At 38.7% G+C, this 288,358-nt stretch overlaps 6 protein-coding genes across 29 annotated transcripts in view; 4 read left to right on the plus strand and 2 right to left on the minus strand.

The window, feature by feature from the left end:
* PPFIBP1 (PPFIA binding protein 1) overlaps nt 1-20,470 on the plus strand; it is a 172,784-nt gene extending 152,314 nt beyond the window's left edge. For 9 of the 11 annotated variants that reach the window (XM_055318787.1, XM_055318784.1, XM_055318785.1 and 6 more), the window contains 17 exons: nt 365-480; nt 1,215-1,271; nt 2,615-2,675; nt 3,047-3,076; nt 5,190-5,361; nt 5,844-5,876; nt 8,053-8,203; nt 8,489-8,617; nt 10,070-10,220; nt 10,879-10,990; nt 11,074-11,162; nt 14,159-14,281; nt 14,814-14,939; nt 15,712-15,900; nt 17,190-17,369; nt 18,117-18,182; nt 18,651-20,470. In XM_055318787.1, the coding sequence (XP_055174762.1) occupies nt 365-480; nt 1,215-1,271; nt 2,615-2,675; nt 3,047-3,076; nt 5,190-5,361; nt 5,844-5,876; nt 8,053-8,203; nt 8,489-8,617; nt 10,070-10,220; nt 10,879-10,990; nt 11,074-11,162; nt 14,159-14,281; nt 14,814-14,939; nt 15,712-15,900; nt 17,190-17,369; nt 18,117-18,182; nt 18,651-18,737 (1,872 nt within the window). In that variant the 3' untranslated portion in view covers nt 18,738-20,470. The remainder of the gene's footprint in view (nt 1-364; nt 481-1,214; nt 1,272-2,614; nt 2,676-3,046; nt 3,077-5,189; nt 5,362-5,843; nt 5,877-8,052; nt 8,204-8,488; nt 8,618-10,069; nt 10,221-10,878; nt 10,991-11,073; nt 11,163-14,158; nt 14,282-14,813; nt 14,940-15,711; nt 15,901-17,189; nt 17,370-18,116; nt 18,183-18,650) is intronic. The other 2 variants (XM_055318789.1, XM_055318791.1) reach the window with 1 other exon arrangement.
* Nucleotides 20,471-20,607: 137 nt separating this feature from the next.
* On the plus strand, nt 20,608-21,877 carry REP15 (RAB15 effector protein). Its single transcript, XM_055318795.1, has one exon. It carries the CDS (start codon nt 21,144-21,146, stop codon nt 21,852-21,854), a length of 711 nt encoding a protein of 236 aa, XP_055174770.1. The 5' UTR covers nt 20,608-21,143; the 3' UTR covers nt 21,855-21,877.
* Nucleotides 21,878-24,716: 2,839 nt separating this feature from the next.
* MRPS35 (mitochondrial ribosomal protein S35) lies at nt 24,717-70,526 on the plus strand. 2 transcript variants are annotated; one of them, XM_055318793.1, is made up of 8 exons: nt 24,717-24,948; nt 28,339-28,385; nt 29,330-29,497; nt 32,032-32,092; nt 38,955-39,094; nt 45,713-45,822; nt 48,065-48,134; nt 66,592-70,526. In XM_055318793.1, exons 1-8 carry the CDS (start codon nt 24,837-24,839, stop codon nt 66,859-66,861), a joined length of 978 nt encoding a protein of 325 aa, XP_055174768.1. In that variant the 5' UTR covers nt 24,717-24,836; the 3' UTR covers nt 66,862-70,526. The 2 variants fall into 2 exon arrangements, with proteins under 2 accessions (XP_055174768.1, XP_055174769.1); XM_055318794.1 differs by lacking the exon at nt 24,717-24,948 and adding an exon at nt 25,279-25,527.
* A 2,986-nt stretch (nt 70,527-73,512) lies between these two features.
* Nucleotides 73,513-83,615, minus strand: MANSC4 (MANSC domain containing 4). 2 transcript variants are annotated; one of them, XM_055318974.1, is made up of 4 exons: nt 80,950-83,615; nt 78,084-78,218; nt 75,054-75,261; nt 74,828-74,904 (listed from the first exon to the last, which is right to left on the minus strand). In XM_055318974.1, exons 1-4 carry the CDS (start codon nt 81,176-81,178, stop codon nt 74,886-74,888), a joined length of 591 nt encoding a protein of 196 aa, XP_055174949.1. In that variant the 5' UTR covers nt 81,179-83,615; the 3' UTR covers nt 74,828-74,885. The 2 variants fall into 2 exon arrangements, with proteins under 2 accessions (XP_055174948.1, XP_055174949.1); XM_055318973.1 differs by having other exon boundaries at nt 73,513-75,261.
* Nucleotides 83,616-88,321: 4,706 nt separating this feature from the next.
* KLHL42 (kelch like family member 42) lies at nt 88,322-240,047 on the plus strand. Of its 8 annotated transcripts, XR_008663557.1 has the most exons (5): nt 88,322-89,308; nt 98,624-98,817; nt 103,217-107,192; nt 117,579-117,679; nt 239,855-240,047. XR_008663557.1 is itself a non-coding variant. In XM_055318621.1 (3 exons), the coding sequence occupies exons 1-3, from the start codon at nt 88,437-88,439 to the stop codon at nt 103,666-103,668; spliced, it is 1,518 nt and encodes a 505-aa protein (XP_055174596.1). In that variant the 5' UTR covers nt 88,322-88,436; the 3' UTR covers nt 103,669-108,387. The 8 variants fall into 8 exon arrangements, 1 of the variants encoding a protein (XP_055174596.1); XR_008663559.1 differs by lacking the exon at nt 117,579-117,679 and having other exon boundaries at nt 239,855-240,046; XR_008663558.1 differs by lacking the exon at nt 239,855-240,047 and having other exon boundaries at nt 117,579-117,807.
* A 16,495-nt stretch (nt 240,048-256,542) lies between these two features.
* Nucleotides 256,543-270,069, minus strand: PTHLH (parathyroid hormone like hormone). 5 transcript variants are annotated; one of them, XM_055318953.1, is made up of 6 exons: nt 268,545-268,607; nt 267,413-267,686; nt 267,036-267,297; nt 266,682-266,804; nt 260,394-260,816; nt 256,543-257,010 (listed from the first exon to the last, which is right to left on the minus strand). In XM_055318953.1, exons 4-6 carry the CDS (start codon nt 266,780-266,782, stop codon nt 257,001-257,003), a joined length of 534 nt encoding a protein of 177 aa, XP_055174928.1. In that variant the 5' UTR covers nt 266,783-266,804; nt 267,036-267,297; nt 267,413-267,686; nt 268,545-268,607; the 3' UTR covers nt 256,543-257,000. The 5 variants fall into 5 exon arrangements, with proteins under 5 accessions (XP_055174928.1, XP_055174926.1, XP_055174929.1 ...); XM_055318951.1 differs by having other exon boundaries at nt 267,036-267,686; XM_055318954.1 differs by lacking the exons at nt 267,036-267,297; nt 267,413-267,686; nt 268,545-268,607 and adding an exon at nt 269,832-270,069.
* Between the last annotated feature and the right edge of the window lie 18,289 nt (nt 270,070-288,358).

Genomic DNA, 288,358 nt, shown 5'->3' on the forward strand with positions numbered 1-288,358 from the left:
CCCTGTAAAGGTAGGCATTGTCATTCTCATTTTATAGAGGATAAAAACTGATGCCCAGTTAAGTGACTTACCTAAGGTTAGAACCAAGATTTTAACTTGGTCTTAAAGTTGTAGGATCAACTGTTGACTTACTTGTTGGTATTATGTTTATTGAAAACCAAGTCCCAAAATGACCTTCCTCCAGAATGTTTTCACTGATTAATACTTGTTGATGTTTATATCCTGAGACCATTTTATGAATATAAGAAGTATTCTAAACAGAGTGTATGAAATTTCACTGATAGACCATTTAATTATCTTTTTTTTTTCTTTATGACTTATTCCTTGCATGACGGATTTTTGACTTTCTGTAATAACATTGCAGTTCCACAGCAGCATCTTGCAAGTTTCGATCCCATCATTATTGCCAGCATCTAAGAGCTTGGAAACTTCTGAAAAAGCAAAATTGCCTCCTCAACCAGAGACATCCTTTGAAGAAAAGTATGTCATTTATGACCTAACATTGCAATATAAATGTTCCACAAAGTAGATCAAGGAAACACAAGGGTCCATTGTGTGTATTTACAGACACAGATTTTACTCAGAAAGGCAAGAAACAGTAAGGCATATGCCAAGGGACCTGCACTCAGTTCTGTATTATTGAAATAAAAGGTGCAAAGCAAGAAGTCATAGGAGCTGAAGCTGGGGAGGTGTGGTAGTCAGGTTAGAGAAGGATTTTAGGGCACTTGAGTTGTATGTCCTAGATTATAGGGGACTGTCAGTGGGTTGCAAGCCCCATAGTGACAGTCATGTACCTGAGGCTGTTTGGAAGATGGCTCTGAAGGATTCAGAAAAGGGATACAGTAATTTCTCCGTTGACAAGTAGAATTTTGAGGGATCATATTCTCATTACTTATAAACAAGCCAAATAAAAAAATATATAATAGAATATTTTAAAAGAGAGGAGCTCGTAGGAGGCTCATTCGGTTCAGCAGCTGACTCTTATCTCACCTCAGGTCTTGACATTCAGGTAGTGAGTTCAAGCCCCACACAGGGCATGGAGCCTACATTTAAAAAAAAAAAATGTTTTAAAAGAGAGAGAAATTGCTTCCTTAGCAAAAAAAAAAATTTTTTTTTTTTTGACAATCCTGTTCATTTAGAATCTATATAGTCTTTTATATGGTCTTTTACTTGTGAAGCACATAAATTCCTTTTCTTTTTATTTTCCATTTTAGTGATGGAAAAATAATCCTTAGTGCTGCTGTTGAAACCCAGCCTTGTGAGAGTCTTTCGTAAGTTATATTATTGGATATGAAAAATGTCCTTGATGCCTGGAAGGGAGGAGGCTTCTGTCACACTGATCATAACCACAATGAGAAGTGGGTGACTGAGGCCAGAGCACATTAATGCAGGTGTAATGGTTGGATGTGGGGGAGATGGGATGTTGTAAGTTAACAAAGAAATACTTGCTCACTAACCGTTATCTATTATCTCATGCCAAGTTTTCCCACACCTTTACCTTCCTTCATCAGTTTTTACGTGAAGTTCAATGCTTTGAATTTCAGGTTTGCACTGGCTTGCATTTTGACTCTAGGAGAGAACAGAGGGAATGATAGAATGGCTGAAAAGGCTGCAGTGTGGTTTGGTTTTGTTTGTTTTGTTTTGTTTTGTTTTTGCACTCTGTGTAGTAAAACGGCCCAATATCTATGTTTATCCAAGTTAAAGTGTGAATTAGATTAGGAAAATCCATTTTCAGAGCAGTACTCAAAGATGAAATCGTATCTTTTCTCATCATTATCTTTTACTTTATTTGGTAGTCAGAATGTCTAGCAACTTATGTATACAAAACATGAGAGTTGCCTTTTCAAAGTTTGTATATTTATATTCTACTTCTTAGAGCAAAGATGTTGCTTTTTTCTCTCTCTAAACTGGTCACATATTCCTGCCTTCAGTTTTTGAGACCTGTTCTATATAATTGAAGGATAGTTATGTGAAAGAGAAAATCTATGGATGTTTCAACAGTGTCACTTTGCCTTTACTAGAATAGCAAGTGAATAACTATGGGCAGCAATAGGGATTTTTCTTTTATGCCTTGATCAGAACTATAAGATGAAGTACTTGGCCAGATTCAGAAAATGGATTCCTTTGTGAATTCATTAATTATTTAAAAATAACACCTTTGTTGTTTATTTTAATTACAAGGATTATATGTAAATAGTATGGGAGTATTTTAGAAGTTCCTGGTATATTAACTAAAACTTAAACAAAAATTAAAATTGAAAAGTTCCTGATCTAAATGTATGCATGAAAGGATGCACCACTAGTCCATGGAAAAAAGCTGGTTTATTTTCAACTATTGACATCACAAGGATGGTCCTAAGTGTTTTTCCAGCTATTCTAACATTTGCAGGACATTTAGAGTTATTGGCAAGACAGTTAACCACCTCTGCTTTTAAAATAACTAAATGTTATAATTTAGTTAAGCACATAAGTGACTGCCTGAATCCAGATTTTCTTTTATTACCCAGATTTAACCCACACACAATTTTAGTTTCTTTCCAAGATATTCTATTTAGAAACAGTGGCACCAGAGCCACTTATTATTAATACTAATTACTAGTATTCTTATTTTTAGAACTTCAAGTCTGCAAAAGTCCAGCAGCCTGGGTAATCTGAAGAAAAAGTCATCAGATGGGGTTGGTTCTGTGTTTTATTTATTTATTTTTTTTGTCTGTTTCCCTGAGCCAAAAATATTTTAGGGATCTTCACATTTAGGGATTTTCCCATTTTGCTAATAAAACAAGAAGAGCTTTGTGGTTTCTCCAATGCAAATGTATTAGAAACCACTGTTAATGGTAAATATTAAGTATGAATATGAAGGGTTAAAAGTAGTGTATAAAATCAAAAGTGAAGACTTTTAATAAACCATTACTGGAAATAAATGAAACTGAGATTGTGTAGCTTAGAAGAAGATGTAAATTTATTTTAATTTCTGGAATTGTATGTGATAGATTCTGAATATATAAAGGATTCCTTTAACAATCTGAAATATTGTTGTTTTGAACAGGAAAAAGAGTCTGTTCAGAAGCCTTCAGAGGTAATTTTTATATCCAGATTACAATGTAAAAATGTTTGACTTCTAATACATGTGATTGCTTAAATATCTCAAAAAAAAAAAAAAAACACTCAGAATCTCCAAAACATGTTAAGTGAAGGAAGCCAGCCACAAAAGATCACATATGATAGGATTCTATTTATGTGAAATATCCAGAATAGATAAGTCCATAGAGACAGAACACAGATTGGTGGTTGCCAGAGATGGAGAGGAATGGAGAGAAACTGCTTAATGGGTAAGGGGTTTTATTTAGAATGATGGAAATGTTTTGGAACTAGGTAGAGGTGGTAGTTGCACAACACTCTGAGTGTACTAAATGTCACTGAGTTGTTCAATTTAAAATAGTTACTTTTTATGTTTCACCTCAAACTATTGAAAAAAAAATAAAACCTCAAATTCTAAATCAGGCTATTGATATTCTTAATGATCATATTTGGGCTTCCTAAGACCTCACAAAAAAAAATCTCTAGATTGCCAGTCTTAGAACAACTATTTAATAAAAACTGTATACAGCAAACATTTTGGTGTTTTGTTTTGTTTTGTTTTGTTTTGTTTTGTTTTAAGACCTCATCAACAAGGGCTCTAGTTCTTCTTTCCTCTAATTTTCAACCATTAACTTTGTAAAGGCTCCATTCTGGTAGGCAGGGTACTTCCAGATGTATTCCCTTGACCATTGGCTCTGAATGCCTTGAGTCGTAATGTAGGTATCGCTGATGAGGCACAGACAGTGCACACAGCTGTAATTACAGTCATCCTCTGTCCTTTTTGTCTTGCCAGTTCAATAAATGATTAAATGATTTTGACATCTGTGTTGAGACTTAGGTAATAGTATCATTAAATTGTGACATCTATAAACTTGTAATTACCACGAGCAATGAATATGTAGAATAAAATAACCACCTTAAAAGCCGGTGCCCCCTCTCCTTTTCTCCACCTCTGCAAAAAAAAAAGAAACAGGCTAGAGATGTTAGAGAAATTAGAGCATGCAAACAAAGGCATCGATGGATCATATTAAAATAATCATGTTACTATAATTGCAAATTCAAATAACAAGAAAGCTTAAAAAAAAAAAACAGTACCTAAAAGTATAACTTAATTAAGGTTCTTGACAACGACCTCACAGACAGCTAAAATGCCTTCTGAGTCAAGGAAGAAAAATTTAATTATAGCAAGTTTAGTTTCCATTTGAAGTATATCTGAATGTATCATAGTCTTTGAAAATCAGTGATCCATGTTGGGTAATTTGCAGGATAATGAATATATCACAAAACACTCTTTCAAAAAAAAAAGTGTTTAACAGAAACTGGTTGTGTCCTCATTTTATTATTAATTCCTTGGGAAGAATATTTAAAATAACTGGAGTAGAATCTATGCTACTATTGTAGAAACTTAGGGTTAATGCCTGCTTTGTGGAGTAATATATTATGTTGGGCTTCTCCTGGTGCAGTTATATTACAGAGACTGCAAACTGTATTATAGCCCAATCTGTGTCCACAGGTCCTTGTTGGAGCGTCAATGTAGAGGAATTGTTAGAAAAATTAATAAGACCGCTGGTATTCTGGTTATGTAATTCTTATTTCCATGCCTTTGGGAGAATGAGGCAAATAAAATTAAAATAAAATTTGAGAATTTCTATATCCTAAATATTTCATGTTCTAGTAAGCACATGGGTTATACCATATTCAGCACTGGTTAGACCAGTGATGAATATGTTTTTGTTGCTGCTGCTGTTGCTCCTTAAGGAACTTTCAGGATTGATTTTTTAAACTTCTAATGTGGCATCCCACATTCAGAATCAGCCTGAGTGCTTCAATAGTTGAGCATCTGCCTTTGGCTCACGTTATGATCCTGGGGTCCTGGAATCGAGTCCTGCATCAGGCTTCCCCCAGGGAGCCTGCTTCTCCCTCTGCCTGTGTCTTTGCCATTCTCTCTAGGTCTCTCATAAATAAATAAATAAAATCTTAAAATCAGTTTGTTAGGTCCATGATTCTTTTAAATAAAATCACATGTGTAACATAGCAGGTGTTGCACCTGGCATGTACTCATAATTATGCAAGTCAGTGCTGTGTTACATTTATTATTACTTCTTTCTCAGGATAAAGGTCCAGTAGAAAGCAGCCCATTTGGGAGCCTCCCTCCGAAAGCTCCAGGACACGATGCCTCGGTGGATGACAACCCTTTTGGCACTCGGAAAGCCAGATCTTCCTTTGGACGTGGCTTTTTTAAAATAAAAAATAACAAGAGGACAGCAAGTGCACCAAACTTGGGTACGTGTGGCCAAAATGCCTTTGCCTCAGTTCGCTCAGAATGAGGACAAGGTCAGTCTCTTCCCTTCCCTTGTTCATCCGTTTGTGCATGTCTATTTCTTGGAAATGAAGGTGAATGAGTTGGGGGACAAGTTAGCAAGAAAATGCTCCTGTGAGTTTAATTCAGTGTAAAGGTAGCTCCATGTAGGCTCTTCACCCTACTCTCCGTGTTGGAGCGCCAATGTAGAGGAAAGACCAATAAGCTCAGTACTCTCAGACTTCACTGTAAACAACTTCTCTTCTGTTTTGAAAGTGGATAAATTAACCCCATATTGACCATGCTAATGGAGTCTGCAATGTTGGAAGCACAGCGTAGTGCTTCCCTGTCTTCCCACTGTGTGTATTTTGTGAGTAAGAGTTTGATCTGTGTTTCATTTTGTCATTCTCCTGTGTTCTCTCCATTGGACTGCGTGTGATTGTGTGCGTTGTTGGGATATCTGAAGATCGTAAACGAAGTGCCAGTGCACCCACCTTAGGTATCGTACCCCTGCATGCCAGCCTTTGCCAGTGCTGTCCTCCATACTGAGCTAATCCTTGCTCTTGGCATCTGTGATCTCTAGAAAGCGAGCTGGCAGCAATCAGAAAACATTGTCCATTACTCCAGAGACCTCCTTCCGCCTTCTGCTAAAATGGACTCTGTAGAGCCTTTGCTTTCAAGCCTAAATGCTGTTTTAACCCATGCTAATGACACCTTGCGAGTAGCTCTGGGAGGACCTGGAAGTGCACAGACCCCTCCGCATCCAGGGCAGTACTCTCCTGCATCTTAAATTCCAGCTTTTTCACCCTTCAAGTGCATACTGCCGCACACTAACTCCCAGGTCCTGGCAGTTCCTTCGCCATGGCTGCTTTTTCCCCAGAGAGAAATATTTTTAGCCAAATAGAGAAGTCCGTAGAAGACACTGAAAATGATTATTTTAAACTTACTTTTCTTAAGGGAACATTCTCCTGACATTTATTTGCTTTGAAGATGGAGGTAACATTTAGTGACACCAGAGGAAGCTTCTTTATGTGATATCCAAGGAATCGCTCCCAAAGTGATTTTAGGAGAAGGGAAGCTCAGTTGTCCTCTTTAAAAATGTGGGGCATGGTAGGGAAAAAACATCCTCAAAACAAAAAAATAAAAATAGGATTTTAAAATGAGGGTGAGTTAAGCAACATTTTTTGGTACACCTGTGTACCCATGATGGCTTTGGGGTTGGATGGAAAGGTTCCTTTGGATTTTCCCTGTGGGTTTTATCATCTTATGTAGATACCCACGTACCTATTCATGTGGGTCGGCAAAGGTGACTTCTCTTTGTAGTCTTACGTTTCTAGAATAAACATGGGATAAATGAAGCCCAGACAACTATTTTCAAATGTTTTTGCATCTTTCTTAGAAGAAATATATTGTCAATGCTAAGAGCCAAGTGCTGCTTATGATAACCTGTAATCACAGCTGTGCTTCATAGAAAAGTCAAGCTCTGCAACTTTTATATCTTGCTGAAACACTGTTTGTGTTTTTTGTACACTTCTACTTTCCCTAAAAAGTGTACAGTCTCACATTGAGGCAACAGTACCCCTTGTGTTTGTTAGCATGGGATTGTGCATTAAGGGACAGATAAAAGAATTAAGAGAGTTAACACTGGGAGATATGGTGGTAGCAAATTTGGATGTTACTCTTCCAAGGCAGAATCAACAGGCACTGATTTTTATATCAAAAGAAAAATTTATGCATATCCAGTTCATTCCTTTCTCAGTAGGACACAGCAGGTTAGGAATAACTCTTGAAAAAAGAATTGCCAGAAATTGGCAACTGGGATTTGATGTAAATGCCAAAGGGGAGGAGGGAGTGAAAAGAAAATGACAAAGAGTTTGCACCAGAGTAACAGGAAGAAGATTAATTAGTATTAAGAGAATATTAAATAAGACAATTTTTTAAAAAAGAAAACTTAGGAGACGTCTCCAGAAAATTGGGTGGATTCGTTAAGTCCTGGATGTTCCCGGCACACCAAATTGGGAATATCTATTGACATTCAGATACTAAGTCTGAAGAGAGAGATTAGGTCCAGAGATTGGGATATCAGCTGCTTACATATGAGGGAAGCCATCATCTAGTGCTGAGCATGAAGTGGATGAGCTTTTCCAGAGATCCTGCATGGGGAACCTAGAACAGAATCTCTGGAAGAGGAAGAGAAAACAGGTGCTACATAGCCAAGAAGAAACTTATCAGATGACAGATCTGGGAGAGCGTCACACCAAGAAGATGAAAGAGATGATGATTTTGAAGAATGTGGGAGGGCGTCAACAGTACCAAGCACTACAGGAAGATGGAGAATGATTTCATTACGAATTCAAATCACTCAAGGAAAGAATATGGCAATTCTATCACACCTTTGAATCTCAGAAAGGTTGTAATTTGTGAGTTAATGGATTTAGGCACAATAGCATACACAATATTATACGCACTGTTAATTTATACACAAGAAACCGAAGAGCAGAATGTGCATTTGTGTTCCATTTTTAATATTTGTAGGGTGCCCTTTGTAAATTGTTGATTTATAGACCAACAGATGAAGAATTCATTAATAGTTGCTAAAACCAAGAAAGTTAGCATCTAGTCATGATCATTCCATATTTAAAACTCACCAAGTATGTATTCTGTTCTTGGAATAGCTGAAACAGAGAAGGAGACGGCTGAGCACCTAGATCTGGCTGGTATATCTTCCCGGCCAAAAGATTCGCACGGAAGCAGTCCTTTCCAGATATCTCCACCATCACCAGATTCCAAAAAGAAATCAAGAGGTATCATGAAACTCTTTGGAAAGTAAGTAACAGGTCAGACAAATGGAGTGGTCTTTGTATCGTATGTTGCCCAAATGTAGGAATAAATGGAAAGTTGGCTGGAAATGAGTATGAAATTGTAAGGCTTTGGTGTTCCTTTATGGAAGGAATATTGTGATCTGGGATTTACTAACTCATTGGATCTCTGTTAAAGTTTAAGTCCAAATATCTATTCTGACCATGCATAAGCAATGTTCTGATTAACTTTAAAGTCCAAGGCCTTCTCAGGTCTCATATGAGGCAATGTGGTATTGTGTCTTCTGTTCAGACTTAGGAGAAGTCAATCAACTACGTTCAACCCAGATGACATGTCTGAGCCTGAATTCAAAAGAGGAGGAATGAGGGCAACTGCAGGGCCACGACTGGGTTGGTCTCGAGATTTAGGACAATCTAACAGGTGAGAACAGCCCAATGAATGGACTTTTACATCTCTGCCCAAGTGTCAAGGCCATGAGCAGCTGCAGTGTTGCTAGTATTGTCCCTGGGTTAGACAGTAGAATCCATTGCTTACTGCTGTGCCTAGTGGAAGAGTCCATTATTTTTAGAGCAGTTCAATTTTGCAATGGTTGGTGAAAACCATATAGAAGATGAGGGCTACGTGAGCTAGGGGAGGAACCAGAGCTAAAGTGTTAGCAGCATCTGTGCTAGAATGATTCTTGGACTTAAGTTTGAGAAAATAGTTACTGTAAGTACTCTAAAGGATAGCTCTAGAGAGATGGGATAACACAGTTGTTAAGAGTAGGTTCTAGAAACAGACTGCTTGGATCTGATTTCTGGCCTTGCCACTTCCTATAACCTAAGTGACCTTGAGCAACTATATCCATGTTCTGTGCCTCTGTTTCCCATAGTTTTAATTAGTCCATTCCCCAGAAGGTAATTGTGAAGATTAAAGGTGTTAATATGCATGAAGTATTTGGCAAATAGTAACTGTTCCAATGAACATTAATGTTATGGAGTCTGTGAAAGCCCCTAAAGACATAAATTCTATCAGAATTCCTAAATTTATCAGGACTACATAATGTTTTATCTGTTAAGACTATGAACTTTTCCTATGCCCTTTATCACAATTTAGGGCTGGTTTGAAATTACTGTAGTGACCTACTAAGCATGAAAAGGGTGGAGTTGGCAAACATGTAGCACAAATCATGGACACTAAATCTTTTGAACATGGTCGCTCCCACCCTCGCAGAACATGGTACAAGTGCCATCAAGGAGGAAACTGGCTTTCTTCAAACACTGAAGAGTCTCATTTGCCATATGTTCTCTTTGTACACAGTAGAGGATCTCCTTGTGCTATTAAAAAAAATTCTTGTTTATACTTTTTTTTTTTTCCAAAAAGGAACACTATTTATGTGTCAAAGTAGAAAACCAAAAAAAACCCCAGAAACCTGCTGTGATTACATTTTCCTATATACAATGATGACATGTTGCTCTCATTGATTACCTTTTGGAGAGAAATCATAATTCTGCTAAAGTTAATTCAAGTTAGATTTGATTTCTTTCCATCTAACCTGGTGTTTTATGTTTGGGAATTTAGTCTTCAAACAACATTGATTGAAACTGGTACAGTGACTTTTTTGTTCAACTTGCGTTTCTTCCATACAACACATTCTGGCTCAGTCACATTGAGTCTTTTGTGGTTCCATTTGAAATGCAAGCTGTGGTCTTATAAGGTAACTTTTCAATCAAGTGCCACTTCCTCCTCCAAATATGTACTGAAAAGTAAGCTTTCCATGGTCAAATGGTTATTGCCAGGTAATTTCCATATCAATTCAGTATACAGTTGTCCAACCTTGATAAGCCATAGGGTTGGGTTTGAATTATTTTTCATGAAATTGTTTTCTTATAGTGACTTGGATATGCCATTTGCCAAATGGACCAAGGAGCAGGTTTGTGATTGGCTTGTGGAACAGGGCTTGGGATCCTACCTGAATTCTGGCAAGCACTGGATTGCATCTGGCCAAACACTTCTGCAGGCTTCTCAGCAAGATCTAGAGAAGGTGACTGCTTCTCTGTTTTGTTTAAACAATGGATTCTGAGAAAGAGAATATGAACGTAGGATTGTTTTATATTCCAGAAGGGTAGTGGGTGGAGCCAGTAAATACTCTTGAAAAACTTTGTGTTTTCTGCTTCGCATTTTTTTTTTTTTAATCTCATGGACTTAACAAGAAGGACCTGGTCTTAATATTCCTTATAAAACATTAAGCCACTGGACGTTTTAATGAGAAATAATTGTATAGACATAAAAAACCTTAAGCTCATATTTCTCAAAATCATTGTGTGGCTTCAGCCTTGGCCCAACTTCTCAATGTAACGTATGCAATTTACTTTGCAAAAAGGAAAAATAAGAGAAGAGCCCGACATTTTAGCTCTAATAATTTAACATTTCATCCTAATTATTTAAATTTTTGTACATTTTGCAAAGGAAGGAGCCTACTAAGGAATGGAGCATAGCATGAAAGTAATTTGCAGTGGTGTTGGCTTTCTAGGGGCCTTTTGTTCAGCAACATTTTACTAGCCTGAGTTGATATGTTGATTTAATATGATTGTTGAGTCTTTAACACTAGCAACCTTTTGGGGGGATTTTGCATCTTTGCCAGTGGCATCCAGCTCATATTGACAGAATTGTAAAGCCAGTGTTTCTGTTTATTATTTCAGGAACTTGGAATTAAGCATTCACTTCATCGAAAGAAACTCCAGCTGGCACTGCAAGCCCTGGGATCTGAAGAAGAAACCAACCATGGAAAGCTGGATTTCAACTGGGTCACTAGTAAGAGGTTTTAGATTCACTTATTTGTTCATTCATTACAGGTGTTCTGTGGCTTACTAACAATACTGATTTCTCTCCTTTAGGATGGTTGGATGATATTGGTCTCCCTCAGTACAAGACCCAGTTTGACGAAGGACGAGTAGATGGTCGAATGCTCCATTATATGACTATTGTAAGTGATTCACTCCTGGGATTTGGGGGGAGCAAAATTGTTTTTCTCTGAAAAACAGAAATAGTGAGCAAAATAGATTGTTTTCACAAATATTCCACCAGAGTTTAAAGGTGTTACCTTAATTTGAGAAGAGCAGGCATATTTTCTGTTAAGCTAAATTTGGAGGATTTGATGATCCTGAGATCATCAAAGAGATCTGAGAGATTTGAAACCCTGATTTTTAAGCTATGTGAAACCTAATCTAATCTAAGCTGTCCAGGAAGTTGGTTTTATATATACTCAACAATGTGGACACTAAAGTCCAAACTTTGAATGAAAAAATTTTCTGGGATGTGAATTATATCTCCTAAAGATGCTTAAAAAATAAACTGTAGGGTTTTGAAGCCCTAGAAGTTTCTGAGTTACACATTCCTATATGCAGTGACTGCTCAGAGGAGACCATCCTTTTGATCTGACATCCAGAGACTTGTCCTGTCTCCTCCCTTCCACTTTCAAGAATGTTACCTGAAACCTGCTTCCTTTCTCACTTCAGACCCATTCCACTAGGGCAGAAGTCATGAGGGTGAAGAAGTAGGGTGAGGTAGACTCTCTGATTCCTTCATTATGCTTTCATATTTTTTTTAAAGATTTTATGTATTTATTCATGAGAGAGAGAGAGAGAGGCAGAAACACAGGCAGAGAGAGAAGCAGGCTCCATGCAGGGAGCCCGACATGGGACTCGATCCCAGGTCTCCAGGATCAGGCCCTGGGCTGAAGGCGGTGCCAAACTGCTGAGCCACCCAGGCTGCCCTGCTTTCATATTTTTATCCTTCCATCCAGGAGTTAGAAGGACTTGATAAGAGTGGGGAGAGATGGATGCCAGGAGAACTTGTTCTAGATTCCATAGCACTGTTAGTGTCCTATGACATTAGATGCTTTTATTTAAACGACCTTCTGTGAGAGAGGCTCTGGAGCCAGCTACCATAAGTATCTTCTTTAAATAAGTTGAAAATTTCAAACAGCTAATTTTTAAATCTTAAATAAATTTGGGGTTCATCTTATGGGATTTTTTTTTCTTTCATTGAACCAAAGTTCGTATGTTGGTGGGCACATAATGTAAACCTGCCTGTAATAACACCAACATGTGACACATTGCACATTTACTGTATGCCAGACACCTTTTTCAAGCTCCATACTCCTATTAGTACTCAAGTCTCAGCAAGCCTTGAGTTAGTACTCTTGTTGTCCTCAGTTTTCAAATGAGGGAATGAAAGAATTGAGAAACTGGGTAACTTTACCAAATTTCTGCATCTAGATCTAGCAGTCAAGAGTCACAGGGCATTTGAACTTAGGATGTGTCCAGATTCCTACCCTGTAGCTCAGCCTGGAAGAAATTCAGTAAATACTTGCCTTCCTGTCTAGGTATAGGTATGGTTCTGCAGGAATGTGAGCAGATTCAGGCTTAAAATCACAAGAAAATTTGTGTATCACTTTTGTGGCCACAAAGGAATAAATTATCTTAGAAAAGTTGACCCCAGAAGTTCTAAGTCACAAAAAATCCATTTGGATGTGGTATCTTGAGTTGGAACCTGGGACAGAGAAAGGACTTAGTGGAAAAACTGGTGAAATTTGAGTTTTCTGTAGCTTAATTATCATTTTCTATTGTCTATGTTAATTCCTTAGTTTTGATGACTATATCATGGTTATATAAGATGTAAATGTGAGAGGAAGCTGAGTGCAGGGTATATGGGACTCTGTTCTATTTTGGGCAACTCTTTGGTAAATCTAAAATTACTTAAAAGATTTTTTAAAATCTAAAAAAGGTATCTTCTGATTTAAAAGAAAATAGCCCCTACTTTTAAAATCTCTTAAGATAAAATAATTTGCAAGACATTGCAATCATTATGTATTTAGATTTAAAAAAATGTGATAGAGTTTAATTAGTTGAAAATAGCTCATGTGGAAATGTTTGGATGGGTGTCTCAATCTTAGATTAAGATATATTAAGTGTCTTATCACAAGGCACTGCCTTTAAGAAATGGATCCACAAAAAATTCAGGAATTAATTTTGCTCAGTAGCTTTAAGAATTTAAGCTGATTGTCTAATATTTTTATTTAAAAACTTTCTGTAACAGATTAACCTCCCCCCACCCTCCAGAAATGTGTTATCAATAAGGTGTGTCTAAAATGGATGTTTTTGTATTTTATTTGCTGGGTGTGTTTGGAAATAGACTGGTGCTTATCTTGACACCGCCCTCCAAATAACCTTCTGAAATAATTTGTTTTGGTGTGTCTGGTATGTTTGAAATGTTCCCAATAACCACAGACTGGAGAAATTACACCTTGAAGGAATCGATGGTGATACATGTTGTTACTTCTAACTTTTTCATTTCTCTTCTCTTTAATTCCCACCAAAACCTTTTTATTGATCGACACAATTTTCCCAAAATTGTTCACAGTGTCTGCTAGATAAAGCATAATAATCTACAACTAGAGATTTCTAGAGGTTGGGTAACAGTATAACAGAGATACTCTTCTGGTTTTCCCCAAAATGGTGATGTGCCTTAGCTCAGAAAACCCAGCTGTGATCATCAGTGAACATCACATGCTCTTAGCTTTCTGCTTTATCGCCTCAAATCAAAGAGGATCAATTTTGCAGTGACACAGCATGTGCTTTTCAAACTGTGTTTTCAGAACTGTGGGGTCCCATGATCCTATCTCAATATGTTTAGAGGAGAAGAAACAAGTAAAAGTTGGCTTCTGTTGGTACAACATTAATTTTATTTATTTATTTTTTTAATATATTGGGGCCCTGGAGAGGATTTTGTTTGAAACAGGAAAAAGGGTTCTATTACCAAATAAAAGTTTGAAAACACAAGTGCTAGAGGCCTGTTGGTAGAGGGACTGCTCTACTTTTATTTGTGCTTTCTGAAATTTCCCTGAAAAAGGTCCTTCTGTTCTGGGCCAGCTCAGTGAGCTCCTCTTTTTGTTCTTTTTTTCTTTTTTTTTTTTGGCAGGATGACTTACTGTCTTTGAAGGTCGTGAGCGTGCTCCACCATCTCAGTATCAAAAGAGCTATCCAGGTCCTAAGGATCAATAACTTTGAACCGAACTGTCTGCGGAGGCGGCCGTCTGACGAGGTAGTGCCTGTAATTGAGATTGACATAGCAGGCCCTTCCCGTGCATGTGACTGTGTGTGTGTGTAAAACATTCATTTCTTTGTGGGGTCCACAGGGAAAGCTTCTGGTTCCTCAGAGCCTCAAATCCAGCCTTGTACCTTCTTGGGCTTTACATTCCCATATTTCTCCCATTTCCCCCCATGATGATTCCACCTGTGTAACTAAAACCAAAGGTTGTTTTTGAATTTCCCTTCCTCCTTTTCTTCGGTGGATTTTATTTTCCTGCCTCTTTGAGCCACAGAGTTAAATGTCACTATAAAGGCTTGGTTTCCTCAAGTGCTGCTTTACTAGTCTCTTAAAAAATCTTGGAATGGTGACATAGATGCCTTAAAACAAAATTCAGATCAGTAAACACCTGTTCCCCTCTCTGTAAACACTTAGCGGGATGTCGAGTAACTGTGCTCTGTAAGCAGACTTTTTATTACCTGCAGTTTTAACACTTGGAATCCCGTTGTCCCTGACTGAAGCTTTCGTTGGTTTTTTGTTCTCACAGAAGAACATCACGCCATCTGAAGTTCAGCAGTGGACCAACCACCGGGTGATGGAGTGGCTGCGCTCCGTGGACTTAGCAGAATATGCCCCCAATCTCAGAGGCAGCGGCGTCCACGGTGGGCTCATGGTAAAACTGCATTTTAATTTAAAGACTGACTTCTGGACACCTAGTGGCTTAGGGCACGATCCCGGAGTCCCGGGATTGAGTCCCGCATCAGGCTCCTTGCATGGGGCCTGCATCTCCCTCTGCCTGTGTTTCTGCCCTCCCCTCCCCTCTCTCTCTCTCTGTCTCTCATGAATAAAGAAATAAAATCTTATAAATAAATAAAAATAAAAAATAAAAACTGACTTCTTACCATTTAGTTTCCATTAGTCTAATGAATAAGGTATTATCAGTCTGCTTGTCACAATCTTACTTTCCTCTAACTGAATCCTCCTATACTGTTTCTAGTGAGTCTTTACTTGCCATGTTTTTTCATTTGTGTCATACGAGGCTGCAGCAGATTTAAACCCATTTCTCATTTATTGTCTTTTATGTTGTGTTGCATCTGGCCACTGGCTCTCTTATGATCATGTTTTGAGACACCGGCAACACACAGATTATATTTCTGCACACTGATGTCTTGTAAGGAATTGGCTTGTCAAGGCGATCCTGAAGGCACCACTTCAGAGAGCCACAGGCCGTAACTTTGTAGTGTGTGGATGTCAGGAATGGCTCTACTTCTCACTAGCTTAGGCAAAATATATATAGCTTAAAGATCGAAGTCCATGCTCTGTCTGTCTCACTGGGCTGTTGGGTCATTGGTGATGACTAAATGAAGGAGCTTTTTGCAAATTATAAAGCACAATGCAGACATGTATGATATATGGTGCCTTAAGTAATTTTAATTTCTTTATAGGTTCTAGAACCTCGTTTTAATGTGGAAACAATGGCTCAGTTATTGAACATCCCACCAAGTAAGACCCTCTTGCGAAGACATTTGGCCACTCATTTCAACCTTCTGATTGGTGCTGAGGCTCAGCACCAAAAACGTGATGCCATGGAGTTACCAGATTATGTACTTCTAACAGCCACTGCCAAAGTGAAGGTTGGTTCAAACTTGTGTCTTCTAATAATTGGTAAAGCAAAAACTAAAGCTAGGGCTTGGTTTTGACCTGACTGTCCCTTTTTCTGGGGTTTATTACGTCTTATGGATGGGTTAATGGTCTGTGCATCTTTAAGAGTAATTAAGAAAATGCATTTTTGAAAGTTTCTTTCTGGGGGAGTCTTTGTTCAAGTCATTTATGTTATTAGAGTTAACAGTAATGAAGAGTACGATGTTGGCATGCAGTCGATATATTGCTAATGCAGAGTCCACGACTTGGGCTCAAATGCTGATTGCAGTTGTTCTATAGATAAATCTAGTGTAAGAGGAGGATTTCTTCTCATACAGATTCAACTTGTCTGGCAAGTTAGAAAAAAATACTTAAGAAAAGATTTGAGGTAAACCAGCAAAGAATGGCTATTTCCAGATTTACCCAGATTCATGGGTCATACCAAATTTAGATTACTTTTTTCTTCTTTTAAATCATTTCTCTGTGAACTCTTCTGAGTCTGTTATCTCAGCCAACTTAATGTGGAGATAGGGTTTATCAGCTCCTCCACAAATGTTACGTTCTTTATATACATATATACATAAACATTTATTTTTTTTATTTTTAATTTTTTTTTATCCCCTCTACCTGCCCAACATTTTTTCTTTGGCTCCCTTTCTCCCTTAAAGGAAGTTTCAGATTTGAAACTTCTGATAGCTTCTATTTAAATTCTCGGCATCGCCTGATCACCAATCCGCTTAACAGAGAGTCTCAGGGAGTATTCAGTGACTAAGATGGAGTCTCTCTCCCAAGTCTCACTGGGAGTTCTCTCTCACACGAGTGAGGATTCTTTTAGCAGCCACCAGTTCTGTTATGGAAGCATAGCAAGCATACAGGATAATCATAGCTTTACTCGAAAAGAAAACATAGGACCATTTTCTTTTACTGATCTTAGATGGAAAAATCTTATAAGATTGGACCCATCCCTGAGAAATCTCATTGCCTTAAGTCCTGTTTAATCAAAACTAATGCCCTTGGCATTATTTTTTGCTTATCACAGTGACTACCCAGCTAATTGGTGTGAATAAGGAGAAACAAGCTTAATCCTCCGAGATGCATAATAAGGATTGTTTATTACATTTGGGTGCATCAATCATACACCCAGGATGCTTTTATTTTTGTCACAGCAATTTAATTATCCAATTGCTTTTCTCTATAGATGGAGTAATTAAATTATGCATATGATCAGTCCTCCGTCATATGAATTTTATTGAATCCCTGGATGTTTGCTTTTCTTTTAAAGCCAAAGAAACTTACCTTTAGCAATTTTGGGAATCTGAGAAAGAAGAAACAGGAAGATGGGGAAGAATATGTTTGTCCAATGGAATTGGGACAGGCATCAGGAAGTACATCTAAGAAAGGATTTAAACCTGGTTTGGACATGCGCCTGTATGATGAAGATGATTTGGACCGGTTAGAGCAGGTAAATGCAATAATGTATACGTATTTTATTTAAAGTTCCTCCAGCAAAGAAATGCTAAATGGAAGCGTTGTGCACTGTGTCTACTAATCAGTTTTTCCTCAAATAAAGATAATAATAAAATAAAGATTATAAAGATAATAATAAAATAATAGTCAACAACGTCCATAAGTTGTTACTCATAAGTGCACTATCCTCACCACTTAACATAGGTCGACTTTCACGGTGACCCTAAAACATACGGAGCATTGTTATCCTCCTTTTAAAGAGAAGGAAACTGAGGCCTGGCAAGGTTAAGTAACTTACCCAAGATAGAAGAGCTGCTAGAAGAACTGGGTGGGATTCCAACTTGCCAGGCCAGCTTCAAAGCCTGGCTGTTCACCTGTGTTATCCTGTCTCTGTATTAAGGAAATCTGTGTATCAAATCCAGTTGGAAATACACAGCTCATGTAGTCGTTTCAGTACGAAGTCATGGATTTGAAATTTGCCTTCTATCGTCAATCTTTTAATGTCATTGTCAGCATCAGAGCATTAGGTTAGATGTGCCAGTAAAGTCAGTAAAGTGTTGTTCCATCTTGTTTTTAACATCTAGTTGCTGTAAAGAAAGGAGGTATCGTCAGAAGTGTTCGGTCTTGCCTATCCCATTCAGTAGCACTTTTCATTATTTCTCCTTAGACTTTTGCTCATTTTGCTATACTTTCTTTAAGAGCATTCAAACGCATAGGTCATGGGATGGTATGTTCTTTGCAGATGGAAGATTCAGAAGGGACAGTGAGACAGATAGGAGCATTCTCTGAAGGCATCAACAATCTCACAGTAAGTCTGTAAGATGAAGTCAAAATGTTACGCTAAAGGGCGCCTAGCTCTCTCAGTCCACAGAGCATGCGACTCTTCATCCTGGGGTTGTGAGTTCAAGCCATATGTTGGGCATAGAGATGCCCTAAAAATACAATCTTTAAAAATAATCATCAAATAAGATAAAAAAAGATGTCTAGGGGGTGCCTGGGTGGCTCAGCTGGTTAAGCCTCTGCCGTTGGCTCAGGTCATGATCTCAAGGTCCTGGGATGGAGCCCCACATTCCCGCTTCTTGCTCAGCAGGGAGTCTGCTTCTCCGCCTCCCTCTGTGCATGCGTGCACGTGCGCGTGCTCCTTCTCCCTCTCAAATCTTTTAAAAAATAAAAGATGTTTAAAAATAACCCCAAAGGGCTGCACGTTCAGTGGAGGATATGTAGATCTGAGCTCCTGGCTCCCAGGGTGTGTGACCCCCGTCTTCTTGTTTTCTAGCACATGCTGAAGGAGGACGACATGTTTAGAGATTTCGCTGCCCGTTCCCCCAGTGCCAGCATTACAGATGAAGACTCCAATGTTTAACCACAGCACTTGGATGAACATTAGGAGCCTCCCTCACCTATTCTCCATTTGATTTCTCAAACACTCACAGAATATATAACAAGCTGCAGATTGTATATTGTTTATCCCACCTTCTCAGAAGTGGAAATGGAAAGCAGGGAGTGTGTGCCTATTCTGAAGATGCCATGAAAAATGAGACACTGGTGAATAAGAGTATAATTGTCTTTCCTCTATTTAATGTAAAAATCTGTGATATATTATATTTAAAGTGTTGCATTTAATATGACTGTTTTACCATAGTGTTTCCATTCACATTCACAATATGCAGGATTTGGGAAGCAGGAAGCAGTGCATGAATGATTTTGTCATGTTCGTGTGACAGCACTGCAGCCATCAAAATGAGATATTACATGCTTTCAAAATCAGTATGTGGAATTTCTTCAAGCATTCAGTGTGCCCACTAAATGCCAGCCACATCTCCACTTGCCTCTTATTGTCCTATTTTATATATTTTTCTAAATATGTGTATATATTTAGTACATAGAATTTAGAACTTTTATTTTGTGACGTAAGGAAGACAGTGAAAAGCAAAAAGAGTGCTCAAAATTGCCATACACTAACTGGTTTTCCGAAAAGTCGGGATGATCGTCCTTCTCCATAATTGAATTTTAATGATGTTAAAAATGATATTAATATCAATCATCCCAACTGAAATACTCCTTCTTTGATGACACATCACAAAACCATTGAAGAGTTAAAAGGTTTTAACCTTCACCTTGGATCCTTTCACCTCAAAAGGAAGAACTCCAGGGACGCTTAAAATACTATTAACTCGAATGGATTCAGAAGTTCCCGCCAGATTTGTAGAAATGATTCCTGAAGAAACAAAAACAAAAAACTTTACAGTATTAAGCTGCTTATTTTCCTTTTTGCTAAATATATCATTACATCAAAATACTAACAATATACCTAATGTTATTAATTCTACATGTCTCAGGCTATCAGTGAATGGGATTCTTTTTTTAAGAAGCTGGATATTTGAACAGTTTGTCTCAGAGTTCAGTAACGCTGAGGCTGCAAAATGAGTTTCATAATGGCTATATTGTGATGAGAACATGTAGTTCATGTTTTTCTATAGCACAGGGCCCAAATAGCATTTATAAAGGAAATAGCTGTGGCAAAAACTTACTGTGTTTATCATTTTTTTTAGGGGTATTAGAAAAAAATACCCTATTTTTTATTCACTGCATCACTTCTCCTGGTAGCCAACTTCGTAAAGACAGGTTTTCCAAAACTGGCATGGGGTGGGCAGTTTGATATATGCCAGTGGACTTGCTTATAAGTCATATTTGAATGTCACTGGTATGATCTTACAAGCTATTAACAGGTTACCAAGCTTTTCAACAAAGGGCCTGTAATACTAAATTACAGTTTATTTGTAACTAAAATGATTTGATGCTAATAATCTTTTGCTCCCTTCCATTCATCGTTTGGTGACTGTATTGGACTCTTAAATATTAGTGTTTTGTTTTAATGTGAACATATGTCACTATTTGAAAAAGTTTCTTATTCAAATCTGGTTAAAAAATACCAGGAGACTATTATAGATGCCAAATATTCTTTATTCAGGGCAGTGTAACATAACTGATGGTATGTGATAAAGTTAAAATTTTTTTGATATATATTTTATTTACAAAACATTGTACACTGCTGGTATTACTGTATGAAAAGAAATAAAGTCAATTGATAATTGTCTCATGTTTTTATTGTCTGTTACTTTTCTCGTTCAGAATCCCCAGGAGGCTTTATTCCTGGAATATAGAACAGTGATACAAATGCTATATAGTTTGCAGGCTCTCATAAATGTGTAAGGGGGAGGGTTCCAGCACATATCAACAGGTAGAAATATGAGGACTTTGAGGAATTTCTGTATGAAAGGAAACAGGCAGCTGGGCTGGGGGTAAGGAATCAAAGGCAGAGGAATTATTAGAAAGGCGAAGGGAAGTGACTCACCAGCAAAGTTGAATAAGTTAGTTGTAGATGGTTCTTTAAAGCCCTAAATACTATTTTTAATTGTAGTAAAATTTGAAAAGCAGAAACCTATCTTGGAAGAGATTGCCAAATATTAGATGTAGAGTGAATACAACTGGAAAAGAACAGGTGTTTTTGATGAAAGTTAATCATCTCTAACTTAATAAACCAGCAGGAAGCTGACTACAACACACCTCGTTAGCAAACAGGGAGACCTGACATGTTTGTTTAGCTGTGTGTATATATGCTTAGCTACACCACATCGATGTAGTCGGAAAACTGGGACCGCAGTAACAGATGTGACTTCGCTGTAAAACTTCTACTCTGAAAGAAGTCATTCTGAATGAGCTTCACATGTTTGATCTTTGGAAGCAGCATTGATTAGATGCAGAGAAAATGGGGCAAAAATCATCGCAACAGTTACCCCTGAAGGACAGCAAAGAGGTTTCTGACGTCTGTGAGGTGGTCACTGAAGCTATAGTCCATGCAGCTCAGAAACTGAAGGAGTATCTTGGATTTGAAGATCCTCTCAGCAATCTGTGGCCAGCCCCAAATACTCTGAATGAGATCTTCTTAATCCACTTTATTACTTATTGCCAAGAAAAGGGAGTTGATGAGTGGCTCACCACCACCAAGATGACCAAGCACCAAGCTGTTCTGTTTGGTGCAGACTGGGTTTGGACCTTTTGGGGATCTGATAAACAAATCAGGCTTCAGCTGGCAGTGCAGACTCTGCAGATGTCTTCTCTTCCTGCTGTGGAATCTAAGCCTTACAACTTCTCAAATCTAGAATCCAAGGCAGAGGAGTCTTCCAGGAAGAGAAGTCGATTTGATAAGCTAGAAGAGTTCTGTAACTTGATAGGAGAGGATTGTCTGGGGCTGTTTATCATCTTTGGGGTGCCCGGAAAGCCCAAAGACATCAGAGGAGTTGTCCTGGACAGTGTCAAAAGTGAGACTGTGACGGGCCATCTGCCAGGAGGGAAGGCCGTGGCACAATTTGTCCTGGACACGGAAGATTGTGTCTCCATCAGAGAGCTGATTGGGAACTGTCTGAGTAAGGAGGATGGCCTGAGAGAGATGGGCAAAGTTTATATTAGCATCCTCTGAACTGAATGTGCACAATGAGACTGGCCTGTAAGGCAAAAAGAAAAAAATATTTCACTTTAGTAGACAAGCTCATCCTCTTGCATCATCCCAGCATGAGATTTAATAATCTATATTGTATGTATACACCATAATATATTTAAGCAATACTATTTTGATGGATATTTAGATTGCAAAGTCCATTCACATACCTGGATATTGTCTGTCCTGCCTGTGAGTAGACACACTTTGTTCACTCACTTTTTAAAAAGTTCATTCTTACTAAAAGTAGCTCTCTGACAGAAGTCACTGGATTAATCCGGGTTTTAGATATAATAAAAGCCCATTCTAAAAAACCTTGTTATTTAAAATCATTCCACACAGCACTGGCTACATAACTTGTGGGGTCATAGTTTGATCGTAAAAGCTGAAGTAAAGATTATCATAAGCAAGCGGCTGCATTTTTAAGAACTTTTTCAGGAGCACCTGGCTGGCTCAGTGGTTGAGCATCTGCCTTCAGCGCAGGTCGTGATCCTGAGGCCCTGGGATCGAGTCCCACATCAGGCTCCCCGCAGGAAGCCTGCTTCTCCCTCTGCCTATGTCTCTGCTTCTCTCTGTGTGTCTCTCATGAATAAATAAAATCTTTAAAAAAATGTTTTTCCAACTGAAAATTATGTAATTCTTAGGTAACTTATGTAACTCCTATGTACATACTTTACATTGCATGAAACATTATTGCCTGTTGACAGCATTACAAATGAGTTAACTTTAATATGAAAAGAACCTCATTGTACTTGATGCCTGGGAAAATAGTATTTCTCTAGCTCCTCTAATTCTGGTGATACCTGTCCACTAACGTCTTATGGAGACAGACCAAAAGAAAGCACAGGAAGGCAGGGTGAAGACCTAAGTCTCAACTTCTCGCTCAGAAATTGAGAAATATCTGAATATAAACTAATTCCAGAAGGATTCATACTCCTTTTGTCCCTAAATGTGTATGGTGTAGGACTTGTACTTCATCATACTAAAATATACAAACTAGAGAGAGCAAAAATAACTACTGTATTGACCGTGAGCTTAATTCCAATGGCCACCATTTATATTCTGCATCCTGAAACATAATGACTTAATCACAACAGCCCTGAAGAAGATATTGTTCCCATTTTCCATGAAAGTAAAGCTCAGAGATGTTAGGTTGATTTTCCCCAGATCATAAAGAAACAGCCTGGATTCAAACCCCACATCCTTCTGACTAAAAGGCTGTGCTTTTAATCTTAAAAAGGGTAGAACACCATGTGAGGACAGAAGCAGAGATTGGAGTCATGTGTCTACAAGCTACGGATTGTCTGCAAACCATCAGAAGCGAGGAGGGAGGCATAAACAGATTCTCAGAACTTCCAGAAGGAATTTTTTAAAAATATTTTATTTATTCATGACAGAGAGGCAGAGACACAGGCAGAGGGAGAAGCAGGCTCCATGCAGGGAGCCTCACGTGGGACTCCATCCCCGGTCCCCAGGACCATGTCCTGGGCTGAAGGGGGCGCTAAACCACTGGGCCACCGGGGGCTGCCCCCTCAAGGAATTGTTAAAACTGTCAGTTATTTTAGAGCAAAAATGGGTTTACTAGGGATTAGCGGAGAATTGCCATTCAGGACATGTAAGCTATGGCAAATCCATTGGCAAGGCCAGAAAACAAAGGAGAGGACTACTCTGTTAGAGAAGAGGGGAGTTGGGAGGGACTGTTACCCAGGCCAAGTCCAGTGGAGTACTGGGGGTTGGAGGCATGGTGGCTTTTCATTGGCTGAATTGTGATGGTCTCTCATTGGGCTGCTGCAGGGGTAAGAGAACAACTTTTTTCTCCTGCTGGGCCTAGTAAAGTATCCACGTGCAAAACTTTCAAGTGCCTTTACTGTCTTCCTGTTGGGTTCTGCTATTGATGACTTGTGGTAGAACATGGGAGCTCCCGCTTCTGGCCTCTAGACTTAATTTTATTTATTTTTTAAAAGATTTTATTTATGTATTCAGGAGAGACACACACACACAGAGAGAGAGAGACACAAGCAAAGGGAGAAGCAGGCTCCATCCATGCAGGGAGCCTGATGTGGGCCTGGATCCCGATCCGGGACTCCAGGATCACGTCCTGAGCCTAAGGCAGACAGACGCTTACTGCTTAGCCACCCAGGCTCTAGACTTTATTTATTATTTATTTATGACAGAGAGAGAGAGAGAGAGAGAGAGAGAGAGGCAGAGACAGAGGGGGAAAGCAGGTTCCATGCAGGGAGCCCCATGTGGGACTCGATCCCGGGTGTCCGGGATCAGGCCCCAGGCTGAAGGTGGTGCTAAACCGCTTAGTCACCCGGGCTGCCCTGACTTTTTGTAATTCTAACCTGATCTACAAAGGAGCTAACCACATCATTGATAACAGTTACAGCCTATGCACAGGGTGTAACTGCATGCTAATATGTCACCCAGAACTTTATATTAACTTGATTAGGATCAACTCAGCCAAAAAAAAAAAAAAAATCAATTTTTAAACTCAAGTAGCCTGGGTAAAGAGGCCATCCGTTGAACTACTCTCAGATACTGTCTCGTCCTTTGAGTATGTATATCACTTGCAGCAGCTCAAGACTTCTTTAAACCAAGAAAGTGTGGAAAAGCAGCAGCCGCAAAGGAGCTAGGCCCCTGGGCCATCTGGAATCCCACCCAGACCACATTTGCTCTCTGTAAGCCACATTTCCCCCACCCCTTATGGTCCTCTTCGGACTCGCTGCTTAGATTTTTTTTTTTTTTTTTTTAGCCTTTTTGTTTTCTTTTCATTCCTTTTTCTGCGCTGGGGTAATCTCCTTGCACCGGTGACCCGGCGGCTGCCTCCGCAAGCCCACCTGTTTTCCGTTTCCCCGCCCTGAGGGCGGGGCGGGGCGGGGCGAACCTGCGCGGAAGCGGCCGCAGACCCGCCCCTCGACGCCCGACGGCGTTTGTCCCGCGCGGCTTGCCGTCCTCGCCGGCATGGCGGCCGCCACGCTCCCCGCGGGGCTGGTCCTGCAGCCGGGGGCCAGGACCCTGCGAGCCTTCTGCACCTCCGTGACTCCGGCCGCTCGCTCTGCGATACCAAACCCGCGTGAGTGTCAGTCGCGTCGCCTCCGGGCTCTGAGGGAGGTGAGAGGGCGGGATACGGAATCCATGATGGCCGCCGCGGTGGCGGAGTCCTCACGGTCTTTGGGGGGGGCGGGGAGCCCGTACGTCCTCCGCCGGCCTGTCGCTGGCCCTCCCAGTAGGAAAGCCGAAGTAGGCGTGGGTCTCTTCTCTGTGCCGGTGTCACTGGGCTCCTAGTCGGCGGTTCGTGCTCCTAGGTGCTCTGGCCGAAGCGAGCCTGCCCCTCCCCCCGCCCCCTCACGTCCCCTCACGTCCCCTCACGTCCTCAGAGACCTGCGCTTTCCCGTGCTCCCTTGCGCGGCCACCGGCCCAGGGTCACTGTAGTTACTGGTCCCCGCGGAGGTTTGGGGTCGGGGGGCAGTGCCGACCCGTGGGTTTGCTCGACTGCTAAAGAGGAGCATGCAGCTGGCCTGGAACAAACTGCGGCTCCCTGCATTCCAGCCCCAGCTCTGCCATCAGATGGCGTGACCTTCACTCAACCAGGCGTTCGGCAGCTTCATTCAGGCTACGGTTCTTGCCTTGGAAGAGTCTATGGAAAAGGGAGGTTTGTTAACGGAGCCCTGTTCTATGCAGTGCGAGGGGTTGTAATGGAAGCGTGCACACAGTAACTAACGCAGGGGCGTGAGGAAGAGCGCACGGGAGTGCGGGAGAGCCAAGTCAAGGAGGGGGCGCGTCCAGTCATTCACCAGGTGCTGTCCATGCTGCCGTCTGTAACTAGCGTCTCTAACCTTCGTAGCATCCACGGTGCACCATCTTTCTCTCGCTTCGACGGTAGTTTTCTTTACCGGTCCCGGTTTGTACTCCTGGTCTCCTACGTTGAAGTCTCACAGCCGGAGTGAAGTATTCAGAAAGCGAGTCTTTAACCTTGCCACCCCCGTGTTCAAAATCTGCAAACGGTTTCTCACTGCTCTAAGATAGGATAAATTCCTTAACTCGTCAGAGCGGCTCTTGATAGTCTTAATGCTTGTGTCCTTTAAATTTTTTTTTTTTAATTCGTTCTATAGATACCTAACTCCTGTTGTGTGCTGGGTAGTGTTTCAGGTACTGGGATATAGCAAGATCTCTCAACTCATGAAGTTTACGTTCTTTTGGGAAAGTCAGACTGTAAACAAAACAATGTCAGTGTGATGTCAGGTGGTGATTAGTGCTTTGAAGGAAAATAAAGCAGGGTATTGAGGGTGATGGATTAGAGGGATACTGGCTCTAGAGTAGGAAGAGATTGGGTAATCAGGAAAGACCTCCTTGAGTTGACATTTGAGCAAAGTATATACCATGCTGAGATGCAGGGAAAGAGCATTGTTGGCATAGGGATCTGCAAGTGCAAAGGCGTGGAAGTGAGAACAAGCCTAGAGGTGTGATCAAGGAACAGAAGAAAGTCAGCTTGTAGGTGAGTGAACATAGAGTGGTAGTCTAAGATGTTGGAAAGATAAGTAATGATCTGGTCTCACAATGGCTTTTATGCATTTGGTTTGGGTTTTATTATGAGTTTGGGATTATATTGGAAGGTTTTGAACATGGAAATGATTTATACTTTAATTAAATTTAATTAATTAATTAATTTGAGCGGGGGCAGGGGAAGAGCAGAGGGAGAGGGACAAGCAGACTCTGTGCTGAGCGTGGAGCCTGACGTGGGGATCAGTCCCATGATGCTGAGATGATAACTTGAGCTGCAGTTGAGAGTCACATGCTTAACCAACTGAGCTACCCAGGCGCCTCTGATTTATACTTTTAAAAGATCGCTGACTACTGTGTGGAAAACAGATTTTGGTGGGGATAAGAGTGAAATACAGGAGATCAGTTTGGAAGCTTTTGCAGTAGCCCAAATGAAATGGTGGTGAGTTAGACTGAGGTAATAGCAGAGAAGGTGGTGTGGTTGGATATGGGATATATTTTGAAGGTACAGCTAGGAGGACTTACTGATGGATTTGTTAGGGGGGCATGAGGAAAAGTCTCAGGAAGCCTGTTAGATTTTTATCCTGGGCAATTGGACAAAGAGCAGTATCATTTACAGGGATCAGTAAGGCTGGAAGAACAAAATCAAGACCTCTTGTCAATGATGTGTTATAAGTTGAGGTGCTTATTAAATATTTCCAACCTTTTTTCCCAGTGCTCTTTCTGTTCTAGTCTTCAGTTTCAGCCATATTGAACTTTTTCCATTGATTTTCCATCTCCTTTTCTCCATAGAACACTTTTCTCACTTGCCTGTTCCCAGGGCTACCTCCTGTTCATCCTTAAGGTTTTAGCTTAACATCCAGTTCTTTAGGGAGATTTTCTCCAACTAATTGACTGTGTTTTGTCCCCTGCTATATGTTGCCGTATGCAGTATGTTAATTAGTGATCTTATTTGACAGAAACTACATTCTGTGAAAGCAGGGTCTTTCTCTTGTTCATTGCTGCCTTCTCCGTTTCTGGTACACAATATCACTCAAATGATTTTTGAATGAATAAATGAGTTACTATCAAGGGCTTAATAAGATTTGTCAGATAAAGAAATGAGGTGGGGAGGCAGAGAGGGAGAGAAGCCAGACAGATGGAAGGGAGGCACATTCCCCACAGAAAGAATGGTAAGTTTGGAGAAAGTCCAAAGGGGTCTGGTACTGGAAATTTAGTGTAGCTGTGGGACCTTGTGAAGGGAGATGAAGCTAGAGATAGAAGTGGTTCAGAGTGTAAAGAGTCTTGTAGGAAATACCATTGTCATCCTTACTCTTTGATCCTTAGTTTTCTTGACTCTAAATGACCTCTAAATAAGGATAATAATAGTACTTACAGTTACTGTGAACAGTAAGATTAAGTGAGCTATAGTAAAAAGCATGTAGTTGAGTATCTGGTATATGAAAATGCTGAATAATTATAGCTATTATTAGTGTAATGTAGCAAAACAGGCGTAAGGTAATATTTTGAAAGGTATATACTGTATGTAAATAATTTACTCTTTTCTATAGTTATATGATTTATTAGGAATGACCATTTTTGTTATTGGCATTATTGTAGCATTGGCAGTTCGAATATGTAATACAGAAGGAAAATGGTCTTTTTTTTTTTTTTTGGTGGAACCAAATAGTTCCAAATATGAGCAAGTATGTTTATAATTAACATAACTTGGGAAAGGGAGTTTGACTATGAACCTTGAAAATTTATTGAAAATATTTCTTTAGATGAGTTTACTGTATCATCAATCACAATGCACTTTCTATTTAAGTAACTCTGGACTTTTCTTAATTACTTCTGACTTTCATTAAGATGATCTAGTCTTAGAGAAAATGGATTATTGTTTCATTTTTGTTATGGGATCATGATCAGTGTTGAATGACTGTACATTATTCAGTTTTCCATAATTATGGTGTTGTCTTTTTAGGTACAGGAGACAGAACATCCAGACATGAAAGACCACTGAGAAGGAAGGTAAAACAATTAAAGTACTCCACTGTATACTATCTTAATGGTTTCTCAAGTTCTAAAGTGAGGCAGATATTCATGATGAGGCAGGAAACTGCTGCCCAAGAAGGCTTACAAAGGATGGGGACTTGGTAACTGCCAGAGCGTTGGCTGTAGTCTTTGTTTTTTGTCAATACCCTGAGAATTCTCTGGAACTAGGAGACATAATTTCTCATTACATATTTATTCAATTAGTTTGATCTTTTCCTGGGCTACCATTATGGGGTGTGAAACTTTCACAGTGCTGGGCAATGGCTATTAGCCATAGCTCCCAGCTGGCCACATAGTCATGAAAATAAATAACCAATAGACTTAACAACCATTCTGTACCCATATAACCATTTTTTTTAACTTTTCAGTACAGTATTCAATAAATTATATGGCATATTCAACACTTTATAAAATAGGCTTTCTGTTAGATGATTTTGCCCAAATGTAGGCTAATATAAGCATTCTGAGCACATTTTAGGCAAGCTAGGCTAAGCTCTGCTGTTCAATAGGTTAGACGTATTTAAAAGCATTTTCAACTTATGATTGGGACACTGAGTATGCCAATAAACTCATGGTAAGTTGAAGAAGATCAGTATTTCAGAATACATTGTTACTGTTCCACAAAATGTAAAAAATTTGCTAAAAGTCTAAGTAAATCCATTGAGAGAAATTTTTAGTGACGGAAATGTGCTATTAAAGGGGATTCTTAAAAAGGGGGGGGGGCAGATTCTTACCAGAGGGTTTGCAGAAATGGTGCAAAAATATTACGTAGGTTTGGTGTTTTTTCATTTGAATAGCAGCAGCTTTATAAGAGGTCAGATTTTATATAGGTTGCAATTCTGCTAATGTTTCTTTTAATTGTAGCTTTTTTGCTTTAAAATTAAAGATGATCATATTTAAAGCATTTTTATATTCCTTAGGCACTACCTCCTAGGACGGAGAAAATGACTGTTGACCAAGACTGGCCTAGTGTTTATCCTGTTGCAGCACCGTTTAAACCCTCTGCTGTACCTCTTCCCATTCGAATGGGTTATCCAGTAAAAAGGGGGGTCCCCATGGCAAAAGAGGGAAATCTAGAACTTTTAAAGGTAAGATAAATTGCTGATTCATTGGCTAAGACTTATATCGAAGTAAATGCTGATTCTCTTCCCATTCCTACCCTGCCTTGTACTTCAAAGTTTGCTATGTAGCCACAGCTTACTATATTTTAATTTAAAAAAATTTTTTTCAGGGATGCGTGGGTGGCTCAGGGGTTGTGCGTCCGCCTTTGGCTCAAGGCATGATCCCAGAGTCCCGGGATCGAGTCCCGTATCGGGCTTCCTGCATGGAGCCTGCTTCTCCCTCTGCCTATGTCTCTGCTTGTCTCTCCCTTTGTGTCTTTCATGAATAAATAAATAAAATCTTTTAAAAAATGTTATTTCAGGTAATAATGGATATTGTATTCTGACTGCCCATGGTAAAGAAGACTCAAAGAACCTTGGGCATTTCAGAATGGAATCAATTGGTCCTGTGGCTTCCCTTTTGGCTTCTTCTTTTCTATTGCATTTTCTTATCGTATCTTTTAAGTGGAACTAAGAAAAGTGAAATAACCTAATTTGAGATTGAGAATTAGGGGCTGAAATCTGTGTTATTTTATTTATTTATTTATTTATTATTTATTTATTTATTTATTTATTTATTTATTTATTTATTTTTAAGTTTTTTAAAGATTTTATTTATTTAAGAGAGAGTGAACATAAGCAGGGGGAGTGGCAGAGGTAGAGAGGGAGAAGCAGGCTTCTCACTGAGCAGGGATCCCATTGCAAGACTCCATCCCAGAACTTGGATTGTGACCTGAGCTGAAGGCAAATCCATAATTGACAGAGCCACAGAGGCGGCCTTGAAATCTACTTCTAAAAGAGATTTTAAAACTTTCTATCCAGAAAGGTAGAATATTATTTAATATTGTTATAGTCCTTAAACGTCTTTATTTCTTGAAGGAAAATACATCATATTAAATGCTTTAGTTGGTAGCGTCTATAATTATTTGTGAACTATAAACTTTTTATTTTTTTACTTTTTTTTTTTTAATTTTTTTTTTTTAATTTTTATTTATTTATGATAGTCACAGAGAGAGAGAGAGAGGCAGAGACGCAGGCAGAGGGAGAAGCAGGCTCCATGCACCGGAAGCCCGATGTGGGATTCGATCCCGGGTCTCCAGGATCGCGCCCTGGGCCAAAGGCAGGCGCCAAACCGCTGCGCCACCCAGGGATCCCAACTATAAACTTTTTAAAGAAAATATGAATACAGTTAGCCTGAGAATACATATCTTAGATGTTTAATGTTATATACAAGTACAGTTGTCAACATATGAATTGTGTTTTCTACTATATGAGAATCTTTTTCTTTTCTTTTTATTGAAGTATAGTTGACAACGCAATTTTACATTAGTTTGAGGTGTACAATGTTGTGATTCCACAAGTTTGTGTGTTATACTATGCTCACCACAAATGTAGCTACTACCTGTCGTATATAGCACTATTAAAATACCATTAACTTATTTTCTATGCTCTTTTATCCCTATGACTTATTTATTCCATAACTGGAACCCTGTATCTCTCATTCCTCTTCACCAGTTTCTCTCATCCCTCCATGCCCCTTCCCTCTGACAACCATCAGTTTGTTCTCTTTATTTATGGCTCTGTTTCTGCTTTTTTGTTTATTTTGTTTTTTGGGTTACACATGTAAGTGAAATCATACGGTATTTGTCTTTTTCTGATTTATTTCATTTAGCATATATTTGAAAGTCTTGAAAAACAAAAAAAATTGCTAAAAGATGATGGTAAAAAATGAGTTGGTAACATGGAAAAGGAGTTGTCTGCTGCTAGAGACAGGGGTAGATGAAATTTGGAGTTGTGAATGTTTCAAGAGATAGAAGAAAACAAATGTTGAGGAAACTAATCTTTTCTTCAAATGAAAGAAGAGAACTTAATTTAGGGGCACCTGGGTGGCATAGTTGGTTGAGCATCTGATTTCTGGTTTTGGCTCAGGTCATGATTTCAGGGTTGTGAGATTGAGCCCCACAGTGGGCTCCACGCTCAGCAGGACAAGTCTGTTTGAGATTCTCTCTCTTGCTCTGCCCCTCTCACCTGTGTTCTCTCTCTCTCAAATAAACAAATCTTTAAAATTTTTTAAAAAAGTTTCCATTTATGTAAAATTATATACATGTATATATTTTTTTATAGAGATGATTAGATGTTAACCAAAGTGTTAAGACTGTCGGAGCCTGAATAGTTATTTTTGTATACTAGGGGAATTAGGATGATTAAACAATAATCTGTGTCCTTCAGTGCTTTCAGTATTATAAGGGAAATATGTAGACCTGTAGATTTGTGGCAGGAAGAGGACTATAAGAACAGCATTTTTTTTTTCCACTATCATCATCATAAGATACATCATGAATCTCTATTTCAAGGAATTCATTTATTGAATTCACAATACATGTGACATAGAATTAATATTGTAAAAACTAGGTCTTATTTATTATAAAGGTTTGTTGTGTTTAGGACTTATTTTTATGAAAACTAAACTTTATGTTTTTGAGACATTAGGCTAATTTATCCTTTATTTCCCTCTATTTTAGATCCCTAATTTTCTACATTTGACTCCTGTAGCAATTAAAAAGCACTGTGAAGCTCTTAAAGGTAAGTGGTTATTTTAATATATGAACTTAATATTGACTTTGAAAATAAGAATTTCATTTCTGATGATAAAGGGGTCAGTTTATCAAGAGGGCATAACATTTGTAAATGTTCATGCACCTAAGATAGGAACACCTAAATATGTAAAGCAGAGATTCACAGAACTGAAGAGAGAAACAGCAGTAGAGCAGTAGGAGACTTCAGTATGCCATTTTCAACAATAGATAGATCATCCAGACAGAAAATCAGTAAGGAAACACTGGATGTAAACAGTATGTTTGACCAGATGGTTTAACAGATGTTTACAGAACGTTCTATCCAAAAGAAGCAGAATGCGGATTCTTCTCAAGCACATATGAAACATTCTCCAGGACAGATCATATGTTATGCTAAAAGACAAGTCTTAACAAATTTTAAAATATTGAAATCTATCAGGCACTTTTTCTGATCACAATGGTATAAAAGTAGAAATCTGTTATAAGAAAAAAACTAGAAAACTCATAAGTATGTGGAGATTGAACAACATATCCCTGAATAACCATTGGTTCAATGAAAAAAAAATCAAAAGAAAAATTTGAAAAATCTTGAAACAAATAAAAATGGAAACAATATACTAAAACTTACAGGGTGCAACTAAAGCAATTCTAAGAGGGAGGTGGATAGTGTACATTAAGAAAAAAGATCTCAAATAAACAACTTACGTATACCTCAAGGAACTAGATAAAGAACTAAACCCAAGGTTGGTAGAAGGAAGGAAGGAACAAAGATTAAAGTGAAAATATAGACTAAAAAGACAAGAGAAAAGATCGATGAAACTAAGAGCTGATTTTTTTGAAGAGATAAACAGTACACAGATCTTTTTGAAAGATAAATAGACAACAAGAGAAGAGATGACTCAAATAAAATTGTACATAAAAGGAGTCATTACAGTTGATTCCTCAGAAATATAAAGGATCATAAGAGACTACTATGAATAATTACATGCCAACTAATTTGACAAGCTAGAAGAAATGGATAAAGTTCTGGGAACATAGAACTTACCAAGACAGAATCATGAAGAAATAGGAAATCTGAACAGACCAGTTGCTAATAAGGAAATTGAATCAATAATTGAGAACCTCCCAACAAAAGAAAAATCCAGAATCAGATGGCTTTTTCTAATCATTTAAAGAGATAGTACTAATATTTCTCAAATTCTTCCCAAAAAGGAGGTACCAAGGTGACTCAGTTGGTTAAGCTCTGCCTTCAGCTCAGGTTGTAATCCTGGGGTCCTGGGATCTAGCCCTGGATTGGGCTCCCAGCTGATTAGAGAGTCTGCTTGTTCCTTTCCCTTTGCCCTCTCCACTCATGCTGTCTCTCTTTTTCTCTCAAATCAATAAATAAAATCTTTTTTATAAATTTTTCCAAAAAAGTGGGGGGCACACTTCCAAACTCATTTTATGAGGCCAGCATTACTCTGATGACCAAAACCAGAGGAGGATACTATAAGAAAAGTATTATAGGCCAATGTCCTTGATTAACGTAGATATGAAAATCCTCAACAAAAAAGTACCAAACCAAATTCAACAGTACATTTAGAGGATCATGTTAGATCAAGTGGGATTTATTTCACGGATGCAAGGATGATCTAACATGAAAATTTAGTCTATGTGATACATCACATTAACAAAATAAAACTAGAAGAACAAGCAATAAGTTCCTTGACATGGGTCTTGGCAATGATTTTTGGATTTGATACCAATACCAAAGGCAGGAAAAGCAAAAATAAACAAGAACCACATCAAACTAAAAAGCTATTACACAGCAAAGACAACCATTGACAAAATAAAAAGTCTACAGGATGGGAGAAAATATTTGTAAACCTTGGGTTAGAGGTTAATATACAACCTATATAAAGAATTCATACAACTTAGTACCAAAAAGCCCCAGACAATCCAATTAAATAGAGGGTTAGAAGAATTAATATTGTTAAAATGTTCAGACTACCCAAAACAAATTACAGATTGAATATAATCCCTCTCAAAATACCAACAGCATTTTTCACAGAATTAGAAGGAAGAATCCTAAAATTTGTATGCAACCACAAAAGCCCCTGAATAGTCAAAGCAGTCTCGAGAAAGACCAAAGCTAGAGGTATCACAGCCTTGGATTTTAAGATACACTACAAGCTGCGTAATCAAAGCAATAACGATAATCAGCACAAAAATTAAATACATAGATCAGTGGAGCAGGATAAAGAGCCTCAAAATAAGCTCATACTTACATGGTCAATTCAACCTTGACAAAGGAGGCAAGAATATGCAATGGGGAAAAGACAGTCTCTTCAGTAAATGGTGCTGGGAAAATGGGACAGCTACATGCAAAAGAATAAAACTGGAAAAGAATATCAATTTCTTATGCCACACACAAAAATAAACTCAGACTGGATTGAAGACATAAATGTGAACCTAAAACCATAAAACTGCTTAAAAACATAGGCAGTTATTTCTTTGACATTGGCCTTAGGAGTATTTTTCTAGATCTGTCTCCTTGGGAAAAGAAATAAAAGCAAAAATAAACTTCTGAGACCACTAGAATGAAAAGCTTTTGCACAATGAAGGAAGCCATCAACGAAATGAAAACCTACTGAATGGGGAAGGATATTTCCAATTGTGTGTGTGTGTGTGTAAATATTATTTAGTTGCAAGAAGGAAGAACATCTTGCCATTTGTGACAACATGGATGGGACTTGAGGACATTACACTAAGTGAAATAAGAGAGAAAGACAATTAGTGTCTGATTTCACATACATGTGAAATCTAAAAAAGCTGAACTCAGAATAGTAGGGGCTGAGAGGTTGTGGGGGAAGGGAGATGTTGGCCAAAGAATACAAACTTCTAGTTTTCTGATAAGTTCTGGGTATCTAATGTACAGAAAAGTGATTATAGTTATTATTAATGCTGTATTATATAACAGAAAGTTGCTAGGAGAATAGATCTTCTATGTTCTTACCACAAAAAGAAATGGTTATTACAGGATATTGGTGTTAGCTAGTGTTACGATTGTAATCATTTTGCAACGTATAGAAGTGAATCTAATCAACATATTGTATTATTGTATACCTTAAACATACACAATGTTTTATATCAATTATATATCAATAAAGATGGAGAAAATAACTGCATTTTTAATATATTAAATCATCTTACATTCTCAGTTACTGCTAGTTTCTCATTTTTTTGGAAAAATTTTCAAGTTGTTTTCAGTGAATTGTTAAGATGACAAATCTCCAAATTCTTTTTGTTTTTTTTCCAGACTACTCTACAAGTGGCTATGAATAATAAATAGAACCAGAAATCATAGTCCTTGTTCAGGTAGGTTAGGGACTTACCATTACATTATAGATAGCACATACATAAAAAGACGGAAGAAAATATTACAGAGTGTTGCCGATAGATACAAATGAATATAATCCAAACTGTAGATAATGTAGAAAGGTGTTGAGTAGAATAGTCAGTGGAGTCAGTAATGGAATACTTTGTAGAGAGAGTTGTCTTGAAATTGTTTAAAATAACTTCAGTGATCTGTAGATGTGGCAACAACAAGTAGTAGAAAAACTGTTGATGAAAAGCAATAGTCTTCTATTTCTCCTTTCTCACTTGGCCCCTCATTTCAGAAGTGTTATCTTTTGATCATTGTTTAGGTCTCAATTACTTTCTGAGAGTGTATTTATTTTTCTATATAATATTCTTTATGTATTCTCTCTACATATATTTTATATATATAGTTACATTAGTATATTTGTATTTTTCATATACATATGTAACATGGAAGTAATCACCAGCCCCCGATTATATCTTCAGTTCTAAATTTATTGAATTTGAATAATATTTGATTCCTAGATATAAACAGATTTCACTCACTTCTTTTTCTTTGTTAAAGATTTATTTATTTATTTGAGGGAGTGCAAGGGAGGAGGGATTGAGGGAGAGGGAAAGAGAAACTCAAGTAGACTGTCCTGAGAGCAGAGCCCCATGCAGGGCTTAATATCACAACCCTGAGATCATGATCTGAGAGGAAACCAAGAGTAGGATGCTTAACTGACTATGCTATCCAGGTGCCCCTCACTCACTTATTCTTTTCTTCCCACATGCATGGAGGTAAAGGCAAAGAACTTTTTTTTCATAGTCTTTTGCATGTTTTCATACATATATGTGTTCTGACTCAATTCCAGATCTAATTTGCATTGGACTATATACAGAATAAGGATGTTGGAATTGTTTTAGTTCACAGCTGTTATTGATTGGTTGTGTAATTTAATTCAAGGATTAGTACCTTTGGATGAATTCCTAAACTCATGCTAATTAAGAAGGAAATGTATAAATGCTTAATACACTTGTTAAGGCTTCTCAGGAAAGAAAATGAAATCTAAAAACTCTTCACAGGCAGCTTGATCATGCTGGAAGGAGAAATAGCAATAGTGATCATGATTATGATGAAATTTGAGCTTTTGGAAGAGCCTTTTATTTAAAAATATAAGGAAGAGATAAAGAAATCTTAAAAAGTAGGAATAATGACCTTACTCCTACTAGAAAAGAAAAATCTCTCCTATCTCTTCATGTATGTGGTCCTCTGTTTGGGAATAGTAGGATGCATTTCTATCCTTTTAGATTGTATGTTTCTATTTTCATTGGTGCCTGATGATAGACTGACACTGATCATTCTTCCAAATTTCTGCCCCATTCAGCACAAACCATGTATCACTTTTTGATCCTTTGTGAAGCAAGTTAAGGAATGCATTACACTGTAATAAATCTCATTTTTCTCCTTTTAAACATTATTTTTAAATGTGCATTTATAATCTAGAGACTGGGTTCTTTTAATGAGGTATTTGTAAAATATTTCATAATTCTTAAATGAAAGGCTTTCTTATAGCACATTCAGAAGAGTAGCATTATATTTTAAGTAAGTAAGTGCTTTAATCTTTCTTTAATTTTGCCTTTACACTTTTGCCAGCCTCTAGATTTAGATTGTATCTTCCAAATAACTCAAAGGCTTTTAAAATATTTCTTCTCAATTTTCTTTCAAAGTAGGTCAGTTCAGATTTTATATCTAACTTGCAAGTGGAAAATCTGAAGCACAGGAAAGTTAGGTAATTTACCAAAACTTTAATAATCAGTGGCAGAAGTTAAGTAAAAACCAAGGTCTTCCGAAGTCTAGTCTATTGCTCTACCTATCAGATGAATAGGGGTCTATTATGTACTTTCCAGTTGGCTGTGTTTTTTAGACATATAATCCGGTAATTTAAAAGTTGTAATTATCATTTGGTTATTGAAATGACTTACTCAAAGTTATGAAAAATAAAAGACTCAGTACAAACCCAAGAAATGATAAAATTCTCCAAACTAGTCTCTCTTATAAAGTGCTTGGCAGTGTTGCATCTTATAGTGCAGGATATTGGAATGAGTCCATATGGGAATGAAATTTAACTTTAGTAATCATGCTTATTTTATTTAAATGTCAGAATATTCTTAATTGCAAAGATACTTCTCTCTCCTCTAAATGTGTGAGTATTGCTCTCTTAAGCAGGGTGTTTAGGGAACAGTGTGAGCTATACGTAATTTGTTAACATATAGTTAGTTGCAGATCTTGAGGAGTCTGTAACCCAGAGTGACATTTTTCTGACTGATACTAAACCCTAAATGGAAGCTAAATATAGTACCACTATTAGAAAATTGTTAACTCTAGGAAATGTTATTGACAAAGTACCTCTCACTGTCTCTTAAATCATCATGTGGAAGAGTTCCCACATATGCCTGTGACTAGCCTCTTCTGCAGTCATGCTTTTTGGAGAAAGCACCGACCCTATGAGGTTTAATGTGTTTAATCTAAGAAACTGATTACTTTTAGGTATTCTTAGAATGAGGTTGTTTAAGGAGTGAAATTTCCATTGAAGGAAACCTAATAGTGCCAAAAGTTTTCATTTCAAGCTGAGGTGAAATAGGAATAGGGCAAAATGAAATCAATTACCTACTTAAGAAGTCCCTCAATACAGATAGCTGTAGGATACGCTGGGAGTTCCTTTCAGCTCCCCTCCCCCCCGACTTGAGGCCTGAGTTTCTGTCTCTGTGCTGTGGAAATGGATGGTGTACTGCATTCTTGTTCGCAGTGCTTGGAACTTCCTGTTATGGCCCAGTTCTCGGAGCCAGTCCCACCTCCCCTTAGGCTAGTTGTCTTTAGGCTAAAAATGAAGATGTCTTTTCCTCTTTTCTTTTAGCCCCGTTGGCACAGAAGTCACATTAGAGGAAACGTGAATTACTCTAAGGATCTCTTTAAGAATGTCCTAGGCATTTGTACTGGTTCAGTCTGAGGCCCTATTCAACTCCGTTTCTGAGAATTTAGACCATATCTCATTTTCTTCTAAGAGCTTTTTCAGAGCTTCTTTCAGTTCCCTTCAGTAGACCTTTAGTAACTTTTATTTGGAAATGAATTACTGTTAACTGTTGATTTTTCAAAAACAATAACACTCTGAACTGTTTGCTTTTAGCTGGTGAGGAGGAGTGAAACTGTCCCATAAGGTATATGCAAAGCTATAATAAGCTCCCATCAAGTCATTGTTCCCTTTTAACTAAACTTACTGCTCCCCACCAAACCCAAGCTACCTAAATCATTGATTTAATTACATTCCCTAATTAGGATTCATCTAAGGAAAAAAAGAGATGTAGGGTGATGATGTGTTTAAAGTGCAAAATTGAGAATTTGTTCTTTGATTTCATGCAACTCGAGCATCATCTCCCTCAATAATTTGATTTTGTCTGTTAGCACATATTGCGATGAGAATTTCCTTGGCAGAACTATACTTGAGATAATTTTTTTTAATTCTTAGATTTCTGCACTGAGTGGCCAGCTGCACTGGACAGTGATGAGAAATGCGAGAAGCATTTTCCCATTGAAATTGACACAGCTGATTATGTTTCAGCAGGACCATCTATTCGAAACCCCAAAGCACGAGTAGTAACCTTAAGGGTAAGAAATATTTAAAAAAAAATAAGAATTGGGGTGCCTGGGTGGCTCAGTGGTTGAGCATCTTGCCTTTGGCTCAGGGCATGATCCCAGGTCTGGAGATCGAGTCCCACATCAGGCTCCCTGTGAGGAGCCTGTTTCTCCCTCTGCTGTGTCTCTGCCCCTCTCTCTCTCATGAATAAATAAATAAAATCTTAAAAAATAATAATAAAAGAATTATAAACCATTATTTAAAAATAGCATTTTGTATGTGTGAATATAAAAGTCATTATAGAAAATTTGGGAAATACAAAAGTTTTAAGGTATAAAATATAATTGCCTATAATTTTGCCACTCACAAATAAGCACTGTTGACTCCTGAAGTTCATTTTAGTACATATATAGACAGCCTGTTAATATAGGATGATACTGTATTTGATTAGTTATCTTTTTTATTTAACAATATGGATTAAAATTTTCCAAAGTTATTAAACATTTTTAAATTTTTTTAATTGAATATAGTTGACATACATTACCATATTAGTCTGAGGGGTACAATCTAGTGACAATTATGTCTGTTACAGAATATTCACTATATAAGTATAGTTATCATCTGTCACCATACAGTTGTCACTCCTTAATATTGTTTTTGTTAACTATTTTTAAGTAATTTCCATATCCAACATAGGATTTGAACTCACAGCCCCAAGACCAAGAATCACATGTTCTACTGACTGAGCCAGCCTGGTGCCCCTATTTAATATTATTTTTAATGGCAGCATAGAAAAACATGTAAATCAGAGTCTGTTCTGTATGAAGGCAGTGTTTGAAGAGGGGTGGATATTGATATATAAGAAACCAAGATCTGAAAGCTTTGACTTTTAGTTCACTCTCTCAGAGATTTCCTAGGAAATAAATGATAAATAATAGTGGTTATAATTCCTCTTTTTAAATATCTATAGCTTGTTTATTTCTTTTAGTATTTTTCATTAGATGAAGTTTCTAAAACAATGTTTATGTAGTCTCTTTAGCTGTTTTGTACGTCAGTGGGTGTGTGTCTGGTTTTTAGCCTCTAACTATAAATTGGATTTCAGTATGAGATAATAACATCTATTATGTTAATGATGTGTCTTATTCTTATAGCATTTTTGAAATGATCGCCTTTGAATTATTGTAATAAATTATATTGTTAGGTTTTCAAATACTGAAGCATTTCTGAACCTTGATTATTTTGTAGTACATACTTTTTTACTTTACTGTGGATTTGCTTTGTTAGCATTTTTTTTGGGATCGTTTGTCCTAATCTCTTGCTGCTTTGGAGAAACATTAAATCCCTGCTCTTACTCATTAGGACCATACTACTACATACCACTGCACTTACTCTGATAGCTTCTATGTATTTGAAACCACTGTTAGTTTCCTCTGGTAAGAGTTTTGATCCATATGGCATGTCTGTCTCATACAGCAGTCATGGAGCAGTTGATGGTTTTTTTTTTTAACTAAAAAAGTGGTAGATTTACAAAAAAGTTTCAAGGATAGTTCCCAGAATCCCCCTATTTTTCACACTACATTTTTTTGTTGTTAACATCTTATTGTGATACATTTATTACAACTAATGAGTCAATATTGATACATTAGTTATTAAAGTTCATTCTTTATTCAGATTTCTTTTTTTAAAGATTTTATTTATTTGAGAGAAGAGTGTGCAGTAAAGAACGTGAGTTAGGGGGAGCAGAGGGAGATGGACGATAATAGGCTCGCCATGAGAAAGAGTCTCTTGACACCAGGTTCTATCCCAGGGTCCTAGGTTCATGATCTGAGCCAAAGGCAGCCACTTAACTCACTGAGGCACCCAGGTACCCCTATTCAGATTTCTTTAGGCACCTCTTGCCTTGTGGGGTTTCTCAGAATTTGCTTGCTTTTGCTGACCTTGACAGTTCTGAGAAGTACTAATTACATATTTTATGAAATGTACTGCATTTTAGATTTATTTGATGTTCGTCTCATGTTTAGACTGGTATGTATTTTTGGGAGGAAAACCACACCAGTAAAGTGCCATTTTCATCACGTCATAACAAGGGTAGAGGCTCCTAATATGATGTTCCTAATAATGAAGGTTTGATCATCAAATAATACTTTGAGGTACTATTTGCAAGTTTTCTTCACTATAAATGGACTCTTCTTATTTCTTTTTTCTTTCTTTTCTTTTCTTTTCTTTTCTTTTCTTTCTTTTCTTTTTTCTTTCTTTTTTCTTTCACCCTTTAGAAGGAAGTCATTATGCATAGCCCATACTTAATGGAGTTAGTAGTTATATTCTACCTCCCTGAGGGAGAAATGTCACATAAATTGTTTGTAATTCTTCTATATGGGTGATTAGTCTGTTCTCTTCCATTTATTTATTCAACTATTTGTTTATATCATTGTGGACTCATGGATTATTTATATTAGCATTTGGATTATAATCCAACAATAATACATTGTTACTTTTGTTGCTCAAATTGTTCCAGCTTTGGCCATTGGTAACTCTTGTAGTTGGCTACCATGCTCCATCATTTGTTTTTTTAGATAGTTTTTTATTTTTTGGCAAAACAAAATGCTCCCGGCTTATAATACATGTAACTTACCCCAATCTTAGAATCAGCTGTTCTCCGGGGAGCCTGACTAATGTATTTCTGATTCATCTATTCTGGAATATGACTGTCCACCTTTTTGAGATACCTTCCAGGACCCTCACAAAATTAGTTTTTGTACTCCACGTAGTCTGTATTTTAAGTCAGTACACTCCATGTGGACTGGAAAAATATGTTGACAATCTCTGTAACCATTTTTATACTATAAGGTAACAAACTTTAATTTCTAGAAATTTTTCAGGGATACATCAGTGTTTGATATGTAATTTCCTTTCTTTGCTGGGTTTTGGTATTAGGATTGTGCCTTCTTTATGAAATTTATGAAGCTTGTCAGCTTTTGTTTATTTCCTAGAATAAATACAGCAATATGTTTATGTGTTTAGAGTGATTGAAAAGATTTTAAATCACAAAGACCATACATATCTACTGTATAAATAAAAGGGGGGGCAACCTTAAAATTCTGCTTGGCTGACGTTCCACAGATTATTGTAAAGTACCTAGGGAGTGGGGTTCAGTCTGATCTCAGTTTGAACCCCACGTTGGGTATAGGGATTACTTAAAAATAAAAAATTTAAAAGTACCTAGAGATAATATTATACCTGATACATTTCTCATAACTTAGCAAATGTTGCCTCTTTTTAATGGTAATGATAATGATACTAGCCAACTTGTTGAGCTTTGTGTTATGTGGTTTAAAAAAAAAAAAACCTCTGAACTCAGAGTCAGGAAACCTAGATTTTTGCTTTACTATTTGTGGGCCTTAATCTCCATTTCCAGAATAGACATCTGGTTCCCTACTGGTTCTTTTTGCTTATTTTATTTTACATAAAAATAATCTCATTGCATTATTTGAAGTATACCACAAGATACCACTTACTGTATCAGGCTACCATCCTCTCTTGTCTCTTTTTTATCTTGCCGTATCAGTTCTTTGTGTTCTTTTCCCCTGACTCATGTCTGCCTTTCTTGGACTCTTCACTCTACCTACTGACTGTTAAAGCTCAGTGGTAGTTTCCTGAATGGTGTCAGGTAGTTAAAGGGTAGAAGTAGGTAAAACAGTGGGACTAAAGCATGTACATTCTGGCATGATTTATTTTTTATTTTTATTTATTTTAAGGGGCAGGAGGCAGAGGGGGAGAGAGAGAAGAAGAGAGAAAATCCCAAGCAGGCTCCATGCCCAATGCAGAGCCCAAAATGGAGCTAAATCCTATGACCCTGATATCATGAGCTGAGCCAAAATCAAGGGTCAGATACTTAACCGACTGAGCCACCCAGATACCTTCTGGCAGAGTTTAAAGTGATACTTTGAAGCTAGTTAAATATTATAAAGTATTATATAAGGAGATACTCAAATTTTTAAATTTAGAGAAAGATGATACCATATTTTTCTTGATAATCATAAAAGTAGATCAGAGTTAAAAAACAACTTCATATTTGTGTAAGAATTTAAAAAGGCTTTCTTCTGTTTATTCTCATTTATTTCTGACAAAAATCTTGTGAGTCGATTCTATTTTATAATGAGGAAACAGTAAGATCAAATGATTTGCTTAAAGTCACTTAGCAAAAAAAAAAAAAGTAGAAAATCTAGAAATGAAACCGAAGTCTTATCTTTTGTATACAACTACAAGTTCTTTAACCGCACTGCGCTTCTAAACAGAGAAGATATTTCACACAATAAGACATTTCTCAATTTATATAGTTCTTAAATATGGGCATTTGAAAATACACACATATAACCATGACCTCCTATGATTTGAAATGTCAGTATTGCTTTGGGGATAATGTTAGTAGTGCAATATTGATTCCTTAAAATGTAGCAACTTGAAAATAGAAAAATCCAAGGATTCTTTTGAATTTTGAAAAAAAAGAATGATAGTGAATGCCACTCAGCTTCAGAGTCAGGCTATTGAGTCCAGGTTAGACTACATTTGCAGTGCCTTTGAGTGCTAGCAGGTGGCGTGAGTGTACCACATAGCTCTTTCTAAAATATGTATGAGTTTCTGGCATAAGCTCTATATAATTTTTGAACATTAAAATGTTAATGTGAATGTACGTTTTAAAGCAGTTAGAATAATCAGCATTGCTGCCTTTTTTTTTTATTACTTACATGAAGCTAGAACACTTAAATTTTTTAAATGGTAAATTTTTGAATTTATTGTTGAACATGATGAAGGGAGTTTTAAAAGGAAAAAATCATTCCATTCTCACCATTCTAATGTAAAAACTATTCTTTCTCTATCTGTATGGATGCATATATACAATTTTTTTTCAAATATTTTTATAATTATAATCATAATGTAGATTCATTTTATGATTTTCTTGTACGTAATTCTTATTGTTAACAATCAGAATTATTGTAGAATTTCTTTATTTTATCCCTTAAGCTAATAACCTGGTTGTTGACGCGTTTTTTTCCAGAGGACTGTGGTAATTTGCACTGCCTGCACCTAGAACTATTCTGTTAGGTTGATACTTAATAGTCAATATTTTTCTGCATATGTTCTTTAAAGGTGTATTTTATTTATTCATTTACTATATTTTCTGTAGTTCAAATAAAAATTCACAAGGCTTAAAAAAATAATGTATCCTTTCTTTTTTCATTTATGTGTTCATTCAACAAATACATGTTACGTGCTCTTTAAGTGCCAAACCATCACCAAAAATGGGACAGATACCATTCTTATCCTCAAAGGTTTGCAGTCTAATGGATAAAATGAAAAATAAATAAGCTCTTATGCTATGTCTTGAGGGAAGTGCAGAGTTATTGAAGCTAGAAAGAAGTAGATGTGATTTTATTTTATTTTTTTTTTAATTTTTATTTATTTATGATAGTCACAGAGAGAGAGAGGCAGAGACACAGGCAGAGGGAGAAGCAGGCTCCATGCACCGGGAGCCCGATGTGGGATTCGATCCCGGGTCTCCAGGATCGCGCCCTGGGCCAAAGGCAGGCGCCAAACCGCTGCGCCACCCAGGGATCCAGTAGATGTGATTTTAAAATCTTATTTAGCCTTTTTTTTTTCTTCATACAATTATGGATCTTTCTTATTTTTAATGAATGCTGTCCATAGGAAAACAGCCTGTGGTTTACCGTATTTAACTGTTGTAGTATCTGACCTATTTTCCTGTGTCAAGCCTTTTTATCTTTTAGATACTTTCAGCCCATGCCATAATTCTCTACAAATTAAAAAGTGTGATCATGTAATCCAGTATTCCCCAAAATATATTTTAAGGAAGACTAATTCCATGAGCTTTGAAAAGTAGAATATGGGGGGGGGGGTGGATAAAAGGTAGAATATGAGGTCATATAAATTTGGGAATTGTTACATGAGAATCCTGCATCCTGAAATTTCAGAATGCTCAAGGCATATTAGCTCTTCCAAGAAATCCTTCTATAAAAACCAGTTTAACTCTGCATTTCCTGAATGTATTCAACAGAAATAGACTTTTTAGAGAAATCTTCTTAGCAGTCTCTGGGACTAGTATTAACATTTTGAGAAATATTGAGCTGAATTATTTCAAACGTTTTGATCTTCATGAATACTATATTCTAGCCTCCATGAGATATCAGTACCTTTTAAAATAAATATCCCTGAACTAGTTGCAATGATATGGGTCTCATAATTGCATGGTGGAAAATATCTTTAAGCCTTTTTGTTTTATCATTTATTCCTATATTCCAGCATTACTAATTGAGTTTAATTCTGTTTGTATTACTCATAAGCTGTAATTTCATGTATTTAAGAGACTTGTTATTGGTTCTTTCAGAAAGGTGCTAATGCCCAGAACTTTCAAAGAACTTGAAACAGTTCACTCCCCCTCTCTTTTTTTCCATGGGTAAGATCAGGCTTCATAATGCATGCCAGTTACTAACTATATATAGACAAGAGTGCAGGGTTGCAAGTTTCGTTTTGGTTTGTTTAATGTTAATATAAATAATATTGGTACTGGGGTTTTATTCTCACTAAACAAAGTATCTGAAGTGAGTTTTCTCCAATAACTTTTTATTTTTAAGGTTAAACTTTCTAGTTTGAATTTAGATGATCATGCAAAGAAGAAACTTATTAAACTTGTGGGAGAGCGATACTGCAAGACAACAGATGTGCTTACCATCACAACAGACAGGTAAAAAAAGAAAAGTTCAGATTGGTCATTGTGTTTTATTGTTTTCTAATCCCCTGACAGTCCTTTTCTTAAGAAATGATATTAAAAAGTCAAGGTAGCCTTTTATATCAAATTATATTAACATATTAGGTCAGTGAAGTTGCCCAGTTCATGTGTTTAATATGGTGACACTAGTCTACTGTTACTGTCCTCTTTATGGACATGGAGAGAAGCTTGTTTAACTGCCTTGTTAAATTATTGTTATTTAAAAAAAATAAAATTGTTATTTTTCAGTATTGATATCCATGTGTAATTAGACTTAGGGAAGATGTTAGAAGAAAACAAAAGTATGATTTGCCAGTGATTAAGGTTTAAACAGGTTTTTACAAAGTCAGATCTTAGAGTTCAAAGTTTAGTGATTAAATACAGAAATTTAATTTACTTAGGCAATTTTGTAAATAAGCAGGATTTTAGCGAATTTACTTCATAAAGGCAGTATTTTTTTATTTTATTTTTTATTGGAGTTCCAATTTGCCAACATATAGCTTAACACCCAATGCTCATCCCACCAAGTGCCCCCCTCAGTGCCCATCACCCAGTCATAAAGGCAGTATTAAATTTACCTCATGAATTTATAAATTAGGTCATTTGAGGTGAAAAGGAGTTATTGGTACATTTTTACAAAAGGGTTATTTTATTTCTTTTTATAGAGGGGAGAGAGGGGCAGAGAGAAAGGGGGAGAGAGAATCTTAAGCAGGCCTCAAGCCCAACATGGAGTCTTCTCACAAAGGACTCGAACTCACAGCTCTGAAATTATGACCTGAGCTGAAATCAAGAGTTGGACACTTAATCGACTGAGCCACCCGGGTGCCATGGGTTTTTTTTTTTTTTTTTTTTTTTAATTTCTATCTTATCTTTGGTTGTTTCTAAATTATGTCAAAATACAAAGACCTACCTTTAGAGAAAAGCAAGTGGGCAGATAACTTTTCTCCCTTCCTATTCCAGTTTTAAAACATTTGGAGATACCAATATCGATTTGGTTTTATATTCTGCTTAGCGGTGGGAAGAAGTAGCATGACATACATAAGTGATGGCAACAATGTGAGGGTGGAAAAAGCTTGGGAACCTTGGTTTCAGATTACTACTGTATGGAGGAAAAATAGATTTGAAATATATTAGTATTATTCTTTTTTATTGTCTTTAGAAAATATAATAGTTTTTAGCTTGTACAACTTTAAGAATACCTTTAAAATGTTTGCTCTTTGAAATTCTGTAAGTATCTGACAATGATTTTTTTCCCTAAGTTTTCAAGTGTGTGTGTATGTATTATGGCAGCAACTATTTAAAGGACTACTAAACTTAGGTATAGAATAAGCAGAGTACCGTTAAAGTCATATGTCATATGATGGTTTTATTTTATATTCAGAGAAATTGGAAATAATGATTTCTATATGATTTTATTAATCTAAAAGCTAAACTTGCTGTCTCGTATTTACGTAGAAGTTTCACCCAATATTAAATTAATAATTCCATTTTAAATATAACAACAGCAATACAGCATTGAATAGTGTAGTTCATTTTTTTTAAAACTTGGCTCTGGAGAAATCAAGATGAACATTTAGATTAAATCAGTCATTAATCTATCCCTGTTTTTAAAATGAATCCCAGGGATACCTGGGTGGCTCAGCTGTTTAGCGCCTGTCTTTGGCCCAGGGCATGATCCTGGAGACCCGGGATTGAATCCCACGTCGGGCTCCCGGTGCATGGAGCCTGCTTCTCCCTCTGCCTCTCTCTGCCTCTCTCTGCCTCTCTCTTTCTCTCTTTCTCACTGTGTGCCTATCATAAATAAATAAAATTAAAAAAAATTAAAAAAAAATTTAAAATGAATCCCATAGATAACGCTCACAGTGTCCAGCAGACTCTTAACCCTGAGACTGTGAAAGGCACGTTGACTGGACAAAGTCATATTAAAAATAGTGTAAAACTATTATCAGATACAAACAACGCCATCAGTGATAAAAGTGAAGAGAAGTAAAAATAAATACATACAAAATAAAGTGACACCAGTTTTCAGGAGCCTTAAGTAGTGACTGACATAGACTATTCTTATTCCAAGAACAGAATTTTCCTAAAGGTAGGATATTCCCTGTTGAGAGGTAATATCTGAATATAAGTTATCCTTTGTATTTAATATTTGTGTATTTTGCATATTGTTTTATATACTGAATTTTTGAAATTTTGACTTCCTCCCTCTCTGTTACAGATGCCCTTTAAAGAGACAGAATTATGATTATGCAATGTATCTGCTAACAGTTTTATACCATGAGTCTTGGGTAAGTGATTGTGTGTGAATGTTTAATAATTTTGTCAGTGTAATTTAGATGGTGTTAACATTTCAAAACAGCCTGTGGCAAGTACTCAATTGGTTTAATGAACCACTGAACTAAGGATTTATGAAATGTTAAAAATAACTTCTAGTGACATTGAAAGTGAGAACCTTCAAATAGATTACGCAGTACATCTCAGGACCTTACAGAAATCAGATGACTAAATGCCTTTAAAATTCAGAGTTTCTGTCTTTAGTTGGAAGATTTAAAATTTTTATTTTTTCTTTTGTTTGACTTTGGCTGAAAGTTATCAAAGTTATGGAAGGTAAATCACATGTATAACTTGAGAATTTATAACTCATACTACTGTTGAAATAAACTACATAACAAAGCCCCAAAATTTTATAGAAAGGCATTTTAAATATTTATTCAAGTTTTTAGTTAATGCATAGCCTTTTGTATGAATATTTCACTGGCATACACTAGGGACAGGTAGGGGCAATTAATTATTTAAATAGTATTAAAAATTATCTCTTTTTTTTAAGATTTTATTTATTTATTCATGATAGACACAGAGAGAGAGGCAGAGACACAGGCAGAGCCGGGGAGCCTGTTGTGGGACTTGATCCAGGCACCCCAGGATCACGCTCCGAGCCAAAGGCAGACACAACCCCTGAGCCACTTCGGCGTCCCGATAGTATTGAAAATAGCCTTGTGTCTGACTGGATTTATTGAGTTTATAATTAATGTAAGCATATACATTTATTTGTAAGGAAGTTTTTCTTATGCTTGAGCATCACCTTACCTAATTTAAGGTTAGTATCTAATATGTTTGGGTAACTCGGGTTTTAAGTATTGTTAAAAATTAAAGTAACTTTAAATATGCATACAAATTAAATTTTTTTGCAGCTTGCCTAATAGACATGGGATTCAATAGCATTTTCTATTAGGAACATTTGAAGGAATGGAGACAGCTGGAGAGAGTCACTCTAGATATTCGAAAGACGTCATGTGAAAGAATGAAAGAAGGGTTGAATTTGTTTTTCATGTCTTTTAGGGATACAACAAGGTAGAAACAATAGGGAAACAGACTTTTTCACTGAGTACAAACTTTCTAAGAAAGTCATTTAAAGATGGAGTGGGCTACTTTTAATAGGTAGAAAATATTCCATCCATTGGCTACTTAGTGGGGATATAGTGGTGAAAGTTTCACTCTCCTTAGATAGTTGGATTAGATACTCTTGGGAATCTTCTGCCATCCCTGAGATATTGTAATTTTGTAATTCTGTGAACACATGTAACCATTTTCTGAACTGCTTACAGCATTTCCTTCATAGTAACAATAAAACCATAGCATAAGAACATAAGTGAAAAAGAAAAGAAAATTTTGTTGCCAAGTTAGTAAAGAACAAAAAGTAGCTGATAGCTTTTCTCTTCTTCCTAGGCGTTCTAATTATCATAATTCATCTGGATTTTCTAGTTCCTGGCTTCAGGAACAATATCATAATAGCAATTAATCTCTCTTTCCTGTCAGTTGATTTTATAAATACCTTTGGCTTAATGTAATTAAGTTTTCCTTTGAACCGGCAACATGGCTGAATTAGCTACAGCCGTATGGTTGATCGTTAAAGAGTTAATACCAAACAATAAAAGCCAACCGGTTTTGAATCTCTCTTGCCAGCAGCCTGTAAAATGAATTTGCCCCAAAGGAAATGACAGGCATAAATAAATTCAGTGAAAGTTGACTTACTGGATTCTTTCTGTGGTTCCATGACATAGAATCCAAACATTTTGTATTCTGTATTCACGCTAGTAGCGTTTGATCTTTAATGCTAATTACTTTGATGCCAGAATAAGTAGCCACATACATCTGTCCTGAACAGATATAATTAAAGAATTTCTATATTAAACTTGGCACTTGATTCTTTGTAAATAAGTACCATCAGTGAAGAAGCTTTAAGAAAATGCAGATGAGCTGTGAAATTTTGCAAAGCTGGTGGAACAGAATTTTTATTGAATTGAAATTCTTTTTTCCTTCACCAGCATGGAATTCAGACTTGAAATTGATGCTACCACCTGGTATTTAATCAAATATTTAGAAAGCCCCCTTTTAATCCATTCCTTTATTTTTTAACTAGTTTCAGAACATTTAAAACCTGAAAGGTAAGCTGCTCTTAATTTTCTGGCTTTTTAATGTTTCTGTGAAGGTTACCTCCAAGTATTGAGGGAAAAATAGTTGGTAGTTTTATGTAGCACACAGTTCGGAAACTTGTATGAAAACATGTTCCTCTAAACCTCAGGATAAGGAAATTACTATTGTATGCTGTTCAAAACAGTTTAACTTTGGAAGTATCAAAGTAGACTTCAAAAAGCATAGATTTCACATACCATGGACTTCAAGCATGGAGGCTTAACAGTAAGTTGAGGAAAGGTTATGGCACTGCGAGGAGGTGGTAAGAGACCAGAGGATTAAACCATTTACCTTTGGCAGTTCAAAGAAGCAAAGAGTTGTAGAAATTTGTTTTAGTATTTCAGTATGACACATTGTTAGCATGGGAGTGAGTTAAGTTTTATCCTTTGGAACTATACAGACCTGGATTTGAATTCTGTTACTTCTTACTTGTGTAGCCTTGGCCAGCCATTTGGCCTCTGAGGTTTGGGTTTCTTCTAAGGGTTTTTGGATAGATAGGGAGAACTTGCATGATATGTCTGCTAGGTAGTGGGGTCTCAGTAAATATTGGCTATTAATATTGCTAATACTAAAAGGAAGATGATTTATCTTAGGACTTGAAATTTATTTATTTGCAATTCTGTATATAGCTTACATTTAACTTGACAGGTTTTATATAGGTAATCAAATCTGTGCCCTCTTTTATTTGAATTTTTAGAACAGGTATCCTCAACATTCTGACATGACTGATAATAACAAAACTTCCTAAATGTTAACTTTATTGTATGATGTTCTTTAAATATTTCACAAGCAATTTGGTTAAGAAATGATCATATGAAATATTTTGCAAAGTGATTTGCACAAAAGATAGACACTGGGGGAAGAACAAAAAGCACTTACTTTAGAAAATGAAATTCCAGGGGTTCTTGAATGATTTTGATATTTAATTAGTAATAGTTATTTTTTAAATCTGAATTTTTGATTGTCTTATTTGGATTTCATGATAGTCTTATTGCCAGTCAAAAGTACATCTGGCTTTGTAATAAATTGGTTCTGAAAAGTCATGTAGCAAAAACCTCTAAGTTGGATCATTTCACACTCAGTAAAAATTCAGTTTTAAAGGGGACCGAATCACAAACATAGCTGATAAAAATGAAGAGTCCTTTTGCAGCTCCATGATCGCCGTTCATTGTGATTGTGTGGGCTCATGTACACATACATTTCTAGATTATAAAGGAGAACACTTGATGTTTGTAATGTTTACTCTTTCCTCTGTTCAACAACGGTTTTGTTCTTGTGTACAAAGTACAGTATTAGGTATTGATCAGACTGTGAAAATGAAAGAGGCTTTGCCTTGAGGGACCTTTATTTCTGGAGAGAACCAATGGTCCTAATATAGTCTGTTTCACTTGCTAGTAGAGGTAGGAACACAGTGCTGTGAGAGGCACTGGCAAGGAGTAATTCTCCCTGGAAGCTTCACAAGAAATGGTGACTGGTTTTGGAAGATAAGTAGAAGTGTGCAGTAGAGACATGGGTGAAGGACTCTGTGGCCTTGTGGTTGTAGAGGGCAGGCAGAGGTTTGGTGTGGCCAGGGTAGAAGACTCAGGGCAAAGGTAAGGAGGCGAGACTAGAAAAATAAGCCAGAGCCAGACTATAAACAGGTTGTATAGCTTATTTACAGAATGGAGATGTGTATCCCGTGGGCAAAATTGAGCTGCGGTAGCATTTTGCCATTTGTTTGAAAATGTGCCTCTTTTCTCTTTTTTTAATGTTTATGGAATAGTCCATATGGCAAATGTCAAGTGTGCTTTTGTTAAAACGAACTCTTTATTGACGGATGAATGTTTACTGGTTGCCTGTCACTCGCTTGGTGGTATTGCATATGGGGATCAACATATAAGGAGGAAAACTTTGTCTTTTCCATTGAGAAACACTAGTAGAAGCAAGTAAGGTTTAATAATAAATATTACAAAAGTGTTGTATAGTTTACAATTTAATTTTGTCTACTTATTTATTTCTTCTATTTCTTCTATGTCCTTCAAGGCTTTAATTGATACCTGCTTTGAGTCTATTTTTTGTGGTACAGTTGATGCATAACATTATATTAGTTCAGGTATGCAGCATAATGCTTCAGTGTATATGTATATACACTGAAATGATCACAATGTGTCTAGTTAAATCACTACACAGAATTACACAGTTTTTTTTTCTTGTGATGAGAACTTGTGAAATTTATTCTCCTAGCAGCTTTCAAATATATAGTACAGTATTATTGACTAGTCACCATGGTGTATATGGCATTCCCAAGATTCACTTTATAACGGGAAGTTTGTACCTTTTGACCATCTTCACTCATTTTGCCCACCCCCAGCTTCTGCTTACCACCCATTTGTTCTCTATTTCTATGAGTTGAAGGTTTTTAGATTCCACATATAAGTGAGATCATATGGTACTTAATCTTTCTCTGACTTTTTTCACTTAGCATAATGCCTTCAAGTTTCATTCATGTTGTCACAGATGGCAAGAATTCCCTCTTTTTTATGGCTGAAAAATATTCTCTAGTGTATGTGTTTGTATGTTTAAGCATGTGCACGTGCACACATACACTTAACTCTTTATCCATTTGTCCATCAGTGCATACTTTGGTTGTTTCTGTGTCTTGGCTGTTGTAAATAATGTTGCACTGAACCTGAGGGTGCAGATATCTTTTCAAATTAATGTTTCGTTTTCTTTGGATAAATACCCAGAAGTAGAATTGCTGGATCTTATGATAGTTCTATTTTTAATTTCTTGAGGAGCCTCCATACTGTTTTCCACAGTGGCTGTACCAATTTACATTCCCACCAACAGTGCAGGATGGTTCCCTTTTCTCAATATCTTTACCCATACTTGTTGTTTTTTGTCTTTTTGATGATAACTATTTTAACAAGTGTGAGGTGTTCTCTCATGGTGCTTTTGATTTACATTTCCCTGATGACTGATATGGAGCATCTTTTCATGTGTCTGTTGACCATCTCCCTGTATGTCTTTGGAAAAATGGCTATTCAGATTTTCTCAATTTTAAATTTTTTTTTTTGCTTGAATTGTTATGAGTTCTTTATATATTTTGGATATTAACTCATCAGATGTATTTGAGCCTCTTATTCTTAGTGTAACTCCTTTGCATATGTAGCAAGTTACACTGTCTTATCTTCTATATTGGTTACTAGGGCCCTTGACTACAGGCAGTTGTGCCATGGACTGTTTTCCATGTATGTTTCTGTTGCTCCGTGTATGTTTGTCTAACTAATCATAAGGTCCTTAATAGCATGTATCCAATCTTACTGTATTTTGTTCTTCAGAGTATCTGGGTCAATGCTAGGTAAGAACACTAAGTATTTAATAACAGCTCTCCATTCTTTTAGATTTCCGTAGAGTTTTGAAGTAGGTTTTCATCTTCAAAAGTAAGACAAAGTAACAAACTCCCTTTTTAGTAATATAAAGTGTAGCATACTTGTTGGATGTTAGCAATAATTAGCTTACTGGTGTAGATTAATAATGATTCATTAATAGAACTATTAATGAATATCATAATTGTGCCCAATTTATAAGAAATATCTTTGCAACAGTTTGAATACTTAATTTTCATGGATGTATGATTTGAGTTATGTATATATTAGGTTTTTCATTTGGTTATGTTTTATCAAATACTTAAAAAGTATTCTTAATCTTAATTGTTTTGGAAATTCTCTACAAAGTTTGCTTCTATGAGTTTATTTCCTGATGCTAATTTATATTTCACAATGTTAATATCCTCTATATTCTAGAAAAATAATGGCTGCTTCTAACAGGGTACATCTCTTTAATGTGAAATGTATTCATGCATAAACTACTATGTAATCTAATTATGCATAAACTAATTTTAAAGTGTTTATTAAAGAAAAAATAAACACTTTAATTGAATTTCCATGATAAGTTTGAGCATTTGTAGTAGACCAGTAACAGTAACGTTTGCTCACTTGCTACCTTTTCCTTAATTACAGGCAAATAGCTGGCTTTTGTCTTGTTTTATTACTATTTTTTTTTAGAGAGGCGGTGGAGAGGCAGAGGGAGAGAGAGGTAAGCAGGCTCCATGTCCAGTGCCAAGCCACAGGTGGGGCTTGATCTTAGAACCCTGAGATCGTGACCTGAGCAGAAATAAAGAGTAGGATGCTTAACTGACTGAACCACCCATGCTTGGCCTTTGTTTTAAAATAAGTGTTTAGTGTTGCCCTGAGAGTCACATGTGTCTCTTTGTTTTTTTACCTCTGTGCTGTACTGAAAAGGGAATGAGGGGTGAGAGAGAGGAGCTCCATTTTTAAAAAGTGCTTTAAAATACTGTCTTTTTTCTTAACACAAAAGCATTTAGTGAGTCCACTCATTTTAAATTAGTGCTAACTTTGAAGATCAGGAGTCGAATTTAACTGTTACAACCTCTTCATGACATAAGTTTAGAAATTAAGATTTAGAGGAGAGATATGTACTTTGCTCAAGGTTACCGAGTTTTTTAGCAGAGGGACTCAAGACTTGAACTGCAGCTTCAAAGTTTCATATTTCTCCTGTGGTATCATATTATTTAATGTTCAACTTTTGAATTACATTAAAAAGATTATGAAATAAGAGATGAAATCAAGGGGTGCCTGGATGGCTCATTCGGTTAAGCATCTGCTTTTTGGCTCAGGTTATGATCCCATAATCCTGGAACCCAGCCCTGAATTGCATAGGACTCCCTGCTCTGTGGGGAGCCTGCTTCTCCCTCCCTCCCTTGCCTCTATGCTGCTTGCACTCTCTGTCTCTCTCTCCCTCCCTTCCTCTCTCTCTCTCTCTCTCTCTCTCTCTCATAAATAAATAAATTCATTCATTCATTAAAAAAGAGAGATGAAATCAAACCCGAACTTTAGCTGCTAGTTTCCTGTCTTCTCAGACTGAACAGTTGACAATTGAAAATTTATCTTAATAACCTATTTTCGGCTGAGGGTTGCATTAGACTCACCTGGAAGCTTTTTTAAACTACAGATGTAAGAACTCTACAAAATTAAAATCTGTAGTGGTGAGACTCAAGAAGGTTTCGTTTTAAAGGCTTCATGAGTGAGTCTGATGTAAGTTCTGATTGTGAATAAATTTTCCAATCTTTGAGTCCTATTAATAAACTAATTAGAAGGCTGGTATATCTCTTTTAAGACCATTTTTGTATATGTATCTAGTATCAGAGCTAAGGTGTAGGATGAGAATTAGAATGAGAGGGGCAAGAAAATCCATGATACACAGACTTTTTTTGACTTGATGTATTATTAGGCAGTAGGCACCTGTTCTAGATTCTTGGGTGGAATGATGGTACGATGAAGGTGACACTTCCTTTATCTCTTTGCCTTCAGGCACGATGTCCTATTACATCTATTAAAACTGTTTTCTCTTCTTGATCCCTACTGCTGCCACCCTAATATGAGTCTTCATCATCTTTTAACTGTAATAAAAGTTTACTTTGATTTTCCCATCTCATCTATCTTCCAGATTGCTGTTAGAGTAATTGTTTCTAAAAAGCAAGTCTGTTGTGTCATAGTCCTTTATAAAGTCCTTCAGTGAGTGGTTCCCTATTACCCAGGATAAAATCTAAACTACTGAGTCTATTCACAGCAGTTTGCTACCTCATTACCAGTTACTTAGGAAATGTAGGTTATATATTCTCTCAGCCATAATGAACATAGTGTTCTTTTATAACTTTGCTTATGCTGTTCTTTCAACTTTTAATCCCTTTTTTAAATTGATTAGCTTTGCAAATTCATATGAATCTTTTAACATTTTATTTATTTATTTGACAGAGAGAGAGAGTGAGAGGGAGAGCAGGAGGGATAGGGAGAAGCAGGTTCCATTCTGAGCAGGGAGCCTGATGTGAGGCTCCACACCAGGAACCTGGTATTGTGACCTCAGCTGGAGGCAGATGCTTAACCGACTGAGCCACCCAGGCACCCCTCATATGAATCTTTTAATACACTTCAGATGTAACCTGTCTTAGAAGTTATCTGTGCATTCTTTTCCCCTCCTCCTATTAGCATTCTTCTTATTACTTTTATGGTAATTGCCCATGTACATGTCTGGCTGAACCCAATATATAGTGAGATCACTGAGGACTGCTTATTTCATTTATCTTTGTATTCCCAACCCCTACTACAATGTCTGGCAAAACAACAGTAAATTTTTTAAAACCAATCTGAATTAAATTGAGTTCTTTGACATATTCAGTTAAACGTTTGGCTGTGATAACTAAAAGAATTGACAGGTTTTTTTTTTTATCCATTATGGATATTTACCTCTTATTTTTTATGATTTTCCAATAACTTGGATTTTTTTCTAATGGTTAAACTGTTTTCCCTCATATAGCACAATGCCTTACTTGTAATCATGGGAAGTGGAATATTACTATGATTCATGTTCTAGGCAAAGGGAGCTGTAAATAAGATGGTAGAAGGTGGCAACTTTGTGTGTTCAGTGGAACAGATATTTCTTTGCCTTCTGCTACTTCAGAATACACTGAAAATTGCATGAATGCAGTGTTTTTCTTTGTATTGTATTTATGCTTACAAAGGGAAAAAGGTGATAGATTCAATTAAATTATTTTGTTCATTATATTCTTTTTTACCATGTTTCTGTGTTCCTTGGAACATGTTCTACTAAAAAGTAATATGATTTGGGAAAATTATTTAACTGCTCTGGGCTTCAGTTTTTTTGGCCTGTAAAACAGATAGTGATAGTACTACCTCATAGAGTTGTGGAAGTTAAGTGAATTAATGTAAGTAAGGCGTTGACATAAAAAAGTATTCTAAAGTAAGTATTCTAATAGCTGTACAGACTCTCATCCATGCTGCTTTCCTCACCTTGGCCTTCATTCAGTTTCCTGAATGTACTGGGCTCCTTCCTACCTCCAGCCTCTGTGGATGCTATTTTCTCTGCTGGGATCACAGTCTTCCATCTGACTGGCTCCTACTCAACTCTAGGTTGCCTACTAGACTAGCAGTTCTGGAACAGCACAGTGCGTGCCTGGCACAGTAGTTGTGCAATAAACATTTATTGAGTGAATGAACAATTGAACCACTTGTGGAAAAGAGAACAGATCATGTGGAATGGAAGAGTGCTTCCTCTAGGGTTGTAGTCAGAACGGGTTCTTTTATTGTAGGCAGGGAAGAAAAGAGAGCTCAGATATATATATAGATAGATGTATATATATTTATATATTATATACGTACATTTACAAATTAAATGGTAAAATTATAAATGTTTACTGGCTGAAGTATTAAAATAGGAGTCTATAGGTTAATCAGACTCTTTGCCAAATGGTTATCAATTTGAGCTTAGTGGTATTTTTAATTACTATCCAGTAATTTGAATTTGCTGTTATTTATACTTTAAAATTAATACATTCCAGCTACACTTCAAAAAAAGAAACTTTGAAACACCTGTGTACTTCAATTCTGGGTATGATTTTAGAAGCTAAACTTCATCAGCAAATTATAAGATAGGGTGCAAAGTTGTAAGTAAAATTTAATCATAACAGCGTTTTTAAAAATAGATCTAGAAGGACATGTACCAAGTGTCACCAGTATTGATTAGTTTCTTGTTTTTTGTTTGCTGTAATTTTGTAGAATTATAGATGATTTTTTTCCTTTGAATATTCCATCAGAATTCAATTCTTGATTATTATCCATCTGGTATTACCTTATATTTTTAGAGGCCCTTTAATATAACATTGAACTTCTTGCATAAAGACATTGAAGTTAAAAATATTTGTTTTTTTTTTAAACCTATTCCCAAAAGGCCATCTAAAGTCACATAAATGTAAAAATCTTATTTCAGAATTGCTATTTTTAGGTGTAATGTAAGGATACTGCATATTTATAAAAAAAAATACTGAGCCACTTTAACTCTAAAATTTCTAACTGTAACATGTCATGTTATTGGAAACATCTGTTCTATGTTTCAGTCTAAATCAGTTAAATATAATTGTTTCCCAAATTTTGTCCTTGCCTTCTTTTTTCTTCACATTTTTCCAAATGATGTAAATTACCTTGTTTGTATATGCCGACAACTCTAAACTTCTTATCCTCAGGCCTCTCTCCTAAGCACCCTGTATTATTTGAAACCCGTTGTTGAAAGTCCTAGAAACTTACTCAGGCTAGCCTGAGCAGAAGATACAAGGGCAAGGAATGCTAAAAGATTTCAGGAATGGGCAGGAACAGAAACTAGGACAGTGTGAAGGCTGTCTTTTATGTTTGGACTCTTATTCTTTTCTCTCTGAAGACTGATTTCCTCTCCTCCAGTCTATATGTCAGAAATGACCTTGACTATTTCAGAATTTATAGTACTAGTCATCCCCAGGGAGAAGGAACAAAACTAATACAACTAAACTAAATTTTAATTCTCTTTGTATGCAAGCTATAAGGAAGGGGCTCTGCTTCTCAGTGGAAACATTGTCAGGAGCCAGTAATCTGCACATAAGGAATTGCCCATTGATAGAGTGGGTGAATTGAATGAATGAATGAACTGACCTAGATCAGGCACTCATGAATCAAAGCATCATGATAATATTACTGTGGTTATGAGTTTTTAAAAAACCCCTTTAAAAAAAAAAAGAAAAATACCAATGTATTATGGATAAAATGATATAAAGTCTGGAATTACCTCCATAATAATTCAGTGAGGGCATGGTAAGGGCGCAGTGGATGGAGACCTATATGGAACCTCGATTGCTGTGACTTGGTTGTTGAAACCAGTTGGTGGGTTCATTAGAGTTTACATAGTGCTGTTATCTATACTTTTGTATGTATTTGAAATTTTCTGTAATAGACTCCTTTAAATCACAAAAACAAAATGTATTTAGCCTCATAAAAGATGATTAGCTTAGGAGCGCCTGGGTAGCTTTGTCAGTTGAGCATCAGACTTTCACTCAGGTCATGATCTTGGGTCATATGATCCAGCCCCTAGTTAGGCTCTGTGCTCGGCACTGAGAATTTTCTTTAAAAATGATTACTTATTAATAACAAAATTGGATTTTGTTCCAATGTCAGTATTATTGCATTTGAATAATGTTTGTTTTTGTTTTTGTTTTTGCCAGCCCTGTTCTTTATTTCACCTGACTGGGAGTTTCAGCAGATGCCTAATATCAGCAAGCAGATGTACCATTTTTCTAAAATACTTGGGTATCAAACCGGGTTTTAGCAAGGGTGCCTAGAGACATCCTGCTTCTCCTAGTACTGCCTAGTACATAGTAGGCTCTCAGTAAATGTTTTTTGAAAGAGTGCCTGGGGGAAGTCACAAACCAAAATGGAGCTTTCTTTTCTAGTGAGCTCTTTTCTTGCAGTTTATTTGTTGAATAAATACTTTTTTGTTTTTTTGTTTGCTATCGGCTTTCCCATCACTTGAATTTTACTGATTATATCACCATATTGTAATTTTTTAAATTGATAGTTGGATCTAGAGGCTTAATCAAATTCTATTTTGATTTCTTTAACTACTGCATAATTAGTATTGTATTCTTTTACCAGGAAGTACATGATATCTACTTATTTCTCTTGTGAATTTAGCACCATAGGTTTTTTAAGTTAGAAGTTATAGAAAAATTTTGATAGTGAAAATTATAGGTTTTTAAATAAATAAGCTTATTTAAGAAACACTGATCCAGACTAAATTTCCCAAAATCTGTTGTTGCAAACTTAAAAGTTTTAATTTTTATTTGTATGAGACATTGTCTTATTCCATTTAGGCTGCTATAACACAGTACCATGGACTGGTCTGTTTATAAACAACATAAATTTGTTTCTTGCTTTTCTGAAGGCTGAGATATCTGAGATCAGGGCATTGGCCGATTTGGGGTCTAATGAGGGCTTACTTCCTGTTCATAAACAACTGTCTTGCTGTGTCCTCATGTGGCAGAAGGGGCAAGGGCTTTCTCTGGAATCCTTTTATAAGGGTATTAATCTCATTCATGAAGGCTCCACCTCATGACCTAAATATCTCCCAAAGACCTACCTCCAATACCACCACTTTGGGAGTTCCATTCCAACAAGAATGTGGGGTAGAAGGGAATACAAGCACTCAGTCTGTAAAAAAAATATGTAAGAGTTGTCCTCCCAGTTTTAGATTTGTTGAAACTGTTAAATAGAATCTCTGGGGATCTTGCAGTTAATTAGTAAAATATAAAAAAGATTTCAGAAGCTCATAGTTACAATCCCATAGTACAGATCTGATATATATAACAATATAGTTTTGTGTTGTTCTGTTTTTGCATTCACTAATTGTGATATCTGCTGTATCTAGACTGCTTTTAACTCCATTTAATTATTAATTGTAGCTATTGTGTTTTTCAATTCAAGATGTTCACTTAATTGCTGATTCCTTATGGTTACCAATTCTTGTTGAAATTCTTTGTTAATTCATATTGGTTATCTTTTCCTCTTTTTTTTTTATTCTTAGTTATTGTAAAGTTCTTGTCTGCTAACTCTATTATCTGGATCATCAGGAGTTCTGCTTCTATTGTTTGTTTTCCCTTGGTTATTAATTACATTTTTCTTCTCTTTAAATGTTTCAGATTTCTAGGAACTTCCTTGCATGCTAGACATTATGTATAAAAGACTCATTGAAGCTTCAATTACTATCATCCTTCAGAAAGAATTTCCTTTTTTCTCTTAGGTAGAGAGGATCAGGAATTTAACATTTTAATCCAGTCATGATTTATATAGACTAGGGCTGGGCTGCAGTTTTTGTAAGATTTAGTCCAGCTCTGATTTGCCCCTTTTCCTTAGGCATAACCTTATCTTCGAGGCTTTTGATTGAGAACTTGGTGAGCAGCTTCCACATTCTGCTGAAGAGTCATTTGTACTCTTCAGAGATTTTGAGCTTAGCTTGGTAACCTTTAACCTTGCAGCAAAATCTGACAAGAGTTTTAAAAGGGAGATTAGTTGTGTGTTTAGAGCACAACTTCTTCCCTCTAGTGGGACTTTGTCTCCTAAACATTATGAGATTATGGGAGATTTCATTCAGCTATTTACGAGCCTGATTCTGACTCCCCAACTTCCCATAAGGAGCCTCAGAACTAAAACCAGTCATGTTTGGCACTCTTCAGTTCTAGTCTGTCATATAAAGCCCTGGATAACAGCTCAAACCTCACTTGTTCCTCTTTTCCCAAGAAGAATCATGCATGAGCTAAGTGCCAGTCTTGTATAGAATTGGAAAATACCCTCCATAAAGAAAATGTTTGGAGATTTTCAGAAGGATCCTTTTCATATCCTTGCAGCCTAGAATTTACATTCATCTAGTCATCATTGATTCTGTAACTCTCTGATATGTATCTTTTCTTTGTTTTTTTCTAAGTTTTATTTATTTTATAGAGAGAGTACAAGCAGGGAGGTGGGTTCAGGCAGAGGGAGAGGGACAGAGAAAATCCTAATCCTCCCCTGCTGAATGGGGAGCCTGAGTCGGGGATCCATCCCAGGACCCTGAGATCCTGACCTGAGCCAAAACCAAGAGTTGGACACTTAACCAACTGAGCCACCCAGGCACACCTGTAACTGTCTGATATCTTTAAGATTTAGAGAGGTAATCAATTACATTTGACCCTTGAACACTGCAGGGGTTAGAGGCATCAACCCATTAGTCGAAAATGTGTGTGGGTAGCCCCGGTTGCTCAGCGGTTTAGCGCCACCTTCAGCCCGGGGTGTGATCCTGGAGACCTGGGATCGAGTCCCACGTCAGGCTCCACGCGTGGAGCCTGCTTCTCCCTCTGCCTGTGTCTCTGCCTCTCTCTCTCTGTGTCTCTCATGAATAAATAAAATCTTTAAAAAAAAAAAAAGAAAGAAAAGAAAATCTGTGTGTAACCTTTGACTTCCCCAGCATTTAACTATTAATATCCTACTGTTGATCAGACGCCTTACTGATAACAAATGGTTGATTAACACATATTTTGTATGCTATATGTATTATATACTATATTTTTATAATAAAGTAACCTAGAGAAAAGAAAATGTTATTAAGAAAATCATAAGGAAGAGAAAATACAGTACTGGACTGTATCCAAAAAAAATATATATATATATGTATAAGTGGGCCCACACAGTTGAAATCTGTGTTTAGGGGTCACCTGTACTTGCCTTTATTTTAGTTCTAGCTAGAGCAGAGACATGACTTATTGCATCCTGTTTGAAAGTAGAAATCTTATTGTAAAAAAGATAATTTTGAGGGTTTTTTTTCCCCCTAAGGATTTTATTTTATTTATTTTAGAGAGAGAGCATGAGCAGGAGGAAGGAGAAAGAATCTCCAGCAGACTCCATGCTAAGCATGGAGCCCTGACACAGGGCCTGATCTCAGGACCCTGATCATGACCTGAGCTGAAACCAAGAGTTAGACGCTTAACTGACTGAGCCATCCAGGCGCCCAAGCATTTTATATTTATAACTTATAATTTAGAAATATTCTAAAGTGACAAGCATTATGGAAAGTATTATTGCTTTTATATCATTGACAAAGATTAGGAGATGTTTTAGAATAGCTTCTTAATATATCATTTATAGACTAGCATCTCTTTCTGTTAGCTCTGTTCTCTCTCCACTGACAAGCTCTGTTTGGTTGCCACTCCTCTGTGAAAACATATATTAATGACTAGAAAAGATTTCCCTCAAAAAGTAAATCAGCTTTTATTTTTCCTGCTTCAAAAACGGAGGCATTCTAAAGATGTTGCAAAAATCTTATGTTTATCATAGGACTTCAAAAAAGTAGATTTCTTTTCCTTGACATGAATGCTGTTTTTTGTGTGTGTATGTGTGTTTTCTAATTACATCTGATTAGACATAAAAGGCCTATACCCAAAGGAGACTGCAGGAAACTGGAGATAATATAGTTATTTTTAAGAACAAACAATTAATGGAGAAAATTAAATCTAATCAGTGATACATTTATCAAAAAGATAACAAGCATCATGAAAGACATTACCTTTTTTATCAATGATAAGAAATAAAGATCTCTTGTTTCTGTAACTATTTTATACAAATGTTATAAAAATCAGTGATACAATTTTGTGAGTGGGAATAACTGTAGAACATTTAGACAAGTGTGTGTTTATATTTACCTTGAAAGTTTCAGTTTACTGTTTGATAGGGGTAGTGATGCCCTTGACAAACATTTTGCAGGTAGGCTAACAAGAATTTGAATCCCACTGTCCTTCATTTATCTTAATAAGCTGTGTTATTAGTAGCAAGCATTTATTTAGTGTTTACTATGAGCCAGGTAATGGCTATTCCATACCTCTTTTAATCCACAGAACAGCACAGAGTCACTTCTAGAAACGCAAGCCTATCACAGTAGTAAGTGATGAAGCTAGGATCTAAACTGAGTTCAATAAAACACCAAAGCCCATATTAATTATTGTATGATACCACCTCCCTCTGTGATCTTGAGCAGATCGTAGATATATATCCCCTAACTCTGAAACCCAGAAAGCTTTGGAAATTGCTAGTCTTTTCATAACTTATTTGGTGGCAAAATGAGACTTGAATGGATGAAAAGCTATTTATAGCCTTTGTTTATCTCATTTAGTGTGACTGTGCATACACGTTGCTACAGAAATGTTAATGTATTTGATTTTTGGAGTGCTGCCAATAGATCTCTGGAAATGTTCTACTATCTAATATACAAAAAATTCTGAAATCTTAAACATTCTCAGGTGGCTGTGGCCCTCTATTTAACTTCCACAATACTAGTTTTCTTTCTGGAGGGATGTTAACATCTAACCCAGTAGGTTTCAATAAGAATTATATGAAATAATTAACATATGTAAGCATTTAAGGTCCATGGCATATAATAAATGTTTAATTTATTGGTATTGTTATTATCTTGGAATTTAGCAGAATTTGGACCCTAAAGTTAGGATTATTGAAAACATGAGTTTTGTTTAGTTTAGCTTGGAGCTAAAACTTAACACTGTTTTGTGTCTGGGATTAGTAGGAATCCATGCCTTCTACAGAATGTACTTTCACTTACCACTGACTGTTTAAAATAGAAGTGATTTTCTCCAGTAAATGTACATTATCCCTTAGTGCAGGATTTCCTAAGCGATTTTGTGTTATGACACACTTAGAAAATTCTTTACTGAGATAACTGGAGGAGGGTGCCCCTGCTACTCCAGGCTCCTGGCCACCTGAGGCCTAAGGGGATCAATACCATGGCACACATATAACACTTTGGCAAAGCAGTGTAGCATTATATAGACCAAGTATAAGGGGAAGATAAATGAAATGTTAGAAATTACTAGTGGATTTATTTTGGTTACTTCTTCTGTTTAAGCATCTATTTCAAAGCAGTTAAAAAAATCCAGAAACCTAGGTGAAAGTTATAATTTAAAAAAAATTAATCTCTTAATTACTTGTCTTAATTGTCTTCTAGCAGTTAAGAATGAGGTAGATTAGGAATTTTAAAAAGTATGAGGTAGATTTTATAAAAGGGTTTGTTGGCATCTTGAAGATACTTGATTTGTAAGTCAGAATTATGAAGAAACTATGACACTGGGTTAGCATTTAAAGCACTTCCAAGTATAGATAGGACCAGTCAATGATACATTTAATTTAGAGCTTTTTTTTAAGGGGCTGACATTTATTTCTTCTCCAAATATTACAGTAAAAATTATATGGGGTAGGATAATTTGGTCAATTTTCTTTTTAATGTAAAATTTAGAGTATGGCTGTTAGAAATTATTTGCTTGTACACACAGGGCACAAGAAATTGTTGCACATTATCTACTCACCCTACCCCTCGGCTAAGTCTGTAGCCTCAGGACTAGATACAAAATGGGCATAGAGTTGATTCTCAACCAGATAATATATTTCTAGAACATTAGTTAAGACATTATCCTCAGCCATAAATTCAGGATAGGGAGGTGGGGCAAACAGTATATAGGGAGCTGTGAGTATAGATACCTCACTTTGGCTGAAGAATTTGAGGGTCGGGGGAAACAGTCTACATCCATCCTATTGGTTTCTCTTGAAGGAAAAGGTACTGAGTTTGAAGGATTAAATGAAGATTTCTTTTTCTTATGGTTCTTTGTGGTGGAGGAGATTCTTCCATGGCCTTCAGTGATCTGAATGGGGTTAGCGAATGGGGTTATTGGAGCTGGAGCGGAGTCTAGTGGCCTGTTTGCAGTTGGCAGGGCTCCACTTAACCCTTTCAGGGACAAACTTCTAGTGCTTTTCATGAACTCTTAATAGTGAGGTTGGGAACAGGAAGGAGGCAGAAATGGCAGCTGTCTCCTTGGTACTCACTTAATTCTGAGAAGACTTGGAGTTCTCTGCTCAAGTTGGGGTTTTTTTTGAAGAGGAGTTTTCAGATTTCTGACAGCCTTACAAATGTTTCTTTTAATACTTAAAAAATGTTTTAATTTGAGGAGTTTACCACCTTCAAAAGTTATAAGAATATTGGGTGATTCCATAATAGCAAATAGCTCAGAGTATGTTATGTGTTAATTTGGAAAGAATGTGGCTGGCAGTCAGCACTTCTTTGAACCAGGGCATATTACTTATTAGCTGTATTCCTTGATTTTTCATAGAATGTTACATCTTCATATAAATCATAAATCTGAATTATATTACTATAAAACCTCTTCTAGCATATTTTATGCTAGAATAGAATAGTAGTAATTTTTTAAGAGAAAACAAGTAGTAACAGATATGGTTTCCATTCTAGGAACAGGAAATAAAGATAATAACAAAACAAAATTCCAGAATATATGAAGTCATTATTATTAAAAATCATGTATTACACGTGTATTTTATATTTTTATTTTATTTTAATAATTGGTGTTCCTTGTCATCCCCACAGGCATCTTACAAAGATAAATACAGTCTCTTCTCAACTCATTATTCTTAACCTCAGAAATGTGAAATGTTGATATGTTAGAGTTTAGGGATTAGATAGATAGAAAGCTGCAAAAAATGAGTTTCCTATATCTTTTTGGGAAAGAGTATCGCTTTATGTGTGAACTTTGCAAGGCAGATAAGTGTAAGCTATGTGGGTAGAGTTAGTGAGTCGTAGTGGAATAGTCACGTTAACAGTGTGTGGTCCTGAGACAGTTGGTGCAGGGGGATAGCAGTGCTGTAAGAGAGGTAAGTTGGAGGTGACATACAAAGTGCTGACAGGGACTCTCCATATTTCTGCAAATTCCCTTTCCCTAAAACAAAACAAAACAAAACTTTGTTTTGGGGTAGTATTTCTCAGATTTCAGAACTCACTTTTTCCTTTCAGAAAACTGAAGAATGGGAGAAAGATAAGACTGAAGCAGACATGGAAGAGTATATATGGGAAAATAGCTCCTCTGAAAAAAATATCCTACAAACACTTCTCCAAATGAAAGCTGCTGAGAAAAATCTGGAAGTAAATAAAGAAGAGCTCCTTGGTACAAAGGAAGTCGAAGATTACAAAAAGTCTGTTGTTAGCCTTAAGAACAAGGGGGACAATGAAAATACACTTTCTCAGTACAAAGAATCAGTGAAGAAACTATTAAATCTAATGTGATTTATGTAGAAAAATCTACTTGATGTATTAATTTTATGATATATCTGTGATCATTATCTCATTTGATATAAATTTGAAAATGCTAAAAAAAAACGACATCAGATTTTTTTATTTCAGACGTTGAATTTAGTGATTCATCAGTTACGTAAAAGACCCAGTGCTATTACATCAAGTGCCCTCCTTAATGCCCATCACCTGTTACCCCATCCCCCCACCCTACAGCAATCCTCAGTTTATTTCCTAGAATTCAGCGTCTCTTATGGTTTGCCACGCCTCAATTTTCACCTTATTTTAGTTTTCCTTTCCTTCCCCAATGTTCATCTGTTTTGTTTCTTAAATTCCACATGAGTGAAATCATATGGATTTGTCTTTTTCCAACTGACTTATTTCACTTAGCGTAATATCCTCTAGTTCCCATCTATGTTGTTGCAAATGGTAAGATTTCCTTCTTTTTGATGGCTGAGTAATATTTATATATGTGTGTGTGTGTGTGTGTGTGTGTATATTACATACATGTGCTATATATATATATCACATCTTTTTTATTCATTCATCTGTCAGTGGATTTCTGGGCTCCTTCTGAATTTTGACAATTGTGGACATTGCTGCTGTAAACATTGTGGTGCATGTGCCCATTTGAATCACCATTTTTATACCCTTTGGATATACCTAGTAATGCAATTGCTGGATCATAGGATAGCTCTATTTGTAACTTTTTTGAGGAACCTCCATACTGTTTTCCAGAGTGGTTGCACCAGTTTGCATTCCCACCAGCAGTGTAAGAGTGTTTCCCTTTCTTTGCATCCTTACCGACATCTATTGTTTCCTGAGTTGTTAACTTAGCCATTCTGCTAAGGCAGAATGAGGTAATATCTCATTGTGGTTTTGATTTGTATTTTCCTGATGCTAAGTGATGTTGAACATTTTTTTAATGTATCTGTTGGCCATTTGTATGTCTTTGGAGAAGTGTGTATTCATTTTTTTCTGCCCATTTCTTGACTGGATTTTTTTTGGGGGGTGGGGGGAGTATTGAGTTTGATAAGTTCTTTACAGATTTTGGATACTAGCCTTTATCTGATAACACATTTGCAAATATCTTCTCTCCCTCTGTAGGTTGCCTTTTAGTTTTGTCTACTATTTCCTTTGCTGTGCAAAAGCTTTTTATCTTGATGAAGTCCTAATAGTTCATTTTTACTTTTGTTTCTTTTTACTTTGGAGATTTGTCTAGCAAAAGATTGTTGTGGCTGAAGTCAGAGAGGTTTCTGACTGTATTTTCTAGGATTTTGATGGATTCTTGTCTCACATTTAGATCTTTCATCCATTTTGACTTTATTTTTTGTGTATGATATAAGTGGTCATTTCATTCTTTGCATGTCGCTGTCCACTTTTCCCAACACTATTTTTGAAGAGATTGCCTTTTTTCCAGTGGATATTCTTTCCTGCTTTGTTGAAGATTAGTTGCTCATAGAGTTGAGGGTCCATTTTTGTGTTCTCTATTCTGTTCCATTGGTCTGTGTGTCTGTTTTTTGTGCCAGTACCATACATACCGTACTGATGCTTACAGCTTTGTAATAGAGTTTGAAGTCTGGAATTGTGATGCCTCCAGCTTTGGTTTTCTTTTTCGAGATTGCTTTGGGTATTCGGGGTCATTTCTGGTTCTATGCAAATTTTAGGATTGTTTGTTCCACATCTATGAAAAATGTTGATGGTATTTTGATAGGGATGCATTGAATGTATAGATTGCTTTGGGTAGTATAGACATTTTAACAGTATTTGTTCTTCAATCCATGAGTATGGAATGTTTTTCCATTTCTTTGTCTTCCTCATTTCTTTTATAAGTGTTTAATCGTTTTCAGAGTACAAATCCTTTACCTCTTTGGTTAGGTTTATTCCTAGGTATCTTATGGTTCTGGGTGCAATTGTAAATGGGATGGATTCCTTGATTTCTCTTTCTTCGGCCTCATTGTGTATAGAAATGCAACTGATTTTTGTGCATTGATTTTATGTCCTGCCACTTTGCTGAATTCCTGTATGAGATTAGCAGTTTTGGGATGGAGTCTTTTGGGTTTCCCACCTAGAGAATCATGTTATCTGCAAAGAATGAGAATTTCACTTTTTTGCTGATTTGGATGCCTTTTATTTCTTTTTGTTGTCTGATTGCTGAGGCCAGGACTTCTAATACTATGTTGAACAGTAGTGGTGAGAGTGGACATCCCTATCATGTTCCTGACCTTAGAGGAAAAGCTCTGTTTTTCCCTTTTGAGGATTATATTTGCTGTCAGTTTCTTGCAAATGGCTTTTATGATATTGAGGTATGTTCCTCCTGTTCCTACACAACAGAGAGTTTTTATCAATGCTTTATTTTGTCAAATGCTTTTTCTACACCTATTGAGAATGTCATATGGTTCTTATCCTTTCTTTTATTAATGTGTATCACATTGGTTGATTTGTGGATGTTGAACCACCCTTCCAGCCCAGGAATAAATCCTACTTGGTCGTGGTGAATACTCCTTTTTAATATACCATTGGATCCTATTAGCTAGTGTTTTAGTGAGACTTTTTGCATTCATGTTCGTCAGGGATACTGGTCTGTAATTCTCCTTTTTGGTGGGGGCTTTGTCTGGTTTTGGGATCAAGGTCATGCTAGCCTCTAATGAGTTTGGAAGTGTTCCACCATCTGTTTCTAATTTTTGAAACAGCTTCAGAAGAATAGGTATTAATTCTTCTTCAAATGCTTGGTAGAATTCTGCTGGGAGGCCATTTTGCCCTCTACTCTTGTTTGTTGGGAGATTTTTGATTATTGCTTCAATTTCTTTGCTGGTTTGTGTTCAGGTTTTGTATTTGTTCCTGTTTCAGTTTTGGTTTTTAATATGTTTCTAGGAATGCATCTATTTCTTCCAGATTACTTACTTTGTTGGTATATAATTGCTCATAATATTCTCTTATAATTGTTTGTATTTCTTTGGTGTTGGTTGTAATCTCTCCTCTTTCATTCATGATTTTATGTGGGTCTTTTTGTTAAATCTAAGGGTTTATTGATCTTATTAATTCTTTCAGAGAACCAGCTCCTAGTTTCGTTGATGTGTTATACTCTTCTTTTGGTTTCTATTTCATTGTTTTCTAATCTTGATTCACTTCTGCTGAGTTTAGACTTTTATTTTTGGTTGTTTTTCCAGCTCCTTTAGGTATAAGGCTAGGTTGTGTATTATAGACTTTTCTTATTTCTTGAGAAAGGCTTTTATTGCTTATATACACTTTCCTCTTAGAAGCGACTTTGCTGCATCCCAAAGGTTCTGAACTGTCATGTTTTCATTTTCATTTGTTTCTATGTATTTTTTAAATTCTTTAATTTCCTGGTTGATCCATTATTTCTTTAGTAGAATGCTCTTTTTTTTCCATGTATTTGTTTTTTCAAAATTTTCTCTTGTGATTGAGTTCAAGTTTTAAAGCATTGTGATCTGAAAATATGCTTGATACGATCTCAGTCTTTCTGTACTGATTGAGACCTGATTTTGACCCACTATGTAATCTATTCTGGAGAATGTACCATGTGCACTCGAGAAGAATGTGTAATGGCCTATTTTATACTGAGATGTTGAATGTCTCCTATAATTTATTGAATACTGTACTGAAAGTGAAAGACAGAATGGTTGTATGGGTATGAAGTGGTTGTCAGTGTACTGGTTGTTTATTCTTGTGATCACATGGCTGAATAGGAGCTGTGGCTGCCACCGCCCAGCATCACAAAAACATATCATCTCATATCACTAGTCTGGGAAAAGATCAAAATTCAACATTTGAAGTGTGGTTTCCACAGAATGTGTTATTGCTTTCACAGCATTGTAAAATCGAAAAATCATAAGTTGAGTCATAAGTCGGGACCAGCTGTAATGATTTTGGTTATTTGGAGAGCTAGGCCCAGAACCCAGGCCCCTGAATATAGTTCAGTGCTTTTTTTACATAACTCTACCCAATGCATTTTTCATAGATGCCATTTCTGATTAGAAACAGCTCCTTGGAAGTATTTTCTAACCTGGAAAGTTTGTTCCATTCCTCTCTTTTGGGCTTACTTCAGCTCTGTTTAGCATCCTCCTTTCTGTTTTCTGGGGTCAGTTCTTCAAGCCCAAGCTTACAGAAAAGTGGGAATGGAGCTTAACTGGTATTGGTCTCTCTAGATCCCCAGTTTGAGCTTCTACAGCTCAGAAAAGAGATAAGGGATAAAAGGACCTAGAAATTAATTGGAGTAAACTATAAAATAAGAACTACTCTATGAAACATTCCATTCAATTTAGCTGTCAATTCAGTATTTTTAAATATATCTGTTACTTCTTACCATTTCCAAAGTTGTGATTAAGTTAAAATAGAGGAATTACTGAGTTTGTTGTTTGTCTGAGACTTATTTTGCCTAACAGAATTAGAGAACATAAATGAAAGCCAAAAAGAATTTCAAAACAATTATCCAAAGGATTTATATGAAATGAAGGTATGATATACTATTAACAAGGCCAGAAATCTATGTTGTTGAGGACAGTAAGATGAACTTAATTGCAAAAAGGAGAGATGAGTTGTAATCCAGTGTTTGGAAATAATAAATGAAAAGCAATGTTAGGTAACACAACTTTTAGGTCAGTTTAAAACATACTTTAAATATATTTAAATGGTATATTTCTTAGAGATTCATGGAGTTTAGAGAAATTCAGATGCAGAAACAGGATTGAAGAAGGAAACATTTTGAAAACAGGTTGAGGAGAAATGATCATTTAAGAACATGTAAAGAGGTGGTTGATTAGGGTAATCTGTCCTGTAGTAATAATACAGTGCAGATGAAAGCAGTAATGATATGTGATAAAGAATTTGACCTGGCCCAAAGAGACGTTTTGACCTTTGCCTGCAGCTTTTAGAAGGTCATCTATGTCATACCTTATAGGAGTATGTTTGTTTAGGGTGAGAGCCAGTCACAATGGATTTTAGAGTGGGGCTGGCCACACCTGACAGTCTCAGCCATGCCAGAAAACCAATGATTTAGTGAGGGGCATTGAGTCAGCTGGGATCAGTCCACCTGGCAGCAGAGATTAACCACCCAGGTAATCTCTGTAATACCCAGGTAATAGAGCCTCTATAAAAATTTTGAGCACTGAAGTTCAGGCAGGTTTCTCGGGTTGGCAAAACTCTAGGCATATTATACACTGGTACAGGAAAAGTAGCACATCTTGCTTCCAGGGGAAGAGGACACACACAACACAGAGAACCCTGTATGACTTCTTCCTACATGCTTCTTCCCTTGGCTGATTCTAATCCATATCCTTTCCCTGTAATAAACCATAACCGTGAGTATAACAACTTTCCTTGAGTGCTGTGAATCATTCTAGTCAATCAGTCAAACTTGAGGGATTCTTAAGCCAGATCTCCCCACTCCAGACTGATACTTGGTGTCTTGTAGAGCATTGTACCCTCTAGTCTTTGCAGTTTGGTTATCTCCAGGCAACTGACCTGAAGACAGGCTGTAACATAGACACCTAATGGCATAATCTTACAGTTGTAAGATTAATACAGAACTGCCTCAAATGGAAAGCAGTTACTGTTACTGTAATTTTAGCAATGATTAAACAGCACTGTTATTAGTCGGATCTTTGTCCTTTATTAATTGAGCCAATATGAACATAACAATGAACATAATCATATTTATCCTTACAACGAATCTCAGGGATATTTGCTGCATCAATATGCAGTTACTGCTGACTTCAAACTTTAAAGTTACATAACTCAGAGGTTGCTTGAACATGTAGGCAACTAAGAAATAGGACAAATCTGTTTCCTTAATTGTAGCATACTTCAGTTCTTATGTTGCATAGATTCTTCCCAACACTGGTAAGTATTTCATTATACTGGCCAGTTACAGACTTTTAAAAGAGGTCTGGCTAGTTACAGTGTTGGACAAATTTCAGTATCATGGTTACTTTGCAACTGAGTGTAACAATTGGTTACACTTGGCCTTGGTTTTTGACTGGGCCTTGAGAATCTTTGTTTCTTAGGAAAGTTTCAAATTCTATTCAGTTCTCTTTTGGTCCTTGGGGTTTCCAGGAAGGACATGGTTTCTAGGCCTGCAGTTTTTGCTTCCTGGCTGACTCTGGTCTGGTCATACCTACAGCCTAATAAATTTACTCAGTTTATCTGATGGTCTAAGGTAGTGGCTGAACAAGGGAAGGAATATGAGTTTATTTTCTTACAAAGGTAAATATGTTTTCTCAAATTATCATTTCTATAAAACTATCAATTTTAGGAAATGAGCAAATTCTGTGAAACACCAAGGGGAAAAAAAGAACTTTTAGTAGCCCTAGTTTTTTTGGGAAACCTTTAAATAACTTGTATATATTTTAAAGAAATCTTTTCAAAGATTGTATATACAAATAATTTTTAAAGACTGCTTGCTTCCTGAATTATTTATTTATAAGTTTAGGATAGTTTAAATCTTTATATCCTCCCTACATAGTATGGGCATGATATTTTATAATGACTAGCAAATAAGGATAAATTAATGAAATTTTTAAATTCAGACTTTCATTTGTGGCTAATATTCCACTGATAGAGATTTTGTATATTTTTTTTACAGAAATCGACTCTGCGCCCCCCCACCCCCCAAGAGAAAGAAACAGAAACACCTCTTAATCCACTGAACAATTTAATACAAGAGAAAACAGTACTATTTTATTACTCCTGTAATAGTATTTTTTTCTTATCTATTCTTCATGCTTATTAGCTATCTTTTAATATCTATTCTCACATTTCAAAAAGGTTTCAAGGATTAGATTAAGGGCCTAAAGTTTCAAATCATTGGAGACTTGAATTAAAGTGCCTGCACTTTGAGGGGGCTGTGTAGTTCTGGTTTAATATTGGGACAGAGCTGAAATACCTGCAGGTAATATTTGCACCTGGGAAAAGAATGCATACAAGTGAAGGATGTAAGCTAAAACTCCCAAGCTTTATTCAACAGAGATCAACACAAAACTCAGATTCCAGTACCAAAGTTATTTAAAGGCATGTCAGCTTTTAAAAATGAAGATAGTTTAGGATTAAGAAGAATTCATCAATTGAACATTAAAACTATAACAAAGCATTTGCACATAGGTTAGTAACTCTAATAATAATGCTCTTCTGTCCAAACCACTAAAAGAGTTTATTAACGTCCATGACAATAATTTGACCTTGACAGACAAATGATGTTACAGTATTTTCCTCTCTGTATCTTTTTTCCATGCTTTTTGGGAAAATGGAGGCCTTTAATCTAATAGTGATTTCAAGTATGAACTTTTGAACCAGATTACCTATTAAGTCCTGGCTTCACTATACAACCTGTGTGACTTTAGGCAGGATGTTTAGCCTCTCTTCCCATTTTCCTTATCTGTAAAATATAATAATACTATAATGGTTAATAAAAGTATGCTAACTCATAAAGTTATATCAATGAGTGAAGACATGTACAGCACATAGAAGCATATCTCTCTTGCAGTGCTCAATAACTAGGGGTCAGGATTTTGGATCTTTGGTACACTGCTCGAGAAAATGGAAGTAATAAAAAAAAAAGCAGTTAAGTTTATCAAGCATTGGCCTTTTTCAGAGATTGGTAGGAGTGAGCATCCTGTGCAATTTTTTTTTTACACACTGCCCTTGTCCTATAGAAAACTAAAAATGATACTCTTGAAAGCTTACAATCTCTCTGTAATTTTGGCTATTAAAAGTTCTCCTTTAGAATGTTAATTTTTTTAATTTGTCTGGATCCTGACTTTCTCTTTCCTGGTTTATACTGGCCTTGCTGCTTTCTGCAGCATCCAGATGCCAAGATGATTATACAACAGCAAAGAAAGATGACAGAGGTACAGAGGGCCACCGGAACCAGCCACATCTTTGATATCACAGATGTCCCATCAGGTGTCATGTCTTCATTCTCAGATGTGTGGTTTCTGCTGTTGGACCCCTTGGTTTTGTTTAGTAATTGCTTGCTACTGTTGAGTCGGGATGGAATAGGCCTATGAAAAAGTTTTGTGTCTATGGGAACAAAGAAAGGAGAAACAGTCTTGTTATCTGGATTGTTGATAAAATCAGTACTGTGTGACACCGTATTTATCTCTGTGGTAATGGAGTCATTTAGGGAAATGAATCTTGCCCAAGAACCTGTGGTTAATTCCTTGGAATACCTGCTATTGTTTGTGTTGACAACCAAATCTTGATGTGTGGTTAATGATGGCACCATTGACGGTAGCATTTGGTTTATCATGGTGGTTTGTTGTTTATCTAAATTCGTAGCTTTTAGAATCCTTAGTTTGTCCCATGGGCTAGATGAAGAACGAGTATTTAGGTATGTGGGAGGTGACTGTTCAAAAATCAGCAAATCTGGATCTATACCTGAAAGATAAATAAGACATCATCATTTTATTTTTTATTTCAAGGAGAGAACCTCAAAGCACAGTTTGGAGAAGTCTTGCGTTTGCCATTGAGTTAGTAAACTAAGTTTAAGTTCAAGTTCTATTACATTCCTCCTAAAGACTTATAAACATTTGAATTTATCTTAACTTTTGACAACGCTTCCCGTTATGAACAAATTTGGCTACATCATGGAGGAACCTTTGCATCTGCCAGGGTTTTTGGGTAACAATAGCCAAGTTAGTGCAAGAATTGAAAAAAAAAAAAACAAAAACCAAACCAACAACCATTTGAGATATAGAGCATTTTCAAACAAAGTTTTTAAAAATTGAGCCTGAGAAGTGTAACTGTATTCAAAATCATGAGCAAAGCCTTCTGTCTCCTCCCTTCCTGTTCCCTGAGGATCCTAACTTTGTCTTCGGTATTTTCTCTCTTGTAAAGGAACTCCTTTCCCTCTGACTTCAGACATGGCAAATATTGCTTCATCTATAAAGGGGGAAAAAAAAACTCAACAGCTTTCCAATCATCTCTCCTATCAGTTTCTGTCTCTCCCTCCCTCTCCCTCTCCCCCTCTAGACATACCAACATCCCTTTCTTTACTTTGTTGTTTACCTTTTGCCATCTTATTCCATCCTCACTATTCTGTCAGAATTATTCTTCTGAGGTAATCAGTAGTTTCCATATTTCCTGATCAGTTTCATTGCTTTGACTTTTATTCCCAATACTTCCATCCTTTCCTTTTTAAAAAAAAAATTATTTATTCATGATAGAGAGAGAGAGAGAGAGGCAGAGACACAGACAGAGGGAGAAGCAGGCTCCATGCAGGGAGCCCGATGTGGGACTCGATCCTGGGTCTCCAGGATCACACCCCAAGCTGAAGGTGGTGCTAAACCGCTGGGCCACCAGAGCTGCCCATGCCATCCTTTCCTTAAAATTCTCCTCCCAAGACTCCCAGGAGCAGAGACTCTCTTGGTACTTTACCTCAGCCTACCTGCTTCTCACTTTTTCTTTCTTTAGCTGGTTTTCTTCTTGGTCCTAACCAGTTGTGTGCTTTCCACAATCTCATCCTTTGTCTTCTGCTGAATTTTCTCTGCATCTCCCCCCTTCACCACATACAAGATTATCCTCGTCAACTGACCACTACGTCAGTGGCACCGAAATCCACATCACCAGTTATTTCCTTTTTCTTGGTCTCTGGTCTCATTTCTCTTATACTCTACTGAAGGTTCCCGCCTAGACATCTCAAGTCATCACTGAACATTCCCAAAGCCAGAATCCTTTGCCTGGCTCTTCTCTGTCTCTTTCAGTAACCTCATCAATCTTCCATCACCCATGCTGGAAGCTATCTGTACTGTGGTACAATTTTTGACTCCTCTCACTTCTTTTCCTACTAAGGTCCTATCCAGTTACCTCCCAATGTACTGATAATCATCCCTCCTCTTTGTTGGAGTTATGGTCCCCTACTCCAGATCTAATGCCTCCCTGACTAGATACTCTAATTTGCATCCTGCATATAATTTTCTTAAAGACCATCACACTCATCACTTTGATGATGGCATTTTCTCATTAAATACCTTTGCTGGTTCTCTATTGGTGACAAAGTCAAAACAAAACACTACTCTATCCAAAGCCCTTTGGTAATCTGGCCTACTCTATCTTACCCATATTTTCATTGCAACCCCAAATGTGCCCTATTTGTAGCCAGACCTGTTTTCATACCTTCCCATGATGTGATAAAGAACTCCTTATCTTGCCTCTGCCTGGCCTCTCCCACGAAGCTGCCTCTGAATTTAGTTTTCTTTTTTTTTAAAAAAAAAAAACTTTTATTTATTTATGATAGTCACAGAGAGAGAGAGAGAGAGGCAGAGACACAGGCAGAGGGAGAAGCAGGCTCCATGCACCGGGAGCCTGACGTGGGGTTCGATCCCGGGTCTCCAGGATCACGCCCCAGGCCAAAGGCAGGCGCCAAACCGCTGCGCCACCCAGGGATCCCTGAATTTAGTTTTCTTTAGTCTCCTCCTCTTTTGAGTGTTAGTTGAATACTTGAGGCAGTATCACACATTTTTAAAATTCACCTACACTTTTTATACTAATTGTGAGACTTGTCATATCAACTAGACGATAAGTAACTTGAGGGCAGAGATATGGCTGCCATCTTCTGCAGTGCTGCTCACAGCCTGCAGTATTATGTGTTCAGTAAGTACCAATTGATGACGAAATTTATCTCGTTTGTATATTGATGGCAAAGATCCATTCTCTCATATTTACCAGTTTGCACCCTGAGTTTACATACATAGGGAAGGGACTCTTAAATGTGTATTTTTCTAAAAGTATACTGGTTATCTTGGGACCATTGGTATGGCAATGTATTTTAGTAGGTGTATTTCATTGTCTTTGACATCCATCTTTGTCAAATCCTTGTATGTGGTGTCAATTGACCTCAAAACTGCCATTAAGCGTTTTCTTTATTTCTAGTAGCATCTTTAGCTACTGGAGTAGAAATGCCTATTTTGGTTTTTGCTGGGGGCTCCTGGAATAAAGATAATGCTTAAGCTCTTCTTCAGTCACATATGATTTGTTATCATCTGCAATGAACTCATCATTGCCAAGCAGGCCGAACTAACGGAAATATACTTTTGGTTGTTTGCCCTGGATGCCCGAAACTTTTCCAGATAGAAGGCACTGGAAAATGATGATTCAGGGATTCATACATGCCTATTGTCAGCCAGTTTCTAGGTTTTTATGTCTCTACTAGAACATTACCAACATTCTTCAAAATATGTGCAAAATACATAAATCATTACCTTCTGTTATGTTGTATAAAATGGCACTGGTTCCAGGCTCTAATATGCAGCTCTCCAATGTTGGGCAGTGAATGTGGAGGCAGTTGACATTGTCATGAATAGGATCATGGTAGAAGACAGCCACGTTACAGGAAACTGAAAGGAAAAGTGCATTTGTAGATGGTTTTGATTTCTATCAGCTTGATGAGTTCTGAGTAACTTAGATTTCTTTCAAGAACATTGGATTGGGATCCCTGGGTGGCGCAGCGGTTTGTCGCCTGCCTTTGGCTCGGGGCGCGATCCTGGAGACCCGGGATCGAATCCCACATCAGGCTCCCGGTGCATGGAGCCTGCTTCTCCCTCTGCCTGTGTCTCTGCCTCTCTCTCTCTCTCTCTGTGACTATCATAAGTAAATAAAAAAAAAAAAAAGAACATTGGATTAACAGCAGTATATTGCAGGGCTGTATTCAGACATTTTACAGAACATTATGAACTACAGTAAGTGTTTCTATGAATGTGGAAAATGCCTCTTTAAGAGAAACTATCCACTGATTTTCTTTAATGTTTCACATACTCCATTCTGCAGAGAATTACCTGGAATCATTTTCCAATCCCAGTATTTTATGTTTGTGAAAAATTCGTTTAGCTACAGAAGCCTCTGGGGATTTGTACATATCAGATTTCTAGTTCCAGGGCCCTCTCAGAATGCTAAGGTACTGGAGTTCACGAGAGAAATAACGAAAATAAAGTGACAGATGTTGTAACAAAAGAGGCAGTAATGGGAAAGCAAAAACGGCAATTACTGGGAGAGGCCCAGATGGTGGGAAGGCAGCAGGCCAGGTGAACACTACCCTGACCCTGATTGTAGGGGAGCACTAGCCCCATGTTGCAAATTGCACAGCCAATGAAGAGCTTATTCAGTGTCACTTAAAGAGGAAGAGAGTCTACTGACAAGGATGTTAACATTTGGAATTCTAATGGGTAGAGGTATATCACTTACTCATGCTGTCTCCCTTTTACCAAATAAGTTTGCTCCTTAAAATGTATCATGTTATTTCTGGAAAACCTGAAGTCCGATTTGTTGAGTGCCAGTCTTCAATCTGTCCTCTGTAAAGTGCAAAACAGATTTTCCTCCAACTTCAGTGCAGTAGGAACCATGTGCTAGGAAATATCCACTGGCCAAAGGTATCAACTTCTTTAATAAAACAAGATTACAGAGGGATAGCATACAATTACCAGACCTCAGAGTATGCCTACAGCTGTTGTGGAATTGCTGCTGGCCAGACCTGTGCTGCCTCTGTGTGAGGTTAACTGTGGGGTGCTGCATCTCCCCCATTACTTCTGGGACATCCCATGGTTCTGCATTCCTTACTTTTCCAGTAGAATAAAGAAGAGGGCAGAAGTCAATGAATAATATATTACTCAGACATTTTTAGATTACAGATGCATTCCCTGAAGACTGCTGTCAGGTTCAAGGGAAAGGGCTAAAAAACACTCAAATTTAGACATCTAAATTTTGTATAAGAAAGCAGTTGATGCTGTAGAGAACAGTTTTGAAAGATTTTTTTTTTATGTACCTCTTTGTGTACACTTTAGAGTTCTAGCTCTGAACAGGTTAACTATTGCAGGACTGTGACTTTTTAAAGTTCTGGCTTCCATCTAAAAAACAGACGTGTGTTCGTGCCCTTTCTTCTGGAGGAAGAAAACCACAATTTGGAAGCTACAGAGGCTCTAAAATCATGGAATTCTGCTGGATGCTTATAGTCCTCCGGAAGTCCAGAGGACAAACTTTCCTTGCAGTGGACAGTCAGGTAAGTTGGTGCCATGGGAAAATGCCGAAAAGTATCCCCCCTCACCCATCTTCCCTCAAGGCTTCTGGAACAGCTTATGAGAAGCATCTCTAAGGTGAAAATCTGGATTGGAAACTTTTTCAAAAAGATTTCCCTCTAATAAATCAATTGCCCCCCCCCTTGTGTGCCTGATTATTCTTGAGCGCTTAGCCTGGGACAGCTTCTCACACTGTGGTCAGTTTACACCCTCCAGTAGCTCCAGTCTGCATCCCAGAAATCTTACATGCATACTTGGATAGGAGGCACTGGCAATAAGTTCATATCAAACCATGGAAAGAAAGTGTGGAAGAATCAAGAGAATCATTTTAAAGTGTTGTGTTGCTTTTGCTGTTTCTTTCCAAGTAGCTCTAAAACCTTGGAAAAATGAAAAACAAATGAAAGAAGTCTCTAGACAATTCTGCAATAATGAAATGCTTTCCTAATTATAAACCTTAATCATATTACATGGATGATGTTTAACTCTGATTCTAGATTTCAGACAAAAAAATCAGAATATTTAAAATATATATTTCTTTTCTTTCTTCTTGCTATTTGCCATATATATCTACCTATGTCTTTCAAAACATCAATCACAGTCTAAATTCCTGTTCAATGCAACCCACATTTGCTCAACACAAGCAAGCACATTTCAAAAATTTGAAATACCAGTATCACCAAAAGAACATTGGAAAGGAAATTACTATATTTTTGAAATCATATATGCCGTATTTGCGGGCTATGGAAATATTTAGTTAACCCTTGAGGAAATATTTTTATTTAGCACTTTAGTGAAGAAAAGAAGATTTTCTGTCACCTGTAGGTTTCATGGTATTGTGGGTCATTCATTACCAGATTTGTAAACTGAGCCAGTACTGACCCAGACGGTAAAGTCAGTTTCAATCTCTCTCCCACTCTCTCCCATCCCCATGTCTCTCCCTCATCTTCCCTAGTCCTGTTCATCTGTTCGTTCACTGGAACCTCTGCTTAGGTTTCCTTACTTAGGTCTTCATTTTACCAGTTTCTCCTGATTTTTGCATGGGCGTATCATTAATACTTACCATCCTTCCTAAGGCAGCAGCTCCTGCTGCATTTCTGGCCAGTGCTTTCAGAGTAATATTTCAGGAACTGAGCTCCCAGCTTCTGAGACTCCTCCAGGTCAATCAAGAGACCTGGAAAGCGACGGATCCAACAGTCTCTGTAAAAAATGGTGGGTGAGCAGAGAGAGTCTGAGGTCCACGCCATGCTTAGGAGCAGTACCAAGGATGTTGCCACCACTGCCACATGCATTTCCCTGGTATAAAGATTGGGTAAGAAGTCTGAGTTCCAGATAGATGCCGGAGCTGACCATCAGGGTTTGGGACAGTTTCTGGAACTTCGAGGCTGTTGGCTAAGGGACTGTCCTGGAGGGTCACCTTCTAGAAAAATGAAGCCATTCTTTGCATATTGATTTTTCTTTTATTTCTTCCCAGCTGAGCCCTTGGTGAACATTTGACTTTCTGACGTTAATTTTGAACATTTTCCAGGCCATTTCGATACTCTGTCCCTTAGTCTCTTGAAGACGTGGATTCTCTCTTCTGCTTTTCTTCTTTTACTGAACGTGAATAGTCACAGACACCTCTTACTAAGTAAAATAAAGACAAATGGAAACCCTAGCCAAGAGTCTTTCTGAGGAAAACAATAATTTAGTCACTTGACGTCAGATAAAGTAAGGATCCATTTCACCACAAACAAGACATGGTTTTGTAAGGGGACTGCTGTATGGTCTTAAAGGAACCTGTGACTGCAGATTTTTTTTTTCAATCTTTTTTTTTTTTTTCCTGTGAATTCAGGTTCACCAGAAAACCAGTTTGTGCACTGGTTTAAATGTTTTGTTTTTACTAACAAAACAAAACAAAAACCTTGAAAGTGAATGAAAACCGAAAATGAAAAAAAATTAAATTTTAATTTTTCAGTGATTTTGAAAACATTGAATGTGGATATGTGGATCCTAGTCATTTCTGGGAGCCAGGCATATTTTCCCCCTAAAAAAGGCCAGCCACAATCTTTCTTTAAAAAACGTAAATGAAAAGCATTACAGCTGAAAATTGTGAAGAAGTTCAAAACGGGGGCTATCTAATCTATTTTTTGATATTCAAGTTTGCAAGTTATAAAGGATACTTCCTTGTGAAGCATATACATAATGGCATAGTATCTCTGGAGCAGATATAGTTGCTAAGAAATGTGTATTAGGGAAATGATGAAATGGTTTTAAGTTTCTAAACATTAACAAAATTTCAATTGCAATGCCAAAATATTTGAAAAGATACTAAAGGCAGCAAAAATGGTTTCTCATTTTTATGAAGATTATAGTTTCTATATCCCATGATGATGTCCAAGATGACAAATTAGCTCAAAGCATGAAACTTGCTGTTTTTTGTATCCATTTTTATACCAAGCATGAGTGAAAATCATGCTTTTCACATATAATGCTCATTTAAAAAAAAAAGATGAAGCTTTTTCTATCCTGTGATCTGGATTTCTTTCATACCTTTAACACAATGATTCATTCACTTACTTGACACAAAGATGTTAATATTCTTTGATTTTTCATCTCTACCTGTTTTGTAATAATAGCCTAGCACATATCCTTTGATTTTTAAAAACATATAACTTAATAAGAAAATATTCAAGAGGCTGAATAACTTAAAACAAAACATTTCACTTTCTCCTAAATAAACATTATAACAGATTAACTCCTAACCTTGCGTAATCCATATAAAATACACTAAAAATGATAAATACGTTATCCTATTGAACTTCTCATAGAAAGCAAGTTTCAGTTGCTTACCTGCAAATAATCAGACTGTTCTATCTGTTCCAAGGGGAAAGGGAAGAGAGGTTTCCTAATGGCAAAGCATGAGACAGGTGAGGAACAAAAGATTACTCCCTGTACTCCATGAGGTTCCACAGATACTTCGATTAGTTCATGCCCTGGGGACATAAACCGGATAGTCAGCTTTCTAACCTTCTAACCTCCATGTCTTTCAGTCCCATTAAATGCATTTTCTTTCCTGTGATATATAATTCCTTGAAGTTCTCATGTATACTGCAGGGATAATGGTGCAATCCACAGTTGCTTAATCCTTTTGCTGTCAAATGATGTTCAAGTAAAGATCAAAGTTGCATTTTAAAGAATCTCCAAGTTCCGACATAAAAGCATGCTTTAAAATTTTAAGAACATTGTGTGTGTGTGTGATTGCATAAACATTCAGTCTGGAAACCAGGAACTCGGAGCCAAGTATTTTAAAAAGGAGAGATAGAAACTGGACTGCAGGGACAGAAGGAAGAATCCACAATGGGCTGAGATATGTGGCCCAGAATCTAGTCTCAAAAAAGTGTCCATGTGAGATGAAGTTGCAGAAACCAGAAAGCAGTTGTGGGTAAAACATTGCTCTATAGCCTTTGTATAAATTTTATCAAATACTCAGAACCATTACACTATTGCAATGCAGTGATATATTGTACTTATTTCCAACTGGGTGCTCTTGAGAGGGGTTCAAAACTGGATTTTTACCTTAAAAACCTCTCATCTCATCCAAGAGCCTGATTCAATTGCTCTAGTGTGGGAACCAGATTTTTTTTTTTTAAGATTTTATTTATTTATGAGAGAGACAGAGAGGGAGGCAGAGACACAGGCCGGGGATCACAACCTAAGCCAAAGACAGATGCTCAACAACTGAGCCACCCTGGTACCCCGGGGAACCAGAATTCTTATAAATATCCCAGGTGATTTCCTAAGATGTTTGAAAAACATGGACATGACACTGAAAAAAAAAAAAAAAGTTTTCAATACATGAAGATGCTCAATCTGAATTAAATATGAGCCATTTTTATTTATATTTTTAAAGATTTAATTTTTTGAGAGAGCACACGTGTGTGCAAGGGGCGGGGCAGAGGGAAGGGAGAGGCAGAGAGAGAGGGAAAGGAAAAACAGACTCTCACCTGAGCGGAGAGCCCGACTTGAAGGGCGGTGGGTGGGTGGGTGGCTCAATCTTCTGTCACTACCCAGAGATCTTGACCTGAGCCAAGATGTTCAATGAACTGAGCCACCCAGGTGCCCCTGAGCCATTTTTAAACAACTGTGCTATTTTAAACTCATTTAAATTGCCCCATATGCTTTAATGAAAGGAAAATAGTTTTGTTTGTTAAAAAGAAAAAAATACATTTTTCTTAAAATGTTTTGTTTTGTATTAAATTGATACATATTTCACTTTAAAAACCCAAACTGCACAGAAAAGTACAAAAATAAATAAAAACTACAGTCCTACAAGTCTTAACACTTTGGTTATCATCCTTTAAACATCTCTATAAGAAATAGACACATGTATACAATTTTACGTAAATAGATTGATACTGTTCCAGAAACTGTTTTTTAAAGATTTATTTATTTAATTTAAGGAGAGAGGGGGGCGCCTGGGTGGCTCAGTTGGTTAACTGTCTACTTTCAGATCAGGTCATGATCCCAGGGTCCTGGGATCGAGTGTTGCATGGGGTTCCTTGCTCAGTGGACAGTCAGCCTCTCCCTCCCTCCCTTCCCCCCCCACCCCCCGCTCGCTCGTGCTCTCTCAAATAAATAAAATCTTAAAAAAGAGAGAGAGAGAGCATAAGTGGGAGGGGTAGAGAGAGATGGGGAGACAGAACATTAAACCGACTCCACACTGAGCAGGGAACCCACCAGGACTTGACCCAGGACCCTGAGATCACTACTTGAGCTGAAACCAACGGTTTGGTGCTTAAGCGACTGTGCCACCCAGGTGCCCCTCCAGAAACCATTTTTTAAAAATTTAGTTTAAAATTCTATTTTTCAGGGTTTCTTTTTTTTTTTTTTAAGATTTTATTTATTTATTCAAGAGAGACACAGAAAGAGAGAGGCAGAGATATAGGCAGAGGGAGAAGCAGGCCCCAAGGCCCCAGGAACCCGATGTGGGACTCGACCCTGGGACTCCAGGATCACACCCTGGGCTGAAGGCAAAGGCGCTCAACCGCTGAGCCACCCAGGCATCCCTTTTCAGGGTTTCTAAAGAAAGATGTACATGTATCTCCAAAGTTAATGGCTCTACAGTATTTCATTCCACACAAGTACCAAAATTTACTCTGCACTTTAGCTTCCTCAGCTGTAAAACAGAATAAAAAAGTAATATTGTAATCCATGAAAAGCACTGACAACAGTGCCTGGCATATAATAAACATTCAATAAATGTAAGCTACTATTACTATTATACATTATATTTTCCATTTTTTTATGATTAAAAGGCAACACTGTGATAACCATCTTGTACCTTGATTTTTTTTTTTTCATTCCCAGGGAAAGGTGTATTTTCCATAAATTCTTAAAGAAACAGCCCATATCTGACCCTTACTATAGTTCTTTTGTAAAAAGATCATAATATAAAGTGTCTGAAGTGAGTCATAGTACCACAAAGGCCAGTCTTTATTATTCATTGATCAGTCAATGACAGATTTATATTATACCACCAGTTATATGTAAGCAGTATTTTCATGAGGCTTAGAAGTAATATTTTAGGTCTTTTGTAAATGAGTTTATATTGCTTTGACTTTGCATTTCTAGCTGAACAGAAAGCTTACTGTGTGTTATAAAAATGATTTGATCTTTTAAGATACTTCCAGTCCTAAATGACGTTATTACCCTATCAGGGCCAAAAAGCTTACAAGTTCAGTGCCCAGTATTGTCAGACTAACACCCCAGATGCCCTGCCCAAGCTAATCTTACTCTGATATTACTGTGTGTGATTTGCCTTTCTAATGTGCATCATTCTTTGAGCGTGATTTTTTGGGTCTGTTTTTAAAAGGCAAGAAAATACCAGTCTGAGGCATATCTGTGACTTTTGGAAACAAAAGCATCCATTGGTGAAAGACTCTAAAAGGACAGAGAAGAGACTAAGAGCCTGTTCTTCTTGGCTGACCCACTGAATCTGGCATTGTCGCTGACGGAGGCACAAATAAATCCCAACTCCAAGCCTCTTTGATAGAGGGTGTGCCTCCCCACAAAATTCCCCAGCTCAAGGTCTAATACTGGAGATTGCACTTTCCTTACCCAAAGAGGTTGCTAAATTCATGGTCACTCATCCTCTAAAAACCATAGAATGTCTTAGAATGCACCCTTACTGTGTGAAGTTGGCTGAGAATGGAGTTTTACCAGTAATGATTTAAAGGCCAACCAAGTGAAACAAGGTGAAAGGCCAGAAGTTTTTCGCAGAATTTAAAAAAAGAAAAAAAAAAAAAGATGAATGAGGCAAGTTGTGGATCCATCTTTGTCTCCTTCACTTTTCCCAGGGAGGCCAGAATCTACTAGAATTTTTTTCAATGTCCTTCAAATTTCAGTTCCTTATTCATGGTGCATGATGAAGAAAATAATGGAAGACAACACCTCACTACCAGGTAGCTAAGTTACATAGTGAGAAGCACAAATTAACCAAAATGGTGCCGAAAGGATTTCTTTCTTCTCTGATTTTTAGCTCTTCCCGCTTCCTAATGTAGACTGTTGATCTCCATTGTAGGAGGAGGTATTTTGTTTAGTTTCAAAAAAGCGGAAATGTATTTATGAAGAAGGTGTCATTTAACAACTGGACTTGTCATTCAAGAAGACAGTTGAAACTCGTAATAATAAAAACAGAGGGCAGCCCGGGGTGGGGGGGGGTAGGGGGGGGCTCAGCGGGTTAGCGCGCGCCTTGGCCCAGGGCCTGATCCCGGAGTCCTGGGGTCAAGTCCCACATCGGGCTCCCTGCATGGAGCCTGCTTCTCCCTCTGCCTGAGTCTCTACCTCTCTCTGTTTTTCACGAATAAATAAATAAAATTTTTTAAAAAAAATAGTAAAAACAGAGCCCAAACACATCTTCTTCCCAAGTTGAGGACTATTATAGTAGAATCTCGGTCTGGGAAATTTTTCAAAGGTTCTTTTTTTTTTTTTTTTTTTTTTTTGTGGGTAAAAGTGCCTGCTCCCTCCTAATCCTTATCCCTCTGCATCAACCCAGCTAAACTAAGAGTATCCCTCTCCCCCCTTCTAAGATCAATTCGTATCTCATGGGCAACACGAAGTCCGTATTATTCGGCGTGAGCTTTCCATGCATTTCTTTGCGATGTTCAGTGAGAGAAGACCGGGAATGAGTGGTCCCCCCCTCTAAGTCGTCCTCAGATGGGCGGGGGCGTGGGCAGGGGAACTAGGAGGGTGACCAGAAAGCCACCTCCGTAGGCCAATAGGACCGAAAGCGGCCAGACCTTTCCCCACCAAGGATCACGCTCTGTCCTGTCCAGCCCGACCCAACTGAAAAGGGAAAAGCAAAGGCTGTTAGAGGACAGTGAAGGGCAGCCCCGGTGGCTCGGCGGTTCAGCGCCTGCCTTCGGCCCAGGGCGCGATCCCGGGGTCCCGGGATCGAGTCCCGTGTTGGGCTCCGTGCATGGGGCCTGCTTCTCCCTCCGCCTGGGTCTCTGCCTCTCTCTCTCTCTCCCTATGTCTGTCATGAATAAGTAAATACAGTCCTTACACACACACACACACACACCCGGATAGTGTAAAGGAAGCCACGCGGCCTAACTTTAATTGAACTGGATTAACGGGCCCCAGCAGCAGCCGCGAGCTTGCCGACGAGCCCCCCCGCCTCCCGGCCCTTGGCGGCGGCGGCCCGGTGCGCCCCGTGAGCCCCGCGGGGCCTGCTGCCGTCTGCCCGGGCCTCCTTTCCGCAAGATGGCTCCTCCGCGATGACCCCCGCGGGGCGTCTGCGCCGCGGCCACCTGCGTGCGCCACCTCCCGGGACCCTCGGCCGGATTGGGCTAGACGCGCGGTCCCAGCCGTGATGTCATCTTGACGCCCGGGACCCCGGGCTCCCTTCGTCCCGGCGCCCCCACGCCCGTTCCCTGGGCTCCCCCTTCCCGCCCGTGCAGCAGCGTGGACGACCGAGCGCCCGCGCTGCCTGTCGCCTCGCGCAGAGCCGCGGCGCGCGGGGAGGCTGCGGGGGCGGCGGCGGGCGGCGGCGGGCGGGGCGGGCGGCGGCGGGCTCCTGCGGGCGGAAGTGGGCGGCGAGGCGTGGGAGGAGGCCGCGGGCTGGGGGCTGGGCAGCCCCGGGCGGCCGCCGCGGCCCGCAGCCCCCGGCCGAGCTCGGCGGCCGCCTCCCCGCGCCCGCGCGCGCCCGCCCGCGCCCGCCCGCGCCCGCCCGGCCTTCCGTGGCGCGGGGGCGGAGCAGACGCGCAGGGCCGGCGCCGCGGCGGAGCGAGGCTGAGCCGCCGCCCCCGGGCCCGGGAGGAGGGGCTGCCTCGGGGGCGCCGCCGCGACCCACGCCGGCCGGGCGGAGGCGGAGGCGGAGGCGGGCGCGGGCGGCGGCCCGTCGCCTCCCGTCGCCTCGCGTCGCCTCGCGTCGCCTCCCGTCGCCTCCGTCCTCCGCGGCGGCGCCATCCCTCGGCGCGCCCCACCCGGAGCCCGGCGAGCGCGCGGGGGCGGGGAGGCGAGCGCGCGGAGCTGGCGGGCGGCCCCGCGGCCCGCGGCCCCCCAGCCATGTCGGCCGACGAGATGGTGCAGATCCGCCTGGAGGACCGCTGCTACCCGGTGAGCAAGAGGAAGCTCATCGAGCAGAGCGACTACTTCCGCGCCCTCTACCGCTCCGGCATGCGCGAGGCCCTGAGCCAGGAGGCCGGCGGCCCCGAGGTGCAGCAGCTGCGCGGCCTCAGCGCCCCGGGCCTGCGCCTGGTGCTCGACTTCATCAACGCCGGCGGGGCCCGCGAGGGCTGGCTCCTGGCCCCGCGGGCGGACGAGGGCGGAGGGCTGGAGGAGGAGGAGGACATGGACGAGGCGAGCCTGCTGGCCGAGCTGGTGGAGGCGGCCTCCTTCCTCCAGGTCACGTCCCTGCTGCAGCTGCTGCTGTCGCAGGTGCGGCTCACCAACTGCCTGGAGCTGTACCGCCTGGCGCAGGTGTACGGGCTGCCCGACCTGCAGGAGGCCTGCCTGCGCTTCATGGTCGTCCACTTCCACGAGGTGCTGTGCAAGCCCCAGTTCCACCTCCTGGGGGCTCCTCCTCAAGGCCCCGGGGACGGCGGCCTGAAGCAGAGGCTCAGGGAGGCCCGGATGACTGGGACTCCCGTCCTCGTGGCCCTGGGGGATTTCTTGGGGGGGCCCCTGGCCCCTCACCCCTACCAAGGGGAGCCCCCGTCCATGCTCAGGTATGAGGAGATGACTGAGCGTTGGTTCCCGCTGGCCAACAACCTTCCTCCCGACCTGGTGAACGTCAGGGGTTACGGGTCCGCCATCCTGGACAACTACCTCTTCATAGTGGGCGGGTACAGGATCACTAGCCAGGAGATCTCGGCTGCGCACTCCTACAACCCCAGCACCAACGAGTGGCTCCAGGTGGCCTCCATGAACCAGAAGAGGTGAGTACCCTGCAGGGCCCCTTCCTTCCCGGGCCCATTCATTCGCCAGTCCATTCCCCTCCTGTTCGGCCGGCCGGGCGGTCAGGGGAGGTGGCGCCGAGGTGTGGGGATGACATCCTCAGGACTGTTGGCGGCCTTGAGTCTGGCAGCTGCGAACTCGCGAGGAAGACGTGACCCCCCCCCCCCAACCCCCGCCCAGTGAGGTCACCTGGCTGAGCAGTTTCCTTGCAGGCCCTGCGCGTACAGGCGAACTGCCTTTTTTGCCTCTTACCCCGTGGAGAGAAAGATGTCTGTGGTTTCCTCGAAGGATACTTTAAAAGAAAACTTTTAAAAGTTTGTTTTCATTTTTCCCCCTTTTTTTTATTTTTTTTTTATTTCTTATTTTTTAGGCTCTCGGCCTGATTACAGTGACACACTTGGCAGTGACCTGTAACGCTGTCTTGGGAAGACTTTGTTGTTGTTGTTACTGACTTTGAAGCTTTCCACACTGGGGCCCCAATCAGTGACCAGGAGATGACCATTAGAATCGCACATAGGATTGTCTTTCTGATTCTTTATTTTCTCTTTGGCATCTCCTTTCCTTCGCAGGCAGGTTCGTCTCATTGACCCGAAATTTGAGCCTGGCAGTGGTGACCTACAGAACATTTCTGTCCACCCAGCCTTCTCCCTTCCCATCCTCAGATCCCTCCCAACATGCCCTTGGGGGACTGGAAGACAGGAAAAGGAGGTGCGAAAGGGAGGGAGAGAAGGGAATGGAGCTAGGAAAGGAACAGGGGGATAAAAAGCGCAGACCAGATACAGGGAGAGGTGGTCGGCAGGAAAGATGGTAGAAGTCAAGATGGCCCGGAGCCATTCACATACAAGTGGGGGGAAGAATCAGTGTGACCTACGGAGGGACAGGAATACCCTTTCTTCTGGTCTGCTTGTATCCATCTCAGTCCCCACATGAGCCTCACCCTGAAGTGTGGAGCAAGTAGCTGGGGGACTCTCCACCAGACAAAGAAAGCCATAACAGGAATGGGAAGACCATTGACTTGACTTAAGGGTACCCCAAGCCGGTGGCTTTATTTCTACTATAACATGAAATTCATTATGGAAAATGTTCTTTTTTTTTTTTTTTTCTGATGATAAAAATAATAATGATTCTAGAAAACTGGAAAAATGGAAAAGAATCAAGAAACAGAGTATCTCACTCCTACTCCCTCCTTCACAGAGGCAATAGCATCTACAGGTTGGCATGTTTTCTTCCAACCCCTTTTTAGTGTATTATTTATACCACTGAGATGATACTGTATTTTAAATTTGGTATTAGAAGTGTTATTTTAAAACAAATTCTAAGAGCTTTAATTGAAGCAAGAAAGGAATATTCAGTGGTTATGGATGGTACTTGGATTAGGGGTGGAAGGCCCAGGACCTGTCACCTCCACACACATATCTCCCAACTACTTCAACTGGTGTTCAATAGCTCCCCGCCCCCAACTCCAGCTCAAACTCTAACACACTTCACAGAATTCTTTTTTTCTTTCCTTTTTTTTTTTAAGAGAAGGGGGAGGGGCAGAGGGAGAGAGAAAATCCTAAACAGGCTCCATAGCCAGCTCAGAGCCTGATGCAGGGCTCAATCTCACAACCCTGAGATCAAGAGTAGGACGCTTAACCAACTGAGCCACCCAAGTGCCCCCTTTTCATTCTTTACAAATCCTTGGTAGTCCTTTTCTCTTTTTTCCTTTTCTTCATAGGACTATCCTTTCTGTCCTCTGGGGGGGGGGGGGGAAGTATTTGAGTAATGCACGAATACATGCTTAGAAAAATTGCCAATGATGTGAAAAAGCCACAGAAGTAAAAAATATGAGTATGGACATATATTTATATATTATACATTTATAAATATATCTTATAAATGTATATTTATATAAACCAAATATGTTGATAATTGTTAACAGGGAAAAATGTGCATATGCATATACATGTAGGGGTGTGTATGCATCTTATATATCTTTTTACCTTAAAGCTGATTAGGCTGTGCTGATTATTATGACCATTGATACTTCCACTTTGAGAGTTTTTTTTCTATATCAACAAATGGAGAGCTATCTCACTCTCATTAATAGCTTTATAGTATTCCTATGGCTCTACCATAATGTAATCAGCCCTTCCTTTATTCAGGAACATTAAAGTTGCTTCTATTTGCCATTATAAACAATGCTATAGTGGACATCTTGTCCTATGTGCGTCCGTCTTAGCAGGCATATATCAGTCCTGTATGGTCAACCCTTGGAATCCCTGGAAAGGTGGGCCAAAGTACATGTATGTTTTAAATTTTGGTAGCTCCTGCCAAATTGCTCATCAGAAAAATTTTCAGATTTCCTCTCCTGTCAACAGTGTTTGAGCTTGCCAGTTCCTATACTTTTGCCAAGACAAGGTATTATCATCATTTTTTATTTTTACCAATCCAGTGAGCAAACACTGGTGTGAATATTTCTGCTTAAAAGAGAAATTTTTCCCTTCATACGATTATTGGCCTTTTGTATATATTTAGTAAATGGGCTTTGCCAATTAAAAAGAAAATTGATTAATCTTTTTCACATTCATTTTAGACGTTCTGTTTACATATGTAGAATTAATCGCTTGTCTCTTAGGTAATGTTGCACATGTTCTTCCCCTGCCTTTATTTTATCGTAAGGCCTCAAAAATGAAGTCCCTAAAGTGACCAGGCAGGTGAAGTCAAGGAGTAGAAGGGTGGGTTGGAGTTACCGTGAACCAGACAGCTACCCCCCCCACCACAAGAGGGCTCCACCTCGCAGCCACAACTTGTTGCCACCTAGAAGTGAGGAATGGTGTTGCCAGCCAGCCAGATACCAGATTTTTAAATGCTGGCAGCTTGCTTCATTGAAAAAAACCAAAATCAACAATAACAAACACCTTGCAGACCAAACAGATTACAGGATAATATTGCGAGCCTCCAGTATTGGACCTCAGGTTTATAGTGTATTATAGGAAGAAATTTAAAATTTTTTATAGTCAAATGTGTCATGTACCTCCTATTAGCCTTTAATTTTGTATAGGAAAGGCTTCTAAGAATATACAAATATTCATCTAGATAAAAGTAATTTACATTACTTTTATATTTTTGCCTTTTTACATTTGTATTTGAATTGTATGGAGTTTATTTTTATATAAGGTATAAAGTAAGGTTATAGCATATTTTCTAAATGTCCCAGTGGCCTCAATCCTCACTGCGATTTGCACGACCAGTTATCCGATACTAATTTTCCTGTTTCTATATTGACAGATTGGCCATTCCTTTATCAATTACATACTTTTAAATTATTGTAGCTTGGTAAACTATTTTATTGTTCATGGAGCCGAGATCTGTTTGCTCTGTTTTATTTCGATTCTCTTATCTATTCTTTGTACATTGTCTCCTTCAGGTAAACTTTAGAAAGAGTTTGTCAAGGCCTTTTGGAATCTTTTTTTTTTTTTAAAGACATTATTTATTTGTGAGAAACACACAGAGAGAGAGAGAGAGAGGCAGAGACACAGGCAGAGGGAGAAGCAGGCTCCATGCAGGGAGTCCAACGTGGGACTCGATCCCAGGTCTCCAGGATCAGGCCCTAGGCTGTAGGCGGCACTAAACCGCTGAGCCACTGGGGCTGCCCGGCCTTTTGGAATCTTGATTGGGATTACATTATATTTATCGGTAGCTGGGGGAGGATTCATAGTTTCATAATACTTTGCAGGTGGAAAAATGGTTTGTTTTTCCATGTATTTACTTAGGTCTTCGGTCCTTTAGGGAAGGCTTCTTTTATTATCTTTGTATAGTCTGCATATATTTTTTTTATTACAGGTATTCTCAGGTATTTTCTAGTTATTGTTTTTTTCTTTTTTAAAAACATTTATTTATTTATTTATTTTTAAGCAGGATGTAGCCCGCCCCCCCCCCCCCCCCCCCCCCCCCCCCGTGTAGGGCTTGAAGTCATGACCCTGAGGTCAAGAGTCACATGCTCCACTGATTGAGCCAGCCAAGCACCCTGAGTTATTGGTTTTTTTTTTTTTTTTTCTGCACAGTATCTTTTCCCACCAAATTTTAAAATTGGATGCCATATTGGAATTTGTAACCTTCTTTCTCTCCTACTGTGACTCAGATCTGACATCAACTCAACTGGGAATCCTTTCTTAAACTCTCAGTTGGGCTAAATATTCAAATTCTGTGCTTCTTAGCATGCTCTCCACCTTCAGTTGAAATTTTCTGCTTCTGTTTGTTTCTCTCCCTTCTGATGAGGGCCAATTCAGTCCTTATGTATATGCCTACTGCTAACATGGTGTCCAACAAATAACAGATGCTTAAAATACATGGTTATTTTGAATTATGGAATATATTATACATTATTATAATAAAAGTGAATGTTATTTTTTTAAATGTGACATTACTGTATTTTTATCTTGTAACAGTCATTTTAGTTATTTAGAATAGCTGAAAAATGTTAATGTTTAATTGAACATTTACTCTGTACTAGGTACTGTTTTTACTGCTTTGGGTGTATTATCTCACTCTTCACATACACTGTATCAGGCAAGTTCCCATTTTACAGAGTCAGAAACTGAGGCATACAAAGTTAAGTAAATTGCTAAGTTGTGTGTAATAAGTAGAGTAACCAAAACGTAAATATCCATTGAATAGATATAAACATTTAGAATATTTACAATTTGGCTTATAGACTGGCAGTGACCATCCTCATGAAGACTTTTAAATTTTCTTCTTAGAAATTATTTTCTTCCGAGAAGTGGAGCACATACACTTTGTGGTGCTGTGCTGCTTTTTAAAATTTCTTTACATGTATTTCAGCTTCACCACAGCCTTTCTTGTCCAGCATCTTTCTAGTCACTATTGGGTGAACAACAAAGATGACATAGTTCCTATTCTCAAGGAGTTCATGATTGAATTTAGATGATGAGACAAGTAAAAATGAAACCTAGAATGGGATTATTCCTGGGTAATGTGTCTAACACAGTTTCTGGAAACATCAGAGGAAAGTTAGGAGCATAAGCAGATTTTGGCCTCTGGTCACACATGCTACCTTGATTCACTGCCTTTGTGAAGTACCTGTGCTGTTTTACTTTGACAAAGGGGTCATATGCAGAGCAGCCCACTTTCCCCAGGGACTGAATAGGATGGTGATCTCAGAAACTTAAATAATAAAGGACAGGCAGGAACCCTAGGATTGAGAGATTCTGTAGTGATGCTCTATGACCAGTAGTGCCTGGAGAAAATGGTGTTGTGTGACCAGTAGTGCCCTGCCTCGCTGAAAGGAAGGAAGGAAAGGAGGGAAGGAAGGAAGAGAAGGAAAGAAAGATGTTAATGGTGTGCCCGCACACTTACTTGAAAATGGCAATGTTAAGTACATAGCACTCTTTGAGAGGATGCTTGGAAGTCCAGGTATGCAATCCTTCCCAGTGATCTGAATGTAGATTTGATCTCAGGAATTGTCAGGACATAACTCTTCACATAAGCTTCTGTGCCCACAAAATTACTTGCCTTCCTTTCGCACTATAATTGGTGATAACTGGCAGGAACTGGCCACTGTCGCCAACAGTCGGTTCATTAATTTCTCTATTTCGGACGTCTCTAGTCTCTTAGATTGCCCTGCACTTTTGGTCTGAAATTGTTCTGTGTGTGAATACAGCAAGGCCGGGAGAGAGTTAAACAAGTCTCCTGGCAGAGATGGAATTACAGTTGTCAGCCTTAGCTGTCCCCTTTTCCTCTGAGTGAAAGTTTAGTGTTTTAGGGCATGTCTAGAGTAATGGAACCCTCGAGATTTTGTCCTCTCTGGTTAACATTGCAGTGGAGTCTGAGAATACTGTGAAGGAAAGAAAACTATGTATCTACTCCCCCCCACCCCCACCCCCCAGCCCACTGTGATTTTGGCCAATAGTTGTTTGTGTGCTCTGGTTTCTCAGACATGGTAGTAGGTAGCAAACTTGACTATTTCTGTTCCTAACTTTTGCTCTCTCCCCTTCCTGGTCCCCAGGGGAGGTTAATTTGTGTGGAAGTAGCAGAAGGGGAATGAAGGGACACAAACACCCAAGTGCTCCACAGACTGTATAATCCTCTTCTGAGTAGTTGAGAAGATCTTGCCATTGTGAGAAGAGATCTTGCCATTTCTCTCTGTTTACTCTGCCGGTAACAAACTATTCTACGGATGGTTTGTATTTCTTGAGCTCTTACTCTGGGCTGCATGTTGTAGACACTGTTTTAGATGTCACTTCCTATTTCATGCTCACAGCCTCTCTTTGAGGTAAGTACTCTTATTGGTTCCATCTCCCCAGAGGGGAAGCTGAGGCTCAGTGAGTTCAGTTACCTTGCACAGCAGTTATGGGACCAGCACTCGAAGCCACTCAGGCCTCTGTGTCACCTGCCACCCTGCAGTTGTATACAGCTACTGTTCATCTGTGTACCAGTGTTCAGCATGTTTCATGTCGCTTAGTTTTTAAGGATTTAATGAGCTCTTTATTACCTTGAAATGGAGTAGTAATTAAATCAGCATCTATTTTTTTTACTTTTATTTCTATTTACTGTAAGCCAGTCAGGTATGTAGCTACAACACATCATTATTTGATTTAAAAATTCTTCTTTTTATCCCCTGAGGGTAGTATGTCAGGGATCAATATTAAGAAAACACTAGAGATGATAGTTGTTTTTTTTAAAAAAAAAAAATCAATTAGCTTAGATTCATACTTTCACCATTCAAGAGGTGAAGAGTGAAAGAGTTATTTTCAGAAAGTAGGAAATGAGGGGCTACGTGGCAAGTATTTATGGATAAGAGAGAACTTTGTGCATAATTCTAGAGTACATTACAGCTAGTGACAGTTGCAGTTAACAAATGAGAAACAGACCCACTCAGAGTTAAGAAACTTAGGCTTATGGGATGCCTGGGTGGCTCAGCAATTAAGCATCTGCCTTCAGCTCAAGGCCTGATCCTGGAGTTCCTGGATCAAGTCCCACATTGGGCTCCCTGCATGGAGCCCACTTCTCCCTCTGCCTATATCTCTGCCTCTCTCTCTGTGTGTCTCTCATGAATAAATAAATAAAATCTTTTAAAAAAGAAAAGAAAAGAAACTTAGGCTTATGACATGCAGAAAAACATTCCCTCTCGTGACCCCTCTCTGCAAGTGTTCCCCTTTACAGCTCTTACTATGTGTGACATTATGCTTTTCCCTACTTCACAGATGGGGATACTGAGGCTCAGATGAATGGAGATTCAGTGACTTGTCCAAGGTCACATAGCTGTTGAGTAATGGAGCTGAGATTTCCCTGTTTAAACCTGGGCTCCTAATCCTTAGCAATATGCCTCTTCATTAAGTGGTATGTTTCGGGGTGGCAGTTTCATCTCAATTTCAGTATTGAAAAGTTTCTTCTCTCCAAGTGAATTTGAGCATGCTGGGGTCTGGAGAGATGGAATTGTTTACTTTTAACTGCCTATTCATTCAGCCCTTACATATTTACTTAGGACAAATGATTATGCTGGATGAATATTAAAAACTGTTTGATCTTACAAAATTTACTATCTGTGTACTTTTGGGGAGCAAAAACAAATTGCGGGCTGGTAAAATTTAGTGCTTATTTGCAAGCTTTATTTCCTTTGGTTCCCCAAATTTGCACACATAGAGAGGCCATCATGGTCAGATTTTAAGGACCATTGGCAGTGGGAAAAGTAAGCAACATAAACCAGACCCCCCAGTAACTGCCACCCCAGCAAAGTCTGTTGGCATGAAATATGAATGCCTGGCTCGGTTTAGTGGACAATATGAAGTTCTTGTTGAAGGGTACTCTGTTCATTCTCTGATTTGGAAAACAAAACAAAACTAAAACTCATTTAAATGTACACATTACAGGCACCTTTGAAAACATCTTACTGTTTTAGTAGGTGGCTATTACCAACATGTTCTATGTCATTATGCATCAGGGTTGATTAAGCACCTGTTAGGAGATCATAAATGGACTACTCATTCCCTGTTTCTTCTTCGTCTACCCTCTTACATCTGTTTTTCCTATGTGACCTCTACACCCATTATTTCTTAAGATATTGTTACTTTTGAAAACGTGTTGGCACTAGATGTGGCCTCCAAGTTGACCTGGTCTACTTTCTTTATTTCAAACACTAGAAAACGGAGAAATTATAATGATAGTATCTTATCTCAGTGTAGTACTTGCTGATAAACTGTTTGCTGTAATTGTCTTGACCATTCTCTGATGGGTATTAGCCCCATACCAGAGATGGCGAAGTGGGATGTTTGAGCCAGGGTAAGATATCTGGTTATCAGCAGAGGTGGGGTCTGAGCCAGGGTCTCCTGATTTGTGCTTCACGTCTTTCTGTTTCATTATGCTCCCTGCTCACACTCATATAAACTAGAGACTGCTGCATGTATCAGGGAGACTGGCCTAAATGTTTATCTCGTCTGGCCTTCAAGGAGTCCATTAATCCCTGTATGCTGTGTTGAAACAAATTAATTTTTTCTTTTCAATTAAAAAATCGTAAGACTTTTTTTTTAATCTAGCCTCTGAAGCCTGAGAACTGTTTAATTGTATTACTGAATATGGGGCTTAAAACCAATATATTTTTTAAATATATCTCTTTTTAAAATAATTTTCTATTACGATAGGTGAGCATTTGTGAATTTAAGTATTTGTTAATATGTGTAAATACTCGAAGAGTGTTGGATCAAAATATGTTTAATTAGTTCAGTGCTTATGTAGCCCTACATTATTTGTTGTGAAACAATATACAAGAGGCCCTCAGACTGGAAGTGGAGCGAGTGATCTGCCTAGGTGCCTTTGTGGTAAGTGGCTCTCTGAACCACCCTCTAGCAACCGCCCTTAGCATATGCCTGTCTGTGTAGGAGGTGCTAGTGTGTACCTAACATAAAGCCTACCCACTAGGCAGGAAGAATGGGAAACATTCTGAGTAGAGAGACAGGGGAGTGAGGTGGTTATGCATTTCTCCCTTGGCACTTGCTCCCACAAAATATCTTTGGTTCTTGGCATAAGGCTAAGCAAGACTACTCTTGGTTATATTGAATTGCTTATCTTCAGTTGGTAACATTTAGAAAATGTATCATTCTTGTGAATTCTGGGGTTGGAGTGATATTTGAGATGTCATTTGGTCATTCCTCTGTCCCCAGGGAGAATGGGGACAGCTCTTGGAGAGCTAATTTTCTTTAGATATCCAACACATTCCTTACTCTGCCTCAGCAGTTCATGCCATTGCCTTCTTAATGGTCAAAAAACTGACTCTCTGGACCTTTGTGTCTCTCTTTCAGGTCTAACTTCAAGCTTGTGGCCGTTAATTCAAAACTCTATGCCATTGGCGGGCAGGCCGTTTCTAATGTTGAGTGTTACAATCCTGAGCAGGATGCCTGGAATTTTGTGGCACCCTTACCAAACCCTCTGGCTGAGTTCTCTGCGTGTGAGTGTAAGGGAAAAATTTATGTCATTGGAGGATATACTACCAGAGGTAAGTATGTGGTCCTCTTCTATGAGCTTCGGCAGCCTGGAGAAGGGCAGGAGGGTGCCAAAAGAAACACTTTGGTGTACATATTGTAATTTAATACATTATATACTGGACATTTACATATCTGGAAGAAGAGAGTTGTATACTACAGGGGTGGTTTGGATGGGAGGGGACCTTTGATGCCTTTGTGTGATAATGAAAATTGAATGGGGTAGAGGATGGATGCTATGAAGAGAATATATGTTTTCTTTCTATTCTGGCCAGCTGTCTTGTGACTTGACTGGGCAACTCCCAACCTTCTCCCAAACACATTTAACACTATGTAATTTAGGCTAGAACATCCTGCAGATCTTTGTTTTCACTTTCTTCCTTCTTGAATGCAAATATATCAGACATAGTTTACAGAAACTCAGTGCTAGGCTGTTGTTCACATATCATAAGAGGATTATAAAAGACATGAATATAAGACCATTCTTTCCTGACCTCCTCCCAGAGGTGGGAGGTGGTTGTACTGTTTATTGAACTGTACTTTTTTTCGGTGGCTATCTGGTAGTTGATAATTTGGGAGTAAGTTTCTCCAGGAGGTTTTATAGTGATGTTCTTGGTAGGAAGCATTTCACATGATAGTGATAAAAAAAAAAAGCTTGACTGTGTTAAGAGAGGCAGTGGTGGGCCACCAGGAAGAAGTGTGCCTTTCCCTTTATCTCCCTCCAATTGTGTCCAAGTTACCTCTTGGCTAAGGAAATTTATTTCTTCATTTGGGTTATCTGATTGTAAAATGCCCAGAACTTACAGAAAAGGTATAACTAGACTCATGGGACTTTTAGCCCCATTGTAGTAGTAGAGTTACCATTATATCTGACATAGTGAAATAACCTGTCTCTCCTTTATGCTATAATATGGGAGGACAGAGCTCTCCAGCCCTGCTGGCAGGTATGGAGAGAGGTTACTGATATTTCACTTTGTAAAGGACAAAAATCCACATGCTAATATAGGTGCCAAAAATTCTTTTTACTGTAGCCAAATGTGTCTTGTTTGGGGGATTTATATTAGAGGAAGAAGTTCTGTCAATAAATGTTTTATGAGCATCTGATTTACTGTGTGTGTGTGCACGGACGTGTGCAAAAGATTCTGAGTAACACTTCTTAAAGTATCTCTAAACAGTTGCTGTGGAAGGGAGGATGGTGAGTGGTGTTTTAGTTTCCTATGGCTGACTTAACAAACAACCACAACTTGGTGGCCTAAGACAATTTCTAGAAGCCAGAAATCTGAAGTCAAGGTGTGGGAAGTCACATCCCTTTTGAAGGCGCTAGGGGAGAGTCCTTCTCTGCCTCTTCCATCTTTGGTAATTCCAGGTGTTCCTTGGCTGGTGGCTGCATCCCTCCAGGCTCTACCTCCATCTTCACACACCTTCTCCTCTGAGCATATCTACATCTTTTCCTCTTCTGTCTTTTATAAAGATACACTCCTCATTGGATTTTATAGCCCTCCTGGGTTATCTAGGATGATCTCATCCTGAGATCCTAAACTTCATTGACAACTACAAAGTCCCTTTTTCCAAGTAAGGTCACATTCAAAGGTTTTGGGATTAGGGAGTAAACATATCTTTTTGGGGACCTGTTGAACTCACTACAGGTGCTGTGTTTATGCATTTAAGGAGGGGCAGTGACCATGGGAAGCAGTGAGCTTTTTTTTTTTTTTAAATGCCCTCAGATTTTCATCACTGTGGAGCCATTCTCAATGTCCCTCCCTAGTGACTTTCTACTGAAGATAAGATAATTGCTAGCTTTTTTTGGTTATAGATAATTGGGTGAAAAAATAAATAAAGAGACAGAGAGAGACCTAGGAGTCATTTCTTTTACCTTCAATATTGGTGTCCAGGTACAGCGGTCAACTTCATATGCTTAACGAAACCATAGCCCCCAGAGAATTCCTGTGAGTGCATATGTACCTCTGTGTGTGTCTGTGTGCCTTTTTTTTCCTAGGAAAGTAAATACAGTTATTTACTTTTGAACATTTCTAAGAATTCTGATTCCTCCCTAGATTTTGTCACACAGAAAGCACCCTTTGGGCTGACATAATGCACACATACCCTTTGGCTTCTCTTGTGACCAGGAGCTGGGAAACACTGACAGGCAGTACTGTAGCCCAAAGAGTACCCTGCTGGTAGATTTCCTAGTTCTTCCATGGCCTGGCTGAGCAAATGTTCTTTAGATCTGACCTGGAAAACCCTTGCTTGTGTGTTTTCTAGTTTCTCAAGCCACTACTAATATACCTTCTTCACTTGGGCCACCCACGGTGATTCCTGTCTCGGGTTCCCCAAGCCAAATACCTGTGATGGGATGGTTGGGTGATGTGGATGGATGGATGTTTGTGTAAAGGTTGAAAATGGGTTTTCTGAGATGGGAGGGCAGGACGGTTCCTTGTACTCTGAAATTCCCCTCCTCTTCTGTTTGGGATCTTCTCCGCACTTCCTAATAGTTACCTGTATTTAGAATAAGAAATCAGAATCATTTTGTTTTATGAACAATGCAGGGCTCAAAGTTGGGTTCTTAGCCTGCTAACTTCTTAAGTTAGGTAGACTTTTTAAAATTTAGTAAGTAATTCACGATTTTTATGATAGCCGTTTGATTATATTAATTCTGTAGCAGGCACTGAGGAAATGAAAAATTCAATAGAAAGCAATAGTAACCACTCCAGGGAAGAAGGGTGATTTTTTAAAGTTCAGAATCACCTCCAAATGTAAAAGCAAAAAGATTATTCCACCAACTCAAACCACCTCATCATGGTCTGAGCCCTTGTTGGGTGAGGAGAGAAAACATTTACAGAAGACCTGGGAAGACCTTCAGACCAGGACTGAGAAATCCATGGAAGCCTCACTAGAATAAGTCCTTTATTCATGTGGAGGCAAAGCCAGGTTACTAAGGAGCACTTTTTGATAGATTGGAACCAAACTCCCTTGGACTGTCTCCAGAATGAGTTTTATCACAGTAGCTACAATAAAAAGAAAGGTAGGGAGGTATTAATATGGGTGGAAAAAAAGGACAGTTTCCTAAAGCTGTAGCAGTTCTGAAATTCTACAGGCATGGGAACATGTGATAAACGAAAGGTTCAGTCTCCTTCTAGTTCTTTTTTTTTTTTTTAAGATTTATTTATTAATTCATTCATTCATTCATTCATTCATGAGAGACAGAAGGAGAAGCAGGCTCCCTGCAGGGAGCTGGATGTGGGACTCGATCCCAGGACCCTGGGATCACTGAGCAGATGCTCAACCACTGAGCCCCCCAAGTTTTCCTCCATCTAGTTCTTTCTATGTTCTCTTACCAGGCACTCAATTGGTGCCAGCAATAGTGGTGGAGCTCTTTCATCATTGCTAACTGGGAGTGGGTCCTCCTGTGTCTCACCCCCAGGGGGAAGTGTTGTATGCCTTAGTTACATGTCTGTTCCCAAGCTGAGTTGTCTCTTACACTGATGAATTTTGTTGTTTAAACAAAAACAACAAACAGAAAGTTCATTCTTTCTGATAACTCAGAGCATTTTTTATTCTGCTGAGACTAAAATATTCCATTTATTTTTTCCTCAAGGAGAAGGAGATAAAAAAGAACAAATAATAAAGGAAAAATGAAATGAGATACTTTAAATTTCACAAGCATTTTTTTCAAAAAGAGAGTAAACAATATTTTTTCCTTAAAGCAGCTATGAATGCAAGATGATTTTGGAGTAGCCTTTGATCTGCTTTCTGATTTTACCCACATAAGAACTAGTCATCTCTTGTGAAGTGGGCACAGGAAGAGGGAAGGGCCTTTGTTAGTATGTCTCTCCTGTTGCAACCGAGAAATAGAATTGCCAAGTGATTCTATGGCTTGAAGGGCATAGGTGATAGTTTCTTGGGTTTCTCCTGACTTGCAATTGTGTGATTTCCTTTAGACTAGTCCCTGAAGATCTTGCTTGGCTCACTTGTCTTATTTAGTATAGTTGGCTATCAAAAGTAGATCCTCTTCGGGCTCAGCCTATCATCTGTATTAAGAAGTCAGTAATTCTGTAGCTGTTGAAGAGAGTTCCAGGCGCTGATTCTTTTTACATGGATTTTGGTGGTTCTAAACTGTGTAGGGGTACCAGGGAGGAGGAGGGTATGCTCCAATCACAGCTGGCCATGTCCTGGAGCTCTGGATTCTGAGAGCCTCCCAGGGAGGGGACACACTTGATTGGATTACGGGAATGAATCTAAACAGATCACCTCCTAGCCATTTCGAGAACTATTGTTCCAACCTCTGCTTCTCTGAAATAGTTTTGCCTCTCTGTTACCAAATTATTCAGGTGGGGGTCGATGTTTACTACAGCTTAGGCAGATGGTGATGTTACTTATGTCTGTGTCATCATTTGGCCTCTTTCTTCATTTCAGACCGCAACATGAACATTTTGCAGTACTGCCCCTCTGCCGACATCTGGACGCTCTTTGAAACCTGCGATGTCCACATTCGCAAGCAGCAGATGGTATCTGTTGAGGAGACCATCTACATCGTGGGGGGATGTCTGCATGAACTGGGGCCCAACCGGAGGAGCAGCCAGAGCGAGGACATGCTCACCGTGCAGTCCTACAACACTGTCACAAGGCAGTGGCTCTACCTCAAGGAGAACACATCCAAATCGGGTCTTAACTTGACTTGCGCACTTCACAATGATGGCATCTACATCATGAGCAGAGACGTTACCCTGTCAACCAGCTTGGAACATCGAGTTTTCCTCAAATACAACATCTTTTCAGATAGTTGGGAAGCATTTAGGCGTTTCCCAGCCTTTGGACACAACTTGCTGGTTTCCTCTCTTTATCTGCCCAATAAAGCAGAAACATGACTGAACTGACTGAGGATTTAAAAGAAACCTGGTTCAAGACAGAAAAAGGAAAAAAAAAAAATGTAGTGTCCCATTTCAAGGGAGACCAATTTCTAAAGGGAAAACATGAGTTAAAGTAGGTCACATGTACAATAGCTGTAAATAAGCTTACCTGAACTAATTACTTGAAAACATGTGGAGAAAAGAGACCAACTTTATTATTTTTTTAATTATTGATTTTTAAATTATGGGAGCAAATCCATGATAATATTTTCATCCAAATATGATACCCTTGGGCCAGTGACTGAAACTGATGATCATCAAAAAGAAGATTCATTGTGTCTGCTTTAGTAAAGGGCCAAAGTCAATAACTGACGTGAATGGTAAAGATCATTTTAAAATCCATTTTATTTAGGTCACTTGAAATATCATTAATACCTTCAGTGAGAGATTTTTGTTGTTCTTCACATACTTGACAAATATGTATATTAACATTGTCATTTGCCCCTTTTCTCCCCACATATCCTTCCAGTGGTTTAAAAATCGGGTTCTGTATTTAGATATTTTATTTACACTATCTTTTAGGAAGCTTACAATGATGGAGCCCTATAGTTCTTACAGCATCCAGTCCTCCCTCCCTTGCTTAAAACCTTCTCAGCTATTTTTCCAAACTTGTTTGCAATTATGTGTACTGAATAGATAGGCAGATATAACCTCTTATTTTATTTAGGTAGCAGGTTGCAAATTTATGTGGTTAGAGAAGTTGCATGGCTAGGCATTCTGTATTGTTTAAAAGAGAGGATATATTGTTTAAAAGGATGGAGATATATATACATATATATATTTTTGAAATTGAGTCTTAAATCTAAATGGGAAGGGAAGGAAAGGCCAAATAAGGAAAAAAAAATGCCTTTAAGAGTTACTTTTAATGAATGTATTTGACTTAGTTCTCTTTTTTTGGGTAAGAAAGATAACTGTCATCTTTAGATCAGGCATCTCTCTAATTTAATCTTAACCTTTTAATTCATGCTTTGCTCTTATGAGGTAAGGTGAGGATAGCTGTGGAACATTTGTGCTGGAGAGAGAAGGGGCTCTTTTAGAGATGGTACGGCTTCTGGTGGCTTCTCTGGATTTAGGTAGGTTCCCTTCTTGCCTTGGTTGTTGAATGGAACCAAGCTCCAGCAGTTGTTTTCAGTAAGTCACCTAACACGAATAAAAGCTGCTGCCAGTCATAGATCCATCCCTTTGAAAATGTATACTTAGAGAAATCTTATTCTTTCTTAACTTCTCTGATTTTTTGTGATGGAATCAGTGAAGCCGTGAGCTGGAGTCCATCTTTCTGTTCTAACGTTCCAGTTACAGCATGTCTCACTTTAAGAAAGTCCCGCAGAAAAAAAACAATCATGGCAAATCCATGCATTCCACACTTACCCGCTGCTTCCGGCGTGTATTCGCCATGCATATGTGGTGCAGAGGGGTTGATCACTTCAGCAGAGCTCTTCAGGTCATCAGAAGAGTCACTGCAGGGTTTCTTTAACAACCATGGCCTGCTAGTGGAGTTAAAATCAGGATCTGATTATAAAAATCCTATTTGCACAACTTTTCAGGACTATTAAGTAAAATGAGGCAAGCCTTTGTTGTGGACTTGGAGACAGCTCTTTGATCTTGTTACCAAATAATCATACCAGTACTCTACTTACACTACTTAAGGGTTTCTAAGCCATATCCATTTATTCTCAAATACTTAGCCTTTTTTTTTTTTAAACTCGGAACTGAAATCATCTTGGGGATGGTACTCTAATAATAGATTTATATTAATTTATATTCATTATGTAATTGAATTTCCAGTGTCCTATAATTTCATTGCATATATTTAAAAATCTAATTTATTTTAGATAGTGTTGACTTTTGTTGCTACAAATTTTAACTTTTTTAAAGCTTAACCTTGTATATCCAGAAGATTCTAGCCAGTTGAATTAGTTCTGGACAATTTGACCTTAGCTTGTAAATAACCACATCATATAAAATGTAATATTGCTGCCAACCAGTTCTCTTCCTGATTACATTCTTTGGATGTGTTTTCCTAATGCCAACAATTAGATTCTTGGACCAAGTGAAGGAATACTCTGATCCACAAAGTTCTTTTTATAAACCAGGTTTGATGTGTGTGTATATGTGCATATTATCTGTGTGTGTGTGTGTGTGTGTGCACGCACGTGTCGTGGCATATTATAGCTCTAAGATACACAGACTTTTAACAAAGTTTTGTTACTCTGGACTGCCAGTGGTACTTGGGCAAGGCACAATGTGCAGTAGGAACAGATCTGTGGATTTGGGTCACCCTTCTTCCTGCCGTGCACATGAGCTACATTGGCATTTTGAGGATAATTTTAATTTAGCTCTGTTCTCGTATTGGTGCCAGTGTTGTATTGAAGACTCTACCTATGATGAGGGAATGTTGCATTGAAAATCCCCTGTCATCCCCCAGGACTTTGCCTTTTTTTTAAAAAAATTTTTATTTTTATTCTGGTATAGTTAATATATAGCGTTATATTAGTTTCAGGTATACAATGTAGTGCTCTTTGATGATATCCCTCCATTTTCTTCCTTCCTCCAAATGCTTCATCCTTCTTTTCTGAAATTCTTCTGAGGGGTACTAACCTCCCACTGCAGAGAGGGGAGTTAGTGGAGGACCCCTGATAGTGGGAGCCATCCTGCCAGAAGCAACCTATTTTACTAAGAATAGTCTGAGTGGCAGAGTGAATCCTGAGTGTGGATTGGTGGAGGGAGGTTGGTTCTTCCTTTCATTTTTCCTGGCTTTCTTCTTAAGACCCTTGGTTTCAGAGGCCTCTCCCCTTAGCATCCTTCAAAGTTTTTCTGATGAAAATATATGAGTTATTTCAACAGTGTTGGTTAAATCATAACAATGAAGTACTGAGAAGGTTATGGATTCTACTAAGAAACAAATAGATTAAGCATGAATACCAAAGAGAATTGAACTCGGCCATGTTTTTTTGAACCAAAATCCCAAGTAATTCCAAATGCCTTAGACATCAATTAAAGTTGTATTGAGATGGACAAGCTCTTTCTCTCCAAAGGGTATTAGAAGTAAATGCTTATTTTCTTTCAATAAAGACTTACTTAATGAGCATTGTGGATGCCATGTTTTCAGATTTCCAGGTAAAGTCATGACCCAACCTGTTTGGCCACACAGGTAAATCGAGTGGAAAGGCCTTGGCCTTCTTGATCAACCAACATCTAATGAGCAGTGGCTTAATGCAGAGCACTCGTGAGGCAGCATAGTGACAGAAAGGGAAGATGGGTGAGTTGTTGGATGCCTTTTTCCTAGACCAGGGATGGGGAATATATAACATCTGTACCACCATTCTCTGATGGTGGCATTATGAATGAGTAGCACTCCTTTCCTCTGTGCCAGGAATTGGTCTCAATCCACGTCATCAGTGCTTCCAGGCATCCATTGCCCATCCCTCAGAGTGAGATGAAGTTCATTTGTCATCCCTGCCATAGAGGAATGAATGAATTAGGTGAGTAGATTACATTCAAAATGGCTTTGAAAACACTGAGCTGATTCAGCTCTGTTCCCTGGCTCCCAGAAATACTTACTGAAAGTCTATTGTGTGGAGGACGTTAAGACTAGGGATATAGTCATAAATGAGCCATGTTCCCTGACCTGGGAGAGCTTACAGCCTTGTGAAAATGTTTACTGTAATCATTGTAACCAGTGTCCTCAAAGATGCCTGCTTTTGTAAGGCATCCTGGGGCTCTCTGGCCTGGCTTCCTCTTCAGTCCTGGTCCAATCTGTTCACTGCTTCATGATCTACTAACAATTGTAACAAACCAGTTTTTCTCTAAATTTGAACATCACAGCCTATGTTTCTGTTGTAATGGTATGCTTTTTTCCCCACTATTTTTCATAGTCTTCTCTGTACTTCATTTTTCAAAAGAAAAATTATATGTGATCTGCTGTAAAGGTAATTACTAGGAACCACAGCATATGTGGCTAAGGGCTCAGCAGCTTGATCCCATGAGAAGCAGGAGCAAAATCAGGGAAATGAGTATCGGGAGAGAGGCGAGCTGTACACGTGTCTCTACCTATGCCTGCAAAACACCTCTATAAAAAGTATTACTATATGGTTATTAAGACACTTGTCCTGAATTAAAGTCAGTTAACTTCACCTGTGTGATAGCTATCAGAGTGGTTTTCTGTCCTTATGTTTCATTTACATAAGAATATTCCTTATTTTTCATTTTCTCATGTTAATTTAGGAACACGGTATAAAATACACACCAGTTGACATATGCTAACTTCTGCACTTGACATAACCATTTTTATTCATTCCTACAGGAGACATTAAATGTAAAAGATGGTCAATTTTGAGGAGCAAAAGGGTGCTGAGATGACTTTGGTAGGATTGGCTGGTGCTTTCTCAAATGGATGTCAGAGTTTATTACTAGTAAAGAAAAAGAAAATGTAATTTGCATTATTGTGTCATTTTTCTAAGAAAAATCTTAATAGGGGTTCTTTAGATGTCTCTACAATGTTTTCCTATCTAGTGGTCATTTTAGGAAAATTGATAATCTGTAGAATGAACAATTACATTTTGTTATTACTGACACTTTGTTAAAAAGGTTGTATTGTGTCTTCAAGTTGTGGCTTAAAATGTAAACATTATGATACTATTCATACAAATACAATGATGCCTATGATGCACTCAAATAGCATTCGTTCTGTGTTTATAACTAGAACTATAGAAGAAAATCTCTTCAAATAAAATAGTTCTAAATCTTAACAATCCAAATTGTTGTCCATTAGGTACTGTGTACCAGCTGTGGGGTCAGGGCTGTGCCAGAGCTGAGAGGAAACAGGGCCCTCAGGTGGAGGACGCCTGACTTGCAGGGAAGGCTAGACCAACGCTTAGAAACTGGCTAGAGAGGCGGTAGTCCTGCTGGAAGATGGACCACATGGGGTAGCAGAGGTTGTGAGAGCCTTTTGTGTTTGGAGAAGAGGGATCTGGAAGGAGGATCTCTGAATCCTTAGAATTCAACAGCAATTACAGCCCACCACAATCTGTTTCCACCCCGTCTTCTAATATTTCTCTGTTTTTAAGCACCCCTCACTCCTGGAAAACTGAAACACAGCTCCTTGCCTTTTTTTTTTTTTTTAAGATTTATTTATTTATTTATTTGAGAGAGAGAGAAAGCACACGGGTGGAGGAGAGGGACAGAAGAAAGAATCTCAAGCAGACTCCCCACTGAGTGTATAGCCCGATGTGGGACTCGATCTCAGGACCCCAAGTTCATGACCTAAGCCAAAACCAAGAGCAGGAGGCTTAACCAACTGTGCCACCCAGGTGCCCCACAACTCCTGCCTTTGAGGCTGGTGAGGGGGATGCTGGGGATGGCAGCATTACAAAATGAGGTTCAGAGCTACTAGATGATACCCCAGAGATGTCCATTCCTTTCCATCCTTTGATTGCCTCTCGTGCAGGAACCTACCTGTTCACACAAGCCCACCTTATACATACAATTTTAAGAATGATCCACCTTAAAATAACACTGCTACCTCATAAGAAACCTAAGACATACCCACCTTTACACCAAGGGAAACAGTCAAAAATCAGATCCAGCCACTGCTGGATGACATCACAGCTTATTGCATCCCCAAGTCCAGGGTTGTCAGGGTATGTCCATCCTGAACACTGATGAATGACTACTAAATTCTAACAATCTATCACGAATAATCCAAATTATTTCCTACACACTCAAGACACACCAAAACAACCACACCCACCATGAACTGAGTTCTTATTCTGTGTAAGGAATTCCAAGCATTTTTGAAAATTTAACTGATTTAATCCTCACAACAATCCCATATGGTCAATACAGTATTATCCCACATTATGACTGGGGAACCAGAGGAATTACCGGTCACGCATTGCTATTTGGGAAAAGGGAGAAGAGAAGACTGACTGCAGTCTACTGATCCAAACTGTGGACTATACTTTTCCCTGCAGGTGAAGGTTAGCAAATGCTCCCTGCTCCAATGATGGAGTGGGTTTCTGGTCAACTGATCTGGGAACCCTTGCTTCTGTCTTGTAGTAGAATGTTCCACAGCCCTGCCCGAGACACTGTGCCAATGCGGTAGTCCTCTTCCCATTGGAATGGTTTATTGGAGGGGGTGGTGTGTGGGGAGAACTGAGAATTTCTGGAGAGACTGGGGGATCCTCTTTGCAGGGCATAAACATTTCTTTGGAGATAAAACCCCTTTAAGAACCCAATTAGAGGTTGATGGGTCTGATCTCTGGCAACTCCATGGGCTAAAGGCCCACATCTAGAGAGCCCATCTTTGTAATATCTGTCTTCCTGCCCATAGTCTTTACCCTCAGCTTAATGGCGCCAATCCCTTCCTCTCAGCTTTGGGAAAGCCTGCAATATTAGGGGTCTGCCCTTGCTAGTGTACATCCCAGGGAATGTTGCTTTCATAGAAATGACTGCTTCTCTGTGGCAGGAGGTGTTTGGGAGGGGTTCTGGGCATACATTCCCACTGTGTCTTTGCCTGTTCTGAAGGCCCAGTCCCTACTATATTTTCCCTATTTGTTCATACACCTTTGATTGAAACAGAGGCTCTGGTTCTTTTTTTTTTTTTTTTTTTTGAGGCTCTGGTTCTTGCAGTTCTGTAAGGCAAGGCAAATGTCACCTGACCCTTTGCCATTGCCTGCCTATTGGAGGCAGAACGGGGAAAAGCCTGGGTGCCAGAGCAAGACTGGCTGAGTCTGCTTCCCAGTTCCACCACCTTCTAGCTGTTTAGCCTTGGTCAGTTTACTCCATCTACCTGAGCCTCAGATTTTTTTTTTAATATTTTATTTATTTATTCATGAGAGGGAGAGAGAGAGGCAGAGACACAGGCAGAGGGAGAAGCAGGCTCCATGCAGAGAGCCCAATGTGGGACTGGATCCCGGGTCTCCAGGATCAGGCCCTGGGTTAAAGACTGCGCTAAACCACTGAGCCACCCAGGCTGCCCCTCAGATTTTCTTTTAACTGTAAAGTACAGATGACAACTGCATCCACCCAGTGGAGTTATTATGAACATTGAATGAGGAGATCCACATGGACCCTCGGAAGGGCACCTGGCATATAGCATACAGGGAACATGAGTTGTTATTATTACCAAAGCCTCTGGCTGTTTTCTTTATATGTTCAAATGGGCTAGCATGGCCAGAAACTAATGCCTTTCTTAAAATACCTTACTGAAGCCATCAAGAGGTAACTAACACATTCCAAGATCCTGATGTGTTTCCGTCATTTCTCCCACAGATTTGAATCACAAGATAAAGCAGTATAGCCAGTTACCTTGTTTCTCACACAAGGATAGGGATGGAGAATCCTACTCATTCCACCCTTCATCTTTGTTTAGCGGGTCCCACATTTCAGTGTTAGATAGCTGGAACATCCCATCCCAAGTACCAAACTTTTTATCAAGACTTTGATGAGACCAGCTGAGGTCATGTGTCCATCCCTAGGGTAACAACTGTGGCTAGAGGCTTGGAGGGAAAACTCCAGCCCAACCACATGGAATGAATGAATACCAGATAACAGGGGTTCTTCATGCCAAAAGAAAGGGGTGTCAACTGTTGTATCCTGAGAAGACCATCTGAACAATCTGAGCTAAGCTTGTTAGGCTTACTGCAGTGAGGGAGGAACATTACCTTGAGTCTTAGCCACATCTCAGAAGGAGGAAGTCAGGTTTTCAGGCCTGGGCTGGATGCTCTTAAGGCAGATTTTGAAACTGGGCAGAGTTTATGATATGAGAGCTTTGGGTGCAACGTTCTGTGGGCATATTGCAGTGAGATCTTGCAGCTAGCCTTGATGAGTAGTAAGCTGTTAGTTTTGGTGAAGTAAGCTAAGTACTGGCTGCATAGTATTATGAAAGATAATTCCTATGACAGTTACATAATAGTTCTACTGTGTGTTTCTTATTCCTGTTCTAGATTGCAGTTTCCTTGATGATATGGTGTCTTATTCATTTTTTATCATGCTTAGAGAATACAGCAAAGCCTTGTGCACAGCAGATTCTTAACATGTTTGTTGAATTTGGAAGGCCTTGAAGCCTCGTTGGGTTTTCTAAAAAGAAATGTAAAAAAAAAAAAAAAAAGAAATGTAGGTTTTGGTATATCCAGCCATAATATTTCCTTAAAGGAATTAAGTTAGTGGTTTTTTTGATCAGCAACTTTTATTAGAAATACCTTACAGTGTACCTTTCTCTTCAACCAATGTATATAACCCATCAAACAGGTAGGAGAAGTTTCAACCTCTGGTTGGGGCTGGAAAGGAAATTTGCCCACAAACAGTAGTGATGCCAGAGCTCAGTAGCACTACAGGAAAATGGGAATTGAGCCCCATCACTTTGTTAGTTCCTTGTGAATAGAATCAATATTAGGGCTGGAGCAATAGTATTGTCACTTAAAGAAGTGACTTCTTTTTGTAAAATCTAAATTGAATGCCACAAATATACAGTTTCCAGAATTTGAATATTAGATGGAAAGAGAATAGAAAACTAGTCAGATATTGTTACAGGAAAGTCTGTTGACTCGGTGATAGAGGGCCAGTTTCCTGTCTGTGGCCTGATCCTTCCTCCTGCCTCGGTGCGGGGTGAGGAGGGGGAGGTGGGCTGCAAAGAGCTTCCTGAAGGGTGAGGGAGTCCATGGAACAGAGAGAGCCCTGCTCACATCACTTCCAACCCTGGCAGATGTCAAGGTAGTGCTGGGTGGAAGGACAAGAAATCAGAGGCAAGGGATCTAAAAAGAGGCACTGTGATACAAGTGGTTTGTGGCTAGAGTTGATTTTTCTCATGGTCTGGTGTGTGTATATTTGCCTGCTCACCTTATTTTATCAAAGTTTCTGCAATTGAAGTGATGTCTTTTTGAAAGTCTGGGGATGGCGGGTACTGTATTAGCTTCCTAGGCTTCTAAAACAAAATATTACAAAGTGGGTGGCTTAAAACAACAGAAACTTACTGTCTGACAGTTTGAGGCTAGAAGTCCAAAACCAAGGTTTCAGTAGGGCCATGCTCCCTCTGAAACCTGTAGAGGATTCCTTCCTTGCCTCTTCCAAGCTTGTGGTGGTTTGCTGGCAACCTGGTGCTCCTTGGTTTGTAGCTGCATTGATCCTGTCTCTGCCTTCATCACCACGTGCTGTTCTGCTTGTATTTCATGGCTGCTTTAGGATGTCACATGGGACTAGGAGCCCGCCCTTCTTGAGTGAGATCACACCATAATTAGTTACAGCTGCAACAACTCTACTTGCCAAGGAAAGTCAATTCCTTGGTACCAGGGGGTTTGGACTTCATCTTTTTCTGGAGGGAACACAACCAATAATAAATACTAAATCTTCTTCTAGAACTTTTTAATTGACGTTATTTTCTACCTAATGCCATTTGGCGAGAGGGGACCCATTACATGAAAGGAGGTCTGCTTTGAGTTGTATATTTCCCCCAGCTCTCCACCTCCTCATCAGGGAGTATCTTTTCGTAATCATAAATCTTTTTTTTTTAAGATTTTATTTATTTATTCATGAGACACACAGAAAGGCAGAAGGAGAAGTTGGTGCCTTGTGATGAGACTGATGCGAAACTCAATCCCAGGACCCCAGGATCACGCCAAAGGCAGATGCTCAACCTCTGAGCCACCCAGGTGCCCCCTATAATCATAAATCTAAAAGAATAGAATAGATTAGTCCCCTACTGTTAATTTACTGCTTTGATTTCTAGTTAATTTTTATTTCTATTTTTAATGAAAAGCAAAGCATTTTTCTTAGCTAAGTGCATGAGTTAGCAGGTTTCCATGATATTTGTGAAGTTAGTGCTATCGGTGTATAGTGTCCCACACAGAATGATTTCTGCCACCCTCGAATACCTGGAAGGTACTCGCCAATTGGAATTCTTTTGAAAGCACCAGATATTGATTCTAGCTAATTAAAAAAAAGAAAAGAAAGAAAAAGAAGAAGGAAAAAATACTAAAAATATACAGGTCGGCTTAATATTTAAAAGGAAATCAAAGAAGCTATGGGAACTGTGGCATCCGTGGCAACTGGGACCTCCAGAACAATCTCCTCAGGGCTCTGCCCAGGAGATACAGGAATTCTAGTTGACTTCTGGCCCCACGTCCTCAGCTCACCATGGAAATTCAACAAGTGAGCGTCCTGACCATCCAGCTAGAGAGGCCTGCCCACCCCAAGACAGGGCAGGGCACCTTGATGGAAAGTCCCACCAAGACTGTGCTCAGGGTGGGAAGGTGATTCTTCTTTACAATCTATGGAGTCAGGGTGGCACTGCTCCCATCCTAGGAACCATCTGACACATTTGTTGTATGTTTTGGAGTATACCAGCCATGGTAAATCTCTAGTTCTGTGGAGGCACTAGATAGAGGCCTGTTCCATAACTACTTTAAAAAAATGAGGGACGCCTGGCTCAGTGGTTGAGCGTCTGCCTTTGGCTCAGGGAATGATCCCAGGATCCGAGATTGAGTCCCATAGCGGGCTCTCTGTGGGGAATCTGCTTCTCCCTCTGTCCCTGCCTCTCTGTCTCTCATGAATAAATAAATAAAATCTTAAAAAAAAAAAAAAGAAAATTAAACAGATCCAGTGGCAGGGATCTAAGATGTTATATATCATAATAATCAATGGTTGCTGATTTATCCAGTTTTCTTATCTGACTAGCCAATCAGGATAAAGAACAGATAAGGAGTATTCATTAACCCTGTTTATTATTATTGTCATTACCTGAATATTCTGTAGCCCAAACTCTGACAATCTTCTGAGACTTTAACAGGGAACGCACTCTCTTTAAGCAAAAGCACCCAATTGTGAGAGAACATTCTGACCTTTTTCTCATCTGTGGTGCCCACAGCAATGCCATCTACTTTTACTACCTTAGTCTGAGTTGCGTTATGACTTTCACAGGTCCTTGGCACTTTTGCATTCACGTGCCTCCTTTTCCACAAAAGATATAAAATAACATTTTTTGATTATGTTGGTGTAGACAAATAGATGGAGTCATTATTATATATTTATGTTTTTCTTCTGATATTAAAAGAAATTACAAGTAAAACGTTTTTATCCGCCTCTAAAAGCCCTGTGACACTGAGTCCAGTCTGCATCCCAGAAAAGTCAGCCCTGTGCTCACTTGGTCTGAGACATGCCTGCCTCAGCCCTGCTCTGTGAAGGATCCAGAACCCACACCCAAAGGCCTCTTTCCGAGAAGTCTGAGCTCAGGCAGCCTGAATGCAAATAGCAGTTCTGCTCTCACTAGCTGGTGACCTGGCCTCAACCCCACAGTCCTCAATGTCCTCATTTGTGGGACGCAGGTAATGATACCAGGTGTCTCATTGATTTCTTACCAAGATCACCTGAGAAAACGTAAACACTTCCCGCAGGATCTCACATATGGTAGATACTCTGTGTACGACAGCTGCGCCTATTTCTTGTGACCACTCTTCCTAGATTGTGAGAGTAATAGCCTCACCGAAGGGGCCCCTGGAGGAAATCTGGTTGATTATTTGATGATTTGACCCCTTCCATGACCTGACACAACTGCAGAAGAGGATTTAATGAGGAGTCCAGGTGGATCGATCATACGCAGTCAATACCGTTACTCCAAAACAGCTCCTACAAAAGGAGGACCTTGAAATCTTACATTTCGCAATGATGCTGGAGTGCAGAGAGCTGAAGTAGTGAATGAGAGACTGTGTTTGCCAGGATTGTCGGCACCATTGTTGGGTTCCAGGTTCAGCTAAGGATGTCAAGCTGTCTTGTCACAGGGTAGCCAGTGCTCCTGGTACAAATTTCTGTTACGGAGAGTGGGGTGCATTTTCTGGCCAGCTCCAGGCTCTGGGCTCCGGGCTAGTGGCTAAATGTCCAGCCCTTTCGCTGTGGCACATTCCCGCACGGCGATTCTGTGCTACTAAAATTGAAAGAAAAAGCCTCGGCCTGTGGTGTTTTCTCAGCTCTGTTTTCAGAGAGGTGAATAGGTATTTTCTAGCAGCGCTGAGGTTTATTTGTTCTGAAGCCTCTTCTGCGCTCTTGTGGGCCTCAAACTTCACTAGTCTTCAGAGGCAGCTTTGTAAAGAGAGACTTTAATGTCGCATCCTCCTGGGTTTGGTGCATTGCTTCAAATGTTTCCCATCACAGTGCCTGCCCAGAGGACTCTGTAAAGCATGGTGATTACTGTTTCTCTGGCACTCTTCTGTTTCCTTCTGAGGTTTGTAAGGTGAGTCAGGCCCTACTGTTTAAGTTGCTGGGGTGAATTTTGCTGAGAGGTGGCCTGGATGAAACGGCAGCTGTCAGGGATGCCGCGCAAGGGAAACCCCTGCACCATAACCACCGTCTGTTTAGGTCCGGACCCATCCAACACACAGAAAAGCTCATGTGAAGAAAAAGTTAGTGTTGAGAAAGAAAACTGGGGAAAATTATCCTAGACTCAGGTTTGTCTGCATGCAACAGAAACCCTAAAATAACTGTAAGGTGAAGGTTGTTTTTCTCTGATGAAACAGAAGCCCACAGGCACCTGGGTGGCTCAGTGGTTGAGCATCTGCCTTTGGCTCAGGTCATGGTCCTGGGATCGAGTCTCGCATCCCAGCTCCAATAGGAAGCCTGCTTCTCCCTCTGCCTGTGTCTCTGCCTCTCTCTGTGTGTCTCTCATAATAAATAAATAAAATCTTTAAAAACAAACAAACAAACCCAGAAGCCTGGAGGCAGGCAGCTCAGAGCTGTGATAGCCAGGGGTGTGATGGTGCTGGCTCATCCCAGCTTTTGAGAACCAATTGTTAGCAAGCATCCATCTCTACTCAACTCTGAGTTCAAGGAAGTCACTTCGGCAACAGGAAACTGGCCATCGTGTAGTATTTATATCACAGAAATCAGCAAATGCCACAAATCAGGGTTTTGCCCTTCAGAGAGCCTGGGGTTTAACATGTAACAGCACACCACCGGGTATAGTTCTGTAGAGGGCTAGGGCCCAGGGTCTTTCTATCCTATTGCTCCACCATCCTTGCATGTGGCTCCAATTTTTATGGTCCAAGTTGCTGCAAAAGTTCCAGACATTAAATTATACATTTCAGCTAGCAAAGAAGGAATAAAAAACAAGGGAACATGTATATCTCTATATATTGGGCAGCAATAGTATTTTAAAAAAAATTTTTTTAAGATTTTCATTTATTCATGAGAGGCACACAGAGAGAAAGAGAGACAGAGACACAGGCAGAGGGAGAAGCAGGCTCCATGCAGGGAGCTGGATGCGGGACTCGATCCCAAGTCTCCAGACCACGCCCTGGGCCAAAGGCAGATGCTAAACCGCTGAGCCACCCAGGGATCCCCCCAGAGGTAGTATTTTTAAAGAGGTTTCTGGAAAGATGTATACAGCACTTTTTTGGTCAGTACATAGCTGTGTCTAGTGTAGGGGAGGCTGGGAAATGTAGGCTTTATTTGGGGATCCATCTGTCAAGCTTAGAGGTAGAGGTCTGTGGTAGAGCTCTAAGATGCTCCAGTGCTCTTCACCCTGTATAATCTCCTCTGCTTGAGTGTGGGTGGATCTTGCAGATATGATACCACTCCTGTGATTATGTTATGTTTCAAATTAATCAGCTTAAAATAGCGAGATTATCCAGGTAGGCCTGACTTCTAAATCAGGTCTAGAGGGTTAGAGATTAGCAGCAAGAGACTCAACCTGTCATTGCTGGCTTGAAGATGGGGGCAGGGGTGGTCAAAGGGCTCTGAGGCAAGGAATGCAGGCAGATCTAGGAGCTGAAAGGGGCCCCCCACAAAGAGCAAGAAAATGGGGATCTCCGTCCTATTAGCCATGAGGTCTTGAATTCTGACAAAAACAAAAATGCTGAGCTTGGACATGGGTTTTTCTCTAGAGCCTCCAGAGTTTGCCCAGCCTGGCTGATGCCTCGATTTTAGCCCTGTGACATCCCGAGCAGTGAACCCAGACACTACCAGAAATCTGACCTACATAACTGTGAGTTGGTTAACGGGGGCTGTTTTAAGCTGCTAAATTTGTGGTAAATTGTTATACAACAAACAAAAACACATTTGGATCTATGTGGAAAACACAATAGGATCTATTACTATGGAAGAAAGGGAAAATAGGTTTTGGAGTATGCAACTTGCAGTCCTTGACTCATAAATACACTAAAACCCCAAAACGTGTTGAATGTGTTAGAAGCAGAGCCTAGTGAGACCCAAGTCCTTACAGGCATCTGTAGCCTGTAAGATTAGGTTCTTGCAAAACTTTATTTTTTTATTTTTATTTTTTAAATATTTTTTAAAAAGTTTTATTTATTTATTCATGAGAGACACAGAGAGAGAGGCAGAGACATAGAGGGAGAAGCAGGCTCCATGCAGGGAGCCCAACGTGGGACTGGATCCCTGGACTCCAGGATCACACCCTGAGCCAAAGGCAGGCACTAAACCACTGAACCACCCAGGCATTCCTTTGCAAAACTTTAATATGGAGAACACTAGTGTCTCTCACAATTGGGGTCCTTGGCTGGACCATATCCCCTGAGCCCCTGCTTCCTTTTTTTTTTCCTTTAAAGATTTTATTTATTCATGAGAGACACAGAGACAGAGACATAGGCAGAGGGAGAAGCAGGCTCCCCTTAGGGAGCCCGATGTGGGACTCGATTCCCGGACCTGGGATCACGCCCTAAGCAGAAGGCAGACACTCAACTGCTGAGGCACCCAGGAGTCCCCCTGCTTCCTTTCCTGCTCTGGAAATCTTTGTCCTATCAGCTGGAGGTCTGTAGTCCAGTAGCCTTTCAAGCTGTCTTTCTGCTAGTTCAAGTTGTTTTAGTGTGGAGGGAGCCACTCCAGGAGAAGATACTCTGCCCCCTCATCCAGTTGTGCAAGAGAGGAGGAGGGAGGGACACATTTTCCTGATAATGACAAAGGATTGAGGCTCAGGTAGCAGAAAGGTCTGAGCAGATAGAGGGTAAATTGTAATTGGGATGATTTTTAAAGCAGTTGGATTAATCTGGGATTTCTTGTGTATGTGGTTGCTTTTCCAGAAGAATCACAAATATGACACCAAAATCCTTGGTGAATAAGAGTAATAATGAAAAAAATTAATATAGATATTCTTTAAAAAATATAGATATTCTTAGAGGTGGGGTGAGAAAGAAGAGCATACCATACAATGAACTGTGAAATTTTGACCATTGTCTTTAATTGTCACCTCTGCCAGAGTAACGACATGGCAGTCCCGTGTCTTGATCTCACCTGTCCCCTTCTAATCTCCCCACTTCCCCAGTCTCTCTTCTCTTTCCCAGCTTCTTACCTCTTCTTCAACAGGTACTCCATACCCTAACATGACTCAATTAGTCTTTCCCTCTGATGTTTCTAGTAACTCCACACATTGCCTTATCAGAACCAAAGTAATCGCATGGCCAGGCCCAAGAACTCCCTTGAAAGGTTAGAAAAGCAAGAAGCTGTGAAAGGTTTACTGCGATATATTCGTGCCCATCACATTAGGAATCTACAGCCATCTTTCAGTGCACAGAGTATAGGTATGTGAATACCTGGGCACCTGACATTGGGCATATATCTCAGGACCTTGGACTCAATTATGTGGTGTCCTAGTATGTGCCAGCTGTTCTTCGGGGTGTCAGACATTCAGTAATGTCCCAAAAAGAATAGCACTGTCCCTTGGGGGTACTCTCTTGGGGGTGGGGGTGGGAGTACAAATTGTGAACAATGCTATAAGGTAAAAGAAGACCATGCAATGAAAGTGAATAATACGAAGGAAATCAACCTTTTTAGGAAGGGACACTGAAGCAGAGGGATGAGAAGGAGCCAGCCAGAAAAAGACACTCTGTTACCCAACAGATGGAATAGCATGTTGAAGGCCTGGAGGCCTTCAAAAAAATAAAGTTTTGCAAGAACCTAATCTGCATGTTGAAGGCCTGGAGGAAGGTAGGGCCTGGTGAATTAGGGGAGCGGAAAGGACAAAGCAGGCTTTGGCTTAATAAGCAGGTGTGGGGAACAGACAGGGCTCTAGGTCACACTGAAATAGAGTAAGCTCTTTAAAATTGGTGTTTAGATGTGAGTTTTAAAAATATGCATGATCCTGGGGCTGCTATGACAAAGTACTGCAAACTGTACGGCTCAAAACAACAAAAACTAATTTTGTCTCAGTTCTGTAGGCTAAAAAGTCTCAAATCAAGGTCTCGGCAGGGCCTTGTTTTTCTCTGCACCTCTGGATAGAATCCTTCTATGCCAATTCCAGCCTCTGGTTGTGGCCTGTAATCCTTGGCATTCCTTAGCTTGCAGCTGTGATGCTCCAACTGCATTCATCCTCATATGGCGTTCTCTCTCATAATGACACCAGTTCTGTTGGACTAAGGGCCCATACTGCTCTAGTATGACTGCTCTAGTATTTTAACTGATTACATCTACAGTGACTCCATTATCATAGAAGATTGTAGTCAGAGATACTGATGGTTCCATCTGCAGCATAGCTTTTTGGGGGATGTAGTTCAATCCATAACAACTGGTGAGGAAATAGTATATTCTACTGTGCAAGGAAGGAATTGACTTATTTTTCTTAGATACTTAACTATTACAAGCTGTCAGTGTCTTAAGTTCTAGCATATTTTGTGCTACCTTGACTATGGTAAATTACTCATGTGGATTTGTTGCAAGTAGAGTTGACACTTGAACAACAGGGGTTTGAAATGTCTGGGTCCACTTATACACAGATTTTTTTTTTTACAGTACAGCCCTGTAAATGTATATTCTTCCTTATTTTTTAATAGCCATTTCTTTTCTCTAGCCTACTGTACTATAAGAATATACTATATAATATGCATAACATATGGAATATATGTTAATTGACTGGTTACATTATTGGTAAGGCTTCCAGTCAGCAGTAAGCTGTTAGTAGCTGAGTTTTTGGGGAGTCAAAGTTAGACATACTTTTTTTTACTGTATGAAATTGGAGGAAGGTCAGTGCCATCAACCCCACATTATTGAAGGGTCAACTGTATATTATAATCATGACTGCCACTGGAATACAAACTAAATAGAAAGCTACCTCTTAACAGAAGCTTTCAGTCTAATTCAGGATGTTTTTGACTGTAAGAGAAAACTCAAAATTAACTGGCATAAACAATAAAGGGGATTCTTAGAAGATAAATGAAAACTCTGAGCATGTGATACACAATTGATTGAAGTGCAGAGAAGTGGAGGCAGGAAGATCAACAAGCAAGCTTTGAGGTGATACAAGAGGTTCTGAAGTCCTGAAACAAGAAGGTAGTAGAGTATATGGATGCTTTTTGAAGACATTACGAGGGAAGATCTTTAGCATTTGATGAGGGGTGACAGGAGAATCAATGGTTATTTCAAGATGTTTATTCTGAAAGATGAAAAGTGCTGCAATGCTACTAACAGAGAAGGAGGGCTTGGGAGGAAAGCTGGTTTATGGGACAGAGAGAGAAGAAATAATGAGTTTCAGCCACTTTGACTTTAGAATAACAGTAGACTATCAACAGAGAGCTGGATAAATGTAGCTAGAGAGAAGAGTAGCGGGTCAAGAAGTAAACCTCAGTGACACCCATGGTTACAGGAGAGGTTGAAAGAAACAAGGATGGTGCAGTGTTAAAGTCAATAAAGGGATTTCCAAGGGGAGTGATGTTAAGGAAGATGGAATTCATGATCTCTTATTTAAGTTTCAGGCCTAGAGATTAAGCATAAGGAAGATAATGAAACATGGAAGAAGGTTAAACAAATGGTCTATGTACAAAAGAAATGAAATCAAACATGACTGGTATTGTAAGAGCTGTTGGTTACCTCCACCATAAATATTCCCAATTCTCTCTTGATATGTTAATTATCTATTGCTGTGTAACAAATTGCCAAAAACTTAATGATTTAAAACAACACACATTTATTATCCTACAGTTTCTGTGGATCAGAAGTCTGGGTATAACTTAATTGGGTCCTTTCTTTAGGGTCTCACAGAGCTGGTGTCAAGGTGTTATCTGGGCTGCATTAATATCTGGAGACTTGACTGGGGAAGAGTCCACTTCTGAGGTCAGTCAGGTTGTTAGCAAAATTTATTTCCTATGATTGTAGGACTGACATCCTGTCTTGTTACTGGTTCAACTCAGACTATCCTCAGCTCCTTGCATGTGGGTCTCCCAAAATGGCCACTTATTTCTTCAAAGCTAGTTCAGGGGAGAGAGTCTCTAGAAAGAGTCTTAGCAAGACAGAATCATGTATGATGTAGTATAATCACAGAGCCAATATTCCATCACTTTCCATATTCTATTGGCTAGAAGCAAGTCACAGCCTTGCCCACACTGAAGGAGAAGGAATTACATAACAGTGTGAAAACCAGAAGGTGGGGATCTTTGGGGGTTACCTCAGATTCTTCCACAATTTTGTTTGGGATCTTCATGTGTCTAGTTCTAGGTCATGGTTGATCTAAGCTAACTGTGATATTGTTTCCTGCTTTCCCAATCTCTCTTGCTATGAGAAGGGGTCATATAAATTGTGTATGACAATGACAACTAAGTACAAGTCTCTTTGGAGGGTTTGGGAAATCTTTTGTGCTCTCCTAACAAATGAAAAGGCACACAGTTGGCATCACTCTTGCCCCTTTTTAAGTCTCAAATGTATATGTGATAACTGGAACTATAGCAGCACAGGACCAAGAGCAAGAGCCCAAGAGACATAGAGATTATAGCCTTAGGACTGATGAGCTGCTGAACTCACACTAGTAAAACCTATAGCTGGACTTCTTGGTATATCAGAATACCATCCAGTTTCATTTGTTTAAGCCACTGTAGCATGGTCTGTCTTACTTGCAGCCCAAAGCATTCAATTGGCCATGATATTTCTGCCCTCAGTTCTGAGTAATTATGTGTCTGACTAACATAGACCATTTTGAGGATATCCACTGAGCCTCGGATCTCTGCTCTCTGAGCATCTTGGCATATGAAAATGACCAGCATGGCTCTAGTCATACCTGCTTGAACCAGGAATGCACTCTTGACCAAAACTGGGCCAGTCTGATTCTCTTTTGCGTTTAAACTAAGAGACACAAGAATAGACTGTTGGGAGTTGAGTCACATTAATTCCAGGGCTTTGAAATAAAGGTCTGAACTTCTGCAACTTTTTTTTGTGTGTTTGTTTTTTTATAATAAATTTATTTTTTATTGGTGTTCAATTTACCAACATACAGAATAACACCCAGTGCTCATCCTGTCAAGTGCCTGTCACCCATTCACCCCCATTCCCCCACCCTCCTCCCCTTCCACCACCCCTAGTTCGTTTCCCAGAGTTAGGAGCCTTTATGTTCTGTCTCCCTTTCTGATATTTCCCACACACTTCTTCTCCCTTCCCTTCTATTCCCTTTCACTATTATTTCTATTCCCCAAATGAATGAGAACATATAATGTTTGTCCTTCTCCGATTGACTTACTTCACTCAGCATAATACCCTCCAGTTCCATCCACGTGGAAGCAATGGTGGGTATTTGTCATTTCTAATGGCTGAGTAATATTCCATCTGCAACTGAGTTCCTGGAAGTAAGTTCCAGCCCTTCCTAAGCCCTGGCTGTTCAGTTTTTCATTGGATTCCATGAAAGACATTTGTATCCTCATTGTCATTTCTCTGCTTGGGCCAGATAGATTCTATATGTATAAGGAGTTTCAGCTGGGAAATGTGGTATACTGAGCCCTTCACAATTTGATGTTTGCCTCTTTCTTGAACCACATTTCCTTCACTCATTCTCAGTTCCAGCATTATCTTCTCAGCAAATTCTTCCTTGAATCCAACAGTGTTCTATCTCTCCATGAGAGTTGCTATCTCTCCATGACACCTATATCACCTACTATTATCTGACTTAGAAAGTAGAGATTGTGTCTCTTTCATTTTTGTATTTCCAGAATATAGCATAGTCTTGCACTTAATACATACTCAGTACTATTTCCTTGGATGAATAAAGACAGAGATAGGAGTTTCTGACGAATGTAACAGAACAAACATAACCACAAGAGAGTTGAAGTACATGGGATTCTTTGCTCCTGGAAGGCATATCTTATTCAGTTTAGCACAGTATTAGATACGTAGTAGGCATTTAGTAAAAGTTTGATAAACTGCACTGCACTGTGCTTTGTATTTTAGAGACTGCTGAGTGTCCCTAGGGGGCTGGAGCATGAGAGCTGTGCAGCAGTGATTGTGTAGGTGGTGGATGAGGGGCATAGTGGAGATGAGATGAAAAATGTAGACTAGGGCCATACTATGGAAGGCTTTGCACACAAGGCTAGGGTTCTTGGCATTTATTTTATTTTATTTTGTATTTTTAAAAATATTTTATTCATTTATTCATGAGATACACATAGAGAGAGGCAGAGATATAGGCAGCCCACAAGGAGCCTGATGCGGGACTTGATCTCTGGACCCAGGATCATGCCCTGAGTGGAAGGCAGATGCTCAACCTCTGAGCCACCCAAGTGTCCCTTGGCATTTATTTTATATGTAAAAAGGAAATATGAAAGAATTTCAATTACAGATGTAATTGGAGCAAGGGATAGGCAGACTAAATATTAGCTTCTAAATACTTCAGAAAACACATGACAAGTGACTGAACTAGGCTGGCAGCAGTAGAAATAGAAAAGAGCACTGGCTGTCAAGAGCTTATTGTGAAATTTTCAAACATTTTATGATCCAGATGTTAAACTTTTAGTAGTTTTAAATTGACTATAGTGGGAAGATTTGCATCATGGAAATTGGCAAACCCTACAAATTAGGGCTTTAAAAAATTCTCATTTCTTTTCGAAGTCATTTTACCAGCACATCACTGAGAAAGACTTCAGAGAGATGTTTGGGTAGACTTGACAGGCCTTGATAATTAGTTAAGGTACATGTCGGGTTGAAAAGTTGTTAAAGATCATTTTGACATTCTTATCTGAAGTTGTGACTCTGGGTGACTGGGAGGATAAGGATGTTGTTAGCAATAGTGGGAATGCTAAAGGGAGACCAAATTTTGGGGGAAAGATGATGAATGTGATTCGCTGCATGTACCTGGGATATAACAGAACAGATGTGGCTCATCCAAAAAAAGAAATGGAAGTCTGTATTCAGTGCTCAGATCTGTCAGACCTGGAGTGTAGACTTGGAACCAGTTGCATAGAAATGGCAGGTGAATCTTTATGAATGGATATATCTTTCAAAGCTGAGTATCAGAATGAGAGAATACTGGGGACACCCTACATTTAATTAAGGGGCAGGCAGGAGGAGAGGGCATTGAAGGGGATTGAGAAGTCAAGGGCCTTCTGTCCACAGAACAGAGGCACATCCTCCTTTTTAAATCTTTGTTCTAGAGTTTCTGCTGGACATTTGCTTGGTCTTTTGCTCTCCTTTGGATCCTAGGTTCTGTAGAAATTGCCTGTACCAGTGGCCTCAACTCTATTAGACTCAGCACTTCTTTTGCACTGTATTTTGTAATATTGCCTTTACTACTCTGAGATGCAGTTTATAAAGAATATAGCCCCCCACAGACTTCATTAAAAATCAATATGATGCCCTATTGGTAAGAGAAAGACGAAAGGAAAATTATTTATAATTAACGTTTATCAATATGTAAGTGTTGGGGCACAATTCCACTAAAAGAGACAGTGAAGCAGTCAGAAAATTCTACCTACTAAGAATCACTACCCATGAGGCAGCTGCAAATGCAGATTGTTAAAGGGTGTGGTACCAGTGACCCAGAAACCTGTGACGGCCTTTGTAGTGGGGACCTTAATTTCCATAACCATAAATAACTCTGGGCAAAATTTTGATTGGAGAGAAAGGACAGTCTTCTCTTGATTTACACAGTAGATGTATTCCTGAAAAGTTCATTGTATAACTGAATTATTATGCAAAAAGTAGTGATGCCTACCTGTAAAATAAATTTAGATTCTAGGTAAGAAAATTATACACAGGATTTTCCCCTGCGAATGTCTTTGGATCGCAGAAAAGTTTCATAGGATGCTGGACAATTAGTTGTATAAGACCGTTCCATTTATTGCGAAATATCTAATGTTGGAACTAGTATGCACTAAGCGTAGGGATGAGAGTGGCTTAAACACCCTGCCAGTTTCCAAAATGTCCTCTGTGGGGCAATACTGTCTCCATCGACAATCCTTGGTCCTGCTCAGCAGTTTTGGTGATAAAAAGGTGGAGATAAGGTTTCACTAACCATGGTGTGTAGACACCTCCCATTTCTGGGGAACTTGGAGCAGATGGGATCTGAGAATCAGCCTGGCAAGAGGAATAGACAAAGGCTTGTTAGTTGGAAGGTGGGTTGCTCCTTCAAAAGTGAAGAGCTTTTGGTAGAGACCTTGAGGACTTGAGTTTAAAAACAGTCTTACAAAGAAAATCATAACAATGCAAGCTTAATGTAAACACCATCTCTTCTCCCTCACAGAGTCCAGAAGACGGCAAAAGCTTTTTACTGCAGATGCCTCTCATCCTCTTATTTTCTTCTCCTTCCTTTAACAAGATTTGAGAACATCAAACAAAAACAAAAACAAAAACAAAACCCTATATTAACTCTAATTCCTGTCATTAACTTTTTAAGATGTACATCAAATGGGTTCCAGAGAGATGTTATCTCAACAAGGATTTGAGACACCCCCCCCCCCAGGCTTCTGGCCCTACTGTAAAGGAAGGGCTGGAAAGAGTTGCACAATCCCCTTACACTTCACCCCTTCTCGCTCACCCTTACTACCCATGAATTTTCTTGTGTCTGCTGCAGTTCAGAGCTGTCAGCCCCAACTCAGCAGCAGTTTGGGAGAGAGGGCAGTGGGAGCTAGGGTGACAGCAGCTGTAACCTCTTGCAAATCACCTCCTTCTTGGAGTCTTAATTTCACAAGCACATACTTCCACAGCTACTAAAAACACACATTGCTTCTTGGCATCTAAAGAATGCGTTTTAGTACTCCTTGGTTTTAACTAAGTATCTCAAATATTAAAGCAGTCTGCTGATGTTGCTGATGAGACAGTGCCCACGTACTTGAGGAGCTCCACAGTTTCCATGCTTATAGTTCACATTTCCCACATTTCCAAATTCAAGCATTCGAGAACAAGCAGGAGATGTTCACAGGAACAAATGCTATTCATGATATGTGACCATTTATGAATAGTTCCTGCTTCATTTAGTTATGGGTTAATCTGAAAGGGGAGACAATGGAATAACATTGGATAGGTATCTTTGGAAAGAGGTAAATTGCTGACGTGTACTATTTTGCCCATAGAATCAGATGTTTGAGAAAAATAATTCTTGTTTTCTATTATTAGTGTTATTCTTTCCTTTGCATTGGGACAAGGAAATTTACTTTACCCCCAAGACCAAAAAAAAAAAAAAAAAAAAAAGTCCTACCTCTACTTCTTACTACTCACTATAGATAAGTGTGATTCGTCTTAATGTACTAGGCACATTTCATCAGTGGCCCTACTTGACTGCCAAATTGGCACTCCATTGTCACTTGTCAACTTCTTCTGTCCTTGCAACCCTGTGTCCTTGCAATCTTGCATCACTCCTAATACCTAACTCCTTAATCGTGTGATCATCTTCCTCATTGGATGTATTGCCAAGGGTAGCCCTTCTCAAACATTAATGTGCATCTAATTCACCCAGGCATCTTGTTAGAATGCAGATTCTGAGTCAGTAGTTTGAGATGGAACTTGGATTCTGCTTTTCTAATAAGATCCTAGTTGATACAGATGCTGCAGGTCACAGACCCATGCTCTCAAGTAGAAAGGAATAGTGGAGGAATGATAGATGGCGCTAAAAGGGAAGAATTACCTTTCAGAGAGCCACAAATTACCTGGGAAAGTAAGATACCAGGAAGAGGTGAGAAGAGGTGTGTCTATATGATGAAGTATTTATGTGTATGAATGTATAAGATATGTTATGAATATATAAACTACCTCTTTAAAAATAGCATCATTCATAAATGTTTGGCAAAAAAAAACATTTAAAAAGGAGGTATGAAGCTATTTAGGGATGTTTTATAGATAAGCTTTAATACTTGCTATGTCATAGCTTAAAATGAGTTAAGATCTATAAAATGCTTATTGTAGTGCCTGGCATATTTTAAGCCAAGTGTCAGCATTACTCATGTTTATTACTATCTTTCTTATAGTTTTATGCTGGTTCTAGAATTCAAAGTCTAGAAATTAGAAAGGAAAGGAGTTTCTTGAAGAAAGACATTTTTCATGATGGATAAAGGACAGTCACAGGGATAGTCACAGAGAAACAGAATTTAAAAAAAAGCCACCTGTGTCTTCTTTAAAGCAGCCTTCTGCCACAGAGTGACCACCTAAGACTGAGGAGGGACTGGGAAGTAAGATCTTTCTGGAGTTGGCAGGATGTGGATTAGCCTCAGCGTGAGAAGCAGCAGTGACTTCTAACCTCAGTCACATTTACAGTCTGAGACCTTTTTGACAAGGGAAACTCCACATTGAAAAAAAGGGGGGCCAAGTTGGTTAGAGTTTCCCTCTTAAAAATCGAAAAAGTAAAGCCAAGATTAGATTTAGCAATAATTGCATTTTAGTGAGAAAGACACCAAATTACAGCAATTTGAAAAAAAAAAGGTTTCTCTTTGTTCAAAATCGGATTTGCTTTTATGCCTACTTAAGAAAGATTTTTTGTATAAGATAGCATAATTAAGTGGGAATTGGTGTTATAAATGAGACTTTAAAAATTCCGTATAGTTTTATTTTTCTCATACCCCTTTTAAATCATGAAATCTCATTTTCCAGTGCAGCTCATAGTCTAATTAAAGCTGGTATAACGGACTTTATAAACTTCAATGTTTATCAGTTCCTAGGGAAAGCTTACCAGTTATTCAGCAAAACCATTTGTATACAAAGCACTACCATCCACCCAGTGGCAAAAATCTGGATTGCAAGCATTTTGCTGACGTTGAGAGGCTCCAAACCACTTTTTGACGGGTTAGCCAGACGAATCCCAGCCTATGTAACCACAGGAGCCATGTGTGGTCACCTGAGGTTCTGTCATTCCTCTGTGAGGTCAGTGGATCCAAAGCAATGTGGGCTACTCACGCACTGCCCTTGAGACTAGAGTTAATACACCTCCTGGAAAAGTATGCTGCTTATTCCCTTAAGAATTCACTAATATGTGTTAGACCTCTCTGTGTACGGGAGAAAAATAGATAATACTCTAATTGCCATGGTTGTGCTCAAAATTATGTAGTGCTTTCCCAAATTTGTGAATAGAACGGAAGAAATGAAAGAAGTATTTAAAAGCTATTACTATTGCTAGAGCTTATCGATATCGCACCGACTGATCATGGTAAAAATTAGGAGTAGGAGGCCCGCAGGATGTTTTATACCATTTAAATTCTTTTCTTGTTGCTTCTTATTGGGAGGCAGTGTAATATGATAGAAAGAGCACTGGCAATACATCAACTCGGTTGGAGGGCTTTGGCAAGCTCTCTGAGCCTCAGTTTCTTCATTTTTGAAATGGGATAATGATACAGGACATCTACAGGTAGGGGATTAAAATATGTAAAGCAATTAGTACAATGTGATCACAGAGCCTCGTTTAGGGAGCAGTGGCAAAGGTTGTAAATTTTTACTTAGTTTTTGTATGTTTGTGAGGAGTTCAGCCCCTCCAGGAGCACTATCCCGGACGCCACTTAGGTTCATGAGCTCAGCATTGAGTCAGAGGAAAGGAGGTCGCTTTCTGATTCACGGTGCCACTTCCTGAGGTTCCTTAGTCATCTGAATTGGTCCAGACGAGCCTGCCCCTACTGAGCAATGTTCGTGTTCTCTTTTGAGTCAAGTTACATTATTTACTGATAGTCTTGCCTAGATGTAAATGGTGTTTGTGTATTGGTGCATGATGTGGCCAAGGTAACACATATGTTCTTCCGAAGCTGGCTTTTATTTTTTGGAGAAAGTTATGAATAGCCGCAGAGAACTGGAAGTGGTCTTTGAGCTTGGAGGAACAGCGGAAGTTGGTGATAGGTGGAGCAGTGGCTGACTAACTTGCAGAGTAACCTCTGGGGAGGTGTCCATCGCCTCTGGGTTTGCCACCTGTACAGTAAAAGCCGTGATGCCAGGGTTGCTACCCTGCCACTGGGGAGGGGTGACCTCCACAGTGGTTTCCGAGCACTTTTATTAAACGTCGGCATTTCAGTAACGATTGCCACATTCATGGCTGTCAACACTCAATGATTGTGGTGGTGAATAATTTAAGTTATGTGAATTTTGATTTATGATTTGAATGAAAAGAATGCATATCCGCAAGACTTATAACTAAAAGTGTCTTGGTCTAAAAAAGAAAATGGTCCACAATGCTGTCCTTCTTATTAACATGGTACATGCTTGAGGCAGAACGTTTGGTGTACACATTGGGTAATAAGGAGAGTCGCCCACAGTTAGGGCATATATCCTAGAGCACCCAGGACAGTCCTGGCCCCATTAGCACCTCCTTCACTCTCAAAAGTGTTCCTTTTGGACAACAGTTGAGGTGGTCCCTCTATCCTTTCCCTTCTTCCCAGAGGTAACTACACGTATATGCCAGTCAATGTCTACAGCTTCCCTTTTCCAACAAAATGGCATAGAGTGATGAAGAGTCTCTGTGCTGGGGAGCCCAATAAACCAGTTCTGGATTTTGCTTGGGCCACTTACAGCCCTGTGAGTTTAAGCAAAGACTTAAAAAAATGAATTATAGTTACTTAAAATACATCAAATTTTAAATGTAAAATGATACCTTCTATTGCATCTCTACCTTTCACCCCAGAGGTAGTCATCTTGATTGGACTGGTTACTTCACCTTTTTTGCCCCTGAGTCTCTCATCTGTAAAACGGGCATTATAAGCTCATCTCACATATACTCATCTATATAGACCTATGTACATAGGAAACTACATTGATATGGACCTATATAGACCCATATGTACATCTATATAGACCTATGTGCATAGGTCCTATTGTATAGTAAATGCTAACAAGTGGTTATTAATACTATGATTCCTGGCCTGCTCTTTTGTAGTCTGCTTATTTTCACTTAGCAAGTATACAGAATGGTTTCTTAACCTCATTTGTAATAAACAAATCCCCCAGTAAATATGGAAATGTGAGTTTTCTGAGGGGCCTCTATTCAAATGTTGTTCTTAAACAAATATTACCAGGCTCAATAAGCATAGAAATGGAACCATCATCTCCCTGCTAGAAGCTGGTCCTTCCAGGTGGGGTTTGGGGCAGTCTGGGTGTGTGGGAGGCAGTGGGCTGGAACATTTACACTGCTGTTTGTGGTGTACCTGTTCAGTCATAAACAGAGAGCTTTAGTTTCCATCTGGCTCCTCTTACTGGCACTAAATTCACATTAAAAAGAAAGAGAGAAAGAAAGTAATGAAAAAGAAAGACCTCTAAACTGCTCCATGGATAGGATCAAAAACAAATTTGGTCCCCAAATCCTAGGTTCTAATGTGGTCAGGATGGGGCAGGAGATGAAGTTTTTCTAAAATAAAAGAACCCAAGGAGATGCATTTTGACCGGGAAGAAGATTTGTTCCTGTAGATTCTCAGTGACGAGTGCTACTCACTCTGTAGTCAAAACATCCCGCTGAAACTGGGGATTGCTGACAAGAATGTCCTCCCTTTCCTGTTGCTTTATTTAGTTACAGTCAGTTACAGCTTGTTTTGTCACATCAGGCACTAGGGAGATGCCTCAGTTATCCTCAACAGAATGGAAACTTTGGTTCAGAGGATTTACTCTTTTTAGGCTCTTCCAGCCCCCTGTCTCTCCTCTCCCAGGCTCCACCCTGACTGTCTGTCACATTGGGTTTGAAAATCCTTTCCTGAGGTTGGGGATCCAGAGTTTAAGCTTTGGCAATCAGAACACCCACCTCCTGCTTTCACTTACTCCTACATCTTTGTGGGTTCTTTTAAGTGGATTAAAATCCAGTCTCCCCTCTACTCCCAGATGGGGAGCATGCAAAATAATAAACACTAGCATGTTTTCCAGTTGTAGAGTTCATCTGACACCAATGTCTATCAATAGGAGTTTATTCATTAGACATTTTGGCACATCAGTAAGAGCAAAGGACTTGAAGACTAATGGGGTGTGGGCCTGTGCTCTTTTCTTCAGAGGTGGCATCTTACCTCTAGATGTTCATGACTCTGTATGTTCATGTCCTTTATGGACATAGATGACATGTAGCAAATGGGTCTTAATGATTATGTTCCATGTCTTTTAGTAAAATGCATCTTTCTGACCACACAGACATTTGTGTTTGACCCTGTTAATGCAACACTTTGAAGAAGTTCTTCTGTATTGGTTATCTATATTTGTTATCTATTACTGCATTAAAAATTACTGCAAAGCTTAGCAACTTAAAACAATAAACATTTTTTATTCATACACTTTATGAGATTCAGGAATCCAGGAGCAACTTAGCTGGGCAATATTGACTCAGAACCTCTTGTGAGGTTTCCTTCAAGATGTCGACTAGAGCTCCAGCTGTCTAAAAACTTGACTGGGTTGAAGGATCCATTTCTAAGCTTTGTCACAGGACTGTTGTTTGGAGGCTTCAGATTTTTACCACATGGGCTTTTCCATGGTGCTGCTCACATCATGGCAGTTGGCTTTCCCCAGAGTGAGTGATCCAGAGAGACAGAACAAGACAGAGGCCACAGTGTCCTTTATAACCTAATCTCAGTAGTGATATAATTCCACATCTATAGTCAATTGGTCACACAGACACATTCTGGTACAAGATAGAAGATTATTATCCTTGAGCAAGAATGATACAGTGCCATCTTGGAGTGTGGTTACCACAGTCCATCCTCTGGGTCCTAATGATTAACTCCTTTCCACATGCAAAATGTGCTCATTCTGCTCTTAAAGTCCCTCAAAGTCTCATCCTATCAAAGCATTAGCTCGAAGTCTAGAGTCTTGTCATCTAAATCAGGTCTAGGTGCAGATGAAACTTGCCAGGTATAGTTTCCTATGCACAGTTCCTTGAGTGCTGTTCTTCTGTCTTTAAAGACCTGTGAACTATCTGCTCCACACTCTCAACATGCAATGTTTAGAGAGGCATAGGATAATCACTCTAGATATTTCTACTCAAAAATGGGGAAAGTGAGAGGCACATAGGAGTCTCTAGCAGTTCTGAAATCCGGCTGGCAAAGGTGGAGGTTCCTTGATTAGGATTCAGTCCTACTCCTGTCGAGGAGTTACTCTACATTACTCTTGGCTCTGTCTTCTGGACTCTTGGTTTTATACCTTCAGTCCTCCTTTTTTTTCATGAGAATTAGCATATGTTTGTTCCTGAGTGTTTTTCTCAACTGCTTCTTGTTAGTAGAGATTTTGGGGCCTGATGACCTCTTTTCCCTTTGTCCTCTTCTCTATGTTCTCTTTTCAGTCAAGGCTGAAATCATTCTTTATTTTTTTTTAAAGATTTTATTTATTTATTCCTGAGAGACACACAGAGGCAGAGACATAGGCAGAGGGAGAAGCAGGCTCCCTATGGGGAGGACCCAATCCCAGGACCCCAGGATCACGACTTGAGCCAAAGGCTCAACCACTGAGCCACCCAGGTGCCCTGAAATTATTCTTTAAAAAAGTTTGTGGGACCTTTGTGAATGCTGTTGCAATTTACTTCATTAAGTAAAAACCCATAAATCTCTCTGAGAGACACCCTTCATTGCTTTAAGTTTCTAGTGAGGGACAATCTTAAAAGTCCTAAGCATCTTAAAAGTCCTGTGATCAATATCCCATGAATCTATGAGTGATACTCTTAAAATCTTTATGGAGCCTTTAGTCTGAATGACCAGTACTCTGGGGCACAATGTTTTCCTGGAAGTGTTCTGCATTTCATCTTGGCTCGAAAGCTCTTTTTCAAATTTACTATTGTTTGTCATCTGGAAGGCCTGAGGATGTTGAAATTCATTATTTTTAATGGTTTCCCAGTGTGTTCAGCTTTATATTCTTTCATATAACAGCCTTACCTCCTATAAGTAGCAAGAAGAAGCCAGGTACTACTTTGATACTCTGACTGGGGCTGTCATCAGCTGGATCACCCTTTGCATTGTATATGTTTGTTTGCCCCTTTCCCTGTAGCTACAGGTGACAGTATTGCTAAACTTCCTGTTACTACCTAATTCTTACAGTTGTTCCAGTTTCCACCCACTGCTCTGTTCCACAGCCATTCCTACATTTTAGATTTTGTTTTGATACTCCACTTCCACACAACAAAATATTTTTTAAAAAATATGGACTCATTAGCATCTTTATTATGTCATAGACTATTTATAGTGGAATATATAATTCCTATTTATGGTTATTTTTTTTCTTTTTTTAAAGCTTTTATTTAAACTCCAGTTAGTGGGGATCCCTGGGTGGCTCAGCGGTTTGGCGCCTGCCTTTGGCCCGGGCGCTATCCCGGGATTGAGTCCCGCGTGGGGCTCCCGGCATGGAGCCTGTCTCTCACTCTGCCTGTGTCTCTGCCTCTCTCTCTCTCTCTCTCTCTCTCTCTCTCTCTCTCTATCATAAATAAATAAAATCTTAAAAAAAAACTCCAGTTAGTTAACATACAGTGTAATATTAGGTTCAGGTGTACAATATAGTGATTAAACACTTACATATGACCAGTGCTCATCACAAGTGTACTCCTTTAGCCTATTACCTACTAAAACCATACTCCATCCCCTCTGGTAACCATCAGTTTGTTCTCTACAGCTAAGAGTCTGTTTGTTGGTTTACCTTTCTCTCCCCCGCCTTTGCTCATTTGATTATTTATTAAATTCTGTATAACAGTGAAATTATATGGTATTTGTCTTTCTCCAACTTATATACTTATCATTATACTCTAGTTCCATCCATGTCATTGCAAATGGCAAGATTTAATTCTTTTTTATGGCTGAGAAATATTCATTGCATATATATAAATATACCACATCTTTATCTATTTATCAGTAAATGGACAATTGGGCTATTTTCATAATCTGGCTATTGTAGATAATGCAGCTATCAACATTGGGGTGGATGTGTCCCTTTGAATTAGTATTTTTGTATTTTTGGACTCCCGTATTCTTTTACAAAGCTGCATAGAATGGCATAACCACTATGTAAAGGAATTTGGCAATCTTTAATAGAACTGCCTATGCATTTGTCCTTTGACACAGAACATCTCATGTCTATGAATTCACCATGAAGATACAGTTTTAATAATATAAAAATATATGCACAATTATACAACATTGAAAATACGTAAATATCCAAATGTAAGAAATTAATTGGTAAGCTATCACATACACAGAATAGAATACCACATAACAAAATATTAACAACAGATATTTAGATGAACATGTTCATTCCCAATTCCCAACACATTTGGGAAATGAAGACACAGGGCTCGTGACTTGCTCAAGGTCACACAGCCAGGTTGTGGAAGAATCGTGACTCAAACCTCAGAATAATCAACTCCACAGTGCCTCTTTTCATGGTACCATGCTCCCTCTGGAAGAAAAAAGGCAAACAATTTATAAACAGTGTGGAATTGCTGAAGTCTTGAGAAGAGCATCAAATTACACAATTCTCGGTGGTACCATTTAAAAGTTGTATTCCATTGTTTTGATTTTTCAGTGCAGAGGCCCTGGTCTCTGGCCCATTTTATAAACAAAGAAATTCTGATTTCTCAGGATCACACAGCTAAGGATTAGTAGAGTCAGAATTTAAGCAAGGTTCAACTGACTTAAAAATAATTCATCTTCCAAGTGACGAACCAAGCACCTCACACCTTATTCATTCACCCTTGAATGAATGTAAGAGGCAGTATGTTTCCTAAGGAGGGACAAAATGAGACTCAATATATAACCTTAAATTCTTTATCCTTGAGGCTCCTCATCTCTAAAAAAGGGGGAAAATGGTGGGTTTCCCATGGGGTATTAATCATGAGTGAATGAAGCAAAATGCATGTAAAGCTTAGCTTTGCTCCACCTGTTGTAAGCCCTCCACAAATGTCCTATGACAGTTGGTACTCAGGAGATTTGTATTGTAGTCCCAGTATTGGCCAGCCGCCTCAATTATTCAAGGCCCTGCCTTAGATGTGCTTCAAAAACAAAGAGGAAATGATCCATTCTGGACATCGTGGAGAGCTGACAAGGAAAAATGAAATGAGCTACATGACAAGGCTTGAGTTCTTCAGCAGAAAGTAATACCAGAAGCCTGGCCTCCTATATCACCATCTAAGAGGGTATGAAAGAGCCTCATTCTGAGTGTGTAATGCCCCTTTGGCTCCAGCCTGGAGCCCGCGCTTCATTAAAAACTGTGAGCTGTGCCAATTTGTCTGGGGCTTCATGGGGTAGATGAAAGGGGGCCTCGGAAGAGGCAGTGGCACCCTGGCTTGGGTGGGGTGTTTGCCCCCAGACCCGGGTGGTGAGATGAGAGCACAGGCTCACCCATTTCGCTTCAGACTGGGCTGCCTTCAAGGGCCAGGGTATTGATCTTGCCCCCAAGGCTTGGACTGTGGTTCCAGCCTTGTCCCCAGGCCTCTTGAGGCTCTGCAGTCAGCCTCACACTTTCACGGGTTTATTCCTGGTGGCAACTGGTCTTACAAGGTAGGAAAGTATGAATTTGGAGCTTTGCGGTCATTTTTATGTAACAATGTTTTAATACATAAGATGTTAGAGTCAAGCTTTCTATGCTTTCCAAACGGTGTCTGTATTTTGATTTTTAATGTGTTCCTGAACAAGGCTGTCTGCCAGCACAGGCCAAATCTGGTTAAGAAGGGCCCCTGTACCTGGAAAGGGTCCCTTGAGAAAGCACTTCAAGTCATTTATCCAGTGCTGGCTGGTTTCGCTCTTGGCTTGGAGACCGTCAACTTTCCACCAGACCTGCCGCATAGTAGAGCACATCCTCTCCGAGAGGGCAGGAGAGCCAAGGGGAGAGCAGGTTGCAGGAACGTCGGCTATAAAGCAGATGTTATTAGTGGGCCTTGGGTGAGGTCGGGAGGCTGAGTACAGTAAGTTTATTTCAGCCTCCAAGGTGGGCCACAAGACTGTGGTCTAGAAGGAAAGCTGCTCCCATTTGGCCGAGACTGGCATCCTGAGAATCCCCAGACGAAGAAACACTTCTGCCCGGTCTGGAAGGAGTGATGTTGATGAAATGCAACATTTGGGCCACAGCCTTGCAAGCTGTCAAAAAGGCACCAGTGGAGAAGTAGGAGCAAGCAGTTCAGATGTCTCCTGGCCACCCAGTTTTCAGTTTGCTTTGATTGTTCCTTAAGAAGCCTGATTAGCAACAACAACAACAGCCAAAAGAAAGAAAGAAAGAAAGAAAGAAAGAAAGAAAGAAAGAAAGAAAGAAAGAAAGAAAGAAAGAAAGAAAAAGAAAATCAGAGTTGGTGGAATCTATTTTTTTTTTTTTTTTTTGTCATTGAGTGGGGGCCTCGCTGTGTGAGTTATACATGTTGCTGGGGCTGGAATTGAAGTTAGGGTCTATGCCCCTTATTTGATATGGAGAACTCAAAGTCTTCTTCCTGTAACTCTGATGTCTACTCTGAAAGGGAATGTGGGTAATGTAGTGTCCCCTGCATCCCCCCATGGGGTCTAAAGAGATTCTTTGGTATCTGGTGACATATACCCACTAGTACCTATTGGATAATTGAATGCTTGCCTAATGTTTTGTGTTTGGATTCTCTTTCTTCCCAGAGAATTAAAAGCAGGATAATTTTTTGACCCTGAATTTGACTCAGCTTTAGATAAGATTACATCATCAGGGGTCTACAGTTCCTCTGAGCACTTTTTGACCAACCCCCTGGTTAAAGGTCTCCCTCCCACTCCTTTTATTCACATATCCCCTTTGGAAGATTCTAATAAAATGCTCTGATGGTTGTTTCTAGAATTGGAATTGCATGATGAAACAGAATAAAATATCTCACTGAGCTGTGTTTATTTCAGACTCAAATATGTGACTGTATGTATAATGAACAACAAACTCGATGATACCCAGAGAGTATCTGGGTGCTGCATTAAAATACACCATGGATGGAAATGTTTCTTATGGATTTGTCTGTTGGGCAAAATTACCTTTTCAAAAATTAATTATAATTTTTTGCCATCCTTTTAAAAACTCATTTTTAAAATGAATATAATTAACATACAATGTTATATTAGTTTCAGGTGTACAATATGATTCAACAATTCTATACATCACTCAAAGCTCACCTATTTCATCCATCCCCCATTCCCCTCATCTCTGACAGCCACAAGTTTGTTCTCTATATGTAGAAATCTGGGTTTTTTTGTTTGTTTCTTTTATGTTGTTCATTTGTTTTCTTAAAATTCCACATATGAGTGAAGTCATATGGTATTTGTCTTTTCTTTGGCTGAGTTATTTTACTTAGCATTATATTCTTCAGATCCATCCATGTTGTTGCAAATTTTTGCCACCCTTTTGACCTTAGGGAAATCAGAACCAGTTTGGGAAGCTCCGTTTTGTCTTTCAGGCCAGTCAGTTCCCAGAGGTGAACTCTATGCAGTGGTACAGCTCCTTAGGCTAGAGGGGGTGTTTAACCTGGAGAGGGCTATAAGGAAGTATCTTCCACTTTCTGTACCTCCTCGAGGAGAAGTTCAACTGTGGTGCTCCAAAGCCTAAATATATAAAACAGGAAGCACAGAGACAGCCTGGAAGTGAGGGCATGTTCATGTGCGTAGTTGACATACAATATTACATTAGTTTCAGGTATATAAAACAGTGATTTGAGAAGTCTATTATGTACCTTATGTATATGCTCACCACAAGCGTATCTACCATCTGTCACCGTGCAGTGCTATTACAGTACCATTGACTATATTCCCTATGCTATACCTCCCATCCCCATGATTTATTCATTCCATTACTGGAAGCCTGTATCTCCTACTCCTCTTCACACATTCCACCCATCCTCCACCCCATTCCCTGTGGCAACCATCAGGTTCTCATTATTTATGAGTCTGTTTCTGCTTTTTGTTTATTAATTTGCTTTATGTTTTAGATTCCACATATATGTGAACTCATATGGTATTTGTCTTCCTCCGTATGTGTTATTTTGCTTAGCATAAGCATAATGCTTTCCAGGTCCAACCATGTTGCTACAAATGGCAAGATTCCAGTCTTTTTTATGGCTGACTAATATTCTGTTTTCTCTCCATACCACATCTTTTTTTTTTTAATCCATTCATCTATTGAGGGACACAGGTTGCTTCCATATTTTGGCTATTATAAATAATTCTGCAATAAACATAGGGATGCATATATCTTTTCAAATTAGCGTTTTCATTTTCTTTGGGTAAATTCCTGGTGGTGGAATTACGGGGCCACTTGGTATTTCACTTTTAGTTTTTTGAGGAACCTCTATATTGTTTTCCACAGTGGCTGTACCAATTTATGTTCCCACCAGCAGTGCGGGAAGATTCCTTTTTCTCCACATTCTTGCCAACACTTGTTATTTTTTAGATTTTAGCTATTCTGACAGGTGTAGAGTGATATCTCATTGTGATTTTGATTTGAATTTCTCTGATAAATAGTGATGTTGAGCATCTTTTCATGTGTCTGCTGATATCACTGGTTTTTAAGCTAATTTCTTTCTGGTGTGTGACCTCAACACCTATTTGGTGATTTTCAGGAAGTGGATCTCAGACTTCTTTAGATGAAGGCTTTTAGTGAGGTGTTGGAAAATTAGTGTTAAGTGATCACTGGCAAAACCACCTCTCTGTACTCCTACTGTGGTTACAAGACTTTTGAATTACTGCTTTCTCTCATTATGATCAGGTAGTAAACATACATTTCTTTCTGCAATTTGTATATTCTGAGAATTTCTGATTATATCAGATATTTGTATATGATACAAGATGACATTTATAAATTAGCTGTTGAAAATTATTATATTATGACTCAACAGGAATGGTTCAAATATTTTTTTGATAAACTGAAAACCAATGTATACAATTATTTGAATTTTCTACTAGGGATTACATATCAGTTTTCAGTATTTAATAGTCTGTTGTATGTACTATTTTAAAGTACCAAATCATCACATTTACTTAGAGTAGTATGTTATTATTTAAAATAGTTGAAATCTGAATCAATTCTGTCTCAAGATCAAGAGCAATGACTCAATTTTTCAATTGAAAGGAAAAGACAATCTCATGCACAGTCTACAAGTCTAGACAGATCTTTTTGTGCAAGATGCAATAAGCAACTGTATTGTGTTGAAAACTTGTGTCGCAAGAATATTTCTCATTCTTATTGAAAGCTTTTTCAAACCAGTGGAATATGAACACAGTAGTACTGATTTCTAAACATGATGAAAGAAAGAAGATGAAACAAGCCATAAATTCATTCTTGAAACAAAAGCTATAGGTTGGTATCAGTAAAACAGTTTTTACCAAAAAGAGTTCAAAAAAGATCTTAGAATTACTAAATGGGAGATAGTATTATTTGAAGATGTAAAAACCAAAGGAAAATATTTTTAAGTTGGCTCATAATTATCTCCTCTCTAATCTTCAGACTATTAGAGTAGGAAAAAGCTTTTTTCAGAAGCTGGAAAATTTTACATGAAAATGGATGTGTGATTTAAAGATGACAAGCTAGGGGCACCTGAGTGCCTCAGTTGTTTAGGCATCTGCCTTCAGGTCAGGTCATGATCCTGGGGTCCTGGGATGGACCACCGCATCAGGCTCCCTGCTCAGCAGAGAGCCTGTTCTCCTTCTTCTGCCTGCCACTCCCCCTTTTGTGTTCTCAAATAAAATCTTCTAAAAAATTAAATATGACAAGCTGTTTTCTAGCATTTAAAAATATTAAATAGCAATCTCTTCTGTTCATTGTGTGTTTTCATTTTCATGTTAGTAACTTTGTTTTTTTTTTTTAAGATTTATTTATTTATTCATGAGAGACACACACACAGAGAGAGAGGCAGAGACACAGGGAGAGGGAGAAGCAGGCTCCATGCAGGACTCGATCCTGGGTCTCCAGAATCATGCCCTGGGCCAAAGGCAGGAGCTAAACTGCTGAGTCACCCAGGCATCCCAGTAGCTTTGTTTTTGAACATGAATTTGGTAGTAGTTAGAATGATAATGTGTATTCAATGTTCACACTCATGAATTTTTACAGGAGAGGATTTTAATTTATAAATGTTATATTTGAATGTATTTTATAGTTTTACTGACATTTTATAGGAGATAATTTAGGTACAAATATGGTATTATCATTTTGTCCCATATTGTAATCAATACTGATTCTTTTCAGAAATATGCTAATTTTGATTTTTAAAAGAGCTTTGACTTCAAAAACTATATCAGGCTGATTCCACTACTCAAATAATTTACATTCAAAGTTTAAAAAGATATTTGTCAGGGGTGCCTTAGTTGGTTAAGCACCCAACTTTTTTTTTTTTAAGTATAATGATCTTTTTTATTTATTCATGAGAGACACAGAGAAAGAGAGAGGCAGAGACACAGGCAGAGGGGGAAGTAGGCTTCATGCAAGGAGCCCGATGTGGGACTTAATCCTGGGACTCCGGGATCACACTCTGAGCTGAAGGCAGATGGTTAACCACTGAGCAACCCAGGGGTCCCTTTTTTTTAAAAAGAGAGATTGAAAAGAGGGGATGGGGAGGGGGCAGGAGAGAAAGGTTGTTTTTTTTTTTTTTTTTTTTTAAGATTAGAGAGAGAGAGAACATGAGTGGGGGCAGGGGGTGCAAAGGGAGAGAAACAGGCTCCCTGCTCCTCAGGGTCTCCATCCTAGGACGCTGAGATCATGACCTGAGCCTAAGTCAGATGCTTAACCAGCTGATCCACCCAGGTGGCCCTGGAGAGAGAAGAGAGAATTTTAAGCAGGCTTCATGGGGCTTGATCTCAAAAGTAAAAGTCAAATGCCCAGCCAACTGAGCCATCCAGGTACCCCATGTCTGCCTCTTGTTTTTGGCTCAGGTCGTAATCTTAGGGTCATGAGATCTAGTCCCTCAATTAGTTCCATTCTAGCCATGAAGCCTAATTAAGATTCTCTCTCCCTCTGACCTTCCCTCTGTTGAGATATGCTCTTTCTCTCTCTAAAAATAAATCAGTCAATACAAATACAATAGTGTTCAAAGAACTTTATCACTACCATGTTAACAATATGGAAATCAGGAGTATCTGTGATACTGATGGTCACATTTATATAGTTATTGATATGATTTAATGATTTACAGTAGCTATTTAATAAAAAATCAGTGCTCATGACATATTGATCTTCCAACTAATTCTAGTGGACTGAAAAATTTAAATTTTTATGAAAATATTATCTATAAATAGTTTTGAAAAGTCAAAAAATATTAAATGAATTATTATAGAAAACAGTAGTTGTTTGTTTTTCCATCTTTGTCCCTGTCCTGATCCGCAGAAGCAATAATTTTGAACTCTTCTATGTATTTTTTGGCATTATCTTAAATTACAATGTCTTATCAATTTTATATATTATTTGACTTCCTTCAGTATAACTGTCAATTTCTGCTCAAATATAACAGTCTTTCCATTGTTATGACTGTGTTAATATTTGTCTACCACACCTAGTCATATGCTATGGTTATTCCTTTTGAACAACTTTTCCTTCTACCTGGAGGTAATATTATCATAATGACATCATTTCATCTGTTTTGTTTTCTAAGAACACCTGATAACGTCTCCCCCTTCCTCCCAGGAGCTTCACAGAAAGCATATCAGTACTTTTCCTGCCCAGTAACCTTGCCAGGTACTTTTTTCTTTTTTTTTTTTAAGATTTATGAGAGAAAGAGAGCATATAAGCAGGGGGAGGGGCAGAAACAGACTCTGTCCCTGAGCAGGGAGCCCTACTCTGGGATCCCAGGACCTTGAAATCATGACCTGAGCTAAAGGCAGATGCTTAGCAGACCTGAGCCACTCAGGCATCCCTGCCAGAAACTTATTTTCATTCCTCTCAACTCCACTGGAGGGGAAGGCTCTGAAGGCGACATCTGTTTATTGTGTACATTATCCCTCTGCTTCCCATGCCTCATGTCTGGAATCTCCCTGGTACAGTTTCTCCAGGGGAATGAACGTTGCCAAATTACAACCAGCATTTTCAATGTGAGGGATTGGAGAGGAAGAGTGGCCTGGGAGGTCCTCTCTTTTCAATCACTGGTCTCATCCCTAACAGGTTCCTTGAATTCTGAAGTTTCCCAGGAGCTCATCCTTAAAACCCTATCTCCCTCTACTCTCCCACCCCACCTCCACCCCACTTCACCATTTGAGGTTCTGATTTTGACGTTTCTCCTACCAAGTCATTTGCAGTTTTCCTGTTCACTAATACTGTTATGATTCAGGGTTATAGGAGATTTTAATTTCATCAAAAATATATAGTAGTTTGCTTTTTATTTTCCTTGTTTTGAGATGATTCTTGAGAAGGGATTGAAGCTTTGTTCTTCCAACCTGAAACTGGCTACCTTTTATGAATTTTTTTAAAGGCTTTTTTTTTTAAGTATACTTGACGCACAATGTTACATTAGTTTCAGGTGCATGATATAGTCATTCAACGCTATACCATGCTAGGTTCTCCACAAGTGTAGCTACCATCTGCCATCATACAAAACTGTCACAGTACCATTGACTATATTCCCTTAAAGGCTCTGATTCTATTTTCTGGCCTGCAACCTATGGTGTGATGATTGAAGTGGCCTTTCACCCATAGGGATTCCTAGGATTTTTTAATATTCAGGAGATGCTCTGGTTATAGCTCTTTGGTAGCAAAGAACGAGTAATTTAAGTTCACAAAAATCTAGGAACAAGCTGAGTGGCCAGGTCTCAGAGGTGGTCGAGGCTAGGGAAGCTCTAAGCATCTAAGTAGCAGGAGCTAATGGGCCGTTTTGAGAGGATTGCACCCCAACCACTCCTGTTCGTTGTCACTTCACTCAAGAGTCAGATTCCAAGTAGAAAAAAATCTGATTGTCCAAACCAGGATCACATGTCCATTTCTTGAACATTCTTAGCCAAAAGAAGGGGAAGGGTTGTTGGCAGGCAAAACAAAGCAAATAAATAAACAAATGTCCACCCAGGTGATAATTTTATAGGGTTGGAAAGGTTAATGGAAGCTGGCTTTGCTTTTTTGAGATCTTTCAGGCAAAATTCTCCTTGGCATATGCCAGTCCTACTGGCAGGTCACTTTTATTACAATGTGCCTGGTTGTTACAGGCTGTATACTTAGGAGAGACAGAGTACACTTGCCACCAAAAACTCATCTGAATTCTCTTCGGAAGACCTCTTGAAATGGTTTCCATAGGTTGTTTTGGGCTAGAATTCTTTGGAGCAGAATTAAGAAGTCTTTCTAGGAAGAAAGTAATTGATTGATTTATTTGAATTAAGTATTTTTTTCACTCAAGTCTGAACAGTTTCTTTCTAGGAAGCATCCCCGACATAATTCTACAGTTTTTAGTGAGGAACAAAGTGTAGCTCTTTACTCTGGGCTCCTGTTAAGGACCAGGGTCAGGCATTTCAAATTTGTAGGGCAGTCAACAGACCGATTTATGACCCAAGGCTTCAGGAGTCATCTTGCCTCAAGCATTTGAGTGAGCGAAGAACAACCAAGTGTGTTTTCCTAAGTCCTCTCTTCACAGATCAAATGGTAATCGCCGTAGCCAGGCACCCATCTAAAATAACATCAATATTTCAGTCTCAAGGGGCAAACCAGTCTCAAAAGTTTGTGAATTGTCAGCATAATTAAACCAAGAGTCTGGCATTGCCTAAAGACATTTCCCAGAAACTTTAGGCCCCAGAGAAGAGTTATGTCAAACAGATAGAACAGTTTCAGATTTCTTGAGAAAAGGAAAATTACAGTAATATTTATAAGGGGGAATCTGTACAAATCCAGTGTTTTCCTAAAGTCATCAGTTCTCAGACTTCAGCAAGAGAGTGCTTTTGAATAAATAATCTGGTGTTGGTGTGAATTTTTGGTACTTGGAAAATTTATTAGCAAAGTTAACCTCAGGAACATTGCCCTCTTCTGGAAGTAGTATTAAATATCTTTTCTGCAAAAAGGCAGAAAGATTAAGATTGCACATAATGCAATATGAACATACAGATACCAGGTCACTTTTTCTAAGCCTCACCAGTTGAATGAAGATGTTTCAGCCAACCAATCTTCAGCAGTTGAGATACAACTAGAAATACCACGTCTGAAATGCTGCCAAAGGTAGGGCTCAAGAATGGTAATGCCCACTAACCAGTTTAACTGTTTTTAGGAGACTTGGCTGTTGGCAAATTGCTGTAAAACATTATTTATTTTTAGATAGTTCAAGCAATCCATAGCATAGTTCTCACTTTCTAGAAGAGGAAGCTGAAAAGCAAGGGGAAACATGAGAGATAGGTATGGGATGTAAGGAAGGAATGAGGCAGGCACCAAAATGACTTCAGTTTGGTGTTGCCGTTGGATGTGACTATGGTCTCTGAACCCCACATGTATGATAATGTGGCCTGAATGAAATAGACTGAGTAGATTAATGGTTGGGGAGATTTCTTAACACAATTATACCTAAGAAAGGAAGAAATTTATTTTTCTTGTTGGATTTTTAAAAGACAATGGCATTGAGATGGCGTTTGGTCAATCTCATCAGCTAACTGGCCTAAAAGAGGCGAGATAATTACCTTGGGTTATGACTGCTTTGAACAAAGTACCTTGCGCTGCTGACCTATAAGAAGGACCGAGCAAAGGGGCAGCCCAGGTGGCTCATCGGTTTAGCGCTGCCTTCGGCCCAGGGCGTGATCCTGGAGACCTGGGATCGAGTTCCACATCAGGCTCCCTGCATGGAGCCTGCTTCTCCCTCTGCCTGTGTCTCTGCCTCTCTCTCTCCCTCTTTCTCTGTGTCTCTCTCATGAATAAATAAATTAAAATATATATATATATATTTAAAAAAAAGAAGTACTGAGCAAGGAATACACCTGTATTTTACTTAAGAAACTGTTACATGGGGATCCCCGGGTGACTCAGCAGTTTAGCCCCTGCCTTGGGCCCAGGGCATGATCCTGGAGTCCAAAGATCAAGTCCCACATCCGGCTTCTTGCATGGAGCCTGCTCCTCCCCCTCCCTGTGTCTCTGCCTGCCTCTCTCTGTGTGTGTCTCTCATGAATAAATAAATAAAAATCTTAAAAAAAAACTGTTATGTATCCTGCTTTGTGTTTTGCTGATTAAAAAAAATTTTTTTAGTATTGATATGCTTTAATGACTTTCTCTTTTTCTTTTGTGTAATTTCCATAAGTATTTTATTTGTGGTTACAATAGGAATTACATAAAATATAGTTTGAGCAGCCAGTCTTAAGCTAACTTCTTAACTTCAGTTGCTTGTCCTTTGCTGGTGTTAGTCTCAACAATTCCATGATGATGGGGGCTGTCTGATAATTTCTGGATAAAAACAAATTCAAATGATTTTTTCGCCTTTACATTACCATGCTTTTATGTCTTATGTGTCCAATTCAGATCAGTGAATATTTGTGAGCACCTCTAATTTTTTTTTTTTACTAACCTTAGGGTTAATATCAATGCTTCTAGAATATTTATAATAATGAATTTCTTGTGAAACATAGCATGCAGGTCATTAATCCCTTTAAAGTACAATTTAGTGCAATGTTTCATGACAGGAAGTGAGCAGGATAATAAAAACCTTTACCACTTAAAACCACACTTAATATTTTTATGGCCTAGTTGGCCTGACAAAATATTCTCTGTGAGTCATCACTTCAAAGTGGGTCCTGGGGACTTATTAAAGACAGAACAGCAGGCCTCGTGTCCATTGTATATGGTCCTCACAAACTTGAACTGCTCAGGCAAGACCTTTTAAGAGGAATGCTACAGAATGCCCCCATGTGTCCCATGGTCTAGGAAACCATGTGACCAGGTGCCTCTATTTTAAAACTTTCAATTACATTTCTGACAGCTTAGCCTTGTATGGTTTTGCATTTACTCATAACTGACCACATTCTACTGACTAAAGATATTGTAAAGCCTTGCATGATCCTATATAGCTTGTTAGAGTTGAGATAATTCCGTCAGATTCATTAAGATAAAGACTTAACTTGGGGCCCTTTGTAAAACATGGGTTGAGAAAAGAACCAATTTGCAATGAACCAGTCATTGCCCCAGTGTTTGGGCACTAGCCAAGACAGCCCTAGCACCACTTTTAAAGCAAAATAAGAGTAAGGACAGGAATATAGAAGACTCTTTGGTTTGTACATAGCACTTTCTAACCTTATTGCCACTCTCGTTAGCAGTAACATCTTACAAAGCTTGAGGGGTTAGAAATCCCATAGCTTACACTGGTACTCTTGATAATGTAGCAAAGTGTTCATAATCAGAAATATGTTCTATACATCTTAACTAAATCTTATTTTATTTTAGTTTTTGACATTTATTTTATTTTTATTTTTTTATAAATTTATTTTTTATTGGTGTTCAATTTGCCACCATATAGAATAATACCCAGTGCTCATCCCATCAAGTGTCCCCCTCAGGGGGGCTTACTTCTTCCTCTCTTTAGATTTCAAAGGAAATGCATTCACTCATAATTTAAGTATTATTTATTGAGTATGCTCTGTGCACCAGACACTACTTTAGGTACAGGAGATTGAGTGGGGAACAGAGTTCTTGCCCTGACAGAACTTATATTCTGGTGAACGTTGACTTATGTAGAATATTCCTTTTTGCTTGTCAGTTTGGCCAGCCAGAAGCCTCTGTTGCCCATCTGCAACCTTCTAAATTCCTTAGAGGAAGATACTTAATAAAACTAAATGATTATCATCTGGCTTTCTTCTCTCGTCATGACTTTTCAACTTTTTCCCCCACTTTGAACTACCCCAAACGTGTACGTTGCCTCTTGTTTTTTTTCTTTTATTCTTCTTCTAATACCCTATAAAAGAAAGTAGAAGGCAAACAAACACAAAAAGCCCATAGAAACAGATGCTTGGTGATGCTGTTATCCATCCTACGTCTTTAGGAATAGAAGCATTTTGAAAGCAAAAGCTAGGTTTATTTTTTAATAGACCTACCTGGGTTTGTTCATTCATTCATATAATAAGCATTTAAAATTATTTGTAGGAATTTCTAAATGGTAGTAATGTACAAGGAGAAAATAACACTCAAGAGTCCCACCTCACAGAATTAACTCCGCTTAGCATCTTGGTATATTTGGTTCCTGTCTTGTAAGCATTTAACATGGGGGGATAAGAGCAACCTAATCCTAATAATAGATGCTAACCCTGTTCAACAGTATTTAACTCAGTGATGATACCCATTAGGTGCTTGATTACATTCATTTACCAAGAAGCAGAATGAATGGTTTTCATGGAAGTTTTCTAAAAACATTGTTTCTCTGAGATACAGCTGAATGACTTACTAGAGCTCTTACTGCAAAGTCCTCACATCCCGAGTTCCACTTCAGGGTCCTCACAACTCTGCCACAGAGCTTGTCTGTGTACATACAAGTATACCCTGGCAATGGCTCTTCTGTTATCTACAAAATATTTGGGTGTGGGTTTGGCGGTTGGACTCTACTAAACTCAAAGACTCTTGTGAACGCAGATTTAACCACAAATGATTAAATACACATACACACACAATCTCTCTGTACACACACACACACACACACATACACAAACACACACCATTGGCTAAAATAATTACAAAATGTTTAAAATAAATCATTTTTGACAGTGATTGCCCCTGGGGGAGGGGTAGCAAGTTATATTGGGAACTGTCCCAATTTCTTCTCAAGTCATGTATCCACTGGCTGGGAGGAATTTCCAAGCAAGCCTCTCCCAACCATTTGATCCCCTGGCAGTCTTATTTCAGGGATTGAGGGTGTCTGAGTTCAGCCCTGATAAGTGACACAGTGCCGCTTATGCCTCTTGCAGGGAAAGGGATATTTTTCTGTCTGGGTTGCGATTGTGGTGGGGTATTAAGAAGAGTAGATTAGCTCCAGGTGCAGCTTGTTTCATTTCTTGCCTTCTCTCCTGAGTTCTGAATCAAGGATAGGACCAGACATGCTTGGTCTGCCCTTCCCCCGGCCCAAGTGGGAGACCGGGCTAGTGGAGCTGATGGGGCTAAAGGCAGTGAGAATCCTGATCCGAAGCTCTTGTTTGACTCTAGGCCAAGCGTTTCAAACAGCAGGCCTTTCATAGCTGGGAAAATCCCTGCTAGACCTGCTGGACATGCCACACAACCACATACGGCTCAGCTCATGTCAACAGAACTGATAACCAAATTGGGCTTCTTGGCTTCCTGTCTCTGGTAGCCTTGCCAACCCACTACCCTCCAAGTCCCAATTAACACGCGGCTATGCTAGCACCATGAGGTGGGAGCTAAGGGTTTGTTTACCACATAGTTAACAGGCAAATACAACTTAATCACAAGGAAAACAGCTTTTATGAGAATCATCTTGGAGTCCTTCTACAGCCCTAGTAAACCCTCCAGGAAACCAAAATCTAGAGTTCCCTCTGACTTTGTTGTCGGGGAAGCCAATAGGGATAGGTGGAGAGGCCAAGGATCTCGCTTTTTGTTTACAGCCACCAGGTTAACTGAGTATCTCTCCTTATTCTGGAGGCCTAAGTGATCACCCTACATGACTTTTCTGTGGTGGGCTGCAGGTAACTTTGGAAAGAAATACAAGGTTGTGGAGAAAAAAAAATCCATCTTTTAATCAGACCCAACTGAGCACCAGGCAGTTTTCACATACAGTCTATGTCCTTATTCTGTATACCTTGTTTATTCTTTTTTACAAAGGAGAAAAGGTTTGGCAAGATGAATCACTTGTGAAGATTATGCAGATTAAGTGCAAACCTGGGATTTGAACCCAGGTCAGGGAGACTCCAAACTCCATTTATTTCCATTCCACTTCTTTTATCAGAAGATCTGGATTCTAGTTTGAGACTCAGTAGTTATTAGTCATGGGATGCTAGACGAATCCCCCAAAGCTTAGCATCTTCTTTATCAGTAAAATGTGGTTGTAAGAGAATAAGATTTGCTGATGTAAAGTTGTGCCAAGCATTGTGCCAAGCCCAGGGGTATTACTCATTTTAAGAAAGTGCTCCAGGTGGGATGCCTGAGTGGCTCAGCAGTTGAGCATCTGCCTTCAGCTCAGGGTGCGATCCTGGAGTCCTGGGATCGAGTCCCGCGTTGGGCTCCCTGCATGGAGCCTGCTTCTCTCTCTCTCTCTCTCTCTCTCTCTCTCTCTCTCTCTCTCTAATGAATAAATAAAATCTTTGAAAAAAAAGTGCTGGGCAGTGGCCTCTCAGAGTCGTGATTTATTATTGCAAGACTTGTTGATTAAATGTGAGTAGATGTTCTATTTGAAATTTTTAAATTCTTTCTCATTTTTAAATTAGTAAGCACTTTATTAAACAGTAAGAAATAGTTATAAGATATAGGATACTTATGAATGGAAATAATGTCTGTCTTTTGGGTTTATATTATAATCCTTGGGAACTTGAACTTAAGTGTTCAAAAAGAGTCAATCATAGTGAGGGGTGATGGATGGTAGACATTCTTAGTTACTTACCCAGCACCATTTTCCTTTCTCTTTCCTAATAAGACCTTAATTTTATTCATTTATCCTCTCATCTTCATCTCACCCCACCCATTGGTCCAGATACAAAGATAATGTGAGGGGAGGTTTGCTGGGCTTTCTGGGAGAGTTGGAATTTCAGCCCAGGTTGGAAGAAATTATCATTACTCAGACTGTGTAATCTTTACCTACCAAAGTTTTGCACATAGGTTTAAAGCATCTTCCCACATAAAGAATTATTTTCTCTCCTTTTCACATATACAAATATAATTGTATCAATACCATCATTTATTAAAGCTCATTTTTATCAGAACATGAGAATATAAAGAAAGCCATAGTCTTGCAATTAGATTTTCTGGTCTTAATGCAGTGGTGATAATGCATAACCCAAAATGAATAACTTTACAGTCCTGAGGGTCTATGGGATTCACTAGAAATTATTACTATAGTTCTCAGAAGAGATGGGGTTTAAGGAGTTGAGGGACAAAGTCTTAATTGGGGTCTTGAAGGATGATTAATTAGAATCTGTATAGTGAAAAGGCAAGGAAGGTCTTTTCAGAATGGAAAGCTTCACAAAAATCACAGAGATAGGAACAAGGAAGGCATTTCTGGAAAAGAGAAATTTTCTCCTCATTTTGGAAGACTGATTGGATAGGGCTTTGAGTACTACATTAGAGAATATAGGTTTTAATGTCTGCCATTGGGGGGCTGTTGAAAGTTTCTGAGTGAGGAGTTACATGATGAAACCACTGTTTTAGGGAAAGTCATCTGAGGATAATTGGCATTAGTTCCCCCAGAGTGTATCAGTGCTATGAACTGTTATTAATTTCCTACATAATTTCTTTTAGGTTTGGGTACTTTTTTCCCAGGTCACTTGGGCTTTTGGAGCTGTGTTAATACATAGCATGCTGGCTGAGTCTAGTGCTCATTGGCTCGTTTTAGCTTCTCACTTTCTCTTACTTTATTTGTCTCTGCCTCTCTCCATCTCTAACACACCCATCGGATACACACACACACATATCCCACTTCCCTTTCTTCTCCCCACCTCCATCAAATAGACTTGCTTTTCCTTATCACCATCCACACCCTCCATCCTTGACTCTTTATTTCCCTGGTCAGTTCTTTTTTAAAAAGATCAAAAGAAAAGCCTGGAATTAATTTGCCTTTTTAAATAGTTCTTTTGTTGGGAGCCTATTGTGTGTGAGATACTGTGGTTGCTCCTGGAGACACTAAGTTAAGACATGGTACCTATCTTTTAGTGTTAGTATAGTGGGGAAGATGAATGGATTATAGTATAATATGATAAGAACTCCATTTAGAAGTATGAACGAGGAGTAAAAATATATCACTGTATTGATCCAAAGAGGCCAGCTCCTTGCTTACTTTTTCTTCCAGGAAACCAGGACACAACAGTGTTTAGATTTGGTTAGTCAGATGTCTCTTCTCAGGATCTTTGGGATCTTTATTTAGTGAAGCAAAGAAACTAGGAAAGAAAGAATTCGTTTTAGGCAGAATTATTGCTGTGCTAAGAATGTCAGTGGTAGCATCTGTTGGCCAACACTGGTGCTGACTGTTGTACCATTATCTTCTTTACCTGTGGGGGTAATTCTAGCTGTGATTCTGGCTGTTTTGGCTCTCTTTGTTCCTACTAGTTTACTGAGTTTCTCTTCAAGACTCTTCAGCAATTCTGGGGACAACCTCTTATCTCTAAATACATTTTTATTTTTGGCTGACATTAGAAGTGCTTTCTGTGGCTTACAACTAAGCACCCTAGCTATTAGTACAAGGAGTAGTTGCAAACTGTCAAGGAGATTAGTGCAGGGGAATTTGAGTCTTGTTGGACTAAAAGCAGTGAAAAATTTAGCAAAATTTAAGGGATGGCAAACTGTAGCACATGTAATACACTGAAGAAATAACTAAATTATGGTTTATATTAATGAGTAATAAAGTGTGCATTGAAGACCACTACCACAGACCAGGATGATGGGCATGAGAAATGCAATAGCCAAAGGTTAGAGACTTACTTTTAGTGGCTCTGAATGATTTCAAGAAAGAGAATGTAAAGTTCAGGCTCCTAAATTATTAGCTTAGAACTGCTACCTGAAATTTAGGGAATTTCTATGATTGTGCTAAAATAATTTATCTCCCTCAGCTACAGAGCTGAGATTACTATAGACTAAACAGATTTGATCTGGGTTGTGCTAAAGTTACAGCATCAGTTGAATCTGCAACATTACCAGATCTTTTATTTAATGATGCAGATGTACGTTGTGAAAGAATAGGCTCCAGAGAATTGAAAAGAGAGGTCAGGGTGCTTTGAATATCCAACCTCAAGTGAGTTCCTTTTGTTAGTTGTGGTAGGTAGAATACTCCTAGCCATGTCTTAATCCTGGAACCTATGAATATGTTACTTTACATAGCAAAACGGATTTTGCAGCTATGATTAAGATTAAGGACCTTGAGATGTGGAGATTATCCCAATAGGCCTAATTTAATTACAGGGATCCTTAAATGTGAAGAGCCTTTCCCAGCTGTGGTCAGAGGGAGACAGGGCCATGGAAGAAGGGTCAGAGAGAGATGCAGCGCTGCTGACTGAATACAGAGGAAGGGGATCACAAGCTAAGAAATGTGGGCAGCCTTTAGAAATTGGAAAAGACAAGAAAATGAATTCCCCCCTAGAGTCATCAGAAGAGAATGCAGACACCTTGATTAAAGCTCCGTGAAACTCATGTTGGACTTCTATCCTATAGAAGTGGGAGATAATACATTTTGGTAATTTGTTACAATGACAATAAAAAATGTACCACCCAAAGAAATTCCTTCTCACTTAAAAAAAAAAAAAAGAAATTCCTTCTCCATTTTTTTAAAATCTTTTTTTTTAATTTTTTTTTTTTAATTTATGATAGTCACAGAGAGAGAGAGAGGCAGAGACATAGGCAGAGGGAGAAGCAGGCTCCATGCACCGGGAGCCCGACGTGGGATTCGATCCTGGGTCTCCAGGATCGCGCCCTGGGCCAAAGGCGGGCGCTAAACCACTGCGCCACCCAGGGATCCCTCCTTCTCCATTTTTTGATAAGGCTGCTCCTTCTTAGATCACAGAACTCTTTCACCTAAGGGATTAATTACAAGGAGAAACCATCTATCCTTATGTCTGCCTCATCTCCCACCTATTTTCTTTGGATCTATAAGCAAAGTTATATCCCAGTATGGCAAAATATAGACTCACACTTGGGAGAAGAGTGTTATATACCAATAAAGTAATATTAAAAAATTATATCAGCAAAATCTGGAGATTGTGTGTGGGCATGGATTTCGGAGGGGCTAAACCATGGAGAGATGAGTATAATTTTAAGTCAGCCCAATTTCTTAAGGTGGTACAATTCCCAGGGAGATCAAATTCAATTGACTAGCTTGAACAACTGGGTGAATTCTTATTGATTTCTCTCTTAAGTGAATAAAACCCAGACTTGGTGATGTCCTATTTTGTATTAAATGCAGATATCATAAATTCCTCGGTATAGTACAGTGGATAGAATTCTAAGGTTTAGGAAGACAAGAAAAATTGGAATGGATTCATCATAAATGAGTTGCCTATCACAAGAGAGCCCAGAAGATGTTTCCTTCTCCAAGACCTTAGTAAATAAATCATTTTATTTACTGTGAATGGTACTTTAGTAAATGTTTTCTAGAGTCTAGGAATGCTGGTGGGAGATTCTGTTTAAAATGAGCACCTGGGTTTCCATGAAAATCGGAGGAGCTCAGAATGGCAGAAACCATGTAAAGTCATTTGCCACAGGGGACATGGTCACCAAAATGTTCTTCACGATAACTAATGAGCATATATGGTCCCCACTCCTGAGATAAATGAGCAGCCCACTAATATTCTGCTTGATTTATATAATAGAAAAAAAGTAATGACTAGAGATCTGACCTAACCACCCTGGTAAAGATCATTCTGCTTCTTCCAATCCCATGTCTGGGTCAATTTGTATACTGAGAGCTCCTGAGTAAAGAGGAGGCTAGTGCTTTTAAAGGTGGATGTTAAAAACAGGAAAAAAAAACTCTCAATCTTCCTACTATCTCTCCTTAAAGGGCACTGTTCCTATGTACTAGGTAATTGTGAATCAGGGAAAGGATTATACCAAGGCTGTTCAAGATTATCGGACACTGGCTTTGAGCTAACAGCAATTTTTGTGAGTTGTAACATCACTGTGGGCTACTAACCAGAATGAAATCTTATAGACATCAGATAAAAAATGGAACTGAACCTAAATATGCTCAATTTTTTGTTGAATCACCTATAGAATCACCTCCAGATTGTATTCCCAGATCATGAATAAATCACCAAAGCAAATATTCTTAACATCAGGCAGATTTCCAACAATGGACTGTTTTGATATGAAAGACCAGTCAAATTTCAAATGAAAAGTTAAAAATAGTAATAGTAAATAGTAAGTCAAAAGTAAAACTGCATCCTAGGGGAAATTTAACAAGTATATATCCCTTCACCTTGCCTATCTAGCCTGCACAGAATATGGAATGGATTTTGAAGAAAGGTAGAGTGAATATTGCAAGCTTATGTAAGTGTTGACTTCAATTATGGTTGCTGTTACTGATAATGCTTCTTTTCTGGATAAGGCAGTCCTTAATACCTGTTAGACAGTTATTAAGCCATCTGATGGTTATTCCTGGAATCCAGCAAGCAGACAACAGCAGAAAGCATCAGCTTTCCTCTGGTAGCTTCAAGATTATAACAACTCTGACTCTGTGGCACAGTTTTGTCCTCAAGGATCTTTGTGGTCTCACCATCCTTCAACATCTATTGGTCTGATACATCAGTTACACCATCTGACTATCCCAAAGGGAAGAGAAAAGAGGATACAATCTTATTATCCCATGAAAACACAAAGACAGACACTCGGTGTCCTTTCTAAAGTCCAATGGTCAGTGGGCATGTTAGACCAGCTCTTCCAGCAAAGCCCAAGGAGATATACATTAAATCAGAGGCACAATACTTGATGGGGCCTCTTTGGGTTTGGGAGAGAACATGCACCACATTTGGATGTGTGGCTTACAAGTGTTTACCCAGGGACCCATAAAGCTAATAACTTTGAATGGAACTCAGAACAAGAAGGCTCTCCAGCTAGTCTGTGGTGCAGTACAAGCAGCTCTGTCACTTGGTCCTTCTTCCAGTGGGTGTGTGAATACCAGGATGCTGGAATGCAACCTATGGGAAACCTCAACTCCTGTGTCACCACAACAGGAACCAAGAGATTAGGAATAAGTCATATTTTCCTTAGCAGGTAGCTTTTTCCTTGTAAGAAATAGTTTTAAGTTAGTTATAAGGTTCTGATAGAGACTGAGTACCTGACCATGGGGCAGTAGGTTACCTTGCAGTCTGAGCTGCCCTTAATGAAATACTACCATCAGTTAGGTGTATCTAGAAGCATCCCATATTCAAATAGAGATCATACATGCAAGAATGAGGTTGAGCAAGCCCTGAAGGAAAAGTAAGTAGTATTTGTAGGTGCTCCTGCTCATTACATACGTACACCTGTCACATGGCAATCATTCCCTCAATACACACCTAAAGCTCTCTGAGGAGTCTCCTAGGACCAGTTGACAGAGGAAGAAATAATGCACATCCAGTTTTTAGATGGTTTTGCCCAATATGCTGGCACCAAGCAGAGGTGTTGCAGTCTCACTAAGGCATGGCTCTTAAGGACAGTGGAGAAGGAGAATGTTGAAATCATCTTTGGGGAAGAATATTGAACAAGCATGTCATTGTCCAATTTATCTGACAGGACAGATGGCTTGAAAGAAGTATCAATATGAATTGATGGTAAGGGAGGAAGGAAGGGCTGACCACTAGAGGTTATTGACTTGATGAGATAGAGATTAGGATCCATCAGGATTGGAGATTTAATGATAAGTAGGTTTGAGAAATAGGCAGGAGTGATATGAAAAATGTATAACCAGTAAAATATATAGCAGAGGCTTCTACTCTCATGATAAGCCACATAAGAGAAGTTCTAGAAGAAAGCTAGTTGGTGGGGAACAGCCACAGTCTTAGGAGGCCTAACAGGTATTTACCTGCTAAGATGGTAGTTCCCATACAGCAGCACTGCTCCTGGAATCTGGCCCTGTTCTATCTAGGGAGGCATGCAGAGCTGAGGGCCACTCTGAGGAACCATGATGAACTGGTCAGAGTACCTGCAGGTTGGCAGGGGTCAGGGGAAGTCACCCCACTTGGTGCTGAAATCAGGGCAACCTTCAGGGGGTGAGCATGCTGGTAGCTCATGGTGACTACTATTTATGAAGCAGTATGGAAGTATTCTAATATTCTAATGACTCATCTAGGCCTACTTGTATGTACTAGTCGAGAAGCAGCCTGCGTGAATGAATAAGAATAGGACCTATGTCTTGGAATAGGAGGAGAGGATGAGATCGATATAAATGTTCTTCAAATAATTCAAATAAACCTCAACTATGGAGAAAACTATTAATGACCGGGTAAACTACATGCTCAATGCTGTGGACTTCCCTTGGCCTCTCTTTCCATCTTCCCCAGTGCTATTTAAATGGGGTCATGAACAAAGTAGTCCTAGAGACAGTGATGGAAGCTATGACTGGGTCATGGATTCAACAAAAGGGTCTTCCTTTCAGAAGGCAGAGCTGACTATGCCACTTCTGAGCGCTGAAGTTGCCAGCAGCAGAAACCAATTCTGTGCCTCTAACCTGAGGGGACCAGCTAACTAGAAATTACACCAGACCCTGCATTTGGGAAGACCATACTTGCACTAAAATCTCAAGTAGGCCCAGTGGTGCAGCAAGAAATAAAAATTCAGAACTCTGTCACTGTGGGGCAAGAAGAAAATTCTCTCATGGTAATAAGGTAGGTCCTGGAGGACCAAATGAGAACTCCTAATATGCATTGAACTTGGGTATGTGCCTACCATCTTATCCATGTCTGCTGCAGAGGGTTTGGGGCTTAGCAGAAAAAAAAATTAAAGTAACATCAATTGAGAGTAAGTTGCTTGCTAATATCATACCTAGATCAGGTCAACTCAGATTGATTCCAACACAGAAAGGAGTCCTCATTGGAACAGTCCTTTTTTCCCCTGAATTTGGATTCACTTTCACTGGCCATTATATTTCTGATACGATCCTTGAATTTATTGAATGCCTTATACACTGTCATGGTGTCCCATGACATTGCTTTTCCCCAAGGAACTCACTTTATTTTTTAAAGATTTTATTTATTCACAAGACACACACACACACACACACACACACACACAGAGGCAGAAACATAGGCAGAGGGATAAGCAGGTTCCCTGTGGGGACCCCATTGCGGGACTAGATCCCAGGACTCCCAGATCACACCCTGAGCCAAAAGCAGACGCTCAACCACTGAGCCACCCAGGCGTCCCAGGAACTCACTTTATGATGAAAGAAGGAAGACGATTACTGTCTCACTCACACTGCACTTTGGACACAGTACCTTGTGGTATTGGGTGATATTTCACAGGTTGTAGTATATACCTTAAACCAGCTGGGCCAACTTGGGGCTCTAAGTTTGACAAGAGTGACACCTGAGACTCATTTGGAGGGTACATTCTCTTTGACTCACCACTACATTAGCAAGCAAGCAATGGACTAAGGGTATGAATAAAGTCAAGTACACACATGAGCAGGGGGGCTCCTTGAAGAAGGAGCCACGCCAGCACCAGGGGTAGACCCTGCTGCCATGTAAGAATTTCTTGCTGCTCCATAGTTACCACTGTCTGTATTCTATTTCTTATAACCTCAGTAGTTTTTGCTGCAGGTCTAGCCATGGCATACCACATAATAATCTTTGTATTGAGCTGTGTATCCCATAGCTTGAAGAAACAGGTCAGAGATGGAATTGGGAGTGGTGCTTTTTCACTCTTATACTTGACTCTTATACCAACTTGAAAAGTTTATTTATCTTGTCCTTGAAACTACTGATGTTTCCGCTTTAGAACTTTTGTCACACAAGGAAATAATGCTTCCATCAAGTTGTACATGTTGAACACTGCACACTCCATGGGCCATATACTTTGTAGCTTGATATATCAATATTAGGTTCAGTGCTAATGTGATTTTGGATTGTTTCCCTTAGCAGAGTGCCTGAATATACTTGTGGACATACGTAGGAACAGTTGAATTCTGTTAAATAGAAAAATTATTTTTGTTTTTTGTAAGTTTTAAAATGGAAAGATCTATTTTCATTGACAGTTGTCATTTTTTAGCAACCACCTATCACATAAACTCTTTTTTTTTTCTCATTTAGTTTTTGGGAAGCTGAGTCTGCCTCCCATTACAAGGTTGAGAAAACCAACTACTTGTTCTCTGGCTTCTCTGGAAGTCAGGATCCAGTGATGTGACCTCACATGGCAGCCAATCGGTCACACTTACAGGATATTGAATCTGGACTAAGTGATGCAAATGAGAAAGGTGGTAGAGAATTATTCTTCAGGTAGCAGCAATGGCAGCAGAGACAGTGACAGAGGAATCAGCAGCAGTACCGAGTGCCCAAAGCTGTCTTGGGTGCCATTACAGAGTGCAGCTGAAAGAGGCAGCTGTTCTCCAGGGACTGGCTCGATAGAATGATTTTGGCTGTGGTTTTGGCTGCCTAGCCTCCCTCTGTTCCTACCTGTATTCTGAGCCTGGTTCTCCAGCCTTCCCAGAGATCTAGTGGGTTTCCCAATATTCTCTCTGTGAATTATTTTACCTCTTAAGTCATCTAGAGTTGATTTATGTTACATGCTACTATGAAGCTTGATTTAGAGGAGTGCAGAGACATAAGATGAAGCTGGAGAGGTAGATTAGAATCACGTAGTCAGAAGAGAGTTTTTAAATGATCTTTTTGGTAGCTAGCAGTTTACAGAATAGACTGGAGAGAAGGAGGACGTGAAGGAAAGGGGAGCAGTTAGAAGGGTGTTGCAATAATTTAAGTGACAAATGATGATGACATAGAAAAATCACAATGGTAGAGGAGCTGAAGAGGGTAGGGTAAATTAAAAGGTATTTAGGAGACAGGCTGTCAGGGTTTGACTGGATTTATAGAGTATAAGAGAGGATTCAAGATGACTTCAAAGTTTCTAATTGAAAAAAAAAGTTTCTAATTGAACTTAATTATATGGATAGTGGTACCTCTGATTAAGTTAGGAATGGCAGGAAAATAAGTGGATTTTTGGGAGAAGAGAATTTAAGGTATATTAACTTTGAGATGCTCTTCTCCAGGTGGAGATGCTATTTAAGCAGCTTGAACTATGGAATAAGGATTCAGCAGAAATGAGTCACTGGGAATCATTGTAGTGTTAGTTGGAACCAAGTAAGTAGAGAAGATTCTCAAAGAGAGGAGGAAAATATAAACTTCTTTATGAATTTGAGGATGCTAAACTAATAAGAACCACTTATTTGTTATGTCTTTGTATATGATGCTGTAAGTGCCCCTAGGGCCTTATCATGACTTTCATGGGTCCTAGTTGCCTCTAACTGCCCATTCACTGCTGCCCCCATCACATCTCCCCAGCACTCACCATTCCAGTACACAGCATCTGTGGCTCTGCCTCTCAGTCCACTCTGAGGTAGGCCAGAAGCAGCAGAGAGCAGCAGCCCTTAGCTATGAAGGATGAGCATCAAAAGATAAATATTCCAGGTTCCTCACTCTTCATGACTTGAAGGCATATTCCACTGTATGTCCCAGAGTTATCTGGAGTTATCTGGTAAACTGCCTGCTTATATACTATTGATTTTGCATTCTTCCTTGTCCTCTTCTCATTCCCCACTAGCACTTCTTGGGATCACCTCCCAAGCAAACCACTTGCACTCAAATCCCGACCTCAGGATCTGCTTCTGGGGGAATCCAAAACTAAGACAGCTTTCCTATTCTTCCTGGGCTTCTGAGGGTGAACCATTTGAAATGTATAAACTGCTTATACCCTTTCTCATCTGCTGCCATATTTTCTGTTTTATCCTATGCCATTTTTTTCTCAATGCTACCCATCTCTAATCTCTCAAAACAGACATGAAATTATAAATGAACCTTCTTGACCCAAAAACACAAAGGGATAATAGACACCTGGATAAAAAGTCCCTCATCTATTCTAGGAAACAGGTGTAACGATAATCACATTTTGTATTTACTAAATCTTTCCTTCCGAGGAGTTCAAAGTGTTCCTTATGAATGCCCTGTGGGTAAGAACAGTACTTGCTTTTAACACAACTGTAAATTATGTAAAGTGCAAATTATATGAAATTGGGCTTTAGAAACTGTTCTGTTTTCCCTTCAAGTGACCTTCTCTCTATTCCCTTGCACCCTGACACCTGGATGCCTTCCTGCAGCCTCATTTCTATTTTCACCCCACCTTATTCCTTCCTATAGTGACTTTTTCTTAACTATCTTTTGGCCAATCTCAGCTTAAGGGGTGATCATTAATATCACTAATATGGCTTTATGTTCCCCAGGAGTTTTTGCATTTTAATAGGAAGCATTCACAAACTGAAAATCCAAAGAAATGGAATTGAGTAGCCGGGTCCTAGACGGATAAGAATTTTTGGTCAAAGTAGTATTAGGCCATTTGGTAATTTACATGATCTCAAATTGATCAATGGGAGGACTTTTAAGAGGCAAAGCCTGGGTTCAAGTAGCTCCAGCTACTTCTATTTCAGAGACAAGTTTAAAAAATAAAAATGGAACCAAAAATGGTAGGAGAGATCCTATGTAAAAAAAATCTGTACATTTGATTACCCAGGATGAATTAAACTTGTGTGTTTTAGGTTAAGTGTTATTGACTATTTCCTGTGTACAAGGCACTTGTGAGAGGCAGACAGTATTAACAGATGACCACATTTCCTGTCCTGTTGGAGCTTACTCATGATACCTTCTCTTTATCTTGAGGTTGAAGAAAGAAGACTTCACCTTTCAAAATGGGCTCTAAGATCGGCCCATAGGAGAGAGGTGGGGACATCAGATCTGATTGGAATTCAGAGTGTCTGCCTGAGTTAAATACTGCATTTCCAAGTAAGAGAGTTTTAAAAAGGGATCTCCTTTTCCTTAAACCCTACACTCTGGAAGAGAGGGTATAGTGCTTAAGAGCATAGAGAAGCCACATGCTTCCACAATCTCTTTTCAAAAATAATGGAGGTGAGAGGAGAGAAAATTCTTCCCAAATATGTGTCCCTTAAAATGAGTTCCACCAAAGAAAGCTATTGATTGAAAAATAGCACAAATACATTGTTTTCCTCTCCCTCTTCCAAATATGAAACACCAATTTCAGGGAAAAAAAAATTATGTCAGTTACTTAGCAACATGAACAACCAACTTCAAACCTAAGAGGAATTTCCCTGGCTTGGGGAGGAGAGCTCCCTCTTTGTTGGGTATAGTCAGGCCTTCCTGTTATAGACAACTGTTCAATGCTGCCTCTTAACGCTGTGGTACAAATGCTTTTGTTAGTCCAGTGCCCCAGAATGTAGTCAGCAGAAAGTTTATTTTCAAAATGTTTATTTATTTATTTTTATTTTTATTTATTTTTTTTATTTTTTTATTTTCAAAATGTTTAAAGGCTAGAGGAGCAGCCACCCCATGTTGGGACTTTCTACACCCCTAGGCCTTCTCTGACCAAATTGATCCAAACTCTATGAAAAAAAATATATAATTTTTTTCCCCTGGTGACCATAACAACTATTTCCATAAAGAAGTCCAGATGTTTAATTTTTCCAAAAGAAATTTTAACAAAAACAAAATAAAAGTAACTGAGGAAGGATCATTTTTCCATTGACTTCTTAACCCAAATGGGACTGGTTACGCCAGTCAAAACCACAGATTCACTTCTCCCAAGTACTCATCCTTTCGTCTTTCCTGGTTACTGCCTTGACACAGGTGCTTTCCCAGAATGCCTCTGGCCAGGCGCTTGCAGCCGCTGTATTTAATTTCAAGAAGCTGTTTTTCAAAGGCCAGCTGTGGACAGCTGTAGGTTGTCACACTTTCTCTTCAGCGCCCTGGGCCTAATAATAAGTAGAACATGGTTTCATCAGCTTGAGCTACATTTTCCTAAGTCAGTTAGGAAATCCCCTCAACCAGTGCTCTGCAAAAACAAATGCAGTTTTAGAAAGAACTGGCTTTCAAATAGGCATTGACCCATTCGTATCTCCCATAAGTAAGAAAAGTTGGTTTGGGGAGATGAGAATAAATTGGGTTAAGGGACTAGAGTGAGAAGCATTCAACCCAGCCATAAAGTCATGCTTTGGAGTTTTTTGGTTTTGGTTTTGTGTGTGTGTGTGTGTGTGTTTTCTCCCCTAGTTTTGATGTCTGAGCTTAGAGGGAGTTTCTCCTCCTGAAGACTCCAAACCTTCTTATGATTTTTGTTAAGATTAATTTCTGTGGGACAGTGAAGGCTAGAAGCCTCTCTGTGAGCAGTAGGATACCTGGACACCTACCTGGACCCTCTTGCCATCCAGCACCATAAAAATAAGAGATGTCTGTGGGTGTCCCATAGCTTGTTTGGTTAATGCAATGGCTCATAACTAAAATGCCAGTTTAACCACCAGTTTGTTTTGCTGGTGTTTGGTTTATACATAAACATGAGTGGGAAGGGACCAACATTTTTTTTAAGTATGAATTTTATTTTTATTACTGCTGCTTTGTTTTTTGTTTCAAAGGGATGGCATGGACTCAGGGTACAACAGCTGTACTCAGCCCAGCTGGAAAGCCCTGGATTTTGAACTCCTATTTCTTAAAAAGGGGTTGTGTGTTGAACATTCAAGTGCTTTAACCATCTCTATTTTATTTGCCCTACAGCTCCTTGTAGAGCAGAATCCAAGACCACCTTCAACTCAGACAAATGGAAAGGACTGAGGAATTGGGACATACAATTTAACATCACATCTTTTGAGGAGTTGGGCTGCTACCCTCAAGCATCTTTTCACATGCCCTTGTTATTCAGGAGTACATCAAAGTTTTGTTTTTGCATCCCTCCTGTCCTCTCCCTACCTCATAGATTATATCCCTGAGGCATATAGTTTTGGACCCAGTTGGCACATCATCTTTATATGTTGTGTCCATTAGAAGTGTAAATGGAGTAACCGGGGACTATAATATGGACCGAGTAGACACTTGATTAGTATTGACTGACTTACATGTTGGATCACAAAGTTATTTGAATGATGAATGGATCTTCCCAAGCAAAAAACCCAGTCTCTATCTTATTTCCCAAGGCCGTTCAGTATTTCTTAAAAGACCAGACACACAGGCCTAACTCTAATCAAATCTAATTCCAAGGTAGACCTGGAACAAGCTGGTGGGTGTGGGGTGAGAGGGGTGCATCATTGAATTATCTTTCTTATTTTGTGTTCCCTTAATTTTTTTTAAAGTATAAGTATTCTTTTATCAGATTAAAATCCTGAATGTAGTGACTGGTAATTCAGTGACAAAATATAGTTTTGATAAATTTGAGCCCAGATGAAATAATCTAGTGAAATTTTAGAAGATTAATTTTCCCAAATGATCTCATCAGTCCTCCTAAACAAGAGGGAATCAAGGTTCCTGTGGTCCAGAATGGGTTTCTATTGGGGATTCTGGCCTGAGCCAAGCATATTTCTAGAGGATAGGTTGTATGTACGGAGTCAAGGGGCTTAATCCAAGATGTAGCATCTTAAGTATAAGATGAAGCTGAGGCCAACTTTCTGAATGAGTTGTCCATTGGTAAATCATGGGAAATTTTGTGTATATGCTAATGAGATGAAAACCAGGGAGATTAGACTAGAATGAAAGTCCAAAACAGAGAATAAGTGGCAAAGTTGAGAAATAGCCTGAATGGTGAGAAGGTAATGAGAGTAATTTTTTATGGAGTGGTAGTGGTTTTGGGTGTGCCCAGAAGAAACCCAATAAATGCCCCAACTTGGTGTGAACACTTCTTAAATTTGTTTCTAGGAAAAACAGATTGGAAAATCAATTAACTAAGAATTATGGGAAGATGAAAACAATAAGTGGGATCAAAAAAGCAAGGGAAATAAAAGAGAATATAGTTAGAAGGTGGCTCATCCCACTAGAATAAAAATATAGTATGCAAGTAATTTTGTAGAAGTGTAATCAAGCTTCCAGAGTAAGCACTTTCTATTCTCCTACCAGTGTGGACCACTGTGAGACACAATTTTGGGTTATTTGGAAGGAGTTGCAGTATTAGCAGCTGAAAGGCAAACTATTCAATAATTGCCCTGGTGGAAAAAGACTTCATTTTTTTTAAATTTTATTTTTATGGAGATTTTTCTCTAAGTTGTAGGAATTCTACTCAAGATAGGGGACACATCAAGTATAGACTTAAAGACCACTTGATCTAACTTACCATGATTGATGATGACTTGCAGGCAGGGCACAGAAATGTGTTCCTTCATGGTTGCTATTATTAAAAGTTTTTATAATTATAGCATTTTATTCTTTTGGTTAGAAACAGCTTGTTAATTTCAAATTATTCTATTTACCAGTATTTTTTAATATGAGACTAATTCTGTTCCTTAAAATATACATTTTAACGTAATCTGGTTTCATATATGTTAATATAAATTTGAATGAAGATCTATTATTTTCTGGTTAGAAAAGAAATATACATGCTCATTTTTAAAAACTCCAAATAATACAAAGGTATATAAACTTAAAAGTCTTCCCTAATTACCACTACCCCAGGTAACGATTAGTATGATTTAGGTCAATAAATATCCACAGAGCACCTACTACATGTTAGGCTCTAAGTCAAGGTCTGGAATAAAACAATAAAAGGGATTCAGTTTCTGTCCTTAATAAGTTCCAATTCAGAACAAATTTTCAACTGAGGATTTATACTGGAGTCATATAGAACCTATTTGAAAATGTAGATATCTCTGTCCCATTAGAGCTACTGATAAAAATCCTCAATGAACACACCAAATTAAAAATTACTCAACTCTCTAGTTCTTTGAAAAGAAACAAAAATCAATAAACTTCTACCCAGACTCATCAAGAAAAAAAGAGAGGGAGCCCAAATCAATAAAATCAGAAATGAAAGAGGGAAGTTACACTTGAGACCATGGAAATACAAAAGATCATAAAAGACTATGAACAATTGTATGCCAACAAACTGGAAAATCCAGAAGAAATGGATAAATTCCTAGAAACATACAACCTTCCAAGACTGAATCATGAAGATATAGGATTCTGAATAAACCAATTACAAATAGTAAAATTGAATCAGTAATTTAAAAACTCCCAAAAAACAGGTCTGGGACCGGATAGTTTCACAGGTGAATTCTATCAAACTTTAAAGAAGTTAGTATCTATCTTCAAATTATTCTAAAAATTGAAGACAAAAGAGCACTTCTAAACTCACTTTATGAGGCCAGCGTTACAACCAGAGAAAGACACCACAAAAAAAGGAATATTTCAGGCCGATATGTCAGATGAACACAGATGCTGAAATCCTCAACAAAATATTGACAAACCGGGATCCCTGGGTGGCGCAGCAGTTTGGCGCCTGCCTTTGGCCCAGGGCACGATCCTGGAGACCCGGGATGGAATCCCATGTCGGGCTCCCTGCATGGAGCCTGCTTCTCCCTCTGCCTATGTCTCTGCCTCTCTCTCTCTTTCTCTCTCTGTGTGACTATCATAAATAAATAAAAAAATTTAAAAAAAATATTGACAAACCAAATACAACAATATGTTAAAAGGATCATATACCAGGATCAAGTGGGATTTATTCCAGGGATGCAAGGATATCTCAATGTCTGCAAATCAATATGATATACCTCATTAACAGAGAATTAAGAAAATGTGATCATCCAGTAGATCCAAAAAAGCAGTTGACAAAATCCAACATATATTTATGATAAAAAATCTCAACAAAGTGGGTATAGAAGGAATGTATCGCAACATAATACAGGCCATATATGACAACTCATAGCTAATATCATACTCAACAGTTAAAAACTGCATTTTCAAATGACCAAGGACCTGATGAGGATGCCACACTCTCCACTTTTTTTTCTCTGAGTTACATAGTAGGAACTTTACTTAAGATATTGTACACATTATGTGTAGAGCATACTATTGGGAGTCCCTGCCATAGAAATTAGGCAAGAAAAGGCATACAAATTGGAAAGGAAGAAGTAAAAAACTGTCACTTTTTGCAGATGACATACTATATAGAGAAAACCCAAAAGATTCCACAAAAAGCTATTAGAACTAATAAAGGAATTACGTAAAGTCACAGGTTATAAAATTGACATTCAGAAATTTGCTGTATTTCTCTACACTACTATTGAGTTTTAGAAGGAAAAATTAACAAAATAATTCCATGTGCAATTTTATCAAAAAGAATAAAATACCTAGGAGTAAATTTAACCATGGAAGCAAAAGATCTCTACTCTGAAATCTGTAAGACATTGATGAGAGAAATTGAAGATAACACAAATAAATGGAAAGATATACTGTGTTCATGGATTGGAAGAATAAATATTGTTTAAATGTCTATACTACCCAAAGTAATCTACAGCTTCAGTGCAATCTCCCTCAAAATACCAATGGCACTTTTCATAGAACTAGAACAACAGATCTTAAAATCTGTATGAAGCCACCAAAGACCCAAATAGCTGAAGCTGGAGGTATCCTTCTCCTGATTTCAAACTATACTACAAAACTATTGTAATCAAAACAGTGTGGTACTGGCACACTATATATATATATATATATATATATATATATATATATATATATATAATTTATGACAAAGGAAGCAGGAATGTACAGTGGGGGAAAAGACAGTCTCCTCAATTCAATAAATGGTGTTGGTAAAACTGGATAGATACATACAAAAGAATGAAACTGGATCACTTTCTTACACCATATATGAAAATAAATTCAAAATGGATTAGATTTGAATGTAAGATGTGAAATCCTAAAACTCCTAGAAGAAAACATAGCCAGTAAGCTCTTTGGTATTGGTCTTAGCAATATTTTTTGGACCTAAAAAAATTTTTTTTTTGGACCTGTCTTCTCTGACAAGGGCAACAAAAGCTAAAATAAACAAATGGGGCTACATACATCATACTAAAAAGCTTTTGCACAGCAATAATAATAATTTAAACAATCATAGAAACCAATATCCAACCTACCAAATGGGAGAGGATACTTGTAATATTATATATCTAATAAGGGGTTAATATTCAAAGTGTATAAAGAACTTACACAACTTCTCAAAAAACCAAGCAACTCAATTAAAAAATGGGAAGAAGGGATCCCTGGGTGGCGCAGTGGTTTAGCGCCTGCCTTTGGCCCAGGGCACGGTCCTGGAGACCCGGGATCGAATCCCACATCGGGCTCCCGGTGCATGGAGCCTGCTTCTCCCTCTGCCTATGTCTCTGCCTCTCTCTCTCTCTCTCTGTGACTATCATAAATAAATTACAAAATTTAAAAAAAATGGGAAGAAAATTTAGACATTTTTCCAAAGAAGACATGCAGATGGCCAACAGGTATATCAATAGATGCTTAGCATCACTAGTTATCAGTGAAATGCAAATCAAAGCACAGTGAGATATCACTTCACATTTGTCAGATTGGGTATTATCAAAAAGACAGAAAATAACAAGTGTTGGCAAGGGTGTGGACAAAAAGGAACTCTTCTTGCACCCTGTTGGTGCGGATGTAAATTGATGCAGCTACTGTGGAAAACAGTATGGAGGTTCCTCCAAAAATTAAAAATAGAACTATTATATGATCCAGCAATTCCACTGCTGGATATTTTACCCAAAGAAAACAAAAACACCAACTTGAAGACGTATATGCACACCTATGCTCATTGCAGCATTATTTACAATAGCTAAGATACGGAAGCAACCTAAATGTCTATCAATAGATTAGTGGATAAAGAAGTGGTATCTATCTATCTCTCTAGCTAGCTGGCTGTCTATCTCTCTAAAATGGAATATTACTCAGCCATGAACAGGAGTGAAATCTTGCCATTTGAGACACAGATGAACTTAGAGGGTATTGTGCTAAGTGAAACAAGACAGAGAAACAAATACTGTATGATTTCACTTATTTGTGGAATCTAAAGAACAAAACAACCAACCAAAACAGAAACAGACTAATAAATATAGGAAAAAAGCTGTTGGTTACCAGAGAGGGGAGGAGTTGTGAGGTGGATGGTTTAAGAGGTAAAAACTTCCAATTATAAAAAAAAAGTCATGGAAATGTTGTGTACAGCATAGGGAACATAGTTAATAATATAATAACTCTGTATGGTAACAGATGGTAACAAGACTTATGGGCATCATTTTGAAATGTTTAAAAATACCAAATCATTATGATGTATACCTAAAACTAATAGGATATTGTATTATTGTATTGTATTTCAGTTATACTTCAATAAAAAATTACCCAATGTTAGAGTGCCAAGAACCACTAAGTGTTCACTTTTCCTTCTTGTAAAAACATCCTTATACGAGTAGTTTTTAGAACCCTGAAAAGTTTTTCAACTTATATCTGTGGCTATTAAAAAGGCTTGGAGTGACTTTATTTTGCCTCTGCAAATGGGAAGGAGTCAAAGATAGTAACATCATTATTATAGTGAGGTGATAATGTTTCCATGTTTTACTATTCACATTTAAAGGCAGTGATCACCAAGAGTATTACCTATAAGAAGAGATAAAGATGATACCTGTGTGTACATTGAACTACTTAATAATTTTAATAAACTACAATGAATATTTAATTCATTGAGTTATAGAATGAACTCTAATCTCTTTGAAGACTAAATTATTATTCTTTACTGGGGAACATTTGCTTTTTTTTAATGCTTGTTGATCTTTTATGGTCCTTATAGGTTATCAACTATGTATAATATTACAGAACAGTTTGGAACATTTAACTGCTACTTTGGACTCTGGGTCATTTGTTTATTTATCCATTCAACAAACATTCTTCTTGCATTCACTACCTGCCAGGTACTCTACTAGATGCTGAAAAAACATGGCATAAAAGACAGACATGCTTCCTTCTTTCCACGCTTATGGTCTAGCAGCAAATACAATTAATGTTCAAGTATGATGAAAACTCAAGGTGCTAAGAACATTTAGCAGGAGTCCCTGTCTGACCTAGTAGGTCTAGTATGGTGGGCAAGGAACATTCAAGAAGATGGGTTGCAAGAGGAGATCTAAATGATAAAGGGCATAGAGAGAAGGACACTGGAGACAGTGTTCCACTCAGGGAGGAAACAGCCTGTGTGAAGGCCCAGAAGCAACAGGTAGCTTGATGTATGTATAAGGAAGGGAAACAAGTACAGAATTATAGCATGACTGGATCATAGAATGTGAAGAAATAGATAGGGGCCTATCCGGGAGTGCATGAAAGGGCTGTGTTAAAGATTTTCACTTTTACCTTAAGGGAAATAGGAAGCTGGTGAACAGTTATTTTGTTTGTTCATTTTTTTTTTAAATCAATGGAGTGACTTATTCATGTTTTTGAAAGACATTTGACTGCAAAGTAGAGAACTGGTTAGCTAAGAGCCAACCTGAATACAGGAGACCAGTTAGAAATGTTGCAGAAATGTGGATGAGAGATGCTCATAGCCCACAGAAGTCATTAGCAGACTGTAGCCAGATCCCACCTGCTGCTTACTCATTTGCTGGCATATTTCTATGACTGGTTTTGCACTACAACAATGGAATTGAGTAATTGCAACAGAGGCTGTTTGGCCCATACAGCCTCAAATATTTATTATCTGGCTCTTTACAGAAAGAGTTTGACAGCCCCTGGCCTACCAAAGGCAGTGGCAGTGGGGAGAGACTATAGCAATGAGAACTATTTTGCAGGTAAACTCAACAGAGGCTGATGGCCGATAGAGTGTGGCTTGCACAGCTGGGTAGATGAGAGGGTCATTTTCTGTTAGTATTGTGGAATTGGAGTGATGTGTCTGTGCATGTTTGTGGGTATGTGACAGCTCCATCTTTATGAAGAAAGAATTCACAATACACTTTTGCTGCAAAATGGCTTTGATGAGCTCTTTGATGTGGGGCTATTATTATGTACCCACATACATGGAGTCATTTTTAATATTTCTTTATAACTTCAGAAAGTATAAGAGTTGTATTTATTTTCCATATTTGTCAAATAAGGTACATACAGTGAAGAGGGTTTTGATTCACTGTATATAGGCTCAGTCTGAATATTTGATCTGTCTAGCACACTTCCTATTTAAACCCAGAGGACTTGTTAAGAGAACAGGACATTTTGGTGAAACTAAAGCTCTGTTCCTTTATCTCCTTTTCTGAAACCAACTGAGAGGTGGTTTCCTGTATTGGGAAGAATCTTACCCTCCAACTTGGTGATTTATGATTCTGTTAGTTGCATCTGTTTATTTTGCTTCCAGCCAATTCATGTTGGTTTTAAAGAAATATAAGTACAGTAAGAGGAAACATTGAAAAGACAGAGGAAGGAAGATTTTGGGATATGGTAAGGGTGAGAAGAATTTAGGAAAACAGAAGCTCATCTGGATCAGGGCGGTGAGGGAGGTGCTCGAAATAGGAAGCCCAGAAGGTTAAGAAATGAGAGGAGAGGGAAATGGAGGAACAAGTTGTGCAAATCCTTGTTGAACCAGGCCTGAATCCAGTCCAGATTAACCCTTGATCTCATCCAAGTACTGTCCGGCCCCTTTACAGTTTGTAAGATGTGATGGAACCGCAGGCCAGAGTGGTGTGGCCAGAGGCCATGGACCTTTGGGAAGCATCTTGCCAGTGGGGTGATGTGGGAAGACAGAATGCCAAGCTGGCCAGACTCTGGTCTCTAATGCTATGTAATGAAGGCTAAGTGACAGACGGATATCCACTTAACTGCTGATTCCATCTCTCCACACCCTGTTATCATCCTTCGGCTGCTTTGTAGAAGACAAATTTTGCCAGAAAATATGTTTTAGGTTACTTGATTTTTTTTTTTTGGTTCCCAGTCATTAAATAACTTCCTCTTTCCCCTTGATCGATGTCAAGGTACAAAGCTTGAGATGGTGCCATTCTGGAGTTGTCCATCTATCTGGTCATTTCTCAGAGACTTCAGATGGTATTTGGGGAAACTGCCAGCAGGAGGTATTAACTCTAAAGACCTTAGGCTATTTTCACACAGGTAACCCTCTGAAGCTCAAGAGGCTTTTGTGGAGGGTGAGAGAGAGAGAGAGAGAGAGATTACAGAGAGACTGGATTCAAAGGGCTTGTTTGTATGATCACTTGTCTCTACTTTAGAGTAAGCTACTTTGCACTTGTTCCAATCATTTTGGCTTCTGTATTTTTGCTTATGTGAGCTTAATAAATTTTCCGTCATTGGGGTTTGAGATTAGAGGGTTTCAAGAAATCTAGAAGCAATGGGTAGCCAAGAGGCTAAAAATTATAAATAAATCACTTCTCATGAACTCTCATTTTTTTCTAGAAGTGAGAATCTCTTTCCTGAAAACGGAAGAGAAAACAACATGCAAACACTTTTGGTGATTTATGTCTGATTTATGACCTTTTAAACATTAACAACTTTGTCTAACCCGTGTAAACACAAGCAAAATTAGAGTAGACCCTGGAAATTGAGAGCCAGGAGATTCACATGCAGTCTTTAGGTAAATGCAAATTATTGTGAGGCGACATGATGCTTGTGTAGGAAGAAACAGAAATAGAAAATGTCCTGAGAGTCTGGATGGTGGGTTCTCCCAAGAGTCTATTGGCTTATTTGCCATCATAGTGAAAAACAACTCCTACTTCAGTGAGGGGAGTACAACTCCTTATTCAAGTGAATGCAAATGACTGAGATGGTTTTCTAATAAATAAACTTCATTTGCCCCATGTTGAGCTCCTCTACCTTGCACCCTTTATTCTTTTTTAAAAAATTTTTTGTCCTTCCCTCTGCCCCATTGTCTCCTTTTTTTTTTCTTTCCACAAATTTTTATTGAGTTTCTGTTATAAGTTCTACTTGAGTAGGTCCAGGAAATACAGCTATGAGTTGGGCAGACATGCCCTTATGGAACTCACTATCTATACTTCTGGGAATATTTTCTTGTATTCCTACTCTTACAAGTGCCCTATGTAGAATGCCTCGTAATTAGATTGCTAGCTTTTAGATTTACTATACTTTTTTTTATGCAGAGTGTGTCCAAAGTAAATGTCACACACAAAAAAATAACTGCCATAATAATGTTGATACTTCTCATAATATGCAAATTTAAGCTCTGCGGAAAGTTCATTATAAGTGTGATTTGCTATAATGTCAAGTCAAAAAAGAAATGTTTATTTAGTGATATATTCTAAAATGTCTTCCATTTCAGTGGACATGCATTAAATAGTTTCCAAAATCCTTTGAGGACTATCCAAGGAGTTCTATGTATGAGAGTTTGTCTTTTAGGGGTTCCAGGAGCAAAGGTTGTTGCCCCCAGGAGGAACATTGCGAGAGTCCTCCATCTTGGAGAAGGGAAAGCATGATTTTTGGGCGACACCCTGTCTATTTTAAATCACTGGAGAGGGGAAAAATATTTGTCTCTAAGACTGTAATTTTCCAGATGACGCCATATTGTTGCACAGTTGCCATATCATGAGAAAGAGCATTCTTGTGGTTTCTGTACTGGAAATCCTGTAGGAATGCTATTTCTGGCATCTTTTCATAATGAAGCCAGGCAAGTATGGGGAACAGACAGGCCAACCAGATACAGTTTGTGGTCTCTTGGCATTTTAGAAAGTCCCTTCAACACAGCATTAAAAAAAAAAAAAAGGATTTCTCAGTGTATGAGGTGTTGAGTGGGATGGATGATGAGGAGTAGGGGGTAGAAATATTAGTCCAGGTCAAATCCCAAAGCAATGGTCTGGTCAGACATCCAGAATTTCATGTGATTATTTTCTCATAAAATAATTTTAGACCTCCAATTTTGTCTTTTTAGTACAGAGTATAAATATCTCTTTTCAGAATTAAATTTTGATAGCCAGGGATCATAGTTTAGTATGCATTATAATAAAAGTAAAAGTGACTGGATGGGCAGATGGATATTCAATAGTAGTTTTTCAGATGGAGTTTGGTTCCTATGAAAATCTACTTTCTGAATCTGAGCTGAGTGTCATGTTTAAGGAATTAATGACTAGGTTTTAAAAAATTATACAGGATCCTTTTTTGAAATAGGAAAATTGTAACGATTTTTAAAACTCTGGCAATATTTTGTCCAGGTAACATTTTTCTCTTTAACTTAGAAAGTTACCTTATCGTGCCTTATTTGAATAGCAGCTTCCAGAAAGGCTTCCAGATTGTATCAGCCTTTTTCCTCTGAGGTGAAGATATTAATAAAGCAAGCACAATATTCTTAAAAGGCTGTCTAATGGCAGTATATAAATTATTTTGAGGACAACATTGTTAGAATTAGAAGACATTTCCTAGGCATTTCTGACATCAGAATATAGAATTGAATGGAACTAAACCAATAACTGAATTACAAATGAGCTAAACTTCCTTCATAGCAAGTGTTTTTTTTTCTTTTTTTTTGCCAAGTGTTCTTCAAATACTCCTTCCTCCCTTCCTCCCTCCTTCCCTCCTTCCCTCCCTCCTTCCCTCTCACCATCCTTTTCTCTCTCTCTCTCCTTCCTTTTTCTCTTTCCCTCCCATGCTCCACCCTATCTCTCCCAATGGCGAGTCAATAGCAGAAAAATAGGAACAGCCCAAGATAAGGCCCCAGGCTTGCTCTTCCTCTCTTTTCCTGTTCCATGCTGCTGTGGGTAGGATGGGGAGATAATAAGCTTGGCCCCAAGGGGAGGGTGTGGAAAGACCATATGGTTTCTCTGGCAGTTATTGGGAGCAGTGTTGACAGGCTTGGGAGAAAGCCGAGGTCTGAGTCTCCTGTGCCAGCAGGAGGACCGCAGTGACTGACGCAAAGCTCTGGACAGCAGGAGTGAAGGAGGGAGCCTCTGGGGGCCAAGGCTCTGGAAGGTCTGGGTTTAATGCCTAGTTAAACTACTCAAGAGAATAACCTTTAAATGGAAAAATCCCTGTCTTTGTACTGGGGAGGGTGGTCTTTATCTTTTAGGCTCTTCTCAGTGAATAAGAAAACTGTTGCATTATTAGTATAATTAACGTAACTAAGGGATTTTAAATGCTACACTAGGAAAAGCTCGTTTGCTGAATCATAACTTTTATTAACACTGATGGAAGAGAGAGGCTGTGTACAGCTAGATCCTGGTTATCGTTTGAAAAATTTGAGCTTTTAACAGAGAGATGGAAAATATTTCTGAAAGTTTCTATAGCTTTGGAGAGAAAGATGGTAAATTAAGAAGTGAGGGTGTTAAGAAAGGTTGGGAAGTAGTGATTGGGCCATGCTTTCCAGTTTTCAAAAGCAAATTAAGAAAGCAACAATCGTTTTTTGTTTTTGAGAAAAGACTTAGTGACTACATCTGCAAGAAGTGGGATCTTCCAATAAAGTTCTCTCCGGAGGCTCTTAGACAGGCTCCTGCTCTGCTGCATAACTCTTAGAAAACAGTCTATCAGCAGCTGAGTTTCCTGCCGGAAGAAGAGGGTTCTTGAGGTGTCCCTAAGCAAAAGTAAGTTAGAAGACTGCCCTTTGTTCAGAATGCCAGTATTTCAGAGAATCAGTGGGAAATTCATATGGGAAAAATTTGGTCCCCTCAAGGGCCAGTCAGTGTCACATTATAGTCAGTCTGTGGACCACCAAAGATAATTTGCTTCATCCTATTTTCATTGTGTCACTTATTCTGCCAGTTTTGCTTCTCTCTTGGGTTATTATAAACCTGGAAGACAGATTCTCACAGAAACCTGAGAGAAAGATGGCCAGGGGAGAGGCAGAGGCTATTGTGTTTAGAATCCTGGTCAGATTCCTTCAAGTCTCTGCCTGATTTCCTTTTGGGTTGGCTTGTTTCCTTTAATATCCTGGAGAGTATAATTATTTGCATGGCTGGTCAGAGAAAAATGGCAGACTTCAATAAAAGTACCATTTCAATTAAAGTCACAGAAAGAAATAAGAGGCTATCACGATTATAAGTCATCTATCTGCCAGCTGGGCAAGTATATTCTCTCTCTCCTGATTGGCCATCCAAAGAGTTTTCAAGGATTAACAAGAAGAGTTAGTGAGAAGATCTGTGGTCACATAGGAATTTGCTACATATCTTGTGGGCTTTTCTGGAACTAGATTTGTTTTAGGGGAAAATGTGAGACTGGATTAATGCCATTTGCGGAATCTTGATACCTTGATCTCAGCTACATCTACAGGCCTGAATTTAAACCTATGTCGGATTGGACGGTGCTTCTGATGACAGCTTGACCAAAATATTATGAAATAATGGAAGGAAAAGTACAATTTAATGATAGAGAATTAGCCTTGAATTTCTGGTTCACCCCTCAAAATGGAAAAACTAAGTACAATAGTTAATGATCTTTTTGTAGCTCATGGGAGCAAAATTGTGAATGCATTTTTGCTCATTGCAATTCTTGATGCAAAGATTTAAAGTTATAATCAGGAAACAACAAAAACTCTATGTATCACAGATAGTTTTTGATTCCTAGAAGTATTGATGTGGTCTTGGAGTATATAACATTTTCTTGAAACTGCATAATAACCTTCCAGGAAAGTGTCCTCTCTTTCTGGGAAGGCCTTGTTCTGCATAATGTGGGTTTTGACAAGGGTAGATCAATTTGTTAAGATTTAATATTTTTTGATCATTTAACAAGTTTGGGCAAACAAAAAAAGGCAAATTATGCAGAGTTTTCATAATGATAAATCATGAAAGTGATACAGTCCCCTTTTGTACTCATGTACTTATTTTTCTCTTTGGGGGTCTGATATATTTGTTTCTAAGCAAAACAGTTTGATTCATTTTCTTTATTAAATTGAAAAAGAAGAAAAAACCCTACAACACTTATAAATTCAGCTTCCTCATGTGACCTTTCACAAGCTGAAGAATATTCAAGGATTTAATTATAATGGACTAGGGGGGAATCAAACCCTCCTTCTGTTATGATGCAATTAAGTACCTGTCAAACTCAGGCAACCCTTAATTTTCCTTGAGTGAAAGCAGTTGATGAACTTAAAACTAATCTTACCCTTAAGGCTTTCGTTATGAAAGCCCTGTAATTAGAAATAGAGGTTCATCCAAACTTAAAAAGGTTTTTTTTTTTTCCTGGAAACTATTCTTTTGACGAATGCTGTAAACTTTTGTACTTAGTGTCAGGCAGAGCGACACCAATTTTAACCAGTCCCAAAGAGCAGCCATGTGTGGAACTATGATTGCAGAGATGGGAGAGGATGTATACATCATCTCTAGTTGTTATCCGTGACCTGGCTGCTCAAAGTGTGGGCAGGGGACCAGTGGCATCTGCCTCACCTGGGAGCATATTAGGAAAGCACAACAGGTCCTGCCCCAGACCTACTGAATCAGCAATTGCAAGTTAAGAACCCCAGATGCCTTGAATGCACATTAATGCTAAGATGCACTGGTATACAATGCTGAGTGGTTTGTTCTGGAAAAGGTGAACTTTAAATAAGTTAACTATTCTTAGGGGAGGAAAAATTTTATAAGTCAAAGAGTAGTCAGTTTTATTTCTTGGATCTTAAAAATCTAGTCAGTGAGCATTGCCAAAAGAATTTTTTGAAGTGTGCTTCCATTTCCAGGGGGTCACATGAAAAATGGCTTTGGGTTACATTCTGGAATATCTTCTATTGTTTCCCCCAAGTTGGACAAGGAGTTCAGATCTCTGCTTCACAGGGCAAATGCGGCTCTTCCTTATTTTTCTCATAGAAAATGTAATTTCCATGCAAGAGTGTCTGACTGAAAGTAGTAGTTCAGTAAGTCTTTTTTTGAATGTATCATTGAATATATTCAGGTCATAGCTAATTCTATAAAATGAAACATAACAGCACTCCATCCTTGACTCTCTTTCTCTTCTCTGGGCTACCAAGGTGTGAGTAGTTCCATTATGGTGCCTGTTGTTTTGTGATAATTTATTTTTCTATTTCTTTCCTACTATACTGTAAGTAGTCTGAGTCTTGTACAGAGCTAGCAACATTTGGTTACTAAAAATGTATTTTTCAAAAAAAATCATGGTAAAATATACATAGCATAAAATTGACCATTGTAATCATTTTCAAGTGTACAGTTCAGTATCATTAAGTACATTCACATTGTTCTGTAACCACCACCATCCATCCTCAGAACTTTTCAACGTGTAAAATTAAAACATCATACCCATTAAACAACTCGCTGTCCTCCCTCCCCCTAGCCCTGACAACTACCACTCTGCTTTCTGTCTCTATGAATTTGAGTACTCTAGGTACCTCCTATATAAGTGGAATCATACAGCAATTGTTGAGATTTTTTTTGCATGTGACCGGCATATTTTCCTTAATATAATGTCCTCAAGATTCATCCATGTTGTAGCCTGTATTAGAAATTCCTTCCTTTTAAAGGCTGGATGGTATTCCCTAGTATTTATATACTGTATTTTTCTTATCCATTCTTCTGTCAATGGACACTTGAGTTGTTTCCGCTTTTTGAGTATTGTGAATATGCTGCTATGAATCAAGTGGACGATGATCTGTTTGAGTCTGTGCTTTCAATTCTTGTGCCTATATACCCAGAGCTGAATTGCTGGATCATATGGGAATTTTAACTTTTTAATTTTGGAGGCAATCTCCATAGTGTTTTCCATAGCAGCTTAACTATTTTTACATTTTCCCCCAGCAGTGTACAAAGGTTCTAATTTTTCTATATCCTTGCCAACATTTGTCATTTTGTGTTTTGATAATAGCCACCTTGTTGGATAAGGGGTGGTATCTCACTATAATTTTGATTTGCATTTTCCTATTGGTTAGAAATATTGAGCCTTTTTTCATGTGCTTCTTGGCCATTCATACACCTCTTTGGAGACATATCCATTCAAATCCTTTGCCCAGGGATGCCTGGGTGGCTCAGCAGTTGAGCATCTGCCTTTACCTCAGGGCATGATCCTGGTCCTGGGATCGAGTCCCACATCAGGCTCCCTGCAAGGAGTCTGCTTCTCTCTGACTGTGTCTTTGCCTCTCTCTCTGTATTTCTCATGAATAAATAAGTAAAATCTTAAAAAAAATCTTTTGCCCATTTAAAAAAAAAACAAAAAAATTGTTTTTTTGTCCTTGAATTGCAGGATTTTTAAAATGAATATATATTTTAAAAAATAAAAGTATATATATTCATCTAATATATAATATATATTCATTTAATATATAAATACATAATATATATTTTCTGGATATTAACCCTTTTTAAGAATGTGATTTGCAAATATTTTCTCCTATTCCATGGGTTGCCTTTCTATTCTGTTGATAGTGTTCTTTGATGCACAAAAATTTTTATTTTGATGGAGTCCAGTTTATCTATTTTTATTGTTATTGTTGCTACCTGAACATTTGGTGTCATAGCCAAGAACTCATTGCCAAATTCAGCTCCCTTAATCTTTTCTACTATGTTTTCTTCTCAGAATTTTATATTTAAGCCATTTAATTTACTTTTTCATATGCATATTTTGACTTAACTTTTGGTGTATGGTATAAGGGGTCCAATTTCCTTCTTTTGCATGTGGATATCCAGTTTTCCCAGCACCACTTATTGAAGACTATTATTTCTTCATTGAACAATCTTTACACCCTTGTCAAAAATCATTTGGCCACATATTGAGGGTTTATTTTTGGGGTCTCTGTTCTATTCTATTCATTTGTATATCTGTTTTTAATACTAATACTACATTTTTGATGACTGTAGCTTTATAATAAGTTTTGAAATCAGAAATTATGAGATCTCTAATTTGTTCTTCTTTATCAAGAATGTTTTGGGTATTCAAGGTCCTTTGAGATTCCATATGAATTTTAGGATGGGTTTTTCCATTTCTTCAAAAAACATCAAGATTTTGACAGGTTAACAACATTTTTTGACTGTATATATGAATGAATAAGTGAATGAATTTTTAAAGCTAGCTTATATCTAGAGTTATGAAAAGCATGTTAGTTACAAAAATCTTTAGCAACAATTTTAAAAAATTAATTCTATTATATCTAATATATAGTGTTATATTCATTTCAGGTGTACAATATGATTCAACAATTCTATGCATTACTGAGTACTCATCAAGATAAATGTACTCTTAATTCCCTTCACCTATTTCACCCATACCCCCAACCCACCTCCAGTCTGGTAACCACCAATTTGTTGTCTATAGTTAAGAGTCTGTTTTTTGGTTTGTCTCTTTTTTCGTTGTCTCTTAAATTTCACATTTGAGTGAAATCATACAGTATATTTCTTTCTCTGACTGACTTACTTCACTAACCATTACACTGTTTAGGTCCATCCACATTGTTGCATATGGCACGATTTCATTCTTTTTTATGGCTGAGTATGTTCCATTGTATATATATGATATCTTCCTCTTTATTCATTCATCTATGGATGAACACTGGGCTGATTCCATAATTTGGCTATTTTAAATAATATTGTAATATATAGGGTTGAATATATCTTTTTGAATTAGTGCTTTCAATTCTTTGGGTAAATACACATATGCATCACCACTGTGGTGTATAACTTATTGGATATGTTTCTATTCCTGGTCCTTTATGTTGACTTTGCCTGAATCATGATGGATACTGGTCTCTTTACAGAAGCATTCTCACCAGGGTTTGTTCCCTGTCTTGCTGTGAGAAAATTATGATGTTTCACTAATGAATTTAAAAAATCATGAGCATTCTTGATCCTTTCATATACTGGACATTGATGAAAATCAATGGGACAATGATTCCAGGTGACACAATTTAAGTTGTCCAGGAAGCTGACTCTGAGGACTGTTTATAGTGTTGAGAATGTTTATTGAGTATGTCCTTGAGATGAACATCTGTGGATGGGAGAGGTTGAATGAAGGACTGGGCAGCAGAAGAAGTCAAACTGATGCAGTCCTTTCAGCCTTAGACCACCCCCTTGGGGAGTTTTAGAGTTAAAATGGCTTTTCCAGAATGCCTAGGACTTCATCTCCCTAACTCAATTAGTCACTGGTTGTGGGATGCTCCTGAAAGGGTATGACATTGGGCCTATCTGGACTCAAGTGGTCTCTGAAACATTTGAGAGCTAGAGGTTGTCTGCTGATGATACTCCCAGCAGCTGGGCAACAAGACTTTCCTTGAAGGAGGATCTGGTGGTACATTTCTGTGTGTACCACACTCTTGCAGTAACTGGGACCATATTTTCCAGGTAAAATAATGAGATTGGACATGGCTCAGAGAAATGTCCTTTAATCCTCTAGAATATAGAACATTTCAAGGAAGCTCTTGACTGGGGTTAGACAACAAAAAAATTAGAGATGAACTTGTTGTGCAGTGCAAAAATGGAGACATTCTTCATGATGAATACAGAAGTGCTTCTCATATGCTTAGGTATCAGGCATGTAGGTGAAGGAGTTATAGTTAGCTGTAAAAATCTGAATTTTGATTATATACAGAATATTTTTTTTGCCCAGATTTGGAAACAGTCAACATTTGCAAAGAGTACCTGTATTTGAGGCCAAGAAAACATTTGCTGTTTTTGTTTTTTAAATTAAGAAATACTTATATTTACATTTGGATAAATACTGCATTAAATCTTGGAGTACCAGACTGTTAAGCAATGAAACTTGGATGTTGGTTAGAAAAATAGCGAGTATAGGAGTTATTTATCCTTACCTCTCCTATAAATTAGCCTAAGATGGGTCATGTAGAATTTTTGCATCTCAGTGGATCTGCCAAGATGATTTCATAGCAAAATATACCATAAAATAAGTCAATCCATTCAGTGGAATTTTTAGTATTATCTTTTATTTCTCAGCTTTAGCTGAGATATGCCTGGAAATGATGATTATTTGTGACACAGAGGGCATGAAATTGTTCTTTTGTTGAAAAGCTAGATAAAATCGTCTCTGCTTTTTCTTCATAGATTTAACATTAGATGTACAAAAGACAAATGGTAGAAAAGTCAGGCAGCATAGAGGGGTAAAAATTGAAAGTAAATCTCTTGCCTTTCCCACTTGATTCACAATTTCACATTCCAGAAGTACTCCTTCTTCACATTTTCTGATGTATTTTTCCAGAAATTTTTGTGCACTTAAAAAAAATATATATATATACACACACACTTTTAAATATATCTACAGGTGATCCTTGAATAGCATGGGGTTTAGGGGTGCTGGTCCCCACGCAGTAGAAAATCCACCTAAAACTTTTGACTCCCCCAAAACTTAACTATTAATAGCTTACTGTTGACTGGAAGACTTATTGCTAACAATCAATTAACAGACATTTTGTATGTTATATTTATTATATATTGTATTCTTACAATAAAGTAAGCTAGAGAAAAAATGTTATTAAGAAAATCATAAGAAAAAAATACATTTATAATCCTCTACTATATAAAAAGAAATCCCCATATAAGTGGACCTATTCAGTGTAAATCGTATTGTTCCAGGGTCAACTATATGTGTCCCCCCAGGAGTGGGGGGATAATGCTACATGCATTGTTCTATAACTCGCTTTATTCAGTTACTGTATAACTTAGACATCTTTGCATGGCAATATATATGGATCTATTCACAATTTTAAAGGGTACAAAATATTTCATTGTATGGATATAGCAAATTGTATTTAAACTAGTAACATTCAAGTTGTTTTGAGTTTTTGTTCCTACAGTTTTTCTATGAACATATATTTTTAAGCCTTTGTGTGATAGGTGCTTTTGGGTAAATTCCTAGAAGTAATAGAGTATATGCATATAAAATTTTTATATATATTGCCAAAATACCCTCTGAAACATTGCACTAATTTATACCCAATCTGTAGAGTATGGCAGTCTCCAAAATATTGCCAACACTGGGTGTCATCAAATGTTTAATCTTTGCCAATCTATTGGATGGAAAAATAGTGTTTCCGTAATTTGATTTGCATTCTGTAATTATGATAATAGTTGGGCATTTTTTGTTATTTTTTTAAGTCCTTTTATTTCTTCTTCACTGAACTATCTGGCCTTTTCTTTGCCCATTTCTGCTGTTGGATTATTTATGTTTATATATCTTACCTTTAAACACACACACACATACACACACACACAGAGTCCTGTCATAAATAAATGTAAAGGATTTCATTATAATAGTTTTTGAAAATTTAATACATGTATGGTACACAAAAACAAAAGGGAAAATCCTGAAAAATGACTCTTATACCTCTGTTCTTAATATACCTAGATGTTCTCCTGGGGGGGGGAGCATTGTTAGAGACAGATTTTTTTCCCCGTATTGTCCAGAGACATACTAGGCATTTGTAAGTAAGTATATAGAGTAAAATTCTTTCATATCTGTTCATTTTTCTGCATTGCAGTCTATGTAGAGCATAAGGCATTTACTGAAATTAAAAGTAAAGAAAAATATGAGGTTTTCCTGTAACAATTTTTTAGGACCTACTTCTTTATTGTTGAATCAGTTACTCTCATTTCAGTCATATGTTTGTCATTGTGAATAGCCAACATTTACTAAACTTTTGTTTTTGTTTTATTCTGACAGAAACAGTAGTCACACATATGTGCCCTTTCCTTGGCCACATATTTTTCAGTCTGCTATAATGTATCCTGATTACTTGCTATCCCTGGTACATAGCACTCATTCTGGGGATCTACCTTTATCATCATTCCAGATATTTCCCTTGCCTTTCCAGTATTGGATGTTCTATTTTCTGTGCTCCATGTATTTCTCTCTCTTTTGTTAATTTTTATAAAGCACAATTTTCAGATTTTCCTCAGAAAGATTATGAGAAGGTAAAATTTTTGAATTCTTACTTGTGAAAATATTTTTATTCTATGCTTCTACTTGATAGTTTTTCTGGGTATAGAAGTGTGGGCTGAAATAATTTTCCTTCAGAATTTTGGAGGCCTTACTCCACTGTCTTATAGTATCAGTGTTGTTAAGAATTCCAAGTAATTTTGATTCCTCATCCCTCATAAGTAGTCTTTTTATTCTTCTTCTTCTTTTTTTAATATCTGGAGTTGCTTAGAAACTTCTCGTTGTCCTCAGTGATGTACTTTGGTGTGGATCTATTTTACCCACTCTACTGGGCATTTGATGAAACCATTTGACCTGTAAGCTCATGTTTTCATTGGGGAAATATTCTATAATTATTTTGTTGCTATTTTCCTTGGATTTTACATTTCTCTCCCTTCTGAATATTTTTTTTAAGATATCATGTTTTTTATTATGGATGCAAGGTCTTTTGTCTCTATGAAGATAAAAGTGATAGATTTTCTTGGAGGATTTTTAAAACCTTTGTCTCTTTTTTTCAAGTTTCTGTTTTCTCCTCTTAGTTTTTATCTTCAGTGTTAGAAATCAGATTTCTCAATAATTAGTTTTCTACTCATCATTCAGAGTAAGAGATTAAAAAGCTCTTTGGAACCTCTGAACATATGGGTAGGTTTTATTGACTTTCAGTTTCACTATAAGGTCACCTGGTCATTTTTGAGAAACTCTAACTGTCAGTGTATTGAACTGGTCTGGTTTGCCAGGGAAGAATCTTTTAATCTCCTGCCTTGGGAAGTAGAAGACTGGCTGCAAGCCTTCTGGAAGCTGTGTTGGTATTGAGGTGGGGGCCAGCAGTCTTAGCATTTGGCATTCCCTGTGCTTAAGTTAATTTAGTTCTCTATCTTTACCATGGGAGCCCACTGTTTAACTGCATTCCCTAGCCAAGAAACCTTTATTTTACCCTCTTCATGGATTAAATATCAAGACTTCTGAGAAGGGGATGAGATAGTCATGTAGCAGCTTGGAGTGGAAGAGACAATTTAAATTCTGTTTTTCCCATTTTCACTCAATCCTTACTATTCCCCATTTCATATCATTAACCCTAAACCCGTTCCAGGAGGTATTAATTCTGGGTATTAATTAACAGGTGGTATTAATTCTTAAGATTTTTGAAAATTCTGTAACGTAAGTAAAATTGTTTCTCAGGAGGTTTCTTTGTAGATGAACTCAAGGAGGGTGATGGGGTGGCCAGGAAAATCACAGGGAAAGGAAGTGGGCACTGCATACATCTTTCTTAGGTGCCTCAGGATACCAGTTTGTCCCAGTGCTTTGTTTTTCAGCTTTCTGCACTGCCCACTTAGAGTTTGGTATTAATTAGTATTTGGTATTAATTAGTATTAATAGATACCATTAATCTATTTGATTTCCAGATTCTAACTTAATTTTAGTCTTCCTTATTTTTCTTTCTTTGTACTAGTTTATGCAGTTACCTAGATTATATATCTATATCTACCCTCTGGGCCTCATCCATTTGTTCAATGGGGAGCCCTAATGGCTGCCACTGCCATTTTTGTCTCCTAACACTGGTGACTGCCCAAGCTTACTCTGGGATGAAAATCAGGCTTTAGCACAATCTCCATTGTCCCTGCTGTCACTGAGCCACAGATGTTTTTGTTTCCCCTGATTCAGAGGAAACGTAATGCTCCTGGGCATAGGATCTCACTTCCTTAGCAAATGCTCCAGAGGAGCTAGGTAACATAACCTAGAAGTGTGTGTGGTAGAGGAGGGAGTGCTAATCTCTATGTGGCTGATTTAGGCCCAGTGAGAGACATAAGATGGAAAACAGGAAGTGTTCCTAGGGATGGTGGTGCTATAAAGTCTTTCTGGATAGTTTCTATGTGATAGAGCAATTCATTATGCATTCTTGTGAGGCTGTGACCAATTTGGCAATGCACCATGTTCTATCTGTTTCCCTCCTTCCTTGCCTCACTTCCCTGCTCTCACTCTTGAGATGTAAAATTAAATCTCTCAATAATGTGCTAGTAAGGTTTGCTTGGGGCTCTATTTTCCAAGGAACACTGGCTCAGATACCATATTTGTGGTTTATGTGTAAAAAAAACCACTAAAACAAAAAAACTTTTGGGAAGGATCAAAATTAAATATGCTAATTTAATTCTGCCATCTTAAAATTAAACATCTGAAACATATATGCATATAAATAATTTTGAGAAAATTGTTTTGTAAAAATTTTTTTATTGGTAATGAACGTTGAATTTGTCTGTTGCTTTTGTGACATATTACAGCAGTCATTTTTCTTCTCTATTTATAAGTAGATTTCTTAACATTCATCTTTGTATTTCTAAGACAAAATTTTCTTGATTGTAGCATATTATTCTTCTAAAATGCAATTAGATTATTTTTTAATAGCACTTTATTTAGGATTTGTAATAGTATTTGTAAATGATGTACTAAAATTATTTTTAATGAATATTATTTTGTTAGGATTTAGTATCATTTTATGCTGGTTTTATTTTCATTTTTAAGTAATCACAAATACAATGAATATCTGAATCTACTATCAACATGAAATAAAGAATATTAAGAATAACATATCTTCTTATGAAGTTATAATCTACGTGTTCCCATGCCCTATCTCTACTCTTGTTAATAACCATCTGAGTTTTGTTTTTCTTATTTTCTTGTATGTGCATGTAGGTGCATACACACGTGCATATATATTTTATCACATACATATATTTTAATATTAGTTGTTTTTAACTCTATAAAATGATACATTTTTGGATTTGCTTTTCTTTAAATATTATTTTGCTATGATTAATCCACATTTATTTAATATTCAACGAATATTTATTGAGGACCTAATATGAATCAGAAATTTTCTAGGTAGACAAAACACAAGCATTTCTTTCCTACATTTTAGTTGGGGAGCTAGACAATAAAGAAGGTTAAGGAGGAAAAATAAACAAGGAAGATATGAAATGTGAGAATGGAGGGTTTAATTTTTAGGTTGAGAGATGGGGAAGGGTTCCTTGAGATGGTGACTTTGAGAAAAATCCTTGAAGCAATGAAATAAGTAGCTATGCAAGTGTCCAGGAAAGAGGATTTCTGGCAGGTAGCAAAGCAAGTATAAAACCACTGAGTTGTCCTGTTTGAAGAATAGCAAGGAGCCTGGGGTGTTTGGAGCAAAATGAAACAACATTATCAATAATTGTTTATAATTTGCTATAATTATTTTTTATGGTTTGCTTATTGACATGAGGATTGAAATAGGGTTCATACCTTGTTAGTAGTTGATATGATCTTAAGTTCCTTTCAATAAAACGATTTTCCTTCTATTTTTTTCTTGAAATTTTTTTTCCAAAAAAAATTCATTGATCCAGTATATTTTCTCATATTCTGAATTTTGGTGAGATATGGTTTAGCCCATTCCTATGTTCTTTATATTTCCTGTAAATTGATAGTTGTATCTAGAGGCTTCATCAGAGTAAGGATCAATGTTATTGGGAAGAATACTTCATAGGTAACTATGTCTTACATTCATTGGGAGGTACATAATGTCTGATTATCAGTCTTTTAATGACGTTTTCAGCTTTAATGATGAATACTGAGGTCCATTTGTTTATTGGTGGTACAAAATGGTGATATACTAATTTTTTTCATTTCTTTTCATTTATTAGCTAGAATACTTCTTTAAAGAGAATCTTACTTTCATCAACATTTGATTTTCCAGTGCAATTCTTATAGGAAAAGCAGAATAAATGCTTAGCTACTTTGCTTTTATTTACCAGTTTTCAGAATTATAGTGTGGGTTTCCTAGTATTTTTTAAAGGTGGTGGATCTTGTTGATCCCTTCCCTAAGCCAGGTGCTGTGAATTGTGCTAACAGAATACATCTTCTTTTTCTAGAGAATTGCTCTTAGACAAATGGCAGTTGCCTGCCTGGAAGGTTATATTTCTCTCACATAAGTAAGAGGCAGCCATCAGACAATGACTATGCATATTATAGCTCAAATACTTTCATCCTCCCCAAATTCATGTTAAATCACAAAGTCCAATGTGATCATATTTGGAAGAGGAGCCTTTGGGATGTGATTAGATCATGAAGTTGGAGCCCTCATAAATGGGAGTAGTGCTATTATAAAAGAAACCCCAGAGAGCTCCTTCACTCTCTTCTGCCAGGTGAAGATACAGAAAAAAAAAAAAAAAAAAAAAGATGGTTGGAAGTAGGTTCTCATCAGAACCTGACCATACTGGCATCTTGATCTTGAACTTCCCAACCTGTATGACTGTGAGAAAGAAATTTCTGTTGTTTACTTTTTTTTAAAGATTTTATTTATTTATTCATGAGAGACAGAAAGAGAGAAAGAGGCAGAGACACAGACAGAGGGAGAAGCAGGCTCCATGCAGGGAGCCTGAGGTGGGACTCGATCCTGGGTCTCCAGGTCACGCCCTGGGCCAAAGGCGGTGCTAAACCGGTGAGCCACCCTGGCTGACCAAATTTCTGTTATTTATAAGCCACCCAGTCTGTAGTATTCTTTTATAGCAGCTTGAATAGAATAAGACTGATTCAAGTGGGGTCTCAAAATTTTTGAGTCCTGCCTCTATGTTGCAGAGGAAAATGTGGCACTCTATGATACAGTTGCTGTTCCAAGGGGCAAAGCTGAGGCCGATCTGTACCTGAGGGGCATGGGCATTGTTGAGAAACTAAGTGGTCACTGACCTCTATAGGCTTCGATAGGCTTCGACTGATGACAGGAGATGCTGCTCCTTGGTAACAATGAGGATAATAGTTTCAAAATAACAGAGGCCAAGAGGCTGCACTTAACTCTCAGAAGGAAGTGGGAGTAGTTGCTATAATGGACAACAAGGATGGAATAGCAGCCAGGAGGACTGATTCATTAATCTATGGAGATAAATAATAAAAGAGTGTTCAGAAGGACTATGATATGGTATTTTTTATTGCACAGCCAAGAAGGGTATTGGTTAATATGTAATCCAAAGAAATCAAGAAAGGATGAACAGAAAGGTAAAATCTGCCTCTACAATGGAAAGCCACGATTCTTTGCCTAATTTCTATATCTAGCCAATAGGCAGACCTCAAATCCACTGACTAAAGAAGCCGGATTATTATGAGGGAGGCCCTTGCAATCACTTCAGTGACAGCACTAATTCAGACCTATGCTGGGAAAGAGGAATGCCCAGATCTGTCAAGAGCTATCAATATAGAGTCTAAGTTGACACTGATAAAACCTGTGGGTGACCTACTCCCCCACCTTATGTTAACATAGAGGCAGTAGTGCTGGGTTATAAAGGCACGCATGGTATGCATGGCCTGATGGGAAGACAGGCCTATCAGTCAGAGGACCACAGCCTGGCTCAAAGCTAACTCCTGGCAGTTTATACTGAGAAGTGACCTACCTGGGCCTCTGTTCTTTATTTGTAAAATAAAGATGATGATTCCAGCCTGGGCTATCTTACAGAATTTTTGAGACATAAGACAACATAATGAAGATGAAAGTGTTTTGTAACTGCCAGGAGCAGTACAAATCAAGTCATTATAATTGGCACCTCCCATTATGTTACCTGTCCTAAGAAAAAAACTGGAGGCTGTTTGTTGTTGTATCTATTTAATGCTATTTAATATAACTGGATTTTAGGAGTGGGCAAGAAATAGGTAAGTCAAACCGTTTGTATCCATTCTCTATCTTAAGACCCTAACAACCTAATGCACTTTTTAAAAAGGCTTATATGTGGCTGTTGGTTGAAGTTTCCTCATGGCCCTTTTGGAAATATGTACCAAAATGTAAAATGCAAATGTAAAAAATAATAATAATAAAAAACAAATAATACAAAATTTAAAAATAATTAAAAAATAATTTAAAAAATAAAAAAATTCAAACGTAAAATGTGAAAATTTCCTATCTTCTAGGAAATTATATGCTAAAAGATGTCCACATAAGGATATTAATTGCAGCATTATTTTTTTATATTTTATTTATTTACTTGAGAGAGAGAGAGATAGAATAAGCAGGGGGAGTGGCAGAGGGAGAAGTAGAAGTAGGCAATCTACTGAGTAGGGAGCCTCATGTGGGGCTCAATCTCAGAACCCTGGGATCATAACCTGAGCCAATGGCAGATACTTAACCGACTGAGCCACTCAGGCACCCCCACAGCACTATTTTTTAATTTAAAATTTTTTTATTTTTAAAAGATTTTATTTTTTTTTATTCATGAGAGACACAGAGAGACAGAGACATAGGCAGAGGGAGAAGCAGGCTCCCTGTGGGGAGCCCGATGTGGGACTCAATATCCAGACCCGGGATCACACCCTGAGCTGAAGGCAGATGCTCTACTGCTCAGCCACCCAGGCATCCGAGCACTATTTTCTTTTAAAGATTTTATTTATTTGAGAGAGAGAGAGAACACGAGCAGGGGAGAGGGGCAGAAAGAGAGGGAGAAGCAGACTTTCCTCTGAGCAGGGAGCCTAATGCAAGCTGATCCCAGATCATGACCTGAGCTGAAGGCAGATGCTTAACTGACTGAGCCCACCAAGTGCCCCTGCAGCATTATTTTAATAGAAAAAAAATGGGAAAGAAAATAGAAACTCTGCTACAAAAATGAACTAGCTATATAAATTATGTTAAAAAACTAACAATGAAGTACTATGCGATGTTAAAAAGTTGTTAAATATCTACAATTATTTTTAAAAATCTATAATTATTTACTTTGAAAAATGTCCCAAATATGTTGTGGAAATTACAAGTTATAATATAAATAGTGTGATCTCATTAACATATTTAGAGAGCCTTTTCTAGAAAGACATTTACCAAAATGTTAACAGCATTTAGATTTGGGTATTAGAATTTCAGATTTGTTGATACTTTTTTGTGTTTTTCTGTATGGTTTAATTTTGTTTTTAAATGAGAAACATTTTAAAAAGCTTTTCTTATGTACTGTAGGTAGTTTACTCCCCCCCCTTTTTTTTTTGACCACTTTGAAACTCCTTACCATTTGAAAAATGTAGTATTTTCATCAGTTATTTTTATTACTTTATTTTAAAAGTTTATTTGGGGAGATTTTATAAAAGAAAAAGCTTTAGACTGTAGATTCTGATTTTTCATGCTATCTCATCTTTTATTATGAAAAACTGGTTGCTGGTTGAATTCTTCTTCTTTGAGTTAATTTTTAAACTTCAGGAACTTAGATATAGTGTTTCAAAGTTATAACTCTAATTTAATTAAATATGGAACTCACTACTTTGCGATTATTTACCACTTCTATTCCACAAGTTAAATACTAATCAATGATTACAAATAAAATATTTGTAGAGGAAGAACTTTTGAAAAAGTAAGTCTTGCTTAGCACCAAGATATAATTGTGAATTCTTTATTTTTTCCTCTAAGAGTTTTCTGTGGAGCACTCTTAGATAAATATGAAGATAAGTAGCAGTGAAGAGGGATAAGTAGGCCTATGATGATACCTGAGGGATATTCAAACCAATCTCTACTAGTAGTTTGCATGACAAATTAAATGATGAATATGCAAGCTAGAAAAAAAGTAAAGAAAACACAGAGGATCATTTTTGTGTTGGACACTCTAACAGGGATTTGATATGATTGTATTCACCTTTCACAACAGATCCCTGAGAGATTTATTGTCCCCACTTTCTGATGAAATCCAGTATCCAATATCATACACCTAGCAACAAGTAGGGCCTAGATCTGATTCCAAAATATGGCCCTCTCAGTTGCTAAGGCTTTAAACTATAGATAGATAGATAGATAGATAGATAGATGATAGATAGATAGATTTATGAAGTATGATTAGCATACAATGTTATATTAGTTTCAGATGTGCAACAGTTATTTGACAATTCTATACAAAACTCAATGTTCACCATGATAAATGTGGTCACCATCTGTCACAATACGTTAACCATGTTATTGATTATATACCCTATGCTGTACTTTTCATCTCTTTGACTTATTTTATAACTGAAAGTTTATACCTCTTAATCCCATTTATCTCTTTTACCCATTCCCCCCATCCCCACCCCTGATCCATCTCCCCTCTGGGAACTACTAGTTTGTTCTTGTATTTAAGAGTCTGGTTTTTGTTTGTTTGTTTTGTTTTTAGTTTACATGTATAAGTAAGCTCATATGGTATTTGTCTTTCTCTGTCTGATTTATTTAAGGTGATTGTTATATCCCTTAACATAATACCCTCTAGGTCCATCCATATTGTCACAAATGGCAAGATTTCAATTTGTTTTTATTCAGCTGAATAGTATTCTGTTGTATAATATACCACTTCTTCATTATCCATTCATCTGCCGATGGACACGTAGGTTACTTTTATATCTTGGTTATTACAAGTGAAGCTGCAATAAACATAGGGATTTTTGAATTAGTGCTTTCATTTTCTTTGGGTAAATATCCAGTAGTGGCATTACTAGATTGTTTGATATTTCTGTTTTTAATTTTTTGAAGACCGTCCATACTGTTTTCCACAGTGGCTACACCAATTTGCATTCCCACCAACAGTGCACAGGGATTCCTTTTCCTCCACATCCTCACCAACACATGTTATTTCTTGTCTTTTTGATACTAGACATTGTTACAGGAATGGAGTGATATCTCATTGAGGTTTTGATTTACATTTCTTTGATGATCAGTGAGGTTGAGCATCGTTTAATATGACTATTGGCCATTCACATGTCTTCTTTGGAAAAATGTCTATTTAGGTTCTATGCCCATTTTTAAATCAGAATATTTGTTTTTCTGGTGTTGAGTTGTGTGAGTTCTTTATATACTTTGGATATTAATCCCTTTCTGGATATATTTTTTGCAAATGTCCTCTTCCATTCAGTACGTTGTGTTTTTGTTTTGTTGATGGTTTCCTTTGCTGTGCAGAAGCTTTTAATTTTGGGGTAGTACCAGTAGTTTCTTCTTGCTTTTGTTTCCCTTGCCTATGGAGACATATCTAGAAAAATGTTGCTTATGCTGATGTCAGTTTACTGCCTATGTTTTCTTCTAGGCGTTTTATGGTTACAGGTCTTGCACTTAGGCCTTTAATCCATTTTGTGTTTATTTTTGTATAGGTGTAAGAAAGTAATTCAGTTCCATTCTTTTGTATGTAGCTATCCAGTTAAGTATAAATAAATAAGTAAAAAATAAATGAATGAATGAATGAATAAATAAATAAATAAATAAATAAATAAATAAATAAATTTAATGAAGGTTTCATATATTTATTTGAGAGACAGAGAGAGAGAGAGCGCGCGCGCGAGCAGGGGGAAGGGCAGAGGAAGAGGAAGAAGCAGAAAATCCCAAGCAGATTCTGTGCTGAGAGGAGCCTGACTTGGGGCTGTATCTCAGGACCCTGAGATCATGACCTGAGCCAAACCAAGAGTGGGACCTTAACAGACTGAGCCGCCCAGGCGCCCAGGCGCCCATTTTTTTTCTTTTTTTTTTTGAGGAGAGGATGCTTCAGGAACTCCCTCAAAGAAAAAGTGTTTTCATTTCCTCAGCCAGTGAATACCACTTAAAAAATTGCAAATGCACAATTCCCCTTAAGGGCATAGGAGAAGCCTTGAAAGAACTGGGGATTTTCCCTTTCAACTGTCACAACCCACTTTTTTCTCGGATAGTGAAATTATGTTCTTGTATAACCACTACTTCATAAATGTCCTCATTCTTTTTTTTTAATATAAAAACAGAATATTTTTTCTTTTCTTCAGTTTGGTGAAAATGTTATTTTTCCTCTTTTGTACCTGAACTTTTTAGTTTGGGGATGATTTAATCTGGTGGCGTTTTTTTTTTTTTTTTAATACATGCTGAATGTGCCTTGCCTTTGTCTTTCACTCTTGAATCAGTAAGACGATATTTTGTCCATAGTCACTAAATTATTGACTTTTCTATTGGAAGTATAATTCTGGTATCATATTTTAGTACTATTTCACCAATACTAAATAATTTAAACTGTTTCCTGGAATTTGTATCTGTTTTTCTATTTTAAAGAAAAAGAAAATTAGATCTCTTTCTGGATTAGTTATGAAAAGAAATGAAATGACATGAAAAATCTTTAGAGGGACAATGCTCAAGTCATTGCTGAATGAGAGTTCCTGGTCTGTGCTATCACTGAGAAATTTTATAAACTTTAGTAAATTTTATAAATTTTAGCTACATTCTTCAAGTGAAGGTATTTATGTACATGATACTTCTTAACATACCTGTTGGTACTATTGGGCTCTGGGCAAATTTGGAAATTGAGAAATACAAAAGTTAGTTTAAAAGTCGATAACAATGCCAGAGTTACAATTCTCCAGCCCTAAATTCTGAACCTTTCCTATGTCAACATTAACATGTTAAAAAAAAAAAAAACATGTTTCAGATGTTCCAGAGTCATAGAATTTCAAGGTGGAAGGAGTTTCAGACTTCATCTAGTTCAAATTCTTCATTTTATAAGAAATAGAATTTAGGCTCAAGGGAAGCTTGAGTGGTTTTCCTAGAGCAGAACAGTGTTAAGGCTGAAACACATTTCTCTGTGAACACATTTCTCCAGATGGGTGTTCTGTTGTCTGGTCCACTGTCCCTGGGATGTTCTGAATCACTAGTAAAAATGCATCAGATAAAATGAACACTTGTAGGGCACCTAGCTGGCTCAGTTGGGGTTGTGAGTTTGAGCCCCACACTGAGTATAGAGATTACTTAAAAATTAAATCTTTAAAAAATATCCTTAAAAAATGAACAATTGAGATTGAAAATGCATTCATATTAGTATTAAATATTCCCCCTCCTAGAGTTTTAATACCTATATCCAGTGGAAAATTTCTTAAAAACAAGTCTTAAAATCCAAACAAAGCATCATCTTTAGTTAATAATAATATAACCAACATTGGTTTATTCGTTGTGACAAACATATCACATGTAAGATCTTAACCGTGATAGTGGTCATAGGGCCTAAGGGAACCCTCTGTACTATCTGCAACTTTTCTGTAAATCTAAGACTATTCTAAAATTATAAATTCATTTAAAAATAAGTTTTGACACTTAATTGAAATATTAGTGTGAAATCTTTTTCTTTAGGAGTTTCCTGAGTAAGAACTTTAGATAAATGTGAAGATGACTAGTTAAAGGGAGGCCAAATAGGCAAATATTGAAAGTGTTCATTTTCTCTCTTCTCCTCTTAAAGGCTGTGCAGTCACAAGAGATTTGGGCAATAGCCCTGGAAATGACTTAAAAATATTAGAGCAAGAGAATCTTTAAAACCTAAATCAAATAGGTTTTGTGCTGTAAAATAGCAAAATATTGACAATTTTTAGGTTTAAAAAATTGAGATATAATTGATATATATTAGTTTCACGTGTACAGTATAATGACAGTATTTGTATATATTGTGAAATGATCATCACAGTACGTCTAGTTCACATTATCACCACACATAGTTAGGTTTTTTGTGATGAGAACTTTTATTTTTTTAATAAATTAATTTTTATTGCTGTTCAATTTACCAACATACAGAATAACACCCAGTGCTCATCCCGTCAAGTGCCCCCCTCAGTGCCCGTCACCCATTCACCCCCACCCCCCGTCCTCCTCCCCTTCCACCACCCCTAGTTCGTTTCCCAGAGTTAGGAGTCTTTATGTTCTGTCTCCCTTTCTGATATTTCCCACACATTTCTTCTCCCTTCCCTTATATTCCCTTTCACTATTATTCATATTCCCCAAATGAATGAGAACATACCCTGTTTGTCCTTCTCCGATTGACTTACTTCACTCAGCATAATACCCTCCAGTTCCATCCACGCTGAAGAAAATGGTGGGTATTTGTCATTTCTAATGGCTGAGGAATATTCCATTGTATACATAAACCACATCTTCTTTATCCATTCATCTTTCGATGGGCACCGAGGCTCCTTCCACAGTTTGGCTATTGTGGACATGGCTGCTAGAAACATTGGGGTGCAGGTGTCCCGGCGTTTCATTGCATCTCTTAACCACTTTCAAATGAATAATACAGTATTACTAACTATAGTCATTATGCTGTACATTACATCCCCAGGACTTGTCATATAACCAGAAGTTTTACCTTTTGACTTTCTTCACACATTTTGCTCACTCCCCATCCCCTGTCTCTGGCTCTCTGTTCTCCGTAACTATAAATTCAGTCATTTGGGTTTTTTGTTTTGTTTTGTTTTTTAGATTACACATATAAATGAGAACTTGTGGTATTTGTCTTTCTCTGACTTATTTCACTTACCCCAATGCTTTGAAAGTTTTGTTGTAAATGGCAAAATATCCTTTTTTATATACAGCTGAGTAGTATTCCCATATACATATACACCAAATTTTCTTTATTTATCTATTTTCTATATTTCTAAATTTTCTATATTTTCTATACTTCTAAATTTTCTATATTTGGTATACATACACCCCCCCCCAATTTTTTTATTTATCCATTGATGGACAGTTAGGATGCTTTCATGTCTTAGCTATTGTAAATACTGTTGCAGTGAACATGGAGGGGGGTTCATCTGTCTTTTTGAGTTTGCGTTTTATTTATTTATTTGTTTGTTTGTTTGTTTGTTTATTCATTTTAAAGTAGACTCCGCACCCAGCAGGGAGCCCAACATTAGGGCTTGAACTCATAACCCTGAGATCAAGACCTGAGCTGAGATTGAGATGGACACTTAATTGACTGAGCCATTGAGGTGCCCCAGTATTTTATTTCCTTTTGATAAATTACTGGGTTATATAATATTCCTATTTTTAGTTTTTGAGAAACCTCCATACTATTTTCTGTAGTGGCTACACTAATTTATGATTCCACAAACAGTGGAAAATTTTCCCTTTTAGCCACATCCTCACCAACATTTGTTATCTCTCTCCTTTTTGATAATAGTGATTCTAACAGGTGTGAAGTGGTATCTCATCACATATTGATTTGCATTTCTCTGATGACTAGCAATGTTGAACCTCCTGATGTGTCTATTGGCCATTTGTATGTCTTTGGAAAAATGTCTGCTCAGATCCTCTGCCTATTTTTAATTGGACTATTTGGCTTTGCTATTGAGTTATAGAAGTTCTTTATATATTTTGGATCTAAGCTTTTATCAGGTATATGACTTACAAAGGTTACCTTTTCAGTTTGTTGTTGGTTTCCTTTACTTTATAGAAGCTTTTTAATGCGATGAAGTCTCATTTGTTTATTTTTTGCTTTTGATATCATATCCAAAATATATCACCAAGACTGAGATCAAGGAGGACACTGTGTTTTCTTCTTGGAGTTTTATGGTTTTGGGTATTATGTTCAAGTCTTTAATCCCTTTTGAGTTAATTTTTCTGTATGGTATAGAGAGTGGTCGGTTTCATTCTTTTGCATCTAGCTGCCCAATTTTCCCAACACCATTTTTTAGAGACTGTCTTGACCCTATTGCATCATTTTTTATCTGTAAAGCATAGAGGTTGGGGATATTCAAAGATATTCTTCCTATGACAGTCATTTGCTTATAGAGATTGCATCGATATAGACTATGGTATTTGGTTTATAGAGGATGAGATTCCAAGGTATGTTTGTTTTCTGTTTCCCCTGCCACTAAAGTTTAGAAGGAGTCCTTCATGTAGTTTGAGGCTTTCAGATAGCTCTGGTCATGTGAAGAAGTGGTTAGAATGACGGGGACACTCCTTGAGTTGAAAGGATTTAGGCTACAAATATTACCAGGAAACATGGTCCACTTGTAAGAATAGTTGTTGGGCTCTTCATATTCATCTCCACTCCCAACCCCTTCCCAAAGTTGTACTCTGTGTAACAACTTTAAAAACATTTTAAATCATGGATTAATGTACACATAGAATCAAATGCATCTCAAATACATCTGGGTTTCTTTGTGTAGGGCTTTATTAATTTCTGCCAAGTAGTATGACTCGCCTGTCTGTGCCAAGTAGTACAACTAGCTGTGCTTGTTTATCTTCTTGAGTGATATTTTTACTCCCTTATCCCCCAAAGCAAGCTATAGCATTACATGGGTGTTGTTTTTTCATGCGAAATTGTCTGTCAGCATTGACTCTGAAGTCAGCAGTAACTTTCCCGTCATGTTCTAGCAAAGGAAAATGTGAGCTGAGTAGGCTTGAATTTTTAGTCGCTTGCTCAGATGTTGTAACCATGATGACTCTTCATCCACACATGTTATGGCTTGAGCAGCTAAGAACACAACCCGGGCTTTGTCAACATTGTCAGCCAAGTGTGTGTGTGTGTATAGGACTCATCATCCACCTCTCTGTACAGTTCTGGACCTAAATTGCTTTCTAATTCCAGGTACTCTACTTCCAGACTTACAGTACCCTCGGGCATAGATCTTATTTTCAGACTAAAGGTTACACTAAGCTTAAAGTATGAGATAAATGATAAATGATTTACCTGTTGTACATATGAAAAAGGTACATATGGCAAAGGCATATATAAATATAGGAACCAGAATATGATTCATAGAATAATTTCAACTATTTAAAAATATTTCTTGAGGGCCTGACATGTGCTAGACACTGCACTAGGCACACTAAGTGACCAAGTTCAGTCATTTCACACTGTGACCTCACAAATACTGTATTTGTTCTAATAATTCTATGTGCCTCTTCATCCTTCTTTATCCTGGTCTGAGCTGTATAGACTACATGGAAGGATGTTTTCATCGTCTGGCCTTCCATTGTGTTGGCCAATGAAATGCACCAGCAGGAGATTGGAGGCAGGGAAGAGAGAGGTTAGGTTTTAATTCTCCAGCTTCTTCCTTAGGGGGAATCACAATTTCTTTTAGTCCCTTCCACAGTCTTCCCTCTGTGGGTTCCTTCAGGATTAGGACTGGTTTAGGGGCAACAGGTGCAGCCATATCTTGCCCTGAGGAACTGCACTATCTGCCTTGCCTTCCCTACACCCTTCCCTACTGTCTTAATGAAAAGTCGCTTTATTGGATTCTCCTCAAATTGAGCTTCTGTTTGCTGCCAGGACCCTGGAAAGACTCTGATGATGATGATGATGATGATTACTGACATAGTAATAATAGCTGAGACTAAGCACATACCACAGCCCAGGAACTATGACCTTCACATGGATTATTTGATTATTTCTAAAACCCAAATAAAGTAAATGTTATTACCTTAAACATTGGCAAATAAAGAAACTGAATTTGGAAAGATTTGGTAATTTCCCCAAGCCCATACAGGGAGTAAAATGTAGAATTAAACCCTATGACTTCCAAGTTCATGCTGTGGACTGTCCTAGCTATCTTTTGTACCCCTTTCTGTGTGTTACAGCTCTCCACTAACACTAACTTTCTGTGTGTTGCACTTCTGTCACTAGCATGCAGCCCAAATCAGGGCTGCTCAGCATCCTTTGTTACATCTCATATCTAGCAGCAGGAACTCCATTACATTCCATTCAGTCTTGAGACATGGAAGTAAGAGCATACAATTGCTTTTGTTCATTATGATAAATTCTGGATTTTATTATTTATTATTTTTATTTTTATTATTTTAAAGATTTTATTTATTTATTCATGATAGACATAGAGCGAGAGAGAGGCAGAGACACAGGCAGAGGGAGAAGCAGGCTCCATGCAGGGAGTCCGATGCGGGACTCAATTCCGGGTCTCCAGGATCGCTCCCTGGGCCAAAGGCAGGCGCTGAACCGCCGAGCCACCCAGGGATCCCAAATTCTGGATTTTAAAGACTAGTATGCAATTATAGAAGCCACCTCAGACCATTATGATAAATTTAATTACATGGCAAATTAATAGATATAAGGGATTTCCCTTCTACTGAAATCAGAGTTAGAAGAAGAAATGACCTAATTATAACCGTAAAGATAAATCCAGATAGTAAATTCGCACATGACTTGCATTTCACAGACTCAGATGACTTTTGTAATCAGAATGGGAATGCTATACGAGCATAGCATCCAGGGACAATCTGCTACCATATGGGCATTGTTACCTTCATCAATAACGAATCCTTCAAGGTGTCAATTTTCATATATGCTCTTTTCCGATATTATTCTTTATTTGGTTTCTTGAAAGATATTATAAGTGCTTATAGGATAGGCACAAAAAAACTGAACTCCTTATAGAAATTTAAGTACAGTAGGAAAGAACAGAAGGGTCATTTGCTACATGTTGGTGAAGCTTTGGCTCTTTCTAGAAAATTCATAGTTAGGGACGCCTGGGTGGCTCAGCGGTTGGGCGCCTCCCTTTGGCTCAGGGTGTAATCCTGGAGACCCGGGATCGAGTCCCACGTAGAGCTCCCTGCACAGAGCCTGCTTCTCCCTCTGCCTGTGTCTCTGCCCCTCTCTCTCTCTGTGACTCTCATGAATGAATAAACAAAATCCTTTTTTTAAAAAAAGAAAATTCATAGTTAAAAATTAATCCAATCTTTAATAGAGATTTGGACTCACATAAACACACATAATTAATTTTTACCCTTGTGAATGTGCCATCAAGTTTTTTCTCTTTTATTTTCTTCTCTCCTTTTTTTTTTTTTTTTTTTTTTTTTGGTATTGTGTTTGTGTACATGTACTGCAGTTCTAGGTCGAAGCCTCCTGGGAAATCTATTCATCATATTTCAGGAATTTGGGCGTGTGAGCTCAGAGATTTGGCTTTCAGCATCTCTCAAATGATTCTCTTCATGTTTACTGTGATTCACCAGTCATCCTGAGTCCCTACTGCAAGGCATAAGTGGATATGGAAGGCAAAAGGATAAAAGATGTCAGAACCGTAACACTAAAAACTGATTTCACCTATAGTAACCATGGGTGATGTTCACTGAAAATGAATGCTTACTGGTTAGCTGGGGAATCTGTTGACCCTGTATATTTTCTTTTAAAATGCCGATATCTTCTATGAGATTGATGTAAATGGAAATTTCAGACAATGAGTGTTTGGTAAGGTGGGCCATCCACAGTTAGGGTGGGAAAGCTCTTTCTCACTTTACAGCATCCACCTTAATCTTTCCTTTCTAAAAGAAAATGGTAATCAGCAAAAGACCTTTCTCCCTTTAGTTAAGAGCCCTTCTATAGGATCTTGTCTTCTCCATGTACCACCTCCTCACTTCTATTTGTTATGTTTCTTCACATGTCTGATGGACAGGTCAGCTTCCCTCTCCACATCTTAAGTAGACATGAATGAGTGGAAAGTAGTATAGGAACTGGCAATCCTTGACTTCTTTTTACTTTTTTTTTTCTTCTTTTCACTGTTTGCTGCTTTTGAGGGCTACAGTCTCCAAGTTTACACACCCAATCACAGTAGGAGGTAATTTCTAAATAAAATCAACATTAGACCTTTGACTTTCCAGTAAGTTATTTTCCATGTTTGCCAGTGCTTTTCCCTTTGCCTGCCTTGTCTTCGTGTACAGTGTAGGTTTGATTTCTAAGGTTCATATTGGAAGTTACTCCTTTGGGTTTTTTCCTTGGCATTTTCAAAGGCAGGAAAGAATTTCTCACCTCTGGAGTTCTACTCTGCTGCAGGTAAAGAATTTAACAGCTACAGGGGTGATAATTAGAGCCAGTAATAACTTGACTGACCTACTCTAGGTACTAACTTGTACAGTAGATCTCTCTTTCATGTTGTAATATGGTTACTTAACTCTACACATGTGTTATGGTCCCAGTGTTACAAGAGGAGTTGAGGATCTTTGGACTTAGAGAAGTGAGACAGCAGCATTCACAGAGAAGACACCAGGGAGCACCATGGAACTAGGTTCCACCAGCCCAAGCCAGAAGTCTCAGGGTCTTCCTCAGTTTCTCTCCTTCTCTTACTCCCAGATTCAGTGTCACCTTGGAAATGACTGCAATGTGACTTCCTATCCCTTCTATCCCTACCTTTACCATTAATACAAGTCTCATCTTTTCTCACTTCATTTAACTATTGCACAGGCTGATTAACCTACCTTTTTCTGTCCCAGAGTATAGATATGTATTTCTAAAATACAAATCCGGCCATGTACTCAACTCTGCCCCAAGTTACACACATGCTGGTATACACAGACACACATCTTAAAGTTTTTCTACTGTTAACTGTATTGTAATAAAGCACAGACCCTCTGTGGCCATATTTCTTCACCTGTTTCTTTACCCAGACACACCTAAGGGAAGTAGTAGCACGCTCATAGTACTCAGAGCTGAGGGAAAAAGAGAGAAAAGAAACATGAGGTAAAGCTAGGATATGTGTGTAGCGTAATTTTGATATACCTCCCAATGGAGAGAGGGAGGGGACATGCTTCACACCCAACTCCCTTTGAGAACAATGGCTTTAAGTAATGAGAAGGAGAGAGACCCTTAACTTGCTTCATCAAAGCTCTAATCATACCAGACAATAATCTCCTTTTTCAAAAATACCTTCCTAAGTACTAGAAAGCAAATTAAAACTCATCAACCCTTTGTAGGCCTTTGGCAAGCTTGCCCTGGCTTACCTTTCAAGCATCACACTTGTGTTCTCTTCTCCAGCTATGTGAAACTTAGAGTGGCATCTCAAGCACCACACTCTTCTCTTCCCATGATCTTGGCATTCACACATACTTTTCCTGGCACCTGGAATGCTCATCCCTTTTTCTGGTTGATTCTCACTAATCCTGATCTGCTTGGAGTTTTCCTCCTATAAACTGGTACTTCCCCATACCTTGGCACTTACAACACTATTGTAATTGCTCTGCAATTGCCCTTGGCCTCCACACTCCAGAAAACACATCTCTCTCATTTATTGTAGATTCCTGGGCATTCAGCCCTCCACCTGGTACACAATGGATGCCCTATACCTGTTTATTATATGAAAGAACAGGGAGAACAGAGGGCAATAAACAAGGATGATACAAGAAGCCCAACATTATCCAAAGGACATGTTTCTGATCCTGTGTTAGCTTCTTTTCTCACAGGAGTACCAGGGTCTGACTCAGTCTGGATCTCAGTTCATCATATTTCATTTCTGAGGGCTGGTCTGATTCTGAAGGCGCTTTGTGTTTGCTTTCTAGTTCCTCTTTTACTTCTATGTAAGAGGCACTGCTTACTTCTCTGACACTCAAGAGTTAATCTACTAGATATTTTGCTTCTTTATTTTTCTCATAAGTTTTGGTTTTCATGCTTGCACTTCTACAATCAGTAATAGGAAGAGCATGTTCCTTGTATTATTGCCCTTTCAGCCTCAAAATGGAGACATATGGAATAGACCAATCCCCTGCTGTAATGCTCAGTCAGAATCATCCAGTTGACCTGCAGACCTGAGAGTCAGAAAAGAGATATCTGTTGTTATTCACCACTGAGATATTTGTTGTTTATCATTTGATATAGTTGCAGCAATAGATGACTAATGTGTCATCTTAAAGTAAGGTATGAATGGTTCCCAATGACACCAAAGTAAAACACATCCCTAGGAACATAAAAACTATGGATTGTCTCACTCATCCCCCATTCCAACCTCATTTTAGTATTATAGAGTCTGGGAAAGATATAAATTGCATTTTCCAGATTCTCTTGCAGCTAAGGCTTCAAGTATAACTTAAGTTTCATCAATCAAGTGAAGTTGTATGAAACTTGAATTTAGAACTGAGTTGAGGCAAGGCATCCATTTTTGGTGGTGCAGATCATGGTAGATCGTGGTGGAAATGTCCTAACTTGGTGATTGTTTGTATAGAGGATGGCAGCTTTGCTTAGTGATTGGGGGCTCTGAGCATTTTAACTGGATCCTCTGTCTAGTCTTCTAGTCTCCTCCTCCAATCCCTCAGTGTTTTTGCAAACCACCTGAAATTGTAGTAAAAATTCCTTTCTGCTTAAGTTAGAATAGTTTCTGTTTCAGCTACAAAAATCTAATAAAAATCATACAGTAGGAATTTCAAACTATAAGGTCATAAAATCATACAGTAAGAATTTCAAACTAAAAATTGGAGGCTGATTCATCAGAGGCTCTCAGTCACCTATGAGATAAAGTCCAAGCTTGGCCTTATATACAAGTTCCCTCACAATTTGGCCCCAACATACTTTTCCAAACTCTTTTCTTACATCCTTTCTCAGATGTCATAAGCATCAGCCATACTGAGCAGCTACACATGCCCAGAGTACAACATGCCTTTTCTAAGCCTTGGGCATGCTATTGTCTCTACCTTCAATTCATTTTTCACTTTTTGGTTAATTCATTTTTTCACTCTTTGGTTCATTTATTCAGCAAATGTTTATTAATGATCTATACTATTCCAGGCCCTGTACCAGGCACTAGAAGTACAAAGATAAGTAAATAAGGCCCCTGTATTCAGGGAGCTCACATTCTAATGTGAGATACTAACATATAAAAATAACTATAATGAATCCTATTAAGTTCTAGAATGTGAGTTTGAAGAGGGTTCTGGGGCAATGAAGAAAAGAGGGACTCTATATGAAGGTTTCATGAAAGTGTCCCAGAGAAGGCAATCTGGAGTTAAGTTTTATAATGTGAATGGTATGAGAAATTGACAAAGCACAGTACATTCTAGAAAATGAGGAGCAACTCAAGCATCTGAAGTAGGGGAATGAAATAAAATGAGGTTGGATTCCAGTTGTAGGTTCTGCTAAGCAGTGGAGAGTCCATGGAGATTTTTCTGTAACAGAATAACTTGGTTAAATTACATAGCTAGGCTTACTCTGTTTGCCATATGGAACATGGACCAGAGTGAAGGAGATAGATAACCAAGGCGGAATTTAGGAGGTGGTTACAGTACAGTGAAACTTTGAACTAATGTCGGAGCAAGAGGGAGTAGACAGAAAGGGGTCAGTTGTCACAAAGGTTTTCTGGGAGAGAATGTATACAGCCTGATGAACAGTTGAATCTGGGCAATGAGAGGAGAGAGGAGCTGGAGATACCTGAATTTCCAGCTTTGACTATTGGTTGGATGAATACAAGTACTTGGCAGCACTTGATAGATAACAGATAAAATGTCTACAATTGGTTCTACACACCAAGACAGAATATATAAAGAGGAAGGTTCAAGGAGGATGTGTGTGTGTGTGTGTGTGTGTGTGTGTGTGTTCATGTGTATTGGAGTTGGGGACAGAAAAGGTAATGCTCTAAAGTGTTTTCAGTAGATAGGAAGAGCTCTGGGAAGAGTTCAGAACAGAAGTTATATGTTATATTTGGTATTGTCCTCATACATAAAGGAAGATAAGAGTGGTAAAATTGTCTAGGCATAGTGTGTAGAATGAGAAGAAAAGTGATCTGGGGATAAATGTTTGGGAATATCAACAGATAGAGAAAGAGTGGAAAGAAGACTCAGGATACAGGGAAAGAATCCAAGGGAAAAAGACATCTTAAGAAGGAGGATTATAGGAAGATGGAAGAGTAGGTGGATTTTAAGCTTACCTCATGGTCACGGACACATCTACATAATAGCCAAACCAGTGCCACTAACTCAGAAAATGACCAAAAATGAGAACAGACTTTCTAGTTAATTGTAGAGAGGAGGCCATATCGAAAAGGGTAAGAGGGGTGGAGATGCTGTCAAGAACCAACTTCCTGCTGAGACTAATCACAAGCACAGAGAAGGGAGAGAAGCAGACCCCACACCAGGCCCTGGGGACCTGCACTGGAAAGACAAGACCCTATAACATCTGGCTTTGAAAACCACTGGGGCTTAACTTTGCAAGTTTTTACAATCAGTGGTGCTTAATTCCTAGTACTTTAAAAATCAGCAGGCTTAGCTCTGACAGCAAGAGGGTGATAGGACTTAGTCCCTGTCCTTAAAGGGACAGCATAACAACCTCACAGAGATACAGTATAGAATCCCCAATTTGAAAACTGCCTGGGGTATATGTGAAGATTTGTTTACTAATCTCAAAACACATGTAGGAGGGGCAGGCATCTTTAGGAGATGTCTCCAAGAACAAAAGACCTGGCAGGTGCCATTTCTCCCCTCCCCCTCTACCCACTCTAGATGGTTAAAAGCTTTCAGGAACCAGTGTGAACACTTTTCACCTCTCTTGCTAACAACACATACCCTGCCCCCATGGTCTCCTGCAGATCCATCCCATCCAGCTCACCCCACTTGGCAGGCATTCCTACAAAGTGGCTTCTGTTGCCCACATATCCTGCAAGGAACCCCAGCTGAGACTGGGGAAGGAATCTGATCTGGCTGCCAGTCCTGCCTACCAAAAAAAAAAAAAAAAAAGAATTCAGTCTTAAGTAAAATCTAGCCTTGGCATGATCTGTGGGGGCAAATACCAGACAAATCCTAATTGAGGGACATTCTATAAAACACTTGAGAGTCCTCCTCAAAACTGCCAAGATCATCAAAAATAAAGGAAATCTGAGAAACAGTTACAGCAGAGAGAAGCCTAAGGAGACCTGATCACTAAATGTAATGTGGGATCCTGGATGGGATTCTGGAAGAGAAGGGAAATTAGGTAAAACTAAGGAAATATGAATCAAAAGGATGACATTAGTTAATAACTTTATCAATATTGATTCAGTTATGACAAATGTATCATACTAATGGAAGGTATTGATAATAGGTTAAACTTGATGGAAGGTATATGGGAAGGATGGTGTATTGTACTGTCTGCAAGTTTTTGGTAAATCAAAAGCTACTTTAAAATAAAAAGTTTATAAAAAAAAAAAAAGAAAGCCTCTTAAGGGACAATGCAGAGAGAGTGCCCTGCAGGTATTTGTGACCACAACCCTGGCAAATGGGCTGATGGCAGTCATCTGGCCATACTGCTTGGACTTACCAACTATTAGCCCATGGCAGCCCCAGACCAGCTCCTTGATTCCATAGGACCAAACCCTGCCCCCAGTGCCCATAACAGGCAAAGTGGGCCTTTGCAGCCAATTGGACTGAAAGCAAGCAGAGCTCAGTCATAACTTAGGGTACACACAAGCCACATAGGAAATATCCCTGAAGCATCTAGTTCTGGTGAACAGGACACATTGCACCACAGCAAAATAACTAAATGAAATGGAGATAAACAATATGCCTGATAATTCAAAGTAATAGACTTGAGAGAAGAGCAGAGGACCTCAATGAAAGAAAACATAAAAAAGAACCAATCAGAGATGAAGAATTCAATAATTGAAATTAAAAATATACTAGAGGGTTATAAATCACAGATTACGGTAGGCAGAAAAGTGGATCAGCAACCTGGAGGACAGAGTAATGGAGAGCAACCAAGCTGAACAGCAAAAAGGAAAAAGAATAATAAAAAATGAGAATGGATTAAGGGAACTCAGCAGCATCATCAAGTGTAATAATATGCATGTTACTATGATCCCAGAAGGGGAAGAAAGAGAAAAAGGTACAGAAAATTTATTTGAAGAAATAGTTACTGAAAACTTCCCTAATCAGGAGAAGGAAACCAATATCCAGATCCAGGAGGCACAGAGAACCCCCTACAAAATCACCCTATGGAGGTCCACACCAAGGCCCATAGTAATTAAGATGGCAAAAAGTCATGATAAAGAGGCAATTTTAAAAGCAGCAAGAGAAAATTAAATAGCTACAAAGTAAATCTCATAAGACTATCAGCTTATTTTTCAGCAGAAACTTGCAGGCCAGAAGTGGCATGATATATTCAGAGTACTGAAAGGAAATAACGTGCAACCAAGAATACAACCCAGTGAAGCTATCATTCAGAGTAGAAAGAGAGATAGAGTTTCCCAAACAAAAGTTAAAGGAATACATGACTACTAAACCAACCCTACAAAAATGTTTAAGGGGACTCTTTGAATGGAAAGGAAAGACCATAAGCGGGTGTAAGAAAAGTAGGAAGCACAAAAACAGTAAAATTAAGTGTATCTATAAAAGTCAGTCAAGAGGGGGTCACCTGGGTGGCTCAGTGGTTGAGCGCCTGCCTTTGGCTCAGGTCATGATCCTGGGGTCCTGGAATTGAGTCCCACATCAGGCATCCCCACAGGGAGCTTGCCTCTTCCTCTGCCTATGTTTCTGCCTCTCTCTGTGTCTCTCATGAATAAATAAAATATTTTAAAAAATCAATCAAGAGTTGAAGAAAAATAAAAGGATGTAAAATATGACACGGTGGGGGGAAGGAATAAAAAGTGGGTTCAAACTTAAGCAACCATCAACTTAATATAGACTGCTATATGCAGAAGATGTTATATATGGATCTAATCAGAACCATAAATTAAAAAGCTGTGATAGAAGAGAAAGGAATCTAAGTATATTACTAAGGAAAGCCATCAAATCATAAGGGAAGAGAGCAAGAGAAGAAGAAACAGAACTATAAAAACAATCATAAAACAGGTAACAAAATGGCAATAAATACATATCTATCAATAATTACTTTGAATGTAAATGGACTAAAGGCTCTGATCAAAATACAGTGTGACTGAATGGATAAAAAAGCCAGATTCATCTATATACTGCTTACAAGAAACTCATTTCAGACCTAAAGATACATGCAGATTGAAAGCAAAGGGATAGGAAAACATTTGTCATGCAAATAGAAGTGAAAAGAAAGCTGGGGTGGCAATACTTACATCAGACAAAATAGACTATAAAACAAAGACTAGGGATCCCTGGGTGGCTCAGTGGTTTAACACCTGCCTTTGGCCCAGGGCGTGATCCTGGAGTCCCAGGATCAAGTCCCACAACAGGCTCCCTGTGTGAAGCTTGCTTCTCCCTCTGCCTGTGTCTCTCTCTCTGTCTCTCATGAATAAATAAATAAAATCTTAAAAAAAGACCAATAAAAAAAGACATTACATAATGATGAAGGGAAAATCCAATAAGAAGACATAATAATTATAAATATCTATGCACCCAACATACAGCATCCAAATATGTTAAAAGGAACTATTAACAGACATGAAATTAATGGTAATATAATAATAGTAGGGGACTTTAAAATCCCACTTACATCAATAGATAGATCATCCAAACAGAAAATCAATAAGTAAATTGGCTTTGAATGACACATTGGACCTGAAGGACTTAACAGATATATTTAGAACATTCCATCCAAAAACAGTGGAATACACATTCTTTTCAAGTGTACACAGAATATTCTCCAGAATAGGTCACATATTAGGTAACAAAACAAGTTTCAACAAATTTTAAAAGATTTGAATCATATCATGCATATTTTCTGACCACAACAGAAACTAATCACAACCAGAAACTAATCACAAGAAAACATCTGGAAAGAACATAAATACATGGAAGTTAAAAACATGCTACTAAATAGTGAATAGTGGGGATCCCTGGGTGGCGCAGCGGTTTAGCGCCTGCCTTCGGCCCAGGGCACGATCCTGGAGACCTGGGATCAAATCCCACGTCGGGCTCCCCGGTGCATGGAGCCTGCTTCTCCCTCTGCCTGTGTCTCTGCCTCTCTCTCTCTGTGTGTGACAAATAAATAAATAAATAAATAAATAAATAAATAAATAAATAAATAAATAAAAATAGTGAATGGTCTAATCAAGAAATAAAAGAGGAAATAAAAAAATACATGGAAATGAATGAATGAAAATTAAAAAAAAAAACTGTCCAAAATCTTTGGGATGCAGCAAAAGCTGTACTAAGAGGGAAGATTGTAGCAATATTGGCCATCTCAAGAAACAAGGAAAATCTCAATCAACTTAACACATAAAGAAGACTAAACAAAGCCCTAAGGCAGTAGAAGGAAGGAATCCCATTTCTAATTGCATCAAAAAGAATTAAATACCTAGCAATAAACTTTACCATGGAGGTGAGAGACCTATACTCTGAAACCTATATAGCATTGATGAAATACAGATATTCAATTGAAGATGACACAAACAAATGAAAATATATTCCATGCTCATTGGACTGGAAGGACCAATATTGTTAAAATGTTCACATTACCCAATGCAATCTACAGATTTAATGCAATCCTTGTCAAAATACAACATATTTCATAGAATTAGAACAAACATTCCTAAAATTTGCCTGGAACACAAAAGACCTCTCATAGCCAAAGTAATCTTGAAAAAGAAGAAAGCTGAAGGTACCATAGTCTTAGATTTCAAGATATACTGCAAAGCTGTAGTAATCAAGAGTATGATACTGACACAAAAATAGACACATAGATTAATTGAACAGAATAGACAGCTCAGAAGCAAACCCATGCTTATATTTAAAAAAGGAATAGAATATATTAAGATAGAATTACCATATAGCCCAGTAATTCCATTACTTTGTATTCATTCTAAGGAAATGAAAACACGAATTTGAAAAGATATTTGTGCCCCTATGTTTATTGCAGTATTATTTATGAAAGCCAAGATATGGAAGCAACCCAAGTGTCCATTGATAGGTGAATAAAGAATATGTGGCATATTTATACAATGAAATATTACTTGGCCATAAAAATGAATGAGATCTTGCCATTTGCAACAATACAGATGAATAAGATTAGTTATACTTCCTCTTTTCTGTATTGGTAACTTCTCTCATTCTAAATAAGACATATGATAGTGTTTAGGAAGAACATGGGCTTTGGAGTCATTGTTATTTTGACTTAGGAGTCAGTGGGTTCAAACCTTAGATCTATTACCTCCTCCCTGAGTAGCCTGTGGGCAACATTTTCCTCTACTGAAAAAAGGAAAAAGGGATGCCTGGGTGTCTCAGTTGGTTAAGCATTTGCCTTCAGCTCAGATCATGATCCCAGGGTCCTGGGATCAAGTCCAGCATTGGGCTCCTTGCTCAGTAAGGATCCTGCTTCTCCGTCTGTCTGCCATTCATCATGCTTGTGTGCTCTCTTTCTCTCTGACAAGTAAAAAAAAAAAATTAAAAAATTAAAAAAAAATTTAACAAATAAATTTTTTTAAAAAAAGAAAAAAGGAAACCTATTCCCAAATTACATAGCTGTTGTGAAACTTAGGGAAAGGCTTCTGGCACAATGCTTATTACATAAAACTATGGCCAGGTACTATAAAGACAATGTATCTTTACCTTAAGTAATTGGTGGTGCTAGCAGAGATGGTGGTGATGGGAACAGCAGTTTTGTTACTTCCTTTCTCTTCATTCTCACCTAAAAAATCTTTCTTTATCCCTAGCCTCTCTAGAAGAACTACTCCACCTCTCCTATTCTCACCCAGGCCCCAAACTATAAAATATCAACGTATTAATACCCTCTTCTCTCTAACTCTCAGATCCTATTCACTCTTCTACCATAAAACTAGAATGAAGTTGCTCCTGCCAAGGGGGCAAGGCTCTCCTCATTTTTAACCCACTGAACAATTTATAGTTCTTACTCTGCTACGTTTGGCCCTATAGGTGCCTCCTTATTTATTTATTTTTTCTCAAATGTGAATCTGATCCTATTTTAAGTTCCTTCAGTGGCTCCTCACTGCCTTCATCCCACATGGGGGTCCTGCAAAGTTTCTTAATAACAACTCATTCCCTTGCTTTCTCCAGGCCAACCACACTGATTTTTTCTTTTAAAAAGACAAACAAACAAGCAAATAAACAACTTGCTCCAGTACCTTTCCACATTTAATTTCCTCTGCTTGGAACACTTTCCCTTTCCTTCTTCACCGTAAAAAGCTTCTGCTCTTTCAAATTTCACTTCTAATTTTTTTTTCAGAGAAACCCTCTTCAACCTTCTTATGGGGTCAAATCTCCCCATTCTAGGTTTTTACATCATAAAGTATCTTTCCTTTACAGCTCTTATCACAGGCAATTTTGCCCCTCTCTCCCACTAGACTACCGTTCCTAGAAAGGGAAGGACCAAATCTATTTTTGTTCATTATTTATCTTACCCCAGCAACTAGCGTGATGCTTAGCACACAGTAAGTGATCAATAAATATTTGTTTAACAAATATATGGTTGCATAAATGAATGAGCATTTATTAATTGCCAAACATATTAAATACAAGATTCGTTCACTAGATAGGAAAATATCAGATGATTTATAATGTCCCTTCAAACATTAAGGCTATTTTTTGCTTTAGGAAAGATTCTTTTCATGCCAGATAGGGCTTTTTGTGCCAAGAGAGTATGCCATTTATTTTAGCCCTTGAATGTTAATTAATACTATTAACCTAGTCACACAATTCTAGGCAACAAAGATGGGATTTGACTTAGATGTACAAAGAAAAATGATCCTCAAGTTATATTCAGAAAAAAATTTAGGAGTGCCTGGGTGGCTCAGTCAGTTAAGTGTCTGCCTTCAGCTTAGGTCATGATCTCTGGATGCTGGAATTGAGCCGATGTTGGGTTCTTTGCTCAGTGGGGAGTCTGCTTCTCTCTTTTCTCTCTCTCTCTCTCTACCCCTCCCCTCCTGCTTGTCCTCTCTCTCTCTCTCTCTCTCTCAAATAAATAAAATATTAAAAAACTTTTTTTAAAGGATAGTTTATTTGAAAGGGGCTCCGATTACTTAGAATGGCCTAATAATAAGAAATACATGGCATGATATGAATTTAACTATCATGAAACAAAATAGGAAATATTATAGCAACTATACCATGACCAACAACAACGGATTTGTTTTCACTGGTGGAAACCTTAGAATTTTGAAAGGATCTCTCTTTGAACCAATATCCTCACTTTTTCTTAAAGGCATAAGGGAATATTTTTAGAATAATATGTCTTGATAAGACATTTTTTTTTTTTTAGGGAGGAGGGGCAGAGGGAGAGAGAGAATCCTAAGCAGGGTCCACACCCAACACAGAGCCTGATGCAGGGCTCGATCTCACAACCCTGAAATCATGACCTGAACCAAAATCAAGATTCAGATGCTTAACTGACCAAACCAGCCAGGTGCTCCTTGATAGATCATTTCTGAGAATTGTAGATACACATGTTAACAGCTCCCTTAGTTGGTGAAGAAGTATCTATTCTTTGCAGGATCTAGAAATGTATATGTGGGTACTTGATAAATGTCATCTTTTGAGCTCTTTGCGACCTATTCTGTTTTTAAAGGGACGGATCAATCTCACTTTAGGTATTCAGTACATAAAGGTATCGTTACCGAACCTAACATCAAGTAATTTACTACCCTGAATTGCTTATTACATGTCCCTGTGTCTTTCCACCACTCCATTCCAGAACTTTGTATGGTGCTCAGACCCTCTCATTCTTGACTGATCAGTTTGCAGCTTTTCACAGTAGTATTTTGAAGTAATTCAGTTGTAGCTTCCAGTTATGAAAATGAATGTTGGCCTCTCTTTTTCTTTAACAGATGTTCTTCATCATAGGTATTATAATCTTAAAGATAATTAGAGCTTTAATCCTCAATTTTTAAAAAACCATGATATAGTCTTTTTCACTTTCTACTTTTCTTTCTACTATTATAATCATAATGTTTTTACCCTCTGGCTTTGCTACAGCCAATTTCCTGTAATATCCACTTAAAATGTCCTGTGGGGCCACCAGTGCTTTTCTTAAGGATCCTGAAGATGCCTAAGATGGGAGTTGGGTGGGGTATGTATTTCCAGCTCTGAGGGAATGAGTGTTCCCAGTCCCTCCACGATGTCTATATTCAACACCCCCCCACCATGACATTGCCTCTGGCTGCTTCTCTCTACCAATACAAATTTGCCTCCAGCCTCTATAGCCCAAAGCCCAATAGAGAAAAGCTGTTGAAAACTGGGGAGTACAGAAGGGAATCAGAGCAGGGCATCTGTGGGATGGCTTTTCCTTGGGCCTCATTGCCTCCATTCAGTAGACACCCTTGCTCTACCAAAGTAATTTCTATAACCTCCTCATCTGCTGTGAGACTCCCGGGTCTCTTATCCACTCTCTCAGAGGTGCCATCTGAAAACCTAAGTCCCTGTTACCATGCAATAGGGAGATGTTTAACTCTGGCCGCCTTCCTCAGTTCTGTGCCAAACTTTACATATCTAAGAAGTCCTGTTAACAAGTTCCTCCAAAGGCAAACACATTGAATTGATAGATTTGGAAAAAATTTTTGGCATTATTCCTCGGTGTAGGTCAAATCTAATTCATAAACATTCTGCCCATATCTGCTGCACACGCTCTCCTGTTCCTGCCAAGAATTCCTCCAGGAAGGAATCCCGGTTTCTTTTTTTTTTCTTTTACATTAAAATGACACTGATGGTATTAATATCATGTTGTTATCAATAACTTAAAAATGCAGCACCTTGAGGAATACTGATTTCACATATTGAGATTAAAAATAGAATTTTTCTTACAAAATCATTTCCTTTCCATCTTGAGTCTGAAAGCTTCTGCTAAAGTATATGGTACTCCTGATACTTGCCAGCAGGACTTTTCAAATCTTTTTGGTATTACATCTCTGTTTTTTATTTATAAATAGAAATATTTGAAATATGTGAATCTGTAAACCATGTGCATGGAAATAGAAATGAAATGCACTATCTCATAGGACACTTGGAATGGAAGAGGAGAAGAGAATGAATATTACATATTCTTTAGCCTTAAGGGGAGAAATCTAGGGCAGAAATATCAGAGAAACTGTATTTGACAGACCATGCCTTTGGAGTGAGAAAGATCTGGGGTCCAATATCAGTTCTGTCCGTAACTAGCTGGGCGGTCACCCTGGACAACCCTCTATCTGTACCTAAATTTTGTCATTTATAAAATAGGGATTATAATACTTCTGAGAGTTATAATGAGGATTAAATATACTGGGAATGTGTCTGGTGTGTGACAAGTATTCCATAAATACCACTATTTTTCCATCCTCCCTTTCTCTTGCCTTCCTTCCAAGGTTGGGGGTGGGGGGGCTACAGCAGTCCCAAAACACAAGATCCTATAACTTAGAAACTCTTATAAAGATGAGTAATATTTTTTATAGAAAGGGGTACACACACACACACCTATATATGTATGTATGATTTTAAACAATGAGAGATAAAGTAAGTTAAAATGTTTTCTCTTTAAGGAATGGGAGAGAATTTAGTGGAAAAGAAAGAGAAATCAGGCTTCTTTGAGTATCCTTGTTTTATTTATTTGACTTCAAAGCTATGAAAATATTTTATATTATTATAAAACAAAGTTAAGTTTAAAAATCACAGAATCCTAGCCTTTTAGCATGTTATTTACAGCTGAAAATAAGTTGTGGTCACACAGATCAAAGTGGAATTTGTGAAAAGGAGAGAGCATGCTTCTATTGTCTGAATTTTTTAGTTTTTTTTTTTCCATTTGCATTTTCTTTGCTTTGCTGGGTATTGTTTGGTTTATCTATTTGTACTTCACAAGTGAATCTACTTATTTGTTTTCATCTTCTAAATAAACATGTTATGGAGCACCTGGGTGGCTCAGTGGTTAAGTGTCTGCCTTTGGCTCAAGTCATGATCCCAGGATCCCGGAGAAAGTCCCACATCGGGCTCTTTCCAGGGAGACTGCCTCTCCCTCTGCCTGTGTCTCTGCCTCTCTCTATGTGTCTCTCATGAATAAATAAATAAAATCTTTAAAAATAAATAAAAATAAACATGTATCTTATAAAACTAAAAAAAAATAATAAAAAATAAAAATGATCCCTAGACAGTGAAGAGGAAATGAAATAAAATTAATCTTACTGTGTAATCAGTTCTTGGCAGAAAGGAACTATATAGTAAGTGAATTTAAACCTGGTAATTGGAAAATATGTCCCTAGTGGGATATATCCTAAGCAGAGGAGAGAACAATATTCTTTATCAATATGGTTCTTTGCAAGAATCATATTGTTCACCTGAGACCGTTGTGTGTGTCTTGTGGGACAGAGCAAGTGAATGATTATGTGACAATTTAAATCAAATTATAGGATTCTCAGCTTCAGAGATACAAGAGATTAAGTACAAATACTCTTCTTATGAATTTAAATTAGAAGTATCGAATTCATGAGGAATTTTATCTTCAAAGATTTTTCCAGCTTTGTCCACTTACAAGACCTAGAAACAGTAGCTAACCTAGTCGCAATGAACACCTCAGTGTCCAGATTGTCTTTATGTATCATTTCCTACTAAAAGGAATGTTGGCCCCTTGTAAAAATGTCTGAATCCAAGTCTGGGGTAGGTGATGTATAAAACAAGCCTTGAATATCTTGTCATATCAAAAAGAATGAAAGTAAGTTGTGGGATAAAAAAATATATACATATATTTGGTCTATAGTACATATAATTGTATCTGGTTCCTGGCACAAATCTCCTAAAACCTTTGCAATTTCTTGATAGGAGTGTCTTGCTATTCAGAGTAAATTCCTTTCAACCATAACAGAGTTTATGCTAATGAGATGATTCTTGTTTGACTCCGTGATAGAACTGGGGTGGTGGCTGATTGCCAGAGGAGCTGGGGCACATGGTTAGAAGGTTGCACTTTCAACTCCACCTCCTTCTAACCTCCAAGGAGAGAAAGGTGGTTGGTTCTTCAAGGGCTAGTGATTTAATCAGTGCTGCCCACGTAATGAAACATAGATAAAAACTGCAAGAATGAGGGTAAGGGAGCTTCTGGGTTGGGAGGACTGCATGCCCAGCAAGGGCATGGAAGCTCTGTGCCCTTTCCTATGTGCCCTATTCATCTCTTTATCTGGCCGTTGATTTGTATCTGGCTGATAATAAATTATCATTATTAACAGTGTTTTCCTGGTTCTGTGAATCGTTCTAGCAAATTTTTAAACCTGACAATGTGGAAGGGGGAGGTTATGGGAACCCCTGAATATGTATGTAGTCAACTGGGCAGGAGTTTGGATAGTCTGGGGACTCCATTTACAGCTGGCATCTGAAGTGGGGAGCAGTCTTTCAGGACTGAGCCCTTAACCTGTGGGGTCTGAACAAACTGTGGGTAGTGTCATAATTGAATAGAACTGTAGGACACTCCTTTGGTGCCAGACAATTGAAGAACTGTTGCTTAGAAAAGCAAAGAGAAGCTATCAACTCAGAGGTACATTGGAGAGATTGCCATCAGATAGATATGGTAATTAAAGTATTAATAAGAATAATGACTGCAAGTATACTGAACTCTTAATTTGTAATCATTGTAGAAAAAAAAATTGCGCACCATTGGAGGATGCTAGAAAACCACCTCGTTATTTTAAAAACTTAAAAAAAAGAGCATTTATCCAGACTTTCGTATGTAAATTATACTACTATGTAACCAAATAGAAGCATTGTAATTAATGAATGAAGAAGAAATGATAGAGTATCCCTACTGTGTAACTCTTTATGAGTTAGCAGATCTTGGCATTCCATTCTATATCACAGGTGGCTAACGTCACAAAAAGAGAGACACTCAGAAATTCTATAATTCTTAATGGAAGAACTTAACATCACTTATAAAGTACTCTTGCCAAAAGAATTGAAGTTTAATCTGATCAAGCCTTTAGATCCAGTTAGGATTTACAGGACATACAGGTAACAGTTTGCTAAGCTACACCATGGAGATGCAATCAGAAAGATCCAGAATTTGAGAAACTGTGTAGGATTAGTGACTCTATTTCTCCCACAAATAAATTGCAAGGAAGAAAAAAAGAGAAACTTTCACACCAAAAGACATCTAAAAGGCATGCTAATCAATTGCATTGTGGACCTTATGTAGATATTAATCCAAAAGAACAATTTGTTAAAACCAAATGAACATGAAAGCCATTTATGACATTATGAGACAGAAGTCCAAGTACAGGTTAGATTTTCTGGAAAGTAAACTCTGAGACAATGATTAGCCTGCATGGAGTTTATTGGAAAGTGTTCTTGGGGTCAACATGTGTAAGGGAAGAGAAAGCTTCAGCTTTGGATGGAAGGAGAAGCTGGGCTGGGTTGTAGTTACAGCAAGGCCTTTGCCAAGCCGACAGGAAGCACTGAGCTGGGATGGCTCCTCAGAGTTGTGCCAAGTTGGGGTGTTTGTCTTTTTCTGACTTATTTCACTTGACATTATACCCTCTTGATTCATCCATGTTGCTGCAAATGGCAAGATCTCATTCTCTGTTACGGCTGTGTAATATTCCATTGTGTTTTTATACCACATCTTCTTTATCCATTCATTTATTGGTGGACACTTGGGTTGCTTCCATATCTTGGCTGTTGTAAATAATGTTTCAATATACACAGGGTTGTGTATATCTCTTCAAATTATTTTTTTTCCCTTTGGGTAAATAACTGGTAGTGGAATAACTGGATTATATGGTAGTTCTATTTGTAATTGTTTGAGGAACCTCCATACTGTTTTCCAGAGTGGTTGTACCAGTTTGTATTCCCACCAACAGTACACAAGGGTTCCTTTTTTCCCATATCCTCACTGCACTTATTGTTTCTTGTGCTTTTTATTTTAGCCATTCTGACAGGTGTGAGGTGATATTTCCATTGTGGTTTTGATTAACATTTCTCTGATAATTAGTGATGTAGAGCATCTTTTCATATGCTTCTTGGCCATATATATGTCTTCTTTGGAAAAATGTCTATTCAGGTTCTCTGCTCATTTTTTAATTGGGTTATTTGTTTTTTTTTTTTTGGTATTGAGTTGTATAAGTTTTTCATATATTTGGGGTATTAATCCCTTTTTGGATATATCATTTGTGAATATCTCCTCCCATTCAGTAGGTTGCTCTTTCATTTCGTTCATGGTTTTCTTTATAGAGCAAAAGCTTTTAATTTTGGCATAATCCTAATTGTTTATTTTCTGCTTTTGTTTCCCATGCCTCAGGAGACATATCTAGAAACATATTGCTAAGGCTGATACCCAAGAGATTATTGCCTATATTTTATTCTAGAGGTTTTATGGTTTCAGGTATCACATTTGAGTTTATTTTTGTGTATACTCTAAAAAAAGGGAGTTCAGTTTCACTCATTTCTTCATTCATTCATTTATTCATTCATTTTTCAGGTAGCTGTCCAGTTTTCCTAGAACCATTTATTGAAGTGACTGTCTTTTCCCCATCCTATATTCTTGCCTCCTTTGTCATAGATTAATTGATCATATAAGTGTGGATTTATTTCTAAGCTCTCTATTTTGTTCCATTGATCTGTATTCTATTTTTGTGCCAGTACCATACTGTTTTGATCACGACAGCTTTGTAGTATATCTTAAAATCTGGGATTGTGATACCTTTAGCTTTGTTCTTCTTTCTCAAGACTGTTTTGGCTATTTGGGGTCTTTAGTGGTTCAAGTTTTATGATTATTTGTTCTAGTTCTGTGAAAAATGTTGGCATTTTGATAGGGATTACACTAAATCTATAGATTGCTTTGGATAGAATGGACATTTTAACAATATCGATTCTCCCAGTTTGTAAGCGTGGGATATCTTTCGTTTATTTGTGTCATCTGTAATTTTTTTTCATCAGCGTTTGTAGTTTTCAGAATATAGGTCTTCCACCTTCTTGGTTAAGTCTATTCCTATTATTTTCTTCTTTTTGGTGCAATTACAAATGTGATTGATGTTTTCATTTCTTTTCGAAATTACTTTAAATTTTCCTTTAAAAATGCTTTTATTATGGTGATGTTTTAAGAATGAGGCCTTATCTTTTTAGAAATAGAGACTGACATACTCACTAATGAAATGATATTATGGTTGGCATTTACTCCAATATAATGTCAGTGCACGGGGAAAGGATGTGGGAACATAAACAAAACATGAGTTAATAATTGTCAAAGTTGGGTGTATACGAGCTTCATTATACTGTTTTCTCAACTTTTGTGTATTTTGACTTTTTCATAATAAAAATGTAGAAAAGGTGATGCAATAAAAAATCAGTTATAAGACAAATATTTCAATTAATATGGCATAAGATGACATTTCTATGAATAAGATTAATGCTTGTCTTGATATAATTATTCCTTTCTATATAAAATGCTAGTAATTAGAGATCCATATTATTTTAATTTTACAAAGAAGATAGTAAGATAAAATAACAGGAGCAGGATGAATTTAGGTTTCCATAAGGGAAAAATGCCCTAGAAAATAAAACATTATCAAGTATCACATTACCAGAAGACTATTGTGGACATCTTAAAAAAAAATGGAACAGACGTGCATCCTTCTGAGAAGCCTCAAGTGAAATCTGACGGGAAGCAATCAGGGGAATTGTAGCCTTCTGATTGTCTATCATGGTGAATGTAGCTAGGTTTTTTTTTTTTCTTCCTTTCAACACAGGGTCATTATTTTTTCCCTTTAAAGGGAAAAGTGGCTTTTATGTGTGCCATGAACAAAACATAATTTTTGTTCTTGTTAATGAAATATTTGTACATCTAGTTTAAAAACTTGTGATAAATAAAGCCAGGTTAAAAATAGAGTATTAATGTCCAAATCATTTTTTTAATGAAAATTCTTATGTATAGCATATTTCCTGACTGCCGTTTCTAATTTCTGTTTTGGTTCCTGCTCTCATTGTTAGGAGAAATGGATAATAATAGCTGCAGATAATGTTACCTTGACCTTGTCCTATTATTGTGATTCAGCAGGAAGACTTTGTGTGTGTGTGTGTGTGTGTGTGTGTGTGTGTGTAGAGAGAGAGAGACAGAGAGGGAGAGGGAGAGGGAGAAAGAGAAAGAGAGATTGAGAAGCATTTAGGGAAAAAAAAGCTTAAGTTTGTAATCCACATAACTGTTTCAGTGGCACGATAAGGTAGATTTGTGGATACCATGTGCATCATTAATAATTGAAAAATATGCCACGTTGCCCATGCTTCATGCCATTCCATGTGGGGGACTTGTCTTCACACTAAAAGGATAAAAGAACATCTGTTCCCTGGCAGCTTCTGCCTCCCTGGGGCCTAATTTGGCCTTCTCTGTTTGGACCAGATTCTTCCCCAAATGGGATGTGGGCCCTGCATCCTCCAATTAATCTTGCTGTATTTCTTGCTCTTTGCATGGCTACTTTTCTTCTAACCTTCACTTTGGGTCCTTGTCTCAGATGCTATGCCAAGGTAAGTTGAGAGAACCTATTGGTAGGCCAGGAGAAAATCCAAAGGTCTCATGGGCTTTCTGAAACATTAAGGTTTTAGACAGTGCTAAGTAGAGTAAAAGCAGAATATTAATGCTAATGCTCTAGAAATCTCCCCTGAACCAAACATTCGTAATATTTCACTGCCATTATTAGGAATACCTTGGTCATTCGTTAATGGGGAGGTTTGTTCTCCTCACAGCATGGATACAAGAGACACCCTACTTCTGCAAGAGGCCTTCTCCCAGAAGTGGGAAGAAAGTTCTGTGTTGGCAGCATCATCTTGTTCTTGGCAGTGCTCACGCCAATCCGATACTCTTTTCCCACTTCAGTTCTTTGCTCTTCTCTCTCTCATTTTCCCCATTTCCTCTGTTCTTCCATTATCCACTTTATTCTGTCACACCGTTCTTTTCCTGCCATGTTTCACTCACCTATAAGGTTGCTCAGGGCCCAAGTGTGAAATTAAAGGTTTCTTCATAGGCCCCACTTCTCTCCCCTTTGTTCCATACCCCACCTCACTGTCATAACTGCTTTCCAACCCTCCTGGGTCACAGCTTCCTGGCGGCAAAGGGGCTGCTGCACTCAGGGAAACACTGAGATACAAATAACAAGGCTGAGCTCTCCCTCTGTGATGTCTGCATTTTAATAATTGTCCCATTGTGAAGTACAAATCAAAACTACAATGAAATACAAATCAAAACCACAATGAGATACCACCTCACACCAGTGAGAATGGGGAAAATTAATAAGGCAGGAAACCACAAATGTTGGAGAGAATGCGAAGAAAAGGGAACCCTCTTACACTGTTGGTGCAGTAATGTGAACTGTGAATAGTAAGGTGAACTGGTGCAGCCACTCTGGAAAACTGTGTGGAGGTTCCTCAAAGAGTTAAAAATAGCCCTGCCCTACGTCCCAGCCATTGCACTGCTGGGGATTTACCCCAAAGATACAGATGCAGTGAAACGCCGGGACACCTGCACCCCGATGTTTCTAGCAGCCATGTCCACAATAGCCAAACTGTGGAAGGAGCCTCGGTGTCCATCGGAAGATGAATGGATAAAGAAGATGTGGTTTATGTATGCAATGGAATATTCCTCAGCCATTAGAAATGACGAATACCCACCATTTGCTTCAACGTGGGTGGAACTAGAGGGTATTATGCTGAATGAAATAAGTCAATTGGAGAAGGACAAACATTATATGGTCTCATTCATTTGGGGAATATAAAAAATAGTGAAAGGGAATAAAGAGGAAAGGAGAAAAATGAGTGGGAAATATCAGAAAGGGAGACAGAACATGAGAGACTCCTAACTCTGGGAAATGAACAAGGGGTGGTAGAAAGGGAGGTGGGCGGGTGGTGGGGGTGACTGGGTGATGGGCACTGAGGGGGGCACTTGATGGGATGAGCTATGTTGGCTCATTCTATATGTTGGCAAATTGAACACCAATAAAAAATAAATTTTAAAAAATTGTCCCAATTCTCCCATTTTCACACTGCACCCTCTGCATAATTATCCATCCTCCTTACTTTTCCTCCTCTTGCTGTTCTCTTCCAATTGCTTTCATATTTCCAGCTTCCCCAAGTATCTGCCATGGTACTTTCTTCTCACTTTTGCCCACAACATGCTCCTAGTTCTTCTTTGCTGGTAACTCCACTGCTGCTAGAGTGCAGGGTGGCCCATCATCTCTCACATATGGCTTTCTTGGACTTCCATGGTATCCTAATGCCTGTCAGTTTTTACAAATTTGCATCTGAGCAAAAGAAATAAGAATACTTATTTCTTTGTAACTTGTTTTCTAGCTACTTAGAACTCCCAAATCAACAACAAACCAGTAAACTAATGAACTTGCAGTAGAATTAGATGAGTAGAGGCACTTACAGGCCACAGTGATCTAAATGGAATAGAAATGCATCACTTACGATCTTTGGTTGTAAGAAAAAAGAGATACTTTCTGCCTAACACAGGGGAAAGGAATTTTTTGAAAGGATCTGGAGTAGCTCAAAAGAAAAGCTAAACAAAAGAGTCATCATGACAGGGTTAAGAATACGGGGAGCTCTGGGGGGTCTGGGCATCAAGAACTAAAGTACAGGCTCCCTGAGGCATTGCGGCCTGAGAAAATACTACCTCCACTTTCCCCAGTCTCTGATTTACTCTGCTCAAGATACAAATGCCAAAGTAAGAGAATAAAATGAGCCAAGCTTGGGTCACAGGCCCACTCTTTCACTGGTGACAGGTGAGGCACTGGCAAGAAGGAGGTATTTAGGCCCCTTGATCGAAGCCCAAGCAGTAGGAATCCAGAAGCAGTGAGGAGTTCTCCAAAATAAGATCATGGTGCTATGATCAAAAGAGGAGGTGCTGGATGCTAAGTGGGCAAAGTCCACAGTGGCCACTAGAGTTGAGAAATAAGTAGATTCAAGTGAGGACATGCATTCATTTTTTTTTAAAAAGGTGTATTTATTTATTTTAGAAAAAAGAGCATGGGTGCACCTATGGGAGGGAGGGGGAGAGGGAGAGAATCTTCAAGCAGACTCCCCACTGAGCATATAACAAATGCTGATCTCTTGACCCATGAAATCATGACCTGGACTGAAACCAAGAGTTGGAGGCTCAACCGACTAAGCCACCCAGATACCCCAGGACATTCATTCATTTTTAAAAGTGAGTTTCTGTCTAGTGAGAGCAGTTCCTTACCTCCTCCCCCTTTTAAACAAGCCAAGACATTAGGGTTAGCATTCAAGGTCAGGCAGTCAAGAGAATTCACTGATTAAGAACAGCAAATATATAACCCTATGAGTCACTATATACTAAGTGCTTTCCATATACTAATTCAATCCCACAATAACCCATGAAGTAGGCGTTATTATCAACCTCATTTTACAGAGGAGGAAACTGAGGCCCAGAGAAATTAAGTAACTACCTAAGACTGCACGGCTGATGCCATAGGTAACCAAGTAAGGATTCAAACCCAGGTCTCTTATGTTATCTACCTCAATCTTCATATAACAAAATATACTTCTATAACAAAATACTTAAAGAAAATATGGGGCTCTTATAATCTCTCCTGTGTTTGAGAGAGGGAGCAATGGAAACAGAGACATTTTAAATGATAGTTAATAGTCCCTCCCACATGGACCAACTTGGGGATTTTATCAATAAACACCTGTTCCCATTGAAATGTAACACACCAAGACAGAAATCACTGGCATGAGAAGACACATCCTCACATCCTGGGAAGTCAGCTTCATGATTTTATTTCCTAAGGGCAATTATTCGAAAGTACGGTCGTTTTATTTTTAGTTTCCTTCAGATTATACCCCAGAGCACATCTCTTCACTGTCTCTCCCAGACACTCCTCTGCTTTTCAAAAAGAGAAACACTGAACCTTCTCTCCTCCACACTAAAAGGCCTTTGTCCGAAACCACACATGTCGATTTTAAACAGAAAATAATATTAAAGCACAGAGCTTCCTTTATGTGCTTCATGCAGCTTTCTGAGTTCCTGTGTCCCTGGATTTATGATGTGCTCTACACTTTCCACATTCTCAGTGCTGTTTTCCCACATTTGAAGGAGAAATGATCAAGAGATTTGTGCTGGAGTAAATTTATTCTGTCTTGAGCTGGATGAAGGTTCCAAATTCACCACAGCATGGAAAATATAAATGCTGTAAGCATCGTGCTTCCTTCCCAGACACTGCAGACAGGCAAACACTGGGCCTAGGGCAGAAATGAACGTTGCGTTCTTGTAATCAGTCCTCTGCTCAGCGCTGTTTAGCTTTTCTGAATCGAGTGACAGAAATGACCAGATTTCATGACCCTACCACTTGGTTTCCCATTGGGGAGAAAAATTTTTTGTGCCTCTTATAACTCCCTCACTCGCCTGAGGGATGAGAGAACCATGAGCTTTGGGGAGTCTGAATGCTGAGCCGGGGAATTGCCCTGAGTCTTGGGACAGGACACTGGAGTAAGTGAATTTCTACCTCACATACTCTTCTAGAAATTAAACTATTTGGGAATAAAAGACACAGCTTATGGAATATAGTCAATGATATCACAATAGCATTGTGTGGTGACAGATGGTAGCCACACTTGTGAGCATAGCATAACTGTATAGAGATGGTGAATCACTACGTTGTACGCCTGAGACTAATGTAACATTGTGTCAATGATACTCAAGTAGAAAAAAAAATTAAAGAACTTAAACCATTGACCCAGTCATAATCCTAGAGGTATATGGCATTCCATTAAAAAATGAGAAAGGCAAGGGGAGAGGAAGCTTGGAAATCATGGTTTGCTAGTGAGATTTCTTTTTTTTTTTTTTTATAAATTAATTTTTATTGGTGTTCAATTTACCAACATACAGAATAACACCCAGTGCTCATCCCGTCAAGCGTCCCCCTCCGTGCCCGTCACCCACTCACCCCCACCCCCCGCCCTCCTCCCCTTCCACCACCCCTAGTTCATTTCCCAGAGTTAGAAGTCTTTATGTTCTGTCTCCCTTTCTGATATCTCCCACACATTTCTTCTCCCTTGCTAGTGAGATTTCTTCCCAGTGTGTCAGGGTGCCTCAGTCTTCCTGCTGACTTCTAGATGTCAAGTAACTGTCCACCTGCTCCTGTCATGTCAGAAGGCTTCCTTATCTATTGGATTAATCCAGAGAAGGTCAGTCACAGGCTTGAGTAGGGCAGCAGCAGACATACCAACCTTCAGATTTGGGCAGGGGTATCAGCCACTTCCTCCTTGTTTGAGTTAGGCAACTCCCCATTACAAAACATGTTTCTTATATGAATTTGGTTAGGTCAGATATTTCCAGTTTTTAAGCCCTTCATGTTTTGCTGATTTTTCCCCTGCCCCTTTATTATAAAAACCGCTCACTTCATAGTTTGTCTCAGTGTCCTAACTGGCTGGATAGCAGGGCAAGGGCAGACAATATTCTACCTCTTGGTGATATTCTGGGCAAGGCCAAGAGTATCTTTCATCTAAAAGGAGGGACAAATGGCAGGGTTGCACTAACAATCACTGGGGAAAGGCATGGACTATCAAGAAGGGATGCTAAAACGATTGATTATCTTTGTGGAAAAAAAGAATGGAAGACCTTTGCTTATTACCCCATTAAAATCTCAATTCCAGGCTTACTAAAGATCTGAATGGGAAAAATAAAAACTTGAATGCTTCTAAATAAAATATAACATTCCATTCCGAAGACTTTCTTTAAAGAGGACTCAAACACCTGCACACCGGAATCAGAAAGTTAATAAATTTGACTCTATTAAACTTAAAATTTCTATAAAGCAAAGCAAAGATACCTAAACTAATTGAGAAGATGAGCAATAGCCCAGGGAAACATTTGCCACACACATACACACGTACACGTACATATGTAAAAGCAGAGACCTTTCGTGCCTCCCTAACCTGGATCCTGTATCTCTCTCCTCATTTTCTTATCTCCAGTCAGGCTAGCCTCCCTGGTGTTTCTAGAACCCACTAAGCGCTTTCCTGCCTTAGGGCCTTTGCTCTAGCTGTTCCCACTCCCTGGAATGCCCTTGCCCCAGATAACCACTTGGCTAGTATCCTCACTCTCTTTGTCTTTGCTCACTTTCTCAGTGAGGTTAATCCTGAACATCTTATTTAACTCAGCCACCTGCCTTATCTTCCTACTCTCAGTCCCCTCACCCTGCTTCTTAATTCCATAGCACTCATTCCTTCTCACAGCTGTGACCCCTATTAACATATTGTGCTTAATACAGGTTTTCCGTGTTTCCTTCCATTAGAGTCAAAGCTCGGGGGGCAGGGATCATTCTATTTTTGTTTAGTGGTATATCCCAAGTACTTTGAACACCAACTAGCATAACCACTCAAAATATTTGTTGGAATTCAAAAATATTTGAATGAATGAATGGATGGCCATTACTAGGAGTCAGTGCTCACCAATCAGTGTGTCACAATACTTTGATGTGCCACCGGGGGTTAGAGATGTGCTGAGATGTTGATACACTTAGCCTATGAGGCAGCTGGCCAGGGTTTGGGGCAACAGAAGACCTGGACAGCTATGTATTATTACAGGTACTCTGCTCCATTGATGTCAATGTCCCTTATAATATTGCCAATTTTATGTGTGCCAGGACATTTGAAAGTTCAGTAAGCACTGTGATGGCTAAGCTGTCCCTTGCCTTGTGAAAACAGACACATTGTCTGCTTTCTCCCTATTGGATGAAATGCCTGGGTCTCTGCCTATAAGTGCCTCTGTATCTCCACATAGGTACCCCCCCCCAACTCAATCAAGCATCAGTTCAATGACAATGTCTATAGTTGATTAATGAAATATTTTTTTAAACAGATGATTTCATGCCATTAACTGCATATTTTAGAGCATAAAGAAGAATGTATGTTTAATAAATAAAAATTAATATGTAACAAAGGAGTGGGAGAATATTTAAAATGTTAAAATTATTGGTGTTGTGGAGAACAGTGGTGAGAAAATCAGGTCTGAAAGGTGGTGTGAATGAATTTAGCCCTAATTTTTTATTTCTCATTGCTCTAAAATGGAGGTTCCCTTTTTTTAAAAAACGATTTTATTTACTTATTCACAAGAGACACAGAGAAAGGCAGAGACACAGGCAGAGGGAGAATCAAGCTCCATGCAGGGAGCCTGACGCGGGACTCAATCCCGGGTCTCCAGGATCAGGCCCTGGGCTGAAGGCAGCGTTAAATCGCTGAGCCACCTGGGCTGCCCTGGGGCTTCCCTTAAGAGGGAAGAGGTGTGTTCAGGGAAGAAGGGTGGCTAATGGAAGATCTTTCTTACAAAGACATCAAAGTCTAGGGATCTGCTTCCCAAAATAATTCTCCTCCTCAGCTCCTTTTTTATCACAAAGAAAACTCTTCACATCCCCCTCGAGGTTGATCCTAACCTGGGTATAATGAGGAAGGTCATAGTACTAGATCTTTCTGTAGTAGGTTTCTTAAAAAACAGCATTGTGGGGCATAGGCAAGGTGTTGGCTGCTGGGTGAGTGGGTATTAAACCAGAGCTATAAAGAACTGACAGGCGATGAGCCAGAGATGGAGAATCAAGACCAAAAGAGCCAGGGGAAGCCTGGAGGAAAGCTCAGGCCAGACAAGGCTGTTGGCTGGATTTGAGAGTGCCCAGAATCTGGCAAGCACAGCAGATCTTTGAGCCAGCAGTTAGGCAGAAGCCAGGAAACTCTGGGTTCATGAGGTGAAGGCTAAATGGGGTGGGGAGAAAGAGGAACAAGGCAGCAGGAACCAGCAACAGGGATGTCTTGAAATCAAGACAACTGCCTCTGCCAAGGAGTCTCATGGATACCTCCTGCCAAGGCAAAATGCAATATCTGGAACAATGTGCCTGGGCCTGCAGGTGGGAACAGGGTGAAGAGGCTAAGATGGCCCAATGGCCAGTTTGGAGCTACATCTAAGGGAAGATTCTGGCATTCAGAATCTCTCTCTCTCTCTCTCTCTCTGAGAAGTCATTATCTCTCTTCCTAGATTTTATGCAACATAGAAGGATGAGAGTTATATGTACTGTGACCACCTGTTAGAAATTTTTAGGACAGTCATTAATTTCAAGCATTCCATCCCCTAATGGAGATGTGACCCTGTGTTGGTTCCTCCTCTGGTATCTCTCATGTTACCCCGATCCCTTTAAGCCCCACTTTTGACTTAGAAACTTTGGGACAGACATACCAGGAAGCCAAAAATAATGCACAATCCCTAAAGTCCCTTCAATAGTGGGGTTATGGCTAGAGGAGTCATGACTGCCAACTCTGAAGACTCAAGGGAAGATTGATAATGTCTGAATGGGAGGAGTTCCAGATGGGACACACCCAGGATCTGACCATCATGCAAAGGACCTAGATTCTCTATTTGTGATTTAAGAATCAGTGCTCATCAGTTGATGTAATGAACATGGTTTCTTCCTCCATCTATCCAACTAATATTTACTGAATACCTGCTGTATGCCAGACCTGTGCTACTCCCTACTAGCATTAACCTGACTCTCTTGGACAAGCCTAGATATTTGAATTGTGCCATTGAACTTCCCTTCCCTTTAGCTGACACTTAGCGCTCTGGAGTTTGCTACACCTTTATGTTACTCTTAACCTGCTGCAGGTTTTTGCTTGTTTCTGCATTTCTAATCATTATGCAGACATCTGGAAGATGGCTGTTAGCCTTCTACGTGTTTTTTTTTTCTATTACATATTCCAAAGCAGGAAGGTGTTCACAAGGAAGATGAAAACTCAAGAAGTGAACAGTTACAATGTAGCCTGTACCCTGCTCTCCAGCCCCAAAGGCATTTGGACTTGGTATTCTAGGCCCTGTGAGCCATTAGGGCTTACACTACATATGTGACATGCTTAGACCCTGGGGACAGATGTGTGGATCAAGTAGGTCTGATCTTGAATATGAAAATATGAATATGAATAGATGATAATAAATATGGTAATAATTTGGGAGTCACTATAGCATAGTTATCAGGGAGAATGTAGACTTGAAAGTCAACAAGACACAAATAACAGCGGTGACACTTGCTATCTGTGCAATCCTGGTCAAGTTCACTAAATTTTTTAGGTCTTAATTTCTTCATCTCTGATATAAAAATAAGGACACTTACTTCATAGTGAGGGTTGCTTTGAAGATTAAATTAACAAGGTCATGTATTTAAGGTACCTAGAAGATGAGTCATGTGGTTATGACACAAAATTGGTGCTTAATAAAAGGCAAGTCATAATCGGTATAGCTGCTATGCATGGAGCACGTGTGATGCTCTAGCCTGTAGCTGCACAGTAATTTACTGTCACTTATGGGGTAAGACTTGCTCCCATTTTAGAACTGGGGACTCTGAACCTTAGGTAAATGATATGAATTACTAGGGTTCACCCAATCAACAAGAGAAAAGTGGGCCAGGAAAGGGAGTGAAGGAGAAACAAATGAACATTTATGGAACACGGTACCAAATACTGTACTAGATGCATTATAAGCATTAGTTCATTGAATCACTATAATAATCCTAAGAGATAGTGTTACAACCCCATTTTATACGAGGAAATTGCAATTTTATAGATGCCTATACGTAGAGAGTTGGGATTCTAGCCCAGACCTGGCTGTTCCCAAAGCTTATGATCTTTTCATCTTGAAAGGAGGGAGGCAAGTTAAGGCTCTGAATTTGTCCACCATGAAATCAAGCTTGTCCATACATATCTCCTCTGATGATTTGCTTTGCTTCCATTCTCAGGCACCCCAAATGTACTCCAGACAAGAGCCAATATCCCTGGGAGATTAAACTTTGTAGGCATTCCTGATGCCTGGTCATTTAGAGAATCAATGTCCCTGGTTTGTGGGGTCTTAGGTAAATGTGTCAAATCATTCAGGGCAGATGGTCTCTAGACCTGGACACAACACCAACTTTAAGAATGATAAAGAAAATCCCCTATTTTATCTTGAGAAATTAAGAAATATTGTTTTTTAGAAAAAAAGTCAAAATAAAAAGTAAAGAGAGGGAAACTCAGGTCAGATGGGGCCACTTGGTCTGGCAAGCTGCCACTTTAATGCATTCTCTTCCCAGGATAGTTCCATCCTGACTCAGAATCCTCCAGGGCTTCTAGAGACATTGGCAATATGATTGCTAAAGGAAGCAAGAAGAGAAAACAGAGTTCTCTACCAGGTGCACTGTGACAAAGAGCAGGAAGGTGAGGAGGAAGGAAGAAAAACAAGTACTCTTGGGAAGTCTGCATCTGATTTCCCTTTATGGTCCTCACAGTGACAAGAGGGGGTTCACTGTTATGCTCCAAGGAAGGGGGTCTTACACCCCAACCCTGTGCTGGGACTTTATTTTCATTTATTCAGCATTCAGGAAATAATGATCAAGTACCTACTGTATGCTGGATAGAATGCAGTAGTGAGTAATCAAAATCACTGCCCTCCTGGGTCTTATATTCTAATGGGAGGGAGCGTGCATAGACAAGTAACTAAGTAAATAATAGAGTATTTTATAGGATGATAACTTTCATGGAGGAAAATAAAGTTAAAAAATGGGGATTGGTACAGGTACAGGCTTCCAGGGGAAAAAAGCATGGCGATTAGGAGTGCCAGTACAATCACTCTAAGAGAAAAGTATTCTTATTATATTAAGTTTTTAGGCAAGGAGACAGAGGCCAAGAGGAGTTCATTTCCTGAAGTCACACAGTTGAGTAGAGGAGCTTCAATTGTAAACTAGCTCTGTTTGAATGAAGCTCATTCTTTTTAATTTTTTGAAGCGCCAACTATAATTTTAGAGTAAAGGACATTTAAAAAACCTACAATCTGTTATCACCATCATTCTATAAAATAAATGATTAAAATCTTTAGCTTTTTATTGCTCATTTTCTTCTATATACCTCTCTGCCGTAGCTGTACGGCAATAAAGGAAGCTTCCGAAATAAAGGAAGACTGGAAAGTGCAAGACAACTTCTTATTGAGAAATCTTTTCTAATTGCCTGGTGGGCAGTGATGGAATTCCTTAGCATATGGCAATAGAGAATGAATGTGGACTATATGGTTCAGTTAAGAAATGATTTTTCCTCTACTAGAGGCAAAGATGTTTTTGAGGTCAGCATTTCAGCCTTGGAGCCGAAGATGAGCTAGAATGAAAATTCAAAAAATTCTATTTTAGATAATTTGTATTTCCATTGTGTGCAAACCCATGGTAAAGCTTGCATTAAAGTTCTGAACTTTGCTGTTGACAAGCATTGTTACCAATCAGCAGCCCATTTCCAGCATTGTGGTCATCATTTGATCTTTTATTAAAGAAAATTCTTCCAAAAATATTAATTTAAAAATTAATGTCAACACTTTCTGACATTCCATCCCTGAATGCTGAAGAAGAAAAAAGTTTTAGAGTTTTTTAATAATCTTGGTAAATATTATTTGAACTTTACTTCAAGCCAAAACAAGTTTCATGGGGGAAAAAAAATCCTTTCTTCAGCCATGGGCAATAAATTTGGCCAGGAGGGCCTGGAAGCAAGAAACTGAACATGCTAAATACTAAGTGGGCATTCATACCCATGGACATCAGGATTTTCAGAGACATTTATTCTACTCCCCTAAAATGAGACATGTTTTCAAGAAAATCCTCAATTCCTGTCCATCATCTTTTTATCTCCCGAGTGGGTATTTAGATATACTACATGGGCTTTTTTTTCTTTTTTTTCTTAATATTCAGCGGTTAATAAAAAAGCCTCTGACTGGACACATTATCCAGTGTTCCTCATGTTTGGTGGAAAGAAGAGAGAAATGGGAGGTTAATGATTCACTCTAAATCCAAACATCTCTCTCCAAGATCAAGGTTTTTTAAGGATTAATGAACTTATGTGCATGTGGGGGGTGTACATGTGCGTGCGCGTGTGTGGGCACATATGTGTATGCATAGCAACTAATGTGTCAACTAAGCTTTCCCTCCTTTCCTGTAAATGGAGTTTTTCTTTTTCTTTTTTTCTTCACTGTGGCTTATTAGGAAGAGATCTCAAGGGTTTGAAGTAATAGATAGGATTCCACAGGGTTTTTTCCCACCAAAAGAGAGTGTTTACTTTGTCTTATTCAGTAATTGCTTGAGTCAGTAGAGGAGAAAGGAAGACAGAGAAACAAAAGCAAGGAAGGGGGAAGAAGAGGGTGGAGAGATGAAAAGTGGCTGGGGGTCTTGGGGGCTCTGCATTGGCTCAGACGTGGAAAAGAATGAAAAGGGCCTAAAGAACTGGCCAGCAATTCTCTCAATCCTAGGCTCCAGATAAACCCAATCCAAGAAAATGATGTACAGATGGTGAAATGAATTTAGCCCAGCAACATTACTTGGTAGAAGAAGAAAACAAGCAACTTTTGTGTCCTCATGTGATAGAGATTAGATCTATTCCCTGTAAAACATGGGCAGAAAAGCCACTTACTGTGGGCTGCAGTCCATCTCTGCTGCTCTCCAGCTGGGTGACCCTGGACAAGCCACTCAGAATCCTTCACCTACAACACATTGGCAGTAATGTTACTTTTCATTCCTAATCCATATGGTTGCCTTGAGAACCAAATGAAATAATTTATTATATATTTTTTCAGTAAGATTGATCAGGTAAAAAAAAATGGACAGACTCCTGTCTCATGAAGCTTACATTCTAGGTATATTCTAAATATATTTTAGTATATGTTGCAATGTATGAAATGTGTGTGTGTATATATGTGTGTGTATGCACCAATGTATGTATATACATACATACATGCTATTCAGTATAGTAATATACAGAAACATTTTATTCTCTAAAGATAGTTATTGTGTTACTCTTACATAGGTAGAAGTTCATAAGAGCATCTTCTTGTGGATCACATATGACACGTATTTGTGTGTAGATATGTGAATGACAAATTTAATCGAGCAGCATGTGTGGATGGTTGACATGTCACCTCACTGACAGTTGGCTCCATCCAGATTATCTCTATTCATTTAAGTTTTCTAATATATAACTGGTGCTGCCAGTAAAAAACACCTTAGGGAGCGTTTTTTTTTTTTTTTTTTTTGGAGGAACATTTGTAGGCAGCCTAACTGAAGATATTGTTAACTGCTTCACTCAGTTTCAACAGAACATTCACACCCAGACAGGCTCATTGCTCTCAGACTCACTGAGTAGGGTGCTGTTGACTGCTATTCTTTAGCTGAGACATTGACTTCCTCAAAGGCAAGACAATCACTGCTCCAGCTGTTAATATCTGAATAAAATATACTGAAAATTTAATCTTGCCTTCTGGCAAAGAGTAAAGATTCTTTTTTAGCCTTCTTGTCCTTGTCCCTTCCTATTCCAGTTTCATTCAGATAATTACCACAAGATGGAGGTAGCCAAGGCCAGGGGCAAATGGGAGTTCATTAACCCCTGGAACAGCCACTTTGGGACCTGGCCCCAGCTGTTGGGAGTGATGAGACAGAGACTCGGGTCAGATGATAGTGTCAGGGATGGAGATTTGTCAAATGAAAAATAGTTCTGTAAATTATTTTTATTTCTATTTTGTAGAAATGAAAGTGGAAGTTCTGGGTTGAGATCTCAGAGATGTGATTTTGAAGAGATACATTCTCACAGTTACTTTTCTTTTGCAATGTTCTATTCCTGAGGTAGCCCTATGGTGCTTATTGCATGACCTTGTTTGTTCTCTGAATACACTTGTTTACCCATCTGATTTCCACTACCACATGTCTCCCTGGATGCCAAAGAGAGAAAATCAATGTGTAAAATTGTAGGAATAGAATGAGTAGAATGAAGTATAGCATTGATTTTATTTCATTCTGTTTAATCCCATCAGTATTACTACCACTAATTGTAGAAAGAATCTGTACCACTTAGTGATTACTGTGTGCCAGACATTTGTTAATTGCTTTACCTGCTTTATTTTAATTAGTTCACTCAACCCCATGAGGTAGATTTGAGTGTTATTCCCATTTTACAATTGAGAGAACAAGCTTAAAGAATTGAATAGCTTGCTCAAGCCACCCAGCTGGAGAGTGTGAAAGCCAGGACTTGAAGCCATGAGTTAATTCCATGGTGTTAATCACTCAGCCATTCTGCTTTGCCTTACATTTTCTCTTTAGCCTCTTTCCTGGCACTACATGACTCTTCCTCCTTTCTTTCCACTCCACTCCTCACCTGCAGTCCTTCACTCCCATCAGATAATTAAAGAACCAAATGGCAATGTTAACTAAAAACAACAATCTAAAAAAAGTAAAATCTAAAACATATAGAACATTAATATTTTTTCTTACTCTTCTATGTTTGCAGACATATGTGTTCTCTCAGGTAGTCTGCAACAAACCTAGAGTGGGTTTAAATAATGACATTTCTTCTACGTACTCAAAGCAGATTTCGGGCATAGAAGAGAACTTGCAATTTATTAGAGGGTTGATTTCTAAAGGCTTTGCTTTTGCCAAGGACAGAACTGTGAGATGATTACAGGCCATTGGTGGCCTATGGCAACCAAAGTGACAGGGCTCTTCACTGCCTCCCAAGAGGAAAGACAGCAAATATCTGAAGACTTATATGAAAAAAATTCCAACTTGATTAAATGAAATAGAAAACAAAGAGTTGAGTGATGCTTCAAGAAAGGTTTGCAAAAGTGAAAAGAGCAAATATAAATGACTCTGAAAAAAAAGAAATAAAATGCCCCAAAGAAAAATCTCCATACTTGTTATGAATAGTGTCTTAAGTCTTTTTAAAGCAGTAGTTCCATTGGCTGGGAGCGCTTCAGGTTGTTCCATTGGAGTTGGGGTGGTCTAAGACAGGGAAGGGTTCCATGTTTCAGTGTTGGTTAGGGGTGTAAAGAGCATGGCTCCAGTTGAGGGAATGAGCAAAAACAACATGAATTTATAATGCGCTAATCCTACATACAGCCCCTACCTAGATGCCAGGCTTGAATTAAATCAGCATGGAAAATTTTGGTTTGCTCAGTTCACTGCAACTCATCTGTGTGGGGCATTTAAAGTATATGTCTGGCAGATGTATTGAGACTATTATTAAGTTATTTGGTGAATATATAAAATCTATTTTTAAAGAACTGATACTTAATATTTTTGCCAGCAATTCACATATTATCCACTAAGCTGGAGTGGAGACATGGCATTATGCTCTTTATAAGCTCTTTCCCCTCATAGGCTCAGCCAGAGGTCTCTCCGCAAGTATATAACAAAGGCCTCCAGGCTCCATGGTAGAAGCCTGCTCCTTCTTGCATGCCTCCCTGCTTTTGCCAACTTTTATTTCAGATTCTTGTCTTGTTCTCCACCTTGGCATTGATGCTTTAGATTTTCTCTTGCTTTCTGGACCATCTTCACTTAGAGGATATGTTTCAGTTACCATTTGCTTTTGCCTCACAGTTGAAGGTCAGTTTTGCCCACTCCCAAAAGCAGACAAAGTTCCTTAGACCCAAATCTAAAGCAGGAACCCAGCCTGTCTCTCCCACTCAGATAAGGGAAGAGGTTGCACTATTCCACAATGCTTAAAATGGGTGGTCTATATGAAAGTCCTATGTACCAATACATGACCAATTTTCATTTGTTCCTTACCTACAGAGTGGATCCAGGGATCCCCTTACTCCCTAAAATCACAGATAGGTTTTTCTTTTTCCTCCTTCATTCCCCTTTTCATTCTCATTGCATTGCAAATTCCGTTGGCCTGGATCTCCGCTGAGGGGATGTCTGGTATTGCGTCTTGGTGTCTTGGAAGGAAAAAAAAGTGTAAGAAACAGTTTCTCTCAGATGCAGTCCTCTTAGTGCTTTACAGTCCAGACCAGAGGTAGATTCGTCTCTGTACTATGGGCATGTGAACCAGAATAAATCTTCCCATGACTGAATGTTAAAGTACTTTTGTAACTTACTGAGTCATCACCAGTAATAATATTGTTTGCTACAAATGTGACTTTCTTACTTAAGGACACAGAGGATTCTAAAGATTATTTCCAAGTAGCTTCTGAGCACTTCCCATTATGCTTAACTGCTGGCAAGCTGCAAGTGTTCAGAAAATGTTCATTCCCTTTCTCTCTTTTCATTTATCTTTTTCTTATTTTCTCATTCATTTCTCCTTTCTTTCTATTGTTTTTCCTTTTGCCAATTTTCATGTTTTCTCCTTTCCTTCCTATGCCTCCCTTCTACTGGTGGCCCTCTGGCTTGGAGAGGTTTGTGAGGTCTTCTGTTTAGACCTGCACTGTCCCATATGGCAGCCACCATGTGGCTACGGAGCACTGGACACGTGGCTAATCTGAACTGAGATGAACTTTGAGTGTGAAGTGCATACTAGATTTCAAAGATTTAGTATGAATAAAGAATGGAAAATATCTCACCAGCAATTTTCATAATAATTATATGTTGATATTTTTGGTATATTGGGTTATGTAATATATATTGAAGTTAATTTTGACTATTTTGACAGTTTTGTGGCTACCAGAAAATTCAAAAATTTAATTTAAAAAATTGAAACATTTCTATATGTGACCCTCACTTTATTTCTATTATAAAGTGCTGACCTAGACTATTTGCAGGTAGTTTTTTGGGAGTAGGAGGATGATATGCATATTAGATTGCATTGCACAATCATCAGTAAATTGCATAAATTTACATAAACTTTTTTTTGGCTTATACAGACCTGGAGCTAGAAAAAGATGCAATGTTATTCTCCAAAATGGTGTCTTATCTTTTATTTTTTTGAGAGAGGTAAATACGATACATAAATACATTTAATCTTTGGTATATTCTCCCAACCCTGAAGATTTTATTGAACTTTACTAATTGTAGTATGTGTTAGAAGAGCAATATAAATACTGCTTATCCCAAACTACACGTGTCTTTCCATCACTGTAGGGTATCATACTGTCCATCCCTTGGGAATACTTCTAAATGAAAACTGAAACAACAGTTGGACACAACCAACAGCCAGTGGCTTTATCTAAGTTGCAGCTGGTTTGACAGATCAGAGAGTATCAAATTATAAATCTGTGCAGTGATATACAACAATAAACCAGTATGGAGAAAAAAGTAGTTAGATTGATTGACATACATTTCAATTTTTCTTAAGAATCCCGATTGCTAGATCAAAAGCAGTAAGATTTAAGTGGAAACAGTCTCAGAAATAGACTTTATAGTGACTGAGATAATCAAATGCCTTTGCCACTGTCTAGTTGGGTAAATTATGTCAAGTCACAGAATTTAGCTTCATTGTGCAGTATATCTATTTTTAAATGTTTCCTTTTTAAAATGGAAGTAATACTTGTTCAAAGAGAAAAATGCATTGAGAAAAATACATAAATCATTAACAGCAGCAATTCAAGGAGGAAGAAAATGATCACTAAGTAGAAATGTACGCAATGAACCTTAAACTTTGAATTTGTTATCTGGAAAAACAAGCTTGTAAACTACCGGTCTACAATAATAAATGGATGAGAATCAAAAAGAATATTCTGAGTATGTGTGTTGGGGAGGAAGGTGGGTGATGGAGGCAATTAATAAGGGAAGGATAGCTCTTGTAGGTGTATAACTATTGTAAAAGTAAACATAATCAAGGCACAGAAGACCTTCAAGAACATGGAAATCACTGGAACAGATAAATGGCCCAGAAATTCATTAAAGACAATTCAAAAGGGAATAAATAGTCTTTTTAGCCAGCGGTGCTGGAACAACTGGTATCAATATGTAAAAGAATGAAGTTGGATCTATATCTGACATCATATATAAAAAGTAACCAAAAATCGAACTTAGATCTAAATGAAAGAACTAGAACTATAAAACTCCTAAAAGAAAACATAGGCATACTCTTTGTCACCACCAATTAGGCAATAGTTTTTTTAGAAATGACATTAAAAGCACAAGCAGCTAAAAGAAAACATAGGGAAATAGGTCTTCATTAAAAAAAGCACTTCTGTACTTCAAAGGATATCATCAAGACAGTGAAAAGACAACCCACAGATTGGGAAAAAATAAAGGACTTGTAGCCAGAATATACACATAAATTTTGTGACTCAAATACGAAAGGACAAATAGTCTTATTAAAAACTGAGTAGAGGATTTGTATAGACATTGCTCCAAAGAAGATAGGCAAATGGCCAATAAGCAAATGCAAATGTATTCAACATCATTAGTCATTACTGAAATACAAATTAAAACCACAATGAAATACAATGTCACATCCACTTTCATGGCTATAATAAAAAAAGACAGATAATAAAAAATGTTGATGAGGATATGGAGTAACTGGAACTCATGCATTGCTGGTGGGATTGTGAAATGATCCAATTGCTTTATATACAGTTTGGCAGTTCCTTAAGAAGTTAAGCCATATGATCCATATATTCTACTCCTTAGTATATATCCAAGAGAAAAAAAATATCTCTTTATATATCTATATCTATATATCTGTATCTATACACACACACACACGGAAACCTGTACACAAATGTTTATAGTTGTATTATTTATGATAGCCAAAAAGGTAGCAGTTACTCAAATGTCCATCCACTAATAAATGGATAAGCAAAATATGGTGTATACATATATCAAAATCTTATTTGGCCATAAAATGGATGAAGTACTGATACATGCAACAAGATGGATGAACACTGGAAGCAAGTAAAATAAATCAGTCATAAGAGACCACATTTGTATGATTCTATTTACATGAAATGTCCAGAAGAGTCAAATTCTGGGAGACAAAAAGTAGATTAGTGGTTGCCAGAGGCTAAGGGAGGGGAGGATGGCCAGTGACAGCTGCTGGTGGGTAGTTTCCTTTTGGGGTGATGAAAATGTTCTGGAATTAGGTTATGATGATGGTTGTGCAATTCTGAATGTACAAAGCCTGCTGAGTGGTACACTTTAGAGTGAATTATGTTTTAGTAAACTTATTAAAAATTAGTTCATATAAATGGTTTTAATATATAATTGAGGCATTACAGAACAGTGAGGAAAGATTATTTAGTAAATGGCATTGGGACTATCTACAATTTTGAGAAGGTAATAAATTTATATCTACACTGTGCTTCAACACCTTAAGACTTAAACATCAAAATTGAATAATAGAAAAAGCCAAACAAGAAAGTAAAAATAAATACTTATTGAGTATTTATATATGGAGAAAAAAAATTTCTACACTTAGAAACAATAGAAGAAACTCCAAATTAAATGATCAATATAGAAATGACCACACTGAGAACAAATATGTAAAAATTAAGGAGTCTATGCTGTCAATAGAAAAAAACACTAGCAAAAAGGAAAATAGATTGACAAAGAACATATTGCAAAAGTATGACTGACAAGGGTTAATATCTTTTTTGTAGAAAAAAAAGTTTGATAAGATATGAAAACAGGGCAGTTAACGCACTAAAGAGAAAGTCATGCAATTCAAGGCAGGATAAAAGTTGTGTATGTGCTGTGGTCGTGCAGAGAGAAGAAATACCCATTCAGCTCGGGGAGGGAAATAGTAAGGGGCAGTGCAAAGAAAATGTGGAAAAATACTCATCCATGCATGTAATCAAGGGTGTATAGTTTAATAATTACCCGTTCTCCATCTATTAAATTAGCAAACATTATAATTCTTAAAGATTATGTGAAGGAAAAGCGAAAGTGGTATATTCTCAAGCATAGACAATCAATGTAAGACAGATTAATATCAAATGATAATTCTGTTACTTACAAGCTATATAATCTTGGGTAACACAATCCTGAATCTGTATTATTAACTATAAAATGGTGATAATTCCTACCTTGTAGCATCGATATGAGGACTAATACTATGTGCAAAAAATCTAGCTGAATGTTTGGCACGTAATAACTGTTCAACAAAAAGTAACTAGTATAATATTACTGTTGGTCTTATAAATTAAGAAAGAAAGTTAAGAAAGAAATTTAGCAATAAGTAACAAGATCAGAAGCAATAAATAATAAAATGTTTATATTAATTGATACAGTAATTTTACTAATGGCAGCATAAATTCTAAGGAAATAATCACTAATACTATTTTTATGGCATTATTTGGAATGGTAAATAATATCCCATAGTAGAAGAATGGGTAAGTAAATTATGATTCCACTTCCTAAGTGGAAGGATATGACTGTCATAAAGATTGAAAATTGTGAAGACTATATAGCTTCCTTTTATAAAAAATTGATACTTCTGTGCACAAAGAACAAAACATAGTGAAAAGGCAACCTATGGAGTGGGAGAAAATATTTGCAATCATATATCTGATACAGGATTAATATCCAAAAAGTACTAAGAATTTCTGTAAACTCAACAACGACGATAGAAAAACAACCTGATGAAAATGTGGACAAAGTACTTGAATAGACATTTCTCCAAAGAGGAGAAAATGGACAAAAGAACTAAAAGCAGAATGTTGAAGAGATATTCACATGTCCCATATTTGTTGCAGCGCTATTCACAAGAGCTGGGAAACAACCTAAATGTTCATCAACTGATGAAAGGATAAAGAAAATGTGATATATATACATACAATGGATTATTACTCAGCTTTAAAAAGGAAGAAAATCCTGTCACATGCTACAACCTGGATGAACCATGAAGATATTATGTTAAGTGAAAAAAGCCAGTCACAAAAAGGCAAGTACTACATGATTCTCCCTATATGAGATATCTAACAAAGTCAAATTCATAGAAACAGGAAGTAAAGTGGTGGTTGTCAGAGGCTGGGGAAGGGAGAAATGGGGAGTTGTTTAAGGGTATAGGGTTTCAGTTTTGCAAGATGACAAAAATTCTGTCACAGTGTGAATATAACTTAACACTAGTCAAGTGTAACTTAAGAATGGTTAAGATGGGGAACACCTGGGTGGCTCACGGTTCAGCGTCTGCCTTTGGCCCAGGGTGTGATCCTGGAGTTCCTGGATCCAGTCCCACACTGGGCTCCCTGTATGGAGTCTGCTTCTTTCTCTATGTCTCTGCCTCTCTCTCTGTGTCTCTCATGAAGAAATAAATAAAATTAAAAAGAAAAGAATGGTTAAAGTGGTAAATTTATATTATGTGGGTTTTTTTAACCACAATTTAAACAATTTTTTTAGAATAATAAATATGAATTGAGTGCTTTTCACTGTGCTGGGTGCTGCAGCCTGAAGGAGGGTGACTTTGGAGAGGTAAAGGCCATATGGTCCAAACAGGGCCATTTGGAAGAAGCAAGGAGAAGCCACTGAAAATTTTAAAGCGAGGATAGAGGATGGCTCCATTTACATCTTGAATATATGAGTCTGACTACAGTGTAGAAAACAGATTAGATGAATATAAAATTGTTCACCACAGCTATGCAAAATATGAATATGAAAGAAAGAACTAAAGGGAATTAGCTTATGGGTGTCTGTTTTCCTTCATTAAAATAAAATTATTGTTTTTGTCTTCTCTAATCCATAAAGGATGTAGCCAGAAAAGCCACACAATTTGAATTTATAACAATTCTATACCTTTCTCTGACTTGGCTTACCCCTCCAGCCATGCCAATTAAAGTTCAGTTCAGGCGCTGAATGTCTCCTGTGCCGCCACCTAGTGGTAACTTCCAAGCTGTCAGCAGAAATTAAGATTATGCCAATAATATTTTGTTCATGTCAAATAATCGCAGCATAATCTAGGAATATGGTTGAAATTATTCTGGTAAATAACCTTAAAGCATATTTCTGTATAGTAATCTTCATTGCAGGTGGTTGGAGGATGAACCTTGGGATCTCTTTAAATCTCTTCCAGCTTTCTTTGACGTGGTTTAAATTGGAAAAAAAATATTTTTTAATCTGGAAATTTTATATTAACATGCCATAATTCACAATAAGAAATTCTATTGGTTAGAGTTCTTAAAATGCCAATATTTAATAATGAAAAGACACTAGAGGTTTTATAAAAGTGATTTTTATATACAGGTATCATGGCTAAATTTTTTAAATTGGTGAAATTGATATTGTCTTTGTCCACTTGTTATTTTGCAATTAGAAACTTCCTAAAGTGTACCATCATATAGTCCTCAGGGACCAAAAATGGTATACTTTGAGATTCAAAAAAATATATTTTAGCATAAGAAAATCTGTGGCACTTGCTAATTGATAAATTTTAAATATGGACTAAAGTAAGGAGTTTATCTCATAATTTAAAACTACTTTGTAATTGATGGCAAATGTTTTTTCAGAAGAAAATACCATACACATCAGACCATATAAGATAATTTCAAAATCTTAACTTATGCATCTGGGATTCTGTTTCCCCTTACCTTTTCCTGTTTATCAGTTGTAAAATCTGTGAAGCAAACTTTTCTACTTTTTAAATTCCCAAAGGATGTCTCAATTTACAAAGGAATCCATATTTTACAAAAAGGGAATTTGGATTCATATTTTCTGCTTCCAATTCTGACTATGAGCTTTCTATACTTGTTCCTTGGACAAATGAGTCTAATGTTTCCCATCTGCAAAGTGGGGTAAAACCCTACTGACTTGTAGGGATTTTTTTTAAAATAAATTAATTTTTATTGGTGTTCAATTTACCAACATACAGAATAACACCCAGTGCTCATCCCGTCAAGTGTCCCCCTCAGTGCCCGTCCTTTTGAAGGATTAAATGAAATAATGCGTACATGGCATTTACAGTGCCTGGTTTGTAAGAAATGCTTAAGTGATCTTAGCTAACATTATTACAAATGAAGAGATTCTATGCTAATGAAATAGATCAATAATTATCAACGCATCCTAACTCAAAAATCTTCCGCCCATCAGTGGCATGATTTCTTTAAAACTATGTATGTCTGTGTGTTGAATGACTTTTATTTAGGAGTTGTTATTTTGAAGAAATCATGATCACATACGGATGCCAGAGTCTCTTCTTCCTTAGATATCCATCCTGTACAGCGTATTCAGAATAGAGACAGGAAAATGAGCTTGACTCAGAGTAAGGCCCATTATAAATTTCAATAAAAAGGATATAATAATTCAAATATTGTAAAAAGTGTATTCCTTCTCCAAAATATTTAAACTTGTACATCAGTGCCTTTTAAGTAAAGCTTTAATAGCTCTTGAATTTAGCAATATTTGGTTAAAATTTAAAGGTCATTTTAACAAATGAGCCTTTTAAATTCCATTTGAGGTTTTTAAAGCATTGATTGTTGCTTACCATGTTGTTTAACTGGGGAAACAGTTAAGTAAAAATATGTGCAGTATAAATTAAGTACAGAAATCAGAGGGATGCAGAGGGAATTAGAGTTAGGAGTAGAGTAAGGAAATCATCTATGGAATGTTCTGGAAGGTGGTACATTGGCAAAGTTCTGGATTTTCGGAGACACTGTCATAGACTGAGTGAGATTCTGACCAAGGGTCAGGCTGGCCAGAGTAGATTTGGTCGACAGAAAAGTTGGCATCTCTGCTGGACCCTGAGAAACAGGGGAGGGTACTCAAGGTATCCAAGCAGGGGAGATGGAATGGGCAAAAATGAAGAATATGAAATAAACATGGTATGATTTGGCCAAAGAAAGAATGCCTGGATGGTGCCTCTGCTAAACATTAGAATTAAATTCCAGACCCCGGTGTGCTGACCTAGGCTCTGTGCTCCTGAGGTCAAGGATGCACTGCTGATGAAGAGAGCTGCTATATCCCGCTTATTTAGTCATGTTTACTTTACTTATTATGTAGCAGAAACCATTCCACACTAAAGAATATGACGTAATCCTTGCCTCAAGGAGCTTGGTGGTGACAGCTATGTGAACTTGCAATTACAGAGCAGTGTGATGAGTGCTCAATAGGCTTCATAGCAGAATGCTTAGAGCAGGGGTTTTGGCATTATCTGGACCCGCATTCTCACTATGTAACCTTGGGTGAGTTGCTTGATCTTTGTAAACCGCAGGTTCCTCATCCATAAAACGAGGACACTAACAAAACCTATTTTGTTTGGGTTATCATGAGTTTTATGTGATATGATGCCAGCCAAATTCTTAGCATAATCCTGGCTCATGGGGAGTACTTAATACACGTTAGCTAGGAAAAACACAGAGCTATGAGATGTACAGGAAATAGCCCCATCATGAGGAAGCCAAAGAACATGTAATAGAAGATGTAACATAAGACCCGAAGAAATTAGCTTGACAGAGGTAGGGACATGGGGACTGGGAGGGAAAGAGAAAAATTCTAGAGGCGAGAGAATAAAGGCATGCTGGGGGAACTAGAAATAATGAATAAAGGAACAAGTCTGCGGAGGTCGGCAGGTCTTTGATTACGTGGGGTCGTATATTGTTATAGAGTTGTTCAAACTCGCCAAGCACACCTGCCTCACGGGCAATTGGCATTCCCTCTGCCTGGAATGCTGTTCCTCCAGATACCCACACACCTCTCTCCCTTAATTCCTTCCGGCCTTTGCTCAAGTGTCTCCAAATGTGAGAAGTCCCCCTTGACCACCCTGGATAAAATAAGGTTTATACAGTACAGGGCACTGGTAAAATATGTAATTTAGGGGTCAGACTGCTGTGACTGGGTTCTCAGCTCTGCCCCTTCCCTGCAGCAACCTCTTTCTGTGTAAAATGTGAATAATAATACTGATGGCAGAGAGGCGTCATAGGGATTAAATGAATGAATAAGAATAAAGCCCTGAAAGAATGATTGGCACTTAGGAGATACTGAGTTCGTATCTGCTGCTGTTATTGTTACTGCTGATTTGTTGTTCCAAATAATGATGAAGGAAGGTGGCTGGGGCTATTCCACAGGTGAAGTCAGTGGCCCTTTCACTCTGCTTTGCCTTGGGGAAGCTGCCGGAACCTAGGGTTCCGTGATGAGGATTTTTTAAAATTTTGTTTTTGCAATTAAGAAATCTATCAAGCACATCAAAAAGAATGTACAGGGATCCCTGGGTGGCGCAGCGGTTTGGCACCTGCTTTTGGCCCAGGGCGCGATTCTGGAGACCCGGGATCGAATCCCACGTCGGGCTCCCGGTGCATGGAACCTGCTTCTCCCTCTGCCTGTGTCTCTGCCTCTCTCTCTCTCTCTCTCTCTCTCTCTCTCTCTGTGTGTGTGTGTGTGACTATCATAAAAAAAAAAGAATGTACAATTATTTAATGAATACCTGTACAGCCACCATCTAGCTTAAGGACTAAAACATTACAAATACAGCTCAAGCATCTTAAGATATTGTGGTTCTGATTTCTTTGGTATTGTCCTATACCAGCTTTTTCCAAGTGAGCCACTGGGAAGCTATCTCTGTGGGGTGTCGTATGGGAAAAGATATATGAGAAAAACCTTGGGGAATTGCGTTCTAATTTGTTTGGGAAGTACTGGATTTGAATATAATAAAATTGGATTATTTTCTGCAGGATTACTCAAAGCTTTCCAGCCTGAACACAGGATCCCTTTTTTATGCTACATCTTTTGGGACTATATTTCATAAAATATTTTTATTATTTATTATTTTTTAAAGATTTTATTTATTTATTCATGAGAGACACAGAGAGAGATATAGGCAGAGGGAGAAGCAGGCTCCACACAGGGAGCCTGATGCGGGGCTCGATCCTGGGACTCCAGGACCATGCCCTGAGCTGAAGGCAGAAGCTTAACTGCTGAGCCACCCAGGCATCTCACAAAATATTTTTGGAAACACTAATTTATGCGATAGTTATCAACCCCGAAAAGTACTAGTAACCTGATTATTTCCACTCATTCAAAGAGGATGGATTAATTTTAAGAAATAGGGCTTAATGATTAATCATCTTAGTGCCAAGATCAGAGCTAAATGAGCAGCTAAAGTTTAATATGGTTTAATAACCATAAAGGAGTCTATGCCTGCTTATTTACATTTCAGTTTCCCCCATAATCTTGGTAGTTTGTTCTATTCACATTTTCCCTCTTCTTGATGCTACTTTTAATTGCCATTGTATTCTATGTGTTATTATAATCTCAAATTCCTGTGGAACAAGGCAGGAATAAACTCATTAAACTCAAATGAAGTACACCTAATTGTATTCACCCCCAAATGTTAAGTTTTACAGTGCTGATTTAATGACTATTGAACATTTCTTTTAGTTCTTTTAAAATCTAACATTGATTAATAGTGAGATTAGGCCATTAGTATTGACGTAAGCCAGAACTTGGACCACAGCCACACCATGCTTATAAATTCAACCATCTCAAGGTTATATTGTGGTAGAAGTCAGAGTCAGTGATGATCTGATGGATTGGAAGATGGGTGGGGAAAAAACTTCTTGGAGCAGTTGGTCCTTGAGCTGTGATTTAAAGAGGAGAAACTTGTGGTTTGGTTGTTGTTCCATAGATATGGAAAAAATTGAGCAAAGGCTCATGGCCAGCAGAGGAAGAACCAGTGGAAGGAGCCACATGACAATAAATTTAGTTGGTCTGGAAGGTGAAGGCTAGGTTAGGGTAGGAGATGAAAACAGTTAGAAAGGGTGGATCTACCTGGGAGGAGCCTTTGAAAGAAATACTCGGAAATTTGTGTTTTGGCTCAAAGTGTAATAGGAAATCAATGCTAAGGCTACAATTCATTAGAGGTTATGGTCAAAGTGACGAACAAAGGAAACAAAAAGAGAAAAGAAATGACCTTAGAAAGTGTAGACTATGAGCATACTTTATCAGAAAATATTTATTATACACTCTATTTGAAAATAAGTAAACTGTATTTGTCAAATGGTGAGTAAACAAATGGTTATGCCAATGAGGGTGGACAATTCAGTTTATGAAACCCAAGTAATAAGGTTAAGAGCCCACAATCAGGAGGATGGTTTGTTACAGACTTCCTTTGGGAAAGTCAAGAAGAAGAATAATATATATACACACACCCACACATATATATTTTTGTGTATCAGGCACTGCTCTGACAATTCTACAGTGAAAGAGGTGAGGTAGATAAGATCCTTATCTTTAGGGAAGTTAAAATCTAGAAGTAACACATTCATAGCCATTCAACAAATTCTTACTGAATGCCTGATACTGGGCAGGCGATGCCATGTGGTAGTGGTGCTAGTTCTCATGGAGTTTACAGCCAGGATATAGGAAGTAGGTGGGCATTTACAACACAGTGTAAGAGGAATGTAGGAAAAATACAGAAAGCCAGAGCTAGATTGAAGGGGTAGTCTAGCTGTGCAGGGTGTTAAACATCACTAAACATGTACAAAATTGGAACAAGTTGTATTTTTAAGACTCAGGGGAGTGTAATTGTGATTGAAGGACTATTTTCATAAGCATCTTGATGTGGAGTAAGTGAGACACCACAGGACTATGCTCGAATAATAATAACAGATTGCATTCTAAGGAAATGAGGCTGGTTATCATTGGTGCTTTCCTTTTACTAAACGGGATTGCATATCTGATACAGGGAACCGTTCACAGGCAACACAAGAGAAGCTAATTGTTGGCTACCTCAAGAGGTTTTTCTTCTCTACTCTTCCCCCTTATAGCATATGGCTTATCTTCTATTTAATAATTAAAATTTAAGTTATTGATTTGAAGAGGTATTCATTGTTGCCTTATTTTTCTTGATCTTGATTCCACTCTGCATTGTGCTATAGGAGCATGTGAGTGGGGCACTTTGATGGTTAGTGTTCTGTGTCAACTTGACTGGGCTATAGGGTACCCAGATACTGGTTAAACATTCTCCTCCTCCCTCTTTCTTTAGTGTAGTTATTACCATCTGGCAATGCATAGGGTCATTACAATCTTACTGGCTATATTCCCTATGCTGTACTTTTCAACCTGTGATTATTTTATAACTGGAAGCTTGTACCTCTTAATCTCCTTCACCTCAAACACAACAGATTTTATATATTAATTTTGTATCTTGCAACTTCAGTGAATTAATTAATTTGTTCTAGTAGTTTTTTGGTGGAGTCTTTAGAGTTTTCTCTATATAATCACATAATCTGCAGATAGTGACACTTTTACTACTTTCCCACTAATATGGACACTTCTTCATTCTTTTTCTTGTCTGATTGCTACAGCTAGGACTTCTAGTACTATGTTAAATAAAAGTTACAAGAGCAGACATCCTTGTCTTGCTCTGATTTTAGAAGAAAAGCTTTCAGTATTTCACAACTGAGTTGATGTTAGCTTTGAGTTTTCATATATGGCTTATTTTGTTTTATTTTGTCCCTCTAAACACACTTGTTTAGGGTTTTTTATCATGAAGTTAAACATTATTTCTGAGTGTAGCTGAGCATTTCTGGATGAGATTTACATTTGAATCTCTCTTTTTTCTATCTCTCTCTTTATATATAAAAGTCTGTATAATCCATTTAAATCTATGATCTCTATGTATGTATATAATCTATATAAAACTATGACATAAATCTATGTATTCATATAAATTAATTAATCTATTATGAAGGAAACAATAATATGTAAGAGGAGAAAAAAAGTTTCTTAAAGAGAGAAATTGATTTACTCTAAGAAATGGAGTCACGGAATTATGGAGGCTAAATTCAAGATTTGTAGTTGGCAAGCTAGAGACCCAAAAGAACTGATGGTGTAAGTTCCTGTTTGTTTGGGATGATAAAAAAGATCTATAAACTCAGGGGTCAATTGTCAGAGGAAGTTATTTCAGCCTTGAAAGGTATGTGGTAAAAAGAAACCCCAGAAGAGACTGCCTTCTGCTTTAAACCTGTCAATATAAATGAGTAGTGTGTCACTCCTTCATCTCACTTACCTTTATTATCTTAAAATGATCTTAGCTGCTCAAATAAGTTTAGCTGCTCACAAACATTTTCTGGAGTGGATAGATTGCTATTGGAGAAGAAGGGAATATCAGGAAAAGTCAGAAGTCAGGTTTGTTTGTTTGTTTGTTTTTTAGGAAACTTTTAGATCCAAGTGACAGAACCTAACCAAACTAATTTAAGAAAAAGTAGATTGTTCCTCCTCTCCTGCCCCGTGCCATATTACTAAAAATTTTAGGTATGGGTGGATCCAAGGCACAAACCATGGTTTCAGGTTTATTTTCTTTCATCTCTTTTCTCTGCTTTTCTTTGTAAATTGGCTTCTTTCCTTCCTATACTAGTTTACTTCATGCAGTTAGGGGCAATGATAAATAAAAGAAAGTGTAGACATTTTCTTACAACCTAAGACTGCAAAGAAAGCAAGAACATTATTCCATAATGCTCAGAGGAAGCTTCCAGGGAGAACTCTGATTCATCACTTTTGATCATGTGCCTGTCCTTAAACCAATCACTATGGTCGGGGATAATGGAGTTCTCTGTTCGTCGAAGTTTGGGTCCTTTGCCCACTCTGTGGACTGGAAGGTTGTGTTAACTTTCCTGTCCCCACCCCTTAAACACATGGAATGAAGAAAGGGTAGATCCCTCATGTGAAAGATACTGGTGTTACAAGATGACCAAAAAAAATAATAAGTCTAACATATATATATATAAAAGAGCATGTGTTAAAATTTTACTCTATACTCTAATCAATGAGGGACAGACAGATGCTATAACATGTTCAAAAAAGATCGAAATGAATGTGCAAATGGAGGCAAACTTTTTTCCAAGGGTGGGGAAAGAAGTCAATTGAACCTCTACCAGAAAGAACAAAATTGTAGACAAGAATTATTTTACATTGCTGTCAGTTACCAATAATTTACAGCACTATAAAATACTTCCCACAGAATCAGAATCTGATAACCTCAAAGAGTTTCCTCTAGAATCTAGTTACATAGTTTTCAACTGGAAACACAAATATTTTCTCTACACTGGGAAGACAAATAACACGTGTTCATGAAACAAGGGATGTAGTATTTGAAGGAAGAAATATTTCTCCTAATACCAGGTGATACCAGCAGAGAACTTATCTAACTTGGATTGCAATAGGCAATCTCTTGGTTCTTTGACATAGAGGGACACCTGGATGGCTCAGTGGTTGAGTGTCTGCCTTCGGCTCAGGGCGTGAACCTGGTGTCCAGGATTGAGTCCTGCATTGGGCTCCTTGTGGGGTGTCTGCTTCTCCCTTGCCTGTCTCTGCCTGTGTGTGTGTGTGTGTGTGTGTGTGTGTGTGTGTGTCTCATGAATAAATAAATAAAACCTTAAAAAAAAAAAGAGTAGAGACTATGCCTCAGTTGTCTCTGGGTCCTGTGTGCCTAACACATGAGAAATGTTCATTAAGTATGTGCCATGAATGTTAAATAGGGCACTTGCTGTGTGGACTTCCTCTGGAATGATAGAAAAGTATTCCCACATTTATGTGACCTAGAACCTTTCTGAAGCTCTTAGTTCTTGGCCAGCAGAAAACCACTGTAATTTTTATTACTACAAAATTCACTGGGGGCAGCCCGGGTGGCTCAGCGGTTTAGCGCCGCCTTCAGCTCAGGGTGTGATCCTGGAGACCCGGGATCGAGTCCCACGTTGGGCTCCCTGCATGGGGCCTGCTTCTCCCTCTGCCTGTGTCTCTGCCTCTCTCTCTCTCTCTCTGTTTCTCTCATGAATAAATAAATAAAATATTTAAAAAATTCATCACATTTACTTCAAAGATTAGAAGTTTGAATTTGTATTGTGGATTACTCAAGATGGACTGTGGTTCTATGGAGACATTATTTCTGCAGTAGCTGGCTACAGTAATACTAACAAGCATGAGGTGCTACTATTCTTACATTATAACTACCATAAAAGATGAGAGAAACTGTCTGGGATTTACCTTAATGTACAGTCTCTGTCAAATACAAGAAATGCAACTTCTACCTCCATTGAATAGGGATGTTTCCAGATAACTCAGTCACTCCTAACAAGATATGTATTTCCTGGCCGGTAGGCTGCGTGCTAAACCAACTCTCAAAGAAAAACTCAATAGGAAACAAAGGCTAAAAATATTTATGTGATAAGAAAAGACCAACAATTGTAGATTCCGCATGGAATCCAGAGAGATGAAGTAGTATATGAACTGCAAGCCCAACAATCAAATCAGTTTAACATAGTCTGCTTGACATTTACTTCTCAAGCTAATCACCTCTTGATTGTGACACCATAGGAGAAGGTGATAGAAGTACAGAATCAGACACCCAGTATAGTAGTCATCCACAGGAGAAGATAGAATTTAATCTGCCTTTAGGTTTACAGAGTTGCCTTCCCTGCTTGGGCATATGAATCTATATGATTCTTGGAAAATGTGGGACAAGGAGACCTGTAAATGAGAACTATAGCCAATTGGAGTGACATGGTCAAACAGTCTAGCGTAGTAAAAGGTAAAAATATCCCCCCCCACCCCCATTCAATGCATCTGTATAAAGTCTATGCAGCCATTACCCTAAGGTTTGTGTATTCCTTTGGGCAATAAAATGTATATTTAATTGCATATCTCTTTAAAAGAATCACTTAGTGTGAGATGGAAAGAGAGTTTTAAGCAGGGCAGGGTTCTTCACAATCAGACTGAGAGTTTATAAAAAGGGAAGAATATGTAATTGGCTACAAAAGGTAGGGAGTTTCAGAGTCTGAGGAAAGTTGGGAGAATTCGAGGGGCTGCAGCAGTAGTCAGTGCTTTCAAAAGTAAGTCAAGCCAGCACCTCCAGGAGCTGGTGTGTTACCTTCACCTTTGCCCCCAGCTAGTTGGTTTCCAAATGGAAAGGAGCTGCAACCCCAGTCCAGTCCGGCCAGGTTCATTCTCTCCACAGCGCCCTCCCGTGATGAATGGCATTCTTCCTTCCTAAATCAAGTTGATCCCAGTGGAAACCTTTTCTTTTCCCTTTCCATTGCAATTTAAAAATAAATAAGTGACCAAAGCCAATTCAGAGATGAAAGCCCATTGAAAAGAAACGATGACGGCAGGCTCATTGTTTGCCCGGTGGAGGAGCACGCAGAGGGGGCACACTCATCTGTTAGCCAGGGAAATAATTAACTGCTGCGATTATTTCTGACTGCTAACTGGAGGAGTAGGACTGCCCTGTGATGTGCCAAGTGCTCCCATAGAAAATCTGCATTCTCCAGGGAAGTGGGGGGAGGGAGAGTGAGGCTTGGAAAAAGTGAATATTGGAGTTTTGGAGCAGGTTGAGAGGTAGCAGGAGGGGAAAGATTTCATCTCTGAGGTGGTCCCATTTTAAATATGTTTTAGCCTTCTTACAGAAAGTGGCTCTCTGTATACGTTTACACACCCGCCTGCCAGCCAGTGCTCCCTCGCCCTCCACTGCCACCCTCCTTTTAAAGCAACAGCTGCCCATTCATGGGACTGTGCAAACACCTGGGCTTCTTGGCTGCATGCGTGCACGCGTACGTGTGTGTGTGTGTGTGTGTGTGTGAGTGTCTGAGAGAAAGAGGGCATATTTTATGAGTTTTGCGAATATAAGGCCATAGTCAGCCTTACAAGATGCCACGAGAGGCAGAAGTTAGTAAATATAGAGAATGGAGCAAAATAGGATTGTGTCAGACCTGAGATTTCACTGAACTCACTGAAAACAAGACGGACATGGTTTTGTCTAAAAGATGTTTAAAGCCTTATCCCAATAGTTGTATCTGTAGCACGTGGAGTACAGACTTGGGAGGGCAGGTGAGGCTTGCTTTGAGTCTTGTGAGCAGCTGGGTGATCTTGCACAAGACTTTTAACCTAATGCAAAGCTGTATCATCTGTAAAATGGAGACGAAGTATCTACCTCAGGGGATGCTTGGAAGGATTAAATAAAACTGTGTCCATTGGATTAGTGCAAGGTCATAAAAAAACAATATTAGCTCTATTATATGTTGGCTTGCTGTTAGGCTAATTTATTCTTTCTAACGTTCTGGTTGTTATAATGTTATAAAATGGTTGTTACAGAATAAAATTTCCAATTCTTGAGGAACAGGGCAATTAGAATTTCTTACTGTGTCATCTGAAGAGGAAAACATTCTCCTTAGGAAAACATACCCGCTTCTAGTTTCTTTTACCTGTAGGGTAGCCATAATGCAACTCTTCAGTATATTGTTTTGTATCATACACTGACTCAAGCACTCTACTAAAACTCACAATGAATTTTAAAAAGAGTAATATGAATATAAAATTACTAAGTCCAACATAGCATGGTTTCTTATTGTTTTGCATTTATTTTGTAGAACATGGAACTCAATATAGCCAGTTCCCATTAGTTTTTCAGTGGCAACCCAGGGAGCTCTAGCCATCAATTACCTTACTCAAATGGAAGATGGATAAATGATCTTGCTTTTCAGACCCTCAAAGCAATGTCGATTTGGCAAGGAGTAGGAGTTACCATTTTAAAACAATATATTTTTCAGGCATGACACATTTTTTATTTCAATTTTTAAATTGTCTTCCAGGTTGTAGGAAAATGTAATGACATTTTTCTGGAAGATGTTTTGAAGTTTAATTAAAATGCAGTTTTAAAACATATCCCTTGTGCTTTGCACTTGTAAATATGAGCATATCAGGAACTTACACAGAGATGTGAATGTTCTCATCCCGATGTTGGGTAGCTCTGGTTGGGAACTGTGTACATTAATCTTTTGACAAAATAGCAGTGTGCCTCTTTTGCACAACTGGGCCCTGTGGGTAACTTCTGTGCAGTGTATTCATAGGAAGAAAACCTGATATTTTAAATTCTCCTCCCTTCCTCTGGGAGGTCGCTGTGTACTCAACAAAAAACCCTTGCTTCTTGTACTTACAGAACTCAAAAAGTTCCTATTAAACCAGAGGCTGCAAAACAAAGGGCACTCTGGTGAAAAGTTGACAACTTAGAGCAGTTATTCGCCAAGCTTCTTGTTACCGGAATAAGAAAATGGCATGACATAGGAGTCTGAAATACTCAAAACTCTGATCCATCTCCTAAATGTCCTGGGAGACATTTTGCTCGACTCTGCTTTTCAGTTGATTCATTCAGAAACTGAAATAACTTTTAAATTTTGCTCAATGAGTATTTATTGAACACCTGCTGTGTACTCCTCCTATTATTTGGTATTAGGTGGTATATATTGAAAGATAAGGTTCCTATCCTTAAGAAGCTCATAAAGAATTAGGGAAGTATCATTGGTAACTTGGAAGGTATAGTACTTCTCTTTAGGACTTAACCCCATGGCACATGACAATATAATTCATTGAAGTAATGTATTTAGCCTTTGGAAACTTAATGGCTACTAGTATTTAATACTTCCTCTGGAATGTTCAATTGAGTCCTTAGGGTAGCTCACCATGAGCAGCATTTTGCTAACTATATAACAGAATCTTTAGTAATGGTCTTGTTCTTAACACCTGATGGGTTATTAAATAAAGGGAAGTGGCAAACATTTGTGATTGGAATGTCTTTTACCCTTTATTTGAAGAAGGAATGGTGGCTCTGCTGGGAACACTTAGAACTCTCAATACAAGTGTGTAATATTTACAGAAGATGAACCCTCTCTCAGCTTCAACATATTCCTTCTGTCCATAGCTGGTTGTGTTTTTCTGTGGACTTTGTGGTCAAAGGGGAAAATAGCAGTTAAACTGTAAGATACTCTAGAATTAAACCAAGATTATCCTCAAGTTAACACTCTGTGATGGTGTACGTATTTTAGGATTTCTTACAAAAAGCATTAACTTGTGTTCTTCAAGCACTAATGGGGACCTATTAAACCATATTTCAGTATTTAATTAATGGATTACAAGATACAATTGAAGTTCTACTTTGTTTTTGTTGGGTCCATTAGTGTTTGGCTAGAAAGAGCTTTTTGAATTTTAAAATTGACTCCCTTTGTTCTTGCTTGGTAAATAAAGTTAAATGCTTGATTTGCTCAACTGGTACTCAGAATAGGTAACAGAAAATTACCATCAAGATATATGATTATGCTGTCTCTGAAGACAAGTGTCTTTCTCAGATTGGTGCTGCCTGCATTCCAAACTAATTTTTATAATGAGTAAGGGAGATGCCAATATTCACTTTATTTCAGGACAGGAAACACCTGGGTAGGTCAGTCAGTTAAGGGTCTGGCTTTTGGTCCCAGCTCAGGTCTTGATCTCAGTGTTATGAGTTCAAGCCCCACATTGGGCTCTGCAATGGGTGTGGAGCCTACTTTCAGGACCAATAATTGACATTACTGGACTTTGATTCATAATTTAATGTAGCAACAAACTTAATGTTCCCCTTAATGGTTGTGTTGTAAACACAAACCTTTAGAACACCCCTGTTTTACAACAATGGATAATATAAGAGGAGAAGAATACGGGCTCCACTATCACTTCTTGTCAACAGTTGGACTCCATAATGTCCATGACTATATCTTAGGTGTCTAATTCAATACCAAATTTGTCTGAATTAAATTGGAGGAAGTTAACACTGAATTAGTGGATTAAGTTTTCTTAATTCTAGAATATTCAGTCCAACTCACCCTTGTTTAAATTGTTATTGCTTTATAAACATAACTTAAGTCAAAGCTGAGCCATATTCACTGAGACTGTAATTTGCTAAGAGTTTATTTATATTTAAACACTTATTATCTTAAATTATATATTTCAGTTTTTCTTTTGTAGAGAATGACAATGTCATTTTAAAAAATCACCATTTGTTCTTAAAAGACTCTTTTTGCTTCCTTCATCTTCCCACTCATCCTTTATCCTATGATTTTAGTCTTTATCATTGCTAGAAGGCCTAGGTATGACTCTAAAGGCAAAAATTGTATTAATAATGCTTTAGTGAGACTTGATAACCATAAATTCTCAAGTTCCCTCTTCCCCCTTTGCTTTTCAGGAAGCAGTTATTTGTGAAGAAAAACTTCAAGATGACCTGAATCTAATACTTTCTTCCCTTAATATTCAAGTATTTACCAAACCAGAATTTAAAAAAACATATTTTTCATGTGAAAATTGTTGATGGATTTGGTGTAATCTTAAGCTTTAGAGTTTTAAATGGAGTTCCATAAAATGTGGTCATATCTGTTGTTATGGCACTCCATGCTAGTTGCATTATACAGGTTTAGTGTATTTGCCTTCAATTTTATCCATATCCAACAAATTCATGTGTGAAGCTAAGCACAAATCCTAGATTTTGCTTATTAACATAGGTTCACATTTCTTACAAAAAAAAAAATAGTAGGATGGGCCCTGGTTTGAAGGCTTGGGGACTCAGTGAAAATATGAGTAAGTTCAATCTTTGAATATTTGAACATCCTAGAAACATTATACCAATCACCTACAGCTCAGACCAATGTCTCTTTATGTGTGTATATTTCCTTTTTAAAATGTTCATAGAATTTTGGACCATTGAAGTTTCTTGAATGCAGCATTTAGTTGTTTCTTATAAATGTGTGTATCTATCTACCCACTAGAATGAGAGAGTCTTGAGGGCGTTACAATATTTCACTTCTTGTGCATCTTCCAAACATCTAATAGGTATCTAACAGGATTGGGAGCATAAACAGAATACTTCCTAAATGTGTGCTTGCTTGATACATAGACTTTTTGTTTTGTTGTGTTGTTTTACTGATGAGTCGTAAGCTGCAGAGAGTTAAAGAAAAAATTTTGTAGAGGGAAAGATGTTTGTTTTCATCCGAACATAGAAGGAGGAACAAGTAGGATGACGCTCAGTGGAAATGGGATTTCATATGGGGTTACACCATGCTGTTGGTGACCAAAGTCCCCAGAGCTGTGAGTGATACAACAGGAGAGCAGTCTTCCTCAGTGAAGGATTTTTTTTCCCCCCAAGTTGTCACATAACTCCAGGGACTCCGTCCCTTTCCCTTTCTCTGGTAAAATCCTCAAGTAGCCCTTTTATGCTTATTGTTGTTACCAGTAAGAGCAAGCTCTTTCAAAATCAGCTTTACATTGGTGAAAATTACCCCAGCCTTAAAGTTCCTAATCTGCCTCTCTCCCTTTTTTCAGCTTGGACTGACTCTCTGGACTGAGTTTCTTTAATCTTTTATCCTGACTTCTCTGCTTTTTTTTTTTTCCTGCCCTCTCCCATCTTCACTTCAAACTGGACATACTTCATAAAAGATGTCTAGATAGTTCAGTCATTCTATTGAATCAAACTTAAATATTGGACGAAATACATTGTGAGTGTTTTTTAACTAAAAGCTAATGTGAAAATGTTGGAATATGTACCAATATAAACATATTATACTTAAGACCATATTTAAATACAGTTAAAAAATTACATCATGTTCCTTCTAGTAGAAATCTTAAAGGGTATACATAATTCACCTTCTGAGTCATGATGTAATTTAGATTATATTTTATTAGACATTCTTTACAAATTTAAAATACTGCTATTTTTACATGCACAGAGGAAAATCAGTTTGGATAATTATATTTAGGCATTATTAAAATCAACCACAAAATAAAGACACTTTATTGTGTCATTTATCAACATACTTGATATGTATACCTAAAGTGCATTATGTTACAAAAAATAGAGAAATTCAGCAGCACCAAGATACATTTACAAAATAAATACATCAGTTGACAAAATAAATTATGGTAAATGTGATAATAATAATTGGATTAGCCTTGGCAAAAAAAAAATATTCACAATGACCAATGTGCAGTTTCATAGAGCAATGGGGAAGACAGTTTTATTCCAATGCATTTACAGTATTTACAGACAATAAATATTTCTAATACTTTCCATATGTTCACTATTACAGAATCCTGTAATACGTCCTTTGAAGGTCTTTGCTAAAAATTTCAATGCCTCCTGAAAAGAGAAGGAAGGGAAAGAAGAGGAGAAAATAGGTTAATTTACCCTAACAAATGAAAAGGCATAAAAAATAAACATACAATTACAACGGTAAAGATTCCAGGGATTTCTTGTAAATATTCCCAAAAAGAGGTATCAATGGGCTCCACCTGACTCTCCAGAACCTTTGCTATAGGCAGGGTCTTCAATATGATCAAATGATCAATGCGGTGCAGGAAGAGAAAGGGCCTGCATTTCTAATTCTATATTTCTGTCTGAAGGAGGCCCTGGGAGAATTTTCCAAAGCTGCCAATTGGCAAGTCTGGGAAGAGAAGGGATACATTTGAGAGTCTGGGAATAAGGCTAGGTTGTACAATCCATCATCAAATACACCTTGCTAGAAGTTTATTCCTCAGAGATCCCTGATGAAGGTGATCCAAAGGTTGCTTATTCTGTTCAGGTTTCCATTTGGCCAATCTTTCACTAAGATAATGGCTTTTAGGACAGTAGAGTGTGTGGCTTGGAGTAAATATTGGAAAGATGCATAATTAAGCCGTATGTTTGGTTGATGATTTGTTGATATCAACCATTCCATTAGCTGTCCTTAAACAGTAATGAATGAAACTATTTTTGGATTTTAGTTTTTGGAGTCAAAACTAAGAATTAATTTGTCTCTCGCTCTGCTGGTTTTTGGAACTGATCTGGAATTAGAAATTGAGAAAGCCCATCTTAAATTAGAGAATAAGAATCAATTGATTTAACATTTAAAACAGCAGTATTTATTATGCAGAATAAATTACCATATGGGATTGACACCTTTTCTAACCCTTTCTAAAAACACTATAGTGACAGTATTTTAAGATAGGCTAAGAGCATTTTTCTCTGCTTCTCTCTCTGCCTTTCTCTTCTCTTGTGTCGTCTATTTTAGTGGTTTCTAGGGAAGCAACTATAGAATGGAACTCAATTGGCTGTGCCATTGCATTAATAGCCAGTGTGTAGGCAGAGTTTTGGATGGCAGACCCATATGGGAGTGAGACCTACAGAAGAGACAGCTCTTGACAAGTTAGGAACTTTATGTGCAGCTTGAAGAAAGAAAAACAAGCTGAACATTTAGGGGATTTTAATGTCTTAAGAAATGTCCTCTTCACCAATAGTTTTGATTGGAATGGCAAAATAGCTCCTAATTACAGAGAAAATAATTTCAGATTAAAAATTTTAATGGTGGATAGATGTGGATGTCTGTTACCAATAAAATCCAAAAGACCATAAAACTCAATAATTTGTGTGCTGTATCAATTTTAAAATGTTCTTATACTGAGCAGCATCTAATGAATTGAATTTAAGAATAATGTAAGCAGGGAGGGAATGAAGAGTATTTTGAACAATTATTTCCTCATAAGGAAAGAAAGAGAAAAGGAATAAAAGACCAAGGAAAAGATCTTTTAATTATATTTCCCCTTGTCCAGCCAGTTTGCTTGTTAAAATGGCACATTTTGGAACAGCCAAGCAAAACATATAACATGACCTGAAAATATATGTGTATATTTTGTGTGTGTGTGTGTGTATGAAAGCACTTGAGAGTCTCTTTTGAATATTTAAAAGCTTTTGTATTATTTCTAAGTCAGTATTTATGAAGGCAAAATATATGGTAACTAAATAAGTCCTACTGTATCTGGACATCTCATTTGCAACATCAAAAATTCCAAAACGTAGTTTCCAACATTTAAACTATATATTCCCCACTGGTTCATGTCAGAGGAGCCAGTGTTAGCTGAATAATTTCTCTTAAGAAATACTACATATAAGAAATACTACATACATGCTTGCCATATCATCAGACCTCAGATCACTGTATAAGAATGCAAAGAGACTAAAGAGAGGACACTAATAAAAGACTGTTTGCTTACAAAACTTTAAAGTAGTTATTCTGAAAAGATTCTCTTTGGATTAGAACATTTGCATGGCCCCATATATTCTCATCAGTACACTCCTAAATTTCCCCGATCTTCTCTGCACCTCTCTTGGGTTGTACTGGGAGAGTGCCAACATCCGGCTGCCAAACAAACAGTGCTTTCCATGAATGTCCCTCACAACCAGGGAACAGAAAGGAGAAAGTAGAAACATTCTATTTCTTTCAGTCCTGGGTCTGGATTTGATTAGGCCACTGCCTAATTTTTACTAGATCTCCTTTAACTTAGGGTAGCTTTGGGCATAAGAACTGATGAGTGCTGAATTTCATTAAATTCCCAGATACTTCTAAGCATTGCAAATCCTAAATAAATGAAATCCGTAAAAAAAAAATTATACTTTTGTTTTTAGAACTCTAACATATGTATGTACACACACCAAGAGTAAGACAATGGATAAAAATAGGTTCTGACAATAAAGCCCTCGCATTAGGAATAAATATGTACAGTTAAGATCCTATCTCAGAATACATTGAATATGTGCTTTGAGCCAAGATTTATAGAGTTCTTTACCCATGATAGATCCATTAAGTATTTGGAGAATAGGTCATTCACTCTGCTAAAGGTTTCTCTAGTTTTATTATTCCTTAGTTACTGAAGCGGAAATATTTGTCCAATATAATTAGCATTTTATATGCTATTTAATGATGAGTTTTGTCAACCTAACTCAAAGAGTGAAGTGATGGTACATAGGTTCAAACTCCCCTTTGAAACATCACTCCGTAATCCTATCTCTACTAGTCAGAGGAAAGGCCTGCAGAAGTAACAAGGGACTCTAATTAACGAGATCATTAGCTGCATATGACATGTCCTTGTGTGGTTTCCTCTTTCAAATCCCCAGGAGAGCTAGGCTGAAAGGTAAAAACCAAGAAAAGATCCTGTTGGTGGCAATGCCCGAACCAAGTTAAATATAATTAAATGAAAAATGTGACCGACTCAGAATTGTCTATGGTATGGTATTGTTCTGTAGTGTTCATAGATCATTTCAAAGACTTCTGTGTTTGCCCCTGAAGTGAAAAAAAGTAAAAAATGAGAAAACGATCCAGAAAGTTTGCCAAGGTGTGAGAGTAAGGGAATAAATACACTTCGCCAGCAATTGATGAAGGTGGTCCCTGGCTTCTGAAGCCTGACTAAGAAGAGAAATTCTTTAGTAGAGTAGTTAAGGACTGGTATTGGGGTTGTGATGGTGGACGAAGAGAAACAGGTTATCCAACCCCTGTTTGCATTTAAGGGGTGGGAGGACACTGCTTGAAGGCACATGATATTCTGAACCATCTTGCTTTTGTAAGCTTTTAAATTGTGGAGCGATTGATGGAGGGACAGGAAGGGAGGACATTCTAGGTTTGTCCAAGCCTATGGACATGGTGGAAGGGACACTAACACACCCCAGCTGAGAGCACCAAGGAAAGGCTATGAGGCATAGAAGCCAGTTACCGTAAATTGAGCTCCAGCGATGTCGCTGAGATGTCATATGGGTGGTCGCCTTCTAGCCCACTTCCAGCCACGCCAGAGCTTAGCCAGGCAGACCGAGTTCGACGTTTCTTTTTTTCCTGCTCCTTGCGTTTTCCGGGTTTGCCTTTCTTTTTCTTGCCAGGTGTCTTCAGTGGCTGCTCCTTGTATGTCTCCACCTTGTTGGTTTCCTGAGTTAGGTATCTGCCCTCATCATCAGACCCAAATCGGACGGGGTGGTTCTTTGTGTTGGGAGCAGGCTTGGAGTTGGGGGAAACCTCCGAGGTAGCTCTGATTTCTGCTGTGTGGATTTCTGCAATCAGGTGGTGAAGGAAGAATCGTCGCCGTAAGTCTTGGATAGATTTCCCCTTGTCATGAAGGAGCTGATGTTCAGACACAGCTCTTTTGCTTTAAGAAAAAAAGGCAGGAGAGGAAGAAAAGAATATTTTAGTTGTTGGTATAAACCTCAAAGACAAGAGGAAAGGCCTTTAGTTTTCTAGTTGGTCCTATACAGAGTGTAAGCTGGAAGGGCAGCAAGCTTGTGGAGCGGGGATAGAGCAGGGTGGGAAGGGAGTGTGGGCACTTAGGAGTCTGCAGCCCCAAATCTCATTTATGCTACTCTATCTAGATCTGTGACTTTGCTGAGAACATCAGCCTCTCCACTGAAAAGGAAGGAGTCAGATTCAGAGATTTCTAGGCTCTCTTCTCAACTGAAAACATTATGATTCAGTTATTCTCAGCAATGGACAGAAACCACTAAACTTATTTTCACATTTTTCAGACTTGTGTTGGGAAAATAAATCCAGAAGTCCCAGCTTGTGAAATTAAAAGGAGGGTGAATTTACCTGACTACTCACCCAGGCACATGCACCACACACACACACACACACACACACACACACACACACACACACACGCACTCTGCTCCCCTAACAAGATGCCAATAGTACTGAAACTCAAAGAACTGCAAGCTGTAAAAGTAAAAAAAAAACAAAGGCTGAGGATGACGTGAGCAGTAAAGCCTGTCGAGGGAACTATCTAACAGACTGAATTTTAATATGATAGACTACAGGCTACCAAGGACCTACATTTGAAAGCCAAGTGTCAGAGAGAGACAGAGTATGTGTATTTTTCTGTAAAGTAGTGGGTGGTGTCTTTAAAACGGTTTTCTCTGTGTTTAAATTGAGATGATTCTATTTCTCCCATGCATCAAGTTATTTTTAAGTTCAGAATTTCAGAGGGTATTATCCTTAATTGAGACATTCACTTTTCTACTTGTTCTCTTTGTCCTAAAAAACATCTCTAGGAACAAGTATGAAGTGACTTTTCTGTTTCTTTTTTTATTTTTTAAAAGATTTTATTTATTTATTCATGAGAGAAACACACACACACACACACACACACACAGAGAGGCAGAGACACAGGCAGAGGGAGAAGCAGGCTCCATGCAGGGAGCCCGACATGTGACTCGATCCCAGGACTCCAAGATCACACCCTGGGCCAAAGGCAGGCACTAAACCACTGAGCCACCCAGGGATTCCCCGACTTTTCTGTTTAAACAACACTTTAATGAAAATATAGTGTAAAAGAATAAACTCATCTCCCATCAATCCATTCAGATGGCAGCCTGACTCTTGTTTAAATGTCCATCCACATTATTCTCCACATATATGATGAACCATATGTAGGGGTCACATACATTAATGAGTCATATCATGCCCTGCTTCAACCCCAACTTACCTTACTCCCATTTCTACCACTGTGTAACTCTTCAGAGTGCTTCATTTTCAAGTGTCTCAGGGTACCTCCCAGGGCTATCTCCCATGTATTCCTACCTCTCTGACACACCATCGCTGGGTCCCTTATTTGCCTTCATTAGTACAGCTTTTTTAACTCCTCAGAGAAAAAGAACGATACAAATGGCATTATCTTCATTTTATAGGTAGGGAAGTTGAGGTTCAGAGAGATTAAATGACTTGCTCTTGCCCACAAAATGAGAACAGATAGAACCAAGCATCTAAAAACCAGGTCCCCTGATTCGGAAGCCAGAGATTGCCTTTCAACTACCTCAACCCTTTCTCCTATAGAAGCAGAAGTATATGTTGAGGAAACCAAGAAGTGAAGGGCATAGAGTAAAAAGCCTGAGGTGGAAACCCTGACAGTGGGCAAATGGTAGCAATGTATCAGATTCCTTGAAGGTCAAGCTTACTGCTCCAAGAAGTCCATTTTTTCATCCCCCCAAGTAAGGAACTAGGATTGCTAGAGTTTGGATGATCCCTGGGGAAATTGAGAGATTTCTTAGGTGTACTGTGAACCAAAGAGGAGTAAGACATGAAAATACCGGCATTACTTCTCTAGACCCGATAGCCAGTATACCAGCTTCCTTTTAGTATTTTGGTGTGTGGACCAACTTTAAGCCATGCAGCTTGTTCAAAAAAGACATGACTTAATGGAAAGGAATTTAACAGGAGCCTGGTTTAAATGAGGCATGAAGGAGTCTCTCTTCCTTTTTGAAGGTGCCATATGTGACTAGATTAAAATTCACTTAGTTTATGGTAACAGCTAGTATTCTGGAAACTTTTAATAATATACAAATTTGAGGTTTGGGCACAATATAGTTATACTCTCTAGTAACATTTTTAAAGAATAGGACTGAATTAATTGCATATTTCCTAAGTATTGCAGTTGAATAAGTACCTTTTAGGAAAGCGTCAATTAAAAGAAGTTCTTAACTAGTGATCATTTATAGTATCTGGGGGTTTTTATTTCTTTCTCAATTCCTGGCAGATAACCACCCCATTTGTATTGCTCTCCAAATGTATAATACAGCTCATTCTAGCTTAACCCCAAAGCCAAAAGTTTTAATGGTCGGTCTGTCCTAATCAGGCCACCACTGCTTATGCCCCCTCTGCCTGGCATATACGCCTGTCATCTTGGCCAGCCTGTCAACTGTGAGTCACAGTGCCTTCTTAACCCAAGCACTGCACTTTCCCAGGATGGTTCTCATGAGAAAAGGAATGATCATTCTATCCTTCTGTTTTATAAAAAGTCTACAAAGATGGTACAACTCTGTCCAGTTTAAAATAGCATTTCTCTTGTGAGGTACAAAGCTTCTTTCTGCCTTTTAGGGGTAATTGTTGACATAATATTAGAAAACACAGATTTCCTTAACGCTAAATCTGAAATGCTGTTAACACTACGAACGGTTCAAAGATGTCTGCATTTAAAATATTGTGAAGAATGGATTTCTGACTGGGCAACTGAATTGGAAGGTCAGGAATATAATCCTATCTTTATCATCAACAAGGAATAAGATCCATAGAGCATTTTATTTATTTTCAAAATATGACATGAACTGACACCAGGGTAAATAACTAGCATGCACAAACTGATATACATAGGTGAGGAGCAATGAATCCAAATTAAGGAGGCTTTCAACTTAGAGAAGTCTGAAATATTTAAGTTGTATATACAGCCTCAATAACAGTCTATTATTCTATTCTCCTGCAAATATCCCATAGCACAGTGGTTCGCATGGCATTTGTTACAATCCTAATATGGTATTTTATGGCCTGTGATTATTGTAAAAAAAATTTTCAGAAATATGGGGGAAATGCTTAATACTGATAACTATGGATTCAGTCAAAATGTAGCTCTTCTGCTCTAAAGAAAAATCATCCTCAAGGAAGTTTTCAGGGAGGAGAGTCGATTCAAGGAGCTATCAAGGAACGCAGGGAGTAAAGGGAATGATGGAACTGCCTCTTCCAACACGGGAAAGAGCAGCATGCTTGTGCTGATGCTCAGCTACTTAGGAAGGAGTCTGGGTTTGCGAAGAAAAGTTCTGTGGTACATGCGCAGGTCAGGGTTCGGGTGTTAGAGTGAAGATGACTCACCACAAGTCCCTTCCAACCCAAATGACTCAGTCAGAAGTAATGCTTTTCATTAAATGGAATAGACCCAGTCTGGCTCCTAAGCAAATCAGCCAATTATGCTTTTGGTTTCTGAATCTGCGGGAATTCCCTATCTAACTTAAACACAAAGGTTGCTACCTGCCAAAAGGGGGACAGAATTGGGACAAGAATATCTGTAGACCTCACTCTCCAACCTCCAATTTATTCACACTCTAGCTCCACTAATTAAAATCTTCTGGACTATCACAACTTATAATTGCTTCCTTGGGTGGCTTAGGAAGCATTATTGTTGTAGTGGTCCTCTTCCCTGCTCCCTAAAGTCAGGGCCTCCTTAGAAAAACATCTAAAGCAATTTCCCCAATCCTTGGTGTGAAAAGTAATTGGGGTGTAATATGTTTGATTATATGTTAATATTTCTTTCAAGAAATTAGGTTGATTTCATGTAACAGTAGACTAATATTTTGTCTAGCACACAGAATTTACTGTTACTTGGCAGCAATGCAAAAATAATGACTTGTTTTTTTAAACTCCATGTGGCTGTGATAATTTGATGAAACATCTTCATCTACTGATGATTTCAGCCTTCATGAAAAACCATGGCTGTAATATGATGATCTATTAGCCATTAACTATAAGAATGTTTTGTGGTAGTTTATAACCATCTGCTGAGTGTGAGTGTTTAACTACAATATTATATTTCACCCACAAACAAAACTGTAACAGAGTCTCTGGCTGTTAAACGGTTTCTGATGTGTATTTTGCAAGGTGCAACAAAGAAAGAGTTAAAAATAGCCTTTAGGACAACTTAGCACTATTTTTATGTCATAACTGTGGATTTAATCATGGTCCATTTACTGTTTCTCAAAAGAGAAAACAGGTATTTCTCAAGCCACTGTAAAGAAAGAACTGGCTCAGTTCCAAGACACTGTTTCTTGGCCAGTATTTAGGCGTGCTTTTAAAAATTCACTCTTCATCTATATTTATATATGGACTTTAAATAATTTAATACAAGTCTCAAAAGGAGCAAAAAGTCTGAAGACAATTTTCAGAAACACATCAGCAAAATGCTGATTTGAAGAATACAATGCAGCTTTACCTTCAGTACAATGTTCTACACAATTTGCCTTAGGAGATTCATAATAGATTTTCATTTTGGTGCCAAGGTTCAGACACGTCTAAAGTAATTTCATTTAAGGATTTTCTGCTGTAATAATAATAGACCAAGGGCACATATAAAACAGTTGCCTTTTTGTACACCCTCGGGAATTTACAAGGAAGCACCATGAACTTGATTGTAAATATTGGATATTGCTATTTTTATTGTTGGTGTAAAAGCTCCTTAATTCCTTCTCCAGAGGCAAACTCCTTTCAGTTCTCAAACGTTTATGCTTTTCCCATCCTGAACACTGAGTCTGCAGCTTAAAGATCACCCAAAGATGGCATTTACACACGTTACCGTACTGCTAGGTCCAACAGATTATTAAGATAGTGTTACTCTACTGCTCTTCCAACTTTTCAGTCACACAACATGGTAATATTTCTCTGGTGTGCTTAGATGTATGATTATGTTAAAGTCAAAATTATCCTTAAGAGAACCACCAAACGAGAATGCCAAAATACAAGCTTTCAGTCTACAATGCAAATATTTGACTCCAGATTAAAGAACTGTTAGCAATAATTCCAAGGAAAAAAAAAAAAAACAAGTTTCCACACCCAATATTCATTTTGGAGTCAAGCAGTCCAGCGTTCCTGAACTGTATCAATACTAATGTTGGAGCTGTGCCATTGCAAAGTTGTTACTACTTTATTATATAATATGCCTTCATTATGTAATGTGGTCCATTTTATATGCTTAAAATTATGTCATTCATAATAAAGTCAGATGTAAGGCTTTTGCTTTTCACACACACACACACACAGCCACCCACATTCAGTATGTAAATCAAACGCACACAGATGTAGGTCCCCCCCGGCTCCCTCAGCCTCTTCCGAGTTATCTCCCACTTGTAATCAATCCTCAGGGTTCCCCCAAACCTTCCCAGGTCCTGAAAGTGGAACCTTCCCCTTTTCACTGGAGGCAGATGAGCTTTGTCTAGCGGAGATCTCTGCGCTCCCTCTTATGGAAACTCTTGGGAAATTGGTCTCTCCTGCCTGTCTCCCCTAGAGGTCCGACCAGTTCTCCCGCCAGGGTTGCGGGCACGGTCTCGGCCCCCCGGCAGGTAGCCGGATCTCCCCGCTTTCGGAGTCGGGCAGGGAGCATCCGTGACCGCTGCGAGCCCTCGGCAGCGCCCCAGCCTGGCGGCCTCTCCCACTGGCCTTCCCAGCCCTCACCCGGCGCCCCGGGGAGCGCGGGGGCACTTACAGCCGGCGGCCGAGCTCCTCCACCGAGCGCCCGCAGGAGGGCACCGAGTAGCTCAGCAGGAACACCGCGACGCCCCACTGCTGCACCAGCCTCCGCAGCATCGTCCCCTCTCGCTCGCGGGACCTGCAACAGAGCGAAAGGGCCCGAGGGGTCAGCCCGCAATCCCCATCTCCCCCGGACTACCACGCTCCCCGTTTTAGCTGGCTCTCCAGCAGCCTCTTCAACCCCAAGGGCATCTCCCAAGTTGCAAAGAAAAGAAGAAGAAAAGAAAAAAAAAAAAGAAAAGAAAAGAAAAAGAAAGAAAGAAGGAAAAAAGAGCACACGCAACTTTCTCTGAAGCCTCCCCGCACTTACTTATTTAGGAATCAGCCACTGCAACTGTGCTTTTCCCAAAATCACACAGGCGAAAAGGGACCAAAAGGGGGGGAAAAAAAAGAAAAAGAAAAAAACCAAACCAAAACAAAATCAGAGACGGTCCTCTGAAATAACAACCACAATGAAATGCTTTTATATACGCATCGAGGATGAGCAGCGTGTGGACACGTCTTCCCTAGCAATGTCTCATGAAATCTGGCCGGCAGTTCTCCTGGGTTCGTGGAGCCGAGCTGACCCCTTCCTAAAAAGAGAAGGAGAAGTTTCCCCCTCGGAAGTCAGCTTCTTTGCGAACTAGGCCGTCTTGCTCCAGAGCCACTTGTGGAGACCCACGTATATATACATAGCTGTCTGTCTACCTCCTCTGGTGGGCTGGTTGCTTCCGGAAAGTTGATTCCGCACACCCTGGGAACAAGTCTCAAGTGCGCGTGTCGTCGATCAGGAGGGCCAGGTGGCCAGGAGGGCGGGTTAGCGGCGCGCGCGGGGGAGGCGGCGGCCCGAGCGGCCGGGCAGCGGCGGCCGCGCGTCACGGGCGGGGAGGCATGCCGGCCGGGCGGCGCAGGTTGGAGGCGAGTTGAAAGCCTGGCAGAGGGAGGTTCACACGCTCCCGGGCAAACCTGCCGGAGAAGTGAGCTAGTCGCAAAGAGGTGGCGCCCTTGGAACGCGCGCGGGGCGAGCGAGGGCGCGGGCGCGCGGGGGGCGGGGGCGGCGGCGGCGGCGGCGGCGGCGGCGGGGAGCCCGGGGCTGGGAGTGCGCGGAGCGGCAGAGCTGCCCGGAGGCGCGCCGAGCCCCCCCCCACCCGGTCCACCCCGTCCACCCCCGTCCACCCCCGTCCACCCCGGGGCGCGGGTCCAGCCGCGCCGTCCCGGGGCCGGGGCCGGGGGCGGGGGCGGATCCGCTCGTTCCCGCGGGGACTGCGCGGCGGAGCGGCGAGCGGAGGTCCCCGAGGGCGCGCGGGCGGCCCCGGAGCGGCCCCGGAGCAGCCCCGGCTCCCCGCGCGCCGCAGCGGCCGCGCCCGGCTGGACCCGCGGGCGCCGAGGCCGCCGAGGCCGCCGGGGATCCTCCGCGGGGAGCTCGCGCGCGGTTGACCCGGGGCTTCAAGGAGCCCCGACTCCAACCAGGAGCTCGGGGAGCGAGATGGGAAGCCTCCTCCCCGGCCCTTTCGGGGGACCCGCTGAGTGGGGAGCGTCGGCCAAGGAGTGGGGGTGCAGGAGGGGGCGCGCAGAGCCTAAGCTTAGAAGAGTCACAGAGACTTCAGACTTCAGGTCGGGATTGCATTTCTTGCTGTCTCGGAACAGCCGAGGACGTCTGGAGGTGGTCCCGGGAGCCCCGCGTGCGTGCTGCAGACCCTCCTTGGAATTGCCGAGGGGCGACGCTCCTGGGGCGCGCACGCGGCCCTCGGGCCCACCCGCAGGACTCCAGCCCGCCCGCCCCGGGCAGCCTGCGCTCTCACCCGCAGCCCACCGCGGCCCCCGCCCAGCCCCCTGTTACATATTCTGGGGTGACTCTATCCGCGTCGCCTCAGCCCGCAGATGAAGCGGAACTATCGCTGTGTACGCTGCTCTGCCTCGGAGGAGCGAAGGGAAAGCGGGGGACTCTTCCCAAACTATTGGGCGGGGAAGAAGGACGGCCCCGGATTGCTGGGCAGCAGCATCTGCAGAAAGGACTGCGGCGGCTGTGAACGCCCGCCCCGCGGACTCTTTCTGAAATGAACGCGGGTAGTTGGGAACCACTCAAGGGATGCTTGTCTTCTAGACAGACAACCCCACCGGTACGTTACAGCACTCTCTGGAAGGCTTAGGGAGATTTGAGATGATTTCGGGAGCCTGACCTTTGTCAAGCCTGGCTTCCTGGCGGATGCTCCAGATTTTACCGACGGTGGGTGAAACAGCGCCCTCTCCCTCGCCGGGCTCGGCTCCCTCTCCCCCTCCTTAAGTGCAGATAGTCAGCCAGCAGTTCACATTAGCTGCTTAGTTTGGGTGGGAGTCACCCCTTCTTACAAGCTCCTTTCTTTCTCCCTCATTTGATTACTCTAAACTCCATACTTAAAAAACTTGGCTTCCTCCCACTGGAAAAAAAAAAATCTGGGAATTTCCACAATTCCCTCGTTTAAGAATTTCTAAATGTTAGATCTTTTTGCATGGCATGAAAAGACAAAGTATCAGCGCTCAGAAATGTCAACCTTTGAACCCCTGACGTTTTCTGATTTATAATAATTTCTTTCCAAAAAGAAGCAGGAGCCTTAATGTAACCGTTAGATCTGAAGGAGGAAAAAATCTAGAAAGAAAAAGTAAATCACAAATGAACTATTTAATACTTGCAAGTTGCTTAATATTAAAATGATAATATTTGCTTCCACAGTAAAAAAAAAAAAAAAAAAAAAAAAAAAACAACCTAAAGGTACTTAGCCAAATTTTAAACTACCCAGGCTTTAAAAAGTCAACCCTCTCCCAATAAAAGGTTAAAAGTCAGATCGAAAATATCAAATCACTTAGGCCGTAAATAAATTCATTATAGTCTGAGAACACTATAAATTAAAGACTGGCATCAATAGACTGCTTTGATTTATGTTGCTTTTTCTACTAATGAAACAAAATTGACCCTCCTCTCCCTCCTTTCTTTTCCCCCACACACTCTTCTGGTGTTAATGGCAAAACATCTATCAAATATTTTTAGAATTTCCTCTCCTCCACAAAAAGAGAAAATATAGACACAGGAAAAATAAATAGTCTTTATATACTTGGAATCCTGAAGCTTCCTCATAATGTATTACTTCACCTTTTCCTTGATTTACAGTCCTCTCTTCTCTTCTGGCCAAACGAAGGGGTTCTTCTCAGCAGTCTCTTCCAGAAATTAAAATTTTTTTTTTTTTTGCTTCAAAAGAGTAAAATGAAGTCTTAAATGAATGAAAAACTTCCTAAGGAAGCTTTTCTATTCTCACTAAAGGCAATTATTAGAAAGCAGGTACCTCTTCTAAGCTGCCTTGTTTGTTACTTCAAGCAGAAATTCTCCTCAATATATACTCGGGACCCTGCCTTTCTGCCTTTCTGAAAAGGATATTTTCTGACATCATAATCTCATTCCCAATATAACTGAATAACCTCCATGATAATGCTGAGAACACATGACTACAAATGAGATGACTCCACACTAGGAGGGTTTGGGTTCCCCCCCTCCCCCCCTGGGCTTAGGCTAGAGTGAGTGCCAACAGAGGCTGAATGTCTGCTTAGGCCTTGCTTTCACCTAAATGCACCTTAGCAAATAGGAGGATTTGAAGGCCTGTCTTTAATCTGAAGTATTTCCATGTGAAGACAGGTTAGCATTGTGAGATCTACACCTACACGAATGCCTAGCTCATGAGCAAGCCCCAGACTCCCATCTTCCAGTCCCTCATGGCAGCATTATATGCCAGTTTTAAGAAGAGATTTCTAAATTTTTAAGTTCACCTTTACTCCCCAATTCATGTTAAAATAACCAGTTGATGTATATCTCCAGAGATATTTACTACTGCAATTTAGTAAAACAAAAAACCCCTAACATTTATGTTTCGCTTTTTCATCTCTCTTTTTCCCCCTCCTCAATCCCAACAACCAGCAAATAAATATACTAACCAAAAAGGTACCTAGAGCTCTTTAAGCAGTGCATCTGGGCTCAGAAATTCCCTTATGGCCAATCAGCATCCCTTATCTTATTGCCAATAACATTTGCCAGTAGTTCCAAGGTATTTTTTTTTAAATCCTATGAAACCAAACAACTAAACTCATCCCTTCTCCTAACTTTTTCTGTGTTTACATAGGGAAGTTTGCAAAATTACCTCAAGTAAAATTACCATTTGATTCTGCTAGAATGCGGTCTGAGACTTGAGAGGAGGCTGTTACCAGCTGACCTCAAGGCAGCACAGAGGGGGATGCCATGCCTTTAAATCCCAAGCAGGTTTAGGAAAGGGCGTGTGACTGTAAAATCTCTTCCTAGTTAGATGATAAGCCCTAGAGCCTGTCTTCTCCAGGAACAGGACTGTCTGCTGACATCTGCAGGAACCGCCTCAGGGAGCACTGCCTAGACATGCATCGGGCTGATGGGATTTTCTTATTGGAAAAGTGGGTTTCACACCATCCTCACCCTTCCCTACGTCCTGGGCAATGCTCAGCTTTCCACAAACAGGACCAGGAAGTTCAGCAGTGCGGCACTTTTCTCTGAGACCACAAGCCAACGTGAGCTCAGAAGGTCTTTAGGAGATGGGGGTGTCTAGGGGGCCGTTCACCATGGTCAAGCACGTGTGCACCTCCTAAACCCATGACCATCATAACTCCTCTGAGGAGTCTTCTGGCCAGGGATGGTGCTCCTGTGTGTGTTGGGTGAGGTGGGGGGTGGGGATGGGAGGGAGGTGGGGAGCGGTTAGGAACAGGAGTCCTGATATCCTGGACTGATGCCTGATGGATGCCCTTGGCTGGGCCCAGTTCTTGGCTCCGGGAAGTAGGCAACTCTGAACTTGTGCGAGACCACAGGGAGAGCCCCACCTGGCTCACACGACAACCCCTCAACCTGCAACTGATCTCCGGTGGAGCGGTGCCACACAGCCTTCCTGGCCAGGTCCCAGCTCCTCTGTGAGTAGAAGAATTGTCCTTTCTTAAAATGTGAGAGCCCTGCTGTCTGCAAGGCGCTGCCCGCCCCCCCCCCCCCCAGCTCGGGAGTCACTGGGACCTGGAAAGCTGTTTAGTTCCCCAACACCATTCTCCACCCCTGCAAAACAGGGCAGCTCTCAACCTCTCCCCAGAGCAGCGCCCAGAGTAGGGCATCCTACTAGGATCCTAGTAGGATGCCCATCGCCTCCGGCACAAAGACATCCAGCAGCCTCGCTTAGATGGGCGTCGTGTCTGTTGCGCTTTCAGCCTGTGACGACGGTGTCGTCGGGTCCCGCTCGCCCTTCCTGGGACTCCTTTAAGAAGCAAGGCCTCCAGGAAAGCTGCGCCTTCCCTCTGCGGGGTATCCCGCCTCGGTCAATGCGCGCCCGGCCCGACGCAGCAAGGCGAGGTGTGGGTCTCTTAGGGAAAGAGGATCTCGGAAGAAGCGTGCGCACCCCTCAACGGTCTTTATCAGCCTCCCCCCGCCTCCCGCTACAGAATTAGCTCGCCCCTTTGCAGATACTATCTACCCCCCCTCCCCCCATGTAGGATGCTGGCTTGGCTCCGGGGGATCCTAGGCTTGCTGCAAAGTTCAGAAGCCTGGGAGCCCGTTGGCAAGTCTAGCTGTGTTTCCCGGGTTTGGGGGGGCTTCCTTCCCTGGGAATCTGGATTCAGGCTCGTGGCACAGTCTGTCCCGAGCCGTAGAGACCAGGCCTTCGCGCCCCGCCCCGTCTCGCTGGGTTTTGCGCGTGGTTTCGCTCCGGGGTACAGTCAGAGTCGCCCGCCCAGCCCTCCCAGCCCTCCCCCTCCTGGCAGGAGCCCCCCCCCTCCCCCGCTCCTGGCTGCAGGCGAAAGGAAGCCTCGGGAACAGTGTGTGACCCGAGGACAGGGTCCGAAGGCGCGAGCGAACTTCCTCCAAGTGGGGCTCTCCCCTCCCTTTCCCTCCTGGTCAATCTATGACTCAAACCTGACATAAGCCCCTGGCAGACGGTGACGACAAATTCCCGGTGGGGGTGGGGGTGGGGTGGGGGAGGAGAAGGGTGGGGGCAGATGCACCCCACCCTGCCACCGCCACCCCCTCTGCGCCCGGTCCCGGTCCGGGTCCGGGTCCCCGCGGGGCGCTGTGCGGGGACGGCTCCCTCCTCCCCGAGCGCCGGACCCAGCCCCCGGCCCGCCAGCCCCCCTCCCGCCCCTACAGCTCCGGAGCCCCGGGGCCCGTCTGTTTTATTTCATTTAACACGATCCGCGAAGCCAAGGCGGGGTGAGGGGCCGCGCCGGCGAGGAGAGGAAATGAAGGGACTTGGAACAAAGTCCTCCCTGCCAACTCTCTCCGTCTGATTCTTCGAATCCAGGGGTACCTTAAAGGACCGGGGTGCGGGCGAGGAGGGCTATTAATTCCCCAAGCCCGCCCCGTCTCTAGATAGCGGCTCAGTGGCTGCACTTGGCGATCGCGGGGGTGTGCAGAGCGTGGAACTCGTGGCCTCTCTCCAGCGCAGAGGAATCCAGCGAGCCGGTGGCTCCCGCGGAGTTTGCGAGCAGCGCGGAGCCGGCCGGGGGAAGCCAGTGAGCTGTCCATGGTGGTTGAGAGTCCTAGACGTGCGTGTCGGGCGGTCCTGGCGACGCGCGGACCCCCCACGCCGGGGGCCTGCCAGCCACCGAGCCGCTGCGCACCGGGCACGAGGCTGGGTGCGCTCGTTTGCACGACTCCAGGACGCTCTGTCACAGAGGCAGGCACCAGAGATAGACGGAAACCAACTCTGGAGTCCAAATTGTGGGCTTCCTGTTAGCGCCTTCCTGAAGGTGTCTTCCCCCCCTCGGGCAACGTTTAGCTTGCTTCGAGAAACCTTGGTCCATCCAGCAGCCTACTGCTGCCTGCCCTTCCCTGTTCTAAGGTTCCCTCCTCAAATGAAGGAGCGTGATGATCTTGGTAGGCTTCTCCAGGGGAAGCCGGGGAGTATCGCTATGGTGATGTCCACAAAACCACTCTGTTGACTGGGAAACTGCTTCTGGGAGATTGTCGGATGTCTCAGAGCTTTCCTAGGGGGTGGCTGGGGTCCCGTGTAGAGTATTACTGCTCAGAGGACAGACTTCTTTATTATTCACCAGAGCCCTAGAACCCTGTGATTGCCACTCTTAGGAGGAAAGGAGGAAACAGAAAAATTCCCATGGAATATGCGACACTGTAGGTCCATTCTACTGAAGTCGATTTTGCCCAGTTCTTGTGACATATTTGTTAATGAACTCAGTTAAGCTCTTATACATGTGTACGGCAAAGAATGTTTCGCCTTTTTGTCACCACATCTTACCTTTTAATTTCTCTTGTCAGTTCTCACCCCTTAATATAAAAAATAGTGAAAGGGAATAAAGGGGAAAGGAGAAAAAATGAGTGGGAAATACCAGAAAGGGAGACAGAACATGAGAGACTCCTAACTCTGGGAAACGAACTAGGGAAGGGGAGGTGGGCGGGGGTGGGTTGGGGTGGGGGTGACTGGGTGACGGGCACTGAGGTGGGCACTTGACGGGCTGAGCACTGGGTGTTATTCAATATGTTGGCAAATTGAACACCAATAAAAAATAAATTTATAAAAAAAATTCTCACCCCTTATCTCTATTAGCCATTCCATTTTCATCTGAATAACAAATTCCCTTAAATACTAAGGAAAATTTAAAAATATATGTTGTAAACATTTATAGCTTTTATTTGAATTTTGTGCCTTTATTTATGAGGGCACATCTAATTAGCATCCAGTACATAACAGATCCTTTTATATATTTCTGTATAAATCAGAAGATATCAGTTTGGAAAACATTACTTGTTTTTACCCTTCTTTCTTATGGTGGTGCGGTACTTAAAAAAAGAGAGAGTGTGTATGTGCTGATAAACCACCTTGAGAATGCCTAATTTAAAATAGAAAGTGTGATGATTCAGTACTTTTTCATAGCTTTTCTCTCAGTTTCTGGATCTACAAAAATAAAATAATGAAGAAAGTGGAGTCTTTCTATATATTCTTCCAAGTATTTTCCCAAGTCCATAAAATTGATATAAAGCCTTTACTTTCCCTTTTTCTATCAAAATGAATGAAATAAGACTTAAATGTGTACCCAGTTCCTTGAAAATTATGAAACTGGAATAATAATATTTTAGTATTATTATTTTGTAATCTAGATTAGTTTTGTTCTATGAATTCTTTGATAGTAAACCTCCCCCTATACACCTCTTTACTCTCCTTTCATTGAAAGGAGAAAAAAAAATAAAATGATATAAATAGATTTCATTCTTCTATCCTTTATGTGCTCATAACTTAAGGAGCTTCTTCCCCCTACTTTTCCTCCTCTCTATTGGTAGCTTAGCATTTTCCTCTGTCCCATGGTGATATCAATTGAGAATTCTCCCTTCGAAGTTTATCTAAGTCCCCCAGTTTCTTTATTTTTAGAAAATTAGTTTTCCTCAACAGCTCATTTATTAGATTTTTAAGATTTCATTCTTTTATCCATTAAATTTGATAAATTTATTAGGGAGGGTTTTAATCCTTCTCACCAGCAGCTCCGTTAAACCTGCTGGACTGTTTTTTCTGCTTTCAAGAGCAAAATACTCAATTGGTATAATTGTCTATGACCTAAAAACAACAATAATAAAAAAAAAATCTATCAGTTTCTCATTTGTGTTCTGCTTACCTTCCCAATGTGCCCAACACTGTTATGCGCCCAGAGTATCTGGAGGTATCTGTAGAATCAAATTGAATTGTAGCTCTTCCCACTTGCACTTTTGAGAAATGAAAGTGTAGTTTTAATTATTTTAGATCTGTTTTTCAAAATTTGTTTATAGAGCTCTTTGATCTGCTACTGGGAACCTTTTTTTTTTTTTTGTAAAGCATATTCTTTTTAAAATTGTGGTGGATTTGGGGGCATCCTGTGTCTCATTCAGTCTCAAAAGCTTCTTTCCTTCATGCTTAGTGCATGTATTACATACTTTCCCTGAAGATATTTCCCTCTCCATTTCATTTGTGCTTCACTGCCCAGAGACTGGTAAGTGAGGGGGGAAAATGTGGACTTTTGATGTATCATAATATACTAAAGTCAATTACTATGTGAAAATACTTATGTTAAGAAAATTTAGACTGACCTTAGCAGAATTTTCTTGCACTTTGTTCCTTTAATTCTCATCCTGCTAAGCCGTAATTATATGTAAAACTGCCAAAGTATTTTTAATGGTAAAAAAAAAAAAAAGAAGCCGCTTTTTGTGGAAAGGATTAAAAATTTTTTTTGTCCTATAAACACAGGTCATATTCTTTGTAAAGCTGTTCTTAACAGGCAAAAATGTACATGCCTATAGCAGTTAAATTACTCCTTAAAAGACCTATGATGGCCTTAAATGGAGCAGGAACTCAAGTGTGGTTGATATGGTTCCAAAAAACCCTCATTTTAAAAGAGTTTCATTGTCGAGGTGCACCAGGATGTACTTTTAGTTCTATAATACACAGTCTGGGCATCATAGCCACATATTTCCCTCATCTCATTCCAACCCCGGTGTGGTAAAACCAAAGAGACACAGGATCAAGGAGAGTCTGAGGATTTGCAGGGAAAGAGCTGTGTAAGTACAGTGAGTACAGATCTTTAAGATCTTCCCCAGACTTCTAAACAGTTGAGAAGGTAGCTTGTTTGCTAAGTAGTGCAAAGTGTCTCCAGGTCTATCGCTGGAGCTGCTGACATAATTAATGATTTCATTCAGAGCCTGAAAGAAGGTACTTGTATTCCCTCTGGCATGGGCAGGCCAAGTTCTTGTCCAAACTCTAATACCTTGGGTTGATTTTAGCCAACAAGACTGTTGGTCCTCTTGTTGCACACCCAAAACTTGAAAGCCAAATATTATATTAGGCTATGATACTTCCCAGCCTTGAGGAGGTTGACACATCCTAAATATATAAACAGCCACTATTATCTAAAGACGGATTACATTCTGGTGAGAGATTCATTACTCCTAGGTCAAATTGGGAAAACGAAAAACCGTAGAACACCCCCACCAAACACCCAACACATAGCAAACTACTTTAAAAATCAATATTTCCCAGTAAACCTTACACGCAAAAAGTTTTTCTTGTCCCATTTTACACTATGAGGTTAATGGCAATCCTTGAAAATTAATTACGGTACTGAAAAGACTTTAATAACATTTCTGCTAAAAATAAATTGGAGGCAGAGTATTGCCCTGGATTCATGATTGCTTACATCTGGTTTCTATTTCTGTGATTTTCATTTGGTTCTCAGAGAGTTCATTCACAGTCATCACAAGTTTCGTTTCCTGTTCTCCAATGGGAGAACTTGTCTGATGACCCATGTATTTTTCATCCAAATGCTGCACTTTTCTACATTAGGAGATGTAGAAAGGAAGAATGAAAAATACATCAGACTAATTCAAGCAAACCAAAACCTGAAAGCATCTTTCAGCACCTGACTAATCCAGAATCCAGTGGCAAATAAAAGGAGGAAATCACTCCATCTTCTAGACCCTTGTAGAATGAGGTAGGGAAGAAAAGAGAAAATAGAAGGAAGGAAGAGGAAGAGAAGATGGAAGGAGAAGAAGGGAGGGAAGAAGAAATTAAAGGAAGGGCTTCTTCTGATTTTTCTTTATCAATAAGAATCCCCATGCCTACCCCATCATTCCTCCCATTACCTGTAATACATGGGAAGATAGTTTTCTTTCTCACCATGTTAACTTTCAGATCTTTTTCAAAGAAGGGGATGAGCTATCCTGGCCTCTGGTTGAAAAATCTCTTGAACTCCCCCACAAATTTAGGGAGGAGCCTCCATACATGTTGATCTGGACTTGTGTAGAACAATTTGACTCTTACTTCTATGCCATTCTAATATCTTTTTTCACCATCCAGAGCATCTCAGTTGTTCTCTAGGTAAGCAACACCTGCCTCCCTCTTGAGATGATTGTTTTATCTAAAGATCCTATCTAGTTCCTACTCCAAAGTTTCAGGAAGTCTACTCTTTTCACCTTACCATATGATTTTTCTTAATTTTCCTTCCTACTGATGTTCCAGAAATGTAGTCTCCAAATTATCTCATATGCTCTCCACATTCAATAATAATTACAAATATTATTGAGCTTTTATCCTTAGGACAGCAAAGACTTTTCATTTCATTTGCCATAGATTGCTGCCCAAACTACCGTAGATAATTACTAGAACTGGGACCTGAATTAAGTTTGTCTGACATTACATTATCTCTAGTATGATGTAGGCTCTGGCTGCCACATTTCAAATCCATTGATCTGTTAGGGTTGATTTGGCTAATGCGACTGGTTAGGCAACTGGTGTGCTCTCCACTCATCCATGTGGGTTCTTGAAAGCTATATATTTAGTTGAAGAGGTTGAGAAGAACCATTCTTTGATCAAGGGTTATTGAGGCATGAAACATCTTTTCTGGAAAGCAAACCATAGGATGGTCTAACTCTACAGACTAAAATTTAAAAAAGAATAATTTAAAAAATGCTGATTGTATGAGCTTAATACCACCCAATAGAAATAGTCCAAGAATTAATTTTATCTGATGGTCTTATGTCAACTTTTATTAAAATGCTAATTTATGCCAACCAAGTTCTACTTTTGAAACTTAAAAAAAAAGATTTATTTATTTTAGGGAGAGAATGCGCAATTGGGAAGAGGGGCAGAAGGAGAGAGTGATAGAGGGAGCAGACTCACTGCTGAGTCCAGGCAGGACTCAGACTCAATCTCATGATCCTAAGATCCCCCTTTTCTTTCAAAAATCACATTTGGACCTGCCCCCTCTCAATTTTTGATAAGGGATGTAGTGTATTTTTGAAAAAGTTTTGTAAAAATATGTATGCATTTTGGGAAAATTGCTATCAAATATACTTTCATTTAAGCTATTGATCACCTACTATGTCTAAATCCTGTATTTTAAAAGAGCCATACATCATGACTCTATTTCTTCCTTTATTGCTTAGGCTATATTCTTTACCTAAGTTAATTCAAATCTTTTTTGGAAGAAAGAGGATAATCAATAAACATTTCTTGAATATCTCTTAAGTCAGGCACTGTGGTAAATTCTGGGATTATACTAATGATATGGGATTTACAGTCTCTTTAGGACTCTGAATCTCTTCTTATTTACTAAATATCTCACTAATGTTTTTATTATAAATCTTTAAATTTTGATATATTAAATATTTTACTCACATTGTTTATTGTCTATCTCTTCCCACTGGAATAAATACAAACTCTAAAGGCCAATAATTCATCTGTCTTTATTATACCTCCAGAACCTAGAGTAACACTTGGCACGTGGTTGTAAGTCAATAAAAGATTTTTTTAAATTTAAATTCAAGTTCATTAACATATAGTATATTATTGGCTTTGAAATAAAATTTAGTGATTCATCACATATGCATAACACCCTGTGCTCATCACAAGTGCCCTCCTTACAGTGTGCCCATTTAGCCTGTCACCCCACCCACCTCCAGAAGTCAATAAATATTTCAAAGGAGAGAATGAATGAAAATTAAAAGGTGCAAATACTTTTTTTCTAAATACTTATCGTGGTACATATACATATTTATGTGTGTGGTTTTTTTTTATAAAACAGATTTCTACCCTGAGTCAGCAATTTTCTTCGTGAGTGCCACACACTTATATCAATAAAGGATTACTGATAAATGAAAATAATGTCAGTTTAAACACAATAATCTTTTAAAATATGCTATGTAATAATAAGTTAGACTTGTTCAGAAATGAATTATTTTTACCATCAAAGGCAGGTCCTATTTTTATTCCTGCATGCATTTATTTTACCTCCCAAACTATAACACAATTAGAATAGTCTCTATTATCAGATCATACAGTCAGAATGGAGAATGTTATTTTACCACACCCCAGTAAGGATTCCTACTAGTAGGAAAAGCTGGCTATTGTCCTTTAAGTGGTTCCATTATAGCTCAATCATTAATCAACCAAAGCCTTACGTATGTTGAATTTGTCTTTTTTTCCTACAGTAAGTAAATACATTTTATTGTCATGGCAGAAGAGTTGGATAGAATAGTATCATACCTGAGTCAGTTCCTTACTCTTTTCCCTGACTGCCACATTCAATTGTATAATAATGCCTATGAATGCATTTTTCAGTTATTTTTTGAAACCACATTTTCCCCTCAAATGACCTGTTATAGCTGTGGTTTAAGTGCTACATTTTCCTTACAATAGCACTGAGCAATAGTCTTCCACTTCACCATGGAGTTATGAGCTTAGTATATTTGCTACATTAATTCAAAAGAATGCAGAATTATATTAAACACCTAAAATAAATCTGATCTATAAAATATTATCTTGTATAATACTGTATATGACATTTCATTGGAGTTTCAGACATCTGTGAATGCATGAAAGCTTTTTTTTTTTTTTCCAATCCTGACAAGAAAGGCATAGCTCAATGTTTAAAACCTAAAATACAAGCAACATTGCATTACCTGTCAAGAACTCATCACGGGATAAAACTTGAAAATCATAGTTACTGTCCTGTTCAGTCATCATAGATCTTGGCCTAGAGTTCTTGGCAGGAAGAGTGTTTGAATGGAGCCTATCTCCAACTCTAATAGATGCTGTTAGAAGAATAAAAGTTGGCAACATTTTCCACAGAGAGCCAAGGGTAACAGAAACTTTCATATTATAAACTGGAGATAATAGAGCAGCATGACCCTAAGTGTTAGTTTAAAAAGGGACTTTACACAATCCTGTGTTTAACAGGGCATTGTACTCTTGATTTAAAGGAAGAAACTCAAATCATCAGAGCATCTGTGAATGCATAAATAGTGAAAATGAGGGTGTTCAACAATTTCAATGGAAGAATATTCCCTAGCGTCATTCAGCCAGGCTGTAAGCACATTGTACTTTCCAAGTCTCCATGGGAATATTGCTCATTCATTAGGTACTCTCAAATGCTCCATAAAGAAACATTATTGTGATTTTACATTAAACTGAAGAGAAGCAGACAGGAAGGCAAAGCTATAGTCTCCACATAAAGGAAGGAACACCTGAATTACAACCTGTTGACTTTCAATTTTTGGTACAATTGCTTAGGCAACGAGGGCTATAGCTTTCATGAATGTATATTGGCAATGTGAGCAATGGAAAGGGTGAGTCGAAGATCTAGATTTTAGTCCTGTCTCTTCTTACCAGCTAGTTTTATAAATTTTTTAAAAAGGCACAGAATCTCTCAGAGGCAAAATTTACTCACCTGTGGAATGGGAATGGCATTAGCACATACTTCACTAGGATGTCATAATCAACAAATGTGTGTAATACATGTGAAGTTACTTTATAGACTGTAAAGTCTTATTGAAATATATAATTAAATGCATATATTACATGTGACTATTACTCTATATAGAAATACAAAGGTAGATATTAATCTAAATTATTCACTCCTCAGGCATTCAGATGAACATTTGATAACACATTGGGACAATTAGACAACGAAAATGACTTTAAGATTGAGGGGTTTTTTTTGTTTGGTTTTTAAATCTCTTGATATTTTCCTTCATTTTCTTGACAAATATTAGCATTGTATGAATCAGTTCAGGAAATACCATTCTCCTTGATTTCCAGCGTGAATACCATACTGAATATCTTTCAAATAAGGGGTAGCTAATTGATTTGTAACAGGGGTTGGTCGTTTTTAATAGCTGCTGTTACCTAAGCATCTTTGTTTGGATAGTTATTCCAGCTGTGGCTATGACAGTCCCTGAGGCATCCCATGAATCAGCAACGTTCAGTTTGACCCTTTTGAGTAACCATGGTATCTAAGGACTTCTCAGACATAACAACAAACTTTGAGACTGGGGACAGAATAGAGAGATAAGAATTGCAAGTCAAGGAATAAGAACCCAGGGTCATGAATCTGTATATTCAGCAAATATACTGTGTCACAAGGGAGGGGGGAAACCCCAAATCTTTTAACGAGGGGGATTAAATAAGAGAAGAGGATAGTAAAGAGAAAAAGGAAGAAATCTGAAATCATATAGAGAATTTCATCTAAACCTATTATTTGTGTGTACATCTGTCTGAACATGTTGAAGTTTTGATATTCTCTCCTGGGGGATTTTCAACCCACTAATTCTTTTTTTTTCTAACCCACTAATTCTTAAGAATGAGGAACCATCTGATGGGCAAAGCTAAAAGAAAATAGATTGGTAAGGTCTTATCAAAGTCTGAATTTCTCCAGGTAGTGCTTGTCTGATTTAAGCAATGCTATTTTTTTTTTCCAACTTAAGCCCGTACCATGACTGTGAAGAGCATTAGAATTCCATCTTGAAAATCCCTGCTTCTGGATGATACTTGTGGTTGGAGGCGTGGAGAGGAAAGTATCCTAAAGCCAAAGGAGGATCTTTGCTAATGCACACAGGTTGGATATGGACCACACCTAGCTTGGAGACTTAATTAACTGTCACAAAGGTTAATCCTGGAAAGAACGAATGAGATTAGCAATTAGACTCATCATTTCTTTGTTGAATGGAATTCTTATTATATACAGCTAGCTTCATAGGATATATAAATAGTAAAAAAGACACCATTTGTTCCCAGGAGAGGTTTATAGATTTGTTTGTTGGGAGTGGGGTGGGATTATGCCTATATAAAATAATTAAGCTCTCCAGTTTTACTCCTTCTCTATCAGAAGGATAACTTGAATAAAGATAATTCAGCCAAATACAGTGTCATTTTCTAGCAAGGAAGAAAGGACATTTAGAGGTCTCTACCTCTTTTTGATGACTCTAGGCTTCTGATGGAACAGAAAGCACCCAATGTGCCAAAGCATAGTAATACGTATTCCTAAAGAGTAGGGCACAGCTCTGTCACCAATGAGTATTCTTTCATCAGAAATGATTAGAGTGTACCATTGCTAAGAAAAATTTATAATTTAGACGGATTATTTATTTAAGAGATACCACTGGTTACCTAACATCTTTTCTTATTTTGTTTTTGTTTTTTTTAATTAATTTTTAAAAATTCTAGTAGAGTCAACATACATCTTTTTTTACACGTACTACCTCCTTTCTAATAGGACTCTGATTTTGTTCAGGCTCTTCCCCTCTTTGTGTGACTTTATTCTTTGGGCTGGGTAGGCCCCAGTTTTGACTTCAGTGCTGGGGGTGGGTCCTGGTGGGTCAAAACCAATCGTAGTAGTCCTAACCCTCTATAGTGATTGGTTCAGTATTGGCTTGTGATCCAATTCTGTTCAATAAAGTCTTAAATGGAGGACAGCTGAGAGATTCTCAGAAGAGTTTATTTGTTCCAAAGAGAAGCAGGGAGAGTCATCATTAACTTCTGTAAACACTACTGTATCTGGATATGATGCCTAGATCTAGAGCAGCTATCTTATTTTCTAAGAATGAAAATAACCTACAGAGGCAGACCCAAGAGGGTCTTAGAGAAACAGAGTCAAGGTGACTTAGATTGACCTACCTATGAAATTTTGTTAGGAGAGATAATAAATGTTACAAATAGTAGGCCACTTTGGGTTGAATCTTCTGTTATTTGTAGCTAAGAAATTTCTAACAGATACAGTTACTATATGAGGCAGCCAGAGTATCCATAACTCTTACTGGTGTTCTGATGCAGAGGAACCCACTTTCACCCTTCCCCATAACTGAAGCCCATTTTTTTTTTTTATCTAGACACCATGAGATTCAGCAGATGTGAATATCAATGCTCATCTAATTGAAGCCCAGGATACACCTTGAGATAGAGAACTCAGAAAGCAATTAAGTATCAGATTTCATCCTGTGGAAATAATGAAATTTTCCTGAAGGAGGAGTTGAAGTCAGTTGGTCTGGGCGAATTTTGAGGCATGACATACGTGGGAATATGTTTTGAGATATCTTTCCTTGGGACCCCCGAGTGGCTCAGTTGGTTATCCGTCCAACTCTTGATTTCAGTGCAGGTCATGATCTCAGGGTTTTGAACTTGAGCCTCGTGTCAGGCTGCTCGCTGGACACGGAGCCTCTCTCCCCCCGCGTCCCCCGCCCACTCCAACCCCATGCTCACGGGTGCTCTCTCTCTCTCTCTCTCAAATAAATAAATATATTTCCTAGTGTAGTACAGTGAAAGTCCAAATTAGCTAAGATTAGATCTTTTGTTCCTCCATTCTGAGACTGCTTATTATAATCCCTCAGTAAATTACCTTGAATATGTGTCATAGTCTTATGTGTTAGGATGGCGGAAGCTGTAAGACAGGTGGCCAGAGGTAGAGGTATTTGTTTTAGGCACCAATAACCAGTTTTTCATTGGATGGACTGAACTATAATATATCATAGCAATGGAAAGTGACTCCTATCCCTGGAATCACCAATGGCAGTAGAACATACTTCATTTTTTTCTAAAACACTTTTTTTTCCCTAATGTATTTACCTCTCTAATTGCACTGCTTTTCACAATTGCTGTTGGACAAGTGGCAGTTATGATGTAGCTGTCATTGCCTATTCACATGCATCAAAACTCATAGAATTGGCCCTGGTATCTTAGGAGAAATTCCTAGAAACAATAGCAGATCATTCTTTTAAGAAATGCTGTGTCCTTAACAGTCTAAATGGCACAAAGGATGATATTGTGTGCCAAAACATGGACATGGTTGATTCTGAATCTGAAAGTCACTTAGAAAAGCCAGACTTTGAGGGGTGCCTGTGTGGCTCAGTTGGTTGGGTATTCTAACTCCTGATTTTGGCTCAGGTCATGATCTCAGGGTCCTGGGATCCAGCTCCACTTTGGGCTCTGCACTCAGTGAAGAGTGTACTTGAGATTCTCTCCCTCCGTCCCTCCCCACACTTGAGCTCTCTTTCTCAAATAAACACAATCTTAAAAAAAGTCAGGCTTAGAATGTGAATAACTTAACCAATATTTTTTTATGAAAAAAATCATTATGTCTAACATGTTTTTGATAAGTATAAAATAAACATTCTAAGGTACAAGACCACATCATATAGCTTTATTGGAAGAATTAAAAATTATTTTAGAAGTATATGAAATAATGATTCTTCTTTAAGTTGATAACATCTTAGGTTCAATGAAAGATGGTAACTAGAAGCTCAGATCTCATTGTTACTGAAGAACTAGATGTTTCTTCTTCTACATTTGCCGGAAGATTCCTTCCTCTGAGCAGTCACCTCTCATGTTTCTCTTTTTGAATCAGTTTATCAAGCTGGTACTCCTGATTGACTAGACTCAAGTCACATGACTTCTTCCTGACTATAAAGGAATCTGGGGATGTGATTTCTAATTTCCGAGGTAGAAAGATGGGACTCAAGACATGAATATATCCTAAATTGTAGAAAAGTAGCCATACTTCAGTAAAGAAATGACACTTGAGATGGATTTCAAAGTTTAGATGCTGTTTTTAATAAGTAGAGATGAATACAAAAGACGTTCTTGGCAGAGAAATTAGTATGGAGGCAGGAGAACATTGCCTATGTTTGGATAAAAGGGAAAAGCATTGCATATTTATGTATCAGAAGGCACACTGGAACTAGATAGTGGCAAGTCTTGGATTTCAGGTTTAAGAGTTTGTATGTATTTCAGGGGCTATATGGAACCAATAGCATGGGGAAGTGGAAGATGCTGTGGTTGCTTTTGTCTTCAATAATACATGGACTCCAGCATAATCCCAGAAGGACAGGATTGGTTCAAGGATATAAATGGGGAAAAAAAGGATATAAATGGGAATTTAGAGGTAATCTGCATTCAAACATAATTTTCTTTGAGAATAGATTTTCTGAAGTATGAAAAATATATACTGAATAAGTTACCTCAGTTCCTAAGCAACTTTCTTTGTGAAGTGCTCACATAGTATGATTATTTTCTAAGAATAGTCATTGTGGGATTTGTTATGGATATGGATTCTATCCTAAATTCAATCCCCTATTCTTTTTTCCACCCTCTAACAAAAGAATTTGAGTTGGTTTGAGGTTTGGAAGAAAGGTTGGAAGATACCATGCTTCAGCATGCCAGTCTTCAATATTGAAGGATTGTTGACATAACAATTTCTTTCTCTTCTTTTTGTTCTTTTCTCCTTTTGACCTTCAAACCATAATTCTTACTTCTTATTTTAAAAGCTATAAGTAATGATCCATTGTGATGGGAAATGGATACAGATCAGGAATTATACTTAAGGTTGAAAGAGTTGAATCTGATCATTTCAAGAAGGGATGCCTCATATATTCTCATTATCATCTTAGCTCTCAATTATGGATGCACTGGGCAAAAAAAGGATGCCCTGGAAAAGTAGCACATTGCATAAATTGTTATCAGTAGGTCAAATGGTTGAAGTGACTGTAGCTATTTGTGTTTTTTCTGCTATTTAAAAACTAAGACACTATACGTAAAATTTATTATGTGCCTTTTCCAATTTCTAAATACACTACTAGTGGCAACTACTAACTCTGACATTATGACATGAAAAGGTAATGTGATTAGTAATTTTTATGCCATGCACTTTTTGTTCTTTAGCTCTACTGCTGTTGACAATGACTGTTGCTATTTGCAGATGGCATTTAGCTTCATGATTTGCTTGATTCTTCTGTTTCCAGGGTCACTCATTTTATCAGTTTCTAAATAAACACATAGTGGCTTAAAACAACAACCATTGGGCAGCCTGGGTGGCTCAGTGGTTTAGTGTTGCCTTCAGCCCACGGCGTGATCCTAGAGACCCAGGATCAAGTCCCACATCAGGCTCCCTGCATGGAGCCTGCTTTTCCCTCTGCCTGTGTCTCTGCCTCTCTCTCTGTGTGTGTCTCTCATGAATGAATGAATAAATAAAAATCTTAAAAAAAAAAACCCAACCATTTATTGTTATTCATGAGCTATGAGTCAATTGGGTGCTTCTGCTAACCTGAGGCAGACATGTGGGTAGCTAGGCTCACTCCTGTCTGGGGTCAGCTGGTGACTTGGCAGAGGACTATGTGTGAGTGAAGGTGACCAAACTCCTATGTGTAGTGGCTATCTCACTGTTGGTGGGGAAGTTGGGGATGACGTGGGCCATGTGCCTCTATCATAGTCTGAAAACTGTAATGCTTATGGAGGCCCAAGTGCAGAACTCTCATGTGGCAACTTCTTCCATATTCTATCATGTAAGTCACAAGGCCATCCTAAATTCAATGGTTGAAGAAATAGACTCCACCTTTTGGTGGAGGAGATTCAAAGTATTGTGGCCATTTTTGCAATCTATCACAATCATTTTCTTTCAAGATATAGTACCTGGCTGGTATGTCTTCCCCTATGTTTTCCATTTACAAAATCTATACTATGCAAAGTTGTTTTCCTCTCTTCATGTTGTTTATGGCTGATTCTCTCTGGCTATATGTTGAAAATTTTGTTTTCCTGACTTCTTCTTAAACATTCAAACAAATATAACCTGGCCTGACCAATGTAAGTATGGAAAGAACATTAAGCCTTTGGTTTTGTTTTGATACGTCCAGAGGCAATGGGAGAATTTTTGCAAGTAAAGCCTCTGCCACAATTTTAGAAGTTATATTCCATACAATGTCAATAGTTAAGGTGGAGTGGGTATTCCACTTGCCATATTGACATCCTAGCTGCTTCCCCATGGAGCATAGGTCATCTTTTAATTCATACATGGGCACTATACAGGCCTGGCATCCTGATTAAGAGCTCTCTGAGCCCCAGTTTCATCAACCTCAAATGGAATGGGACGAGGAACTTAACACAGTTTCATGATAAAAACTTACAATAAGTTAGCTATAAAAAGAATTTACCTAAATATAGTGAAAGCCTTATATGAAAAGCCCATAGCTAATATCATATTCTAGTGAAAAGCTGAAATCTTTTCTTCAAAGATCAGGAACAAGGCAAGGATGCCCACTCTTGCTACTTCTATTCAGCATAGTTCTAGGAGTCTTAGCCAAGCAATTAGGCAAGAGAATGAAAGAAAAGATATCCAAATTGGAAAGAAAGGAGTAAAATAATCTCTGCTTGCAGATGGCATGATCTTATAGCTAAAAAAAACCCTAGAGATTAGAAAAAAAGCACTAGAACAAATAAATGAATTTAATAAAGCTGTAGGATATGAAATAAACATACAAAAATCTAACAAAAAATTACCTGAAAGGGAAATTAATAAAATAATACCATAGCATCAAAAATAAAATACTTAAGGACAAAGAAACTTAACTAAGGAGGTAAGTGACTTGTATGCTGAAGCTATAAAACATTGATAAGAGATATTAAAGACATGTGTGTTCATAGATTGGAAGATTTCATATTGTTAAAATGGCCATACAACCGAAAGTAATCTACAAGTTCAATGGAATCACTATCAAAATCCCAATGACATTTTTTTAGAGAAATGGAAAAAAATCTAAAATTCATAGGGAACCACAAAAGACCCCAGATAGCTAAAGTCCTCTTGAGAAAGAAGAGCAAAGTTGGAGGCATCACAGTTCCTGATTTCTATATTATAAAGCTACCATAGTTAAAATAGTATGGTACTGACATAAAGATAGATATATAGACCAAAGGAACCGAATAAAGATCCCAGAAATAAACCTATGCATATACAGCCAAGTGATCTTTTACAAGGGTGCCAAGAATACATCATGAGGAAAGGATAATCTTTTCAGAAATGGCACTGGGAAAACTGGATATTCAGTTGCAAAAA

Source organism: Nyctereutes procyonoides, unplaced genomic scaffold (genome assembly GCF_905146905.1).
Source record: "Nyctereutes procyonoides isolate TBG_1078 unplaced genomic scaffold, NYPRO_anot_genome, whole genome shotgun sequence".
NCBI lineage: Eukaryota > Metazoa > Chordata > Mammalia > Carnivora > Canidae > Nyctereutes > Nyctereutes procyonoides.

Coding starts and splice junctions, on each gene's coding strand:
- REP15 (XM_055318795.1), top strand. CDS start 21,144: ATGGGGCAAAAATCATCGCAACAGTTACCCCTGAAGGACAGCAAAGAG.
- MRPS35 (XM_055318793.1), top strand. CDS start 24,837: ATGGCGGCCGCCACGCTCCCCGCGGGGCTGGTCCTGCAGCCGGGGGCC. Junction 24,949..28,338: donor CTCTGCGATACCAAACCCGC/GTGAGTGTCAGT, acceptor TTGTCTTTTTAG/GTACAGGAGACAGAACATCC. Junction 45,823..48,064: donor CTTACCATCACAACAGACAG/GTAAAAAAAGAA, acceptor TCTCTGTTACAG/ATGCCCTTTAAAGAGACAGA.
- MANSC4 (XM_055318973.1), bottom strand. CDS start 81,178: ATGCATGTGGCAGTGGTGGCAACATCCTTGGTACTGCTCCTAAGCATG. Junction 78,219..80,949: donor CTGCTGCCTTAGGAAGGATG/GTAAGTATTAAT, acceptor TTTTCCTTTCAG/TTTCCTGTAACGTGGCTGTC. Junction 75,262..78,083: donor TTTATACAACATAACAGAAG/GTAATGATTTAT, acceptor TTTATCTTTCAG/GTATAGATCCAGATTTGCTG.
- KLHL42 (XM_055318621.1), top strand. CDS start 88,437: ATGTCGGCCGACGAGATGGTGCAGATCCGCCTGGAGGACCGCTGCTAC. Junction 89,309..98,623: donor GCCTCCATGAACCAGAAGAG/GTGAGTACCCTG, acceptor TCTCTCTTTCAG/GTCTAACTTCAAGCTTGTGG. Junction 98,818..103,216: donor TGGAGGATATACTACCAGAG/GTAAGTATGTGG, acceptor TCTTCATTTCAG/ACCGCAACATGAACATTTTG.
- PTHLH (XM_055318954.1), bottom strand. CDS start 266,782: ATGCTGCGGAGGCTGGTGCAGCAGTGGGGCGTCGCGGTGTTCCTGCTG. Junction 260,817..266,681: donor GAGGAGCTCGGCCGCCGGCT/GTAAGTGCCCCC, acceptor TTTTTCTTAAAG/CAAAAGAGCTGTGTCTGAAC.